Raw genomic sequence first — 288,358 nt, forward strand, 5'->3', positions numbered from 1 at the left:
TATTATGACAAAGAGTCCTTAGCTTGTTTGTATGCATAGATGGGTCCCTCTCTAAGTGTCTAATGAAGAATGGGCACTTTCACTGTTATCAAGAAAGTGTGCACGGAACGTCTCTTGAAACTCAATCTTTTCTATGAAGTCATTCCAAAAAGAACAGAAATTTTGGAAAGCAAATCTCCAGTTCACAATCACACTTTAGAGTTTGTCCTCTAAATTTCTTCATACCCTTTCCAGAACATGAACTTGCAAAAACCCCAATACATAATACACACAAACACACACACACACACACACACACACTAATATTAAAGTTTTCGAAGTTGATCCGATCTGAAGCTAAGAATTCCTTCACACTTTTGGATGCTGAAGGAGGAATTGTATCTGGTGGGAGTTATCTTTCTTACAAGGTGAAGGAGATACACTGTTTTCTACAAGTGACTCCAGTGGGTTTCCCTCTACCCACTCAACTCTCTCTTTTTTGTTTTTTTCAGGCAGAACTACCTGGTGTGTGTCTGGAAGTGGCTGTTTCTGGAATTCCACTCACAGGGGAAAATTATAGATAGTTTGAAACAGTCCTCATGGGTGGGGAGTGGAAGGGGACATTGGGAAAAGGGGACTGAAATCAGCTTTAAGAACTTTCTGTCCTTTAACCTCAAGAATAGAGAAAGCGAATGTAACATTTTATGAGAAACCTCATACTGCCTGTAGATCTTCACTTTCAACACACACACATGCACATGCACACGCACACAGGCTACTGCTATTGGAAAATGCCTCCTCTTCAGCCACCAGAGCAAGGAAGCAATCCAGACAGTCCCAACGCACCAGGGATAGATGGGGTCTCCGCAGCCCTCAGCTGCAGCGGGCTGGTCTGTGGAATCACAGCAAGAAAGGTGTTGCGAGGAAATCCCTTGCATGCTGTGTGGTGTGTTAAAAATGCAGCATCATCCTCTCTGCTCCTTTTCTTCACCGAAAAGCAGAATTCGAGGGCACGGGGAAACTGGAGGGGCGAGAAGGCTGCCTCCTGGAGCCCTGGAACGCTCTCGCTCCACGCCCCACTCCTTCTCGGGCTCTAATTGCCTCTGTTCCAATGGGCCAGCAGCACCTTCACCATCTCCTCTCCCATTCACTCCAGCTGGGAGGGAAGAGGGAACACAAAACTCTAAAAATAACTGACAGCATCTTTAAAAAAAGGAAAAAGCTTATCTGCCCCCCCCACAAACACCCCCAACGTCCTCCCGCCCTTTCTCCCTCCTCTCCCCCCGCCGAGCCCCCCTCCCTTATGGGGCACATGTCTGCTTCTTACAACACCGAGGCACATGGTTCCAGTTAGGCACCGAACCCCACCAGGACAGAGAGGAAATCCACATCTGTGGGACGCTCCGCACGGAACCACCTCCAGCGAGGGAGGCCAGGGGACTGCAGCATCGAGATGAAGGGCTAGACCAAGGGAACGCTGCTCATGCGGTGAGAGCCAGCGCGGGAGGCGGCGAGGGCGCGGGGAGGCCGGGGAGGGGGTGGGCCCCGCGGCGCCCCCGCAGCGCCAGCCGCCCGCCCCCACGCGCGCTGTCGATATTTGCCCGCCTTGCTGCAACTTGCTGCAGTGTTTGAAAGAGTAGTAGAAGCGCATGGAGGTGGGGCCGGGGAAAGACCAGGCGGAGTGGTTGTGGGGTGAGCGCGGAGTGGGTGAGGAGGCGGCGGCGGTGGGGCGGGGGGACTGGCCCCAGGGGGTGGGATAGGGGAGATCAGGGTAGCCCGGCGCTTACACATGTCACATGTGCTTTTTAAGACGGCCGGGAGCGCCTGCGAGCTGGATCTGGTGGAGGATGCTGCGGCAGGTGCTTCGCAGAGGGCTCCAGTCGTTCTGCCACAGGCTGGGCTTGTGCGTGAGCCGGCACCCGGTCTTTTTCCTCACCGTGCCCGCAGTCCTGACCATCACCTTCGGCCTCAGCGCGCTCAACCGCTTCCAGCCCGAGGGCGACCTGGAGCGCCTGGTCGCTCCCAGCCACAGCCTGGCCAAGATCGAGCGCAGCCTGGCCAGCAGCCTTTTCCCCCTGGACCAGTCCAAAAGCCAGCTCTATTCGGACTTACACACCCCTGGGAGGTATGGCAGGGTGATCCTCCTCTCCCCACCCGGGGACAATATTTTGCTCCAGGCTGAGGGGATCCTGCAGACCCATCGAGCCGTGCTGGAAATGAAGGTGAACCACAAGGGCTATAATTATACTTTTTCCCATCTGTGTGTGTTGAGAAATCAGGATAAGAAATGCGTGCTGGATGATATTATTTCAGTGCTAGAGGATCTCAGGCAGGCTGCCGTCTCCAATAAGACAACAGCCAGGGTGCAAGTGAGGTATCCCAACACTAAATTAAAGGTATGCTCCTTCTGCATGCTTCTGCCAATTAAAGAGGCAGCACTTCATTTCTTGCCCTAAACAAGCAAAGAAAATGCAGAGGTCTCATCCTTAAGACTCAGAAGCTAATGCTTCTTTCATTTCTGGGGGGAAACGATGGGCAACTGAGTGAAGAAAACAGGCAATGAATGGTATGACTAGATACTAAGAAATTCAAAGCCAAACAAAACGAGTGCCAAAAATAAAAAAATTAAAAAAAATTTAAATTAAAAAAAAAAGTTGTTTCTGAGACCCTGCAATTACATCTTTGTTCAGGGTTAATAAATCAGTGAATGGAAGGGGGAGGGGGAATCCTGAACAATTTGTGGGATTTCTTTTCATTATGGGGCTCAATGTATTTCTTATTACTGATTACACATCCACCTCGTGTCATATCCACCTATTTACATCTTCAGCCTGGCTTGATTGTTAACGTGGGGAGTTTGTATTTTGGTGCCGTGTGAGTGTGTGTCTGAAAGCATTGAGTTATGAATGTAGTAGGGATTCCAGGAATGATGTGTATGTGTGTTTGCATAACAAAAGAAGCAGGAATTTTCTATGTATAAAAATAGGAATGTGCACCTAACTGATGTACTAGTTAACTGAATCCAGCAATCTTCCTTTCCCATAAAAAATTCCAGATGAAAGCAAGATTATTACAACAGCCCAATAACAAAAGGAAAGAAAAAAAATCACAGTCAGCAAAATTTACAAAGAATGGTCATTTCAGCATGAAATACGTTGTGCTGTTTAGACTCTCAATTTAAATTTTATTATTCAAATGAGATTTCTAAACTCCTTCTACACTGTCAAGATTGAGCTGCTGCAGGCAATGAGGCATGCAGTCTCCAGGTGACTGAAGTTTCAGGGACAAATGTGACTTCCAAAAGAGTCACTGCACCATTTGTGTGCTTGACCCTGTGCATGCCCAGAAGCTGCACAGCCAAGAACTCCCAAGACAGGTGTTTCCCAAGAAGAATAAAATTTTTTTTAATGTGTGTGAGGATATGTGTGTGTATCTGTGGAGACAGTGGAATAGAAGACCCCAGTTTCAATAAATGAGTGGCCTAATATAGGAAATCACTAATATTCCTACTTATTTGATACAGTCAGCATCTGTACATAATAAAAATGACTTTTTCAGAAGTTTTGAGAGAAAAATCTCTTTTTCCTAAATTGAAGGAGGATTTAATGCACTTCGAAACTAGAGATTCCTCAGGAAACCTTATAACCTGCCTTTTTATTTTTTTTAACATGATGCCCTCGTTTAAATGAATCCAAACGCTGACAAGGGTTTCAGCTTTACAAAGCTGAGCAGTCCCTTGATGCTTGGTGAAATGAAACAGATGATTTATCAGCTTTAAATCTGGATTAGGGCTTGCCTGCTTCAAACTTATTGATGGGAGCATGATGGATATGTGTGGTTAGGCAGCATGCTTTTCATTTCTCGAATCCTTTGCCATCAACATTATTGCTTGCTAAGGAAAAGGATGTGGTGGAGAGGTAATTTTCCTAACCCATACTCTTTTAATTGAGTTTTTTCCTATACCAAACACCTGGAGTGAAGAAAGATTTGAAACTTCGTCAAATTTAAACATCAGTTTGTTTTCCTACGGAGTCAACTTTGCATTATTGGTTGGGTCCTCTAGTGCTTTTATTCAGCAGTATTCCCCAGGTGTAAAATTTTTGTTCAATCAGTCACTGAGGATATTTTGTTTATCTGGCAATATCATTATGCTATTTACAGTATAAAATCCCTGAGGTATTCAACTTACTCATTTAATAATCATTGGTTGTACACTTATGATTTATTAAATACTCTTCTAAGCATGTGAGACAGTTTGGGGCAAGAAAAGCAAAGTTCTCATTCTTATGAGGCTTAACAGTAGCAGTCTGGGTGACAGAGTGAGACCCTGTCTCAAAAAAAAAAAAAAAAATCTAGTAGATGTCAGTGTCCTCACTAGAGTAATCTGCAAGCAGGAACTGTGCAATCTTTGAGTTCACCATTGATTCAGCAGCATGCTAGGCCTATAACAGGTGCTGCATGAAAACTTTATGCAATTTGGTGGTTGATATACATCTTAGTGGTAGTCAGAGGGTAATCACAAAAGAAAGGAATAATTGATTACAAATGTTAATATCATAATAGCATAAAAAGAACAGAAGCATTACACATTAGCTAAAGTTCTTATTCTGCAATATTCTAATATCTATCAATGTTTCCTCAAATGTGTTGGCTTGACTCTGCATGGCATCACTGGGGATCTTTAAACTATGTTTGGGTAAATTGGGCTTTTGAGATCTTCTGAGAGCAATGGGCCCTCTCAAGTGTTCAGACACAATCTCACATAATATAAAATATAATATATAAAACATAATCTTAAGAGTACCATGGATACCTAGAATCTTGTCAAAGGGTCTCTAGGGGCTCCCAGGATCAGAACTCTCTGGCAGACAGCAAGATGAGATGGACTTTTGTTTTAATTACATGTTATTTGGAAATTATTTTGGTTCCTATTTTTCAGGGGCTCACAAAGTGTGCTTCTATGATGCTGATACATACTAATGTATGAAAACTCCTCGTATGCAAGATTTAAGGAACAATTTTATATGTGTATTTTTTAGCCCTCAAATTCATTTTGCTTTCTCCTGTTCTGCTGGGACACCTCTTTTCCCAACTCTGACCAATATGAAAAATTTTAGTACTGGAGAATGCTATTGGTAGGCAGAAAATCAGGAAATTGCAGAATAAATAGGGGTGGCTGCATGAGTATGAATTGGCAATTACTTGACATGAAAAAAGTAGGTCCGTGTTTAGGGACAGGCTGAAGATGTGTAAACACTGGTTGACTGACAGAAGTGGTCAGAAACCTTCGTTGTAACAACAGAAGGTCATCTTTCAAATATTATTAAGACATCAAGGAGTCCTGGACACAGAAAGGTTTAGAACTTCTGATAAACATGATTATGTTGACAAGGTGATCCAGACAAGCAGGAACACAGAAAGGTGCCTTCTATGGAATTCCAAACAGAGGCTTAGATAAAGCTGGTATGAAAAAAGCAGCCATTGACTTAGAATACCACAGAAGAAATGGAACATATACACAATTTCAAAAGCTGTGCAGAAAAGATGCCAAAATCTGAAATCCCTACATCTATATGGCATGACCTCTACAATTATTCCCTTCATTACAATCTTTCTTTTATATCCCTCACTAGGCACAAGAATCATATCATATATCCTTTCTGTACTGTTCACTTTCCCCACCCCAACCTAATCCAGTTCCATGTGGATAATATTCACAACAGTCATTGATTAATTTATTGATAAATTTGCACATTTATATTGTTATATCACAAAATTATCTTCACTTTTTTAACTTTTATGGCTTTCTTTTATTGTAAAGGTATTCTTTGTATTCTCCAGCTATCTTTAAAGTGCTTTTGACCTGAATATTTGGGGGCTATTTTTTTCACCTGTGAAAATATACATATTATACTCTTATATAAAGTAACAGAAATGGGCTGACTGAATTTTTAAGTGAAATACTTAACATGTTGTTGAAGTCCACCTCTTGATTAAAGTGAGATAGGCATTCAGAATCTTTAAGCAAGGGCAGTTCTGGACTCTAAGAAATGTTTTCATTATCATTCAAGGAGCTCGGGTGTTTACAGGTAATATTTCCCTGCTTTTTAGGTGGGCCATCATAACCTCACCTTTTCACCTGGCTAGTTCCAGGAAAGCAACAATTCTCATGTGTCCCCAGTTTTTCATTTTAGCTGCAGTAAAAGACATAGGTAAAGATTAAGCAGATGAGTGTGGTTCCTTTGATATGGGTTTGATTCCAAGTCTAGATCCCAACATCCTAGCAAACAGTGATAGAGGAATAAAGCGAATCTGATTTCCCTGAATCCTGACTTTCCCATTATATTCCATTAATAACCACACCTCTGAGCAGATGCTAAAATGAAATCAGAATGTACTTCGATGTACCACATTTGAAAAAGGAGCAAAGATAGACCTTCCTGCTTCTTAACAGAAGACAGTGTTTCTTTGGGTACATTTTGGGTGCATGCTCCAGGTTTGGAAGATATTGCCATTAATTATTTAGTTCCAGTCTCAATGGAACAGTAATTTAAGCCAACTTGAAAAGTGAGGACCAGCATTCCTTGGGGAAATTTTGAAGCAAAGGTATGCTATGGACTTCTTTCTCTAATTCTAAAACCGTGTAAGATATACATGTCAGGATCTTCTCTGATATTCTGATTTAAGCTTGCCTTTCTGATTGAGAAAAACATCACTACCTTACTGAATGTTCAGTTCGTATCCTACATGGTGCTAGGTGTTTTATACATACATGCTATTTAATTTTTACAAGTTTTTAAGTTAGGAGGATTATTTCTGTTCCCGTTTTATAAAAAAGAAAAGTGAAAACCAGGAGGTTAAGTCACTTCCTTAAAGTCCCCAAGCTAGTACTTGCTGGAGCTTTTATTTAAATCTAGGTCTGTCTAGTTAGTGAAGCTCATATTCTTAACCACACTACTATATTAGATCCCATGACATTCTGCATCTTTCTCTGTAACAACAGCCCTTTATACTAAGAAAGAAGTAGGGATTTAATTCCTATCATCTGAAATCCATGGTAAAATACCACTACTAATCTTTCACACTATTTTCCTTACTTGCTCAGAGTGACTGGCTCATAGGAAGGTGACCCAGAGTGAAGCTTCTAGTTTAGGCAAACTCTTACTAACTCCTTACTGTAGAGAGTTTAGCAAACTCTTCATTGGCACATGATTTCACCCAAGTCAGAACAAACTAAGGAGAGGCTCCAGGATCAATTAAAAGTAGATTCCTGTACCCTGGCCTAAAGTCTGAGCCAGTGACTTGTGTGTCAAACAAGCTTGAGTATTCCTGGCTTCAACTAGCAAGAAAGAAAGAAAGAAGAAAGAAAGAAGAAAGAAGAAAGAAAGAAAGAAAGAAAGAAAGAGAGAGAGAGAAAGAAAGAAAGGAAGAAAGGGAGAAGAAATAGAGAAAGAGAGAGAGAAAGGGAGGGAAGGAGGGAGGGAAAGAGAGAAAGAGAGAAAGAAAGAATTGATGGGATAGCACAATACGCTCTAATTGAGAAATATTCAGGAGACCTGGGTTCTGTGTGACCCAGGTTTCTGTACTAGTTAGAACTCTGGGTTCTAACCTCAGGTCTTTAAGGATCAATTGTGTGACATTACGCAAGTCTCATCACCAATTTAGGTGTCAGCTCTTTCTCTGTAAAATGATAGAGGCAGGCCAGGGATTGTCAGAATTCTTGTCAGCCAATCAAGTTCTATGATTCTTAGGTAACCATTCTACCACATAGTAGATAATTATCATTATAGTAGATTTGGGGGTGGGTATATTCTAGTATATTTTTCTTCTAGAGTAAAGTACATGTGCTTGATTCCATTTAAATGATGCTCCTGAAAGACTTTTGTCATCGCACCCAAGCATGATAAATTACAGTGAGAAAGATTAGATTGTCACTTAAATAAAATAGATAATGACAATGAAGGCCCCAGATAGAGACAGCCAAGAATGAAAATGAAAATATATTTGAAAAGGAGACTTTGGTGCTGAGCATTGGTAATGTGTTATAGTCACCAGAGTTGCTTTTAAAGGTCAACTGAATTATACATACTTTTCCTGGCTACCATATCGGGAAGAGTTCTTTTATCAAACTTTTTTGAGCACCCAAAGTGGGCTAAAGACTTGCTTGGCATTGGGGCCTACCTTCTGCTTCTTGGTTTCAGCAAAGATCTACTTTAAATCTGGTTTTAAAATTTTGATAAGTACTTTTTTAAACTTCTTTTTATTTTCCTAAGTCAAGGATTAAAAGAGGGTTAAAAAGAAACAAAAAGGGATAGAAAAGAGTTCTCTCCATTCTCTTTCCCATTTTCTTACCTTTGGCTGATCTGATGATGGTTTCCTTTAGTGGTCAGGACCACCAAGGACTTGGGGCGGAGGGTGGAGAGTAGAAGTCAAAGAGATGTACACATCATGTTGGAAGTGTATAAGGAATCCAAGATCATCCCCACCCCGCCAAAAAAACATACCTCTTTCCCTGTCCTTACACCACGATAATTCACTCTAACCGTTTTAATTGTCTTAATCTTTTCTACTTTAAATAATTATGTTTTATAACTGAAGCAATCTTTATGTTGCATTTTTCAAAATATATTGTGTGTGGAGAATACTTTGCATTTTAACCCATTAGCTATTACACCTTGACTTTGACCACAGTGCTTTTAATTCTGTTTTACAGTTGACCAGCTTTTCCCCAGACCTGTTTCAGATACATCCAGACATATTCTCAATATAAATATTTTTTAAAAAGAAATCTGAAAATTCCAACCTCCTGAATTTGCCTAGGACAGCTTTTGATTGGCCAGCGGATCTGTTTCTTCCCTAACTTAAACGAATCACTCAAGTCCCCTTCCCAGGGTGGAATCATGGAATGACTCATTTCTCTGGAGCGTTTCTGCCAGCGTGCTGGTGGACAAAGGTGCATTTATAACAGCCCTGGCAGGCAGAAATATTTAGGCAATGGTTCTAACTTAAAAGCATGCCAAATTGCATTGTAAGCCACAAAATTAATTTCATTTTGTTTTCTAAGACGTTGCTCCTCAAAGTGTTTTGTATAGACCAGTAGCATGAGCACCACCTGGGAGCTTCTTTCAAATTAAAACTTCCCAGGATTTACAGACCTACTGATTAGAATCTGCATTTCAACGAGCTCCCGAGGTGATTAATATGCACCTTTGGGTTAGAGAGGCTCAGATCTAAAACTCAGGGTTGACCTCAGCACTCCTAATTCATGATGTGATTTTGAAGATTCATTTGTTGTTAAGACTGAATACACCATAAGAAAATATGGTAATTGAGCCTCTCAATGTGTCATTTAGGTATGTGATGGAAACACCAAGAGATATCTGGAGAATTATCAAGAGGCTGTTCTACCTTGAAAAACCCTCATCTCTATCATCTACAGTTGAGCCTGTCACCTGGTTAAGCATTAAGCTGATTACTGTCGTTCAATATTCTCAAAAACTGTTGAAATTAAATCTAACCGTCTCTTAAGAAAAAGAATCAGCAGCATTTTTCTCAAGCCTCTTTGCAGTGATTTCACAATAGTATCAGCACTAAACCCTAGTTACTCCAATTATGTTAATATTATATGAGAACACAAGATATAGGAACCATACATGGGAGTAAAAGTATTTGGAGGAAAATGAAACACAAAATTACAGAAGAGTGTACTTTTAAAGTGGCATTGTAATCTATGCTTTTTTCAGGCAGGATTATTATGGAAGAGTCTCTCACTGAAATCAAGGCTCACTTTCTGTCATTCAAATGAATTCAGGGCCTCTGAAAGGTGCCTGATGAGCAGCATTCAAAAATGAATGGATTGTGTTTAGTTACAGCATTTGTGTTGAAACAGTCAGTTTCTCTTCTAGAGCTCCCCTCCCAACATGGAGAGGCCTCACCTGGGATCTTCTAATTTTGTTGTTTCAAAGACTGAAGGCAGGTCAGGCACGATGGCTCACACCTGCAATCCTTACACTTTGGGAGGATCATTTGAGCCCAGCAGTTCAAGACCAGTCTGGGCAACATGGCGAAACCCCGTCTCTACTAAAAAATACAGAAATTAGCCAGGTGTGGTGGTACATACCTGTGGTCACAGCTACTTGAGAGGCAGAGGTAGGAGGATGCCTTGAGCCTGGCAGGCTGAGGTTGCAGTGAGCCAAGATTACATCACCGTGCAGACTGGGTGACAGAAGGAAACCCTATCTCAAAACAAAACAAAACACAGACTGAAGACAGAGTGTAGGCTCGGGGTTCTACAAAGCCAAAAAGGTGTGTAAAGGGTTCTCATAGCTTCAGGAGGTTCTGGAAGAAGATCAGGTATTCATAACAGATGGACGTTTGATTGGATATTAAAGGTTTAGCCTCAAAATTTACTCTTCCCTTTAAATTTGAGCTCTGTTCTCTTACTCACCAGGTCTTTTAATGACATAGAGAGTGAGGATGTTCAGTTCTGATTGTCAGTGAAGGCCATACTAATGTAGGTAAGACAGACATCGTGTGGGTAAGATTCAAAAATCATTCACATACGCATTCATTTAGGTAACTGTTCTGTCTGTTAAGTCTCAGGCAATGTGTTGGCCACTAGGGATTCAGTGAGAGATAAAACAGATGTGGTCCTTGCCCTCTGGGAGCTTGAGTCTTGTTAAAGAAAACACACACACACACACACACACACACAATCACACAAATAAATTTCATAATTACAAATTATCATGCATGAAAAATACATGATGCTATGAGAATAGAATACCAAGTTTTGGGGTATAGAAACGGCTTTCTTGAGGAAGTGACTGTGAGCAGAGATCTGAAGGGTAAGAGGGAGTTAACACACAAGGGTGGGTTAATGGTAGAGACAAGAGAGAATATGATAGAGAGGATGTGGTCCCCTAGAAGCACTGAAGGAAAGACACTGTGGGTAGAGGTTAAAGAGTGATGCTGATGAGTGCTGAGGGTCATGTTATGAATTTCTTGAGGGTCAGCATAGGTAACATCATTTAGGTCAGGGTTTGTGGATCCAGATTGTCTGGGTTTACTTCTCAGGTCTACTCCTGTTAACTCTATGACTTTAGGTACAGTTCTTTTTTACCTTTTTGTAACACTTCCCTCATAATAGTCCTTACCTCACTGTATTGAGTATTTTAAATTAGTTCATAATACCTTAAGCAGTGCTTCTCATACTCTAATGATCACTTAAGAATCTTGTTAAAAATGCAGATTCTTCTTTAGTAGGTCTGGAGTGGGGTAAGAGTCTGCATTTAAAGCAAGTTCCCAAGTGACACTGATGGTGCTGGTCCATGATCCACACTCTGATTAGGAAGGTGGTAAGATGCTTAGAACAGCACCAGGTTCATTATACATTCTTAACAATTGCTAGTGGGTTAAGTTCTTGAGCATTGACCTTGTGCCCTTATTCGAAAGACATGGAATTACTTTCCTGTGAATTCAAGATTAGATTTTAAAATCATTTTTGTTTCAACCCTCAAAGCTGAATATCTCTCCTCCTTTTGGCAGTCCTCATTAATTCCTCAGTAAGTGTAATAAGATGAACATAGACCCCTCTACTTTTTGCACTGCAGAGCTGGAGCTCCCTGCAGGTCATCATTCAGAATGTGACCTCTCTTTGCTAAGGATAGTAAAGAGTAGCAAAGGAAGATCTCTTGGACCTTTGGTCTCAGTGTGCGCTGGTCTGGAAGTATTTTCAAGGTTGCATTTTTGTGATATTCTCAGTAGAGCTAGCCTTGATCACTTTCTTCTTTTTTGGTTTTTATGATGTTGTGGTTCTTCTATTTCTCCAAAGCTTCTCTACCACTTAGACTGGCTCACTTTCCTATTTCCATAGGCACATATTTTTAATAAAATAGACTTTTTTTCCCCAGAATCCATTCTCTTAATATTCTCATTTAAGCCAAGCATCTGCTATTTTCTTCTATGTCTGTAACTCTTTCAATGACATCTCTATCCTACCATTAACTCAGACTTAGTGTCTTGGTCATTTATGATTAAGTTTCCCCCACTCAGCCAAAACATCTAAATGGTAATATCTAATTAATCGTCAAATCATGATCATTCTACAGCAGCAGTTCTCAAATTGTAGTCCTTGGACCATCAGCATTGACATCACCTGGAAACTTACTAGAACTGCAAATTCTCAGAGCTAATTCAGGATCTGCTGAAACTCTAGTAGTAGCATCCAACAAGCCCTAAAGGTGACTGATTTCAGCTAAAGGGTGCTCACTATTGGCTGAGTGTAGAAATCATTAGTGGTGCTTTAAAAATACTGATTCATGGATCCCATCTACAAAGATTCAGATTTAATTAACCTGGGGACGACCCAGGCACTATGACTTTTAAAAGCACCTCTGGTGACTATAACAGATTGCCAATGCTCAGCACCAAAGTCTCCTTTTCAAATATATTTTCATTTTCATTCTTGGCTTTCTCTACCTGGGGCCTTCATTGTCACTTATCTATTTTATTTAAGTGACGATCTAATCTTTCTCACTGTAATTTATCATGCTTAAACCTGGTCTATATTACAAGATCATATGAATTTCTTGATTATTCTCTTCCCTAACCAACTCTTACAGGCGCTTCCCATTTCCTGGAGAAAAAAGTACAAGCTCCTGACCAAGGTCGTTGAGAACTTCCCTTGGCTCAGCCTCCAAGTTCCCTTGTGGTTTCAGTTCACATTATATCAAATGCTGCAACACACCAAAACAATCATACCCTGAACTTTCCTGGTTTCTTATCATCATTCATACTGTTCCTTTTGCTTGGAATTTACTGCACATTGTAAAAATCATACATATCTCTTAAAAGCTGAGGCCTTAAAGCCATTTTTTGCATGGAGCTTCTCTAAGTCATTTTCATGTACTTTAGAGGTAGGTAGTTCTCTTAGTCGCCATCTAACTTGTATTATAGATATATAGTGAATTTCAGCTAAAGTATAACTGTATGTGCCTAATGAACTAATAGGGCGTTTAGCTCTCTTAGCATAAATTAATTTGCCTGGGAGGATGTAACCAGCAATGAAGTCTTCAGGGCAAGTCCTTGGGGGAAAGTTGTAAAGGAATTTAACCAAAGCTTATTCCAGTCAGTCTGATATCTTATGTTTTTGTCCAAGCCCTAAAGACATATGGCTACAGAAAAACATTGAAGCCATTTTCATGAGTGGTCCTGAGATACATGAGTCATGAGCAACACAACTTGGGCTCAGTAAAAAAAAAGGTGGGGGGCACCAGAAGAGGGAGGGACAGACTCTTTACCCACGTGTACACAGCATCCATGTGGCTTCAGCTAAGGAAAGGATGCAGAGAGCATAACATGGCTTGGGCACCTGTTAGGGTTGCCAAATATAGCAAGTAAAAATACAGGACACATAGTTAAATTCGAATTTCAGATTTTGTTTTAAAAAATAACTTTTGGGTGTAAGTATGTAATAAATATTGCATTCTTCACTTATCTGGAATTCAGATTTAACTGGTTGTGCTATATTTAATCTGACAAATGTGGCACCATGAGAGTTTGCAGAATCACATCTGGAGACTTCATCACAGACTTCAGTGTCACATGGTCACCAGCACTTGCAGTTCTAACTCATAACAGTGATCATTAGCCAGAGGTTAAAGAGGAAGACCATGAAAGGCCTAATGCAGACTACTGAAATATATTCTAAGGACCCCCAGAAATGCATAAGTGAAGATTTGCAGGGGCCAGAGTTCCCATCATATTCAAGTGGGGATGCCAACAAATGAAATTTAAGTTACTCTTAATATGACCTGATTTGTATACGCTGGTCTTAAGAAACCCAAGTTACATTTATTGTTTTAATATATCCAAGAAGCTACACTCAATTAAGATTTCTGTGAATCCAAATGCCTCTGTTTTATATTTAACTATGAAAAGATGGAAACTATATACACATGAGAAAAATTTGATTACTGAAAATGAAAGACATGTGCATATTAGTGAAAAGTTATAGACTGAGAATATTAACAGGCTAAGACCGGAACCCCTAGACAGTATAGATTACCCTGTCTATGTAAGAAAACTTTTATTCAAAACAAAGGTGAAGCATGCTGTTAACATTTGTACTACAGCACTAATAAGTATATGTGTTATTTAGAACCTGTCTTATTTTCCTTCAAAATTATAAAGCTTTTGAAGGTAGCTTTTTATAAAGCTTTTGAGGATAGATATTGCATCTCGTTTACATTTATAGCCTTCTCCACATAATTTAAAAACAGTTTTGCATATAAGAAAGCCTTCAGTAAATGATGGATGAAATGAAGTAAATGTAAATTGTATTTGTTTAGGAAGGGAATTCTCATTTAGTGCTGATTCTGGTTGCCTGAATCTGTTTAATTCAACATTTACCATACTTTTCCACTAAGAGTGGGAAACATTGGATACCATCCTAATATTCCATATGTGGCTCTTGCATAGTACCCTTCCCTCATGGGAAAAGCCTAGCTTGTCATTTCTCCCTTCCCAGGAACTGAGTCTTTCTGTACAATTCAATGTGGGGGACAATCTCTACAGGGCGAAGACCTGGGAAGGTGAGGTAGAGCCTGCATAACAGGGCATGAGGACAGGGAGACTAGGGTGTCAGTAAGTGCCCCAGGAGACAGATATTCACCCTGCAAGCACACCTCAGGGGAATGAGAGAAGCTCAGGGTTTGAACTAGTTTAATGACCCCCTTTTAGAGATAGAGCGTACCTCTCTGAGGGAGTAGCACACAAAGCTTATATTAGCAGCGTGGCTCTTATTTTCATTTCATTCTTTCAATCATTTTCACCCTGGGGATTGTTTTTAAGGAATTGGATTCTTTCTAGGTTGTGAACCTTTAGACTTTTTTATTAGCTAATCACATCTTATCAGAGGGTCTCTTCCAAAGCAATGTTCAAATTTATAGTTTTAGAGTTAATTTCTCTCAAAAAGTGGTTTATAAACTGATGTTATCTCACTAATCTCCCTCGATTGAAAAATATTTTGGTAATTGATAACTAACTTGATAAGAGTTTCTTATTCCCCATCTTTCCTTCTGAGCTCAATAGCCTACAAATTCATTGATGGTGTTAAACTTATAAGCTTCCATTGACAATCTGACCCACTTAGACTAAATCAACAAATGTTTTTACTGGGTGGAACCTGTTTTTTGATGGATTAATAGGGGAGCCAGTTATTGATCGAGTCTGTCTTTAAACATTTTTAAATAAGGATGAAGTAGTTAATACATAGAAAACAGACAAATCTATGTTTGAATCAATTATCTCCATTTATTTGATGTATGACTTTGGATGTGACACTTAACATCTTTGACCCTTAGCTTTTCTGAGTTTTAAAAAAAATTGAATTGTTAGTATCCACCCTGCAGATTTTCCATTTTTAGCACTTGGTAGCTTTTAAAATAAATTGCAGCTAGTTTGTATTAATATAAACTCAGAATCATAACATCACTGGAAGATTAGGAAACCATGTGATAAATCACTTACCATCCCCTCACTAGTTCTATAAAAAATTTACTTCCAGCCTTTAACTCTTAAATACACAGTTGTCATCATAGGGAGCATGTCTTTTTTATCCTATTTATTTTTATTGTTTTATGATAAGCATATTCATAATCATTTTACTGATTGCACAAAAGTTCATCAGGTAGCCATGACATAATTTACTTAAGCATTTATTGCTATCTTTAGGGTACTTCTGGGGCAGTGTTTTGGGACTGAATTTTACAATCCTTAAACAGACATAAGGAAGAAAGTAAAACTCTCTGACTTGCTAATACAAGCTGTAGGGAAAAATAATTCTTATATGATTTAAAATGTTGCTTTCATAAGTTTAAACTTATGAAACTTATTCTTTCATAAGTTTAAACTTTCATATAAACTTATGAAAGAAAAATATAAATATAGGTCAACAAGTTCCAGGGAGACAGATATCCTAAGAAGAACCTTGGATAGAAATTAGGAGGACCTGAGTTATTTATAGGCCAACTCCAAAATGCTGTAAATTGCTTTGTTAAGGACCATATCCAAGATTAAGCTTCTAAGAGCACCTTGTGGCTTTCCTATTACAAAGTAATTTTTACTGCTTTTTACTTGGTGTAGTTCAATGATTCTTCAAAGAAACACTTCAGGAACTTTCCAATTATTAATGCCTGGGGCCCCTCTTAAGATCAATTGAATCAAAATATCTGGGGAAATAACCCAAGCATTGGTATTTTTCAAAATCCTTGAATGGTTCCAGTGGAGAGCCAAATTCAGAAATACAGAAGAACCTGAAACTGTAGAACGATCCCCCTCTCCTACCTAGCTCTTTTGCAGGCAGGATGAGAGGATAAGGGAACACTTTAGGACTCATGTTGCTTCCCCAGAAACTCAGCTTCAGGCCAAGTTTGGGGTCTCAAAGGAGAGAACATCTGCCCTGACACCAGCTACCACAATACCATTTTCTTGCCAGGTAAGTTGCCTCCATGAGAGCTCTGTAACTAAACAAAACAACTTTATCCTTTTCTGTACGTCCCTAATCGATAAGTGACTGGCTAGAAATATGATGTCTTAATCAATTTGCTATGCTCCTAAGATGTCCCGGATTGCTTATCATTGGGAAAACATGTCCCTAGACACTTTGAGAGGCACCCTCAGTTAACACATTAATGCAACGAAATTAATTTTAAAAAGTAAATCTGTAGACGCATGGTAAATATTTATTATGTTGATAATAGGGTCAAAAGTAATAAATTTTTAAACCTTGAAGAAGTAAAATACTAAAACTTTACATAGACTCAATTTTTATTAAATTGTTATTAGCTCTCTCATTTCCATCAAGATAAACTGAATTCCTACAAATCCTGAGATGGTCAGTGTTTGTGACTTTGCAACTAATTTATTAATGTTATCCGTTGTTAAACCATACTTTTCATAAGTTTGTAGTAAGAGATAAGTATATGTCAAATTAATGAAAGACAAGGTGAATTACTCCTTGACTCTTTAGCCATCACATTTTGAATATTAAAATCATGACATCAAAGAATTTTAATCAGGCTTAGCTTAAACAAGACTTATTTGACATTCTTCGGCCAAATTGCGTTTTCTGTCTCTTCACCTGTGAACAAAATGTTATACTCTTCTTCTAGATGTATTTACTAGTTTTAGCAAGGCTGAGACCTCTAATTCATTCATATAAGGATCCTGACTTCCCCAGATCAGTGTGGCAAGTCAACCCATATTCAAACAGTATTATCATAATGTCTAATTAAAGAAAAAGTATGTTCATTAACGTGCAATGAATATTTAAAGTAGTTTCAGCTACATAGAAGGCATAATCATCCAAGTGCCCTTCTTGGGTCAATAGAAAGCTTTTCCATTAGTAGCCCAGTGAGTTCACAAATCATTTACTCCCTCTCTTATTATTTTTAAATGGCAATTATAAATCACTTGATACATAAGGTGAAAGCATGTTTTTCCAGTCAATATGAGTGATGTAGTGTACACCAACGGCCACTGGCACTGGAAATTTTACATTACAGAAGGAGAGCCAAACATTTGGTACCCCATCATCACCTTTATATTAAATATTCTATCTTTGACAGAAAGGCAAAAGCACTTTACAAAGTTGAATCTGTATCTGCCTTATATTTTGCAATGCCATATAAAATAAAGAATTAACTCCTCTTCTAAATACTGCTCTAACACACCTCCAAAGAGTTTAACGTAAGCATCATATTTTGTGCATAGAGTTTCACAAGATGCATCCAGAAAGATTGTAGAGGGTTATCTCATCTACACACTTCAGAAAGCTCTGTTGTATTTCTTTAGTAACCTACTCACTATTTAATGTCTCTCCAGAAGAAAATTATTTCTCCTATCTATTTAAAACAAGCTATTGCTATTTGTTATTCTTCTAGTGAAGAAAGAGAACCTAGGTCATTCCTTTTATTTTCCTTTTTCTTGAACTATCCTTTACCTGTGATCCTGGAAATGGTAATTATATTTTCTTAGCCTTCTCTCTGGCTAAAAATCTCTCACACATAGCTTTCATTCTCAATATCCCACCCTTTTTGTTTTTAGCTCCTGAAACATTAAACTTTTAAGTTCAAGAAATTGATACATCTCCTAAGTGTTAAAAACATATTATGTGTTCTTTATAAAGATATCCAGGTGTCTTCTCAACTTTCTCCTCCCCATATTTGTCTTATTTCAATGAATACTTTTCTCAATAGAGATGTATTTTATGCTTACATTGTTTCAGTCACTGTGCCTGGCATGGGGTTATAGAGATAAATCACAGACTTTCTTTTCCAAAAATTTACAATCTAGTCAGAAAAGCAAACAGGTAAATAGGAAGTTAGCAGCACAGTCTGATAACTTGAATCTTAAAAGTTAGTCCAAAATGATCTAGAGCTCTAAATAATTCAGAATTGTTATTACATGAGATTCAGCCTCCTCAAGAGCTCTATAATTTTAAAAAATGGGCTTTAGTGGTTGGGGAAAATCTTTCAGAGCTGCTTATTTTAATTGATAATAAATGTTTTCTTTTTCAAAATTTATTCATTAAAATTGAGGTCAATGGAGAGCTTCTCTCTGCAAGCAGGAAACTATTTTGCTATGATCAGTTACTCTGAAGGTTATGAAGTCAGCATAAAATCCCAATAATGCTATAGACTTAAAAAATGAATACAAAGCAGGAAAATTTTATGGGTATGGACCAAGAAATATCAAGATGAAAAAACATGAGGGTTATTAATCATTCACGGACCTGGCCAGAAGATTGCTGGATAGGGAACTTTCCATGACCCCAAAAATTATCCTCCCTTTCGTCTTTTTTCCCTAGTGTGTAAGAACTGTTAAGGTAGCTGTGGGACTATTTAACAAGCAAAAATGAAGAATATATATAAGACTTATTTTATAAATCATGAAGTATCCACAGCTAAGATGCTAACGTATGGAGTAACTATAGATAAGATGTTAAGCATTTTTAATAAGGACAAAGAATAAAAGTTAATTCCTACTTTTGTTTTGGGTAATATCTGATTTAATAAACATCTCTGACTTCATGCCTACTTGAGTGATATATCAGCATTTTTATTCCCAATAAACAAATGAGTAATTTTTATACCTTTAACAAAAGGTTACATTAAATCTTTCTGGAACAGGATGGGTAAAAATAATCAACAAATGGTATCTCACAGTTTATTGATTGAAAGGTTGTTTGATGTGTGTTCCTGAGAATTGATGTTCATCTACAAATTGTAGGACTCCAAGTCTCTGTGTTAAGAAATATAAAATGAAAATGTGCATTTTTTCTCTTTTTTATAAGGATTATTTTGCACTAGCAAAGTGAAGTACAGCACTACACACTTGCCCAACCGATTTAATTATCATGATAGAAAAATCTAGATATTGTTATCTGACTGTCCTAAGACAATAGTTTTGTTTTACTTATCTCAGTAATTATTTGACTCTCTATTTTGTTAATTTTAATGCAGACACAATAAGACTTTAGGTTGGGAAGTCTCTTTCTTTGAATTTTTTGAAGACAGGGATAGGTCAAGTCTCATCTGATATGGATCTATGGGGGCAGTTCCACCATATAATGGTGATGCATGCTCAATGGACCAAGTGTTCCATGTCATTTAGAACAAGACCTGCTCCAAATAATGTGCATGAGTTTATTTGGTTGTCACCAACAGCCCACTTAGAGAGCTATATTAACCTCATTTTTACAGTGAGCAAACTGAGGCACAGATGGTTAAGTCACTTGTTAAAGTCCACTCAGACTGGATGGACCCAGTATTCCTACCACAGCACTTACATTCTTACTCCTTCCTAAAGCACTGACCAGCTATATAGGTCCCTCAGTCTTTAGTTTGGTTGCCCATAATATATCTAAAGTTGTTCTTGATAGTTTCTTGGGAAACTCAAGATTAAAAGTGGAAAAACATTTACTGTATCATCAAATTTTTTCTCACCTAGAACTGATAAAAGTATATTCCCTATAGCATTTTTCCAGAAGCAATTTAGTCAGTTTTATTAAGTTCAATTTATGTGCACCTCATTTAATTGATCGAATTTCTGCCACTTTTCTTGGAATGTTCATCTAAAGCCCTAATAAACCTGACTAATATCATGACACTTCTCTATTATAAAACTATTTCTCTTTAGTATGATATTCCATTATTTCTTTCTCTATTAACAATGTAGAATGACCTTACATAATTATTCTTTTCTTAATAAGTCATGTTGATACCCAGTTTTCATGAACGGACTAGAAATTAAAATCCACTGCTTGGCTTTGTAGAATAGAAGCCAACGTAAACAGAAACATATTTGGTGTAGTTTTACACTGATGTCTTTCTGCTACAAATTTTGACTGGGAGAAACTGGTAGCCAAAGTTTTTCTTATCTTATTTAATAATGACTACTTTGAGAGTACCCAAAATATTTGAAGATATGGTGAATAAACATTTATGGAGTCCTTACTGATAATAATGGATTGTGTGTTGCCAAAGTGGTATGAAATAGCACCTCAACCAGCAAAGAATTTATGATTTAGTTGACATGTCACATATAAACAGACAGCCTACAAGGCAGTAAATGCCTAATGAGGGATGCAGGCACTACTTGCTATGGATAGGAGTTTAGAGGAACAATGGATCACCTTTATCTTTCCCTAAGGCTTTTAGGATGACATGAGATTTGTGCTCATTCCAAAAACAAAGGTTGGAATCAGATGGAGAAATGCAAGAACACTTTGCACAAAAGAAGAAGCAGTCTTTAGAGCATGCTTGCTTGGGTAGTAAATCAACATTTTTAGCCTTGTTAAAAACATGAGAGAATTATTTTACTTTTTGAGAGCTAGGCAAGCTAGGCTAATTAAAGACATAGAAAGCCATCTTGGAACAGCCCAATGTAGGACCCTCAAGTATTTCAATATTTTAGAGAACTCCAAAAATGTGTGCGTTCTCTAGGTCAGGGTTTCTTGACCTTGGCACTATTTGGAGCCAGATGGTTCTTTGTTGTGAGATTGTCCTGTGCATTGTGGGATGTTTAACAGCATTCTTGGCCTCTACCCTCTAGATGCTAGTAGCATCCTCCTGCTCCCTCAAGTTGTGAAAAACTAAAACGAAGTCTTTACACGTTGCCAAATGTCCCCTGAGGCACAAAATTGCCTCCTGTTGAGAACCACTGCTCTCGTTCTATAAACACTGAGTGAAATCGGTCTTGCAGATTTCTCTCCTCACAAGCCATCAGGAAAACTGTCTTTGTACCTCACCAAAATCCCTCATAGTGCATGTTGTCAATCATCTTCTTCAGTGGTCTTGGAGTGTGTGCCTTGCATGTCAAAAGTACACAGGCCACTTGGCAGGAAGCCAGACTCTAGTCTCTGGAAAATTTCTAGGATGCCCAGTGAAAGCCACTAAGATATGCTCACTAAAATGTACTCTGCAGTGAGGAAAAACTCTCTAAGCTTGTTCACTTGTGAAAATTGTAGTCCTATTTAGATTAGAAACCTATTTCAATTGTAAATCCTGTTGGTCTGGGAAGCTCAGCATTTAGGAGAGAACACAGCTGGTGCTTCCTGGATGTTAAATAATTCATCTTCCTCGTTTTGGAGAGTCAGAAACAGCAAGCTGAGATGCTAAATCCTCAGTAATATTGCAAAACCTAGTCACCAGCATGAAGGAGGAGAAAGGGCTTCTAAATCACAGAGGCCATCCTCCATAGCCTTAAGGGAAGCTGAAGTAAAGAAATGCTGTTCGCTAATTTGATTTTTTCCCATTTTGGCAACATAGGGAAGATAGATTGCCCTGGGAGAGTTTTGTGAAACTCAGTTAAACAAAATCAGCCTATTCTATGTATTTTGTACATTTTCAGACCTGTGTCTCCCATGCAGGCAGTTCATTTTTCAAGTGAAGTATTTTGACCTTTCTAAAAACTATTTTCCCCAGAAATTAGAAGATAATCATGGAAACTGGGGAACCACCTGCTCAACTGCAGTTAGTAGAAAATGGATGACATTTGAGTAACTGCTTGATGATAAATATTTCTCATTAAAGTTTCTATTCTCACATTTGGCTATTTATTGCATAATCTGTTTTAGGCCAAATTGTCATAGTACCTGCTTTAAGTGCATCTAGCATTTTCATATAACTCTGGAAACCACATTAAATTCTCCGAAATGCTCGGCTTCTTCAACAGTGTTTCACAGTAGTTCATTACCACTTTTTCAGGTAACTAGTAATCTTAGAACTTCAATTTCTGTTCCATGAAAGAGATATTTTTTACTAAGCTGCTTATTTTATATCTTAATGATACAATATCATTTTCATATATTACAGAGTCCCTATGTGTATTATTACATCTGTATGCGCTGATCTTAGTCACATCAGCCTGGTATAACAAAAACACCATAGACAGAATGACTTAAACAAAGATTTATTTCTCACAGTTGTGGAGATAGAAAAATTAAGACCAAGGCATGCACTATCAGATTCAGGTTCTGGTGTGGGCCCCAATTCCTGGTGCATAGACTGCCCTTTTCTCTGTGTTTTCTCACGTTATAGAAGGGGCAAGGGAGCCCTCCAGGGCTCTTTAATAAAAACACTAATCTCATTCATGAGGACTCCACCTGGATGACCCAGTCACCTCCCAAAGGCCCGCCTGCAAATATCACATTGGGGAGTAGGATCTCAACATACTGATTTTGTAGAGAGGTTAACAGTCCATAGCAGCTCAGTTCAACCAAGTTTATGGGGCTCTAATGAGAATTTACAATGCTGAATGAGCTCAAAAACCATTATGTTCTGATATATTCTGTTTAACTGTTTGGCTCCATATGACATAAACAATCAAACACATTTTTCATTGGTCAAGCTATGTAGTTTTGCATTTGTCTTCACTGAGAGTAAATGTAGAGAAAAGTAAAAGGTAATAATAGAAGTCTACATGCAACCATTGTGGTTATCAAGGCAATGCAAGTTTCTAAGTGATAATTAGAGGGGGATTTTCTGGGGGTATTATAAATAGATAAAAATTGAATGTCCTAAGTGGAAGCTAGCCAGGAGTAGTTTGTAACAGCTGTATTCTCTTGGGGGAAAAAAAAATGCTGTAGTCATTAGAATAAGAGAAGGGAAGGGAGAGAGTTCTACCAAATAAAATCTCAGTTTTGATTCATTTATTAAACTTTTTTCTCATCTCATAAGAACAACGGGGAAAAAAACTCTGGTGATTGGACCCACGGGCCAGGCAACCCAATATTCAGGCTCTCATAGTGAATCCAAGACATTTCAAGCAATATTCAGTTTATGACAGTGGTGCCAGGGGAGGTCTTATGAGCATTTACACTATTTATTCCTTCATGATGTTTTCTTCAGAAAACATTTAGAATTTAGAAATATAACCTGAGCCACAACAGCTTCTTAATAATGTGGATTGCTTTAATATGCCCCAAAGAGGAACACTTAATTCAAACAAGCCCCAATTTTAATATGTTTCAAATATTTCTTCCTTGGAAAACTTCATTTTATGTGCATTTTATTTCATTTGAAAATTTACAAGTTGTATCATAAATTAGATGTTATACTGCATGACAAGATATGTATTATTAAACAAGTTGCAGGACCTCTTAAAAGTCAGAACAATTGAGAAAGCTGTTCCAGAGTAATATCAGTAAGTTTAGAAATATATAGAATAAAAATTGAAATTGCTGAAGAAGTTTAAGATAAGGTCCATGGAAGTAATACAGATAATACAGTTCAAACAGTTATTTATAACTAATATTAAAAGATGGAAAATAATAAGTCCATCCTATTAAATATATATTTATTCAATTTAAAATGAAATCATGATCCCGTTACTGGGTATATATCCAAAGGATTATAAATCGTTCTACTATAAGGACACATGCACACAAATGTTCATTGCAGCACTGTTTACAATAGCAAAGACCTGCAACCAACGCAAATGCCCATCGATGATAGACTGGACAGGGAAAATGTGGCACATATCCACCATGGAATACTATGCAGCCATAAAAAACAATGAGTTCGTGTCCTTTGTAGGGACATGGATGAAGCTGGAAACCATCATTCTCAGCAAACTGACACAAGAACAGAAAATGAAACGCCACATGTTCTCACTTATAGGCCGGTGTTGAACAATGAGAACACGTGGACACAGGGAGGGGAGCATCACACACTGGGGTCTGTTGAGGGGAAATAGGGGAGGGATAGCGTGCAGTGAAGAGTTGGGGAGAGATAGCATGGGGAGAAATGCCAGATATAGGTGATGGGGAGGAAGGCAGCAAATCACACTGCCATGTGTGTACCTATGCAACAATCTTACATGTCCTTCACATGTACCCCAAAACCTAAAATGCAATTAAAAAAAATAAAAAATAATTGATTTAACTCTAAAAAAATAGAAAAAAAATGAAATCATGGTGCTGAGGCTATAACTGACATTTCTAATTCTGTCAGAAGCCTATTCAAAGGAGACTGGGAGAATTCACTCAAAAAGCTTCGTAGAACAGTGCTTACCTGAAAAGCTACTTCATCTTGAATTATTTTGTTTCCATAAAGGAGCACTTCCAATAGGAATGAGTGATGTAAGAAGACTTAAATGTGGGCAAATGTCTGGGAATCAGTGTCCCAATAATATACAGTGAAAAGGTCTTAACCATGAAGGAATGACGTTTAAAAATCAGTTAAAATAAACGTATTAAGAGACAGAAAGTTTTAGGATTGTTTTCTGATTTGTTCTCCTAAGTAACCTACATTCATTTGTCCCCTGGTATTTACTCTCCAGTTTTCCATTTTCACTGGATTTCTGAATGTCTAGTTCCAACAAATTGTTAAGTAAACAAGCTGGCACAGTCACAGCTATACCAAGACATGGCAAGTGCTAAAGCTATAGCTAATATTCTTGACACAGATTTTAAACACCTTGTTAAAAATTTCTTTAGACATTCGTTCATTTAACAAACATTTCAATGAGAATCCCTTGTATACTTGAACCTATGCTGGACCCTGAGGGAATGAAGATGCATTAAATTCCATCTCTGCCCTCAAAACTGTAGAGCTCAGTGGGCAAAAAAAATTCATCTCTGGAATCAGACCAACTTGGGATTGCATCCAGGCCTTGTTACTTTATAGCTGTGTGATATTGAATAAATGATGCTATCTCCAAGCCTTTGCCTTTTTATTTTAAAATGGGAATAATGATAGGAAGTATCCTATACATCACTGGAAGGACTGAAATGAGACACGCTTTTCAGTGTCTACAACAAAATAAGAAATGAGTAAATATTAGCTCTTATGCTCTGAAGGGAAGAATAATAAATAAAAATAAATTCAACAAAACCATAGAGGTCTCTAAAATGGGAGTGCTAAGGATCTCTTGTCACCTTATGAACAAGAAAAATGAAAATGAACCATCTTTTGTGGGTAGAGGCATTGCTAGAATCATCAAAACCTGAGATTTTAGAAATATTACGACTCAAACATTTTTAAATGTGATCAAGGAATTACTCTATTTCTAATCTCTGCTGTTAGAGGAGGGAATGGAATTGAACCATAGTAAAAGATTAGGCCAAAGAAAAACTTTCTAATTCTAAAGATTGTTAGTAAAACTTTATCACTCCAAAAAAAAATGCTTTTAGAAATACAGTACGCATTTGTCTCTCCTGGATAATTTAGATGCAGGGCTGACTGAAGCCAGAGGGATAAAATCTTGAGGATCTTCCTTTCCTCCTGTGATTGATATAGGGATGATATGCAGAGTTGACAACTTATAATAAACCACTGTGGCAGAGACAGAAAGGCTGTCATAAAAGGTCCGGAGGCATAGGTGGCAGTTGTATTTCTATAAGAAATTGGGCATATACTGTAGTGTGTGGGATTGCATAATCTTTCAAAGGTTTGACATGGAAACACTAAGCTATAAATTCGGTTTGCAAATTCTGTCTAGAATTGCAGCTCTAAATCTCATGGTGAGATTCCATTGAAACCCAGTAGCATGAATGCTGTTTGACAGGACTTTGAGGACTTTATCATGTGGAATCCATGCCAAAAATATTTGGAGATTTAAACCTCAAAATGCCTATGTTATTTATTTCAGTAAAAGAGGATTCTAAGCATGATAAAAAGTGAGAACAAATAAAATTGGAGCATACCAATGCCTGTTTTGCATGCACTAGGCCAAGTGTCAGTAAACCACATAAACAAATGAACATGACTGTGTGTCATTAAGACATTATTTAAAAGAAAAACTCAAGGGCTAGGTTTGTTTGATGGGCTGTGCATTGCCAACCCCTGCTTTATATTAAAAAACACAGTGTCACACAATCATTTTTTTTCAAAATGATAAATAATATTTTTCTTCTACTGAGTAACAGATACCCTCAGCTCCAAGTTTGCATTGTAAATCTATGTTTTCTTTCTGTCTTCAAAATGTAGCATCTATAACTGCACTTAGACTGGAAGACTACGATCTACAAAGAAAAAAACAGACAAATGTATTACAGGTTTCTATTACATACTTCCATTTAATTTGGAAGTAATTTGTGGACACTAAAAGACTGGATGAAAAGAATGTAGTTCCAGATGACAGCAGAATACCCTCATGGTGTGTCAAAACTTTCTGACAGGAGGGAGTAGAAAATGTCAGATTCTTTCTCTTCTATGCAAAAAAAAAAAAAAAAAAAAAAAAAATCGTTCAGTTCATAAAACTGCCTTAGGATGCAAGTACAGAAATTAAAATATTAATGAAAATACATAAAATAGCAGCTTTTAGCACTCCCACCCCTCCAGCCCCAGGAAAGAACTCATAAAATAAGAATTTCACTGGGTCCTGTAATGAGGCTTAATTGGGAAAAACAAGGTTCCTATTCTTATTCATTTCTCCTACTCTTTCCTTCAAACCTCTACAGTTTTTACATTCTAATTTTCATATACTGCAGGCAATTTTACCTTCAATTTTGGATCAAGGGTCTAAACCTGAAAACTCTCTGCTTCTGCCTCCAAGTTAAATAGCATCTTGTCTTAAGATCTGCTAGAGTTCTGCGTAACTTTTACAGTGCATCTGATAAGGTTTATCCCCTCCAGGAGGCAGACAGCCTCACTTTTATAAATACTTGGCATCTGGAAGCACGCTTTAATGTTTGAATATTGCAATGAGCTTAGCACCTATTTTGGGTGGCATTTCTTTGAGACATTGTACATAGAACAGCAAGCACAGGCATTTGAATTTAAGGAGTGATAACATTTTATGGTTTGAGATTGTATCCATGCTTTGCTGTTACAAAAAAAATGCATTATACCAAATGACTTAAGCTAAAGAAATTTGCAGAAACGGCAAATGTACTTAAGGTAAAACTTTGAGACTAAGATGAAAAAAGTAAGAAAATAGAATCTCAACATTCTAAATTACAAACTTGATTTTGAAAGTCAAAAAACCCTGTCTCTGAGCATAAAAATAGTAATTAAATATTTTATAGGGACTGAATAATAAATCTGTAGTAATTCTATGAGGTGTATGTCTCAGATTGACATCTGCACATTACTAATATTATAATTACAGAAGAGAACAGTTTGGAGAAGAAGGTTTGAATTGTTGAAAAATCATTCTAGGAAGTCTTAGGATTGATGTGGAAATTTATTAAAATACTTTTGTGTATTTCTCCATATTAAAGGTATGTTTATACCTTCTAGCAGTGAATACTCTTAAAACATGGGTTTGTGTGTGTCTTTGAGGCTTTTTCAAATGCACTGTGTTTCTCTCATTTTTCCCAGCTCTAATATTTGTTCCCCCCATATTAGCAACATAGTCACTGATATTGTCTTTCTGTTCTGTACAGAGTGGAAATCCAACAAACTATGTTTGATACATTAGCTGGGGAATAGACCCAAGACCAAAAAGATGCATCAGAAATCCAAGCAGAACTTGATTTGGCTCTTTTGTTTGGCTACTATTCCTAGGTAAAAATCAAGCCAATGAGAGAAGTCAGGATAACTGTCTGAGGTGCTGGATTTTGTTGGCAGTGGTTTCTAATTAAACACTTTATTAATAGATGTAATATTTATTCAGTTTTCAATCTCAGATGTCTGCCTAGTGTTTTGACTAAAGTGAGACCTAGAAATTGCAGAATAGGAAGAACTGCAGGGTAGAAAAGTAACCAAAAAACTGCAATGCAGTGGCCTGGGAAAGCTGACCGAAGGATCGGTCAAGCAAACAGCATCTTGAATAACAAAACTGGGTCAGTGACTTGGTTGGAAAGGGCATTCTGGTCTGTTTTGCTGTTCAGAATGCTGAACTGATATTTCTATCACACCTTTCAGCCTCTGTGAAAGACTTATTTTATTGGGAGCAGGGGACCTTTTCACTAGACATGAACTGAAGCTTATATTTCTATTGTACTTTGCATGGAGGTGCATTGTATTATATTGTGTTGCACTGCATTTGCCTTTATATCCTCATTTTGAAGATTAAATAACTAATATTTCTGGAAGAAAGTGATTTCTCCATGGACACAAAGCTGGAAAAGAATGGGCTTAAACATAAATCTTTTGGCTGCTCATGGTGTTTGCCTGTCTGCACCCTGCCTGATAGGAAGCTATGTAGAAATCACCTGTTCGGGGGCTTGGATTCTGATTAAAAATTGCTCAACATGAATGGTGACAGGAAGCAAAGAATTAAAGAAATGTTAGGGAGTGGCACATAATCTTTCTCTTTTCTTGTAGTTAATCAATGTGAAGAGAACAAAGCATTTGTCTCTAACAGTATATCACTGGTCTCTTTTAATATCTCCCACCATTCAGCTTGTGAACTTTAAAAGAGAGGAGGCAGTCTGTTTGTTTTCTGCCTTTATGACCTTGAGCGCCAAGATTCTAATTAATTTGTCAATATGTTTCTGTGGATGTCTTAAACTATACTAGTCAGCAAAGAAATTTTGCAATGAGCAGCTCTTTCTTCCAGAAATCCAAACACTTTTAGTTTTTTTACTAGTTATATAAACATTCACAAATATTTTCAAATAGCTTTTTAAAAGATAAAGAAAAGAGAGTTAAAAAAAAGCAAATAAAGATGTGACTATGTGTTTGCTAGCAATTATGGTTAAACTTCAAATTCAGATCTATTTTCTGGATGTTAAGAGATAAAATTGAAAAAAAAATAAAAATAAAAGAAATGCATGACCCTCTCAACAGGAAGTAAGGGGGGCCACTAATTTTTCCTATTGCTGAATCTCGAAAAGTTGATATACTGGACAATAATCTCAATGACATTTTTAGCAAGCACAGAGGAAATTTACACGTAGCTGTGGTGATCAGTACCCTATGATAAAAACTGAGAGTGCAGCTTTAAACACTTTAATGATGGAAGTTCTGTGAGAGGGCTAAATGATACAGCTAGGTGCATAGACCTCCCATGCTCAAACTGGGACTGAGCAGAGATTTTAACATATTCTGCAGAATCAGTGGACCACATGTTCCTTAGGTAGTCTTTACTAAGTATTACCTTATTTAGATAAACATTTGGTTAGAGTTGGATTTCAGAGTGTTTGAAGTTGGGTTCTTTGATAGGGAACTAAAGAGCTGATGTCCTATATTACTAAGTAAGGGAAGGTGAACACGGTCAGAAACTATAAGGGGTAGTAGCAGGACTGATGTTTCTTTGTGAAATTTGAGAGCCTAATTACATTCTCACCTAGGTGGAGGCCCGCTTTCTCTCCATTCAAACTGTGGTCCGAATCAGTTTGCTCACTCAACTGAACTTGTCATTGCTGTTTCTTTAGGAAACAAAGCTCATCCCACTGTAATCCAAAAAACTAGTAATTTATACCTAATGAATATTTGGATTTTAGTTAAAATATGATACTCAAAATGGAACTGCCATAAACATCACCATGGATTTATATATATTATGTATAAATTAACGATGCAATTTTGAAGACATCTCTGAAAATGATAAAATACTTCCTACTTCAAATCCATGCTTCACCAAAATGAGATTTTTTTACCTCTTTGTAGGTGCTGCACTGAGGGAGTGTGATGGGCCGATTGGAATATTGGTCTTGGAAGTTAGAAGACTGGCTTCTAGTCTTAACTCCATCTATTATGAGATATGTTGCCTTGAATAAGCCCCTTGACTTCTCTCTGCAGAATATGAACATGAATAATATCTGTTTCACAAAATTGAGGTAATTAAAACTTAGAAAAGCACCATCTGGCATATAGTCGACACTAAACACGTAGGTTTTACTTTTTCTCTTTCTTATTACTTATACCATGCTATACAGTTCTTCATAAAATACTCCTTGTTTATAACATAGAAGCTTCCTTTTGGCCCTCAAATTTATAACCGGTCATTTTAACCCCTCATTGTGGGGGCTAGAAAATAGGATACACCAGACATTTTTCTTTCTGACTCCTCATTTCTTCCTGACTCCTCTGAGGCAAAAACTGACCTATAGTAGGGGTGTCACTGAGGGAGGGAGGAAATTGCTTCTGGACCATGGTGGCTATGCTTTCTGTGACCCCACTTGTTATAAGGAAAAAGTTAGGATGAATACTTGCCAGGGATACCTCATTGCATTTCAGAATAGAAGAAAGCAGTCACTATAAGTAAGTATGGAAGAATATCAATAAAGATGTAACAAGAATATGGAATAAGAGGGAAATCAACCTCCTTGGATTGACAGACCATCCTTATTACTCAGTGTGACATAGCCTTAGTAGAATGAGATTAACTCATGCATGTATCTAAATTAAAAATTAGAATTATAGCATCATTAAGTTTTAGGATTGGGAATGTCCTTAAAGGTTGCCCATTCTCTTGCTGTTCAAAGTGACATCCACTAATTGGCAGCATCAACACAACCTTGAGGCTGTTAGAAATGCAGAATCTCAGGCCCCATCTCAGACTTACTGAATCAGAATCTGCATTTCTACAAGGTTCCCAGGTTTTTCTTCTGTACACAGAAGTCTGAGAAGAACTGGCCAGGACTATACTCATCCTATTTTAATATAAGCTTCAATATGATATGTATATGTTATATATTCATCTGAGTCCTTGACAAAAAGTGTTCACGGAAGCAATGAAGAAGGTGGGGATGGAGACCTTCAATGTGCCTCTGAAAAACTCAAGCCTAATCTAAGTACCTAAGTCCACATATTATTACACATTTCAAACTCATCTAATTGAATACCATCACCCAAAGTATTTTTCTGTACCTTTTCCAAAGTAATATCATGAGACATTTCCACTAGCATTTTAATTGCATAATATATCATACGTACAGGAGAATATGTAAAAGATATAGGTATAGTTTAAAGGATAACGATCAAGCAAGCACCCATGTAAACACCATCAGGGTTAAAACATAAATTACTGATAGTAGCTCAGCATCTCTCTGGCATCTATCCCCAGATGCATACTTTCACCTCCTCTCCAGTGGTAATAACCAAGGAAGCATAAGTTTTGCGACAATCTGTTTCCCTTATTTTCCTTTATCATTTTTCCGTGTAAGCATTGAATCCTAAATAAGATGATTCTGTTTTTCCTATTTTTGAACATTATATAAATGGAATTCTATAGGATATGTTCCTTGCTAATCTGACTCAAACTTCTATTTGTATGATTTATCCATATTGATTTGCTTAGCCTTATTAGTTCCATCTTTTATGTTATAGTATTTCATTGAGGGGTAATTTCACAATTTTTCTATTCTAATGTTCACGGGCATTTGTGTTGTTTGCTCTTTGGGGCCATTGTAGATAATACTGCCATAAACATTTCTGTGCATGTTTCCTCATGCATGTATGCAAAAATGTGTCCAAGCTCCCCAGCTAAGAGAGTAATCCCAGAGTCATGGAGTCTCTGCATCTGCAGCATTATTTGATAATTCCAAAGGTTTCTCAAAGTGGTTCTGCCAATTTATATTCTCACCTGCAGAATAAGAGTCTTATCATTGTCCATCACAAACCTTTTCAGATGTTGTTTTGATAGAGTGCAGGTGCACTGGGTTCTCTATAATTCTTTGATAAATCAATCTGTGGCTCTATTTGAAAACAAAAGAAAATAGAAAACACAGCTCACACCATCTTTTCACTATCCCGGTCTCTTGTGTTAATTTATTACTCACCACTCCTTGAAATATCATGCCTTAAATCAACATCAATCCTTATAAATCCAGGTTAGAAATTCACTTTTTTTTTTTTTTTTTTTTTTGAGACAGTCTCATTCTGTCGTCCACGTTGGAATGCAGTGCCATGGCCTTGGCTCACTGCAACCTCCGTCTTCTGGGTTCAAATGATTCTTGTGTCTCAGCCTCCTGAGTAGCTGGGATTAAAGAGGGCACCACCACACCCAGACAATTTTTGTATTTTTTTTTTTTAGTAGAGATGGGGTTTCACCATGTTTACCATTCTGGTTTCAAACTTCTGGCCTCAGATGATCTGCCTGCCTCAACCTCCCAAAGTGCTGGGATTACAGGCATGAGTCACCACATGCAGCTTCTAGAAATTCACTTTCTTCCTTTCTTTAAAACCCAAATTATATTTCCCCATCCCCAGGCTTCTGGAACTCCTCCGTTTTCTGTTGCTGCATCATCACTGCAGGCAGCTCGGTCTCCTCACATTGTCTTAGAACAGTGGGTGGTAATTAACCCAGGTCAGGAGACATGGATAATTTAAAGGCATCATTCAACAATGTTTTCATCATCTTCTATTCCTTCCTCAGTTTCAATTCCTTTTTCCCTAAGTTATTTCTACCCCTTCATTTTCATTGAAAGAGAAGACAGAAACTAAGTACTGGTTTCAGTCTTTATTTTTTCTATTTGATCAGCCCCCAAGAGTTAGATTACTAGGCCAAAACAGTGGGCTTATTTCTTCTCTGATTTTCTTGATCTGAACAAAGAAAAACAAAACAAATCAAACATTTACAATAACAAATAAAAGAAACTTTTTTTTTGCCTTTAGCATTTGGTGGCTCATTTTAAAGTTAACCTTCCAAACACTCTTCTTATGGATTCACGATGGTCTTTTAAATTATCTTATTCTTTTTATTATTTTGACCTTTCCTTTTAAAAGTTAAGCTCATTGGAGAATACTCTGTGCCACCTCATTTTCTATAGGTTCTTCCCCTTTGCTTCCCTCAATGGAATTACTTATGTTTGCGTAGTCTGAGTGATGTTTTTGAGACTTTTAAAATCTTTGATCTTTCTTTTTCTGTTATGAGTTCCATGTAATAAATTCTGTCAACTTCTTCTTTTCAACCTTTGAAGTCTTCCTTTCTGAAACTCACAGTGCATGTCTGACTTAACCTAAGCTTGATCAAAATGAGATTTAAAAGAGAAGAAAAGACACAAATCTGTGCATACTTTCTTTATAATAAAAAGGAAACTTGGCTTCTAGAGTTTATGTGCTTCTACACTTGTTCAGTGTAGTATGTCATCTTTAAGTACAGTAGTTCCCGCCTATCCATGAGGGATGCATTCCAAGATGCCAGTGGATTCCTGAAACGTCAGACAGTACCAAATCCTGTATATGCTGTTTTTTCCTACACATACATACCTATAATAAAGTTTAATTTATATATAAGGCACAATAAGAGATTGACAATAACTAATAATAAAACACAACATTAGCACTTGTATACCTACGTAACAAACCTGCATGATCTGCACGTGTACCTCAGAACTTAAAGTATAAAAAAAAAAATTTGTAAAAGCACAATGATAACAATATACTATAATAAAAGCTTTGTTAATATGCTCTCTCTCTGTCTCAAAAACTCTTTTTCTTGTGATGATGTGATATAATACAATCCCTACATGATAAGATGAAGTGAGGTGAATGACCGTCATTGTGACTGATCCTTGGGCTACTGAGTCTGTGTAACCATCCTTTACTTGCAGTAAATGGCTTGGTGTCACTCGTTTTCAGGGGATCTCTTGCTGAGTATAACAGGTTGCCATCAATAGAATGCATTTTCTGTTCATATCTTCCACTCACAAATTTAATGACTTTTCCATCTTAAATAATGCCTTATCATGCACAGTGGCAGTAACTCATGGTGTGAGATGCCACAGCAAAATTAACCTGATTTTCTTCCTTCCTCACAATTTCAAGGATAGAAAATTGGTTCTTACATCTTAGAGATCTTAGCATATGACTTTTCTTCTTTTCTTAGTAAGTTAAGAATTTTCACCTATTCTCTTTAAGAAAGCACTTAGTGGGTTCCTTTTGGCATATCAGAATTGCCAGCATCCCTGCTGTTGTATTCTGAGGTTATAATTAAGTAAGAGTTCCTTGAACACAAGCACTGTGGTACCACAACAGAATTTCTGATAACTGTGGCAGCTGCTAGATGACTAATGGGGAGAAAGCATCTACAGCATGGTTTCTCTGGACAAAGGGAGGATTCACATCTGGGATTTGATAGTGCAGGACAGCATGAGATTTCATCACACCACTCAGGAGGTTGTGCAATTTCAAACTTATAAATTAGCTATTTCTGGAATTTTCCATTCTAATACATTCAAACCGTAGTTGATCACAGGAAACTGAAACTGAAGAATGTGAAACTGTGGATGAAGGGCACCACTGTAATTTTCTGCTTCGTCCCCTGAGGGCTTTTACCTCTCGTCCTGGCTATGCATGACCGCAGTCTGGTTTCTTAGAACCACCTCTTTCTCTTTGTAAATTGTATTTCTCTTGAAACCCTTCTCTTAAGTATCTCTCTGCTTATACACAAATACTTAATTTCTCAGAAGTGAAAAATAATCAAATTTTTTGGCATTTTTTTCTGGTGTGAAATTTGAAATAATACCACAGAGATGACATTGCAAGCACTGGAAGAAGTTCTAGGGCAGTGATTCTCAAGCTTGAAGGTGTATCTGTTAAAGAAGTGTTGTTCCATGACACTGTTAAAGAATGTAAGGCAGGCTTTATTCGGGGGATAGTCTTAGTAGGTGTAGGGAGCACTGCAATGAGGTTTTACAGTCGGGGAGAGAGATTAGACTCAACTCTGAATACAACCAATGAAAGTGGGGATTTATAGCCAAGGAGCAGGGTGGGAGTTTATGAATAGAAAATTACTAAGAGGAAACATCAGTGGCAAGGGAGATTCTGGCTAAACTGAGCTGACAGGATTCCTGCTGAAGGCAGGCCAGGGTGATCAGATATCAACTGGGGTATGGTGCAGGATGAGGAACCTGATCAGATACTGAAAGTGATCAGATACTGAGGATAAAGGATTCTGTCTAAACTAACTTAGGAGGATTCTTGCTAAAATTGGACAATGTAAACATGAACATGAAAATCCAAAAGTCGAGCCTTGGTTAAAAAAGATCTCAGGAAAGCTTGAGTAGAGTTTCTTCAAGGAGTGAATCTTTGTCAGAACAGACAGAACGTTTATTAAAACAGATATTGGTAGGCCCTATCCCTGTTTCTGATTCAGGGAATTGTAATTCAGAGAATTGGCAGTTCTACAAAGTTCTCAGGTAATGTTAAGGCTGTTGGTCCAGGGAAAACACTTTGAAAACCATTGCAATAGAGTGAAATATCAGAATCTTATGGAAGATTGATTTTTCAAATTTAGAGTGACTCAATTCATCTTTGTAATTTGTTATTATCTATAATAACAGAGGTTGAGCTGTTAGATGTATTATCATCTTCCAAGTATGTGTTTCAATGGTATATTATATGACTGGGAAAAATAGTAATATCTCAATGTATTTGTCTGTGAAATGAAGAGAGCCTTACTCATCTACTACACAAATAATAAGGGGAGAATATGATTTAAGCAAAAGAGTAAAGAAAAAGCATTTATATTTTGCATCTCATATACATTTTGGTATAGGAGAATAATAGAGCATCATGATAAAGTGGTCCAACTCTTATGAGAAATACATCCTGCCCCATTTTCAAGAGGGTGAGGTGAATGCAAAAGTGTACACCAGCAATTGATTCTAGAAAGGAACGTACTTCTCTGTCCCTGACAAGGTAGCTTATGCTCAGATACCTTTATCCAGCATTATACTTTTAGTCACTTATTTAAGACATTTTATCTCTTAATCATCTTTTAAGGAATGAGAAGATTAAGGAGTGAACAGCAAAATTTTCATTGGCTGCAAAGAGAGTTTATTCTGATAAAATATAATGCTTGTGGTAGTTAGACCTGGAGCAATGGAAGTGCTGGCAGATCTCGAAAAATCTGTAGTATGCCAAGGCTCAGGAGTAAAAGAAATAGCAGTAGAACAAAGAAAACCCTGAAAATTACTCTGGGCAAATTTAACTCTCATTTAAATATCAACAATACTATCTCCAAGATATATTTTATTGTTTTTCCATCCTCAGCCTTGTTCTATAAGATATTAACCGAATGGTCCCTGGGTAATCTGCATTTTTTTTTTTCAAGGAAATTAAGAGATTGCAGTAACAGTCAACTGCCAATCTTTACATTTAGCCCCTAATTCTAATTCCTCATGTCAAGGCACACACCCAAATGCCCATTTATCATGTGGTTGACTACTGAGCAACCACATGTAGTCACCCAGTAATAACTGTCCTTAGAGATCTCTCCTTATCCAAATGTGCCATCACTGAGACCTAAACCTGTCATTTTAGGTCATGTGTACCTATATTTCTTGTAAAATAAAAAAGAATATTATATTTGCCATACAAAACGAACTGTTCAGTTCATTTTAGTCAAAAACTTACAGTATGTTCAAACTTCCTGTTTTTCTCTAATATCTAGTGGTCCTGGATTTTCTACAAGATATAGTATCCACTAGGGCCATAATTCTTCAGGGGATCCTCATGTTTGACTTTTCAAAACCTGTTTTTTAATGGATGGTAACGTCAGGGACTTGCAGAAGGTGCTGTCCAAGGTAGCAGATTGTTGCTCTGGACTACCCTGCTCTTGAGAAGCAAACAGCATCCAATTTAATTATTCATTAATTCCTTCCTGAATTAATGTTCTTAACAGTAATTTTCCATGAAATATTGCTCCCAGCCTTATCATCTAACACATGCTCATAGCACCTAATAATAAAAATTTTAGACCCAAATAAGAGACAAGCAAACACAGCCTATGGAAATCAATGGAAAAGATGTTTGAGAGAAGGCAGAAACTATGTAAAAACCCTCAGTGTTGGTCCAACTACCCTTTTGACATGAAGAAAAAAAATACTAATCACCTAAATTTCATCCACCTGCCTGCAAATTTCATGTTTTTCTCTTCTCTATTATCATGATTGGTATTACAAGTCTCCATGCACCTGGATGCATGAGTTTTCAGTAAGTGTAATATTTCTTAATGCCTGGATTCACTGTGAAAAAGGCCAGGCATATAGTCTGAGGTGTTTCTTGCCATGTAAGCACCACAAACTCCACAGTAAGTCCATAGAAGAAAAAGGAGGAAGGCCTGTCTCACTCGATAGAGAGGTGCGGCCAAGGTGGCACTCCTGTTGCTGAACTTGGATGGAGGCAGATGATCACATGGTTGTTTTTAACTGTTAGGGATAAAAGAGCACATCAGGCTCCAAAAATTACTAGAAAGGATAAAAAAAGTACAAACTGTCATATTTTTTTCAGAGGTCCAGAGGGCTTCTCACTCTCAGCTTCTTGCAATCTCTGCAAAAATAAATGTGAAAAATCCTTTAATTATAATATTCCAGCTCCACATAGTTCAGGCTAATGGGATTTCCCATGATACTGGGAGGAGGTTGAGCAAAGTAACCATTGAGAGATGATTTACTGTAGTAGCTACAAGTTGATTTCAAATTTTTGAATTTCATGTGTAAATTATACCAATTCGTTTCTTTTTGTAATCATAACCCTGTCCTGTTCAGAAAAGACACACAATTCAGAAAAGAAACATTTTTAGCTGATAAGATGCATACAACTCTTTGTTCGGTAAGTAAATTTTGAGAGATACTTTAGTGTAGGCAATTTCAAAACAAAAGAAAACAAAATTTTACTTTTCCAGTAAAAAGGTAGAGAAATAAAAATAAGGAAATGGCATGTGATAATGACAAATGTCATTGCAGTGATTCAGAAACTAGCACAAGACATTAGAGGAAAGACATTCTTTCAGTTTAACATTCTTAAAAATTATTGTGTTAATTCTAACTTGGTATGCCACAGATAAAATATTCCCTTGCAAATAAATTGACTTAGAAAATTGTGAGGTTTCCTCAGAAATACTGTGGTTTTAATGGACTTACTAAACAACTTAAAAACATGTCCATTTTATCATAACCAGAAAATGTGTTAATTTGTCAAAATATTCTTAATGCAATATATTATTGCTTTATAAATAAGAGCTCATTTTTGTTAATTCTTTATTACTTAATTTCACTTCTGTCTCTTTAAAGTGTCGCTGTATCAAATTAAGTTAGAATATTGGAAATGTCCCTTCCTACCACATAAATACACACATACACACACACACAAAGAGAGTTATTTTTCTCCTTAAAATATACTGCTGACTCATGCAGCCTTGAATAATCAAGCTACTCTTTACAAATAATTCTTAGCATATTCAATGACCTGATCTAACATCATTCTTTTCATGACTGGTTCCATCTTTACAGACACCTGGCTATAAAACAGGAAATTTGTGAGGTCATCTCTAAGGATTTTCTTCATATTGCACACAGCAGAGAAGAATTTTTTTTTTCATCCTTTCTTTTAACTCATTTTTTAATATCTGAGATAAATTTTCTAGAATCTGTCATTGCTTTATGCTGAGCACATTATCCAAAGAAATGCCTGGTTTTGTGGAGAATAATCAAGTCAAGGACAGAGGGTACTTCATTATAATAAAATGCAAATTTATCATAAAAGGCAAATCCTTCATCTCAAAGGTTGAACAGGATGCAACTTCAACTTAATTGGTGGGAATTCAGTGTTTTAGGCACCAAAAACATGTTCCAACTGAATACTATTCCCAGGATCTAAATCATTTTCATTTCAATGAATTGGAAAATATAAGTGCATTTTAAGCCCATGTCTTACAAAAAGTATTCTGAGATACTTAAACAAATGTCAGCAAATGGGTTGTCATCCATTAGAATTTCTCCTCTGTTTAGTATATTTTTCCCATCCCTTGTTAATATATGTTAGGCAAGATGTTTTATCAATGTAGACTACACAAGGGTGTTACTATTTTGCAGTACTGTTTGCCTCCCTGAATTTTCTCGAATGTATTTTCCCTATTCCCATGGATTCTCTCCGCAGCTTCTATTCTCAAATTTTTCATTCTCTCTGGACAGATATGGCTTTAGCCACAGTCTGTAAGAGGATACCTATGCTGCTTTTATCCTTTAAATGAAAAAAATAGTCTTAACACTTGTTAAAGAAAGTAATTATTCTTTACTCAGAGGGGCACTATTGTGATAGATGCAGCAACCACTGCAGTGGAGTCTCCCAGTGGGGGAGAGAGATTGGGCCCGATTCTGAATACAGCAGGGGCAGAAGGTAATTTACAGTCAAAGAGCAGTGTGTGGGTCAGTGGGTGAAAAATTACTAACAGGCAACATAGGGATAAGGGGGCTTCTGGCTAAAGTGATCTGATAGCATTCTTGCTGAAGGCAAACTAGGATGATTAGACATTACCTGAGGAATGGTGGCAGAGAAGAAACCAGATGAGACTAGAATTAGATTAGATATCAAGGGATGGGAAATGGAGGGGTAGGAGTAAGGGTCTTGCTAAAATTGCATTTTACAAGGAAGTGCACAGATTAGCCTAGGAAAAGGTTCAGGAGCCTGACTAAAGTTTGCCTGAGCAAAGAACCTTTATCAGTTTCCCCTTCCTTTTGTTCAGGAAAAGAGACATTCTCCTTTCCTTGGAACAACATAAGTCCGTTGTTCTTGTCTGATCATCTTACCCATTAAAGACTTTTTGAGTCGCCTGTTGGGACTTCGTAATAGAGAATATTTGCTGGATGGTACAAGCAGTCAGCTATTTAATTAGGGATATTTCTATGAAAATAAAGAAAAACAAAGATTGATATTTAGAAATCCAGTTTCAGAGGTCAGTCAGTAGAGATTATTTCTAGATGTTAGATTGATATCTCTGCAATTTTTATCTTGTTAAAGAAAAACTTATTTTATTAGATGGTGGAAGATGATGGAGTGAGGATGGCGGTGACAATCTGGAAAATTTTCTGACTTGCAGTTTGAATGTGTTCAATAATGTTATTGGGTATTCTGGTAAACTTTCTGAGTGGCTCACACAGCAGCAGACATGCAAGTTGCCTGTACATGATTTGTTTTATGTATAGACAGGTTTGTATCAAGTAATCCAGCTTCAGCTTGCAGAATTTTGGAATGTTTGCTTTAAGGCTTGTAGCCAGATATTCAAGAAAAGCAGAATTCAGAATCTAGTCCTGTTTACAGGTAAATAACAAAACCTTGAAGACAGTAAACAGGACTAAAATTTAATACCCTCAATGGTGTGCTATAATTTTCTATCGAAACGTAATTTTTCTATCTACAGTCACCCTTGTTTCTATCAAATATAATTAATTACAGTAAGACTAATTTATTTGCAGAATATGTCTTGTCTTGTTAAACATGGCCTGATTATTTACATAAATCCATAGTAAGTGGTCACTGACTACGTAGGCCTTTTTTTTTTTAAGTTTGCTTGCTTGGTACTATTCATAAGGGATCTCAGATTAGGCTTTAAAATCCTCTCGAGGATAGGAAGCCAAGCCAGTCTTCACCTGTAATACCTACAGATTTGAGTGACTTTTCTTCCTGAGGTCTCCAAGATGTTCTGACTTTCCTAGGCCTGCCAGAAAGTGACATTCCTTATTCACTTGTAATGCTGGAACCCTGTAAGCCAAGTACCTTAGCTTTCCAAGGGACATTACAAGCATTCATTTCATAAAATCAACCTCAGTTTCTTAAAACTCTGTGGTCATATCTGATATTATGCATCATCTTCAAGTATGATATTCTAGTCAAAACCTTGGTAATGTAACCATTGTTTCCAGTTATGTTCAGAAAAACAGATTCTGCTTGAACTTAATGCAAGTAACTATATTACCATAAAAAATAAGAGCACTCAATAAGAATTTCTGAACTCTGGAAAGATCAGATAGGGAGAAAAAGCAATTGTTTCACTTTTTTTCTCAAAGGCATATTTTACTAAATGGCTGTAAATTATGGAAACTTAAAAGAAAAGGAAGGGATTATTTAAATCTAGAAAATTAAACGTTTAAAAACAGCAAAATTTCAAGCAGAAAATCCACAGAAATTATAATAGTCTTCATCAGTTCTTTCAGTTTCTTATGATTAATTTTTATTCTGCTTGATCTTGGCCTAGCAATTTTATCAATCCATCAGTTTTTTCATTAGTTGTGGAAATTTTTTCTCACTTCAGTGGCATGATCTCAACATCGTCAGAGATTTGATTTGTCTTTCATAGTACTGTATATGTCAGAGTTTTTTAAATAAATCTTTTTGAAGATAAAGCATTTGGCTTAGAATTGATTACAAATGCTTTCATAGAAAAATCAAAGTAAAAAAACTATCTGTAGTGACAAAAGGCTTAAAATGGTTCAAGTTAAGAATCTGTTGAGAGTTTATTGATAAGAAAATTGGTTGTTTCTGTGCAATTGTTTCACCTTTCTTCTCAAAGGCATATTTTACTAAATAGCTGTAAATTGTAGAAACTTAAATGAAAAGGAAGGGATTATTTAAATCTAGAAAATTAAACATTTAAAAACAGCAAAATGCAATGTTTAATGTGATAATTGCAATTATGACTGATAGTATTATACGAGCACATATCAAATTTGTAGGAATTTCATATAACTTCTGGAACACATATTAATAACATATACTCATAAAAATATCATATAAAGAGGATTTAGCATCACTTCTTACTTGACAGTGCTTCCCATACAATTCATTATAACAAATAAACTAAATTAGTTTTAATATTTTATTTTACAGGGTGAAAGAGTAAATCCTTTGAGATTTTCTGGAGGCCACCTGACAAATCTCAAAGTTCGTTTAAGGTTAAAAAAAGAAAAAAAAATCTCATTTAGAATTTAATTTTCGGAAAGTCTATCAAAAATGTCAAAAGCCTTAAATGTTTTATTAGTTAGATTGTCAGATTACCATGAAATAATATTTGGGTTATCTTAAATAATCAAGAACATGATAAAGGTTGGCATAAAGCACAGGAAATTATTTTGCTAAGACATGAACTCTTTGTTTTGTAGGAAGATTATTTAAAGAGTAAAGAAAGCCTTTTAGCTTCTTGTCAAGAACAGACCCAAAAAAATCCAAAAATAGTTACAGAGAGAAAAAACAAATTGTAGTTTTTACTCCAGTGCACTTTTGATGTTGTCTTTAAATTTTTTTCTTTCTTTAAATTTATAAATGAATTCATTTAAATTTTAGCTAGCTTGATCACATATAAAATTACTTTTTCACAATTTCTTTTCCACAGAATTCTACAACTTTCTTATGTCCACTCAGATTTTGTCCTGTATTTTTCCTCTTTATTGTTCTTGAACAACCAGTCATTCTACTTTAAAGGAAAATTATTCTCTTTTAACCTTAGCGAAATCAAATCTTCCATACCTCATATATTTTCTCATCAAAAAAAAAACATATCCTAGGCCAGGTGTGGTGGCTTATGCCTGTAATCTCAGCACTATCAGAGGCCGAGGTGGGCAGATCACTTGAGGCTAGGCATTCGAGACCAGCCTGACCAGCATGGCGAAACCCTGTCTCTACAAAAAATACAAAAATTAGCCAGATATAGTGGTGTGCATCTGTAATCCCAGCTACTGGGGAGGCTGAGGCATGAGAATCACTTGAACCTGCGAGGCTTGGGTTGCAGTGAGCAGAGATTGTACCGCTGTACGCCAGCCTGGGCAACAGAGTGAAACTCTATCTCAAAACAAAACAAAAAACCCTATCCTAGTTTCTTTGCCTTTTTACATATAGTTTCTTTTCTTCACCTTTATTATTTCTGGGAATTTTGATCACATATATTGAGAGAAAATTAGGAAGTAGAGAATTGTGAATTGTCTTTCTCGTACTAGGAGTCTATAGCAAACTAGTAAATGTTATTAATATTACATTCTTTTTTTTTTTTTCTTTGAGTCAGAGTCTTACTCTGTTGCCCAGGCTGGAGTGCAGTGGCATCATCTCAGCTCACTGCAACCTCCTCCTTCTGGTTTCAAGAGATTCTCCTGCTTCAGCCTCCTGAGTAGTTGGGCTACAGATGCATGCCACCATGCCTAGCTAATTTTTTTGTATTTTTAGTAGAAACAGGGTTTTACTGTGTTAGCCCAGGACAGTCTCCATCTCATGGCTTCGTGATCCACCCCCCTTGGCCTCCCAAAGTGCTGAAATTACAGGTGTGAGCCACCGTGCCTGGCCCATTGCACATTTCTTATACACAAAATCTTCCTCATAGTACAATTCCTCATGTTTGTCAACATACCAAAATATATTTATCTTATCTATGCAATATGAAAACAAGGTGCTGAAAGTTTATGAACTTTATATTCAACAACAAATGTTCCAGTAGTTTGTTAGGAATAATCTAGATTTATAATAAATATCTATTACTTAACTTAGCATAACTCTAAAGTTGCAAGTTACCAAAGAGATTTTTGAAACTATTTTCAGGTAGATATAACTTTACACAAAGCTACCCATCATCTCAAGCTGTTTTCCTATTACCTATTTTTAACCTTATTTGCCTAGTAAACTCAAACAGAATAAAAATGTATGTTTATATTATAGTAATACTGACTATTTAGAAAATGTAGTATTTTCATTAAATCAATAATATTAAGTTAATCTTATTAATCAATGTTTAACCAAAGTCACATAAACTGGATAAATATTTGGTTAGTTTTTATATTTCTGGGGGTTTGAGGAATATTTAATTTATATAAGCCCTTCTTTATCTCTTAGCCAATTTGAATATAACTTTTTAAGGGGTTATATTAATTAATTTGGTAATGTTAACTGGATATAGAAAAAAATTACATATACATAACATATATACATACACATATATAAACATACATAAACATATAAACAGAAATAAAGAAAAATTTTATCGCTTTCATTCTAAAACTTTAGCCATGACTCAGTAGAACAAAGTAATATAAAACTTACTGGTTTGTATAAAATAATTGACTCTCATCTTTTCTCCACTTTGCATTTTTATCTGAATTGTGTTTCTTACCAAAAAAAAAAAAAAAAAAGGAACAAATAGGGATTATGTACTAAATAAGAGTAAAAGCTTTTTACTAATATTCATCAAGACTTTTAATATTTTCACTTGCCCTGATAGGTAATCTTGTGGAGGCTATCAACTACCTTTTAGGCGGAGGGTACATCTAACAGCTGTCTGGTTATCTCCAAAGCCCATCTGAGTGGATGAAAGATCCAATCAATTTCCAATTAGATGTTTTTCTCTTTCGGTCTCAAGTGGTTGTTTTTCAGAGATGCTGAATCCCTTGAGAGCCTTCAGTGGAGGGTAGGGGACCTAAAGCCCGAGTGAATGTAGGGAGCTATGGAACTGAAATGGGAAGGGAAAGGTCTTACAGGAATCGGCAGAGGAATAGAGGCAGAGATGGGATTGAAGGGGGCATATAGGAGGTGTTAAGAGGAGTGGGGAGGAGAGAAGTTGATGGGAAAGGAAAGGACATAGAAGAATGACTCTCAAGAGATCTTAAGGTCCCCAAGGAGGCCACTGAAGTTCCAAATTGTCCTCTGAAAATCACGTCAGCAAGAAGGAGATGGACAAAGTTGGCAAAACATATAGTTAGTGAGGTTTGAGACGAAAGCCTTCAGTTGACTGAAAATTTCCTGTGAGTAAAGCAGTATCCAATATAGAGAACAAAGAAACCTCACAGCCAGCCAGGAAGAAAGACTTCTAGCCCAAGGAGTCAGGGAATAATTCCCACTCAGAACAAGAAACCAGGAAGACTTTCCAGCCCAGGGGGTTTCTTTCGAAGGAAGCTCACTACCAGAAAAAACTTCTAACACTCATATCTCATCAGATAGTTTTCAAGATTTTCAATGGCCATTATGCCAAATTCCTTAGGGTAATCCCCTTCCAATGTCTCTCTCAGGTCCATACTTATTGTCTGTTCTGCATGAGCAATAGCTGTGAGGTCATGCTCAAGTTGCTGTTGGAGAGAATGGTAGGAGTCATTGCCCTTTCAAACTAGGAAGATCTCTTTATTTTTCCAATTGCGTAGCCCTGTCCCTTAGTGCCATTCCATTCCTTCAGAACCTCTCTCAGTATTTTCTTGCAAACAGCTCCAGTGAGGTCCAGGCAACTGCCAGCTCCAGTTCTGAGAAAGTATTATTTTGGGGATGTGTATGTTATTATTGGTATTTTTAACAATGCAATGACATAGCAATATGCATCTGAAAAGACTTACCCTAAATACCTGCTTATGTAACAAATTACAGTGCTATTGCTTCAAATAGCCCTGATCTTTCAGTCAATGCAGACACCCACTTACCAAGTTAATTGTTCTTCCACAAAATACTTCCTTGTAAGTGAAGAATGTTATGTTGTTTTCCTTACATAATCTCTAAACAAGAGTGTCTTTTCCTCATTCATGTGGTGTGATATAATCACCTTGAATTCTCTGACAACTTGCAAAATTATAGGAAATGAATCGGTGTTGAAGGAAGAGTGACAGACAATGTTTTTAAGAACAATGAACCAAATTTTTATATTTTTGTGCCTATAGCTTTGTTTATAACAGGTGCTCTCAAAAATTAGTTTTTTTGGCCGGGCGCGGTGGCTCACGCCTGTAATCCCAGCACTTTGGGAGGCCGAGGCGGGTGGATCACGAGGTCAAAAGATCGAGACCATCCTGGTCAACATGGTGAAACCCCGTCTCTACTAAAAATACAAAAATTAGCTGGGCATGGTGGCGCGTGCCTGTAGTCCCAGCTACTCAGGAGGCTGAGGCAGGAGAATTGCCTGAACCCAGGAGGCGGAGGTTGCGGTGAGCCGAGATCGCGCCATTGCACTCCAGCCTGGGTAACAAGAGCGAAACTCCGTCTCAAAAAAAAAAAAAAAAAAAAAAAAAAAAAAATTAGTTTTTTTTGTCAAGTCTGTTAAGTTGGGAGCAATGTCTATGTGTACCTTTTTTGTATTTGCATTTCCCACTGTGTATTTTTTTCTTGTCACTTTAACATTATCAAGACATTTTAATTAAGATATCACCTATCCACAAGGAATATGAAATACATTGAGTTTATCTTAATACTGCACTAGACACAGTGTTCTTGCCATTCTTAAGCAAACATCAGTGATGCCTGTGACATGTTACAGTATATTATAAAGAATGTTTAATATCTATAGCAAGCATCAAATATTTCATCGAAACAAATATATTAAAATTAAAGTTTGCTGCAAATTATTTTGGTAAAATTATATTGTTCTAGCAATCCAGTAGTGTTCAAATAATAGGGCAGCAAAAACAAAATAAAACCATGTGAGTGTATAATCATGTCATCTGGCTTTTGCATACTACCATTTTATACATGAAATTTAAACATAGATGATAAAATAGAGAAGTTTTGAGAAGCTCCTTCATGCCTCCACCAGATGCTTTTAATTAGAGAAGAATCCTTCAATGGAGAAACCTCTGTACTGTGTAAGCAGGAGGTTTACTTCTTACTTCCAGCTCACAACCTTGCCTGCAGAGATTGCCACAAAGCTGCAGGCACTCTTTCCACTATGGAACTTGTCACATACAGAAGCCCCATCTGTTTTGTGCCTGAAACAAAAGCAGATGGCAGTGCTTACATGGAGGCCTGACTCTAAATCCAAAGGGATCATAGAATGCCTACAGTGAGGGAGGATACATTCTATGAGCTCAGTTGTCTCAGCAAACTTGACTTTGCAATGAATTGCTTTCCAGAGTAGAGAAAGCCCATGTCTAGGTGGTCATTTGAAGTATATTAGCAGAAAAATTGAATCGACTCTTTTAGGTTTCTCCTAAAGATACCAGACACAGTCTGCCTTTCAAACCTGTGTTGACCTAGGAGCAAGTTCTAGGTCATGTAGAATGGACCTCCTAGACTGGAACAGACACAGTTGGAATCTTTTGTTCATTTTAGCTAAACACACCCTACTTAGAGGGTCCTGTACACTTTCTATATTTGTAACGTAAGCTGAGGGTTCATAGAATGTTGTTTATGTCAAGAGTCATGATTTGTTTTTATTTATTTTATGTAAGTTCAGCGAATCATTCAACCATCATTTTGTAATTAGGTAATAACTGTTGATGGAGGCCTACAAGATAACACACAGGGTGCTATCTCTCTTCAAATAACATCAAACATAATTCTTGTAATAAAGCTTAGGAGCTAGACAGTCCCATTTTATAGCCGAAGAAAGAGGCTTAGAGAATCTAATTTTCCAAGGTCACAGCAGTAGTAAGTGGCGAAGTCAGCATTCAAACTCAAGTTCTCTAAACTTTAAAGCCAAAACACTATTGCAAGCTATATTACCTGTGATGCTAAGGTGGTTTTGCCATCATTGCTATGGTAACCAGGTCATATGATCCCTAGCATGGACTGTGAGTCTTTCCCTCTGAAGACCTAAGAAGAAATCTCAATCTATTTCTTAACACTTTGTAAGAATGATTCTGGGAGCATTCTCCATGGTAAAGTTTTGATCTTTTTTTAAAAAGGTGGTTATCTGTGAAGAAAAAATATTGATTGCTAAATTATGAGAAACCGGGCTGCTGAGACTATGCCCTGTTTTGGAACATTCAGAAGAAAATTAAAACCAACCTAAAAGAAGACTGCGATTTCCATTGGAAATATTGTCTCCAAACCCCATGAAATAGCGGGTAGGTGATATCAGAGTGGATACAACTAAGAGGGAAATTTATATGTGATTGCAAGAAGCAGCACAAAGTAGTGCTGGCAGTTAAACTCCCCAGGGCTGGAATGGGAGTTGTCCTGCTTAAAATCGGCCTAATTTCGGATACCAGATTCACAAGTGATGACTGCTTTCCTTATAAGGAGACTATCTTAATATTTTTCTCTATTGCATAAAAATCTAAGTAAATCAATTGTCAGAACCTTTTTGAATTATCCAGTCATATTTTCTTCTGTCCATTGTAACTTACTACCACCAAACTTATTAAGGTTACCATATTTTCCAAACAAAAATGGGAATATATAATCAAATGAAAGATTTTAATTTGTGCACATCATTAATTTAAAAAATCTCACAAAAGTATTAAACTAAAAACACATGTGAAGAAGTCTTCCATGAATTGACTCATTCAAAAATGAAAGGGCATGAAATTTCACCTTCCTTATTAAAGCTGGTCCAAACATATTCAACAGAGTTTAATGTGCTGCTGATTTATTTCTTTGCTTACAATGTACTTAGCTTGGTTGGGTCACTTGTCTCCTACATCAGGCAAGTATTTATAAGTGGAATGCAAGCTAACTTTAATATTAGCCTTAAATAAGACAACCAGAAAGGCAATGTTTTCTTTTTCAAAAAATAAAAACAAAGAATTATTTTATAAGTATATAATGATTTTTGGTTACTCTTTTGTGATAAGTTAACCAGGTGAAAATCATACACTTTGCTTTTAAGTTAATTTTTCATTCAGGTATCTTACAAATTTTTAAGAATTTTTTTTTTTTAATTTACCTTCCAAAGGCATTGAGGTGCCCCCTTCCTATTATCCAAGAGTATGGAATTTAATACAAAGACTAGCTTATGCACTTGACTAAAATACATCACATCAGCCCAGAAAATGTTAACACACTTGGAAAAGTGAGCCATTGCACCCTCATCTCCTGTTCTGAGAAAAGTAATATTTAACTTCCACATGGAGCTTAAGATAGGAGAGTACTTACTTTCTTGGCTGTATTAAAAGGCTTTCAATTATTTTAATATCTTTGAAGCTAAATATCTTAGTTGCAATAAGGAACAACTGTATGGACCTCATTAGAATGTATATCACACACTATATTTTCAAAGCATGTCTGTCCTTTTGGGGATTAAAAATAAAAGGTAATTTAGTAAAGATAAAATGGACTTAAGCAAGCATTGTATTCTTTATCTAGTATTTTACTGACATAGTTCAATAATTATCCCTCACTGTGGCTTTGAGGTAGTTTTCTTTCAAATAAAGGAAGGACAGCGATAGGAGAGGAAAGAAGAGGAAAACAGGGAGAAAAGGTCAGAGAGAGAAAGAAGGGGAGGGAGAGAGGAAGAAGGAGGAGAAAGGAGATAGAGCAAGAAAGTGAATACCAACAGATTCCTGGCTCCTAATGGCAGGGAAGAGTGCTAACATACACTTAAGCCCTGAGCTGATCTGGCCTTGAACTTGGCTAAGTGATGTTTTCTTTTCAAAGGAAAAATCAAAGGGACTTTGTTGGCTCAATATCACTTTTCTCATGTTGAACTTGACTTCTGAACTGGCCCTTATGAGGTACTATTAATCTTTGCCTTTGTATCTTTCCATCTCATACATTTGTTTGCTTTCACTTCATAACAAAGGCCAAATCATTTGACTAACCAAACAACAATTATTTTTTGAGTATTTGCTATGCATAAGGTATCATGCTAAGTGAAAGCTAGCTCCTTTTTTTTTTTTTTTTTTTTTTTTTGGATTATACAGATAGTTGTAGTTGCAGAGGTCTAGAATGTGAAGTTGAATACAACTTCTAGGAAATATGCCTTAGACAAAGCTGTAAGAAAGGAGAAAAAAATATGCCATGCCCCATCTCTAGTGCCCATAGCCATCCTCAAGGCACACCTGATGTTCATTTTTCACATTGCAGTTGAAAGAGAGCTTTGGAATAAGCAGGTTTCACAATCCTGACTACCAGTGTCCATCTCTGAGAAATCACTCTTCTTTTACCCTCCTTCACTATATATTCTGGTAATTCTCAAAGTCTCAGGAATACAATATGCTTACTTACACAAAGGTCATTTCTAGACCTTTGTGTATGCTGTTTCTTCTGCTTGGAATACCATTTCTTGCCATGTCCACCAACCAAATCTTCCAGCTTTACTTGGATAATTGTTACTTATGCTTTGGAAGTCAGCTAAGGTAACAGCTTTTTTAGACAGCCTTCTAAGTACCCACTAAGTTAGGTGATTCCTTCTCAATGCTCTCTTGACAGCTTGTGTTAATCAGTGCCACTGTACTATATTTTTTAAAAATGCCTTTCTGCTTACTTATCTTTCCTTGTCCCCACACCATAGACTCTTTGAAGATAGGCACTATAGCTGTCCACCACTCTATCCTCAGTAGCTGTCTGCCCAAGAACATGTGCTCACTGAATCTTTCTTGGGTGAATAAACCATTCTGTCCTCGTTGCCTCTTTCCACTTGTGCTGTGTGTCACATCCTTGAGAACCCCTACATATGCATGACACTGGTGCCCCATAAAGATACCTACGATGCTGAAGGTTCTTGTCTTTTCTTATTTTCCCTAATGTTCTTATTTCTGTGAGGATGTTTTGAGCTCTACTCTGAGTTTTGCCTATCTGTAGGTTGTCAATCTGATCTACTTTTCCAGTCAAAGGTGCTAATATCCCAGATGTCATAGTCCTATAGACTCTGGTTGTAAACTAGAGCCTTTTTAGAAGAGAATTTCTTAGTCCAAAAGAAAGGCAATAATGGCAGGACTTTTAATCCTTCTACTGAAGGGGGACACCATACATAGGGATTTGCTGCTTTCCTCAAATGCTCCTGTGTGAGTGGGGCCAACTTCCCTCATGTAAGTCAACATCAGAGCTAAGTGTTGTTTGATATCAGATTGCTTGCTTTTAAGAAACTCTGTGATCTCTTTGTGAAAGATTCACTCATGTAAGAATAGTAATATTGCTTTTTATGGAAACTTTTGGGATAGAATCTCTAATATAAGTTACAGAGAAACAAAGGTTATTTTTACATGGCTCACATTTAATGCAGATGTTAACTATTTCTGCACATTGTTTATAGATTTGTGCAAAGACTTTACATAAATGAAAGAGAAATTAAAACCTATGTGAACTTGTATTTGATAAACAAACAGAAGAGAGGATACTAGCAGACATCTGGAGATAAAATGAATTTTACTAACTAAGAAATAAATTAATTCATCTGGGCTACAGAGACATGATTTACATCTAGGTAAATTAGGGCAAATTCCTTATCTTTCTCCATTTGAGAATTCTCTCCAGAGAGTCCTCAAAGAAAGGGCAGAGAGGTGACTTGGTCTAGATTTATAAGAAAATAAAATGTTTCTTGTTTCTGTGGAAAGGAACACTGGTCAGTTTGTGTTTTCCCTTCCTTTCAATTTCTTTTTTTTTTTTTTTTTTCCTCTCGGGGCAGATTTCTCCAGCATACTATGTAGTGTCTAATGACTTAACTGCCAATGAATCATTAACTATAGGGCAGGTAAGAACTTTAGAGATAATGTAAGCCACGCCTTTTATTTTGGAGATGAGGGTGCTGGCATTCAGAAAAGCCAGACAGCATGTCCTCTGTCACCCGGCTGTATAGTAGCAGACCTGGAACTTGGCCCTGTGCCCTGTGGTTTTTTCCATCATATTTCAAAACATTTGCTGGGAATTGCGGAATAATCTTAGACGGATAAGTGAATAAACAGTATCATTCAAACATTTTATTTATAAAGTATATTAATAAAAATAATAGCCAACCATTTCTGAGCACTATTCTAAATACTTTATATACATATGTGTGTGTGTGTGTGTGTGTGTGTGTGTGTGTGTATCCACTCATTCAATCTTCTTAAGGCCTATATAATTCTTATTTTAACCATTAATAAAACTGACACACAGGAAGCTTAAGACCCTTGCACATCTTGTCAGTGTTGAGTTTGGACCTCTAAGCAAGACAGTGGACTCTTGGATCTGTGGACATAACCATTATATTGTATTACCTCTCATTTGAATATATATATGTTATCCAAATATATGGGCAGTTGTGTTAAGAGTGTGGAGTCACACACATGAATCAAGTGATTGGCTGTTCTACTTAGTAGCAGTATAATATTTCTCTCATTGTATCCTCTCTCTTGGTCCCAATGTCCTTATTGGTGATTTGAAGCTTCTTCAATATAGTACTTTTTCAGAGAGTGATTGGAAGAGTTTCCTAAGATAATGCAAATATAATTATTATGTCTTAGAATTTATTCTGCAACATGTGTTAAAAATTTCCAACCAAGTCCCAGTTAATTGATATGCTAAGGTTCTCTTTTAAACTTATTTTATATTCTGGATGGCTAGAGTTTTATAACAACACAGAAATCTTGTTTTTTAACCTTCCTCTTTGAAAAAAATGTAAAATACACCATGGCACTTTCCTAGCTTACTAATGTGACCAAATAAACTTAATTTATTCTTTATTTAGGGTATTTTAATGCGTTAAGTCTTCATTTTGAGAATGACTTTTGATCCTTATTTTAAAAAAATAAATATCTTGTACGAACTAGGTATTTCTCACTATTTTCTCATTTCTGCTAAATATGAAGCTCTGGTGTGGAAAATCAAGATAACTAATGTTTTCATTTAATCCTAGTTTGTGTATATACTTGATACTGGCAATAAAAACAAAGATATATAAGTTAGAAAATAAATATGAGGAAAAATATGATTAAAAAAGCAAACAACATCATTCCTTTAGAAGTGTCACCATATACCACACACAGGAAGATTTTCTTTTCAGTGATAAAAGACAACTGGCCATCTAAAACTTTCCAATATCTTTACGGTGTCTGCCTCATGGAAAATCAATAAAATCTGAACTGCAATTGTCTTGGGCAAGAGCTGTGCTGTCAAATATCTTGTAGTCACAGAAAGTCAACCTAGTATCTAGAAAGAACAAATATAATTGCTCTCCTATAATTTCAAAGCATCATCAAGTAATTTTTTTCTCTGCACTATTGTCTATGACATTAAATGTCTCCATCCTCTCTTATCGCTTTAATAGTTTTTTTATCTTCTCTCTGAGAGTTTAATTTTCTACTATGGAGCTATTGAAAGCTCTGTATTGGGTGGGAGTAATTATTAAAGCTACAGAATAGTAACCTGAAACTAAATAAGAGCTTTCAAACCCAAGAATTTTTTTTTTCTCTCTCTCCAGCATTAGTGCTGCTGGAGAGATAATGTGATGAAATGCTTTATGGCCGCGAGATAGCATCATGACCTGTAATTCCAATGATTCACCTTGAAACAATTTACCTACTAGAAGCTGCCTCAGCAGACATTTTCTTATGCTGCATCAAGAACTTGTAATACTGCAGGGACTTCCTAACTGAGCTCTTTCCTTTAGAGTCACCTTTCCTTCCTAAATCATTTTCCACAGTGCAATGAGAGTGAGAACTTCTAAAAGTAAATCATGTCATTCTCTTGCTTAAAACTCACCAATGAATTTGTATTGAAGGATAATTAAGTCCAACTCCTTAATAAGGCTTTCATAGCCTTTACTGAAGAGGCCTTGCTGCCTTCTCCAGCCTCAAATCTTATTACTCCCTTCAGGTCCCTAAGCATCTTATGCTGCCTTTTGCCTGCGGGCCATGATACATGCAAATTCTTTTTTCTGGAACTCCCTAAGTCCCCCTGTCTGTTGACTAGCTTACTGCACATGTTTGGTGTACAGTGAAAATGAAAATCAAACGTATTTGGGGAAAGGTCATACTAGAATAAGCAGATTGAAAAAGGAATGTTGTTGTTTCTTTTCTGTATCAGCCTCAAATTTCTATATATGCCTCTTTTCATTTGAGTTCCTACTGTTCTCAGGCACTTTGAGCAGTCTCATACTTGTTCTGGTCTTGGCAAAGTAGTCTCTAAAAAGTAACCTATAGTTAGTTATAAATACCTTAAGGTGAATTTACTCAGCTAATGAATATTATGGAATGTTTATTATACATCAGGCTTTTTCTAGGCACAAGGAAATTATCAGTGAGCAAAACAGGAAAGGTGTCAGCTTTCAATAAGTACACATTCTAGCAGAGGACACAGAAAAAGCAATTAAATGATAAAATAAGATCACTTCAAATAGAAATCATTTGTAGGAAGATAAAAAGGTCTATGCAATAGAATGATTTCAGGGAAGGCTGGTTTGGGTCTTGTGGGTCAGATCGTTTATTTGAAACTAAGTCCTCTGTGACCAGGAAGTAGTCCTGGCCATAAGAAGAACAGAAGGAAGCATTTCAGGCAGAGGGGACAGCTGATGCAATGGTCATGGGATGGATATTAACTTGGTTTCTTCAAAGCATAAGAAGAAAGATCAAAAAAAAAGTTGGAGCAGAGCTCATGAGAAGAGTGATAGGAGACAGGTCTGAGGACTCAGCTAGCAACAGGCCAAGCAGGACCTTTCAAACCTGGCAAGAGGCTTCTGTTGTGTTCCTAGTGCAAGTAGAAGACAGAGAAGGGTTTTAAGTGTAGGAATGATGCTGTCTCATTTAGAATTCTACGAGCAGACTCCGGCTTCCGTGTGGAGACTAGGTTGAAGAACCGCAGTGGATACGAGCTAGGAACCAAAGTCATCCACTGCTAATGTTGTCAGTTCAGTTCAGTAAAGCACTCATATGGGAGAGCATTGAAAACAGCAGGTCAGAATCTTGTCATATTTTTACTTTAGGACTTGTCTTTTTTGGGGACATAAAGGGGATTTCTACACTTAAAGGAATTTCAGAATTTTTGTAGGAGGTTTTTGGGGAAAATAAGAAGTTGAATCAGTGTACAAATATGTGTCATTGCTAGGCAGTTGCTTTAGTGGATAGGAAAACATTGGAAAAGCGGATCCACAAGTGAAATAAGTTTTAATCATAAAGAACGTTTCATGGGGACTAGGAGCCAAACTGGCTTCCCCGTTATCACCCCCTAGGATTTGAGAAAGGACTTGAGTTAGACTCAGAAGATCTGAGTTTCAACCTTGGGCTTATCACTTAACTAATAGGTTTACCTTCTCTGAACTTTTAGGCTTGCTCATCTGTTAAACAAAAGGGCTCCATTGTGTGATAAGTAAGATCTTTATCATACAAATAATCAACTGTTGACTCTATTAGTTACAATGATATTCTTTCTGACATCCAGATATCTTCAGTGAAACTTTATACATTGTATTTTTATAGAAAAATAGAGCTAAAAATTACTTAAATATTATGTAAACCTTTGTTTTTGTACTCATATTTGCTCATTTTATAGATAAGAAAACCAAATAAACTAATCATGAGCTAATGAATTAGCCATGAACTAAGGAAGTTATCCCATTATTGTGAGCTGCGTACTGCAACTCAGCTCACATGATTCCTAAGTGTTCTCTCATTATTCCTAGTGGTCATCTTATAGCTTCAAGGAAGTTCTGTCCACAAGATAATTACAATATTTCTTATATTCATCTTTATTTTTCCTACATAGAGGCATCTACGAGCTGGTTAGTTTGGGAAGCTAATAAACTTTTCTATAATCCCTTATAAAATGGTATAATTTTTACATACAAATAATGTATAAAAATGTATTTCTCAGGACTATAATTCATTGGATTTTTGGGTTAACTGAAGGTACAAAAAGTGGACCTTTCAATGGAGCTTTCATTTCCAGAACATCCAAAAACCTTATTTATCTTGTTCTGATGCATAGAGAAAAATATGAGTAAGAAATTCATTCCATTAGTAATGCTAATTTAAAAATAATAGAAAAAGATGGATAGAAGCATATCTTTTACAAACTTTTTTTGTAAAAATGGAAATCAGACAACTTCAAAAGAGGGGTTAGCAGCTAGCCAAACTCAATGAAAGTTTGTTGTTTAAAAAATGATATTAGCCTTCTTTAAAATTTTGTCTTTTGTCCAGCTACATTATCAGAACACTCTTTTATTCACTGTAATCTCCAATTGAGGCCCCAGAGATGCATAAGTCATTTTGCTGCTAAAGATCCCTGAGAAATCTTTTTGATGACAGAAATAAGTAAAGACAGACAGCTACACATTATTAAGTGAATAGATAGTGCTTTTAAAATACTTTCTCTTTCAAATAATTGGAAGTACAAGTCCACATCAAAGGTGGAAATTCAAAGGCATAGAAACAAGGGTAGACCTAAAAATTACACCAAGCTTAAAACAAAAATAAATTAGTCTAATTGGGAAGCAATTTGTATCTACTTAAAGAGTAGAAATTGTATTCCACAATTTCTCAGTTCTGGGATGATATTCCTACCTCCTTTCTCAAAGCGTGCCTACCTTTCTACTTGCAGATCATGATAACATCCCATGAGATTTAATCAAGAGAGAGCCTTGGGAACCCACAGCCATAATTTTCATTTGATTCTTAAAAGGAAAAAGTTGGAAAAATTATGAAGGTGACATGGAAGCGGGAGATACTCCGAGAAAAAAAAAAAAGAAAACTCAAATCAAATTCTTATTGGATTGTTTCTTTAGAGTTGGTCAGGTTGAGATAAATAAAATGGTTGTACTCATTTTGTATGTAGGGAGGAAATGGAGTGACTATGAATTCCTCTCTTGTTCTGAAATTGAGGCAGTAATTAATAGCCTACCAATCAAAAAAAAAAAAAAAAAAGCCCAGCACAAGACAGATTCACAGCCAAATTCTACCAGAGGTACAAAGAGGAGCTGGTCCCATTCTTTCTGAAACTATTCCAAACAATAGAAAAAGGACTCCTCCCTAACTAATTTTATGAGGCCAGCATCATCCTGATATCAACACCTGGCAAAGGCACAACAAAAAAAGAAAATTTCAGGCCAATATCTATGAGGAACATCAATGCAAAAATCCTCAGTAAGATACTGGCAAACCGAATCCAGCAGCACATCAAAAAGCTTATCCACGATGATCAAGTCAGCTTCATCCGTGGGATGCAAGGCTGGTTCAACATACACAAATCAATAAATGTAATCCATCACATAAACAGAACCAATGAAAAAAACCGCATGATTATCTCAATAGTCACAGAAAAGGCCTTTGAAAAAATTCAACACCCCTTCATCCTAAAAACTCTCAATAAACTAAGTATTCATGGAATGTATCTCTAAATAATAAGAGCTATTTATGACAAACCCACAGCTAATATCATACTGAATGAGCAAAAGCTGGAAGCATTCCCTATGAAAACTGGCAAAAGACAAGGATTCTGTCTCTCACCATTCCTATTCAACATAGTATTGGAAGTTCTGGCCAGGCAATCATGTAAGGGAAAGAAATAGACGGTATTCGAATAGGAAAAAGGAAGTCAAATTGTCTATGTTTGCAGATGACATGATTTTATATTTAGAAAACCCCATCATCTCAGCCCCAAATTTCCATAAGCTGATAAGCAACTTTAACAAAGTCTCAGGATACAAAATCAGTGTGCAAAAATCACAAGCATTCCTATACATCAATAATAGATAAACAGAGAGCCATATCATGAGTGAACTCCCATTCATAATTGCTAGAAGAGAATAAAATACCTAGGATTGCAACTTACAAGGGATGTGAACGACATCTTCAAGGAGAACTACAAACCACTGCTCAAGGAAATAAAAGAGAACAAAAGCAAATTAAAAAAAAAAAATCATTTCATGCTCATGGATAGGAAGAATCAATATCGTGAAAATGGCCATACTGCCCAAAGTAATTTATAGATTCAATGCTATCCCCATCAAGCTACCATTGACCTTCTTCACAGAATTAGAAAAAAAAAAAAACTACTTTAAGTTTCATATGGAAACAAAAAAGAGCCCGCATAGCCAAGACAATCCTAAACAAAAAGAACAAACCTGGAGCCATCACACTACCTGACTTCAAACTATACTACAAGGCTACAGTAACCAAACAGCATGGTACTGGTACCAAAACAGATATATAAACCAATGGAACAGAACAGAGGCCTCAGACTTAACACCACACATCTACAACCATCTTATCTTTGACAAACCTGACAAAAACAAGCAATGAGGAAAGGATTCCCTATTAAATAATAGTGTTGGGAAAACTGGCTAGCCATAGCAGAAAACTGAAACTGGATCCCTTCCTTACACCTTATACAAAAATTAACTCAAGATGGATTAAAGACTTAAATATAAGACCTAAAACCATAAAAATCCTAGAAGAAAAAACCTAGGCAATACCATTCAGGACATAGGAATGGGCAAAGACTTCATGACTAAAACACCAAAAGCAATGGCAACGAAAGCCAAAATTGACAGACAGGATCAAATTAAACTAAAGAGCTTCTGTACCACAAAAGAAACCACCATCAGAGTGAACAAGCAACCTACAGAATGGGAGAAAATTTTTGCAATCTGTCCATCTAACAAAAGGCTAATATCTGGAATCTACAAGAAACTTAAGCAAATATACAAGAAAAAAACAACCCCATCAACAAATGGGCAAAGTATATGAACAGACACTTCTCAAAAGAAGACATTTTTATGGACAATGAACATATGAAAAAAGGTCATCATCGCTGGTCATTAGAAAAATGCAAATCAAAACCACAATGAGATATCATCTCATGCCAATTAGAATAGAGATCATTAAAAAGTCAGGAAACAACAGATGCTGGAGAGGATGTGGAGAAATAGGAATGTTTTTACACTGTTAGTGGGAGTGTAAATTAGTTCAACCATTGTGAAAGACAGTGTGGTGATTCCTCAAGGATCTAGAACCAGAAATACCATTTAACCCAGCAATCCCATTACTGGGTATATATTCAAGGATTATGAATCATTCTACTATAAAGATAAATGCACACATATGTTTATTGTGACACTGTTCACAACAGCAAAGACTTGGAACCACCCTCAAAACCCATCAATGATAGACTGAATAAAGAAAATATGGCACATATACACCATGGAATACTATGCAGCCATAAAAACGGATGAGTTTATGTCCTTTTCAGGGACATGGATGAAGCTGGAAACCATCCTTCTCAGTAAACTAACACAGGAACAGGAAACCAAACTCCACATGTTCTCACTCATAAGTGGGAGTTGAATAATCAGAACACACGTACCCCAGGAGGTGAACATCATACACTGGGGTCTGTTGGGGGGTGGTGGGGGGCTATGGAAGGGATAGCATTCAGAGAAATACCTAATGTAGATGACAGGTTGATGAGTGCAGTAAACCACTATCACCTATGTATACTTATATAACAAACCTGCACCTTCTGCACATGTATCCTGCAACTTAAAGTATAATAAGATAAAGAAATTTCTCTCTTGGAATTCCTGGTGATCCTACTAATGGCATTTGTACTCTCCATAAATGTAAACTTTTTGTATTTGCAACATACTCTGAAGTATTAGGGTTTCTTTGGTGCATGTTAAAAATGTAAATACAAACAAGTGCCTTGGATACAAGTGTCTGTGTTAAACAAGTCCAAAACAATTATGATATGATGATATGTGCCTGCTAGAGTACATAATACCTCCCAGTTTTGTGGAAACATCAGAGTTATCACACTATTGGGTTTACTGTCTTCTGCCCTACCCACTCTAGGAAGAACTGTTTCTTCCCCTGATTTTACTCTTTTATATCTTTTTTAGATAAACATCTTGGCAGGTCCAATTGACACACAGTCTACTTTGGACATAAACGTAACTTAGTGCTTGCCTCTCACCTGGTACCCATGCATATTTTCAGGGCTATACTATATCATGCAATGTGCTACTAGCTTCTGTATTCTGAGAACCATTACCATGGAAATAAATGATAATTGTGGCAATAATAAAATTTCCAAATTAATGATAATTTGGTGACGGCTCTCCGAGATTTCTTTCTTCATGTTGGGGCATACTGGATGAGATTTACTGTTCTTAACCTGTTTTAGTAACTCTTTGGCCACATACATGTGCCTTAAAGAGGAGTGATTGCTTCTATTACCAATTTCCTTCCATCATGATTTTGCCTACTCTACCTCATGTCAAACACTGAAAATGAATTGACTTTTGGCAACTCAATCTGAAATTCTTATCAATCTCATTTGGGTGATTTGTCTACTCTAATCAATAAGATAAGGTCGCCTGTGTCTGAGGCAGGTGTTTGGAGGGAGCATTGTAATGTTTGGATATGTATTCACATTATTCTTAGGAAACATTTCAGTGCCATTAAATTAATGATAAGAAACAGCATTTTTTGTACTGCTCTTTGATGTACAATTATATTCCCAGAATATAGAGAATATATAAGAATATTCATGTTCGTGTATATTTGTATGAGTGTTGGCATAGGTATATGAATTAACTCTAGAAAGATTAGTCTATGTTTATAGAATAGATAATCATCTTAACTTTTGAAATATTATTAGTTTGTGGGGATCTTTACTTTTGGCTGAAACTGAATCATAAAACTTGATCCTTTATTAAGAAGTCGTAATGGATTGTTACAAAAGGAAATGTTGGAAATTGGGATATAAGTGAGATCAAAATATTTATCTACATTTTTCTAAGCATGTGGGCAATTCTTCTGTAGCTTTGTAATACTTTTTGCATATTATCTGTCCTTGATCATCATGCGTGGTATCCCATGTAGCTCCAAATGTTGAATATAAAATTCTAAGTTGCCTCTCCACCCACATCAGTTTCACAATTACTAGCACCTATCTCTGCCTTCCTTGTGCTCCTTCACTTAGAGTAAGAATCTATTCCGTGGAGTGTGCATCCATTTGGTAACAGAAGTCTCTTCTTTTTCTGTTTTCAAGGATGGGAGGAACAGTTTTATTGGACATCAACTGGGCGGGGTAGTGGAAGTGCCAAACAGCAAAGACCAGCGGGTCAAGTCAGCCAGAGCCATTCAAATCACCTACTACCTCCAGACCTATGGCTCTGCCACCCAAGACCTCATAGGGGAGAAGTGGGAGAATGAGTTCTGTAAGCTTATGAGAAAGCTCCAGGAGGAGCATCAAGACCTCCAGCTCTACTCTTTAGCATCCTTTAGCCTCTGGAGAGACTTTCATAAGATCAGCATCCTGGCCAGAAGCAAGGTCCTGGTGAGCCTCGTGCTGATCCTGACCACAGCCACCCTCTCCAGCTCCATGAAGGACTGCTTGCGCAGTAAGCCCTTCCTGGGCCTCCTGGGGGTGCTCACAGTGTGCATCTCCATCATCACTGCAGCAGGGATCTTCTTCATCACCGATGGAAAGTACAACTCCACCCTGCTGGGAATCCCGTTCTTCGCCATGGGTAACTATCCATCCTTGTGGTAATCGGATTCTTACCGGTTTGGGGCAAGGTAGTATATTTCTTGAATTCTCAGGTGGAAATCTGTTTTAATTTTGCATTGGTGTATCTATGTCATCATGTAAAATTTTACTTAGGGTTGTGTCTGTTTCACCTTATTGAGCCTTTTGGAAAATTATAGGATGACCAAACCATTTTCTCATTTAATTTAATGCTATCAAATGTTTTTAAGTTATACAACATTGGAATTCTGTACTCAGATTCCTGAAAAATTACAGGTCAGGGATTATGAGAGACAGAGTTGCTAAGGAGATTCAAAAAAGTACTTCGAGCAAAATTTTGTGTTTCATATTCATGGCCATTCTCAAGTTGATGGGAGTGAAGAATGAATATCATGAGATGAAAATTTCAGGAACCAATGATGTACCATGATCTAAAAGAACTTCTTAAGTAAGCTTTGTTCATTAATTTATTTTAAAGTTCCTGCACAGAATATACTCCATTCCCCTACCTCTGTGCAAACTAAAACCTTCCTGCTGCCACTTAGATACATCTCTAATTTATTTTCATTGTTGGTAAAAAGAATTAATAAATAGCCTTAGTCAAGATTATCTCATGTTATAAGTTTTCCTCCAGCTATACATAAATTGTCTAGAAAATAGTATGTAAGTGGTGTGTATGTTTGTGTGTTCTTTGAAAGAGAAGATCAAATCTGGGAATAAAGACAAGTAAGTGCTTAGCAACAAGATTCATGTGTTTTATCAGAAAAGAGATGATGTTGGTGATAGCAATTGGTACAGCAAGACAGTTCTACACATCAGGTGTGATGTAATTCCCTATGTGTAGCTATTTAGAGAATGAGCTGTAAATAGCTTCTTGGTGGTGAACTGATATGAGCAAGACAGGCTTCACATTAGACACCTTAGAGCTTGCTAGGGCATTTGCTAAAATTGCTGGTGAACTAATTAGGTAATGGAAAGATTTATCAGGAAACTATACAATTACACATTCCATACAAGTAGAGAGAAGAGCTGCTTCTACTGATGCTGGATTGTAACATAGGCTCTATGAAGCCAGAGATGTGTTTTCATTCTTTAAACACAATAATTTTTTTTCACTCTCCAGGTTAAAATCAGCTCTGAATTACAGCTGTATTAGCAAATTTAAAAAGACGTAGGCATGTGGTCAGAAAGTCTTCCAGATGATGTTGCCCTTTTTTTTTTTTCGACCTTAGCAAACATTTTTGAGAATAAAAGCATGAAGTGGGTTTATATGACAGATGCTGGGATCTAACTCCTTTATCTATAAACCCAGTGTCATTGTGGCCATCTTAAGTTAGTTTACCTTCTTAAACCTCAGTTTCTTCTCCTATAAAATGGGGATTATAATGATATTTTCAAATAACTAGGTTTGAAAAATGTAACAGTATATAATTAAAGCTCATAGCATATAGTAAATGCTAAGTAAATATTGCCAAGTTTTACTATTTAACCTTATGTTTTAAGTGCAGTGGATTCACTGATCAATAGAAAACAGCCCTTGGCTTTAGGAAATGAAGCCCTCCTGGATTTTGCATATGATCTCTAAATACATATGAATCTTGTTGGTAAATGGTATCTCTCTTTTTCCCCAAGAACTTATTCTATAAAAAAATTCTTGTCACCGGTGACAAAGATGAGTCTAGATTTGAACCACTTATACCTGTTACATTTTTTGGATTAAGACTCATCGCTTGAAATGATAAGATTTATAGGAACCATACAGCATGATTTGCAAATGAAACATAGTTCATTTAAGATTAACAAATTGGACACCTTACAACTTTCTAGGGTTTCTTTGTAAAACTGCTGATGAACTAATGAGGTAATGAAATTATTTATCAGAAAAATGTGCAATTATATATTCCATACAAATAAAGAAAAAGTTTACCTCTACTGATGCTAGATTGTAACCTAGACTCTATGAAGCCAGAGAGGTATTTCCATTCCCTAAACAAATAACTGATATGCTAAAAGCCACAGCGAGGGAAAAGTCTAGACCCTTCAACACACACTTTGCACCTCTCCCAGTGACCTTTATAATCATAAATAAACTCTGGACAGTGTTGGTTCAGACTTTAGGAAGACTGCTTAATGATTCCTCTGAAGTATTTCTGCATTTCAAGTCCTTAAAATCTTCTGAAAGGAATATTTCTGCTGTTTCTCAAAAACGTACTAATGGAAGACCTAAGAACATAAACTTTAAAATTTTTGCTTCATCAAGCGGGCATTTGTTTTGTTGTATTTTGTTTTGTTTGTAAAATGATTGCAGTAGAAAAGAGGCCAAGATTGAGAACTGGTGAAATAAATGGCACACTCTGCTGGGTTTCATCCCAGCTTTTCTACTAACTCTGTGTGTTATATTAGGCAGTCTGTGAAGCCCCTTTGCCCTAAATCCTTCATATGTAAAATAAAGGATTTGGAATCTTCAGCCTTACAATTTGAAGATTTCCCAATACAATTTGTTTCATCTTTGGAGTCAGTATTTAATCAGTCCTTTATAAAAACCTTTAAAGTATATGTTATCCTCCAATCTCTAATCTATATTCTCCTTTGTTGCCTTCTATGTTAGAGAGAGAGACTTTAGAATAGAAAAATCACAGCTTTGCATACAGAGCCTCAGACGCACAAAGCTGTGAGACACAAAAGCACATTGCTATGAAGGAGGTGAGGTGGAATGTGATGTTGAGCATAAATACGTTGTGTTTGGCACATGTATGTCTGCTGCTGGTATATATGATGATGGTTGAAACGGTTTTTGATGAATTACAGTTTATATGGTGTCAAAACTGCATAATCCCTAAGTTAGTTGGGTATAAGGGAAGGAAGCCCAACTCTTCTGGTAAATCTCTATTTCTATTTCTATCTTTCTACGATGACTTTTTGAGGTAGTGAATATTTATTTACTCCATTATGTGTCAATACTCAAACCATTCGTGCTTGTCAGTATCATCCCTGAAGCTGGGCGTGTCACTGATACTGTTTGTTCCTCACACTGAACTGGCTCAGCTGTCTTCTCTTTGAATGCATATCTCCCATCTGTACTGCACCTGCTTGTTCTTTTTGTCTGGTCATTCATCCACTTAATATTCTCAATGTCATTCAGAGGCCTATATACTGTACCTAAATACCCCACAATTTTTAAGCCAGTGACAATTTTTATGTTTTGTCCTGGTGTTCTCATAAGTAAATTTATATGCGTCAAATTGTATGGCTCAGATTTGGGTTTAGAAAAGAAGATTATTATAGATGACTGCAGTCTCTCTAGAAAAGTATTCAGAGAGAATTCCAGAATTCTAATTTTTTTTTTTTTTGGAGACAGTCTCACTCTGTCACCCAGGCTGGAGTACAGTGACGTTATCTCGTCTCACTGCAATCTCTGCTTCCCAGGTTCAAATAATTCTCCTGCATTGGCCTCCTGAGTAGCAGGGACTACCAGTGCATGCTACCATGCCTGGCTAATTTTTGTATTTTTAGTACATACGGGGTTTTGCTGTGTTGGCCAGGCAGGTCTCGAATTCCTGACTTCAGGAGATCCACCCACCTCGGGATCCCAAAGTGCTGGGATTACAAGTGTGAGCCACCATGCCCAGCCATACATTTTTAAAAATACCTGAAAGGACCTAATTTAGTGCCAGCCTAACATCTTTTCTCTCTCTAAGTACATACCGATGAGAATGACACTAATTTAATTTATAACTCATTGTCAGCCTTTTTTTCACCTCATTTGCTTTATGTGGATGTGTTTCCTCTTTCTCAAAGGAGAAATATGGGCTAATATCACACACAGACGCCAAGCTGGCTCATGCTGTACTCTGCTGACATTCTATGGATAGTTGCCAGGGACGGTAGTAGCCTCGGCTCACTATTATCTGAGTCTATGTTATGTGTAGAAGTCTCGCTTCAGTCAGCTCGACACCACAGGACACAGTGCTGACATAGGTAAGAACAAGGTTTTCAGATACAAATTTTCACTCTTTTTCCCAAACTGAGGTTCATTTTAAATTATTTATTAATTTTCAAATATTTATTGCACATCTACTAGGTTCAAGAAATTTTGGGTTCTAGAGTAAAAGACATTGAACAGAACTGATCAAGTTGTTACCCTCATGGACCTTATGTTTTAGGACGGCAGAAGGGATGAAAAGGACAATAAAATAAAGAAATATAAACTATGTTATATGGTTCGTGACATAAAGAATACAAATAAAGCAGAATAAGGGGTAAAGAGCATAAGTGGTCATATAAAAGCCTTTCTTAAGTGTAAAATTGAAGCAGAGAGTTAACCAAAGCACCTGAGATAAGTGGGTCTGGCAGAGAGAAATAAATGTGCAAAGGCTTTAATACAGGACCTTGCTTGGTGAAGCTGAAGAAGAGCAAGAAAGTGAGTGTGGCTGGATCAGAGTCTGATCTCAGTGTGAGTGTTGCAAGAAGGGGTCTAAGAGGTAGTATTGGATCAGGTCATATAGGACACTGAGAATTAATCTTCGGGTAAAATGAAAGCTGTTTGAAGCATTGTAAGACAAGGGTGTATGGTCTGATATACTTTAATGGCACTTTTGTCTATACTGTGTAAATTAGTCTGCAAGAAGAATAATTCTACAGAGACAATTTAACAGGTTATTACAAATACTGCATAGCGTAGAATGGTGCTGTGAAATAGTATGCGAGCAGGGATGGTGATAAAAAGGAATTCAATTCAGGATAAGTATTTGAAAATAGAATTGGACAGGACTCAGTGAGGGACTAGATATGGCATGTAAGATGATCTGTACAAGTACCCAAGAACTTAAAGTATATTAAAAAAAGAGTAAAAGAATTATCAAAGATGACCCCAAGCTTTGAGGATGAAAGGAGTGATAGAATGCATTTGCCATTTACTGTAGTAGGGAAGTCATGAGAGAAATTCATTGTGGGAGAAAAATCAAAGCCAAGTGGCAGATGTGGGGTGGGTAATATAACACAGTACATAAATCAGGCTCAGAGGAGGTCTGTAAATTAGAGCTGGAGATACAAATTTGAGATTCATCACAGCATAGCTAATATTGAAAACCATAGAATCCAATGAAATCAACTATAAACATAAATATGAACGAAAAAATAAAAGACATCCAAGATTTGAGCCCCGGAGTATTTCAGTGCTTAGAAATTGGGAAGATGAGGGATTCAAAAAATGATACTAAGAAGGATCAGGCAAAAAAATAGCATGAGAACCAAGAGAGAATAACAAACCGGCAGCAAAGTAAAAGAAGTATTTTATGAAGGAGCAAGGGATCAATTGTCTCAAATGTGGCTAAGAAATTGTGTCCATTGAGAATTGAGAAGTAGCCATCTGATTTAGCAATATAAAAGTCACTGGTGACTTTGAAAAGAGCTGCTTGGGGGAATGCTGAAAACGAAAGGGTAATTTCAAGAGATTGAATAGAGCTTGGAGGGAAGGAAGTGAAGATAGTTAATAAAGACAGTTCTTTTGAGGGATTTGGCATTAAAAAAGAAATTAATGCTTACATGCTGATGGGAACACACAGGTGAGAAAGAAAACTTTATAGAAAAGTAGAGACAGGAAGAAATTGCAGAAGCCATGAGACTGAGTAGGAAAGAAGGGACTATATTCAGAGCACAAGTGGAGTCATTGCATAGACAATTCACCTACTGTAAGAAAAGGAAAGACCTAATACATGGACAGATTCAGATAACTCAGTGCATATGGGAATAAGAACATGTGGAAATTCTCCTCTGTGGCTTCAACTTTGTCAGCAAATATGAAGCCCGTCATCAGCTGAGAACAAACTTGGGGAAGGAGGTGTTGGTTTGTGGAAAGTGAAAGGAATTTGAGTCACATTGGAAAACTGGAGACTGAATTACAGAAGAAAATTCAAATGGATAACTAGAAACCACTAAAGGCCCACTTGGAGTTTGTGTTCGTGAATTGTTTTAAAAAGAAATGTCTAAACAGGGTTTGTGTTTTTTTAACCCCCAGCCACATACAGCTGGGTAGAAGAATTGAGTAGGTGTTGAGGTTAATTTAATCGGAAAAGAAAGAATGAGAAGGTTTACAGTGTATACAAAGGTGTGACTATAGTGACAGATCATGAAAATTGTGCAGGTCAGGGTCAGTAGACTAAACCATATTGCAATAACAAACAATACATTAATTAAGTTAACATAATAAAGATATATTTCTTGCTCATCTCAGAGTTTGGCATGGGTCAGGAAGATCTCTTTGCCACCTCCCTTGCAACAGAGACTCAGGGATGCAGGATGCCTCCATCTTGCAGCCATGTATCCTCAAAGTTTGTGCTCAAGGACATGTAGGCAAAAGAAAAATTAGTTAGAAAACTCACACCTATTTGTAACAGCCTTATCTCAGAGTGATGCAGTTACTTCTTCTACATTCTACTGGCTACCCAACAGCAAGGAGTATAGAAAACACAGATGGGCGAATGGATTGTTTTATGAGCATCACTTGTCTCTTTCACATAAACTAAGCCAAACAGTAAAGGAAATGGCAGTATTATTCCCTATCATCACCATGTTAAGAAATTGATAAGGTGAAATATTATGGTTCTTTCTGGGTCAGACACTTGTTTTAGGTTGGAGTTTGTTCTAGTTATCTATGATGTCTAGTTATCTACGATATCTAAGATACCTAGTTAATTATGTTGGAGATGTCTAATTATCTATGACAAATACCACAAAATTTAGTGAGGTAAAACAACCACTTCATTATGTTCATGGTTCTGTGGGTCAGTCATTTTGAAAAGACACACCTCCTCTCTCCTCTACATCATGCACCTTTGTTTCCCAAAGCGTGAACCAGCGCAGCGTTTAGGATATAGTGGGCCCACTCAGACTTAATTCTTGGCTAAAGTTCTTTTCAATGATTATTTTACAGTATTAGAAATGTTTCTAATATGTTGCCACAAGACCTAGTTTACTTAGGATCATCAAACACATCCAAATCCTTCCTAAAATAACTCCATTGCTGTAAGAGAAAGGACCTTATTATGACATCCAGAATGTTTAGTTGGAGCTATTTCTTAACCATGTTAATTGTAGTCATGCTGCTTTTGGTGACAGTCACCTCCTTTGGAAAACACTGGCCAATGCTGTGAAAATGTTCCTAGGCTTATGCTTAGAGGCTTAGAGCCAGAAGACATGGAGTTCAGTCCAGCTCCTGCTGAGTACCTGCTAGATGTCTTCTCCCTGGGCTTCCTTCATCTTACTCCTTCATAAGATGAGGAAGAACTCATTGTTCTTTAACATCTCTTCCACTTTTACTCTTTAATCAGTGAATCATTTATTTGACACTTAATTCTGTGCATCATCTCAGCTAGAGGTTTTTTTGTTTTGTTTTGTTTTGCTTTGCTTTGCTTTGTTTTGAGACAAAGTCTCACTCTGTCGCCAGGCTGGAGTGCAGTGGCATGATCTCAGCTCACTGCAATCTCCACTTCCTGGGTTCAATGGATTCCCCTGCCACAGCCTCCCAAGTAGCTGGCACTACAGGTGCCTGCCACCACACCCAGCTAATTTTTTGTGTTTTAGTAGAGACAGTGTTTCAACATGTTGGCCAGGATGGTCATGATCTCCTGACCTGGTGATCTGCCCACCTCAGCTTCAAAGTGCTGGGGGTTATAGGTGTGAGCCACCGCACCCGGCCTCATCTAGAATTTTGACTCTCTGGGGGATACAACTGGGTCTCGTTGGCATCTTTGCCATTGTCTAAAGTACCCATAGTCAGCATTTTTAAACATTGACTTACTGGTGGCTTTTATGATTAGTAGAGTTCTTAGAGCAAGAAGAATCTTAATTTTTGGTTGTTTTTAGTTTAGGTGTTTTAATGTGCCTATTTTTATGTATGTAATTCTTTAGTTTTAATTTTCTTGACTATTTATTTCCTTCTCTGTTCTTTTAGAGCTTTGACATGGACCTACTGTGTCAGAGCTTTCTAATGAAGTGATACATTGTCTCACTAACTGGTTTTGCTAGATCTTTTCAAGGAGGTAGAAAAGAAAGCTATCTTGGCATAAGAAGTAAGAGGTGAATTTTATGTCAAGCATTTGAGGTAGCCTTGACTACTGTGTACTTTTTATTGTATAGCACTGTCCAACACTGCTAGTAATTTTCCTGACTCCTTAAGGTTCTACATCTTCTTTGGAATCCACCTCCGTCTCTAGCACTTTTTACTGCGAATGAGCTTCCTCAAGTGGTTACTGGGGTTTAGAAATGAGAAAGAGTACTGTTACATAACAATTTTACTGAGGGTGAGAATCATATGGACCCATTTTAGTAATCTTGTTTATCTTGACAGTAGTTGATATGCCAGTTTAGATTTTTTTAAATAGGAAAATTTGTAAATATGCCTCCTGTTGTCCAATATGTGCTGCTCTTGCTTTTTACTTCTTGAGTCAGATAGTGAATCAGGATTGAATAGTTAAGCAGGGAGGGACATGGGAGTGACATCGGTTTATCTAGCACACGGTAGAGTAATTAATAGGTCAGGTACTTCCATTTCTCCAACTTGGGCATCTAGGCCATCCTCAAATACATGTCTATCAAAAGCAACTTTAACACTCCTCATTACTTGAAGTCTACTTTACTGTCATGTCAGAATGTCCCAAGAAGAAAAATATTCCTGGTGCAGGACAGCTGCAGTTGTCAACCAGAATGGGATTTTTTTCTGCAGTACTGCATAAAGCAAGGTGAATGCTGCAAACAAAACTCTGGAAACTTGTAGGGTGAAAATGCATTAAGGGTTATGCCATTGTTTTTCTGAATAAAAATGTATTGAAAAACTGGAAATATACTTCCTAGATTAAATTATCTTTCAAGCCGGTATTATCATACCTAGTCATCTAATAAAAAAGAAAATTGGCAGAGAAAGATGAGATGCCGTCTATGCTTATTTGATGGTCCCAGAGGCCAGTCTCAGGCTTCCAAGAATCCAGGAACCCCTGTGGACTGACTCCCACCTGCCTTCCTGGAACATGCTGGCTTATGTTTGCAACAAGTGTTTGTGTATCATAGTTGTTGGCGTCTTTGTTAATGACTGAGTAATGCCTTAATCCAGACAAAGACAAAATTCTAATACTCGAGACTGGTCTTACATATATCACTGTGTACCCTCAGCAAATCAATCTGAGTACAGTCCTAAGTTTGAGTTTAATATAAAGAAGATGCTGCTGTTTGTCTTGCTGCTTCCCCACACTGACTTAGTCTGAATAGAAATAAGACTAGGTCCAGGCCAGTGATACTTCCAGTGATTGTTTCCATTTTAGGTGTAACATTCTAAATATTCTGTTTAATAATATAAATTAAGATAGCATGTTAATAAAGAATGCTTATTAATAGTATTTGAAGTGACATAATAAAAGACACAAATACATATTAGTAAATGATAAAAAACCAAGTAATGAAGGAAAATAAGATAATTTCACTGGAAAGAATTGGGGAAAAGATTAGGAAAAAAAAAAAAGAAAAGAAAAAGGAGGAGGTTAAATGATTCATTTCATCGAATGAAAACAAAGTAAGATTACACAAAAGAGATCACTGGAAGCCACCTAACAAGTAGATTTTGGGGTGAGATTGATGAACATAATGAGGACTCATTATACTACTTAGCAGTAAACTGATGGCTTCACTCTCTGTAATTCTATTTCCTTCCTCCTCTTTTACCCTGCCGTGATGAAGAGTCACGGCAACGTTATATACTTTACTGTGTTGTCACAATGAGGGGCAAATAATAAGGGGTGTATTCAGTAATTATTTCTTGAATGAGTGACTTTTGATTTTACTAGCTTATAGTAAAGATAAAGGTTATTTTTTTTTAGAAAAAATACTTTTAGAAAAAAATTTTTTTTTAGAAAAAAACCTTTTTTTAGAAAAATAACGTTTATCTTTACTATGAGCTAGTAAAATCACAAGTCATTCATTATTCATCATCTTATTATTTTTTAGTAAAATGCTATAAACCTGAATGTAAAATTATGTGTTCTTTTAAAAATTTTAAATCAATGGCTTTTAAGCAAAGCCATTGAAAGTGATTGGGTGATGAGGGGATTTGGGGGTTTCAAATATAAGAGTTTAGTTTAAAGTTGTACCTTTTTGTGTTTGTGTGGAGCTTGGAGCTTCACACACGTAAAAGTATTCAGTGGCAATTTTTTGATGAAAATGGATCCCTTATTTGCCAAGAGGTAAGTAGGGCAGCTGTTTCTATTAAGGAAGTAAAGTCATCAGAATCATTCTCAAGACTGTGTGGAGTCAGGATCAGAACCTGTATTTCTTGATTTTGCCTCCCAGGCTCCTTGGCTCTGCTAGCTGTACTCAAACTGAGTCTAGGGGGTTCTGGGGTGCAGAGGGTACTGCAGGATCTGAGAACAGTTCAGCCATCAGGAGTCTCAGTTACTCTGTAGCCCAAGCTGGAGTGCATTATTGCAATCTTGACTCACTTTAACCTCTACCTCCCAGGTTCAAGTGATTCTCCTCTCTCAGCCACTCGAGTAACTGGGATTATAAGCATGTGCCACCACACTCAGCTAATTTTTGTATTTTTATTAATAGTAAAGATGGGGTTTCACCATGTTGGCGAGGCTGGTCTCGAACTCCTGACCTCAAGTTATCCGCCTGCCTCAGCTTCCCAAAGAGCTGGGATTATAAGTGTGAGTCACCACTCCCAGCCACTCTCTCCTGCTTCTGACCATGCACTTTGCCCTAAATATTTTACATGACAAGTTTCCATAAACATTCAGTTTGAATAAAAAAACTATTATGGACTTAAAAAATATATATATATATATATATATAAGGTTGGAATAATCAGTACAACAAACCCCTGTGACATGAATTTACTTATATAACAAACCTGCATATGTACCTTTAAAATAAAAGTTAAAAATTAAACCTAAAAGTAAAAAAAAAAAAAAGTTTGGAAACTGCTATTCCTCTACCATTCCACTGTTCCTCCTTCATAATATAATGGAAGGTAGAAACTAAATGCGTTTCATACCATCGGTGGCTGTGCTTCAATCAAATATTCTATCCATGTACTTCCTGCAGTCATTTTATTGAAGTGTTCCTGGAGGTATGATTTCTACTTAATGCCTTAACTTTCTCTCCTGTAGACAAGTTAACCCAACCTAAAAGGCTGGAGGCAATGAGAGTTTATGGGTGCCAGGATAAACTATGTAGGATGCCAAGACATTCAATGACAGAATTATCTGTAATTTTATTTTATTCCTGGGAAGAACTTTTGTCTTATGGGTCAAGAAATTGTTTAATAAAGGCACAGTGGCAAAACCAAACACTCAATGAAGGAATCCCATTAAGTATGTTGACAAGAGATAAATAAGTGAGCCAGAATTTCTGTCTCTTATCCTCTCCAAAAAAGTGACTTGCATGTATCTTCTAACTAGGCTTCATTTTCTCAAGATATGTAAAAACACCAATGATTATTCAGAAGGCTTTGTGATGAGCATAAATTAAAGAAGTGATGCCTGATGAATTTCTTTGTTCCTTTCGAAGAATGCTGCCACAATGCCTTCCAGATGCCATTGTTCCCAGGAAAGTTCTGTGTGTGTAAAACGATGCTCACCTTGCTAGCCCTGACCATTCTATGTCGGCCACCTCTTATAGCTGATAACGTTTGCCAAGATGAGTCAATATCACTGACTATGTAAGTAAATGAACTAAGTAAATGGTGTTTCTGATGGGACTAGCAGACATTCTTTCTCCTTTATGTATTTGTTTATTATAAATATGTTACTTATTTATGTCAGTAGATAAACAGGTCAAATGAGACAAACTCTATTTAGATCAAATGAGTTTAATCCTCAGAAAGTGACCATCTTTTTATGATTTCTAATTGTTAGAAGTTCTTCCCTACTGCTCCCTCCTGTGAACTTCCTACAACACTTTTCTTTTTTGTTATGTTATTTAGTTCAATCTGTTTATCCCTTTGCCTGTTCTAATTCTTCTTAATCTTTCCCTGAAAAATGAAAATCCTAAAGCAGCAGCAGGTGTGTTCCTGTATTCCCCCACCCTACCCAAAGGCCATTACCAACATGCCATCTATATGTACTCAGCTCAGCACTACTGTGTTTCTGTAGCATTTCAGCCAAGGCAGAGAGGTCTCTCCAAAGAAACCCATGGGTTTAGTGTCTGTACAGCTTCTAATTCTAACCAAAACCAAACTGATATATATCCAAATATACGAGGCTGTTTCATATCTCATAATGCTTCTTTTTCCAGAAATTACCTTCCACCTCTTGTGATTTACAAGATTCAAATGTTCTTTGTTCTATGGCACTTTTTTACTGACCTCCAAATATAAGAATCACTGATTGGTTTCCTTTTTTGCTTTCTCTGTACCCTGGTTTACATGCCTATTGTCACTTCCCAAGCTATGCTGCAAAGTCTTCATTAAAAGATCAAGACTTACTATTTTTGGGTCCCAGGCAACTAGTAGAGGGCCTAGGACAATATAGGAGGTAATTTGAAATTATTTTTGGAAAGACTGAATGAAAGATGCTCCCTCATATTGATCCACTATGCGTAATTGTCTTTTATCTTGGGTGCCTTGCATGGGATTTGTGCCGGTCACTCTGTTTTCCCTCTCCATTGCCACCATAATTTCTTCCCACCATTCTCTTTTCTGATCTTTGCTCTGGACAGCTGATTCCTACGGACTGCATTGCCCAGTATCCCTTGTCCTCTGGCTTTTGTTTGGTTTTGGCCAATAAAAGTCACCACCAGTAGACAGTAGGGTAGAAGGAAAAATAGGTCAAAGTCTTTCTTACATGCTCCCTCCTTCCCTGCTCTGGCAACAACTTCAATATCTGACAGACAGCCTCTGCTCCATATCTACAGCCATCATCAAGCACTGGTAATACTATTTTGTCTCTTATACTTTAAAAGTGATAACAGCTTCCTGCTCTTGATAGTCTGAGTATTTCAACATACTTTTTGTTGTTCTGTTTTTTCATTGACTCTGCTCATATCTCTATAAGCAGTCCTTTAAGTAAGTTCTTTTCAATTCTATCATCTGAGGGATTTTTCTATCCTGCTAAGCCTCTCAATTTCTTACTAGATATGAAACAGTGCCCTCATGTCCTGCTGGATCTAAAGTCCTGGCCTAAGGTTCATCCACTTGTTTTAATTCATTGCCTAACTCTTGCCAACTAACCATTTTCAAGGGAAATGGATTCTACTGTCTACCAACCCAGCTGCTGGCCATGAATGGACTTAGGAGCAGTCTGCATTGCCCACTTGTCTTTAAATATCACCTGACACCTGGACATCTGCTGCCATATTCTGTCTGCCGCTTTTACGTCTCAAGTTCACAATGTCCCTAATACATTGTGCATTCCATCTCCTTTCAGAGGCCAGGCAACTGTCAAGGTTCATTTTACCTACTTTTATAATTCCTAGAGTCTGCTTTCTCTAAGTGGAAGTCTTGAGGGCAAAGCTTCCTGCGTAGACTTATTTTTGTATCTATCTTAGCTATTGTGATATGTCAGCTTTGAAAAAGAGCCTGAAAAAATTCTTCCAACATACATGTTTTTCCCATCATCATTAGCAACATCTGAGACTGCCATTAAAAGAGGTTATACTCTCTAAAAAGCAAGAATAGAAAAATTATCGCAGTGGTGACTTCCATATCCCCATAATAATTTTTAGGTCATGGTGGCTATTTTTTCCACGTACTTAGTTTAAGCTAAAAGTAGTTTGACATAAAATTGTTGCCTTACAGTCAGACTTTCCAAATATATATAAAAGAGGCTGCCTGTCCTTGTTTTATGCCATGGTGCCTGTGCTTTTGCAGCTGAAAATAGCATTGGCGTTCATTCCTGGCACATTACGCTGCAGGCTTCTATCTAATTTGCTGTCCACGCTCACCCTGAAGTCCTTTTCAGCATTGCTGCTTTCCAAGTATTTTCTTTTCATTCAGTATCTGTGTCTCATACAAAGCTATTCATTTTACATTTTCAAGGTTGACACACTTCTTTCTACCAATCTCTCTTCTCTCTATTCTGAGTGGTAATTGTGTGTGTGTGTGTGTGTGTGTATATTTAATTCATATTTTTCTTTTATTGCAAAAGCAATACAGCATATTTATTATAGGAAAACATTAAAAGAAAAAGAAAGTATAAGACCACCATCCAAAGAGTATTAGTAATAAAAAATATGTGCATAATTTTATTACATCTATACTTAGATAAATATATAAATATACAAAAATATCAAACAAAAGTGAGATGACTGTATATGTTATTATGCATCCTCCTTTTTTGTTTAATAATAATCAAGAGTTTCCATAAGTACAGAAACTGTATAAAACCTGCACGTGTACTATTTTTACTAATAGCTATATGTTGACATGTGTGAATACTGCTCAGAGGAAGAAATAGAACATTACCAGCATTCTAGAAGCCTCCTGAGCACGTTTTCCTAATTACAACTCCCTCCCTCGTCCTTCATAATAACCAGTGTCCTGACTTTTATGGTAATCACCTTTAACTTTTCTTCATAGTTTTTCCACATGTTGTTATGCACGTGCATATGTACATATGTGTGTGTGTGTGTGTGTATATATATAATTATATTATCTGGTGAAATAAGTATTTTATCAACATAAAGTGGTTTTCTATCTCTAGAAATAGTTTTTAGTCTATTTTCTACTATGAATATATATTCTGATATTAATATAGATTCATCAGAATATTTTGTTCATGTATGTTGTTTCTCTATTTTTTTTTTGTATTAACCTGTTTTCTCACATTTTCCATATGTGATTTGTAAATTGTGTATAGTTGAATGTGGAGATTCTTCCAGACTAATGATTTTTTTGTCTCTTAGTGGAAAAATTTAGTTCCTTCAGTTTCTTCAAAATAATTTTAGATATAATCGAATTTAAATCTATTGTCTTATTTTTGCCTTCTAGTTGTCTTGTATGTCTGTATGTTATTGTTGTTCTTTTTAATTGACCATCTTTTGGATTGAATTAATGTATTTCATCACCCATTTTTCCCTTTTGCAAGTTTGAAAGTTAAAAGTTTTGCTTTTGATTTTGTGATTATTATACAAATTACAGTATTTATATTTAAAAAATCTAAAATTAATCAAAACCTTCATTTTCCTTTCATATTTAATAAATAGCTTATATCATTTGAGCTCCATTTAGACTTCCTCCCAACTTACATGTTATTGCTGTCTAGCACTCTATTGTTAGGTTTTCTTTTTTTAACATCATTAGAACTTATTATTTCTTTTTGATACATCTCACGGTCTTTCACATTTACTAACACACATATTTAGACTATTTAACAATTGTTTTTTCTTCTTACATCTCTGATCTTCCATCTGGGATCAGTCTTCTTTCTAAAGAACATTATTTAGTTCTTTAGAAATGTTCTGCTGGTGCAAACCTCTCTTCATTTTTTGTTTCTTTGTTTTACTCAAAATGTGTTTTTGGTCCTTCCACTGAAAGCTGATTTTACTGGGTACAGAATTCCTTTATTATATTGAAAATAATGATTCTCTATCATCTTTATCCTATTGCCTTTTTCTCTGACTGATTTTAATATTCTTCTTTGTCTTTGGTTTTCCACAGTTTTGCTATGATATATCCAAATGTGGCTTCCTTTGATTGACTTATTTTATTTATTTTGCTTTGAATTTGTCTCACTGAGGATTCATTGGACCTCTTGAATTCATGGTTCATGGTTTTTACAAAATCTAAAAAACTATCAGGTTTATCTATTCAAATATTATTTTTTATATTATTCTTTCCCTTCCCTCTCATACTCCAATCAAACATATATTACAATTTCTCATGTCTCATACTTCCTTTTGTATTTTCTCCTTGTCTTTGTGCTACGTTGTGAATAATCTCTTCTAATAGAAAAGTTTGCTAATTTTCTCCTTTGTAGCATCTGAACAAAAGAGAAGAGGTAGCTAATATGAATATGTAGCTAAAAATATTCATTAAATATTAAAATATTTATTAATGGATTTTTTTATTTCTACAAGTTTTAGTTCTTCTTGGAGTTGCCTATGTCTATACCTGTTTCCCATCTGAAGATATTTTTTCAAGGTTATATTTGTTTTTATTAAGGTAAGCATATGTATTAGTCCATTTTCATGCTGCTAATAAAGACACACCTGAGTCTGGGAAGAAAAAGAGTTTTAATTGGACTTACAGTTCCACATGGCTGGGAATGACTCAGAATCATGGTGGGAGGCAAAAGACCCTTCTTACATGGTGGTGGCAGGAGAAAATAAGAAGGATAATAAAACCATCAGATCTCACGAGACTTATTCACTACCATGAGAACAGTATGGGGAAAATGGCCCCCATGATTAAAATTATCTCCCACTGGTCCCTCCCACAACAAGTGGGAATTATGGGAATACAATTCAAGATGAGATTAGGGTGGGTGCATAGAGCCAAACCATATCATTCCACCCCTGGCCCCTCTGAATCTCATGTCCTCACATTTCAAAACCAATCTTGCCTTCCCTACAGTCCCCTAAAGTCTTACCTCCTTTCTGCATTAACCCAAAAGTCCACAGTCCAAAGTCTCATCTGAGACAAGGCAAGTCTTTTCTGCCTATGAGCCTGAAAAATCAAAAGAAAGCTAGTTACTTTCTAGGTACAATGTGGGTACAAGTATTGGGTAAATACAGCCATGCCAAGGGGGAGAAACTGGCCAAAACAAAGGGGTCTGAAATCCAGCAGGGCAGTCAAATTTTAAAGCTCCAAAATTACCTCCTTTGACTCCAGGTCTTGCATCCAGGTCACACTGATGCAAGAGATGGATTCCCATGGTCTTGACAGCTCAAGTCCTATGGCTTTGTGGTGTATAGTGCCCCTCCTGGTTGCTTTCACAGGCTGGCATTGAGTGTCTGTGGCTTTTCCAGGTGCGTGGTGCAAGCTGTTGGTGGATCTACCATTCTGGGGTCTGGAGTACAGTGGCCCTCTTCTCATAGCTCCACTAGGTGGTGCCCCAGTAGGGTCTCTGTGTGGAGGCTCCAACCCCACCCCACATTTCCCTTCTATACTGCCCTAACAGAGATTCTCCATGAGGGCTTTACCCCTGCAGCAAACTTTTGCCTGGGCATCCAGGTGTTTCCATACATCTTCTGAAATCTAGGCAGAGGTTCCCAAACCTCAGTTCTTGACTTCTGTGCACCAGCAGGCTCAACACTATGTAGATGCTGCCAAGGCTTGGGGCTTCCACCTTCTGAAGCAACAGCCCAAGCTGTACCTTGGCTGTAGTGGCTGAGATGCTGGGCACCAAGTCCCTAGACTTCATACAGCACCAGGACCCTGGACCCCACCCACAAAACCACTTTTTCCTTCTAAGCCTCTGGGCCTATGATGGGAGAGGCTACCTTGAAGACCTCTGACATGCCCTGGAGACGTTTTTCCCATTGTCTTGGGGATTAACATTCCCTTTTCCTTACTTATGCAAATTTCTACAGCCAGCTTGAATTTCTCTTCAGAAAATGTTTGTTTGTTTTCTTCTATCCCATTGTCTGGCTACAAATTTTCTGAACTTTTATGCTCTGCTTCCCTTATAAAACTAAATGCCTTTAAAAACACCAAAGTCACCTCTTGAAGGCTTTGCTGCTTAGAAATTTATTCTGCCAGATAATCCTAAATCGTCTGTCTCAAGTTCAAAGTTCTACAGATCTCTAGTGGAAGGGCAAAATGCCACCACTCTTTGCTAAAACATAACAAGAGTCACCTTTGCTCCAGTTCCCAACAAGTTCCTCATCTCCATCTGAGACCACCTGTCTGAATCTTATTGTACATATCGCTATCAGGCTTTTGGGAAAAGCTATTCAACAAGTCTCTAGGAAGTTCCATACTTTCCCACATTTCCCTGTCTTCTTCTGAACCCTTCAAACTGTTCCGACCTCTCCCTGTTTCTCAGTTCTAAAGTCACTTCCATATTTTTGGGTTTCTTTTCAGCAGCGCCCCACTCTACTGGTATCAATTTACTGTATTAGTCCATTTTCATGCTGCTGATAAAGACATACCTGAGACTCGAAAGAAAAAGAGATTTAATTGGACTTACAGTTCCACATGACTGGGGAGGCCTCCGAATCATGGTGGGAGGCAAAAGGCAGTTCTTACATGGCAGTGGCAAGAGCAAACGAGGAGGATGCAAAAGCAGAAACCCCTGATAGAACATCAAATCCCATGAGACTTATTCACTACCATGATAAGAGTATTGGGGCAACTGGCCCCATGACTCAAATTGTCTCCCACTGGGTCCCTCCCACAACACGTGGGAATTATGGGAGTGTAATTCAAGATGAGATTTGGGTGGGGACACAGAGCCAAACCATCTCAGAACAGTCTTCTAAGATTTTTATAATTAGTTCATTGCCTGAGGTTTCTGTGACTCTGCTGTCATTTGCCATTGGTGTACGTTCATTTAAGTCAGTCACTCTTGTTTCTTTATGTGCCTGGTAATCTATGAGTATGTGATAGTCACTATTTTTGCAGAAATTTGTATGGATGTTGTCAGATTCCTAGAATGGTGCCATCTCTTCCGAAGTGGCTATGTGTTTGTATCAGTCTGGAACTCGGGAGCGCTACTAATTGGAAAACATTTCAAATCTAGTCACAGCTATAGGTTTCCTGTTCAATGTGTAAATGTATACGAAGACCCATCTATAACACAACTTCTTACTTTTTTTCTTTTAATATTTTTTTCCTCCTCTGCTCAGCACAGAGACAAGTTTCTATAAAATGTTATGTGACTGGGCCCAGGCACAGTGGCTCACGTCTGTAATCCCAACACCTTGGGAAGTTAAGGAGGGTGGATCCCCAGAGGTCAGGAGTTTGAGACCATCCTGGCCAACATGGTGAAACCCCATCTCTACTAAAAATATAAAAATTAGTCGGGGTGCAGTGGCACATGCCTATAGGCCCAGCAACTTGGGAAGCTGAGGCTGAAGAATCACTTGAATCCAGAAGGCAGATATTGCTGTAAGCCAAGATCACACCACTGCACTCCAGCTGAGAGACAGAGACTCTGTTTCAAAAAAAAAAAGTTATGTGACTGGAAGTAAAACATAGGGATTGGTTTTCATGTGTCATTTTTCTAAAGCTATGGCTTTTGAAATCCAAGCTTGAAGTGGAGAGTATCTCAGTAAGACTTGAGCAACCCTTGGAACTAAATTTCTGAACTCCTTCATTTCTTCAGGCCAGTAGCCTTAAGGAATGAGGGCATTCAGAAATGGCCCTTCAGTGTATCTATGTGTTTATTTTTTATCCAGCATTTAGCATTTTTTTAACTAAAAGGTTAATACAAATGACATAATCTTGTAATATTAAGAACAGAAGCAGTTGCACCATCACTTTAAATGGCTGGATATTTAGTCTTGTTTTTAAGACATCACCATTTGAGTCTTTTACAAATACGCATGTGTATGTGCTTAATTTTAATATTTACTGCCCTCTAACCCAATTTTACTCTCATGTAATTTCCTAGGTGACAGTTTGTTCATCATCTTCAATTTTAATTCAATAGATAATATTCAAATGCAAACTTTTCAAACTCACTTTTACAGTAGACCAGTCATTATGTTTCTTTTAATACCCTGGTATCTCCTCCTCAGAAGAAAGGTTTTGCTACTGTGAGAAATTTAACATGAACATAGAAGGAAAATGTTTCAAAATACAAGATGCAGCAGAATGAATTTATCCAGAGTATGACACTGCAACACCACCAGTGTTGAGTGTGATATCAAGCAGGTATTTCCCCTGCAGTGGCATACCCATGATTGGAATGTTGAGAGCATACAAATCAGTACATTACCACACTATATACTGGTAATCTTATTCTACAACTTGATGTATGTACGTTATGGGAGAAAACAGAAACAATATTCATGGTGATTTGTACAACTTACTGTTCAAAAATATTATTTGAAGTACTCTGGGCTCGAGTTTGATTAGACTTAATTGATAGAAAATGTAATACAGCTCCACTAGGCAGAATAGATGCAATGATTTGATGACAGTAAGATATAAAGAATCTCTTATAAAGCATTTGAAGACAGGTAGGAGCAGCCACATATATCTCCATATCAAAAGATTCTTAACTTAAATACCTCAGGAGGCAGACTACCAACATATTGTCCTTATAATATACAGGACAATAGAAAATGGTGGGATTTGTACACTGGAGAACATATATACTGCTTAAAAGCATTCAAATTTAATTTTTGTAAATATACCACTTATCCAAGACACATCTGCAGGCCAGATCTTGTGGTTAAGGAACTAGAGTAACTGACAATGAAGATTTAATAATAACTAAAATATATTGAACATTTATAATGTCCCAGTGATGAACACTTTCCAAGTGTTGATTAACTTAATTCTCACAATAATCCAAAATATAGGAATGATTGGCATAAATAAGGACAATGATACATAGATAATCTTAATAATTAGCTGACGGTCATATCAGATAGCCTGCAATACAGCTAGAATACAAACACAAGAGCTCCATCTAAGTTCTTATACTAAGCACATTGTCCCTCCATGTCTTCATAAATAGCTATTCATTTAGACTAAAGTTCTACAAGCAGAGGTCATACTGTCTACAGATTTTCTAAAAACTCAGACATACTTCTTATCTCATGAAAGGGATAAATTGTATATGTAAATGATATTGTATTATTATGTTATATCAATACAATTAATATATATACATATACACTCATATACAATTAGTTCTATATAGGCTGAAATTTTGCATGAGGCAGACCTGCTTTGGTCTCTATTCAAAAATAATTTAGATGTTGAAAAACCTAACAAGTCAAAAAAGCAAACCAAATTTTAAAAAGAAAAACTTACTTCAATACAATATCATATCGCCACAAGCTTTCCTCACAATGCGCATTCCATGGATATTGAAAAATAATGAAAATATTCATGCTGAAATAACCTTTCTTTTCCTTTAATGAACAGTGAAAAATAGGGCACAGCACTAAAAATTATCTGAATATGGATATACAATACAAATAGCAATTGAATCAGCATGAATTTTATTTAATTAAAACTAGTTCTTTCATCATCCACTAAATGAAGGAGTTTTTTTCTAAAACAAGAAAATTAAATAGGAATATTTACATCATAAATTGTTCTTCTTCAACATTTTTGCATATTTCCAGCTATGTTAAAAATGTTTTAAGTCTATATAAATGACTTCCATGCATGTCTTGCTATCTATGCATATGCTTTGCTACTGCAAATAATTTTATTACCATCTGAAAATATTAGATTATCCTAGCTAGTCACTTCATAAAATCATAAAATTGCATCTGTGTCCTAAAATTTGTCCTTGTACCACTTATAGGTTTTAGCATATTCCCCATTTTGTGCTGTGTGGTCATTTTTTCCAGTATTTATTTAAGGCATAGAAAATCAATTCAATCTGCATGATAATTTTTATTCAACTGTATCAGCTTAAAAGAGTAGTAAGAATGGGAACTCTACATAGAAAAGGCAGGAGACAGTAAGAAGTCAGCTTCTTAGAATAAATCCAAGGAATCACAGGAAAAGATATATTATGTTTGATGAATAAAAATCAGTTCTCATAGTAAATGAAAATGCGTTGGAATGGTCACAATTATATTTTAAATTCTCATATTTGGAATTCCCAATGCATTTCACTGCAGATAACTAAGCTAACTTTATTATAGACTGCAGAGAACTGAGCTATCTTTATTACTCATTATAAAGTCACACAGAAAAATCTTAATAAATAGAAGATATAAAAATTTGTCTTCAGGATTTACATAAAATCTTGGCTTATAAACTACCTAATTGTTTTTTGTACCTCTGGATTTCTTCTAGCTAAGTTATATTAAATACATATCTATTTTATTTATTTATAATATAAATATATTTTAGATCATAAGTACATATATTTAGATCATAAGTACAATTATGACAAATTACCTGAACATTAAATTAATGAACCCATATTTATAGTTTATAATATTAATATTTATTTTTCTTTCTGATGCATTATCTTCTGAAACTGTACCCATAGGTGTACTCAGATATTCTCCAAGTATTTATAGGTCTGCACAGAACCTTTACATGAAATAGAGCCTTTCTTATTTAAAAGATCCTTTTTAATGCAATCACCAATAAATCATTGTATTAAGATGATATGGTTTGGTTGTGCTGCCTTTCAAATCTCATCAACAATTGTAATCTGAATTTTAATTCCTACATGTAAAAGGAGGGACCTGGTGGGAGGTAATTGAATCATGGGAGTGGTTTCCCCCATGACGTTCTGGTGAAACTGAGTGAGTTCTCATGAGATCTGATGGCTTTATAAGGCTTTCCATCCACTTGCTCGCTTGTTCTCTCCTGCCATCAAGCAAGACATGCCTGCTTCCCCTTCTACCATGATTCTAAGTTTCCTGAGGTCTACCCAGCCATGAGGAACTGAGTCAATTAAACCTTTTTCCTTTACAAATTACCCAGTCTCAGATAGTATCTTTACAGCAGTGTGAGAATGGACTAATACATAAGATTTAGCTTAATGTCTAGCAAAATAGAGAATCTTTGAATTGTGTTTAGTTTAAATAATTATAAAATCAATGATAATTGACAATTTATAAATATACTTGTTTATATAGAAACATTACTAATGCAGATATATTTCTAATAAAACACTTATTGATGTTTGTTCCAAATCATTTATAGCATATTATTTCTAATACAGTATATTTAAATATGCTGTATTACAATGAAAAGGAAATATGTTATTATTTTTGTTTAAATATTACATATGTAATATTGTCATAAATTTACATAAGATTAGGTTAAATATCATTTGGTTTACTGACAAGTGTTTGATATGATTCATAGTATTTTGTAAATCCAAAAATCTGGAATTATCCTGTTTTACTGTAACACTGGAATGACAGATTAGCCTAAACTATCATAATATTTAGAGGTTTTTGATTTGAACTTCAAAAGTGTTTAAACTGTTGGCATATTTTGCTAAGTTCATCAGTAATTTACTATCTTCGTTATTCTTCCTAGTATGATAACTTTAGTTTAGGCATTTACCATCATTTTATCCTTTTACACACAAAGACTAAGTTTTGTCATATGGTTGCACTATAAAAAACTAAACTTGGAAATCTTAGTTATTTGCCCTTCAAATCTTGAAATACCAAATGTACCTTCCTAAATAGAAAAAACAATATTTTTTCAAAACTGTTTTAATGTCATGCCTTTAAAGTATTCTCAGAATGTTTGTCTGAACAGTAAGAAAAAGAAACATTTAAACCACTGAGAACTAAACTTTTGTCCTGTGAAATTAAAAAACATGGTTCGAACCACGCATAAATTCAACATTGGCATACAAGGTGCCATTAAAACTTTCTAAAATCATACTTTTTAATATGTTAAAATTCGTTTTTCTACTGCAGGAACAAAAAAAAGCAACAAAAAAACCCTCTCATCCTTTAGTACCCAAACAATTTTCTTTCCTTCATCCATTGTATTTCCAAAATAGTTTTCTTGCCTTCAGCTTGACATTTATTTGACTTTTTGATATCTATTTTTAATTTTACCCTAACTTGCAGAAATACGTAATCAATATAAGTAATCCTCCAAAAGTATCTCTATTATCTCTTTAATCTAATTAATTTCTCAAGGTATTTAGGGTTTATTTACTTTCTGCTTTATCATTTATATAATATATATGATTTTACAGCCTTTTCAAAAAATTTTAAGGTTACTTATCTTGGTATACATTGGATGCCCTCCAAGATAACTTAATCTTATTTGGAAGTCATCTTTTACTACATTCATGAGTTAATTCATCATTTTATTCAAAGTTCTTATTGAGCACCTATTATCTGCTAGGTGCTTTGCTATGTAGAGGGGATAAAGAGATAAAACAGGCTGGTGTGATAACTTCATTTGTTGAGATTAAGTTTTCATTTTACACATATGAACAAATAAGGACTGTTTAGGACATAATCAGGCACAGAAATAAAATACTACGCACCATGAAGGGCCCAGAAAAAAAGAGAGGACAGATTGTGATGGATTTGTTGGAGAAAATACAAAGGGAGATGGGCCTTCATATCAGCCTAACGGGTAAGCAATGCTTCAATTAGAGATGCTTCTCTTGATATTTTAATAGCTTGCCTCCTTTACAAAGTATTGAGAGCAAGCAGGGCAAGAGTCATAACCCCAAACTATAAATTGTGAAGAATAGCTACTATATTGAATTAAGATGAGAGAAGAGGAACAAAATCAACATATATCCATCTCCTTAGATTTATGTCAGGTTAGAGATATTTTGACAGTTAAATGTTACAACTCTGAGAAGTGTGCATACCATCTTTTTAACAGAGGGATGAGATGCAGAAGTCATGACAAGTCTTGGAAGAACCAGAGGAATGTCCCAAGAGAACCTTATCTAATACCATGAAACATTAGGAAAAGTTAAGCAAAACAGGAGTAATTTTTGCTCACAAAAGTGAGGCTGGATGCAAGCTGGAAACACAGCAGTATGAATTACCTCCTAATCTAGAAAACTACCAATTAAGAAGGGTCTCCATAAACCATACTGTCCTCCTGAATGCCAAAACCAAGAGAAGATGTACAATCCAAGTAGAGCAACAAGAAGATTTAGTGAGGGGGATTTTAAGACTGCTTGAGGGCAAGCCCACCTCACTTTGGCTACCAGCTCCTGAGAGTTCAGCAAACAGCTACTCCAGATAACATTGCTTCTATTTAGTAATGAGAGGTACTAGCACACAAAAGAAAAGATCATAAACAAAACACAGATAATAAAATTCTACCAAAAGATCAGATTTTTCTATTTTCCCCCAAAATAGAAAAATCTCAATGCATGCTCCATAAAAATATAAACACCATGACCTCTCTAGAGATTTCAAAAATGTTAAAAATGGTCACAAAGGAAACAGAAAAACTGGAGAGACAGCAAAATGAGAGGAAAAAAAGCTAGCAGAGCCCAGAAAATAAAATAGGAGGAAAAAACAAAATCTTTATTAAAGAAATGAGCTGCTTTGGAAGCAACAAAATTCAAAATAAACAAGAGCGAAAACATATTTAGAAACATGGAGGAGAGACTTGAGGAAATTGCACAAAATGAAACAAAAAGAACAAAAATAGGAAAGCAATTAGAGGAGAGATGATTAAGATGTGGAGACAAAGGCATCAACATAGTGATAAAATGTGATTCTGAAGAAAAAATAGAAATATGAAATAGGCATAAAATATTCATCATTACCCAAGTTGTTCTTCAAGCATAAAGACTAAAGATAGGTGATCTCTTGCTTTCAGTAACTAAGGGAATACAGCACACATGACCCTTTCCTGAAAAAGCAAACTCCATTACAAAACGCAATCATAAAAAGAAGAATCAAAATTAAAGCTCAATAGAGTAAACATGATAAAGCTACTTACATAAAGAACTGAAGTCTTCAATTCTGAGAAGTACAGATATAAAACAGAATGCAACTATTATAAATATTAAAATGTTAATATATATATTTAACAAATTTGGGGAGGAGAGAAAACTGTTTATCTCTTGTCTTTCACAGTAGGGAATATATAGATAGTGCTTAGTGTTGAAATATGAAGTTAAAAAAGTTCCATTCTTTTAATTTTTCATAACTTAATTATTTGTATTTATAATAATTACTTAGAAACGTTATTATAAATAAAATTTCATGCAAAGTTTAGACATTTGCTTTGAGGAACTTATTTAAAGAATGTGATAACATTCCATTAAGTTATCAAAAGAATTCAATAGCTGACACTGGTACTAGACAAATGTATGAAAAATGTGATTTGAAAACATCATTTATATAATCAAACTTCATTTCTTTAAAAATCTATGGAAGGATAGAGGGAATTTTTAAGTTTTTACATAAGATGACAGCTATAGAGAAACAAGCGATAAGAATGGGAAAAATTTAGCTTAACAACACAGAGAAGGAAGAAAGGCATATGAAGAAGCGATGAATAAAACTATCCAAGTACAACGTGGAGTAGATTTTTCCATGACTAAATAAAAATTGTAGCATATTAACATATGAATAGAAAAATGTGGTTTTTGTGGCCTAAAGTGCATGAATTTACCCTTGTTATATAAGAACTCTGGGAAATCATCTTCCTTCAGGTTTTAGTTTTCTTATACATAAAAATATAATCAGTTTGCTTCCATGCTTAAAAAAGTGTGTTTGATTTTACAGTTATCGCAGGGAAACATTTTTTACTCAATGCATGAAATAAATTGAATATAAGCAAATATTCTTGTTTGTTAAGTCATAGAGGGGTCAAGGTATATTGGTGTGTTCATATCGAAGAATGCTAAAAATATGGTTTATTTTTAAATTTATTAATAAGATTGTTGGTTTAAAAAAAATGCTATTGCTTTGCAAGTAGAGCAGATTTAGTAAGTAAAAATGCACTTTTTCTGTGTCCATTAAAAATACAGCAAAGAGAACTATATGAATAAGCAGTGGTTGATTTTATAAGCTTACAGGAAATATGAACTTGGGAGATTTTAGTTTTCTGTAATGCTTTACCTAAGGATAGGACTCGCCTCTCCAAATTTTTAATACAATTTTTTCTGATATATTGGTACCTGGGAAATCAAACATGGATTTAAAAGTATAGAGTATCTAATTGGATATTCAATACTAGTTGAATATTAATATTGGACATAATTAAATATCTAACATGATTTGTTTGCTTGGTAATAAAGAATCAACAAATTTCTGTCATTTAAGAGTTTAATTTTCTCTGCAGTTATTATAAACAATTTAAAACATAACAAAAAAGCTGAAAGAATTGTATCTACCCTCTAGATTTTACAATCAACATTGACATTGACTACACTTTTTTTCACATAGCTATTCATTTGTCCATTGTCTATCTATTGATCAATCATCTTATTTTTTATCTATTTTAACTTTCACTCCTAAACATGTCACTGTGCATGTCATTTACTAGAGTTCAATATTATTTAGTTCTTTTTTCTTTTCTGTAAAGTTTATATACAATAAATGCACAAGTCTTAATTGTGTCATTCATTGACTTTTGATAAAAACACACACCTTTGTAACCCAAACCTCATCAAGATATAAAATATTCCATCATCCCAGGATGTTCCTTTATGCCCCTTTTCAGTCAATCTGTATCCCCACAGCCATCCCTCAATGGCAACCACTGTTCAGACTACACATCACCATTGATTAGTTTTGCCTTTTCTAGAACTTCATAGGAACAGACTCACATGGTAGGCTTTGGTAGAAGGCTTCTTCACTGGGTGATAAGATTTTTAAGTAACATCCGTTAAGCTATTTTTTCTTATGTCAAATGAATTCAATATTTCAATGAAAGCATAAGAATGAATAAAATATTCATTTGGTTTATTTCTAAGTTAAATAGAATCTTGATATAACACATGAAACAGAGGATGAGTCTGTGTAATTTCTGAAATCTTTTCACCAGTGGTATATGTCCCACACTTGAAGAAACATGAAAAATTTAGTTTTGAATCCTGACTGTATTCTCCCATTATTCTGTTGGTAGATGAGTTACTTAGCTTTCATTTATCTCAGTTTGCTTAACGATCACTGGGATATTAAGATCTGTCTCATAGGGTTATAGTGCAGAGTAAAGGAGAAAACTTACGTAAAGTGCTTAATGTAATTCCTGGAACACAGGAAGGATGAAATAACTGATAGCAATTCTTATCATAATTAGAAATCCATAACGTAGTTCTTATGGTTCACTGTTCTAAGCAAATTAACACATTTAATACTCACAAAATCTATGAGGTAGACACTGTTACATGAAACTAAGATATAGAGCTTTAATTACTTTTCCAGAATATACACAAAGTGATAGAGCAAGTTTCACACTGAAACAGAGTTCTCCAAACCTCTAAGTCATAGCACCTCTTGGTAGTCCAGTAGTGCTCTGTAATAAACTGGCGTGGAGAGTAATAGTAAGGTAAGAAGTGTGAGTAGCAGCAGTAGTAGTAGTGTTGGACTAATTAGGAGAAATGGAAAGAATCAGAAGGACCCTAAATCTCAGAGTGAAGTAAGAAGGAGACTCTACAAACAAAACGGAATGAAGAGAAGGAGGAAGAAGAAAAGGAGGAGAAGAAAAATAATGAGGAATGGGGAAAGGATGAGGGAGAGGAGGAGGGAAGCAATAAGGTCAACTTTATTTATTTACTAACTTCCCTGTTTCTATTTCTATCAATAAGTTCATTATTTAAGGAAAGACTAGTGTTGGAAGTTCCCTAGGTCACAGGATAGTCTTCCTGGAGCTGTCAAGTTAAAGCAACTTTACCTTCATAGGCTTCAACATGTTAGTCAAGAGGGCATGGAAATTCTGAAATTATCCACTAAAAGAAATAGATTTTGTTGATTTATCTACCCCTTCTTTGTCTTTTAATGTAGTTTTCTGATTGTATAAATAGAATGTGCTATTTATAGAAAAACTTCAAGATGTGGAATAAAACAAAGTTGAAAAATGTCATTCTTATATTGTCAGAAGATAATACTTTAATTATTTTATAAATATATGTGTTTAAGGTGTCTATTGCAGCATAACAAATCTTCCTATGATTTACTTGCATAAAACAATAGCAATTATTTTCTAAAGTTTCTAGGGATTGGGAACCTGGGCATGGCTTTAATGAGTCCTCTGTTTCAGGATGTCTCACAAGGCTGGAATCAAATTTCAGCTGGGGCAGGATCCTTGCCAAGCTCACTCAGTGGTTGTTGACAGGATTCAGTTCCTTGAAGGCTGTTGGAGTGAGGACCTCAACTCCTCACGAGCTGTTGGCCAGAACTTACCCTCAATTCCTTGTCACAGGAAATTCTTCAAGATGCCCACTTGCTTCATCAAAACCTTCAAGAGAATTTACAAGCAAGATGGAAGTCACAGCTTTTTGTAAGCTAATCACAGGAGCGAGATTCCACCACTTCTGCTGACTCTTATTTATTAACAGTGAGTCACTAAGTCTTGCTCACACTCAGGGACAATGGATTACAAAAGAGAATAAATATTAGGAGGTGTGAAGGTCATTGAGAATCATCTTGCAAGTCTACCCACCTTATGTATAACCATTACTTAACTTTTGTATAATTGTTTTTTCCTTGGGAAAATGAAGTACACAATTAGAGAGGTGAGCATACAGTTTTACTCACCTCTTTAATTATTCCCTTATAATAAACCCTTAAAATGAAATTGCTAAGCTACAGAATACATGCTCTTTTAATAACATCATCAAATTACATTTCAACGAAGTTATGTTACTTTATCTTCTCAGCAAGGAATGACATTGTATTTCCCAAAACCTCACCAATCCTTAACAATTTCATCTTAATAATTGACAATAACTTGAAAATCAAGAAACACTGCATTTTCATTTAAATTTATATGTTCTTATTGTTGGTGCTGAACTTTTTAAATATCATTATTGATCATATAAATTTTTCTTCTGTAAATTATCTATTTCTATTCTTTCCCATTTTTAAGAGGGACATATTCTTTGAATAATTGCTTTGTAATTATATATATTTTTATTTTATTTATGTATTTATTTATTTTTGAGATGGAGTCCCATTCGTGGCCCAGGCTGGAGTACAGTGGCACAATCTCAGCTCACTGCAACCTCCACCTCCTGTGTTCAAGTAGTTCTCCTGCCTCAGCCACCTAAGTAACTGAGACTACAGGTGTGTGCCACCATGCCTGGCTAACTTTTTTATTTTTAGTAGAGATGGGGTTTCACCATGTTGACCAAGCTGATCTCGAACTCCTGACCTAGTGATCTGCCCACCTCAGGCTCCCAAAGTGCTCGGATTACAGGTGTGAGCCAATGCACCCAGTCAGTAATTATATATTTCTGTAACATAAATGCCTCTGGAAATATTGCTGCATTGAGATTTTAGCAGACTTTCAGCCAGATGGGAGAATTTATTCCCCATATGAGAACAGGATGCTGAGAAGGCTGAGGAATTCATTCTTTCTCTCTGGAAAGATAAAATTGTGCATTTGACCCCATTCTTGAAAGACAGACAGGGACGCATTGATTACCTAGCTGCTAAACCATACCTAATGAGGGCTTTTCAAGGGTTTCTGGGCTCCAGCAACAAGCTGAGTGAAGAGCATCGATGGCATAGCCGTCTCAGGAAGTGCTTTACCAAAGCAGAAAACATAAGCAATTGGAGAATTATGTGGTCTGTGAATGCCTGTAAAAGGTATCGCCAACCAGGAAAAACAAGACAGATGAAACATCTGAGAGCTGAAATGATGTTGAAAAAGGGCAAAAATGAAATCAAAGAATAGAGAAGTGGACTACTTAAGAACGCATCTCAAAAATACGACCCATCTTTTTTGACATTCATCTTGTGTACAAATGGCCCAGAATGTGTATGTAAAGTTGAGGAAGCTTGTGGCCCACTATGCACTTTCCAAGAACAAGAGTTTCTCTGCTCATCTTTGTATGCAGAGTGCTAAGTACAATGCCAAACTGATTAATAGGTGCTAAAGAAATATTACTAGTTTAAAGAATTAAAGTAATAGCACAGTCAGGAAGAGGCACAGGCGGGTGTAGTAATGACACATGGATGTGTGGGGAAAAGAAGACAGAGTAATTTTGTTGGTGAGGGAGTGGCTCTCAAGGTCAGCCTTACAACCTGGCAATACAAGACAAGATTAGTAGCTAGCCAACTTCTAGTTGAGAAATCCATGAACCAAGAAGGTTAGGGTTGATAGGTGCAGGAAACCACCATGGCACATGTTTATCTATGTAACAGACCTGCATGTTATATGCATAGATATGCACATGTATCCTGCAACTTAAAGTAAAATATAATTTTTTTAAATGAAAAATAAAGATTAGGAAAACAGATGCTAACAAACAATAAAGGGATACCTTGGTATTTGAATAAACACCTGCTTCAGCCAGAATGAGTCATAAATTTTAGAATCTATAACAGGAAGAATTTTTCAAGTGGATTAGTCATTCATTTACTTATTCAATAACTATACATTGAGCATCCAGTTTGTGATGAAACATGCTACTCACTAGGTATATGATGATAAACAAAGCACATGCTATAACTTCAAGAAGCAAACAATCACAACTAAGCTTAAAGGCCATGATGAGATAAGGAGATAATTGTAAAAGAGTTCCAGCAAGGAAGCCCAACTCAGCCTTGGAGGTGATGAAGGCTTCCCAGAGATGTGTCAACTGGCTTTTTGTTTTTTCACCATGGAATCTCCAGTACCTAGGAGGGTTCCTAGTAAATAAATAGTCATTAAATAAAAGTAAATGAACAAATGATGCCGTTATAGCTTGATTATAAATTATGGTTTAGTGTGAAACGTTTTAAACTCCAGATTGGTTTCTGGCTGATATTTTTGTATCTATTGGCCAACTTCCTTGCTTGCCAATAATTTGTGGTCAGCAAATAAAAATCAGTGTTAATATTAGCCTATGTTAAACACAATTAAGACGGAAAATCAACAAGAAATAATAATGTTATGCTTTCCAACATCAAATATTTTTCTTATATTCATACAGCATTCTCAACTAGGGGCAATTTTGCCTCCCAAGGGATATTTGGCAATGTCTGAAAACATTTTTGATTGTTGAGACAGGAGGAATTCTACAGACATCTTGTGGGTAGAGACCAAGAATGCTTTAAACATACTACAGTGCACAGGACAGCCCCCACAGCAACAAAAATGCCCAGCTCCAAATGTCAGTATTGTTAAGGTTGAGAAATCACGGATTTTCAGAAATCAGGGTTTGTGCTTACTTGGCACAGGCCATCTAAAGATGGTTTTATCTTTGAACTCTTAAAACACTTCTAGGTCTCAAAGTCCATGTTTAATTACAATGAATGTATTTGGCTTCCTAATAAAACAAAATACAGTAGGAAGCACGAGGGAGAAAATGAAGTTTGGCTCTGGAACAAAGGACATATGAAAGGTTAGCCATTTCCCTGCTGCTAAAACGAGATGAAATATTACAGCCAACTTTTCTCTTGTTTTCTTTCCAGAACGAAGCCTGGGAAAAAAATTAGCAAGTAGAAAATGGTTGTATCCGGCGTTTCTCCTGACTTATCCCTCATTATTTGTATTCATTCCTGTCTTGTTCTTTATGTCTTCTCTTCATGTGTGGTCAGCTCATCCACAAAGCGCCCCATTATGTATTTTGCTCCCTCGTCCCCTGCTGTTTCAAAACTGCTTTCTCTTGGTGTCCTGTTCTTAACCACTTGAGAGAGACTCACATCAGTGACAATTGCTGGCAATAGCTTTGATGTTACTACTTGATAACTATATTTTCATTTTTAAAAGGATGACATATGCTTAACCCAAAGCAGTTGATTAATAATCGTAGGTTTTCAAGCAGATATTTACAAGAGCATGGCTTTAACTTTGCCTTGTTCTTTAGGATTGAATTTGTATGTAAACTCTAACTCTATAAATGTAAGATACTACAACAAAGGTTGGTCTTCATCCTTGGCAACAGTACTGGCTGCAGTTAACCACTAGTAGTGGTTAAAGTACTAAAAAAATTCCATACTTACAGATGTATAGCTACTGCCCTAAACCTCCTAAATGTGCAGAATCATCGCTGTTGACCCAGCCCCACTGCAGACCTTTCTCCATCTGCCCACAATCTAGCAACTGCAGGATAAATGCCTACCCCTGTTGGTGCCTTCGAGGCCCGGCAGCTTCTGCTCTGATTCACAGGCTCCGCTAGTCCCTTGTCCTGGTAGTTGAGTTATTTGAAGAGTGCCTTGAGTATATCTCCAGCTACAATTACTGCTGCATCATTCTCATTATCATTATTGTTGGTAAAAGTGGAGCTTATCTTCCTAGACTCCATTAAGTAAAAGTAGGTGAAAGCTTCTTTTCCTTGTTATTTGGTTACTTGTTTGAATGTTTTCAAGGGAAACAGAGGACTTCAGGTATGAACCAAATTTTGGGGTTTCACAATAAATCTTCTTAAAGGTTTAAGAATTAAATAATGAAACATATGCACACGTATCTTTGCTCAGGATAATTAACTATAGTAAAATATCCATTCCGAAATATGTGACCATTCTGTTTGTGTCTCTTTTAAATGTGAAATATATACATAATGGTACAAGTTAAGCATATGTTTCTGACTCATAGGAATAAGAAATGTAATGTAGTGATGTGTACATGAAGAAAAAATAATAAATGAGGAAATGAGGAAAATGAAACAAGTAGTTTAATTCTAAGAGTACTAAAAGCATATAATAAGAGATTATATTATAGAAGCATGTAAAAGGGGGAATGACATCATTCAACCTGCAAGCCATAAAATTCATTTAAAATATTTCTTCAATTTCAAGACTCTAAAGATAATTTAATATGAGTATAATTATTATTTAAAAATCTAATCAATACAAAAAGTAAAAAGACAAGTGTAGAAAATAATTCCGAGTCTCATCACTTAGAACCATCATCATTAACATTAGGTGAATCTCATTCTAGATGTTCCCTGATTAGTACATATGCAGAGGAAAGGATAGATGAATAAATGATTTAGATATATAAGATAGATGATAGATTGATACAGAGCATAGCAAATTTTATTAAAATGATTATATGGTGTTTAATTTTTTAAAAAGCAAAGGAATTTTTGAAGCTAAAAGACTGCTAAACTTTATACAATGTTCAGAAAACTAGAGGGATATTCATTTCTAGAATTTCTATGGATAAGGGAATAACATTATGCAAAACATTTGGAGATCACACAGTTTTTAAAAATATTTGTTTCCCTTTTTCTGGCCACCCTTATTTCTTCCTTATTATAAAATATTTTGAAAAAAATTAGTGTACTTTTTACAGCACCGTTTCCCAGTTCCTGATCTTTGTTAGTTATTATATAACTTTTTCTAACATAACCATTATCCTCCCACTTGCTTAATTTAAGTTCTACCTGTAAATGGAGCCCACACCAATGTTCAGCCTTTTCAGTGAATTTATATACAATTATTCTGCTGTTTTGTGATCGACTCAACAACTGTGCATCATCTATCGACTTCCTATAATGAACTGCGAAGATTTAGCTCACTTATACCATTTCCACCATGCATGTTTCCCTCCCTACATCCTCTCATTATGGTTATATCATCATTTTTTAAATCAGTGTTCAGTGCTCACATTAATATGACTATGAAATTATTTTTCAAAACTGGGCTATTATTACATTTCTTTCCTACTCAGTTTATTTTCTCAAGTTAGTAATTGCCTTGCTTTTCTGTTAATAACCCTAATTCTTCCCAAAGTCAGTATTAGTTTTCATGTCAAGTAATCAGTTAGGTCCATTTGTTCCTCCCGGAAACATGACTCCTGGAGCCCTCTGGTCTCTCGAGCCAGTCATCTAGTCACTCTCTAAGTCTGTTGCAGTATCTTCTACCTTGGAATTTCCTGTAGATTTGATTCTGAGGATCCCCTTTGTCTATGTCCAGTAATGGTGGCCGTGTTTTCCAAATCTCGTGTCTCCTCATTTACATGGAGTGCATTCTGCATAAGGGAGCATAGGAAGTAAATTTTTAAGATCTCATGTGTCTGAAAATGTTTTTATTCCATCCTTACACCTTAAAGATGGTTTGGCTGGGCATCAGAAACTTCTTTCTAAATTTGGAAGCATTCACCCATGATCTCCCAGCTTCCACAGCTTAGCTGCTGTAGTACCACATGCCAATTTGATTCCCTAGGTTTTATAGGTAACTTTTTCCTACCTCTCTTAAACTCTAGTGTTCTGAAATTTCAGGTTCTGAACTGGTGCAAGTATTTTTTTACTCTTTTGCTGGGTACACAGTACACAGTGGGCCATTTCAATTTGGATGAACTTCACGTACAATTCTTCTAGAGTTTTTTTTTTTTTTTAATTTCAACTATCATACTTTCAATTTCCAAGGAGCTCTTGCCTGTTTCTTATTGTTCCTTTTTTTTACTCATCTGATCTGGTTTTATGAATTCAATCTCTTTTCATAACTTTCTGAAGCTATCATTTATAGTTTTTATGTTCTTTCTGTTCTTTCCAATGTCACACTTTTCTCTAAGTCCCTTTTCCCATTTGTTTGGGTTTCGGTGTTCCAACTTCAAGGCTGTCCTCAAATATATTGTGATCCCTTGGTGTCTGGTGTTTTGAAAGCATGATGGAAGCTGTGGGCTTCTTATGCTTGGGTGTAGCTGGCTGGCAGCCTGCATGGTACAGTGAAGTAGTTGACACCAGACCTTTTGGGCCAATCAGTTTTTCTAGAGCAGTGGTTCTCAAATATGAGTTTGATATTCACACCTGAGTAATTCAGAATCACTTGGATGTTTTATTAAAACAAAAATTACTAGGCCCCACACTTGGATGTTTTGAGTCAGTGCAGAGTCTGAGAATTTGCATTTGTAATAAGTTTCAGATGATCCTGGTGTTGCTGGGCCTGGGGCCACAATTAAGAATGATTTGTCTAGAGAAAACTTAATCCAATTTCCTGCCTAGTGGGAAAAACATCTGTTACCAAGAGCAAAAAACAAAGCAATCAGACTGGGGATCTCACTCTTCAGTACTGTGTTTCCTCTAAAAACCTTCAGTTTGAGGAAGATTCCCATTTCAGACCGCCACCGTACCTCATGTCCTGCAAATCACAGGTCTCTAGTAATTTCATGAGAGTAGAAACCTCATCCTACCCATGGGTTTAACTGCTTCTTAAGAAGATTTCAACTAGACTTAGTCTTCTCAGGCAAGCCTCACACCCTTACCTCCTAAGATACAGCTTGCCTCCAATTCCTGCATTTTTCTAAGATTCTGCAACTTGAATTCTTATTGGCATCCTTCTGTTCAGACACTCAGGTTTCATCTTTCCCCATGTTTAGTCAATTACTGCTCTTCCACCTGCTTTCTACTTTCTCACTTTGTTAACACTTCATCTAGTATTGTCTCTTATTTCCACTTTCTTTTTTGTGAAGTTTATGCTTTTCTGAAAGCTACCTTATCTTAATGGGGCTCCAGGAAGGAGCAGACTTAAATACATGTGCTCAATATGCTCTATATTATTAGAAATCTCCTTTCACTTCTTGTCTTTCCATTCTCTTCTTGTAGTTTCCTTTGCTACAAGAAAACTAAGCCATAAACAACAGACGTAGTCATAGGTGTGTCTCTTTTATGGGAGCAGCTTTCTCTTATCCCAGCTACATCCGTATGCTCAGATTGTGCTCTCACCTTTAGGGCTAATGTGACCTCCCTAAGGTTTTGAAAAGAGTTATGAGTCACCTTTTTCAGACCCTTTATTTACTTTGGTCTATATTTGAGAGTACTTGATTCACAGTTTATTATTTAGATTGTGGATATGCTCATATTTTATTGAGAGTAAATTTTTGTTGTAATTCTCATTTCCTGTCAATATTGGTAAATTTTGAGGAAAAAGACTGAAGTCTAAATTGTATTCTGCCATCTGTAATTGAAAATTTCATTTCTAAAAAATTTAAATGCCCTGAAGTTTTATTTATGATACCTCGAGGTAAAATGAAAAGTAAGTACTGGGAAATTCTTCAAGTCCCCTAAAATAATATTTCCTCCTAACAGTTATGCAATTTTAATTTTTTGGGGGGGTTTGTTTTTTAAAGACTTTTACACCAGCAAAATTTAACCTGAACCATGTAATGTACTACTTTGATATTTAAGTTTATTCATTATTAAGTTTAAATATAATTTTACTTTATATATACACATAAATGATAGGTAGTAAGTATAAATTTTAAAAATCTTTATAAGGATAAGCCAATAAAAATATAACAAATAATTTTTCAGATTTTCTTGTGTGATGCCTGCTAGCATTAGATATTGAAAGATATTATCTAAACCAATGAATGCAAAAATGGATTTCAACAAATAAATGCATATTTGATAGATTTGTTACTGCCCCATTTGTGTTCCATCACCATAACCAGGTAACTAGAAGAAATATACAAGAGGAAAACACAAGTATGTGAAAATAAAACGGGCTCCTAAGGTACTCCTGAAATCCTGAAGTTTAGGGAATGAACAGATGATCAATAACTCCAGTTTTACTTTTAATTTTGTCTACATTTAAGTTGAAGTCCTTTCTCTGTTTTGTATTGTTTTCCTCAAGAGCCAATGAAGTTTTATGAAGCAAGAATTTTACCAATATCAAATGGAATTCAAACCATGAGAAATAAATAGTTCTGGATTATTATAAAGTTTATGCAATATATCAGAAACTGTATTTTTGCTAATAGGGAGTTTGCAAGTTAATCAGTAAAGGAATTTAACAAAGAAATAAATCACTGCCGATTTAGAACAAGAAGTAGAGAAATCAGTGAATAATATATACCCTATTATTTGGAATGAATAGGTTATATACTTTAATATAACGTATGTCATCACATAGCATTTTCCTCTTCCTCTCCCATTTTCATTATAATGTTTTCCCTGACTGGATCTTGGAGTCTTGTTTGTATTTATTGAGGACCTTTATCTTCCTTGAGTTTTCGAAGACATATTTTCCTGTCCACCTTCCTCCCATCTCAAAATTATTTTTTAAAAAAAATGCTATTTGAAACTGTTTTCATATGATTCGAAAGGGATCGTATGAAAAGTGAATGATTCAGGGAAGCACCTAGTTCATTAGGCTAGAGGGTGGCCAACAGCTCATTTACAAATCCAGGTATATCTTGTTTTATTGTGCTTCAAGTCATTGCACCTAGCAGATGCTTAGTTTTTTACAGACTGAAGGTTTGTGACAACTGCACCCAGCAAGTATATCAGTGACATTTTTCCAACAGGTTGTGTTCATTTCATGTATCTGGGTTATATTTTGTTAACTGTCACACTATTTCAAAACTTTTTATTATTTTTATATCTGTTGTGGTGATTTGTGATCAGTGATCTTTGAAGTTACTATCGTAATTGTTTTGAGGTACCACAAACCACACCCATGTAATATGTCAAACTTAATAAATGTTGTCTGTGTTCTGACTGCCCCACTGACCAGCCTTTCCCTCATCTCCCTCCCTCTCCTTGGTTCTACAAATTCCTGACATACAGTAATATTAAAGTTAGGCCAGTTAATAACCATGCAATGACCTCTATGTGTTCAGTGAAAAGAAGAATCACGCATCTCTCACTTTAAGTGAAAGCCAGAAATGATTAAACTTAGTAAGAAAGGCACAACAAAATGAGAGGTAGGCCAAATCTAGCACTCTTGCACCAACTAGCCAAGTTGTAAACTCAAAGGAAAAGTTCCTAGAGGAGAGTAAATGTGCTGCTCCAGTGACCTCATGAATGATAAGACAGTGAAACAACCTAATTGCTGATGTAGAGAACATTTTAGTGATCAGTATAGAAGATCAAACCAGTCACAACATTCCCTTAAGCCAAAGCCTAATTCAGAGCAAGGCCCTAAATTTTCAATTTTAGGAAGGCTGAGAGAGGAAAGGCAGAAGGAAAGTTTGAAGCTAGAAAACGCTGATTCATGAGGTTTAGGGAAAGAAGATATCTCCATAGCATAAAAGTACAAGATGAAGAAACAAGTGCTGGTAGCAAGCACAATCACAAGTTCTGCAGCAAGTTATCCAGAAAATCTAGTGATATAATCAATGAAAGTGGCTACACAAAACAACAAGTTTTCAATGCAGATGAAACACCCTTATATTGGAAGAAGATACCATCTAGGACTTTCATAGCAACAGAGGAAATGTCAGTGACTGGATTTAAAGCTTCAAAGGACAGGCTGACTCGTGTTAAGGGCTGATATTGCTGGTGACTTTAAGTTGAAGCCAATGCTCATTGACGTTTCCAAAAATCCTAGAGCCTTTAAGAATTATGCTAAATCTACTCTGACCGTGCTCTATAAATGTAACAACAAAGCCTGGATAGCAGTCTATCTGTTTAGGCACAGCTTCTGAACATTTTAAGCCCACTGTTGAAAGCCACAGCTTAGAAAAAGAGTCCTTTCAAAATATAACTGTGAATCAACAATTCGTCTGGTTACCCAAGAGCTCTAATGGAGATGCACAAGATGTTTGTTGCTTTTATGCTTGCTAACACAATATCCATTCTGAACCCATGGATCAAAGAGTCATTTTGGCTTTCAAGTCTTATTATTAAGAAATACATTTTGTACAGCTTTAGCTGCTATAGTGATTCCTCTGATGAATCTGGGCAAAGTATATTGAAAACCTTCTAGAAAGGATTCACCATTCTAAACACCACTAAATCATCCATGATTCATGGGAGAAGGTGAAAATATCAACATTAACACGATTTTAGAAGAAGTTGATTCCAGCACTCATGGATTTGAAGAGCTCAAGACGTCAGTGAAGGAAGCAACTGCAGATGTGGTGGAAATAGCAAGAGAACTGTAAATAGAAGTGGAGCCTGAAGATGGGACTGAATTGCTGCAACCTTATGATAAATATTCAAGAGATGAGGAGTTTCTTCTTAGGAATGAGCAAAGAAATTGGCTTCTTGAGATGGAATCTACTCCTGGTAAGGATGCTCTAAACATTGTTAAAATGACAACAAAGGATTTATAATATTATATAAACTTAGTTGAGAAAGCAATGAAAGGGTTTAAGAGGATTGGCTCCAATTTTGAAAGAACTTCTACTGTGAGTAAAATGCTATCAAACAACATCACATGCTACAAAGAAATCTTCCATGGAAAGAGGGTCAATTTCGTTGTTGTCTTATTTTAAGAAATTGCGGCAATCACCCTAATCTTCAGCAACCACCATGCTGATCAGCCAGCACCATCAACATTGAGGCAAGGCCCTTCACCAGCAAAGAGATTATAAATCATAAGGCTCAGAAAATCATTAGCATTTTTACCAAAAAATATTTTTAACTAAGGTATATACATTTTTGGACATAATGCTATTATTGCTTAGTTAATATACTATGGCATAGTGCAAAGATATTTTTTATATGTACTGAAAAAACAAAAAATGTGTGACTCACTTTACTATGATGCTCAGTTCATTGTGGTAGTCTGTAACTGAACCTACTATATTATCAAGGTAAACCTGTATGAGCAAATGAATCTTTCACATTTCTTTGTGGAAACAGAGCCAAACATTTCTCACCACTAAATTCTAGATGCTGAAAAGTCTTGAAGCCAAGAAACAATGTTATCATTCATTCTGAAATATGTCATCTATGTCTTACTTATATATTCTTCATATTTTGTTACCCAAATGCACTTACATCAAATGGGAACATTCTTAGAACCAAGAGTTCTTGATTTTTCCTATTACGCAATATATTTTCTTTTAAATTAGTATTATTACTAAGATCTGCCTCATGATTTATAGATAATAGGCCCCTAGTAAATGTTAGTTTTCTTTTTAAAAATTTATTTTATTAGTTAAAATCATTAAACTCTTATTTAAAAAATGAAATTATTCTGTCTGTAATATTTTGACTTTTTCTAAGGTCTTTTTAAGGAGAATACTTTGGAAATGTTTTCAAGATCTTTTAAAAAATACACAGTTACTTTTAAAACTTCAAGAACAACAGAGCTACAAAGTGCAATTTCAAGTCTTCACATCTACAAGTGATATTTTTGCAACTTTGTCATGAAAACTTATCTGTCTTTAAATATAAACTAGTTAGTTTCATTTAAAAATAAAGCTAAATTTAATAGATGTTCAGGGCATTCAAATTTGCTTACTGAAGCACTAACACTAAGGAAAATTACACTGAGGAGTATTTTTTTATTTGAAAACATTTTTCCCATTAGTACCCAATTAAAAATGCACAAAGTGGTAAGAGGAAAAATGAAGAGAAAATGTGGCTCATGAGAAACCTGAATGAAGGCCAAGTATTTTCCAAATAACAACTGGCAGGAACTCTTTTATAAATATACATATGTAATGACAGTTATCAATATTGTACTGTCATACCCCAGAAAGTATATTATTGCCAAAAAACCCACTTGAGTGTGCTGTTTTTTAATCATTACAATACTCTCCAATAGAGCAATGACATACTTCATAGAAAATAAAATGTATTTCAACTAAACTTTACTACTGTAGTAGAGTATCTTCTGCTAATTATTGCAAAGTAATTGCAGCTCTCAAGCAAGCAAATACACTATTAAGCCGAATGTGAAACTTAAGGTTTTGACATAACTGTAATAGGATTAAACCACTCATTACCAAGATGAAACTACTTTATGCAAAAGTGCTGTTGCAGGTACCAACACTTAGATAACTGGTGCATAGTTCAGAAATACCTTTGAAACATTTAGAATTGTAAGTCTATCCTTTTTTCTAAAAGGAAAAAAAAAAAGTCTTCCAAGTGGTGGCATTTAATATATTAGTCTATGGTAGACATTTGTACTTATGCAATTTACCACCCCTAATAGGCAGATCCATATGAGGTTCTGGCCAATAAATATAAGCAAAAGGGATCTGTGTGTCACTTTTAGGTTGAAACCGTGGAAACTTACATGTGATTCTCCAGTCTCACTCTTGTTCTCCTGCAACAGATGTAGAATTCCAAGAGCCTTAATGCAAACTCCTTTAAAAAATATATGGTAATAACACTTAACATGAGATACATCCTCCTGACAAATGGTTATGTGCATAAAACAGTATCATTAACTATAGGCACAATATATTGTATAGAAGATCTCAAGAAATTATTCATCTTGCATAGCTGAAACCTCATACCCATTGAATAGCAACTTCTCATTTCCCGTTCCTCTCTTCCAGTCCCTGCCAATCACCATTCTACTCTCTGCTCCTGAGTTTGACTATTTTTGATAATGCTTATAGGTGGAATCATGAAGTATTTACCCTCATGAAATAGCATTACCTTCAGGCAACAATATTATCCTTTATACAACAGCAGTTTTGCGTAAAGTAGCTTCATCTTGGTAATGAGTGGTTTAATCCTATCACAGTTATGTCAAAACCGTAAGTTCCACATTCGGCTTAATAGTGTATTTGCTTGCTTGAGAGCTGCAATTACTTTGCAATAATTAGCAGAAGATACTCTACTACAGTAGTAAAGTTTAGTTGAAATACATTTTATTTTCCATGAAGTATGTCATTGCTCTGTTGGAGAGCATTGTAATGATTAAAAAACAGCACACTCAAGCGGGGGTTTTTTGGGCAATAAAATGGCTTATTTCATTTAGATAATGTTCTCCAGGTTAATCCACATCATCACACATGGCAGAATTTCCTTCTTTTTCAAGGCTGAATAGTATATCATTGTGTATATGTACCACAGTTTTTTTATCCACTCATCTGTCCAGAGACATTTACTTTGCTTCCAACTCTTGGCTTTTGTGAATAATGCTGCAGTGAACATGGGAGCCCAGATATCTCTTGGAGATACTGGTTTCATTTCCCTTGGCTATGTACCCAGAAGTGGGATTGCTGGATCATATAATAGTTCTATTTTTAACTTTTAGGAATCTCCATACTGTTTTCATAGCAGCTACACCATTTTATTTTTCCATCAACAGTGTACAAGGGTTCCAATTTCTCCATATTCTTACCAAGACTTATCTTTTGTTTTTTGATAGCAGGCATCCTAACAGAAGTAAGGTGATATCTCATGGTAGTATTGTTTAGCAGTTTAGTGATTATTCAGCTGTTGGCATATGCTTATCCTTTGTAGGAATGTTTGTTTAAGTATTATGCCTATTTTTCAGTCAGGTTATTTGTTATCTTGGTTTTTTTTTTTTTTTTTTTTTTTTTTTTTGCTGAGTTGTAGGAATCCTTATATATTTTGGATGCCCACTCTTCATTAGATATATAGTGTATTGGTCCATTTTCATATTCCTGTAAAGAACTGCCTGACACTGGGCAATTTATAAAGAAAAGAGGTTTAATTAACTCACAGTTTAGCATGACTGAGGAGGCCTCAGAAAACTTACAATCATGGCAGAGGTGAAGGGGAAGCAAGGCACCTTCTTCACAAGGTGGCAGAGAGGAGAAATGCTGAGCAAAGGGGGAAGAGCTCTTTATAATCTCATGAGATTCTCAAATCTCATGAGAACTCACTCACTATCACAAGAACAGCATGGGGTCACTGCCCCATGATTCAATTTCTTCCACCTGGTCTCTCCCTTGACACGTGAGAATTATGGGGTTTACAATTCAAGATGAGATTTGGGTGAGATTTCGAACCATAATACATGGTTTGAAAATACTTTCTCTCATTCTGTAAGTCGACTTGGGATTTTGTTGATAGTTTCATTTGCTGTGCAGAAGCTTCATAGCCTGAATGCCTAGTCATTAAGCATAGCAAAGTTCTCCTTGATCTGCAAAGGACATATAGAATGGACAAGAATAAAATCTTGACTTTGTTAAGTCACTGGAATTTTTTTGGTATGAATTATTCAAGAAATTCTTTCATTTTATTTAAAATGTCTGATTTATTGACATGAAGTTTTTCATGATATTCTCTTATCGTAAGTAAAATATCTGTAGAACTGTAACAATGTCACCTCTTTCATTCCAGAGACAGATTTTTGTCGTCTTTCTTTTTCCTAATAAATCTGGTTAGATGTGAATTAATTTTTTTCTGTCTTCTCAAAGAACCAGCTTTTGTTCTCATGATGCTTCTGCATTGTTTTCAAATGTTCTATTTAGTTTATTCTACTGCAGTTTACTGTTTCCTTTCTTCTGCTTACTGTGAGTTTATTTTCATTTTATTTTTCTAGCTTTCTAAAGTAGAAACTGAGATAGTTGATTTAAGATCTTTCTTCTTTTCTAATATAGGTGTTTAGTGCAGTAAATTTCTCCCTAAGTATTCTTTTAGTGGCACACATTTTGATAGTATGTTTAATTTTTATTCCATTTAAAATAATTTTTTAAAATATTTCTTTGACCCAGGAGTGTATTAACCAAGGAATGATTAATAAATGACTTTTATTACTATCCCTGATAGTATTCTTTACATTGAATTTTACTTTGTTAGCCAGGCACGGTGGCTCACACCTGTAATTTCAGCACTTTGGGAGGCCAAGTGGGGTGGATCACTTGAGACCAGGTGTTTGAGACCAGCCTGGCTAACATAGTAAAACCCTACCTCTACTAAAAATACAAAAATTAGCTGAGTGTAGTGGCAGGCGCCTGTAATCCCTGTTCTGTGAACTGTGTCCACTTGGGTATTCTCACACCCTCAGCTCCGTCTCAATTCAGAGAGTATACCAGGTGCTGCCCAGGGTTCCCCTCCGATTAACATGGCCTGGAAACTCTCTCAAGGCAGTGAGCTGAAAGTAATGGCAGGGTTCACGTCATTTGTTTCTCGTTCTCAGGGATCACTCTTTAGTTGCCTGATGCCCATATTTTGCAAACCATTATTTCATATGGTTTCTCCAGTTCTTGATTGTTTTAGGTGTGGTCTTGTCCTGCCTTTCTTGTAGTCTTGATCTTGTCTTGGTTGTTTTAGGTGTGGCGAAAAATGGCAAATCTGGTCCCTGTTACTCTATCTTGACCAGAAGTAGAAATCCAAGTCACTGGAATTTTAAGATTCATTTATTACTACAATATAATCTAGTCTATGCTGATTAATATACATGTATTTCAAACATTAGAAAGACTACAAACAGAGGATATTTTTGCTTGAAATAAAAACAAAACCCACAGTAATTTAAGACACTAAAACTTTACCCATATTTGTTAGAAAGAAAAGGCATCACATTTTCTATTAGTAGCTAAAGAGTGGGCTTTCTTTAAATACTGAGAATTCTACATAATGTGCTTTTGAAAAGTAATGTGGAATTGATTTTCTTCAGCTTCCAGTGGATAGACTTTACTTAGCATTGATGTGTATGTATCTTAAAAATTTAGTCTTATACTGAAGAGTAGAAACCCATTTATACTATTTCTTGGGTTGGAGGGAGTAGGGTAAGAACGTAGGATAACTAATTCAGATTAAACTTTATAAAAGCTGCACCATATGTCAATTGGTCTGAAAATCCATAACAGAAATAGAAAATACATTTTTAGCAATAGCATTTCTGAATGGTCTTACAAATAATGGAAAATTTACCTACAGTAACATATGTAGCTTAAGTAATAAGTCTCAAAGTGGGAATTGAGAATTTATATCCTGTATAATCAACTATAGTCTTTCTTGAATGAAACTATTTTTGCTTTATTTGCTTTTTTTTTTAACTCTTAACCATCATACTCTTTGAATTTTATTCCTGTTTAAAAAATATTTAATATATTAAAGGCAAATTTTTTTTTGAGATAGTCTCATTCTGTCACCCAGGGTGGAGTGCAGTGGTGCAATATTGGCCTACTGCAACCTCCACCTCCCAGGTTCAAGTGATTCTCATGCCTCAGCCTCCCCGAGTAGCTGGGATTACAGGTGCTCACCACCATACCTGCCTAATTTTTGTATTTTTAGTAGATATAGGGTTTCACCATGTTGGCCAGGTTGGTCTCGGACTCCTGACCTCAAGTGAGCTGCCTGCCTCAGCCTCCCAAAGTGCTGAAATTAACAGACATGAGCCACTGCACCTGAACAAAGGCAATTTTTTAAATGATAGAAAACATAGATATTATCACTGCTCTAAGACAATTATCTTCGAATGATTTTAGCTGCATATGTATGAATAGTTGAAACCAAAAGTATATAGAATAGTGTTTAAAAGCCATATTCTCTGGCTTCAAATACTTGTCCTGTCATTGTCTTGCTCTTTGATCCTGAGCAAGTTATCACATCTTTGTGTCTCATCCATATAAAATTACCTATCTCATGAGGAAGTTTAGAGGATCTAATGAAAAATATTTCTAAGGTACTTGAAACAGAAGCTGGCACATAATAAGCACTCACTAAATATTAGCTATTGTTACAGGTATTTGTATAGTCAGGATTCTCCAGAGATACAGAAGAGACAGAACCAAATTGTTAAGCTTTCTCTCCACTCATGTGTAATATCTCTCAACGGAAAGAAAATCTCACTTGATGAAAAGGATATTCCAGTGCTGAACGACTCATTCATTCAGAAACAATATAAATGGGTGTCGAGCATAAGAAGAACTAGAAATGCTTCCCTAAATGTCAAGAACCAATATATAATAAAACTAATATATAACTAAAAACTTCATCTACATATTAATTAAAATAAATTATAACAAAAGTTTAATTTAGGTAAAAACTATGAGAAATTGAAAGATGGCTCTGGAACCATGGGACTCAGAAAGGAATAGGACAGGCCCAGAAATCCAGATTTATCTCTTATTATGCTCCTACATGCACACACTCCCAGTGTTTATCACACATTTTTGATAGTAAACTATAATTATTCTGCTATATATAACAGCCCAGGTTATGCATCTATGTAACCACAAGTAAACATTTCACAACATAAACTTTACTCTTACCAAATAAAATCGACTTTAATATTTTGTATAATATTCTATTCTGGTCCAATAAAAAAAAGTCTGATTTTCCGATCTGATTTCATGACCCAACTGTAAGTTTCTAATTCCGTTTTGAAAGTCTTACTACACTCCAGGAAAATTGGACCACTTGCTCTTGTCCAACACCAACCAGAATGGTCAATCATCTCTGGATTTATTCAAAGTTTTCTTTTGTTGTGAATGTTCTTGCTATTTCTCTTCTTCACATACCAGCCCCACCCCCATCAACTTATACTGGTTCCCTTTTGTTAAATTTTGCTCATAATTCAAGAGAGTTTGACAGTATGCATTTTGTTCATTTTTTCCCTTTCTCTGATTCTTCTCATCTGCCCAAATAAGATCTCTCCAGCTGTATCTCTATGATGATTTATTTATTCCTATGTTATATGGTTCCTTACATTACAAATATTTTTAGACATGTTCCTACTAACACCATATACTAATTTTTCTTATTGTTCCAGTTATCTATTGCTGCATGATAAGCTACCTCAAAACTTAGTGGCTTAAAACAATGGAGTTTATTTTGCTCACAAATTTGCAATGTGGGTATGACTTAATAGAGATAACTCACCTCTACTCCACTCAGTCAACTGGGATGGCTGAAAGACTGAATGTGAGTCATTTGATGCTCACGTCTATGTTTGGCAAGTTGTTGCTGAGACTTTGGCCAGGGCTAGAGGCCAAACCACCTTCCCCTTCCATGGGGCTTGGACTTCCTCACAACATGGTGTCTGGTCCGAGAGCAAGCCAGATGGAAGCTATATTACTTTTCTATGAGCTAGTCTCAAAATAACATACCGTCACTTCTGCTGCATTCTATACGTTGAATCAACCTTGAAGGCCCACCTATAGCCAAGGGTGGGTAAATAAACCACACTTATGGATAGGGGAGTAGCAAGGTTCTGGAAGAACATATAGGAGAAATATTCCTTTGAACACTTTTTGAAAATACAGTATACTACACTAATACTACAACAGTTCTCCCAGTACTACAAAACAGTCGTAATGGCGTATAGTAAACATCAATACCAACACTAATGCTGCCACACTTAAAGCATACCTCTAATGTCAGCTACCTCAATTTAGTGTACTTAGTGTTCACATCCATCTCTATCACTAGACACAGGTTTCATAAGAACAGAATTTGTATGTTAGTCATTTTATTTCAAAACCTTATCAAGATGTTTAGCACAGAACAGGCACTTAATATATGTTCACTGTGTGAAGGAAAAGTTTTGGATCATCACATCTTTAAAGAAAGATAAATTATGTCCTTTTTACTTTTTGTTTGTGACAGTCTCACTCTGTTGCTCATGCTAGAGTACAGTAGTGCCATCTCAGCTCACTGCAACCCCTGCTTCCCAACTTTCAAGTGACTCTTGTGCCTCAACCTCCAGAGTAGCTGGGATTACAGACATGTGTCACCACGCCCAGCTAATTTTTGTATTTTTAGTAGAGATGGGGTTTCACTATGTTGGGCAGGCTGGTCTTGAATTCCTGATTTCAAGTGACCCGCCCACCTCAGCCACCGAAAGTGCTGGGAGGTATGAGCCACCGTGCCGGCATAATTATGTCCTTCTTAAGCAATTCTAATTCATTACTAAATGTCTAGTGTCTAGCTTCACTTCAGTAGTAAAGCGGAAGAGATTATGTCAAAATACGAAACTTTAGTTAAAAAATATACTGCCCCTTAAAAATGAATTAGGATGTACTCTTCATTACAGGAAATGTTAGGGGGAAAAATTGTACATTCAGAAGATATTATGAGATGTAGTGTTTGTTCCTGCAATTCATTTTGGCAGACAGCATTCAAAATTGAAGGAAGATTCCAACTTAGAACAGATAGTGTTTTATGTCATCATTTAAGCAGTCAGTGTTTTCCTGGGAAATTATTTCATCGTCTTCAGTCACATCAATACATCACCCAAATATTCTCTTTCTTAATGGAATATTTTTACATGCAAAGCACTTTGGACAAGATATACATGGCTTTGTTCTACTTCTCCATTAATGCATTTTATGTGCTTCATTCTTTGTACTTTGATTCTATTTTTTTAATGACTATGTTAATTTTAATGTAAATCAATATTACATCATCTTATGTTCATACTGGAACCTATAGGGATATCTCAGAGCATTTAACCTAATGGAATTCCCTCTGAGATTTGCAGGACCAGAGTGATATTAGTTATATTCTAAGGAGGGTACTGATGTGTACAAAATTCCTTCTTGATTTAAATCTCATCTAAACTCAGAGATAAATTTAGCACTTGCATGTAGGTAGATTTCTCAAAATGGTTTTCCCTGCAAAACAAGATGGATAACTTTTTAAAAATTCAGACTATTGTAAAATTGCTGACGAAAACTAAGAACCTCACCTTCAGATTGAAAGCAAACAAACATCATCATATAGTCACACAGTTTTTGCATACAATTGTCAAAACTGTCATAAACTCCTAGAAGAGCATACATTATTCAGAAGTTAAGAGGGGAACTCCTTTGTTCTAGAGGGTACATTCTGTCATTCACAGTGTCATCATCATCATAATTGTATGTTGTTTCTACATTAGTATTTTCAATACATGTAAATCTGTATCATCTGATTTTAAAGAATAATTTTGTGTGTATATATGTATATGTATGTGTATAAAATACACTGCATATAAATGTGATATATTTTCTACTCTACGTGTATGTGTATAGTATATATAATTTATATTTACTATATATTGTCATATGTAGTCATGAGTCATCTAATGACAGAAATGTTCTGAGAAATGCATCATTAGATAATTTTGTCACTGTGCAAACACCACAGAATGCACTTACACAAACCTAAATGGCGTAGCCTACTACACAGTTAGGCTATATGGTATAGACTATTGCTCCTAAACTCCAAATCAGTACAGCATGTTCCTGTACTGAATACTGTAGGCAATTATATTACAATAGTAAGCATTTGCATTTCTAAACACAGAAAGGTATAAAAGGTATAATAAAAATATAGTACTGTAATCTTATGGAACCACTGTTTTATACTGCAGCCTATCATTGACTGAAATGTTGTTATGCAACACGTTATTGAATATATGTGTGTGTGGTGGCCGCAGGGGCGTGTATATACTTACTCTACAGTTAACTCAGCAAACACTTACCACTGAGTATATACTTTGTGCGAGGTAGTCTCATAGAAGCTAATAATTAAAGGCATAAAAAGTGCTCTGAAGAAACTCACATCTTTTGGTGTTCATAGACCGGCAACAAAAAATTACAGAGTAATTGGAATGCTAAGCCAAGACTAGTATAGCTGAGATAGATAAGAAAATACTGCAGTAGCAAAGCTCAGGAGATAATTAATTCTTCCTTTGGGGAACTCTGTTATAAAAGCTTACATTAAAATAGACATAGACTATCAATGTTTTATCAATGAAATAAACTCAAATTACCTTACCACTACCACCATTCACTTCCATTGTCCCCTTTTCTACAATATTTATTTCTGTCCAGTTCATTCCCATTTTTCTTCTAATTCATGCACACATCCAGCCTCTCCGAGCCGTCCACTTCTATACTTTATTAACAAGATTAAAATTTTTTTGCCATAACATAATCAGGAACTAAATATTCCTTTGTCTCTCTTCTAAACAATTGCTTGGATGTGCAGCATATTTTCTACTCTAGAAATTTGTGTTAACTTTAGTCATTGATATATTATCTTGAGATGTTACATAATATCTCTATCCTGTTTTTTTTCTTTTCTATCTTGGGAAACTTTCTAAATATTATTGTAATATATTCATATGCAAATTAATCTATTTTTATTTTGTGCAGATTGTCTTTGACATTTATCTCCTTAATATTCTTCTATTCTTCTGTTATCTGGCAAGTTGATGTCTGGTCAAATATTCTTCTGAAATGCAGAAAAGGATCTTTGTATAGAGGTGGAAGGGTTATTTAGGAACCAAAAAAATATCCAGCCTTCCTTATTTGGGGCATGGCCTGTCTTCAGCTATTCAACAAATAATTTCTGAGTACAGAACTGGCCACATCATTTGCAGAGCTTACTGCCAAATAAAAATCTGGGGCCCCTTGTGTGTAAATGGCTGCAGTGATACATTTTTGTTGTGGTATGTTGATATAATAACTTGACTGAGTAACCTAGATAGTGCCTAGCACTAGTCATACATCCTCCAATTCTGTGTGATATAACTCTGTGAATGATAAACAAATGTCATAGTCATCTAGGCTGATATCAAACCCCACCCAGGATTCAGGAGCTGCTTCTCCAGTGCTCCTTTGGGCTAGGAGTGATAAAGGCTCTCTACATACTATCCCTGAAGTAATGAGTTACTACTAGAACTGTGGTTTCCCTACATCGTGCCCAGACTTAATTTCTAGAAAAACTACTTGAATTTTCAATGACAAGAAGAATTAGATTAAAACATGGATAAAGAGGATCATACCACAATATCTACCATTTAAAAAGAAAATTATCTTAACTTCCCCCGACCCCCACAAAAATCTCATCATATTCTTCTGCTCCCATGTATTGCAAAATTCTTTAAACTTTTTTTCTTTTGAACTCACTCCAATCAAGCTTTTGCTCATCTCACTCTACCGACATTAGTGACAAGGTCACCAATGAACTCAATCTTCCCAAATCCCAACAACTGACACATTGACTACTTCCTTCTTAATTTGACCTCCAGAATGCTGACTCACTTGAGTTTTTTGATACTAACCAGGCTGCTACTTCTTATTCCCTTTATATAGTTTTTCTTCATCTTCCCAACTTTTAAAAACCAATCCTTTCTTTATCTATTCACTCCTTTGGTGACCTCGTAGAGTCCCATAGCTTCAAATGCTATCTACACTCTGTCATCCCCCACATTTACAGCTCTGTGACCTACCTCCCCTTCTTCCATTCATCTAAATATAATTTCTTAATGGACATTCCATTTAGATGTCTAATAGGCATCACAAAATTAACTTCCCCAAAATCAAATTGTTTTTTAACCTCACTGAAAACCTGCTTCCCTTCTTATGTAACTCTTCCACCATTCTCTCCTTTGCTTTGGCCAAAAATTTGAGAACCCTTAAATTCTTTATCCTCATCTTTCTCATTCAATGTCTATGGAAGCCTTTTCATCTCCACCTTTAATGTATCCAAATCCAGCTACTTCCTCCCTACACTATTCCTCACTAGCAAGATTATAATTATTGCTCACCTGAGCCTCTGCAATGCCCTCCTAAGTATTGTCCTCCCACCCAGCTTCTATTCTCCATGTGGGAGTTAGAGTGCTTAAGGTATAATTTGTATCATACAACTTTTCTGCTTCAAAACCTGCAGGAGCTTGTCAACTAAAACAATCCAAGTTCCTTACTGCATTAGCTAGGACCCCTAAAAGAAAGAAACAGAACACTCAAACTGGGGTTGTACAGAAGATTTTGATAAAGGGACTGTTTACAAACTATGAGCAGAATGTGGGAGGAAACACGTCTTATAGATCATTACCCCAAGGCTAGTAAGGAGGGGAGACTGCATTACTGTCCTGAAGGATCAAAGAAAGAAGGAGCTGGAAATCTGGAAAAGAAAAAAAAAAAGAGTTGCAAGGAGAGGGCTGCCTGATAGTATCTGTGACCTTGAGTCAAGGACACAGGCAACCATAGCAACCCCTCAAGGACAGAATCAGTACAGTAAATTCCCAGTTGCCTTCTCCATCCAGCAGATTTCCTGCCAGGGAGTTTATGGATGCAATCTACACAGATCAGCATTCAGAGCAGAAGAAACAAGGTGGCAAAGATTTCAGGGGACACAGAGAGATATTGAAGACACTAAGCAAGGCCACAAAGACCCTTCCTTCTCCACCTGATCATATTGCTTAATGCTTTCCCCTTACTCTGTTCCAGCCACATAAACCTGCCGGGTATTCAGCGAACTTGATCTGACTTAGGGCCTATAAATATGCATTTCCCTCAAACCTTCCCATGATGCTTCCAACCCATCAATCCAATTTCTTCTCAGCTAGTTATAGCCTAGAGAGGCCTGTCCTAACAACCTTATCTAAACCAGCCACAGGTCAATCCATCTCATCACTTCAACATCCCTAGCCCCTGCATTATCTTCATATACTCTTCATGATATAAGACATATGCATTTATGTGTTTGTTTAGTTGTATATTCATTTATTTTTCCAACTTATTATTTGTATCCATGAACAGAATTTCATTTTCAGAAATGAAGATACTTGCCTTGCCAGTTTACTGTTGTTTCCTAGAGGCTTCAAGTGCGTGCTCAATAATGCTTTGTTGAATAAGGGAACTGCAAGTAATTCAATAAAAATGGAGAAAGGGTAAAGAGGGGACAGTGGTGAGAAATACAATTGGATAAATGTAAAGTTCCAGGGCTAAGCAAGACCTGGAGTTCAGACTGGATCCCAGGGCTAAGGGAAGCCATTGAAAGGTGTAAGCAGAGCTGTTCCACATTCAGGTATATCATGTTAAAAGATCCCATGGGCTGCAGTGTGCAGAATGGATTAGAAGGAAGTCAGATTAAAAGTAAGAGACTAGTTAGAAGAATAGTATAGAAATCTAGACAAAGGCAAAGGAAAGAAGAGAACAGAAGTGATTCCAGCTCCCTCTCTTACAATGAGGCACTCTGTTTCTCATTTTAAAGCCTATGAAATCAGATATAGTAGCAAAAATAAATAAGCTAAAAAAAGTATATGTGGTAAACAAACTCTGTGGTAGCCCTCACAATTCCCAACTTCTGATATTCATGTCCTTCTGGGACCCTTCTCCTTGAGGGTGGGTGGGGCTTGTAACTTGTTTTAAAACAACAGAATACAGCACGGATGGTGGGATGCCACTTCTGCGATTATATTATCTAAGATTGTGACCTCTGTCTTGCAAAGAGCCTCTCATCATTGCTGGTTTTGATAAACAGGGTGGTTGGAAGGCCCACAGGGCAAGGAGCTAAGGGTAGCTTCTAGGAACTGAGGGTACCCTCCAACTGGCAGCCAGCACTAAACAGAAGCCACAATACTACAACAGCAAGGAAGTGAATCCAGTGACAACCAAGTGAGCTTGGAAGTGGACCCTTCCCTGGTTCAGTCTTGAGATAAAACCACAGCTCTAGCTCTGAAGCAGAGGACCCAGTTAAGTTATGCCTGGACTCCTGACCCATAGAAATTCTTTTAAGGGAAGAAATTTCTGAGAAATCAAGCTGAAGAAATTATTGAACACTGCACTTAGAAACAAAGAAATAAAAATTATGAAAGAGAAGCTAAGGGACATACAGGACAAAGTAAGATAATTTAACAAATCTTTAGTTATACTCCCACATGGAAAGAACAAAAGCAATAGCAGAAAAATAATACTGAAAAAAAAAACTAAGAATATTCCAGAATTTATGAGCGACTTAATTTCTCAGAGTCAGAAGGTCCAAAGGAATTCAAGCAGTTTAAATAAAAAGATATCCATATCCAAATATTTATATTAAAATTATAAAAAAAGACTAAAGACAAAGAAAATCATTTAAAAGCAGCCAGAGAGGAAAGGAACACATGATGGAACAAAATTTAAAGTGGTATTTCAATAACTATTTATAGTAGAATACAATTATATTCAGTGCATTGAAGGAAAAAAAAACCTGTCAACATGGTATTCTATATCCAGAAAAAAAAAACTATTTTGAATAAGGGTAAAATAGTAACATTTTTGACCGAAAATATACTGAGTTTAGTAAAGATGAATTAATACTAAAGGAGGAGCTAATGAATGTAATTTAAGAAAAAGAAAAATGACCTCAAAAGGAAGATGTGAGATAGAAAAAGAAATGTGAAAAAAGAGAATATAAACTCTGTGGTAAATATTCAACAATCACTGATTCTATGAAAAAAAAAATCTAATAATAGAGTAAATGTATCAAGATTGAGCTAAAAGATTGAGCAAAGTTAGTATATATGTGGAAAGTTCATTATCAATATAAAATTTTCTTTAATTGTTTGGGGTAAAGGTAAAAATACTGATAAACTTCAAGCTTTCTGAGTTAAATAAGCATTTCCCATTACAAATAAAGAAATAGGGCCAAGCATGGTGGCTTACACCTGTAACCCCAGCACTTACAGAGACCAAGGCAGGAGGATCATGTGATGTCAGGAGTTTGAGACCAGCCTAGACAATATAGTGAGACCTCATCTCTACAAAATAAAAAAATTATCTGGGCATGGTGGTGCAAAGGTGGGAGGATTTCTTGAACCCAGGAGGTCAAGGTTGCAATGAGCTATGATCATGTCACTGCACTGTACCCTAGGTGACAGAGAAGGACCCTGTCTCTGAAAAAATCAAAACTAAAAAGAAATAGAATAGAAATTGTGCACATAATTTCAAACTAAGAGAGGAAATATTTGAAGAAAACTCAATACCAAACAAAGCAAAAAGGGGTAATAAAAAAGAAACATAAAAAGCAATATAAATTAAAGGCATAAAATAAGAGGGTAAAAATAATCCAAATATATTGGAAATCACAGTCAATGTAAATTCACTGAACAGCACAGTTAAAAGAGCCAGATTGCATTTTTAAATACAATTATATTCTGTGTATAAGATAGACATCCTTAGCATGATAGACAAAGGATGAATGTAAACTAATAGAAAAATACATGTCAGCCAATAATAACCAAAAGCAGGTAAAACTATATTGATATCAGGGGGAACAAAAGACATCAAGGCAAAGCCTTTACTAAGAGATGAAGAGGATCCTTATGCATTGACAAAAAGGCTCAAGCTATCAGAAAGGTATAACAATTCTGATATATTATTAATAGCATAGCTTCAAAATATATGAAGCCAAAATTGACAGAAATATGAAAATAAATTGAAAATTTACTATTATAGTGAAAGATTTGAACTTCTCTCAATAATTAATAAATCTAGCAGAAAAAAACAGTAATAATAAGGAATATTTTTACACAACGAACAAATTTAATAGGCATCATCCACTGAGACCGAGAACATGCACATATTTTTAAGTACAAATGACACGTTGGAAATTGACCACGGTCTGGACCTTATGGCAAGATCCAAAAAATTTCAAAGAATCAGTATCATATTTACCATATTCTCTAACATCAATGCTATTAAGGTTGAAAGGAATAAGAAAAATCTCATTTGTTTGTAATCTAAAGTGTACTTCTAAATAATTGCGGGTTAAAGAAAAATTTATAATTAAATTTGTAAAGTATATATTATTGAATAACAAAATAGCACTTGAGAAAACATTAACAATGAAGCTAAAGTGGTAATATTTACATAGCAACTAAATTATAAGGTCACTAGGAACATCCTGACAAAAGATTACAAGACCTTTATGAAGAAAATTATAACAATTTGAAGGAAGTAAAGGGGATCTAATTAAATTAATAATTTGTAATTTTCATAGACAGGAAAATATATCATATAAATGTCCACTTTTCCGAAACTGAGCCATATGGAGGTAGTAAAAAATCAATGAAAGTAAATCAACTTCGGCTTCATCATTGAACCTGAATTATCTCAAAAAAAATCTTTTGCACAAAAGAAAGTTGAATCTTAGAAAATAACATGCAGAATGATTACATTTATTAAAAAGCGCAAAAATAAGCAAAATTACACAATATATTGTTTAGACATTACTTAGAAATGAGGTAACATTTTAAAGAACAAAATGATTGATTTAAAGTTTAAGAGAGTTTACCTCTCGGCGGGGGAGAATTTTTAAAAGGGTATTTATAATGTATTTCTTAGGCTAGTAAGGTGTACACAGGTGTTTTGTTTTGTTTTTCACTAAAATAAACAAGTGTGGTATACATGCCAGTAATATTTGTTAAGATTATACTTCTCAAATTGGATAACTGAATTCTACCCTGTTCTGGGAGGGATGGATTTTCAGAGAGTAAACCCGGTGAATTCTTGAGGCATTCATCTTACTTAAGATGTTTACAACGTTTTAACATTATCAGTGTGAATTAGCCTTTTACCTAATGATTATAGTAAAATTTTCTGTCTCAGTTTCCATGGCAAACATATTCTTCCTTGCCTATTACCCATAGTATGTCATTGCCTTTCAGACATAATAGATTCTGTCACCTTTAGATTTGGCATTTTATTTTTATCACCTGCTTAGCATCTACTTATACTGATGATTTCCTCTGGTTGCATGACTCTACATTTATCCACACTTTCAAATGGATCCTTTCCTACAGGATTCTATATTCCCCTACACCCATTAGCATATCATACTTCATTAAAATTTTTCAATGCTTCTCTTCACCGACTGAACCACAGGCACTGTGAAATGAGGAATAAGTTTGCTTGATTCTCCATTGTGTTTCCAGCACTTGACTCAGTGTTTTGCAAAGAGTAGGTCTTCAATAAATGCTTGTTGAACAAATGAATGGACAAGAAAGATGCTCCCAAGTTTTATTGCAAACAGAGATGTAATTACAGCAGCCTAAAGAAGAACATAATGGCTATTCCCATTTGCTTCCCTCTTCTTCAATTCCTCTACCGTTAGCACTGTACCTGTTATTTAAATGGAGGTTTTCCAGGAGAGTTTTTAATGTAGATACGTCCAGCCCATTCTCAGGTTTAAATCACCTGTTAAAGTTTTAACTATATGTCTTAATGGGTGATTTAGACTACATAATTTGAATAAATAATTATTGCCATCTGCTCTGCTGTTAATATTTTGTATTTTATTCTTTAAGGGAATTTATTACAACTTATTCACCTGCTAAAATCTAATAAATGTTTCAAAAATGGGTTGGGAATGCTGCCAACCTATTTTCATTGATGTTTTCTGAAATGTATTTGAATAATTTGTTATTGTTTAGGGGTTATCTTTACTTATGAAAAATAAAATTTGGAACATTGAATTTTTAATTGTACGATTGTAGGCAGGTTCGCCTCAATCTTTAATTGATTTCCAGAAACCATTGTGCAGTGTGTTTGCTCCAGCTGCAGCACTATATTTAATTTTAGACCATGACACTTTTATTATAGAAACAGAACAATGAGATATTGGAATAGGAAGATTCTTTTGAAATCATCTACTTCTGCCCTCTCATTTAATTTATTGCTACCCAGTCTGCCATTCCCTTTCTGAGATGGTGTGTGCAAAAGCAGAATCTATTCCTGAAGATTGATCATTTCTGGAAATGGAGGTTTTTAGTCCAACATCAAAAAAATATTTTAAATAAATTTTTAGAAAATACTACTAATAAAATAACAACCTATTAGAGAACATTTTAGGATATTATGATTCTAACGTTTTGACAAAATAACATGGAAGGGCCTTCATAGCCAGATGGAACTGTCTTCAAATGCCTGATTTGCAATTATACTAGCCTAAACCAAGGGAAAGAAACTTCCCTGAAGGGCCAGATTGTGGATATTTTGAGAGTTACACAATGCCTCTCTTCCTAGGTGCTCAGCTCAATATTTGCAGCTGAAAGTAACCACAGGCAATATATAAATAAATGTGTCTGGCTATGTTCCAATAAAACTTTATTTACAAAAAACAAGCAGCAGGGGGATTTGGCTGACCACTAATAAACTAATTTTCCAGGCACATGATCTTGAGAAATTTGTTTAAACTTAAAACACTGTAATTGACTCTTACTTAATAATTAATGCATTAACTTTCCTCCCTTCACTCCCTCCCCTCAACACAGGTAAATTTTTACTCTCTGGATTTAAATATCCTCCAGATTAAGAACCACATATCTTTAGTAGCACAGTGCCAAGCCCTAGTAGGTATTAATCAAATGTCTGTTGAATTAATGAATGATAAATAAATGAGGGTATTCTTAGGAAAACATGAGAAAATCATAAATATAAAATAATTCTAAGTTTTGTGCACAATCATCAAGGCATTTTAAAAACCTAAAGCCCTTTTCTTTCTTTACTAACTTTATATAAACCATGCACAACATTGTACATGTTCAAAAACATGAATCTTAGATTTGCATTTATAAGAATTTTAAACATACAAACAATAAAAAGTTTTCTCAGTGCTTAATCTGAGATTTTTCCCCAAGTGAATGGGATTAGGAAATGATGCATTTTCTAAAGAACCATTTTAATAACTTACTGATATCTGCATTCAGCTGGATTGAAATAGACTAATTAACTAGAACATGTTTCTCATGAAACTGCGTACAGAAGGTTACACCACAAAAAAGTTCCAAACTGCTTTGCAGGCTACAGAATTGTCACAGAATATTTTCTGATATAAACACCTGGAAAAATATTTTTTAGGTTACCTAACATATTCTTGCTGTATTTCTCAACTGCTGACTGAACACTTAAAAACCAGAGGGAATAGTTTTGCACCTGAGAGAACAAACAAGACAGAGATTATTTTTTCCTCTTTCTCCCCGGGGTGGCATCTGCCAGGAACAGAAAGTGTACTTCACTTTGCAAAACTGAACAATGTCTGCAAGGAAATACATAGAATGTCAAACGTGAGGTTGCTACAGCATCAGGAGAGCTGGTATTGTGGTTGTTGTTGTTGTTGTTTGCTTTTTGAGACAGGGTCTTGCTCTGTCACTGAAAAGACCTGCTTTTAGAAACCAAATTTTCCCAAACTTGAACTTCCAGCTTTCTGTGCCTAACAGGGCGACCTTGGCAACCTTCACCAGCTGTGACAAGAACAACAGCAACAGAGAAAGATCCTGCAGCTTACACTTTCTGTCCTTGAAGCTGTTTTGTGTTATTATTTTTTAATTGTGTTTTGCTATTCTTTATCATCACTGCAGTTCCTGAGAATTTATGAAGGACAACCCTCACATACTCATAGGTTTTTATAAGCTAGGAAAATTATTTTTATTTAATGCATCAACTATAGAGTTCTGTCCTTTCAAAATAGTTATTCTGAGACCACAAGCTTATGCCAGTGATGGTGTCATTGTCTAGGATGTATTTGCAACTCCTCAGTTGGAATCCCTTTGGATTCTCTGCAATGCTATTTTGAACATCTTTGAAAGTAGCAGCACTTTATCCTTTGAGAGTGTGTTTGATTTTGTACAAACAGCCCTAAATCATTCAAAATTAAAGCACATGAACAAGGTGAATGGCCACGTTGCATAATACAGACAGAAATACTGGAGCTTGGGAGCTTCCTGCACTGGAAAAATCATATTCCAGAATGAGAATTGCTCATTTTCTAATATGACTCTACCAAAATCTACCAACGATGAGAATCGTTGCAATTTCTCATTTTGTAATATTCTTCACAACTTCAAAATGTCCACATTCTAGTAATGCTTGGCGCATTGGAATCAGTATCTAGCTTGACACTGATTTCCTTAAAAAGAGACCACTTTTAAGGAAATATCAAGTTGTACATTTTTTTATTTATTTTTTCTTTAGAAAAAAATCTTAGTAGTAACCATATCGGCCTCTATTCTATGCATTTTACAAACATTAAATCATTAAACCACATAACAACCCTATAAGGTAGGTACTACCATTAACTTCATTTTACAGATGAGCAAACTGAAATCTAGTAACTTCCTCAAAGTCAAACAGCTAATTACTATTAAGTTTGACTTAACCCCCACTCAGTTCAACTCCAGAGTGTTTTGCATCTTTCTAGATGGTATCAATTTTGCTACTTTATGGCTCTGCCTCCTAATAGACTGATCTGTATCAGGTGGATTCATGTGGATAACTTCTGTCTCCCAACTCATCTCCCCCCACCTAATTTAACTATGTCAAGTTTTATCAGGGAGAATGGTATTTCACTCCAGGTAGATTTAATATAGGAAACTGGGAGCTTCAAGGCCATTAGAAGGGTTAGGGGATAAAGGACAGAGAAAGTCTCCCCAGGCTGTCAGAAAGTTAGGAGTTGCCAACCTGCAGGCAATGCCAGCAGCTTCCATGGCTCCCTCTACACTCCAAGATTCACTTCTGCCATGGTACATGTAATGTGCTTTTTCTGGAAGAACACAAGTATGTCTTCTGCTTTTCTTCAATGTCCCAAAAGTTTCAAGAGTGTGTCTCATTAATGGACCTTAATCAAAAACCCAGCTAGCAAGGATTCTGGAAAATGTAGTGCTCATGTATACAGCCCCTGCCTTAACAAGGGAGAGTGGGTATGGAGGCAGGCTGAGTTACCAACAGTCAGGCACACTGGAAGCTAAGGAAGGTTTGTTTCAAAATAATTGATATGGTGGCTGAATTGATTTGTTTGTTTCAAAACAGTAGATATGGTAGGCAGACCAGATAATAAAAGGTCTAGAAGTGAGACTGTGTGTCAGGAAGTCAAGATTTATTAGTTATCTGCTGTGAATCAGCATTGGAATGGGTACTAAGGGAGATATTGGGTTTACCACCCCCTTTCACATTTTAATATTGATTTGACTGTTAGCTTGAGATGGCCTATTGCTCCCTCTTTAAATGAGATCTAGAATAGTATGACATTTGATATTAAGAAAGAGTGAGTAATTAGAAGGAAAAGAAAAATGGAAACATCTAAATTGGTTTTTCCCTTCCCTTATATTCTGGGTGACTTTCCTATTAATTCATATTTTTCAAAGTGATGTTGCTTACATAAACAAGCACAGTAAGTGGTGAAGGGAAATGTCTATTTTCACAACCTTTTACAGGGTTGTGGAAGTTAAGGATTTAACTATTTATGGTTTTAATTTTAGGCTCAGATCCAGTAGAATGACCTAGAAAGGCTAATGCTTTATGGTACACAGTTTAAAAAATATTCAGCTGAATGACTCTGGGGAACTCCGTTTGGAGATGAAAAATAAAATCATTGGTTAAATTGCTTCTCTCTCTCTCTCCCTCTCTCTCTCTAAATGATTTTTTAGGAAAGTCATCCACTCGGGGAGAAATATATGGGTAACATGGAGCTCCAGCTTTGGTGAGCAGCCCCTAATACCTCTTCTTAATTACACTGCATGGGGCGTAATGCAGGAAACATTATCTAGCTAATTTAAACTCAATGTACAGGCTAGTTAACAGTGGTTACATTATCCAGTGAAGTTATGATGACATTAAAGATGTAGCAGAACTATTTCTATTTATTTCTCCTGCAGTTTCATTTTTGATTTTCTTTGTGGTCATGTATAAGATCCAAGATAAAAAGATCACAAAAAAGCTTTGGTTAAACCCTTTTCTACCACCGGATAAGGGACCTTCACAGAAAACAATTATGATCATAATCATAGTTTACATCTGTACAATAATAATACTTTCATGTTAGATCAGTGTCCTTTACAACATTGCTAGTTCAAAGCAATGAATGTTTAAATCACCAAAAGTTTCCTTTGTTATAGGGAGTCATATTTTAAAATTCCAGGTAATATTTAAGAAAAGTATAGTGTTCACCATCAAACCAGAGGTAAAAGACCAGTTTCAGGGCAACATGGAGAGTTTCAGGAGAGCTCATTTAAACAAAGAATATGCTCTTTCTTTAAGAATTTTGTTCTTTGTTTAATAAATAACAGGTACAACTGCAGTGAGATTAGTGAGCCTCATGTGTCAAAACTATAATAAGTACTTTAACATTTTTAACTCATACTTCTCCCAACAACCTCAGGATTTGGGCTAAGAGAAGCCCTACTTTGCAGATGAGGAAACAGAGATACACAAACGTATCACTGGTCCAAGCTCACATTGTACTTAAAGGACAGATGCAGAAACCAGCCTGATCTCAGACGCTTGAATCACTGACAGAGCAGAAGTGTAAGAAAAATGTTTGCATTGCATTATCATCACATTATGATCTCCACAACACGTCATTGAAACTGTTTACTACTTGCCTCTGGGTCACTCCCCCTCCCCTTGTTTTTGACAATTTTAGCTCCAGGCTCAGCGTCCCTCTCTCCCGTATTACTCCTCTCCTAATTACTAGTGATTTTAATGTACCTATAGGACATGATTTTCAAGTGTAGTCTCCAACCAGAAACATCAATACCACCTAATCCTCAGACCCCTCTGCAGATCAACTAAATTGAAATTTCTGGTCATGGTATTCAGTAATATGAGTTTTAATAACGCTTCATGGGATTTTGATTCAGAGAAAGTTTAGGAAGCACTGCTATGGATAATCCACTTCCTTGGTGTCTTAGTTCTTGGATCTCCTCTTCTCCAAAGAAATTCCTCAACCCAGGCTCAGCCACTCACTCTTACAGCCATAACCTATGCCCTCTCCATTGTACCCCTGTAACTTAGTGTCATGCATTCCCTGTCTGAACACTACCCACATCTTTCAGTTCACTCCTTCTTGTACCCTGAACTCTCTTTCCACTTGGCTGTGACCTCCAGTACATTGATTCTATCAGCTTTCACTGCCCCTCACCCTCTTTGTGGCCTCTCTTTTCTTCTTATCTAGCTTAAACTTCATTGTTAATTATTATAATCACTCTCTTGGGAAGATTTTCAACACTCTAACCCTCTCTCATTTTTCTGACCTCCCCAAATAAAACTGAAATTATACTTAAATCTAGTTCTGCCTGCTCTGCACCTGCACTTGTGTAGCAGAATATGGTTGAAGAAAAACACACAAGTATACCACTGTTCTCACTATAAATTCATTACTACATACCTGGATTTTTCCTGATGCGATGCTTCCCAGTAATTACATTAGACATCCCCAGTCCATTCACTGCCCACTTGCCTAGTACTATGCTGCCGTTCTCTCCCATCACCCTTAGCTGATGGTCTGTTTTATATTTCATCGAGAAAATAGAAGCATTCAGAAGAGATTTCTGTAGGATCACAGTCTACTTTTTAGCATCTGCAGCCACAGGCTCTCCCTTTCTTTCGTGGTTTCTATCTAATCCCTTTGCTTCTTCGTTAGATTGTTGATGCTTAGATGTGTTCCATAAACCAGCAACATTGGAATCGCTTAAAAGATTGTCAGACATACAGAATCACAAGCCCCATCATTCCACCAGACAGCTCATGTCCAGTTCCCATTGACCTCCATACAGCTAAATTCAATGATTAATCCTCAGTCCTCATCTTTCTTGACCTGTTAGCAGCATCTTACAGTTGATCAGTCCCTCCTCTCTGAGATATTTTTTCTTTCTTTCTTTCTTTTCTTTCTGTTTGTTTAAGAGGGAGTCTCATTCTGTCACCCAGGGTGGAGTGCAGTGGTACAATCTCGGCTCATTGCAACCTCTGGCTCCCAGGTTCAAGTAATTCTCCTCCCTCAGCCTCCTGAGTAGCTGGGACTACAGGCGCCCACCACCATGCCCAGCTAATTTTTGTATTTTTAGTAGAGATAGGGTTTTACCACATTAGTCAGGCTAATCTCAAATTCCTGACCTCAGGTGATCCACACGCCTTGGCCTCCCAAAGTGCTGGGATTACAAGTGAGAGCCACCCCGCCCAGCTGAAATACTTTCTTTACTTGCCTATCAAGTCTCTTTCTTGGTTTTTTTCCAATGTAGTCGCTTCTTCCAAGACCTCATTGCAGGTTCCCTCTCTTCTTCCAACCCTCTTTCAATTGAAGTGCTTTAGACTCGATTCTTGGTCATCTTTTCCACATCCATTCATGTCCACAGTGGTATCATCCAGTCTCCTGGCATTAAATACCAAGTATAGGCTGACAACTCCAAATGTACGTCTCCAGCCCTAACCTCTATTCTGAACTTCAAGTGTGTCCTGTGCTCATAGACCCAATAACCATTTGATGCCAAACAGACATCTCAAACCTAGGATGTCTAAAACAAAACCTTCCTCACATACCTCCTTTACCCACATCATTTCCTGTGTAAGTTAGCAGCAAACTCCAACCAGTTATATAACCAAAAATATGGAATAATCCTTACCAGCTCTCTTTCCTTCACACAGTCCATAAGGAAATAATGTTGATTTTATCTTCAAAATGTGGCCATATCCTCACCCCTTCTCAGCATCTCCACTGTTACCTTGCTGGTCCAGGCCAACATCATTTTTCATGGGGATACTACAGTACTTTCCTAACTAGTCTCTCTACTCTACTTCTACTCTTGTCCTGTTACAGTTTATTATTGAAAAGCAGCCAGTCATTCTCTTAAAACACCAGTCATAGCATGCTTTTCCTTGACTCAGAACTTCATAGTTATTCTGATTTTACCCAGATGGAAGACCAAAGCCCTCGCAGGGGCCTGCAAGGGGTTACATGATCTGACCCCATTGCCAATCTGACGTTTCTTATGACTCCATCGCTTACTCTGCCCCTGCCATATGGGCTTTCTTGCTATTTTTTGAACACAGCAGACTCGCTATTGCCTGCAGCCTTCACACTAGCTGTTGCCTCTGCCTAGAATGCTCTCTGGCTTAATTAATTCACCTTTTCTAACCTACCTTGACACCCTCTAGGTTAAGACTGGAGTGTTTTTGGACCAATCCTCTTTATCCTACTCTACCTTTTTCTATTGTACTCATCACAGCTTAACATACTATATATTTTACTTATTTGTAATATTTATCATTTCTTATCTTTTTTTGTGTGTTAAAATGTAAACTGTAAAACTGCAGGGATCTTTGGTTAATGGATGGGTCCAGACTGTTTAGAACAATGCCTGGCACATAACAATAGACATTTAAAAAATGAACAAGCCACTGAGTAAAAGGATAAATTGTGTGTTTGTGTTTTACAGCTAGAACTTCACCGGGATATAGGAAAGAGAACATTGGATTAGAAGACAAAACACCCAGTTTGAAATTTTGGATTTGCCATTTACTATCCATGATCTTGGACAAGTCACTAAAACTTTCCCAGCTTCAGATTTTATGTCAATTAAGAGAGAGTCATGGTATCAGGGCTTTTTGAGATTATGTTTGAGGAAATATTTTTGAAAGTACAAAGTGTTTAATAAAGAAGGGACCATAAAATTTATCATCTAAACTAAAACACTTTTGAGAGTAAAAGAAAGTGTCTTCCTAATGATCCACAGGGTGTCCAATGTAAACCGGGACAAAGAGTCATCCTATATGTATCAAATCTTATTGGATATAACTTCAAGATATGTCTCTAGAATCTTATAATTCTCATCACTTCCACCAACACTGCCCTAGTCCAAGCCACCATCTTCTTTCACTGCAAGAGCCTCCTGTTTTGTCCCCTCTTGTTTCCTATAGTGTTCTCTCCACTTCACCCTAAATGATGCATAATTATATGTAAATCAAACAAAGTCACTTCTGTGTTTCCAAAGATTCTCAAGCTTTCCCTCTCAGGACAAGACCTCAATGACCTTGCATGGCCCACAAGGCCAATTGTATCTTGGACCTTCTCTCCTCTGCTTAAATGTCACCTTATCACCCTATGTGACAAAATCAAGCCTCCCTCTCTATCATACTGCCTTTGGCACTCTCTACCCTCCTTATCTGCCTCATTAGTGTTATTTTTCTCCATACTACTTGTCATCACCTAAAATGAAATGCTTTGTATGTACATATTCATTGTCTCACCTATCAGAATATATCTATGAGAGCAAGAATGCTTCCTTTTTTGTTGCTGTATATCAGCATCTTAAACGATGTCTGGCACCTAATCAGTAATCTATATATTGATTGAAAAAATGAATATATAAAAGGAATTGAAAGAATAATTAAATGTATACCAGATACAAATGAATATGTTTAAAGCAATAACAAGAAAACATTGGTACTGATGAATTCCAACCAAAATACTTTCTTGGTGTTTGAGGCTTCCCTTGATGCTGTTTGTTATCTGAGGAAAAGAATATTCAGTCAGCCTTGGTGGTGACGTAAAGGAGAGCTGGCAGAAAGCACAGGATGAGCCAGGTGGTGTTACTTCTCTTGAATTCTTGCAGACATCTGAACAATGCAAAGTGCCCCATGGCATGTTCTCATTTTAAAAGACTCCAACATATTAATTTTTTCTCTAATTGAGACTCACCATAAGAACAAACCTCTAAATACAATTCAAAGCCACAAATTAAGAGGTAGCATAGGAATGACACACTTCCCAATTGATCTTATAGTTTAATTAATTAATTTAACCTAAGAACAAAATTGTATATAGGGTATAAGGCTGTGTACAGTATGTGAGAACAAAATTAAGAAGAATGGTTCTAATTCCATAACAAGAGTCCTTAAAAAGATCCAATTTCTAAATCTGTGACTCCATCACACAAACACAACTTACTGGAAATTAAATAACATTCCACTCTAAAACAATACCAAAAAAAAGTTACATAACATCTTTTTCGATTGTATTTATTTTGCTATGTGAACATAGACTTATTTAATTTTAGACATGGGTGCAATAAAATATTTTAAAACTTAATTTAGTAATACTGTGTGCATCCAACATATAAATTGGTTTACAAAGTCCCAAAAGTTTGAAAATGTATTTAAAATCTTCTCAAAATTGATATGGGTTTTATAGTCATATACAAATGATATCTGTATTTTCACAAATATTTCTCACCAAGAGATGAAGATAACAGAATCAAAGTGGGTGAGGAAGTGAGTAAATTTATAAATTGAAGGCATTTCAGGGAGTGATTTATTGAAAAGCTGCTACTTCATTTCAGACACAAATGTTTTATTTTAAAAAAAATACAGTTTTAGGAGTTTAAGGAAGATATTTAATAAGAAAGAATTTTGAAAAGTGAACCAGTCACACTGGTCAAATTTAACTGTTTCTTATATGTTTTTGCAACTAAGTCACACATATATATATTTTTATGCTACTAGATTACATTCCTAGATTTAGATCTGTAAGATGTGTTGGAAAGCAAGCATTATACTCATTTTTTTTTCTTGGCTTAATGTCTAGAAAATTTCCATATGTAATAGTGTTGCAGGACGTTTCCTTAGTTCAGCTAAAGATGGGGTTCTTAGTTCCACGACCATGAAAATTCAGGCTTGCAGACAATTTGAATGATGAGTAAGACAGGGTTTTTATTGGGTGAAAAGGAAGAAAAAGGGAGAACAGGGACTCTCTCAAGGCCAGAGTCCCTCTCTGCTAGAGCGCTTCCTGCCTGCAGCTTGAATCCCAGGTTCCACACACAAAGAGGAGGGGCCAGGCTGCTCCCTGCTGCAAACTTCCTGAGGCTCCACCTTAGTGGGCAGGCTGGTTGGAGTTTCTCTGGGGACCCTATCCCACCTGGCTGTCTCATTAGAGTTCAGTGGAATAGTTTCATGAGGAATTTGGTGCTAGGGATATACATGTATATTATATATACAATAATGTTTTTAAACTGTGAACAGATGACCCTGCTATTCTACCAAGAATGTATAAAGATAACACCTGAAGTGTTTAAGTGTAATAATCAAATGAAACATAACAAGTTAATAATTTGATACTTTTATGAATAAGTAATTTGTTTTATAATTCATAGTAATCGAAATAAATGGCTAGCAGTTTAAAAATAATATAATCAAGTAAATGTAGTTATTGTTTAAAACAGAGAAGAAAGAAGCTGTCACTATTCTTATAATTATAGATAAAGCATTTTTCTATCATAAATGAAGATTGGCCTCAATAAATAACTGGTACTCATGATTTTCAAAAGAATGGACTTATATTAACTAATCTTATGCTAAATCTATGATTTTCAAATACTTAATTGACTTGTTTCTTACTGCCTTACCTATCAGGTCAAAACTCAGTTTTTGAGAAGTATATTTGAATCCAGTTCATCTTGCAAGATTCATTAGGAATTTGCAGCACTTAAAATGTTCTTGGTTCCTTATTGAAATTTATAGTCAGGATGGATAAATATGTATAGTCACTTTGAAATTTCTTTAGACTAAATTATTTCAGCCAAGCTCTCTCCAGTGCACAAAATGTGGGCCCTTGAAGAACTACGTGTATCTTAGTAGACTTAGAACTCTTCCTTGAAAAAACTTTGAATTCTCTCACAGAAGAATCTAGAAGAATATCTAGTAATGACTATTAATTGTTTTCATGCCTGCTCTTAAAAAATGCATCTGAAGTTATTGAAAGCACTTGTGGATCACACAGTAGGGAAGTGTCCTCCCATTCACCATTTGTTCAGTTGGGTTCCTGAATTTTCATTTCACATGTCAACCTAGCCTTCCACTGGGTTGATTATCAGAGAATATGGTTTCTTCTCTAATCAGCTATATCAAATTCCTGTAGGCGAGGAACTTGCCAGAATGCATAACCTTGAGCTCTTACTTCCTGACTCTGATCACAAGTGCAGCAGCAAGAAATATTGTTTATTGCATGTGTGGCCCACATTATGTTTAGTCTTTCTTCTAGATATTCTGTACTCTCTTCCTTTGATTAATTATACCAAAAACTTAGTGTCAGTGCACTACTCCAAGCTTCACATATACCAACTAATTTGGCCTCATAATAAAACTGTGAGGTGAATGATTTTATTACCCTCCCTTTTAGATAGAGCCAGTGAAATGAAGTAATTTGTCCCATGGCGCATAGCCAGGAAGTGGCAACGTTGGGCTCCCAGCTCAGGCCTGCTGTCTGCAGCCTGTGCTCTTGACCTTCGCACTGTGCCACACAGAGCTAGCCTTGTGCTTGCTCCAGAATATGTGGGCTGCCCTTCAAAACTGTGACTTTCTGTAGCTTTGCTTTGGCATTGAGCCACCTATTGTATTGCAGGCCGTTCTAAGAAGTAGCCTGGTAAAACTCACCATTGGACTCCCTGAAAAATATTGCTCTGAACATAGTTTACTGAATCATATCATGTACCTTTCAGGAAATTTCTCTCACATGTCAGAAACAGAAAAAGTTGTGCTCCTTATCATATGAATGCCATTAGATTCGTTCTCATACCTATCATGTTTATCCCTTTATTCCAGCCACTGGTAGAAGCTCCAAACCTAATTTTTGTTCCACCTCTAGCCCCCATCTTTGCCCTTGACAAATATTCTTTCCTTTGACTGAACTTGAGTCAGCCTCCTCTGAACTCCCTTTTTAAATGCCTTACACGGCACAGTGCTAAATCCTCCCAGTAATCCCTGAGATCACTATTATAATCCACTTTCAGATATGAGAACCAAGTGAGGATAGATTACTTATGTGCAGTCTCCTGGGTAGTAAAGGTGGAAATCACCTGGCTACAGACTTGAAGTTCTTAACTGCCACACTCTGGGGATTGTGCAATGGAGCCCAGAGAAAACAAAGAAAGAGTAATGGAAGCTAAGCAGGTGTGTTTCTAGAAAGAGAAAATTTCTGTGTACCGAATAACGTCAGAAGGTTAGGCAGAAGCAGTCTCCATGGTGCATACAACGTGAGGCCCACTCTTGAGTTTCATCTCATTATATGGATTTCTATAGTGTCCAGCGTGTCTCAGAGAAGCTCTTTAGGCTTTGGGTCACTTCACCTTTGAATCTCAATTTTCTCACCACTAAAAGGACTATAATTCTGGTTGCTGTTTATCTCCCCTACAGGAGCTTTGGGAGGATACACGATCCACTGTCTAGGAAAATTTCTTGGCCCCCTAAGAGATGAGCATTATCATTACCCCTGCTATTGTGTGCCATTATTATGCTAATAATACCCTTATCGGCCTGAGGCCAAAGAAATAATCTATATATTTATTCAAACAGCATACAGCCTAAATGAAAATGGGAACTTGCTTCTTCATATTTGTTTTTAAGCATATTCACACTTGGAGATTATGTTTTAAAAGTACATAGCATTTTAACAGCAAGTAAAGGAATAATTTCATTGCTCTTCAGTCAAACAGCAATGATTATACAATTACCTGTTTTTCTCTATCTGAAATTACCACTACAAATGTGCTCCTTTATTCAGGCATTTAATTCTTAGCTTTTCAGCTGCCATTAGAAACACTTGGCTTTTGCTGTGCATTCACAATGCTGTGTTCGTCCATCTAGAAATACTTCTTTTACCAAAAATGGGAAAACTTGTCAAAAAAAAATGCCAAGTACACATATATAACTCTGATTGGACTCTCATGATAGTTGCATGTGTCATGGTAAGACCAAAAAACCACTTAATGACCAGGAACAAGGACTAGCCTGAAACGTGATCACTTTAGACATGGCTACTGCCCCCTCCTGTTCTTGGTGAATAGGGAGTGCTAAGCAGGATGCTGCCAGGCTCCTCATGCAAGAAGCTTGTGGGTGAATTAATGAACCTTCCTGGAAGGATGCTGTCTTACATAAAGTCAGCATCAAATAAAACACAATCCTCACCAGACATGGTGGTGGCTCATGTATGTAATCCCAGTGCTTTGGGAGGCTGAGGTAGGAGAATCACTTGAATCCGGAAGGCAGAGATTGCAGTGAGCCGAGATCACACCATTGCACTCCAGCCTGGGCAACAGAGTAAGACCAAGTCTCAAAAAAAGAAAAAAAAAATATATATATATATATATAGATATATATATACACACACACACACACACATAAAAATATATATTTTATGAGTGTATATGTATAACTGCTTCATAATACCAATATGTATAATATGAAAGGAGACATATTTACTGGATGCTGCCTATGTAATGTGAAATTGCTAACTCACTTAAATTCCAAGCTAGTGCAAAACTATCACTTGGAATATGCATTTTGGTAGAATTCTGCGTACCTTCTAAGCATACATATTTCTCATGATTTTTTTTTTAAGTATTCTGGAAAGAAAATCTTCTAAAACTATTTTCTTTAATGTGTGTCATGGATCCCTGGGAAAATGTGTCTACAAATACATAGGAATATAGTGATCTTGTTGACACAGATACCTAGGGTTTTGCTACAAGAACTGATGTTGTAGAGTCTCAGAAAAATTTTATTTGGGGAAATTATATTTAAAAAATCCATGTCTGTTTTAGGGACTTTGTATCAGATCCTAAACGCCTATGTACAAAGCAAAATTTTCATCCAATTACCTTAATACATTTAAAATGGATCTTTAGAATTACTGAATGTAGCTGAATGCTAAGGCGTAAGACATTGTTATATGTCTATAAAATATCCACCTTTTTGACCCTTTCAAAGCACTTTGTGCTTACCCCAGTGTGCTGCTTCTCCTTCCTCTCCTTCTCTTTCCTTTCCTTTCCATCCACTTTAGAAAAATTATACTATTTTCTAGCAATTGATTTAAGGCTGCCTACCCAGGTTTAACCACAGGGCATGGAGGTCAATAGAACTAATCAAAACAAGCTTGAGAGTAAGACTACAGGACAAGTTTCTTACTTCAGACTCTATGCATTTTGTCATGTTAAAAGAGAATCTGAGAAGCTGTAGAACAAAGAGCAGGTATCACTGCTTCTGTCTCTGATTTACCCATCTGTGAGGGGCTAGAATGCTCCCACCAGGGTGAAATGAAAAGTGAAAGGGGCCAGAAAGAGGGCCATATTCAACAGCAAATAGTATCTGGCGGTGAGCAGGATGGTCAGGATGGCTTGTATTGTCACACGGTCATTGCACACTCAGCGAATAGCCACAAATCACCAGCGAATCAGCACCAGAGCATGTAAGAGCCCACTTCTCAGGCAATGATTCAAACCCTTTATAGCAGCCTGGAGTTCCTCTCTGGAAAATCACAATTTCACATCTTAGACATATATGGCACTGTGGTGTCACTAACTAAAATGTAGTGGTGATTTGTCAGAGTGAACAACTTTTTTACCTACTGCAAGATGAGAGGACTAAAGTTATGTTCTCTTTAAAATAGGCAGCATCCTAAAATGCCTGCAAGTTTCAGGAGGGAAGAATTGCAGCGAGTTTCTACAGAAGCAGCCCTTTGGGCTTATCCGATACCCTACTCTATTATGATTTATATTAAATATAAACGTAAAGGTTAGAAAATAGTAACTGGCCATGTGGGTGCAAGTAGGCTCTTGATATTCCATGACCTATTTAATCTTTTTAAGTAGAACTTTTTACTTCTGCTAAATCTTCTGAGCTTAAATCTTTAGTTCAAATAACATTTTCATTTTGGTATGTAAATTATCTTTTCCATGTGGATTATTTTACTTGCTTAGCCAATTTTTTTTTCATTTTGTACTGTTTCTAAGATAGATTTTACATGCCCTGTCTGGGTAACATGGCAAAACCCTGTCCCTACAGAAAAAAAATTTTTAATGAAAAAATAAGTAAATAAACCATGGATTTCTAGAAAGTGGGAAAATAATTTAATCCAATATTCTCATATTTAAAAATAGAAAATACAATGTCCAGATTGATAAAATGTCCTGGAAGAGAAGACCCAGATAATTGTATATATGGAATTAGAGAGAGAATTAGATCTCAAGACCCAAGTTTTAGTAGAGTGTTCTTTCTCCCTCTCCTTTTTAACATGGGATCCAGTTCTGATTCCATATCACATCTTATATCACTTAGATTAAAAGGTGGTTGTTTTGTCTCATTCTTCATGGTGTACCCAAATAATATTGTTTGGCAAAGAGCTCAAGCAAAAATTAGCTGCATCCCTGAGAGCAAGCTGCAACTCATGGACAAGAGGACCAGGAGGAAAGGAGTGTCCTGTTATTTCAGCACCTTGCAGAAAGGCCACAGAAAGACTACTTGATATAAGACAACATGTTTATCCCCACTACCACTCACATTCTCCCTATATACATGGCAAGCAACAAGAGACAGATCTCTCTTTTTTTTAATTGCATTTTAAGTTTTGGGGTACATGTGAAGAACATGCAAAATTGTTGCATAGGTACACACGTGGCAGTGTGATTTGCTGCCTTCCTCCCCTTCACCTATATCTGGCATTTCTCCCCATGCTATCTCTCCCCAACTCCCCACCCACCGCTGTCCCTCCCCTATTTCCCCCCAACAGACTCCTGTGTGTAGTGCTCCCCTCCCTGTGTCCATGCGTTCTCATTGTTCAACACCCACCTATGAGTGAGAACATGTGGTGTTTGATCTTGTGTTCTTATGTCAGTTCGCTGAGAATGATGGTTTTCAGGTTCATCCATGTCCCTACAAAGGACGTGAACTCATCGTTTTTGATGGCTGCATAATATTCCATGGTATATACATGCCACATTTTCCCTGTCCAGTCTATCATCGATGGGCATTTGGGTTGGTTCCAGGTCTTTGCTATTGTAAACTGTGCTGCAATGAACATTCGTGTGCATGTGTCCTTATAGTAGAATGATTTATAATCCTTTGGATATATACCCAGTAATGGGATTGCTGGGTCAAATGGAATTTCTATTTTTAGGTCCTTGAGGAATCACCACACTGTCTTCTACAATGGTTGAAATAATTTACACTCCCACCAACAGTGTAAAAGTGTTCCTATTTCTCCACATCCTCTCCAGCATCTGTTGTCTCCAGATATTTTAATGATCGCCATTCTAACTGGCATGAGATGGTATCTCAATGTAGTTTTGATCTGCATTTCTCTAATGACCAGTGATGGTGAGCATTTTTTCATATGTTTGTTGGCCTCATGTATGTCTTCTTTTGCAAAGTGTCTGTTCATATCCTTCATCCACTTTTGAGTGGGCTTGTTTGGTTTTTTTTCTTCTAAATCTGTTTTAGTTCTTTGTAAATTCTGGATATCAGCCCTTTGTTAGATGGGTAGGCTGCAAAAATTTTTTCCCATTCTGTTGGTTGCCAATTCACTCTAATGACTGTTTATTTTGCCATGCAGAAGCTGTGGAGTTTGATTAGGTCCCATTTGTCTATTTTGGCTTTTGTTGCCAATGCTTTTGGTGTTTTGGTCATGAAGTCCTTGCCTACGCCTATGACCTGAATGGTTTTGCCTAGATTTTCTTCTAGGGTTTTTATGGTGTTCGGTCTTATGTTTAAGTCTTTAATCCATCTGGAGTTAATTTTAGTGTAAGGTGTCAGGAAGGGGTCCAGTTTCTGCTTTCTGCATGTGGCTAGCCAGTTTTGCCAACACCATTTATTAAACAGGGAATCCTTTCCCCATTGCTTGTTTTTGTCAGGTTTGTCAAAGATCAGATGGTTGTAGATATGTTGTGTTTCCTCTGAAGCCTCTGTTCTGTTCCATTGGTCTGTATCTCTGTTTTGGTACCAGTACCATGCTGTTTTAATTACTGTAGCCTTGTAGTATAGCTTGAAGTCTGGTAGTGTGATGCCTCCCACTTTGCTCTCTTTGCCTAGAATTGACTTGGCTATGCAGGCTCTCTTTTGGTTCCATATGAAGTTTAAGGTGGTTTTTTCCAGTTCTGTGAAGAAGATCATTGGTAGCTTGATGGGGATAGCATTGAAACTGTAAATTACTTTGGGCAGTATGGCCATTTTCATGATACTGATTCTTCCTAACCATGAACATGGAATATTTCTGCATCTGTTTGTGTCCTCTCTTATTTCATTGAGCAGTGGTTTGTAGTTCTCCTTGAAAAGGTCCTTTACGCTCCTTGTTAGTTATATTCCTAGGTATTCTATTCTCTTTGTAGCAATTGTGAATGGCAGTTTGTTCTTGATTTGGCTCTCTTTAAGTCTGTTATTGGTGTATAGGAATGCTTGTGATTTTTGCACTTTGATCTTATATCCTGAGACTTTGCTGAAGTTGCTTATCAGTTTCAGGAGATTTTGGGCTGAGACGATGGGGTCTTCTAGATATACAATCATGTCGTCTGCAAATAGAGACAATTTGACTTCCTCCTTTCCTATTTGAATACCCTTTATTTCTTTTTCTTGCCTGATTGCTCTGGCTAGAACTTCCAGTACTATATTGAATAGGAGTGGTGAGAGAGGGCATCCTTGTCTAGTGTCAGATTTCAAAGGGAATGCTTCCAGTTTTTGCCCATTCAGTATGATATTGGCTGTTGGTTTGTCAGAAATAGCTTTTATTATTTTGAGATACATTCTGTCAATACCTAGTTTATTGAGGGTTTTTAGCATAAAGGGATCTCTCTTTTTAATAGAGCAAATTGAGGAGGGGGATAGTGGGCACATAAGCATGTCTAGTTCAGGGACCAAGTATCTGAGTTCAGGTGCTGGTTCTTTTTGGTAGTCCCGAAAAATGATGACTTTCAACACCTGGAGAACTTGGGGGAATCCCCAGTCCCATGAGAAGTTGAGTGAGTACGGCCTCTTCCCTAGGAGCAAAGGGTAGGCAGTCTAAAGAGAACTCATCAGACAGTGCTACTGGCCTCCCACTAAATGAACTTCAAATGAGTGCAAGAGTTTCAATAATCTTCTAACTGTATAGATTTCAATAAGAAAATGATAATAGCTATCAGGTTTTAGTGTCAGACATTATTGTGCTAATACTTTACATATACACTATAACCTTTATTCCTCACATCTACGCTGAAGGCAGATGTTACTTCCTTCACATTACAGATCAGAAAACTGAGCTTATTTGCCCAAAGATTATTAGTAATATAGCTGAAACTCAAATTCAGATCTATGTTCTTTCTTCTACAGGCTATTTGTTTGCATTTTCAATAGTATATTATTTTACCAATGAAATATAATAATAGAATCTCCAAATATTAGCTCTGAAACCAGTTTTTCCAAGCCTATCATGTGCATATAAATCAAATGAACACAAATTACAATACAGATTCTGAATCAATAGATCTTGGATGGGGACTAAGACTCTTTATTTCGAACACAATCCCAGGTCAAGTTGATGCTGCTTATCCAGGGACCACACTTTGAGTAGCAATGCATAAAGTATTTTATGCTTCACCTACTGTTTTTTATTCTATGGGATTTTAAGTTACAGAGAATCAGATAAACTATGTTAAGAAATAAAAAAATTAGGCCAGACACAGTGGCTCATGCCTATAATCCCAGCGCTTTGGGAGGCTGAGACAGGCGGATCGTGAGGTCAGGAGTTCGAGACCAGCATGACCAACATGGTGACACCCCATCTCTACTAGAAATACAAAAATTAGCCAGGTGTGGTGGCACACCCTTAATCCCAGTTACTCAGGAGACTGAGGCAGGAGAATCGCTTGAACCCAAGAAGCAGAAGTTACAGTGAATCGAGATTGTGCCACTGCACTCCAAGTGACAGAATGAGACTCCAGCTCAAAAGGGAAAAAAAAGAAAAGAAATAAAAAATAGTATCCTATTTCTATCAAACAAGTAGCATCTTTTTACGGAAGCAGTCATATCCCATTAGAATAATATATTGTACACCATTAAGCTCTTTGAAGAAAATATGTATGTATGGAAGTGTCAAGGGAGACATCTAGTCATTGGCCACTGTCAACGTAGAGCACTCACCTCTGCTCCTCATCTCCAGGAGAGACTTTCACTCCAACACCCTGTCAAGATTCTGCATAATTGCAATTGCAATGTTGAGGTGAGGATGTTCTTCACATGCCCTTTGATAACTCAGATGAGTTGAGCTACAGCACCTTTGAATGCAGTTGTATTTTGTGTTTATTGGGCTTGACAGAAAGAGGAAAATGAACAAGAGTCTAATTTTCGAGACTCCTGGAAGCCCCACCTGCCAACCCCAGCCTCAGCCTTTGCACAACAAATTGCTCACTAACGTGTGAAGCTCCAGTAATCAATCCAGAACCTGTTCTGTGCTTAGTTGAAGAATGATGAGATAAAGGAGGCATACGTGACTGGAAGCAAGTGGGAAACGAGCCCTGATAAATTGCCCTGAGACTGAAGCAGAATAAGCAGAATACTACATCTGACCAGAAGGGAAGAAAGGGCCATGCAAATTCATTGGGAAGCAAAGAACAACTAAAAGCAAACCAACAGAGAAAGTCACAGACCCCTGTGGAGTCCTACCTTTGTGGTTGTCATCACAGGTCATGTGTGAGATGAGATAGGCAAAAAATTAAGGAGTTGTGATGTTTCTGTGCTTCTTTTAGGATTGTAGCAAGTCATAAAGAAACCCATCAGGTCCCCTTGGTACTCTTTGCTTTGATGGCATGAGTTGGTGCCACTCTTCTCTAAAAGAAGAACTTTTATGGTTAATTAAACTAACAATACTAGGAAAATACCCTGCCAGTGAGATGTGTAACTCTCTGTATAGGTGGCTGCAGATAGTCACCATAATAAATGCCATATATTCATAAACACAAAATAGGAGTATCAACAAATATTCACTAATGTCTTCTTTGTCCCAGACATTTTTCTGAGTACTAGGGATATAGCAGTAAACCAAAAACAAGCTCTTTTCCTTCATGAAGCTTAGATGCTGGAGGAGGAGACAATCACCAGCTGTAACAAAAAGCATATACATATATACACACCATATATATATGTATATAAAAGCATATACATATATAAGATGTATATATACACATCGTATATATGTATATGCCTACATATACACAAGATGTGTATATATGTATATTCTTTTTTATATATGAAAAATGTCTGGTTGTAAGCGCTATGAAGAAAACAAATCAAGATAAGGGGAAAGAAACTGATGGAAAATGCTGTTTTACACAAGGTTGTTGGGGAGGGGGTCTTTGTGAGGAAGCAACATTTGATCAGAGGCTTGAACTAATTGAGTAAAAAGAGAAAAATCTTAGACTCGAAGGATTGTGTTTGCATTCTTAAAAACATACTATAATCTGCTCTCAGCTGGTTTTGAGCAAAGTCTCAGTGGAAATCCCTCAGAGCCCAAGGCCAAAGTGATTAAACCTGTTCTTTTGAGCTACCAGTTACAGAATGCCTGTTATGGGTGGGGCACTGTGTTAAGTGTGTCACATACCTCATGTCCTGTAATCCTCACAAGTCTACAAGGGAGATATTATGTTCCTCATTTTACAAATGAGATAACTGAGACTCACAGAGTTTACAGAACCAGCCCTTGATACCCAAAAGAAAGTGACAAGCTTGGACTGACTCTGGGGTCTTTACCCACTTGCCCTTAACCTCCACACCTACTCGCTCATTTTGAAAGCCTCTGTGCCACTGAGTTGCAAAGCCATCTTAATCTTCACTTTGATAATAACCCGAAATAGCCTGTTAGATAGACATCCTTCTCTTTCTTACTCCTGGAGAAGAAGACAACCAAGCTTTTCCGCATAGTCGTGACTCGGTTACAGTGGGAAGCATCAGGACAGTGTTGGATCTAGCATACGGCAGAGCAGGAGAGACAGCAACTCGGGAGGAAGGTGAGGCTCACAAGAACTAGCTGGTGACATTGACCAAGATAGTGGATTCCATGTAGAACTAAATCAGGGAACAAAGGATTTAGCCAGCAAGACGCAAAGCCCAGACAGGTAGAAATATTTAGGGCAGTGTCAATAAGAACTGGAAATGTCAAGGGGAGTGCTGGCCATCCGGAGTTAGTTTTTTGTTCCCATTCATATTTTGTGAGTGACATTAGCCTCAGCCATGCACTGTGGAGTGTCACTCAGAAAGCAGAGGATTTTAAAGAATCACTGCCCTTAGCTGGGACAAGAAGCACATGCCAAGAGGACTGAGTTAACATTCATCATTCACCTGAGCTGATTCCAGAGAACCCCCTTAACCTTGCAGCTAAGCATTTTTGCAACTAAGCATTTTTATGTGTTCAAACTCATTTTTATGTCCAACAAATAAAAGCTGAGAAAAACTTAACAAGGAGCTTATACCATTTATGGTGGTTTTATAGTCAATATTATCATTAACATGAAATATAAATCACCATCTTGACATCATCCATGCTCTTTGCATTTGGAACAAGAAAAGAAATCAAATGAAGGGCACAGAAAGCATACCATAAGCTTATGTCAAGTGGGGAAAACAGTAATAACATCAGTTTTATTCTTAACCATAAAGACATTGGTTGGAAATGACACAGAGGTCTAGGCAACATCAATTTGTGCAAGTTAAGTTTCTTTTTATAAGTGAGGACTCTGGAAAAACAAAATACAAAAAGTGCTTAGCTCTATAACTTGAGTAAGGCCAAGAGAGCTTTGGTTGTGTTGGTGGAAAGAGTAGTAAGACTACAAGAATTGCTAGTGAAATATAGTATATAATATACTTCCAAAGCCTGTAAGGAAAATGAGACTGCACTGCCTAAAACAAATAAGGAAGTCTTTTTGTTGAGCATTTTTATTTTATCTTTTATACTTTAAATTTGAAGAATATTTTTAAATGTTATTTGCATGATAACACATTTAACTAGTGACTGACCAAAGAGTCAGTATATTTGATGAATTTTCCAGCTATTAATAATTTGTCTGATATCAGTTTCTCTCTATATTCCTGTCCAGCACCAGTCAGTAAGACATCCGCTCAAGAGGAAACTGAGAATTCAGATGATAAGAACCAAATATGCACGAAGGGCTCCAAAAAGCAAAATAAATATCCAGATAGGCGAGTTCAGGCAGTAGAAGCTACCAAAAACAGTATCAGCAATAAAGACATATACATTCAGCAAAGGGATCCCAGTAGGACTCAGTGGTAATTGGGAACCAGACATGTAAAGAGAGTCCATTTTTAAGCAAGGAAAACCAATAACAAGAATAATGCTAGATACTGAATCCAAGTGACTGAGCTCTGAGCTAGGGAACCATTATATGTTTCCTTGTATCACAGAGTCCTGTTGCAGATGAGCTGAGCCTACTGGTGAATGACAAGTCAGCTGTGAACATGCACATATAGTTCATTGAACAAGGACACCCAGCCAAAGAAATGAAGGGGGATTGAAACCCAGCCCAGATTCCACTTGCCAAGCCATATGCTCTGAGTGGCTCTGGATCCACCTTGAAAAAGGGATACCTTAATCTGATCCCCACAGTCAGCCCTCTCGCCAAGTTTTCAACTGATAGAACTGCAGCCACTTAAAGGACCGCCTCTTTCTAATTCCTACAAAGGAGCCAGCTGGACTAGCAGGGGGGATGGTAAAGGAAACCAGACACTCATATCCACAATGGGAAGGCAGTGGTGAAGAGAGAAAGGAATGAAGACAGGATAAAAGGGAAGTGTTAGAGGGAAGAGTGACATCAAGACATTAAATGTGGAATTTAATAAAAATAAGTTTACTTCATGTTTTCTTCCAGCAACTACCTTGTATTCAAGGAGTCTCCTAAAACTAGTGCTCACTTGAAAATAAAAATTTGAGTTTAATAACTACATTAGTTAAAATTAAACTTAGCTATGAGTAAAAGAAATCTACAAAATAGTAACTTTTTTTTAAGACAGGGTCTTACTCTGTGGCTGGGCCGAAGTGCAATGGTGCAATCATAACTCACTGCAGCTTCAAACTCCTGGGCTCAAGCGATTCTCCTGCCATGGCCTCCTAGGTAACTGGGACTCAGGCATGCACCACCATGCCTGGCTAATTTCTTTTTCTTTTTATTTTTTGTAGGCAAGGTGCCTTGCTATGCTGCCCAAGTTGGTATCAAACTCCTAGTCCTCCCATCTCAGCCTCCCAAAGTGCTGAGAATTTAAGCATGAGTCATCCTATTTTGCTGCCAAAATAGCAACTTAAACAAAATAAAAATATATTCTTCTCTCAAGTAAAAGTTTGGATGTGAACAGTCGAAGGTTGGCATAGTGACTCCTCTGTCTTCTGAAACCCAGTATGATCCTTGGCAGCCAGCTATGGAAGATGCCCTTGTCTTAATGGTCCAACAAGGGGATCCAGTCATCATATTCATATTTTAAGCAGAGGGATAAAAGGAGTGTTAAAGGGCTCATGCCACTGCCTCTTAAAGAAATTTCCCAGTGATTGCTATACTATGTTTCAACTAATAGGGCTTTGTCTAGGGCTTAGTCACATGGCCACATCTAGCTGCAAAAGAGGGTGGGAAATGGTGTCTTATTTCAAGTGGCCTTAGCACAGCTGAAAACTAGGGATAGCAAGAGGGAGAAATGGATATTTGGGTAGAAGATTAATAGTCTTTAATAGAGAGACAAAAGTTGATTTTTAAAAACAAAGCCCAAGGATTAGATCATTTAATTAACAAAAAATAAATATAAGTGGATAGTAAATAGGAGGGTGAATGTGTAATGTACTATTAACCAAAAGTGTAAAGTAGAGAAATGGTCCTTTCTTCTATCAGATTAACCCTTAAAAAGAAAAAATGCTGAATAATTTATAAAGTGTGGGAGTTAATAATTATCTTGAAGCAATGGTTGAAGCAATGGGACTACAAATTTTTTTTTGGTCATAAGATCATGTTACGTATTTAGAGTAGTGACAATAGTATTTTCTTTAAATTTTAGCCGGTTGTTTTGCTCTGTTGTTGTTGTTGTTGTTGTTGTTTAATCAATGTTTTTTTGTTTAGCTGTTGCTGCAGACAATTTTAGTCCTTGTCTCAGCGACCTAAGCTGACAGTGTGGTAAATGGAATTAGACTTCAGTGATCACCTTTTCTTCCTTCTTTCTATAATCTCAGCAATAATCAGCAGAATCTATTTAGCTGTTCTCAGGAGGTTCCCAATTTCCTTATCTTTAACACTTGGGTGGCAGCCATCATTCTCTTAGGAATGGAATTTTACCTTTTGTAAACCTATATGTCTATCCATGAGCTAATTGTTTACACTGTGTGTACTTGTTTGTCCAGACTTATGCCTATCTGATATTCTTCTCTAACGTAACTGTATGGGTGGATCTTCATACGTGTTGTGGAGCAGAGCAGTAGACATTGGTAAAGGATGGGCATGCTTATGAGAAACAACCAATTCTGTGGACAGGACTATGAATGCAAATGTTGGTTGAATGCACATCCAATATTGGATGACAATTTCAATTTTTATCATGAATGCTTCTTTCTCTTCTGGAATACAGGTTCACACATCCAGCATTTCCATTTGGTGGAAATTAAATATCTCACAATGTATCCGATTCAGAATACAATGCTTAATTCCCCTCACTCTGCATACACTTGCTAATTCCCAGGTTTCCCCATCCAGACCCCCACCCCACAGTTAATGAAATCACAAGCCACACAATCGTTCAGGTAAAAATCCTAAATCATCATCATGTATACATATATAATTTCTGCCTTTCCTAGCTCCATTCTATCCTCAGTAAGTTGTATTTGACCCACTTTCAAATTGTATCCCAAATGCAATCTCTTCATGGATATCCTGTGCTACCTTCGGTCCAAGCCATTTCTTGTTCAGCTACCACACTAACTGTCTGTGTTAGTCAGCTTAGGCTGACTGCTTAAACAATCAGTACTCAAACCTCCAGCTTTACACAGTAAAAGATTCTTTCTAACAGGGAGGCTGTGCTCCACACAGTCATTCAGGGATCCGGTTCCTTCAAGCACTGACACCACCATCACCTAAGTCTTCCAAGTGTAGCACATTCACATGAGAAGCTATAGGGTTCAGGTCTGAAAGTGGTCTATCTCATTTCCACCCTCATTTTATTGGCCAGAAGTCAACCCTATCTAATTGCAAGGCAGACTCAGCAACATAGCCTTTCTCTCTGGTCAGGAGGAAAATAAAACATGTTTTGGTGAACAACCAGCAGTATTTTTGTCAGACATATATCCTGCTTCAACAATAGAATGTCTTTTGGAAAAATTAAAAATCACAGTATATTACTTCCCTGGTTAATACTTTTTAATAGTTGCCCTCTGCAATTACACCAAATGCAAATTTCTCGCCCTGATTACAAAATCCTATATGACCTCTGACCCTGACACATCTACACTTCCTTTTATTTATAATTTTCTTAACTCTCTAAGCACACTCATGGCCTGGGGCTTTGGCAAAAGTGAGCCTCTCTGCTAGAACTCTCTTCTTTCATATCTTTAGATATTTAACTCCTCCTCATCATTCTGATTTTCTAATTGTAAACTCCTCAAAGTATATCAACTCATTGGAAGTACTCTCCTTACATACCCAGTGGCTCACTCTCTTTTCAAAGTTAATCTATGTAACCATTTTAATATTGTACCAAGATAAAAACTAGAGTTCTGTTATTGTAGAAGAAGGAAAGATATACTGGGAGAAAACTAATGGCCTCTTCCATAATATTTGAAGTGATTTTTTTCCACTAAAAATTTTGTAAGTGGAAAAAAATTCTATTGAAAAGAACTGAATCTACAGTATAGAATGACCACTATAACATTTGGAACAGTTAAATATGCCTATAGCTGGCCAACTACAAATCTTGTGTAAATATTCTAACATTAACTACCAATTCTTTTCCTTTAACTACCCATAATATCTTAGCAAAAATGGCATAGGGCAATCTCTGACTTACTTCTCATTCAACCTCTTTTTTTTTTTTTACTTTAACTTCTGGGGTACATGTGCAGATCTTGCACGATTGTTACATAGGTATAGGCATGTCATGGTGGTTTGCTGCCTCCATCCCCTCTGTCACTTACATTAGGTATTTCTCCCAATATTATCCCTCCCCAATCTCCCCACCTACTGCTATCCCTCCCCTAACCCCCCAACCATTCAACTTCTTTGGTACTTGGTTGGCTTGGTTCCTGTCTCTTACTCCAACATCTCACCCTGTTGTATTTCCCCAGGTTGATCTAGAATTTTTTCTAGTTAAGAGTTAATAGACTAATTGCAAATAACTCAATTTCAGCTTGGATCTTTAAAATGCAAAAGCATTCTATCTTTACTAGATTAACATTTTCAATAGCATTTCTATTGCATTAGCTGTTCTTATTCTCCTTAGAAATACAATAATATGCACAAATCAAAAATTTGAAAAGAGGACTTTCCGGTGCAAACATGAAATTTTTTAGCTTCAAATGCCTGTGAATGTCCTCTGCAGTTACTATTGGAGGGTCATTTAAAAAATGTCTTATATTTTGTGTGGAAAAGATAACATCTGTGTTGGGTCTAAGATAGAAAACATATACTCAGAAGCTCTTTCCTCGACTGATTTTTTTCCTCTCTCTCGGCAAATTGTCTTCCTAGATCCATCCATCCCCCAACCACCAGTAGACTCCACTACTTCAGCAACTTAAGTGTGACCTTGTGCCTGGAGATGAAATTCTGCTCACCTGCAGTTTTAATTTTTCTATTTCTTATACACTTTTTCATGGTTACAACTATGTTAGTCAACATCTTGCTACTTGGATTTTTTTTTTTTCTGTGAGGGTCTTTAGCACTATCAGGATAGAAATAAATTCACAGGTATGTCTATCTTCAAGAAAGTATGATGAAATCCCCAGAAATGTTTCAAACTTCCAATAGCGCTACACAGGAGACATATATACTGTACATTTATTTGGCAATTGTAAGCTTTCAAACCTCTTTGCTCCAGCAAATGTCTCAATTTATTTGAGTTTGAGAAAATTTATAAAAGTATATGCATAGTAGAATCAAGTGTTTTCTTCAAGATGGTTGATGAACTCAAAGCGATATGGGATACTTAGAGAAGGAATGGTAAAGAAAACATTTCAAGACCAGCATGAGGTGGTTTATAGTGTCCTTGTGTTTCTGAGCATCTACCTACTTAGCAATACACATGATTTGTATATGTGGGAGTCATTGTCCATTTCACTGATGATGCATTTTCATCAATCAGACTTTTATTATTTACAACATGTAGGGTGACTGACGATGCTTTGATTTCTAAACCAGTTTAAAACATGACCTTGAGCAATTTACTTAACTTCTCTGTGGCACAGAAACTTTGAGAGGAATGACTAATTCTTTTACTCTGATTCTTTTAAAACATAGTAGTTGTTTTGCCCAAAAGTAGTGTTATTGAAAAAAAAAAGTTACAAATTAAATTTTGAAAAACATAATCATGTTTTAGATACAAAATATAATTATTTTACATACAAGAGCATAATCAAATTTTGCTTTGCCCAAAAGTAATGCTATTGGAAAAAAGATACAAATTAAATTTTGAAAAATATAATCATGTTTTAGATACAAAGTTGTCTACTATATGTTACTTTATATTATAGTTGTAGTTTAGACAATGAATCTCTATAAGACAAATAAACAACTCCATTTTATTTAAATTAAGATCTTTGTTAAATTGGAGAATTTCTTTAAAAGATTAACTGAGGAGTACCTGCCCAGGAAGATGTAAATAAAACGTTTTATTTTTCTCCAATTGTTGTCTCCAACCCAAGCTTTCACATTTTGGACAGATTCTATAACTTTAGGTGAATAACTTTGTAGTTATTACAAATCAGCCTGTTTCACAATAAATCTTCTATTTCCTGGCCAATTACCCATTATCAACTAGCCTTGTAGGAGGAAGCATGGTATATTTCTCCAGTTCTAACACCTTAGAGGGGGTGTGTGTGTATGTGTGTGTGTGTGTGTGTGTATGTGTGAACTGGGGCTGGGTAGGAAAGTTTGGTTCAGGGCTGCCTGCTTCTGCTACCTCTTCTAGGTCTAGCTTTCTCATAATTGGGAATGGAGATGAGATAAGAGGGGCATATCTTCCTAATCAACTGATTATTTGTAGGTTGTAGGGAGAGAGCCTTTTCTTGCTCTGGCTCAAAATGATCCATCCTGCTGCTGGAAGCCTCAACAGTTGTGGTAGTCCTCACCTAGATGATAGGAGTGGTTTCCTGAGGATTCCCTCAAAGAAGGTCAGCAGTGTCTCCCTTCAGCCCTACCAATGCTTGGATTTGGGGTGAGGTATAACCTCATTTGGCCAGTTTATACCTGGGCAATTTCTGTCCTGCCTCCTCCATTAACATTTCTGCTCCTTCAGTGAAACTAAAGGGACTACTAAGGTCCTTTTCCATCTACTGAGAGACCTACAGGGACCCAGAGGAGAATATCAGCACCCTCTCATCCTGAGCCACTCTACATAGTCCCTAACTCTGCTGATGTCAGGTCCCCCAACAGCCTTCAGCACTTTCTGGGATCGGCATACCAGAAACAGCCACAAGTACTTGTTCACACTCACAGCTACAGGGCATGCACACACATCACACTCTCTCAGGAAACCTCTCACCATGCACTGGATGATAACACTGAAACAGGCTTCTGATTCTACAGCTCGGAAATCTTTCAGCACTGTGTGTAAAGGATTCTCACAGTGTCACCAACCAGTCCACCCACACTCCCCCAAAATTCTTCACTTTCTTTTTTGCACTGAGGCACTCAATGGTTTCTTTCAGCCTTTGTTACTGATTTTGTGAAGTTAGAGGCGTTCTCAGATACTTTGTACTTCTTTGTCCCAGCACGGGGCAATGCTGAGGCAATGCAAAAAGTCCTAGTCAATGTTTCTAATAAAGATGGTGATTATAAACTCCAAGCACTGTAATTTGTTATCAAATTTATACAAATAAAATGGCATTATGAAGAAACTAACTTCCAGGTGTGCCTTTTATTTTTCACTCTTTTTCAGCTTCAATTTTCTTATATCCAAAAAAAAAAAAAAATCTGTCTTCTATTTTCTATGAGTCTCTTCTACCAACTCAGAGCCTCTTGGAACTTTCCACCGTTTTCTTCAGAGCTGATGTAACTATCATTAATCTGTGAAAGATGCTTAGGACTTTCAATGCTAATGGATAATTTTCCTCCATACCCAGGAATTGTCAGCATCTTGAAGTGATCTCCATGGCGAATTTTCTTATGCTTTGGCATAAACTTGAATTCTGACTATGCCTCAATAATGGTGGATATTACAATATAAACCTAATACATAAATCAACATACCTAGCAATGTAGAGAAATGCTGACAAAATAAATATCTCATTTTCTTAAATAAATAAGTGCTTAAAGATTTAACATCAGCTTTATAATCCATATTGACAAGGATTTTGGAGAGCCTGAAGCAACCTCTTAATGGCTTTACTTTTTAAAGCAGAGAAGTAGTAAAAAGCCTGTGACATTTAATTAGGTTTCTTTTCCATGGAATCACCATTGTAGACCTTTCAACATGGATGGTTAATTACTACCTCAGGCAGACATATTTTATTGCCCAAATTTGAAATGAATTCTAATAAAGATTCCGGAAGTAGTTTTGGAGAAATTTGAAAAAGTTTATAAAAGAGGAGAGAAGAAAGAACCTTATGATAAATATATCATTTCATGCTCCACTTTGACTGATTTACACAGTACTCACTCTTTTTTTTTCCCTTCTTTCTACATTGATTTACTTGACTGTATTAATCAGGGTTCTCCAGAAGAAAAGAACTAATAGGAAATGGTACAAATATAGATAGAAACACAGGTAGATAGATAGATAGATCCTATTACATATAAAAATACTTTTATGTATTTTAATTATAATAATGTTATATTAATACTAATTAGAGAGAGAAAGATTAACTATAAAGAACTTCTCGCATGAGTCTGGAGACTGAGAGGTCCCATGATATGTCTTCTGGAAGATGAATACCTAAGAGAGCCAATGCTGTAAGTTCAAGTCCAAGTATAGGAGAAAACTGATGTCCCAACTCAAAAACATTCAGTCACAGAGAGCAAACTCTCCCTTCCCTTGCCTTTCATTCTACTCTTACCTCCACTGGATTGGATAAGGCCCATCCACATTGAGAAGGAAAATTGACTTTACTCAGTGTACTAATTCAAATGGGACTCTCATCCGGAAACACTCTCACAGATATGCCCAGAATAACATTGAACCAAACACCTGCGCATCCTGCAGCCTAGTCAAGTTGACACATGAAGTTAATCTTCACAATGACAGTAGGAATATACTTAAATGGCTGCTAAAACAAACACAAAACATACTGGTAAAGAAAACAAAAAGATTCTATCATTGATACAGATATTTTGTGTACACAATACCAAACATAAGAATATTTGAATATATTTTGTATGTTAACTAAATTTTCCCATTGCCATTCATATTTTTGGTATGGCATAGCCAGATTATTGGACAAGAACAAACGTAAGAGAAAAAAAATCACTATTATGTTAACACTTGTGAATCACATATATTCAGAAACAGAGTCCAGCAGTCTAGACACAGAGTGTGCCAATATCTATTCAGAAATAACTTGCATCAGAATCGCCTAGATACTTGTTAAAAGTGCAAGTTTCTGAACTCCAACTCAACCTTCAGAAAAATGTCTAGAGAAGGGACATTAGAATCTACATTTTAACAACCTCTGCAGCATCAGCCTCCTCCAGCATCCTTCAGTTTGAGCGTCTCTGCTCATAAACTTTCTTTGAAATAACTGGAGTCTTGAAATTAGAAGTGATTAGAAAAGAATTTGGGCTCTCCGTTTTTGTGCACTGGGCCCACTACTTACAGTGAGAGTGCTTTTCAAAGGTGTTTCGGCTTCTACTTTTATCTACACCATCTGATCCAGAATATGTAATATTTTCCCCATTGTGAATCAATGACTTCATCTTATCAAGCACTAGTTTGCCTTGCAAGTGCAAAACCTTTACTCAATATTCAATCATTTTCTTTCTCTGATTTTTTACCAGAGTAGAAAAAAAGAAGTTAGGACATAAAAGAGCAAAACATTGCTTCAGTTTCTGGAAATGAGAATTGGGATTGCAACTCACCCAAATGGAAAGAAGCTAAATAGTGTGAGGTATTTGTCCTCATTAGAGAAAATAAATATGACTTTTTCTTGGTGTGTGAAGTGATATTTCATGAATCTTATTTTATAGTGCTCCCCACTGGGACACTGTCATTATAAAAAGAATATAATTTAATCCTCATAAAAACCCTATGAGATTGGTACTACTGTTGAATTCCCATTTTACAGATGAGGAAAACTGAAGCACAGAAAGCTAAGCGCACAGCACAAAGTGACACAACCAATATGAGGTACGGCCAGGACTGGATCCAGGACCCAAACAGAATGACAGAAACTCAAACTTTTAACAATCCAAACGTAAAACTGAGGATAGCTTTTAGCAGTGCTGGCCACTGAGAACTAAAGATGACTGTCTAAGATGACTTTTAAGAGAGATTCTCACTCCCATCTTGAGCAATCACGTGGAGAAGCAAGGCAAAAGATAGAGAATCTAGACTCAAAGAAAATTATAAAGATTATTCAGGGGAAGGAGAGGGAGAAACAGGAGCTGCTCAGCATCTCCACTGAAATTTAGTCACCAACATTTCCCACTTTGCACTGTGCTGCCCTTGGAACAAGCCTTGCAGATAATATTTTTTTAATGTACAATTGAATGAATTATATTATTTGACAAGATTAAGAGTTTATTTTACCTCAAATTATCTTCCTATTATTACAGTTCATCAATTATTGATCCCAATAATAATGTCACTAATCCTTATTTATTTGAATTATTAAATGTCTGAAAAAGAAAACATTCAAAGAAGGTATGAAGGAATGTAATAGTGAAACTAAGGAAATGGAAATACAGTTAGCAACAATGAAAAGCACATAGAGAGGAGAGCATTAAAGCAAGTGTAACTATTGTGGCATTTAGTGTTAGGGGACGCAATGGTCGAGGATACCAAACGTCTTTTAACGCATTGACAAAGACCGGTTTTACAGAATTCTCCTACTCAAAATGTCCAACTGAGAACTTCTGGCACAGAATTACAGGACAAGACATTGTAGGTTTTTCTAATTCCAGAAACTCACTCTCCACTGGGATGGGGTTTGGTGAGGGATGGAATGGGGGTTGGAATTGCTTCCTTTTCTAGATAAAGAAGGTATCTATTGTCTGGTGAGTGAAGGCTATGTTTTCTCCCTCGGTTTTTCAGATCTTCTGCCTTTTATCCCTTGAGCAAAACCCCACTATCATCATCACAGATGCTGCAGGGCAGTGGCTAATAACTCTAACCAAATGGTCAATTCTCTATTCTCTTCTTTATCAGCCCCAGAGCAACATTTGACACAACCGATCATGCCCTCCACTTGAAACTCTTGTATCACTTAACTTCTTGTTGCCATATTCTTCCAATTATTTTTCTTCCTCCCTGGATGCTGTTTCTCAGTCTATTTCATTGAATCCTCCTATTCTACCCACCTTATAAATATTGAATTGCTCCAAGTTTAGTCCAAGGGTCTCTTTGATATTTCTCGGCATTTATTCCCTAGATCTCTTCCAGTCTTCTGGCTATCTATACATGAATGATTCCGAGAATTCATCTCTAGCCCGGTCTTCTCCCTTGGACTCTGGACACACATGTTTAAATGCCTAGTTGACATCGGATTTAGATGTCTACTCTACTGGGCATCTCAAATTTAACATGTCCGAAATAAAATTATTGGTTCCCGCCACCCTCAGAGTCCTCTCCATGACTATTCCTCATTAAGTCTTTACCAACTCAGTCAGTGTCATCACTGCCCATGGTGTTGCCAAGGCTCAAAACCTGGATGTCATCCTTTACTCCTTTACTCCAACTTCATTGCACTGTGTCAGGCAAGGTCCTATACGAGGAACGAATCTACACTAGCTGGCCCAAAAGAAGAGTTGTGATGTAAATAAATAGTAATAAAGGAAGTGTAGAGATTAGAAACAGGAAATTGCTTAAACTTTAGTGTTTGAGGGAGAAAGTGAGACAGTAATAGTAATAAAGCAGCATAGAGATTAGAAAGAAACAGGAAATTGCTTAAACTTTAGTGCTTGAGGGGGAAGGTGAGACAGTTGTCACCAGAACCCAGCAGGGTTAAGGTTTACGGAGTCCAGTTACTCATCTGTATTGTCACTGCTCACCTCTTGGCCCAGTCAGTGCATTGTTAATGCTTGTTTATTCATCTGTAAATAAGGGGGAAAATAGTATCACTGGCTCACTTCAAGGAATCCTAGACATGAAATAATAAAGAATAAAAATGGTATAGTAATTGAGTTTGAACTATAAGCTAATAAATCATCATCAGACAATTGAGGGTAACAAAAATATTTGTCATATGACTTACAGTAATTATTTCCTTAGTTTTAAAACGCTGACATCCAAATTGAAGAAAGTACTGCATCTTAACACCAGAAAATATTAAAATCTTTAAAGTTTTTATTTAATATTGATATTTTAAGCATATAACTCTTGTCTCTAATGTACGTATACTAAGAAAATGTGCATTGTATTCTTAGGGGGTTTATGATAATATCACGTGAGCAAAGCCTTTCAATTTCCTCATTAGGTAAGCATTTGTTACTTATATACTAACCTACATGATATCATATGGAGAAAAGATTTAAGTGAACATTTCTCAGAGATTGCAGAATCTACAGTCTCTAGGTGTCCGATATGTATGCTCTTTGGTATTTAAACTATTTCAAACTACAATAATAATCTTTAATCTTAGGATTATAGTTCACTTCTAGATTTCTTTTGACCATCCTGACTAAAGTAGCCTTAAGACTATATATTAGTGTGAACAAATCATTCAAAACATAATTTGTGGTTTTAATTTTAGTAAATATATATTATTACCCAGTGTATACCAGGCAACCTGCTAAGTAATTTGATATTTAATTTATACAATATTCCTGAGACAGAGGCTTTTTCAATGAGCAAATTATTATGTCTTTTCTATTTACATCATTATTATTTCATTATTCCATATTGTAATCTCCTCAATGGATCATTAGCCACCTACAGTTTTACATTTACTCCAAAGGAAGAATTTTATTAAAATGAATATTTCATAATTATAGTTAGTAGGAAAGATATGGGTGCTGAGGAGCTGAATTTATAGTCATGGCATAATCAGATACAACCGAAAGATTTGGTGAGTTACATTTGTCATTTCCACCAGAAACCATGACATTCCTTAAGAGAATGTTGGTAGAAACCATGATGAGATCTCAATAAGATGAATTACTGAGGGGTAACAGCTTCCAGCCCAGAATAGATTGGCAGAGAGTGGCATGAAGGAAACTGACTTAACTCTCAGGCTCCTTTGGGCATTATGTTCAAAACGTCTCCCAGAATGGGGTAATATCATATTTATATCAGTTGATCCATTCACTAGAGTCCACTCATTGCAGAGGCCATGTGGAGCAGAATCAGCTCTCTCTCCTGGAGGCATTAGACAATGCACGTGACTAATGCTTGAGCTGGAATCATGACTTTGAGTTCTAGGAAGGAAAAGGGAGACAAAATCCCAATTCATGGACAAGAGCTGGAGGGTGAGGGGCAGACTGAGAATTTATTGATGGCCATTAGAGATTTCAGTGGTCACCCCAATAATAATAGTAACTGAACATTTGGAGCACCGTGTTATAAGATCATGTTATAGATCCTAGTTTTCTTTTAGCAGAGTCCCTCCTTAGACTCATCTTGGAGATTCTGGTCTGCTTTTATGGGCTATGGTTCCAATGACAATTCTGTTTTCACACCTTTGAGTGCTTTTTGGGTCTGCTTTGCTTGCAGGCTACTCAGAGGCCAATCCATAGCTTGGGCAGTATTCTATACTGTAACTCTTCTCAAACCTTTTACGGTGTTAATTCTAGTCAATTTCATGTAAGGGTTACTAAGCATCTGCCCATATAAAGGTTTAAAGAAACCGTTTCTCCAAAATTTTCCTCCTCTCCAAAATCCTCCCCTTCTATCTAATTGGAAGAGGAAGAAACACAGCTTGAGGTGCGGGTAGGGGAGTCCAGGTTTCCCCTACAGTCTGCTGACACCACCCTGGCTGCAGGGGATTCTGAAAGCTGTGTGCTACCTTGCCACATGCTACTCCCAGGTGGAACTGGAGGTCCAGGCTCCCTGCTCAACCTCTGCCAGCAGCACAGGGGAATGGGGGTAGGCATGGTTTTTTTCATGGGGTTTGGCTAGAATAGGGTGACTATTGGCAAACATATTGGTATCCTGCTGGACCAGCTATTTTCTAGTCCTTTGGTAATAGAGAGTAGACTTTTAAAGGGACTTTTTGGCTGTGCCTGTTGGCATTTCCAAGTTAGGGGCTTCCAAGTCAAGCAAGCCTAGGATGTATGGAAGGCAAAAAGAAAACACAGGGCGTTCACCCTATGTTGTTAAAATGCCCAGGTCCTTAGTTAGTCTGTCCACTCTCTTCATTCCTCCCTTCACAGTTTTCTTTTTCTTGTCTCTTGTATTATGACCAGGGTTTTAAAATTATATCTAATGGGAGATAGAGAATGAAATGAGTCTTCTCCATTTTGCTCAAAACCAGAAGTCTCACATTATTCAGTACAATCATTAACAAAACCAATTCTACACAGTGGTTGTGCTTCTGGGACCCTGGACCAATGTAAAATAATACAGAGACCATTTGGCTGCAGGATGCTAAAAAATTTTATTGGCCTGGTGAGGAGGCCAACAGTCTTCTACTGAGAAAAGTTTCCTCTGTTCCAAGGTACAGTCATTTCTAAAGTCCCTTTCCACCAATTCCACTTGGCCACTAAAGACCTGTAGCTCCATCCAAGATTTGAAAACATGTTTGTTTCAGAGGGTGTTCTATGTGGAAAGAGCAAAATGCAGACATTATGCTGATGTATATCACTTAAAATTATCCTACTTTGGAAAACAAAGATGGGAGGAAGCATGTCAGAGTTGACATTTTCTGTCTTTTCCTAAACTGACTTATGCTTAATAAAGTTTCTTCATGACTAATAATTATAACTCAACAAATTTGCTGTATTATTGTACAGTAAATCCAAAATAACTCTGTAGGTGGGGTCCCAAAAAGTGAAGATCTCACTACTGTGAAGTTAGTGAAATGCGAGTGAGCCTTCTGGGGTAACTGTCAATCCCCTTATGTCCAAAATGTGCAAAATGCAGAAATGTCACAGCAGGGATTTCACCATACCTACTACATATCTAACACTGATATTATGTCAGGACGTACACTAAGGATTTTATTCTGGGTAGAAGATTTTGCTATTTTCTTTCTATATGTGAAGAAATTGGGTTTGAGGGTACTTAAAAAATTTGCCCACATCATATAGTCTGAATATGGAGGTGCAAAAAGAGAAAATGAGAAGATCTAGCTTCCAAACACTTGGTTTTAATTAGTACTGTATCCTGCCCCACCCCTCAAAAGAACCAGAGTACATGGCTCATGGCCTAACACCAGGCTCCATCTCTTGAATGTGAATAAAGTTTGCAATATGGCTCATGCTGAGTGAGACTGATCCAACAAGTGGAAGTGATTCCAGCTTGGAGGGCAAGGAAAAGACTGAGGCTTGGCAGGCTCTCTCACTAGCAGCAGGAAAACATCCTTGAATAGTCTTCACTGTGTGCAATGACAGCTGTGAACTGGCCTCGCTGAAACTTCACCACAGCTTGTTTTTTATCTTTTGATTTAACTAATATTCATTAAACCTTTAGTGTGTGTAGGCACTCTTGGAATGGCTGGGACTCCGCAGCTCTCATAGAGATCCAACCTGGATTGAGTAAGTCTTGGCCACAAGACAGGGTACATTCGTGAGATCCTGGACTTATTTCTGTGAAGTATTTCAACTTTATTTGGAATCTTTCTTTCTTATTCTTGGCTCCTTTTCACACTGTGAGGCCAGGCACAGATTGACAGATAGGAAGAAAATTGATGGGCCCCCAAGGGCCCAACAGACAACAAGCAACAAGCAATAGAGGCCAGCCAGCTGCTTGCTCAGTGGGGGACACAGTTGTCCCGGCAGGCTGTCTGATCATGGCCTCAGGAGGGGCTGGTGGCAAGCCATAGGCTGACTGGTAGCAACAAGAAGTGTGGAAAGGAGCTGAGGTTGAGAGATGCAGTTACAGAAATTACTGTGTTTGGAAATGAATAGACAAGAGTTCAGTGACATGATCAAGAGCATTCTCCCAGGATTTCCCAAGCCTCTACTATGTGTGAGGTGTTGATGTATTGTGCACATTGGGGATACAGTAATAACTAAATTTCCTCACCAATCAAGCTAATAGAAATTTTCCTTCCTTAAGGCTCCACTAGTACTCTTCTTCCGAGTAGTCATACAGAATTTATAATTTATCCTAGTAGGCTACTTGTAATAAGTATTTGCATACTTTTCTTACTCCTCAGAGCTATAATTTATTAAAAGCACGGGCAGTTTTCATTTCTCTTTGCTACTCCCCAATATAGAACCAAGAATAATATTTAGTTCACAATAACAATATAATAAATGCTTGCTGAATTAAACTACAAACACCAACTTAGTCTAAGCCACCATCATCATCTCTCTACTAAGCCACTGCAAACCAGCTCCTGACAGGTCAGTCCCTGGACTTTAATCAGTGGCCCACTTCAATTCATATTCTCTACTGCAGCCAGAGTGCTATATAAAAGGTAAAACCTACCTTGTTTTTGCCTATACCCTTCAATGACTTTGACTTACAATAAAATTAAAACACCTTCACAATATCTACAAAGCCTGGTATTTTTCAAACAACTCATCATCTCCAACCACATTTCATGACTCTTTCGACACTGCCGTTAAAAGTCTAGCCATTCGTGTGTGTGTGTGTGTGTGTGTGTGTGTGTGTGCGCACGCGCGTAATGGCTGTATTTTCTTCCTAGTTCTTCTAATCTCTATTTCACCACCTTTGCACATCATTTCTTGTGCATGAAAGACTTCTTCTCCATCTTCTCACTACTTCATGTATTAACTCATACGGCATTTCCATTGACCTCTCCTAATGCAAATTAGTTTCCTTGTTTTCTCACTATTGAACTCTAAGCCTTTTCTTCATAGCATTTAGAGCTTTTGTAATTTATACTTACTAAAGGTTTACGTATTTGATATCTCTCTTGCACATTAAACTTTGATTGCTAAATGTTTTGAAATAATGTATCTTGATTGAACGTATGAATGATATTTATTATCTCTTATTAAAAAACTAATCGTATTTTCATACTATACCATTCACTAGAACCCAGAAATAATTCTCTCTGCCTTCTGCAAAGTTTGTATACAATTGTGATGGTTTGCTCCTGTGCTGTTTTGCATATAGGAGATAGCTTTACTACTATACTCCTCCTTCTAGAAGATTCTAAGTCAGAGATGAGCAAACTTGTTCTGTAAAGAGCCAGATACTAAATATTTTCAACTTTGCTAGGCATATGGTCTGTGCCACAACTACTCAACTCTGCTCTTGTAGGGGGAAAGCAGCCACAGGCAATATGTAAATGAATGAGTGTGTCTGTGTTCCAATAAAATATTTCCGAAACAGGCCGCAAGCTGGTTTTGGTCCACAGGCTCTAGTTTGCCAACCTCTGCTCTAAATGCCTAGAGACGCGGTTTTAGAAAACACATCTATAATGCCTGGATTATCCTAACTGGCACTGACCTTTCATCACTTGTATCCCTGTCTTCTATTGTCATGATAGCTACCAAGGTGATCTTGTCTAATGGCCTCCCATGTTACTCCATGTAAAAATCCAAAGTCCTTGCTGTGATTTACAAAGCTCTAGCTGCCCCTCACCATTATCGCTCTGAGCTCATCTCCTATCAGTCCTCCCTTCGTTCAATTCAATCCAGCCACAATGGCTTTGGGCCATTCCTTGAACATTTCAGGCAGCCTCCTGCCTCAGTGACTTTGCCCTTGAGGTTCCCTCTGTCAGGAATATGCTTCTCCTAAAGGCATTACAGCCAGCTTCTTCCCTTCTTTCAGACCATCTTCCAAAAGTGATCTTCATGGTGAGGACTTTCATGGCTGCCCTATCAAAAATCCACCACTCACACCCCAGATGCTTCTAACCCCTCTTTTCTGCTTAAGTTTCCAAATTCATCAATAAATAACACATTAAATATTGTGCTTATTTATCTTATTTAGTGTTTGTCTTTCTCAGTAGAATGTAAGTCCCATGAGGGCAGGGACTTGCTGTGTCTTGATTACTGCTGTATTCTTTTTCTTTCTTTTTTTTTTTTTTTTTTTTTTGGAGATGGAGTTTCGCTCTTGTTACCCAGGCTGGAGTGCAATGGTGTGATCTCAGCTCACCGCAACCTCCACCTCCTGGGTTCAGGCAACTCTCCTGCCTCAGCCTCCCGAGTAGCTGGGATTACAGGCATGCGCCACCATGCCCAGCTAATTTTTTGTATTTTTAGTAGAGACGGGGTTTTACCATGTTGACCAGGATGGTCTCGATCTCTTGACCTCGTGATCCACCCGCCTCGGCCTCCCAAAGTGCTGGGATTACAGGCATGAGCCACTGTGCCCGGCCTATTGCTATATTCTTAATGCCTAGAATTGTGCCTGGCACATAGTATACATTCAATAAATATATATTAAAAGAAATAATGAATGAATGCGTCAGGCATGGTGGCTCACACCTGTAATTTTAGCACCTTGGGAATCCAAGGCAGCCAGATCGCTTGAGCCCAGGAGTTTGAGACCAGCCTAGGCAACATGGCAAAACTCCATCGCTACAAAAAATACAAAAAAGGTGGGCATAGTTGTGCATGCCTAGAGTCCCAGCTACTTAGGATGCTGAGGTGGGAGGATCACTTGACCCAGGGAGGTAGAGGCTACAGTGAACTGAGATTGTGCCACTGCACTCCAGCTAGGGTGACAGGGAGATCCTGTCTCAAAAAACCAAAAAAGAAAAAGAAAAAGAAAAAAATGAATGAATGAATGAATGAACAAATCATCTTTCACTATAGACACCTCTGTGTCCTAACCAAGATACTATCACAAATAGTTTTTTCTTTTCCTTTTCTTTTAATATTCAAGAAACTAGTCAAGCTGGAAAAAAAAAAAAAAAAAGCCTGCACACATTGTACTCATCTTTGTGCTCAAATTAAGAATACTTAAGAGTTGCATTTTGACCACTTCTTTCCTTCTGAACTATCTCTCTCCATTAACAGGATAGATTTGAAGGGAAGGAAATTAAGTTGTGAAACAAAGACAAGATGTACCTTTTTTCCTCAATTAAATGCACAAGCAAAAATTGGATACTGAGAAATTTTGCTTAAATTCTCTGTGCTGACCAGACCTTCAATCCTGAGTCATCATAATGCCAAAAGCTCTCTTTTTAGAGAGCTCCAAAACAATTTATTTCATAACTTTAAGTGGAAACTATTATGTGAATCTATGTTTACTTTACATTTTGGAACAAAGCAAAGCATCACAATTTTTAACATTCAGAAGTGTACATGGGTTATTTATGAGCATACAAAATTGGCTCAAGGTAACACGTATTTTACAATGACCCTTCTATAGACAAAGAATGATTAGAATGTGAATTCATCTATATGTAATTAAAAGGAAACTAGAGAAAAAAGAATTAGTTGAATTTTTTTAATTGGCCGCTTTGTTTGAAATGGAAGTGAAAACTATTGCTAATTAATCTTCCAGTTGAACTTTTCACTAAATGTCTCCCATTTCATTATCAATTCATATCATCTTCATCTTTCTCAGTTCTAGAATTATTTCCTTCATGCAGACTTTCCCATTTATGAATTTCCCTAAGCTCTTATAGTTTTATCCCTGAATTATATGCAGTACCTTGAACATAGTGGGTAGAAACAACAGTTACCAATTTCCGTATTTTAAAGTGCCTTCAAAGTGTCTTGAATTCTTATTTAAATATTTCTTGAGTATATGCCGTTGGCCGGGCGCGATGGCTCACGCCTGTAATCCAAGCACTTTGGAGGCCAAGGTGGGCGGATCACCTGAGGTTGGGAGTTCAAGAATATATGCCGTCATCCAGTGAGACTGTAAACTCCTTAAAATAGAAAGTATCTGAACCTCTCTCTCTCTAATTCCTCAAAACTCAGAGCACACAAGTTCTGAATAAATACCTGTTTAACTTGATTTTTTTAAAGAAACATTGATGTGCACCAAACATTTAAGAATTAAAATAATACAATGTTATAGTATTTAAAATTGAGTATTTTCATAAAGTCTAGTATTGTGAGTGGGCAAGAAGATGTTGATTCATCTAGAATCAGACAGGTTATTTTGTGGTTGCTGTTGTTGTTGCTGATGATGACTCTTCAGTTCCCCAGTGTTTTTACTATAGTGAGGGTGAAATATGAGTTAGGCTAGAAATATAACATAACTCTTGTTACTGACTTGCTCATACTATTTTTAAGGCATCAGTGGGTTTTCTCCACTGAATTTACCCCAAGCTAGAAACAAATTTAGTTTGGAAGAAAGAAAGGAGAGAAGGAGGGAGGGAGGAAACCAGAGAGAAAGAGAAAAATGTTGCATTTGGAAGATTAGATGTGAAGACTTCCAGGGTACAATAAAATCATCATCGTCGTCATCATCATCATCATCATCACCACCACTATCACCAGAGCAATATGAGAGTTTATTCTAGTCTAAGAACCTAGCTCTCTGTTTTTTGGAGGTTATGCGTCCTCCAGGTATTTCTGCCCTCCCTGTGCTTAACAGCTGTGTGTCTATAACACTTACGGTCTTTTCTATCTCCCACCTGACTTGTCTCATGGGAAACTAAATTACTTTAAATCACATGGGTGCATTATAAGTACCGTTTAGTGATGAGAATAAATTGATTCAAATCATATATGTCTTTTCCTAAATACTGACTGATGAGGAAGTTTAGATGTGCTGTAATTTATAAATGAAATGAAGGAAGTTATGTGGCAAGATATGAGAGGGAGGAACAATTACCATATTTGAGATTTGAAGGAAAGAATAAGGAACAGTTTACAAATAATTCTACGAGATAAATGTTACCCTGATACTAAAACTAGACAAAAACATCACAAGGAAGGAAAACTACAGACCAATATCCCTGTGAACTTGAGAGTAAAAATTCTCAATAAAATACTAGCAAGCCAAATTTAATGAACAAGTGAGGTTTATTTTGTTAGTGCAAGTGTGGTTTAACATTTGAAAATTAATTAATGTAATATCCAATAGAATTAAGGTAAAAAACCATGTGATCATCTCAATAGACACAGCAAGGGCATTTGACAAACTTTAACATCCTTTTATGACAACAAAATAAGTCTCAACAAACTAGTAATAGAAGGGAACTTGCTTAACTTGATACAGGTATTCATAAAGACCCAAAGCTACTATCATATTTAATGGAGAAAGACTGAATTATAATCTCAGAAGATCAGGAACAAGACAAGGATGTCTGCTTTCACCATTTCTATTTACCATCGTATTAGAGATTTTAGCCAAGCCAATTAGACTAGAAAATGAAATAAAAGGCATTCATATTGAAAGTACAAAGCAAAACTATCCTCATTTGGAGATGACATTGTCTCATATGTAGAACATTCTAAGGAATTCACTAAAAACTTATTACAATAATAATCAAATTCAGCAAGTTTTCTGAATATAAGATCAATATACAAAAACTAATTTTATTCTATATGCAATTAATAATTCAAAAATGAAGTTAAGAAAACAATTTTATTAATAAAAACATTTAAAAGAATAAAATTATTAGGAATAAATTTACCAAAAGAAGTGCCTTGCTGTCTAAAAACTACATAACACTGTTGAAAAAAATTTAAGAAGATCTAAATGAATGAAAAGAGGTTCAATGTCATAGATCAGAAGACTTGTGTTGAGATGGCAGCACTCCTCAAGTTGACATACACTCAGTGCAATCCCTATCAAATTCCCAGCTGGCTTGCTTAAGAAATTGATGTGGTAATTCTAAAATTTATATGGAAAGACAAGTGACTTAGAATAACCAAAATAATCTTGATCGGTAGAAGACAACTAGAGAAACTGGCAAACTCACACTTTCATATCTCAAAACTTCCTACAAAATTAGAGTAATAATGATGCAGTTGTACTGTCACAAGGGTAGACATATAGATAATAAAGTGGAATTGAGACTCCAAAAATAAATCTTTACATTTATGGTCAATAAATCTTTACATTTATGGTCAATTAATCTTTAACAAGCTGCCTGGATAATCCAATGCAGTTGAAAATAGTCTTTTCAATCAGTGATGCTAGAACAACTAGATAGCTACATGAAGAAGAATGAAGTTGGAACTCTTTCTCACACTATAAGTAAAATTTAACTAAAAATGTATCATAGACCTATGTGTAAAAGCTAAAACTATAAAACTCTTAGAAGAAAACATAGAAGTAACCCCTCAAAACCTTGGTTAGGCAAAGCGTTCTTAGATATGACACCAAAAGCCAAAGAAACAAAAGAAAAGATGGACAAACTGGACTTTATCAAAATTTAAAACTTTTGCACTTCAATTAATACCATCAATAAAGTGAAAAAATAACTCACAGAATGGGAGAAAATATTTTCAAATTATCTATCTGATAAGAGACTTGTATCCAGAATATTTAAAGAACTATTTCAGTTTAATAATACAAAGACAACCCAATTTAAAAGTGGACATAGGATTTGAATAGATATTTATTCTAAGAAGATAAACAAGTGGCAAAAAGTAGATGAAAAAGACTCAAAATAATTAGTTATTAGAGAAATGCTAATCAAAACCCCATTGAGCACATCATATCCATTAGAATGACTAAAATCAAGAAGTCAGGCAAAAACAATAAAACCAAGAAGTCAGGCAATAAACTTCATCTGCAAACCTTATCAGGACAACACACAAAGTTATTTCAGCAAATACTTGCTCAAATAACAAGCATTGATAACGTAGGATCAGAACCCTTCATACATTGCTGATGAAAATGTAAATGATGCAGCTCTTTTGGAAAATAGTCCAACAGCTCCTAAAAACACTGAACTTAGTGTTACCATTTTGATTCAGTAATTCCACTGCTAGGTATACATTCAAGAGACATGAAAACATTAATCCAAACAAAACTGTACAAACGTTCGTAGCAACATTATTCATAATGGCAAAAGGTAGGAACAATCCAAATGTTCATCAACTGATGAATGGAAAAATAAGAAGTGGTATAGACATACAATGGAATATTACTCAGCCATAAAAAGGAAAGAAGTACTGATACATGCTCCAACATAGATGAACATTGAAAACATTTTGCTAAGTGAAAGAAGTCATGAAAGTGTACATAACTGCGTGATTCCATATATATGAAATGTTCAGAGTAGGCAAATATATGGAGACAGGAAGTAGATGAGTGGTTGCCGAGGACTGGTGGGTTAGGGGATGAAGCCAGGGAATGGAGTCACTGCTAATGATACAGAAATTCTTTTAGAGTGATGAAGTATTCTGAAATTGATTATGGCAATCACTGCACAATTCTGTAGTATACTAAACACCTTTAAATTGTACACGTTTAATGGATGAATTGCTTGGCATTATGTCACAAAAAAAGCTGTTAAAAACCCAAGGAGGGGATTCACCTTCCATTTCTTTTTTTCTACTTCATTTGCAAAACTTATTAGGACAACACACAAAGTTATTTCAGCAAATACTTGCTCTCTAGACTCATTTTCTGTCCCCAATAAAATGAATTCAAGCTCAAGAATCTTCAACAGCTGTACAACATTGCACCTATGTTATGGAGCACAACAAAGGATTACTGTTCCCACAGCCATCTCACAAATGTTGTCTCACTTGGTGTCCGTCAGGGGAAATATTTGTATTCAATTTGTCAAAAACATGTCCTAAGTATCTATGATAATCATAGTACAGTGAAAGCTCATGTGTTTGGGAAAAAGGAGGCATCAAATGCAATTTCATGGAGTTGGCAAAATAAGTAAAATGACAAGATCAAAAGAGGAACAACTAAGAAATATCTATCTATGCATTATATGGGAAAATTTCTGTGAGAATCCTAGGATTTATGGCGGATGTGGTATTTTATAGCCTTGCTATTAAGAGAAGGGTTTCTCCTAGTCCTGTATGTGCTTTAGTATTTATCCCTTGCCTCTGGTAGGAGCAAGTACTTTTCCATTTATGGATACTTCTAGTCTTCTCCCTGAAGGAAGAGTGTAAGAGGAGAGCCTTCCATGTTTTCATGAAAACCAATCACTGGCTTTTTCTCCAGGGAGAGCATGATCCCTCTCATTGGAGAAACAGAGAGAATCTGACATCCAGTGTCCCCAAAACCAGTAGGGACCTAAAAAGAAAGCACACTTGCTTCTCTTCCTCCTCTCTCTTTCCTTCCTTCCCCTTCTCTCTTTCCTTTGTTCTTATACCTCTTCATTTCCCCACTGGTGGCATGACCTCTCTCTTCTTGCAAGGGATGTGTGTCTCTCTGAAATGACTTTGCCTTTAAATAGAAGTCATCTACATCAGGTTGGGAGGTAGAAGTATCCTCCTATCTAGTTTTACCACAAGCAAACTGATCAATTTATTGCTGCTTAGCTCAGGTCTTTGTGTTTACTCTATTTACAAGAATTCTTGAAAAAATGTGAGTGATAGCATGTAAACACTAAATGGTTGCTGAATTTCCAGCATTATTCTTAAGATTGTCTTTTGCTGACCCCATGCTTTCATTCTTGTTCAATGAGGAAAGTTCCTAAACACAATATACGTTTTACAGTTTTGACTAATTACTGTGTATGGGAAATAACTGAGAAGCACAGGATCGTGTCTAATAACAGGAGTGGTGCTTCTGTTGCAGAAATTTAAAAATTAATATTACACCAGAAGTCTCTGGAGGTTACCTAAAATTTTATATATGGGATTATGATAGTTTAAAAGGCAGTTTTAAAAATATAGAATCATGTTTTGAAAGGATGAAATGATGACCAGGTGCAGTGGCTCATGCCGTAATCCCAGCACTTTGGGAGGCCAAGGCAGGCGGATCACGAGGTCAGGAGGTTGAGACCATCCTGGCTAAGACGGTGAAACCCCATCTCTACTAAAACTACAAAAAATTATCCAGGTATGGTGGCGCTTGTAGACTCAGCTACTTGGGAGGCTGAGGTGGGAGAATCACTGGAACCTGGGAGGTGGAGATTGCAGTGAGCCAAGATTGCACCACTGCACTCCAGCCTGGGCGACAGAGCAAGACTCCATCTCAAAAAACAAACAAACAAAAAAAAAAGGATGAACTGATACCAGATAGCAAAAAAACTGCAGCTTCAGTGTGGTATATTTATGGCATGTCTATTAAGTTAGAGACGTGCTCTCACTTATCATCTCACAGATAATGTGTGGCAATCCATTATCTCAATCAATCAACTCTCCTCTTTGCTGGCCTCTTTGTAGTAGAGAATACACCAAAGAAGTTAAATAAGAGTCAAGCTGTTATCCTTATAAATAAAAGCACCATGTTTCCCAAAGTCCTTGGTAAAGCTGGAATAAAGACCTTATCTGGGACCAGAAGCCAATGTAAGAGTCTCCACCTAAGAAATCCAAAATCTAGATTTTTTCCTCCCCTCACCTGAAGGGAGGATCAGGTCTTTATAGCATCTTGTCCTCAGGATTTACTTAGCAGCCAACTACATGGAGGACTGTCATTTGCCTCATAAATTCAGTTGCTGTTGGAGACAGAATGCCAGAGACCAATGTTAAGAGACCGGTGATTGGCATCCTTTTGAAAAATAGGGCCAAGACTGCTTCATGCATGGAATGAGAAAGCTGAGAGCAAGCCTTAGCACTTCTTACTTGTCTGTTATACAAATAGTGCAGAAGGAGAAATGAGATTGCACTTATTTATTGTCTTAGAGGAATAGCAGCCGAACTATTGATAAATTGCGGCAAGTGTTATCAGATGAGCAGTTCCTAGTGCTTGGAGAAGAATAGTTAAACAGTGAAAAGAAGGAGTACAAATGTACTCTTTAGCACTACCCAGATGTAAGTGGAATAGGGGTCCCCTCTTCATAGAATCATAAGAAGTAGGGAACAATCATCTCCACCTCAAAATACTATATCATCAGAAAACATGGGAGCCCAGAGGTACACATTCATTCCTCAATTTTACAAAAAAAATAATAATAATAATATGTACTGAGTGCCAAGTACTGACATAGGAAAAGGTAATACAGGAATGATGGCAAGACACAGTCATTGCCCTTAAGGAGATCAGTCTCCTTACACTGGAGTAAGAGTGTCACGATTTGGGTTTTTGTCCTGTCTACCAAAAGAACTCTACATTTGCATGTCTGATTCTTCCGAGCCTCCATTTCTCAACCATTAAATGAGAGGAGAACATAAAATGCCTGCCTCACAAGGAGTTAATGGGATTCAGATACAGCGGTGTTCCCCAGGATCCCTTTGGGTACATCTCCCCATTGAGTGGGTCTTTCCTTTGTACCTAGTCTACTTTATGAATACCTTAGGAAAGAATATGAAAACTCTTTCACCCAAAGAAATAAAAAAAAAGCTACTGTGCTTATGAAGTGGGCCTTCCCAGGAGTATTTACATTTTCATGGAAGATTAACTCCTAAAATTGAATATGGAAATAATTTTCACTTATTCATTTCCATGTAGTAACATCTTTTCTTGGCATTAAAGTGGCAGGCAACTCCACTAACAAATCAGACTAACCCTTCTCCATGGAAAACAGCAATCTGGTAGAGAAAACCTACTCTTTAAAGCATTTATTAGTTCATTCATACACTTGGTAAACTTTTCCAAAAAGTATTACTAGGATACTCTGCCTCATAAAAGAGAAATGGGCTTCTTTCCTTTGAGGACCTCCACTGCTGGTGAGAACAGAGTTTGTGCAGTACTGACTGGACCATATCTGTTGCAGAAATCATCTCAACCATCAGATTAGAAGAGAGTGTCACTACCCCCTACAGTACGGAAGATGAAAGAAGTATAACAATTCACAGCATATAAATGTTCATCTCTCTGCCATCTTCCTTAACTGTAGTTAAGAGATGATCACAGGGGTTATCATCTGCTACTCCCAAAAACCTTAGTCTGTTTTTGAGCTTAGCAAGTTTATCTACAAAACATCTTAGCACTAGATTCAAAAATATTTATTTAGTACCCGCTATCCCCATGACACTGCTAAGTAATGACAGACAAATGAAAGACACAATTTAGTTTCAAGGCACGTTCACTGCTATATGATACTCCAGATGGAATCCTATGCAGATGTTATCTGAGTAAAAGTTCAAGTACTGACACGATTGACCTAGAGTAGTAGGAACATACCATGTTACTATCTCCAGTATTTCAAGTATGGGTATGTGGGAAAACACTTGGCATACAAGGATACAATTGGGAGCAAATTTTGGAAATTTCAAGGCGACAAATTCCAACTCTAAATATGGATGAACTTTCCAGATTCTAGACAGTATCTGTGCAGCTTATGTACTTGTTGGGCATGTGGAAGGAGGATACACATGTTAGGAAAAAAGTTGAATGTGCTCTCATATAGCACCATGATTTGCATATGACAGGTGCTTAATTAATATCTGCTGATTAGTTGTTTGATCTCTTTGAAAGGCAGGGTATCTTCTTGAAGATTCCCATACCAGTAGTAAATAATCTACCTCTTGAGAAATCTCAGGGAGTATCAAAGAGATAAATTTTACAAGCTGCTAACATGCTTTTATTAAAGCTCTTTATTTAATATTTCTGGGTCCTAGGTTGTTGCCAGCTAATTATAGGTGAATATGGTCTGAAAAGAAACAATGTGCAACTATTTTGTTTTGTTTTGTTTTGTAATAGCTGGAAAAGCCCTAGAGTTTTTATATAGCTTAAGAAGCCTTAAGATCATTTGTTTAAACTTTTTGGTGGTCACGTGGCCAAACTCATCCTTCCCTTGGGTCAAGTTAGCTGTTTTATAGTCATAGCTGTCTGGGAGGGTCTTCATTTGACTGTTTCTTACTATTGTTTCTTTTTTTAGACAGAGTGTGACTCGGTCGCCCAGGCTGGAGCACAGTGGCACAATCTCAGCTCACTACAAACTCCATCTCCCGGGTTCAAGTGGTTCTCTTGCCTCAACCTCCCCCAGTAGCTGGGATTACAGGCATGAGCCACCGCACACAGTTAATTTCCTTTGTATTTTTAGTAGAGACGAGGTTTCACCATGTTGGCCAGGCTGGTCTCAAACTCCTGACCTCAAATGATCTGCCTGCCTCAGCCTCCCAAAGTGCTGGGATTACAGGCATGAGCCATTGTGCCTAGCCCTTATTATTATTTCTTGATGAATGTTTGCTAACACAAATGAGCAGGACAAAGTCCATGGACATTATCAAGATGGAAAGAAAGAATGACATTTATCACAAGAGAGCTATAAATGTTCTAGTATGTTATCATGATTGACTTCATATCTATTGATAACTTCAAGAACGAATCTTAGAACTGTATTTTGATATGCTGTGAGTATATAGCTAAGACTCCAAATGAATGTTCATCCATAAATAAAAAATATGGCTAATATTTATTGAATGTTCAGTAAGTGCCAAGGGCACTTTACTCAGATTATCTCATTTACTATTATCAGCAACAAAGTAAGATAGGAGTTTGCATTCTTTGTCCTGCATATGAGGAAGACTACGTGGGGCAGTTTGTTGTTGAAGGTTATCTAGTTAGGAAGCAATGCATGTGGGGACTGAACCTGGCATAAAAACCAGAGCTGGTACTCCAGACCCCTCTGCATGACTACTATCTTCCCTGCCCTCTATCCTCAATTCCCTGACTTCGAGAATTCAAACCAAATAATTTTTTGAAAGAACTTTTGTTTATAAATTTATGTTGTTATTAAGGCCAAGCTAAGTTGTGGACAGCTGGAAAAAGGCCTTTTCCATGTAAAAGGAAGTCTGTACTCATCAGGAATACATTCAATTGACTCCTGCTCCTGTCGCTTCTGAGAGAGCCTTCGGGCAAAGGTCTTCTGGCCCCATGGGCTGATAGAACTCATTTGGCTGCCCAGCAGCTCAATTATGTTCTCCTCCTGAGTATGACTGGGTTTGCTGTTATTTGCTGAATACATTATAAACAAGAAAGTTCTCTTTCAGCTTCTCCCTGCTAAATGAAACCCACTCTATTAGCTTATTCTGAATAAGAACATACATGTAAGAAATGCCTCACTTATTTTAGAGGACGTCTGGGAAAAAAAAGAAAAGAAATGCCTCACTTAGTTTAATCAAGTTAACTAAACCCTTTGTTAATCAGCATTTTTCCACAATTAACTTCTAAAGACAAAAAAGGACAAATTTCAAAATAATCAGAGAAGAAAAGTTTAAAACTCTGCTCTATGCCTGATCCACATTCAACTTAAATTCCTATGCTGCTACAACCATAAAATATTACTCAGTAATAGTTAATATTTATGGACGCATAGTTAATTGTGTACCAGATATTTGTACTAAGGGACTCATGTGTCTCTGTTTCCTTTAACACAGCAAATCTTTGAAGCAGATATTGTTATTCTCTTCATTTTGCAGGTTAGCAAATCGAGCCATGGAGTAGTTCATTTGCCTATCTAATACGTGGTAGTGAGGAAACTTAAACCCATATAAGCCCGATGCCTTGACCATATACTATATTGCCTCTTGATTACTAATGCATGATAAAATGATGACTCCAAAGTATATTATTCAGTATATGGAGCCAGAACTGGGACCAAAATGCCTGAATCCACGGTGCATCTTTTTAATTGCTACATATACAACCTTTTCTTTTTCTTTTTTTTTGGGGGGCGGGGGCTAGATAAAGAAGAGGAACACAAGTCTAATGCATTTTAGAAAGATCTCTAGTAAGGTTAACCAATCAATCAAAGTTAAATGAAAAAGAAAGTTCTGGTTGATTAATTTTCATTTTATTTTATTTTATTTTATTTTATTTTATTTTATTTTGAGACGGAGTTTCGCTCTTGTTACCCAGGCTGGAGTGCAATGGTGCGATCTTGGCTCATCGCAGCCTCTGCCTCCTGGGTTCAGGCAATTCTCCTGCCTCAGCCTCCCGAGTAGCTGGGATTACAGGCACGCTCCACCATGCCCAGCTAATTTTTTGTATTTTTGGTAGAGATGGGGTTTCACCATGTTGACCAGGATGGTCTCGATCTCTTGACCTCGTGATCCACCCGCCTCAGCCTCCCAAAGTGCTAGGATTACAGGCGTGAGCCACCACGCCCGGCCCCTGGTTGATTAATTTAATGACGATTCAAATGATCAGAATCATCCCACTCCTGAACTTTTGAGTTAATTGGTTTTCCATTGGCTTCAAGGCATTCTGTTCAGAAAAAAAAAAATCCAGCTATGGAATGTTTTTATTTCATCTTCATTGGTAAGAAAGGCAGAAAAATATTCAGGGATGCCCCTAAAATAAACTTGTCCTTTGAAGCATTATGCTTTTATCAAGCATCTGTGATACTTGTGAAGCAAAGTTGTCTTCAAGCAACTTTGAAGATTTTTCTTTTGAATCATATTTAGTAGAAATCAAAACTGTGCATAATTTAAGTTTGCTAAGTAAGATTCCTTTCATTTCATAAATACATCCTAATGATTGAATCAGATTATTTGACAAAGCATTCTCCAGCTCTTACTGCTATAAAATCCTAAGTCAGCATCCGTTTTACTCGTTATAGAATTAAATATCTCTAAAGCTTGCAATTAATGAACTGTTAGATTCAGGCATATGGATGTGATATGGTTTTCAAATGGGACAAAAAGAAGTTATTAAACTTCAAAGTGATGGCATTTTATCTTATTTTACTGGGCAGCATTCAGGAAATGTCCTTCAAATGAAATAATTCATTTTTTAATTAATATTTGTTCCTTAAATGTATGTAGCTCAGCAAATGCTCAGATTGTCATAATTGTTATTTCTGTAAGTTCTCGTATTTATTATTTTCTTTTTAATTCTAGGTCTTAATTTTTTAAAGTATATGCTTGTATTTAGTTTATAAACTACCAATTTCTTCCCCTTGACAGTTGTAAGATTTCCAGCCACGCTCCAAATTACTCCATTCATTGCTCTTCTTTGCCTAAAGCAATGAATTTTTAGTTCCACATGGCTCCTCCTCCCTTCTCCTATGTTAATATTCATGCTATCGTCTTCTTAGAATATCTTCTTACTTCTCATATGCCCAACTGGCTTTCTCTTTTCAGTGATAACACAACTAAAATATTACCAGGAAGTCATCTCTTTTAGTGGTGGCATGGTTTGGATATTCACATGCTTCTAGGCTTAACTCTCATCCAATGTTTCTGTTATAACTCCTGTACTCAAATGAAACTTACTTATAAATCAGCAATGATAACAAATATTTTAATGCATTTTATTTTCCAAAAATATTTGTTACAAAATACCAATGCCCTCCAGCCAGACCACCAAGAATACTACTATAATTGAACACATTTAGGTGTATTGACTAATGACAATGAGGAAAAACCCACACCATCGGGGACCATGGGGCATTTTAGGAACAAGGTATTAAAATGGACTTAAATGATTTTTGCAAATGTTAGATTATTTGGAAGAGAGTTCAGGGGGCCCAGTTGTTTACTGTTCAAGAAGAGAGGGTTGTTCCATGACTGGTTATCTTAATAATAGTTATCTTAGTAATTATCATACCTAGAAGGAGAGACTACCAGAGTAAGGGTTAGCCATGATTGGTAAAGAAACAGCAATTATTCCTACCACTTTTGACAGGAAGAGGTTTGGTTCATTTTATGTTTTGGACAACGTTTGTTTTGTTTGGGCTCAGTTCTCATTATGGAGGGGTTTTGTTTTGTCTTGGTTCATCCTGGTCACAGAATGGCCTTGTCTGATGCTGTTTTGTGAGGTTGTCTGTGGTTGAGAAGATAACACTCAACACAGTTGGGAGTTCTAGACCAACTCCTGGCAGCACCAAGGCCTACTTGACAGCACCCAGACCTCAGAGGCTGTGTTTCCTTCCTCAGTTTTTTTTTTTTTTTTTTTTTTTTTTTGGACAGAGTCTTACTCTGTCGCCCAGGCTGAAGTGCAGTGATGCAATCTCAGCTCACTGCAACCTGCACCTCCCAGGTTCAAGCAATTTTCTCACCTCCCTCTCAAGTAGCTGGGATACAGGCATGTGCCACCACGCCCAGTTAATTTTGGATTTTTTTCTTTTTTTTTTTTTGGTAGAGACAGGGTCTCACTACATTAGTTAGGCTGGTCTCAAACTCCTGACCTCAAGTGATCCGCCAGCCTCAGCCTACCAAAGTGCTAGAATTACAGGTGTGAGCCACTTGCCCGGTCCCATATATTCATTTTCTAAAACTTGAAAAGCATGGAAAGTACAGAGAAGAAAATTTAAAACTTCCTGATAGTGGCTGTTTAGCAGGGAAGCGGGGAGAGCAGGAAAGCAAGCCATCCTGTGTGTGCTGGCTCTGCAGTGGTGCCTCAGCTCTTGGCAGCACCAAGGCCCTGCAGCAAGGAAAGCTGAAATAGAGCTCCGGGAATCCCCCCCAAAAAGCCAACTCAGCTGGGGCAGTAAAGACATCAGTAACCAAGCTGCATTCAGAAGCTGGCATTCCAAGTCCAACGATTTGGAACGTTCTCCATGGCAGTCATCCTGCGGTTGCCAGCACCGTGCTTTTCCATTCAATGTAGCGCTTACTGTGTGCCAAGCACATGTACCGACTTATCTAAAATGCCTGACAACCCCATGAGATACACCTCATTGTCACCCTATTTTACAAATGAGGAAACAGAGACTTGGAGAAGCTTGAAAAAACTGCCTGAGGTCACAGATCTACAAAGTAGGAGATAGGGGATTTAAACTCAAGCAGTCTGTTCTGGGGGAATGTGCTAATAACAACATATCAAATAGTGTTACTTACCAAGTTTTGCTCACTTTGAGTATGAAAATCTCGACTGCAATAGTCAATAATTTTAGGACAGTCCCCGTCTCCCATCTCTATTGCTATTTTTCTTCTTGCTTTTTCTCTTTCTCCAAATATATATACATACAATACAAATTTAGGTGTATTGACATATATATACATATATATACAGACACACACACATATATACACATGCCCACAAACATACACTATATATGCATATCTGTGTTTATACATATGTAATATGTGTATGTGTATGTATCTTTATATATGCGCAAACACACACACATCTAAATATGTATGTATACACTGGATTTTTAAGTTTTTTATACTGTGTAGAACTACAAAATAAATTGTCAAAACTGACTGAACACAAACTCTGGATGAGACTGTATGTCTTTTATCTATACACTAAGATAGATATAAAATATATAACTACTCTGAATATTATACCAAGAGAATCTACTAAGTTTTACTTTTTCTTATTAGAGACCTAATGAAATCCTGTAACCTCCTGAGTGCTAAGGACTGAGTGTCTGTTCATGCTCATAATTATGTCCTCTTTCCCTTGCAATATTCTGCTCCTTTCCCCTTCTACTCTCTGTTCTTTACTCTGACTCATTCTATACTGGGATAGAAATATTTCAAGAGAAGTCACTTCCTGCTTAAGGACAAGATGAAGCTAGACTCTCCCTCATTGTACAACATCATCAAAGGTTTCCAGGTAAAACCATCATACACGTCCCTGCCATAGCAGCTTAGAAACTTCCTGTTGAACACCCTCTACGCTTTGTGGGCTAAATAAGAACCAAGAGGTAGAAGCACTGGCCATTGTATGAACTAAGCAACCTCTGGGGCTTGATAATCAACTATCTACTTTAGGTGATACTTAACTAGAAATAGTCAGTATACAAATAAACACTGACCGTCACCTCAAGGCTAGACATTATGAGAATTAGAAAATATCTAAACAGATCATCATTTCTCAGGCAGCAGGAGTGCCTTATGAACCCATCTCTACCCTGTAAAAGAACAACTTAGAACAAATTCTTTCATTTCATATTACATTCTCTGTTAGACATCCATAGTCCTTAATCAGCCAAATTAATGAATAATATGCTAATTTCCCAATTAGGCATAATTGCCATCTATTTCCACCTCTACCAATGTGAACTGAACAGAGGAGGAAATGAGAGAAAAATTCAGAATCATTGGGTGACACTCAGCAAGTTTCCTTCTCAGTAAAATGAGGCAAATGATATCTATTTCACAAAAGCCATTGCTGAATATAGGGCAGTTAATAATAATTATTGCAAGAACTAATGATAATAAATAGTAACTTTCCATAAATTATATAAATAAGTTATATTAAATATATAATTCTATTAAAAATGATATAAATTACATAAAATATAATAAATATAAATTAATATATTATCAATTATACTTATTATTGTTAAACTAATAAGTATCATTAAAACAACAATTATTACAAGAAGAATGTGTTCAAATATCCTTAAAATTTCTACATGTAGATCATGGCCAATTCAGCTTTACAAACATTTATTGAGCATTTACCATAAACCAACAATTAGTATACAAAAATGAAAAAGGCAAGTCCCTGACCTGGACAGTGAAGAGCTGCTGGACTGACTAAAAGATGGGCCCACCAATGGGCAATTTCAATCTAGCGTATAGTAAGGACTATGATTTGGGTTGGAATACAAAGGAGAGATGTCTGAGCTGGTGGAATGGGGGTGACTAGGGCAAACGTAAAGTGTTAGAGATCACACGTGCTGGAGTGGTGAGATTGTGTTTGAGATCATCCTAAGTAGGAATCAGCCAGCTAAAGAGAAGGAACAATGGATAAATGATCCCATATAATGCCAAAGAAGTGAACAAATACTCAAAATACTGATTCATTATCTAGACTTTTTTTTCAGCTGCTTTGATGGACTAAGTTTTCAGTTGACTGTGATTTTATTTTTTCATTCATTATGTATTTATTTAGTTGGTATTGGGATGTCACAAGCAGAGGTGATTTTCACAAACACAGTTGTTAAAAGTGTAGCTAACCAAATGCAGAAATAACTGCTAAGGGAAAGTAGTAAGCTTTCCCTGAAACAGGTCATAACAAGGAGTACTTTTTTTAAACCTCTATTTCTTATGTCTCTGATATCGGTGTCAAGCTTTCATGTCTTGATTAACATGATCAAGTGAAATCGGAAACCCACCAGTGTGTCTTCTGAAGGCAAATGTAGAGAATTCTAATTCTGCTGATTAAAATAAACCAGAAACCCACAGATCATTCTTATTAAAGCAATATAGCAAAGAAAAACTCAGTAGAGAGTATTAATTGAGTCAGTTATGACTAGTTCCAGTTTAATTTGACCCTTGTTAAAAACTATTTTCTTTGGAATTATAGGTTTTGGAGAGATTGAGTGTAGGATTAAAATAGCAACTGTAAAAAATTATATTGGATTTATAGGAGAACAACATTGTTCTGAAAACAAAGAAAAAGAAAGAAAGAAAAAATCTTGCCGGCACCATGGCTTACACCTGTAATCCCAACACCTTGAGAGTCCAAGGCAGGCGGATTACTTGAGGTTAGGAGTTTGAGACCGGCCTGACCAACATGGTATTTTGTATTTTCAATATTTCTCTACTGAAAATACAAAACTCAGCCAAGTGTGGTGGCGAGTGCCTGTAATCTCAGTTACTCAGGAGGCTAAGGCAGGAGAATTGCTTGAACCCAGGAGGCGGAGGTTCCAGGGAGCTGAGACAGCCTAAGTGGCAGAATGAGACTCCATCTCAAAAAAATAAGAAAAATTATCTTTAGACCTAAGCATGTCACCACAGAATTTTCCTACAGCAATGGTAGATGCAATTACAATATGGAAGCTTACATTAGAAGAGTAGGAGTTTTGAAAAATGTTCTTAAAGGTAGGCTGGAACTACTTCTCAGAGAAGATCCATCTTACTTTAGAAGTCATCTTTATTTGTTGGAGAGTGATTAGTAGAGGCTCAAATGGAATTATAATCAGTACTGAGTGCTCCCCACCTCACGGAAGACTGATACCAGTTTTGCTTGATAACATTGTGTTTGACTGATACCAATTTTGCTTGGTAACAATGTGTTTTTTAATTTAAAACATTTAAATATTCACTCTGGCAGACCTGTACTACCATGACCATGAAGAACCTTCATGATCTTTCTATTTCATATGGCTCAATTGCAAATAGCAGAACTTACCAAATCATTGTTAAATGGGAGTATGGTAGCAAGCTGCCATGTATGTTTTCCTTATTGCTATACAATGCTTCCAGTTGTTTTCATTTGGAAAGAGGTCTCCCCATCAGCATCCCGTCAGGCTTGTGGAGTATTCAATACACACATACACACACACACACACACACACACACACACACACACACACATCTATTATTTCTATTCATCTCTCCTTGAATTTTTCTCCCAGTTTTTCCTTTGTCCAACTCTTTTTCACCCTTAAGAGTTCTCCCTCTTTTATTTCATAAACCTGTGCCAAAGGAAATATTAGTCATCTAATAATGTCCCAGGTGAATTACTTGTTATATTATTCTAATACAGTGTGCAAATATATATTAATGTAACTCAGGGAAAGCATGACCAAAGTGTGGCCGTCAGGTTTTGGAACATTGAATTAAAAATGTAGTTTGGACAGTAGCTTAACCTGCTATACCAGCGAGCTAATCTCTACTAAGGGAACAAAATAATAATTATAAACTTTAAAGACACAACTATCTTTTTGTAGTTTACAAGTGTTTGTGTCTCTATTCATGTTATCCCAGCAGCCTAGGCTGTTATTAGCATCATCGTCTGCCTAAACCTTCTGAAGCTTTCCCTGATTCCTCGGGGAGAATCAGCTGCATTTTCATAGTGCACAGCATACAGTCCTACTTAGTAAGAACAAAATCCCTCTTTATATGTTAGCTAAATGCATGTAAAATGAGTCCAGAACTTAAATGGAGTTGTTCTTAAAACAAGCTGTGGCCTCAGGCGAGAATTAAGGATTTTGGTGGGAAATTGGGACAAATGCAAAGAACAGTCAGGAGTGGGTACTGGGAAATAATATAATGTAGTTCCGATCATCACTGAGTGGGGCAAGTCGCATTTATATTTGATCCATACATCATCATCTGAATTGATGGGTCACCAGTGTCTTTGGGGTGAACACTGGTGTATCAGTTTGAGGTGCATTATTTGAGTTGGATTAAGACTCTCTGAGTAAGGGTGGAACTGCAGGGAATAAGATACTATTAGAAAAAAGTAAAGAGAAAGTTGGGGCTTCTTTCAAGTGAGCAGATGCTCAGAAAACAGCTCCAGCCTCAGAATTAAAACCAAAGTGAAAAGTAAGAAACCAAGACAGAAAACACTGCAGACGTTGGAAAACAGGCTCTCCATGGTTGACTGGCCTGCTGGACAGAGTAGCAAGAGTAATTCCAAATCCTAATTTTCAGCTGGTTGCAACCCAGTTCTTTGAATTAGTTATATAGGTAGTTACCTATCTGAATAGAAGGCTAGATAGATACATAGATAAATACATATATACATACATACACATATACATACATAAGCTTGGAAGATAAAAAAACAAATGACTGGAATAAATGTTTGAAGTTGTTACTAGCAGTTTTCTGTGTAGTGGAATTATGGAATAATTTGTTTCACCACTATTTTTCATCTTCCCCAAATTTTCTATGGAAATGTGTCCTGATTTTAAAATCAGAAACAGATAATTAAGTATGTGTGTGTATGAGTGTGTATACTATTTCTTTTTCTTTTGACTAAACCAGTAATTTTCAACTGAGGCCAAATTTGCCCCACAGGCAGCATTTGGCAATGTCTGAAGAGATATTTGGTTGTTACAACCGTGGGCTGTGCAACTGGCATCTAGTGGGTAGCAGAATGGTGCTAAACATCCTCTAATGTTCATGACAGTCCCAGACAGCAAAGAATTATCCAGCCCAAAGTGTCAATAGTGCCAGTTTGGGAAACCAGGATTAAACAAACAAAAGTTTTGTTAAATTTTTATCTCTATATATGATTAATTTCATTGATACTATACACGGTTATTTCAGATTAATAGTTATTTTTAAATCTAAAATCCCAATAATATCTAGCATTTTAATATAGACATTCTATATGCATTAGCAAGAGCTTAAAATAAATAATTAAGCTGTTTTCACAATAGTGAAAACATTTTCTTGTTCTATGACAATTGCAGTAATACCTACAAAAAGAAAAATCACTCTGACATGTTCTCTTCTTAATTCATGCTCTTGCTTCTTTATTTTTAGAGAAGTATTGATGAGTTTGTTACAAGTGACAATATAATTTTTTAGGTATATAGCCCTATTTTTAAAGCAGTTGCTTAGAAGCTATAATCTTGGTCTCAGAATTACTTAAGTGAAAATTACCTTCTGGACTGACAATTGTTGAAAAAGATTGTGTTTCATTTTTACCTTTATGACATATACTGGCTAGCAAAAGTTCTTATATAACAAACTCTGAATAAATATATATTGGGTTGAATGAAAGTAAATAGTGTGTAGCTTTTCCGGATACAATTGATATTTATATAGGTATAAAGATGTATAATAAATTTCATAATAAGTAATAAAAAGATTCATTTTTGAAACCATCTAGAGTCAAGAATTACAGTTCATTTAATTCAATAAGAGGCTAATGGGCATCTTTTGGGCATCTATCACTTTATTAGATGTTCTGCAGAGTATAAAAGTAAGATAAAATGCATTCCCTAGCCTTGAAGAATTTATAATCTAACCAAGAGATACACCATATCTTGGAAAAAGCATTTAATTCCAGAGCAAAACAGCACATGATTGAGGGCCAAAATGAATGACTAATTAGTGCAATAAAAATTTAAGGAACTAAAATATATCTACATGACTGGGTTCATTACAAATGGATTCACAGCAAAGAGGAGAATTGAACTGACCCTTAACAGACCAATGAATAGAATTTTAATATGACCAGAATTAGAGGAAAGTATTTTAAGGACAAAAAATAACGTAAACAAAGCTAAGAAGATAAGATTAATCAGGAACATGCACATAGGGCAGTGAAAGACAATTATCTTGGTTGGAGCAGGCAATAAATTTGAACTGCTAGTAAGTGGCCACATTACTGTGACAGTCAAATGAGTGAGTATCAGTAGGAAATCCTGTAAAATATCTAAACATATGAGAGGGGTAAAACATGCTATCTCTAAATAAAGTTTGAAAATTGTGTTTTCAGTCTTGACCACATTTAAAGTGATTATCTAATCTAACATGGTTTAGTATCATCGTCCTACACCTACAGACCTTTGTACCACATAAAGCAAAAATCTGGCCTACATAGTGTGCCTAATGTTCCACAAAAAAATGACCACTATCAAAGGCAAGCCAAATTTAGCTGTAGCTCCATATAGCCTTTCCCTTGTGACTACTAAGATAGCAGGAGTCCTCATTTCTGAAGAGAGGTGCTCTCGTTAAAGAATTATTTTAATTACCTTAACCCTTATTCTAACATTATATTTTAGTCAAGGGATTAATAGAGCAAGGACTGTATTCTGTCTCTTCAAGGAGTTTTGCAGAAGATAGGAATGAACAATTAACATTGCTAAGAATCATTAGACTAAATTTAATACACATATGTTGAGCTCATGATAAAATACAAGAAGGAATAGTTCATTACCTCCAAATGAAAAAAAAATGGCTTCTACCTAAATGCAGGTTACATGACCCTTTCTACTTGTTAGGATACGCTTATCTTTCCTGATTGAAGACCCATAAGAGACAGCTTTGAAGAATAAATAGGCTTCATATTTGAGGTAAAAAGAATTCCAATGCCTAGCTCCATTTAGTAACCATTAATAATTAATAGAAACTGCCAAGAGGTTGGCCAATGTGTCTTTAAAAGTCAGACATTTGCATCATATACAATTAAGTCTGTAAATACTAAAGTCAAATTACCTATGAAGCAAGAGTCCTCAGGTCATCATAAAAGAGATTTTGGTAAATGTTAACTCACCTATGAAACGTTGTTGGTTAGGAATGGATTCAGCTGCATGTAACAGCCTTACTTACAATGGCTTAGCCAAATGGAGATTTGGTTTTTTAAAAAGAGAATTTCAAAAGGAGGCAGACAAAGACTCTTACTGGTGGCTTCATTATGCCATTTCAAACAAAGTGCCCTCTGGAATTCTAACAAGCATCCTTAGATGACTTTCAGTTATATTGCATTGTCCAGAACTATCACGTGGTTCACCACCTCTAGTTGAAAACTAGGCTAGGAAATAATATTTTTAAGTGTATATATTGTAGTCTCAAATAAGAGAGAAGAATTATATAGGTCAGCTAGCAAAAGCTACCAGCAGTCCAAATTCAGAGCAATTGCTGTAAGACCCCAGCTATCATATCTTTGTTAAAGCACTACTAAGTAAACTGAGTCTGTAACACCTAACTCCAATATCTAAGTGCCACACAAAAGTCCATTTTCCAGGTTTTCATGAACTAGGTCATTTTGACCAGTAAATGACCTTTCAGCTATGTCTTTGTCTAATGGATTTCTTGGAGAACAGCCCAAGCACAGCTTGTATCCATTCACAGAAAAGCTTCCTATGTAGTATTGCTATGCCCGCAAGGGCAAGAGTGATCTATGAAGATTTCCACTCACTAAGAAAGCTACCAATTGATATATTGTGTATGGTCATTGACAGGTCCAATTCAGGGAAGTGAAAAAAGGGGAAACTGCAGATATGGAACATTTGTTTTCCCAGCTGCTTTCTTCTTTTGCTAGTAAGAAAGTGGTAGTAACTTAAGCGCTGTGAAATTCCTCAAAATTGCAGCTCAGTAGCTACCAGAGTCTGGCACACAGTGGGTGTTCAAGTAATATGTTCTGAATAAGCATTTTGCTTACTTACTCTTATCAAAAGGTACACAAACTTTGGTTGAAAATAAGCATTCTTCATTCACTTTAATGAAGCTGTCAAAAGCATTTAGTCAGCATCCATCTCACCTGAGTCAAAGCTCTATGAGGAGCCCCAAGGAAGTGCTTGCTAAGATTTTTCACCGTGAAGGTCTTGCTCTAGGTCTTTTATGTGACCTGGAAGATTTTTTCTTTTTTGACTCACATCCAGAGTTAATTAATTAAGTCTCTGGAAATTGGTTTCTAAGCCATTTGGCCACCAAGCAGATTATCAACATTATAAAATCAATTTAGAGTTATTTTTAAGTGTTTAACATACTTTTTTAATTTCCTAAATCAGCATATAAATCAGCTTGAAATGAACGTTAGGAACTGTCAGTCAATGATTCAGTTAGCCAAGCACTTGACATGATGTTAAGGGACATTTGAAGGTGCACAAATAACAGCCCCTGCCCTCGACAACTTACTATCCATTTAGGAAGACAATATGTTTACGGGGGAAAAAAATCATGTAATAATGTAACATTATATTTACAACTTGTCACATTCATAGACTGGACAATAAATGTTTCAATTTTCCCAGAATATCAACAAATCTGGGCTTTGCTAAAGTGAAACAGGGACAGAATGTATCCAGGCCCTGATAGGAGGATCACAGTCCTTTTAACATTAGAGTATAAAATGCTGTTTAGCATAGATAAACTATAAGGAATTCACCTGAGCCATACATAGGAGGAAGTAAAAATAATTATTCTTTTCTTTTTTTAAACATTAGGTCATGGAACTAAAGGAGTGTTTGAGCTTCTGTCTGGATGGCGGAGAACCAAAGAGAACTTGCCCTTCAAAGACAGGATAGCAGACGCCTATTCTGATGTGATGGTCACCTACACCATGACCAGCTCCCTGTACTTCATCACGTTTGGCATGGGTGCCAGTCCATTCACAAACATTGAGGCTGTGAAGGTCTTCTGTCAAAACATGTGTGTCTCCATTCTGTTGAACTACTTCTACATTTTCTCCTTCTTTGGCTCCTGTCTGGTCTTTGCTGGCCAACTAGAGCAAAACCGCTACCACAGCATCTTTTGCTGTAAGATCCCTTCTGCAGAATACCTGGATCGCAAACCTGTGTGGTTCCAGACAGTGATGAGTGATGGGCATCAACAGACCTCCCATCATGAGACAAACCCCTATCAGCACCACTTCATTCAGCACTTCCTCCGTGAACATTATAATGAATGGATTACCAACATATATGTGAAGCCATTTGTCGTCATCCTCTATCTCATTTATGCTTCCTTCTCTTTCATGGGGTGCTTACAGATCAGTGATGGAGCCAACATCATCAATCTACTAGCCAGTGATTCACCAAGTATTTCCTATGCCATGGTTCAGCAGAAATATTTCAGCAACTATAGCCCTGTAATAGGATTCTATGTGTATGAGCCCCTAGAGTACTGGAACAGCAGCGTCCAGGAGGACCTAAGAAGACTCTGTAGTGGATTCACTGCAGTCTCCTGGGTGGAGCAGTACTATCAGTTCCTGAAAGTCAGCAACATCAGTGCCAATAACAAAAGTGACTTCATTAGTGTCCTGCAAAGCTCATTTTTAAAAAAGCCAGAATTCCAGCATTTTCGAAATGATATCATCTTCTCCAAGGCAGGGGATGAAAACAACATCATTGCTTCTCGCTTGTATCTGGTGGCCAGGACTAGCAGAGACAAGCAGAAGGAAGTCATAGAAGTGTTGGAAAAGCTAAGGCCCCTATCCCTCTCGAAGAGCATCCGATTCATCGTGTTCAACCCCTCCTTTGTCTTCATGGATCATTACAGCTTGTCTGTCACAGTGCCTGTTCTGATTGCAGGCTTTGGTGTTCTCCTGGTGTTAATCCTGACTTTTTTCCTAGTGATCCACCCTCTGGGAAACTTCTGGCTAATTCTTAGCGTCACCTCAATTGAGCTGGGCGTTCTGGGCTTAATGACCTTATGGAACGTCGACATGGATTGCATTTCTATCTTGTGCCTTATCTACACCTTGAATTTCGCCATTGACCACTGTGCACCACTGCTTTACACATTTGTACTAGCAACTGAGCACACCCGAACACAATGTATAAAAAGCTCCCTGCAAGAGCATGGGACAGCCATTTTGCAAAATGTTACTTCTTTTCTTATTGGGTTAGTCCCCCTTCTATTTGTGCCTTCGAACCTGACCTTCACACTGTTCAAATGCTTGCTGCTTACTGGGGGTTGCACTCTTCTGCACTGTTTTGTTATTTTACCTGTGTTCCTAACATTTTTCCCCCCTTCCAAAAAGCACCACAAGAAAAAGAAACGTGCCAAGCGAAAGGAAAGAGAAGAAATTGAATGCATAGAAATTCAAGAGAACCCTGATCATGTCACCACAGTCTGAGGGGTATAGACCAATGGATTATTTTTCTTTTCCAGTATTGCACAACGATGCAGGGCAAGTAAAGCTCAGACCTCAGCTGCTTGGGCTGGCCAGGGGTAACAAGGCAAGTCAGACCAAGAATGCATTATTCATGACATGTCAAGGTGTCTGCTTCTTGGGGGGAAGAGGGAATAAAAAAGAAGGGAAAAGTTCTTTGCAATCTTGTTCTCTGCTAAAAACAAGTTTCTGGATGTAATCTGAGAGTTCTTCCAAGGAATGGATGAATCAATGGAGTGTTAAGATAGCAGGCCAAAAGAATCAACTGCTTTTAAAAATAAAATGCTTAGGAGCAATGGAGAAGCAAGGAAAGGTGTCCTTCAAATAGGAGGAAAGACACAGGAAATGTCAAAATTGCCAAGGCACTTTTCATGTTTGTTTTTTGAACAGGTTGGTCAAAGGAAACCTATGCACTTGGGAAGTACATATTTAATACTGTCTAAACCAAAGGACTTCCCAATCCACTTTATGTGTACATATATATGTATATATCCCATATATACATATACTTAGATTTGTCTTTAGTGTACATTGACGTTTATGTGGAGGGAGGTGTCCATTTGCAGATAGGATGGTCTTTCCCTAGAAAGTCAAATCAACCTTAGCCAAATATATAGACTCATTAATAGCCATTCTAAATCAACCCAAGTGTCTCAGCAGCGTCATTCAACTGTGGGATGAGCAAAATAAACCGATGTGAATTCATTAGATTATGCATATCATGTCATCATCAGTCATCTAGACTTTTGCTTTGGATGACTTAGCAAAAAAAACAAAAAAGGCGTTTGAATTAATTACTACATGGACAAGATTTACAGTTTCATATTAGAAATAAACAGTTGACATGGATTATCATTGGCTTTTACTGTATTTGGAAGGCAGATATGGCTGCTTTCAGTGAGTTCACCCAACTGCAAATGAGCACTTTACACAGATTATCCATACGTGTGTCTAAGGGTGCACAAGTATGTGTATGTGAGTTGGGGTATTCCATAGTTATACCGTTCTTATTTCATATAGGGAAAATAACTGCCATGGAATATGGATAATTAACATAGGAGAAAGGAGACATAACTAGGGAAACTCGTAGAGTGAAATAGAGTAAAATGGGCCATACCCACTCATCACACACCATCTACTGGTTCTTAGTGTAAGGAAACTATTCTAATCCTATAAACTCTAGTATATTCCTTGCATTAGTATTTGGAACATAATCCAGGCCATGATCACCATAGTAGTGGTCACTATACCTACTGCAGTATCATTTTGTAGCTTCTTAACAATAGCGTTGCTCTTGCTACCTGGAAAGTGCTCCTCAGCTGGCCCCCTCCTAGGGTAATCACAGCCCTCCACAGGTTACATATTAACTGTAACTGCTGCGGAATTCTTTCTCAAACAAAAGTACTGAGGTAAATGTTTTCCTTAAGTTAAAGTTTAAAACTACTCCCACGCAGATGGACTCATCCCATTGGGTGCTTACTTGGACTAAGGCTGTGCTTCCTGTCACAGAAAATTACTAGAAAATGCCTTTTCCCATGCCAAGCAGTAACATAATTTATTTCCAGGTAGGACAGAATAAATGTCCAGTGATTATAAAATCTGCTAGTAAGCTCTTTTACCTAGAAGAAAGCTACTGTTTCCCATCAACTTTGTTTCTATATTTTAATCAAATTAATAATATCTAAAATAATGAAACTCCTTGACTCAATTATGCTCAGAAAAAAAGATACAAACCATTTCATTCTTGTTATCGTCTCTGGAAATGAAGTTGGTAAACTAATGAAGTTATGAAACAAGTGTACTTAGACATATAGCTTTCCAGAATATAAAAGGGAAAGGGAATAGTCCCTAAAAGGAAAACATTTAAGCAGCATTTTATTTATCAAATGGAGTTTGCTTTGTTTTGCCTTGAGGTAATTGGGTTTCAACAGGAAATGATCCATGTCTTCTCCATTGTGTCAATTTGAGTGCAGTATCTATAGATTTCATAACCAGCGGGTTATTGTTTTTATGTTATTTGCAAAATCATGTCACAAATACCCCTACCCTTTGGCCTCATGAACTGCTGTTCTAGAATGAACTGGTATTTGGTATGAGTAGCCTCCAGCCCATGATCTCATATCTGAAGTAGAAGTTTCTGAGGTTTTTGGTTTTGGTTTTGATTTTTGTTTGGATGACGGTTTTGTGGTGGGGGTGCTGGGAAGAGGAGAATTCCTCTTACAGATTGCCCATCATTTGTAAAGATTTTTATTTTTTGGCATCTCTTGCAAAACGGGGAATAATTGCTTAGAAAGTTCATTATCTATCACTCCTTTTCTTCCCATTGTGTGCCACGCTCCACTCATTCACCTATTTTTTAAAAGACTGGCTACTGGGGTTAGTTTTTTGTTGGTTCCTAGAGACCATTCCGCATGCAAAGAAGATTGACAGGCTGATTTACAGAGAAAGAATCAAACACGCCGGTTGTCAAATGCATGTGGAGGAAATGGCATATCCTGCAAAACGACCAGGCAGTGCTAATGTTACGTTTCCATCCAGATAGTCTCTATTTGGATAGGAAAAAAACGGTTCTTTTTTTTTTTAGTTTATGTCTTCAAGAATCAAAGTGTCTAAGATAAATATGAATTTTTCATTGTTTGAGTGACTAGAGGGCATTTTGGAAGGAACATTATCTTTTCCAGGACACAGTAGTTCTCTTTAGTGAACTGTAGCAATAATTTACTGAAACGGAATCCTTTGTTCTGGAAGAGTTAATATACCACCTAAAATGCCTTAACTCAGTCCTAGGAAGTAATTTAATACTAAGAAGAATCTAGCAGAGCATCATCTGACCTCCGCGCCTCACTGTGAAACAGATATTTTCAAGAATTCCATTTCCTGAATGCTAAGATACATCCTAAGATAAGAGATCATGATTTACAGGTCACCCCCAATCTCAACCTTTTTTGGTAGCTTGTGTGCACCTCTCTCTAGTTTTTCAAGTTTACACTCATTGTTTTGTTCATTTGTAAAGTACTAATGCCGTTCAAATTAGGAACTTATCTATTGTCAGCAGATGACCAGTCAACTCCTAGAAGAGGAGAAATGTGTGGGAAATATGTCAGTTTTGTGTAATATTTTATTTAATTGAAATATGTATGCCCTTAAAGTAAGAAGTTTGAAAAAAAACACTCCTTTTCTGTGTTTAAACTGGAATGTGGATTTATTTCCTTCCATCGGAATTTAAATTTGAATTAGAACATACCATGTGAGCTCCACTCTCTTTGATGTTATAAATTTCAAAAAGGTGTTCACCTAAATTACAGAAAGAGGTCAGTTAAAAGTTAGATTCTTAACTCCTTATGGTTAAAGGTAATCATGTGTTAGACCAGGCTTAATTCTTTTTAATGAAAGTCATGTTTAGATATTTTCCCATGAATTCTTGCAGTGACTATGAACCTCTTTGAAGGTTGTGCATAAGTATTCTATGAAAGAACTATTCTCCTCTGTCGTTGTATCATGTTAGTGGCTCTTTCCTATTTGATTCCCATTTATTTCCACAGAATTTAGATTTTTTACCTTGTGAGGTGAGAGGAATAATGATGACAAGTGAAGTTTTATAATGCTATTATAGTTATTCTTGAATGTTGAATTCAAGATAGTGAAAGTTTTGTCCATTTTGTAATTATCTATTGCACTTTCCCATAATAAGCTAATCCTTCTTGGCTTGTGGTTAGAGCTAGGGATTAACTATTGCCATGCAGAATTACATGTATTTTTATAAGTTGACTGTAAATATCATAATTACAGTCACATATTTTTATGACCAAATAGTTATGAATGCACGGCACTATGCATGCATGGTTATTAATAGTATGTAGATTATTAAAGACACTATTTTCAGAGTTATTGCAACTTTTATTAAAATTCTTGCATCATCTATTCATAAATGCCTCATGGCTTTTGGTCCCAAGGGCCTAAAGTCCACAGAAAGTTCCATCCCAAGGTAAGCAATTTAAGAGTTGCCTTCCCTGGGTATCAGTAGAAGCCATCTCTTCTAGAATGGCCTTTGGAAAATCCCAGAAGCCAAATCTGGCTTCCAGGTAAAGGGCCTAGCATATTCTGTATTGGTTAGTAAATAAATATACTTTTTTTGTCTTGTCTTTGCTAATCTTAAGGTGAAGCAGGGAATATAATGCCTTGAGAATGGCATTTAGATACTGTCTCTTAGAGACTGGAGAATTCAACGATTTGCTCAGCATCCTACCAGAGGAATCTTTCTGTTCAGTCTGGTTTGCTGGTGTCTGCAACTGGTATTAGCAATCTTTGCAAAAAATGAATCTGAAAACTGTTACTTATTTTTAAAAAGCCTCAGAAGCACTTTTCTTCCCTTTAAAAACAAACCAACAAAAAGGTTCATCTTTTTCTGGATTACCAAAATTTTGTAACAACTTTATAACATTGACGCAAAATTTATGGCTGAATTGGTATGCCCTTGATATCTCCCCATCTTCAATCTCAATATAAAATTGAACATCATCGCTGTGGTGCAGACCTTTACACTAATATTTTTAAGCAATGATCTGCAGATATATTGGGAAAAACATATAGGGAAAAACCAAATTTTGTACTACTTTGCCTGCAAAATAACTGCAATGATATTGACCCAAATGAAAGCAACAAAATTGTAAGTGGAAGCAACAAAGCCTCATTGCATGAGGTCCAACAGGGTAGGGACTGTGTATGGGTATAGTAGCAGTAAATTACCTTGACTTCTCAACTAAAGGACCAAGGTTCATGCACATCAAATTTTACTTAGGAGCACAAGAGGTGGTGTTCTGTGTCTGAAGTGTTGTGGAGTTTGATCAGGCAACATTTGAAATAAGACTGGAAGATTATTGAGAGATGAGCCCACATCTCAGAAATCAAGATGTCTGTAAGTTGGTGTGATAGAACCAGTGGAATAATACCACATATTCTGTGATTTAGAATACAGCAGAGAGAATCGTGTGGTGTCACAAAACTATAGATTGTCAACTGCTAGCAAACTTGATCATAGGCAAATACATCATGCTTGAAGACTGTGTTCTCGTTTGTCAAATTCATAATCTAATCTTTGCTGTGGGAGGTGCTCCTGAATTTCCAAGCACAAAGGAAGAGCCATGGACTCTTTCGTTAGTAAATGTGAAAAGCTAGGGAGACTCTGAAAAGCAGCTTAAATCAAGCACCCAGATAGGTATCATTCATTCCCAGAGTGGCTCTCATCATTGACTAGATTTTGTGAGTCTTTAACTCATAATGAACACTTTTTCTGATCAGTTTTTCTCCATACTTAATGAGGACCTCTCTGTTGCTGATAAAGAAGCCACTTATTTTTCTTATGAAATGGAAAACAATTCAAAGGAGTAATATACAGGGTTAAGCATATATTTATGATATAGCTTGCTAGTCTACAAATCACATTTTATGTCTTCTGCATCTCTAACGATGTCAAAATTAAATGGGTTTATACTTAAAACTGAAAACCTTAAACTTAAACGGAAACCTCTACAAGGTAGATATTTTTACTATAATGAAGTGTTTATAAAGAAAACCATCACTGATTTTGCACTGTCTTAAATTATAGAAAGTCAGCTCCTACTATTTTTCCCTGCTTGAAAATTTCCCTTAAGAAAAGTCTCACAGGTCATGATAATTACAAAGTCTTAAAAATCATAAGAAAACTTAAGGAACAGAGTAGGAATCAACCACTGATTATGTGTGATTCCTGCTGTGTATGATGTGATTGTACTTATCTGAGCTGAGGTTTTTAGAAGTCATTTGTAACTGGGCTCTGGTTTCCCAACAGCTAATGACATGGTCTGATAGAGGAGCATTACGGTTTTCTTTCCCTCTGTTGAGACAGTTCGTAGAGTAAGCACATTACCCACAGGGCTCTGTCAAACCATTGGGGGAGAGGGGAATCTAATGCTTTGCAAGATTGCATTGAAGAATTTCCTAGGAATAACTATGAGAGACTCTCATGGATGAAAGATTAGTGGAGTTTAATAAAAATGTATAACTTCTCAGTGCTATATAAATTTAACTTATATTCTCAGTAGAGGCAGTCTACAATATGTTATGGGGAGCATTTAAACTATCTAATGTAATATGGTTACTGGAATCTCTCCCTGGACACTGAAATACCTTCTATCATTTTATCTGAGGAATTCACTGGTTGTTGATAGCACACCGACAGAGCTGGAAAAAAAAAAACAACAGGCCCTCATATTCTTGCATCTCCTGGTACAGTCTGCAACATCTATTTCAAGTAGAATAAGGAAATTAGGGCATCTTTTTTCGCAAACAAAAAATTGTGCTATGAACTGATAAATTAGACCTTAAACTGGCCAATGCAAATATTCCAATGTTTTAGTAGAGTTTAAGCAACAACTTTATTATACTTTCCTGTTAATTATGCATATTTTCCAGTAATAGACTGTTTTGCTCTTAACTAGGAAATCTGTCACAGATTGAAAAGGGCAGAGATCTCTCCAAGCTACCTCATAAGGGTATTTAAAGACAAAATGGCATGCAATCTTTGATTAAATGGCAGTATATTAAAGCCACAAAGCAGTATTATTTATCACATTTCCTTGATGTTCATTCACTTTATCAAATTAGACAAGGCAAAATGTAAAATGAGCACTCCTCTATGCAGTCCCACATTCTGTTTAACATAATATTCATTAATATGAAATCTCTCAGGGCAGTTGTCTGTTGTGTCTCTACAGATATCTCAGAGCACAAAAATTGACTCAGAAAGAGAGTAATCTGACTTTAAGTAGAGGCAGTGGCCTACCTAGTAAGATGCACAAATAATCTATGAATAACTTCGGAAAAAATTCCAAGTGCATTTCACTTATCACTTGTCTTGGAGGAAAAAATCTGTTTGTGTGTGTATTTGTTTATTTATTTGTTTAATTTTTCTAGGCAAATAGAAAGAGACAAAATTACCATTATTTGGCATTTTACTTAAGTTTTCTTTTCCTCTGGAAGGCATTGCTATTATTTTCTGCTAAATTCAGGTTTTTAAAACACAGGTCACTTACGGAAACATTAGTATCAATGAAAAGAAAACCCCTAGGGAGAAACAGGCTTCCATGTATAGGCAAATTGTAGGAATTAAAGTAAAAGTTAAGCTTTTTTTTTTTCCCTAAAACAAAAACCCACTTGTTCTTAATCCTAGCTAGACAAAATTGCTAATTTCTACAGCAAAGAAAGATGACTAAATGTATGAAATTATGAAACTCTGATGTATTAACACTACAAACCTCATGGCAAACCACCAATTCCAGGTGTCTTTACCCATAAGAATATTCTTTCTAAAATGCTCTATTACATATAGATTCATCCCATTCATGAAAACGGCTTCATTTATCATGCCCAAAATATTACAAACAAAGCCATTATAGCTTTCTGCTCTATAGTTCTGTACCTTGGGCTCCACAACTAAAGCTACCTATACTGAGGAAAGCTTAAAAACGAATTTTGGACAAAAATGTCAAATCAAAAAAAAAATGACCTAAGTTGTATTTCCATCCAAAAAATCTGTGAAATAGAAGACTGCTGTGTGGCCATTTTAGATCTCACCAAGAAGAAGATATTCTAAAAGTACCCATTTTGGATCTTACTAAGAACCAAAACCAAAAGTCCTTCCAAAGTTTCCAATTCCACTTGAATTTGGTCCATTATCAAAACTTACCTCTATGTTGATAAGTGAAAAAATAGTTTGCAAACCAGGTTTTTCTTAACTATAATAGAAACAAATAAAGAACCAGTTATTTCCCATAAATTTGAATGTGTAAACATAAATTTAATAATTAAATGAATCTCATACCTAGGTCAAGGGAAATTATGTTCCAAATATTTATTTGTTCTGTTTACCATTATTTTCATAATTTGGACAGATTGAGATACGATAATTTTAGTTAAATTGCTCAGAATTGCTCTGCATAAGAAATTTATTATCTAGAGCTTAAAGGTAAAAATCTTAAGAAAAATAGCAATTAAATCTTAGCTACTTGGAAAAAAATGTCATCAAAGTTTTATTTACTACAGTGCCATTAGGCAAAGTTAAACACAGCATTTCTGGCTATCTTGACTTTTTAGTTTAACAAAAGAAATCTAGTTCCATTAGTTACAATAAGAAATAATTTATATATTAAAATAGTGATAAATTATACGTGTGTATATTCTATAGTTCTTAGGATCATATACGAGGTCTTTTAAAATCACAACCTCAAATGTTGTAAAAGCTAGGTGATTCTTAAATTCACCAGAATTTCCTTCATTTTTTTATTGATAGTATTAAATGTCACATGGAATATCATAATATGCAACTTATTCCTCTTACTTCAGTGAGATCTTCAAGCGTGCTACCTTTTCTGGAAAGATTTTTCTAGGCTATGAATTAAACTTCCTAAACAAAACATCTTATAACATCACAATGTAAAATAACATAATCTGTGCTTTTTTAGTCTTTTATTGAATCACACGTTCTAAAATATATAATGTAAATTTTTATCCTTTAAACCTTCAAGAATACATACATTAAAAGTAATTTTGTGATAATATATATCAATTATCTCTACATGGTTAAGATAAAGCATTCTGAAGCAAATACAAAATGTCTTAGCATTTCTCAGAGATATTTTTATGAATCCCTACGTTCACGAGTATCTCTTAAACACATAAATTACTAAAGTATTACTAAAAGATTTAGATAGCACTTTAAGACCCCTTAATAATTACATTACCTTCAAATCTAAAGCAGTTTATAATCAGGTCAAATAAATTCTACCTAAAATTTCTCACTGCATTACATTGCATGATTGTAGTAACATTAGCTATAAAAATATTTGAACCAACATTTTTCTCACCATATGAGAGCTGCAGAATATGGAGACAATGAGTAAGCCAGCCGTTATTCAGTAGTACCCAGAGATTACTCACAAAGCACACCCATTTGGCTGCACGCTCTACAGCTTCAAGCCTGGGCATAATTGTTCATGGGCTGTCAGCACCACTTCTAAGTCACTAAAGTCAATAATGTTAAATATTTCAGTATCTAAGTCAACTGTATTTTGATGAATAATGTTGTGGCATTATAAATAATGCATAGATAACCAACATCCAAAATATTTAAATTCACTAGATGCCAAAAATATACTTAAACAATTTAATATTCCACAACTCACTTCAAAAGCTTTGTCATTGCAAAGCTTTCCTCATTATTGACATATACTGAGGAGAGAAAAGAAGTCTTAGTAATATTTCATTTTATATAGTTTTCCATATGCTTTCTTAACAACAAGGATGCCTTTATGTCTTTCATGGAAATGTTTGGACTTATTCAATAGCCATTTTCCTGTCTAATTTTAGTATTGTAATCATTAATTTTATTCTGCTTTTTCCCTTCGTTTAAATATGTTCAACTTTTATCATTTCTAAAATAACTTTTCCTTAGCATAATTAAAACATGTTTTCTCTTTTACATAATAATAAGCATGGCTAGAAAGGAATGAAATACAAATTTAGCAAAATACTATTCATTGTCACTTATATGTGCTTCAAGTTGAAATTCTCCACTGATTTTATTTTTAAAATGGCAACTGGCATGGAAAACTATGCACTCTATGTCTGCTTTGCAGATATTCAATAAATCACTATTCAATGAAGAAAAATAGAACTTCTCCAGCTTCTGACTTGTTTGCTTATGACCTAATGAAAAGGAAGTTATTTAATAATCTCCGACTTTGAGAGCCCATATTCAGAAGCTTTTGTTGTTGTTTTGTTTTATTTTCTAGAATTTTTCTACGTAGCCAGTTACACAGGAATAAGGCCCCATACAAAGGAAGAATTTCAGGTTTATTGATAATAACTGTCTTTTCCACTAAGTTAAAACGCTAGAGCCTAGAGCTATACACATCTTGATAGTAAAACAATGAGGAATGTGATCTAACATAAAGATAAACATTAAGGACAAGGGTGATTTTTTTAAAAAAAGGTAAGTGAGAAAAATTTTTAAAACAAATATAAAACAATTAAAGAAGGGACTAAACAACTCAACTAAAACATTTTTTATTTGGTTTTCATTTGTTTGTTTAGTTTGGCTTTTAAAAAAAAATAAACACATTGGAAAGTTTCAGAAAAATCCTACCATATCTAAGTCTCCAAAAGTGTGTTACTCTTTAAAAAGATAAAACTAGAAATTCAATCCCATTGTAGGATCAAGATTTGCTATGGATGGGTTTCTGAAGTACCCCTAGATTGCTTGGGATTGTATCTACTTACTCACCACATATTTAGGAGAACCTACATTAGTCTCTGTGCTAGGCTTAGAAGAAAATACCACTAAACCATTCATAGTTCCTGACTTTGAGGTATGTATGATCTGTTGAGGAAATCTGCAGCTTGAGTATTCAAGAAAATTAAGAAAGGAATTATGAATGATCCACATCGAAGCCTATAAGATTCTAAAAGGTAGAGCAGAAGATGGGCACAACAGTCTGGGAGAAAAAGTGAAATATACAAGGGCAGGAAAGCAGGTTGTCCAGGATGTAGGCAATAGCAGATGAGATGATAGGAACCCAGAGGAGACTGGCTACAAATGGGAATAAAAAGGAAGAGCCTATTGTGTGTGGTATTATAAAGAATTGCCAGGATATGGAGAGTTCTTTGGAGCTGAGAGAGGGATTTTTTTTTTTTTTTTGAGACGGAGTTTCGCTCTTATTACCCAGGCTGGAGTGCAATGGCGCGATCTCGGCTCACCGCAACCTCTGCCTCCTGGGTTCAGGCAATTCTCCTGCCTCAGTCTCCTGAGTAGCTGGGATTACAGGCACGCGTCACTATGCCCAGCTAATTTTTTGTATTTTTAGTAGAGACAGGGTTTCACTATGTTGACCAGGATGGTCTCGATCTCTTGACCTCGTGATCCACCCACCTCGGCCTCCCAAAGTGCTGGGATTACAGGCTTGAGCCACCGCGCCCGGCCTGAGAGAGGGATCTTAAAGAAAAAGTTCTTTTTATGATATATCCTTGGGATTAAATGCAGTGAATCGTTTATAAAATATAAATACACAGTCCCCATTTTTCTATTTTATCTGTTAAAATCGAGGATCCCAAAACTCAGCAATATCACATAAATTTATGATCTCTCTTGCTTAGAAATGTAGTGGTTGCAGGAGCCAGTTTATCGCATGAGTTTGATTCTCCTGATGATGGAACACCATCCATGTTTTGGCACAAAAGCCGACAGCCATCTGGTCATCTCATACACACCCGGTGTCCCTCAAAGTGCAAGAGTAAGAGACTGTCATGGATTGCTTGAAACCCAAACTCTCCAGAACAAACAGCTCAAACTAATATACTGCAATTAATTATCTCCGTTAATATTATTTTTATTAATAATTCAAATAATACCTGCATAATAGCATAGGTATTATTGTCTCTGCTTTATAGATTGTTTCAAGAAAGAAAACACTGTAAACAAGTACTATGTCCCTAAGGTACAATACATCATCTTTTCATCATAAATCAGTATGAAAGGTGCATGTACAGAGAAGTCCAAATGCAAATTATAAGTGATGAAAAATAACTGCATAGATTTTCTCCCCGTCTATCCTTTTCTAAATGCAAATTTTAAGACAATGCATTTGTTAAATTGCTTACAACTATTTTTTTTTAATTCACTTCCTTATGATTCACTTGTGCTTTCTTTGAAGATCACATAAGGTACATATGCACATAGTTTTTAAGCATAAACCTAACTGATATATACATTACCTTGTCCTTTTTTATAAAGTTTTAATTATAATAAGTGGGTCTCCCCAAAATCAGCAACCAGATTACAAGGATATTTGGAGGAATATATTTTAATCTTTAAACCTGAAATAAGCACTTCCTAATTATGCTATTTAGAGTTGTAGATAAGGTTGGAATTGGCCTGGGGAGGCCCCATTTTGTGACTGGTTCATGAGGAGGACATCTCTTCACAAAGTAGAATGGAGATAAATCCACCAACCAGGTGGCCATAGGAGACCATGGTCAAAAAACATACTCTAAGAGACATTTTGGATAATCCCAGGAGTAACAAAGCTAGTGGTTCCCAAAATTTGCTGTACCTTAGAATGACATAGAGAGATGTTTAAAGTCTCAATGCCCAGACTTCATGCCCGACTACTTAAATCAGTATATCCTGTAGTGAAACCCAGCCTCAGTATTTTGGGGAACTCCCCTAGTGATTTCAATATGTAGCTAAATTTGAAAAACAGTGGCTTAGACAACAGAGTCAACACATTTAATCCAATAAATACTGATAGAGTCTTAATTTATTAAGTGAAGTTTTTAACAAGTCACAAGACAGAAGCATCTATAATTAAAATATAAGCCAGAACTTGTACAGAGTCCAAAAGGGGGTATCCAGAGGGTAGAGAGATGATTTCTAGTAGAGCCAAACCTAGTAGGAGGGCATTGCATTAAAATAACACTTAAGATGAGGTAAGATTATTGGCCTGAGCACCCCATGTGACATGACGAGCCTGGGCAAAGCCCACAAAGAAACAAAAGCACAGAATATGTTCCTGGTTCAACTAACTCAATTTAGCTTGAGTGTACATTTCCAGTACAGGAGTTGAATTTGTACAACCAGAAATTTTGATATAAGAACCTGCAAACATCATGCTGAAGAATTTATATTTGATTTATATATATTTATATTTTAATGGACTCAAATTACTTTTATCATTATTATTATCATTAGATTCAGGATCTAGATAGAAGTATTAATCTGCAATGTTCTAAGTATAGGTTAGACTGGAGATGAGAGACCTGGACCAAATAATTAAGTTAGGAGGTTCTTGTGGTCATCACCAGTGAAGGTAATATTGGCCTGAAATAGAGTTGTGGCATTGAATATAAAAAGGAAGAAATAAATACAATTCACAAAACATGTCTGTAACATGGCCTGAACACCTAAGAACTCTGAGTGTCTACAACACAAGAATATGGTACCCTATAATTGAATATTCACATTAGTGAATTTAATATGGTATGACAGTAACCAGTTCTGAATCTTTGCGTGATCTACTTACTATAATACTCTAATTTATAGTTTAATCATCACATTCCTGTGTTTTTGACATGCAACATCATCCATTTTTATAGCATTTATAGGGCTTTACCACAAATTTTTGGGAAATCACTTTATCTTTACAGAATGGTTGATTCTCTGGAAATCTAACTTGGGAAAAAAATTGGTTTAATTGATTCACCATATTGCATCATTAAAATGCAGTAAATAGAAGATGAGTCAAAGAGGAAGAAACAAATATCTTAGGAACATAAATAGGTACATCCAATCTTTTGTACTTTTCTCCATGTAAGATTGCTGGATACTCAGGTATATATAACTCTTACTTATAGGCATGTATTACAGCTAGAGATGCTACAATAGTATCTAGATTAATCTACATACATAAACATCAATTCAATTAGAAAATAATTATTCAGATTTATTTGCATTTCAGGGAATTTAGCAATTCAGGTGATTTATGCTTAGAAACAAAATCACTGTTCCTCCCACAATTAGAGAACTGGTCCTCAGTCATCTTCTACAAAAGTTTCGTATAAGGCACATACTTTTCTTCTACCATAAAGATGTAGTATTACAATGTTTACATCAGCACTGGGCAATGATGGATATATATGTCAAATGCAATTTTCACAACATATCCTTACATATAGTTGCATATTCATTGGATGGACTGTCTCTAATTCAATACTTTTCCTACAGAATAGTTGTCCTGTCAAATATTTCACACGTACATGTTTTTTAACATTAGCATTAAAATCACCAGTGAAAATAATCCATATGAACTCTTTGTATTCTTCTACAGTCACAGAATAAAATATTTGAGGATGAGGAAGCAGATAACAACTTGAGAAAATGTAAAAAGAGTTGGAACTTGGAGCCACAGTGCCAGGCAATGGGGTCACACAGCAGCTTGATCATCCACACAATGGCCTTTGGGTCATGGCTTTCACCAGGTAGCTTACTCAAAAAAGAAAAATTAATTATCTATTAACTCCTTTATTCACCAAATCTTTCACTCAAGAAGAATTTTAAACACCTGCTATGTGCCAGGCACATAGAGAATAAATGCAAAGAGAAATCAAAGGCAGTCACTACCCATCAAGAATTTAAGAAAAGCAAACTAGTAGGTGAGAGATATATATATACGTGTATATATATACACGTATATATATATATATATATATATATATATATATAACATTAGAGACACAAAAAAACCTTCCAAAAATCATATATATATATATATATCTCACCTACTAGATTATTTTATGTGTGTGTGTGTGTGTATATATATATATATCTCAAAATAATGGGTGCCATTTATAGTGCAGTGATCCTCACACTTGAGCATGTATCAAACTCACCTACAGGGCTTGTCAAAGCACAGCCTGCGTGACCCCACCTCCAGAGTTTCTGATTCAGTAGATCTGGAGTGAGGCCTGAAAATTTACATTTCTAACAAGTTTTCAGGTGATGCTAATGCTACTAGTCTGAGGAAACACACTTACACTTTGAAAATCTCTGAAATTCAAGTTTGTGAATAGCAGCAGGCGTTCTGAGAGTAGCTGGATTAAATCTGTCCAGGGAAGAAGGTGAGGACAAAGGTCAACTTCTCACCACTAGGCCTGAAAGGCTGCATAGTCAATGTGCAAAGACATTCCAGGTTGAAGAAAAGAAACTACTTGAATTAAGACCATACCTGACAAGTTTACCTGTTGGTAGGAATCATATGGAAGACTTTTTAAACTCTTGAAGGGATGACCTTAGTAATCTATATTTGTAATAAGTTGCTCTGGACAGTCTTTTCATGAAGAAAAGTTAGGACACATGGAACTGAAGCATGGAGTATAAAAGAATATATCATTTTCAGAGAAGTCCTGGTATAGAGTAGTTTAACCAGTACCACTGTATACTAGAACTAGTAGTCTATACTAGAACTAGATTCATATAGGACATGAGTTAAGTTTGAATTTGTGATAATCAGTGAATGAAATTTTTAGTACAAGTATGTTTCATGCAATATTTGGAATCTACCATACTAAAAATATTTGTTTCTCTGAAATTCAAATTTAACTGGGCATCTTGCATTTTTACTTGCTAAATCTCACAACCCTAAGAATGTAGAATATATGTCAGGTGAAGAAAAGAACCAGAAATAATGAGGCTGAAACAATATTATATTATTAGGCCAAATAATAGTAAAGTACTGTTTTTCATGTGGGATATGCACATGTAGCACATAGCTAATGAAGCTCAGATATCTGAGCCTATTGATTACATATATCTTTTGAAGGCCCTAGGACAGTCCTTAACAGTATGTTCACATCTTATGTTTATACAAAATTTTTAAACGTATAATATTTTTGTATTCTTTTCCTTTAAAAGGGACTCCAAAAATGTATTCACTTCAGGTTCAAGAAAATTTTGATCTGCCCCTGCATGTGGGATCATCATACATATCAAATACAACACAAAAATGGTATTGATAAATACCAACTCTTAAGTAAAAAGCTAAGTACAATGAATGCCCAGAGAAATTGAAGACCTTTTTGTTCATATATCATCAAAAACTGCTACTTGAAGTTCAAATAGCTTCAACACTGGCAAAACGAAGCCTATTCTTTGAATTACCCTCAGTGTGTGAAATTAACATCCCAGGAGCATAGAGAGAATATTTCATTTCCCAGATATAATTGACCATGGGACATTATATACATAGGGCATCTTAAAGAACTAGTGTTCCAAGGAGAAACATTGATAATGTTATGTTAGAGAAGCCTGTCTGTGTTACTGAAGGGCAGATAAGTATTACAGTTTCAAAGGAAACAGTATTAATGGGCCTGTGTGGAAATCAGTTCTTATATTCTAAATAATATTGCTGATTTCTAGCTAGTCGAATAATTTATAACCTAATAGAAGACTAGAATACTTAAGGAAAAATGACTCATCAGCATGGATTTCATTTAAAATAATACAGAACTAATTTTTCCCTTCGGTCCCAGTAGAAATTCAGGTAAAGAGAATAAGTAAATGGAAACCAAGTTAAACTAGACCAAAAATAGTAAAATATGAAGAAAAAATTGCCAAATGACCAGGAAGCCAAATGAATAAACAGATTGATATTTTATTTTTCATTATATTGAAAAATTATATAGATTCTAGAATAATTGAAAAATTCTGGTCTTAAATAAAAGACTTGAAGAATGTTATTTCTTGGAGAACTTTAATGAAGGGAAAAGGGGGAAATCAGCCTACAGAAAAAGTTTAGTATGTTTTGAAAATGGCTGTAAGCAGATCTTTGGTCCCAACACCACAGCTATTAAACTATGATATACACCAGACCCAAGATGTTTTTTTAAATGCCATAATGTAACAAAAGTAATGATTGGCAAAACCAATAATTCATTAAAAAATCCACCAGACCTCCAAAAGGCCAACTTGGTCATACCTATACAATAAAGAAGTGTTGAAACTCCAATCAGAGTTACACACAATATGCATGTCAAATATCTCTTACCGAATGTTCCGATAGATTTTCTTTATATATTAAATTCAAATACTTAGAGTTCTTGATTATGTTCAATGATAGGGAGTCACAGCTAAAAGTCAACAAAGAGAATAATTGATTGGAAGAACTTTTTCAACAACAGGAAATATGGGGAGTTACCTAGGAAATAGGAAAATAAAATGACATGATGAACTAGCCATATCATTCATTCACTAATCCATCCAACAAACACGGATTAAGAACCTATAATGTGCCAAGTGACATACAAAGCCATGTGAGAGGGACAAAGAAATTCAAATTGTTCAGCGGAATATCTTAACGTCTCATAAAAAGAAGAAAGTAACTGTTTGCTTTCACTGAAACATATGTTATGAGGCGTTGGCAAAACTAGAGTTATTGTTTGCCTGCTATTAACCTAATTAAACTGCTATTGATCTAAAAATTGTTCAAAATTATTAGTTAACATTTGGCTTTCATAATCAATAAAAGTTGCTATACTAATTTTTTTGTTTGTTGGACACAAGTGTCAGTGAGTAGCAGATGTGTTTTGGACAAAATGGTAACGTAGGAAGGCAAGGATGCCTAATGATTGGTTAGCATATTAACAACACAGAAGATGCAGCCTTGAGGGTGTAAATCTTTTTGTTTGAAGTTAAGACACTTAAACAAAGTAGTGAATGTAAGTGTAAACAGGTTCCCAAACTCAGAATTTTACCCAAGGAAATAAATACTAGTAAGTAGAACAGTCAGGCACGAATTGAGACACAAATAAAAGAAAAAATAGTTTTATGAAAGAACATCAGCAAAGAGTGTTCAAGAGTCATTTTCTACTCTGTTTCTACCTCTTCTATTTAGCATGGCAATGACTAAGACATATTTAGAAGAATGGCCTAAAGAAAAATGTCATAACTAACTAGTTTGGGTAAAAAGAAGAATTCATCTACAGATGGAGAAAAACAATCTTATTCCTTCTTCACACCAAGTTCCAACATGTTTGAAATTTAGCACTAGAGGGATTGGGAGAGCTTGATAATTAGATTGAGCTTGAAACGTTCCACTAAACGAATGATTTGAGAGGCATCAAGGGGTACCTTCTTTTCTTCTTCATTTAACCTCAGCATGGAACACATCAACTTGGTCTCTTAGTTGGACTATACTACTTTATACCTTAGATAGAGAACTGATTTTAAAAAGTACATAAAATTATTTCAAGTCTAAAAATCATGAAGAATTTCTCTCAGGTCAAATAATAATTTTTATGAAAGTATTGTATTGTATTTTCAGTTCATTTGCAACCAAATTACCTTGCTTAAGTAGATAAATCCCAAGCAACCAGTGAAATAAACTAGTAGACTAGTGGGTTTTTAACCCTCTAGCTATGTCTCTCAAATGTTTATAATCTCTGCTCCACCAAAAGCCCTGACCCTGCTAGGTAACAATACTCTGGGAAATTGGAGATATGAGTTTAGAGAAAAAATTCATAAATGAGGTAGAGATTGTGGATAATGGGCAGTATTGTTAACATAAAGAAAGAAAGAAGGCTGATGGGTGGGGATGACATTTTCTGCAGGACTGGAAGAAGAGGTCTACAGATGTATAGGTATAGTCTCTAAGTTGGGATAGGCAATGACATAGATTACTAGACAAAATCAGATCATGTGTCTTATCCACTAAGTTCCAGCTTAATGTTTTCATTTTCATGGCTATATTCTCAAAATTCCCTGAATTTCTTTTTAAAGTTGTCTATTTCTTTGTTTTTTCTTAATTGACAGTTTTATATATCTCTTTCATTTTCTTACTTGATTACCTTGAGTTTAATATTGTGTGCTATATGGGATGAAGAAAAAGTATGATGTGTTTTCTACCTTTAAATTGCTTGCAATCTATTTAAAGATGCTAACAGAGGAAACAGTCACTCACAACAAAGCACAAGAAATGATGGCATGATTCATACTTTAAAGTTAAGAGAATCTGGGTATGAGGAACTATTGGCATTAAAGAGGAACACTTCAAGAAGGAAATGCAGCTTCGAATAGGCGTTGAAGAAGGCATTCTATCTGCTTAAGCAAAAGATTCATCTCTTCACAGACATTAACTTGGGTGGGATATTCATGAAACAGGGGAAGACCTACCCAGTCCATCCCCCTGCCTCCCACTCTAACCAATTCTCCAACCACTGCCCCCCTTTGCTTTCTCTGCATCGACAATGCATCCCCTTGATGTTTTGTCATTGCTATTCCCACCACTCTGCATGCTCTTCTTCCCCCAGTTAGTCACAGGTCTTCCTCCTTAACTTCTTTTTGGTTTGTTCTTAAATATTAAATAAGTATTCATTAGAGAGGACTTTCTTGATCATCTTATGAAAATATAGTAAATATCCTCCCTTCTTTCCTCTTTGTCATGGGATTTGTATATTGTCTGTCTGTCTGCCCCCAGTAAATTAAAAGGTCTAAAGGGGCAGAGATTTTGTTTCTGCTCTATAAACTGCTACGAGCCCACTACACTAGAAGAGTGCCAGGCACATGTTAGGCATTCAATAAATATTTGGCAAAGGAAGAAAGGAAAGGAGGGAGGGAGGAAAGAAATTATTTCAATTAGACCAATTTCAGGTGGACTTGAAAGCTTCAAGTGTTTCAAATGCAAATATATTAGATATATCTTATTATCTAGTAAGTCATTTTAAGGTAGACTTACTGATAAATTTGAAAGTTGTTTGCCTGTGAATTCTTTGCTAGGCAATATTAACATTTAACCCTGCACTCCCTTAAACATTTATCAGTAGCTTAAACTTTAACAACACTCATGGTTTTCTTTGGCAGAGCAGGGACTGTGCTCATATCCTAGTTTGTCAATGGAAAGAAAAAGAAATACAGCTGAACAAGTGAAAGATTATCATGGCAACCACATACTTAAACAGGAGCAACTGCTATGCTGCTGCTTCTCAGGCTTAAAGAAGTAAAAGATACTGCCTCAGGCCATTTTCAGCTGGAATTTTAGGAATATGCACACAAGCACACAAAGCTACCCTGACATAAGCATGAGTAAAATATATTATCTGATGCTCAGGAACATTTCCTTCTTCCTCAAAATGAATAATTTATTGCTTTTCTACCTGCTGTTTCCAAGCTCACACTAATGATTCATTGATTGGTCTCAAAAACAGATGCTTGTAATTAAATCATAGATTCTGTAAGATCATTAACTGGTTCTCTAATGGCTAAAAGAATTAAGGAGAAATGGGGTAGTTTAAATTCATAGATTCAAGAAGGATTATAGGAAGCATTTTCTGTACAAATGTGACATTGGCTGTATTGTTTTCCTTTCTAATAGAAATTTCTCACCTTCTAAATTTTCATTTGTATGGAACTTGTTTTAGTTTTCTTAACATCAGCAGGTTTATTATTTATTCCACCCACAGAAAGTCTGACTCAGATGGCTAGTCAAGTGTAGCCTTGTTACTTGTGTTAATATTTCTTATTGCTCATTGTTTTATGTCTTAGTTTATCCTTATTAGAATCTCTCAAAAAATGAATAATTTATATTGGTGAAGTAGCATTCCATTATTTGTGGTTAAAAAAATGCTTTATTAATTATACCGCATAGGTTTCAGCATGTGCAAAGTCTTCTAAAAGTACTGTAGATGATAGTTGCTTGGGAGATGTGGTAACTCTTATTTCCATTAATGTTTACATTTCTGCCTCATTCTCAGCTGAAATTGTTACTTATATTTTTATCCACCTGAATCTTGAAGTTAAGGTAAGCTGAATATGTCTTATTTTCTTTCATACACATTACTTTGTTCTACAGAAGAAATTTATAGAGTAAGGTGAATGTGATAAACTCAAATCAGATTTTCTTCTTATGTCTGCCTCTGAATCCAAAACTGGGGGTGCCTGCTACAAAACCAAGTATATTTCTGAAAACCTTCCCTCTCCTATAATTGCTGTGGTATTCATTCAGAGCTCTCACTTGCTGTATAATTTCTAACCAAACACATTCCAGGGAATGTATAACAAGGAAGTACATGGACAACACTCAAATTCAAATGTCCATAGATGGTCAAATTTTACCACTCTTTAGCTTACAAGCTAAATCAACTGAAACGTTTCAGAATATTTGTGTTAGGGATTTGGGTTTGAGATGTGAAAAAAATGACATCCTTAAACATGTTATCCTTAGTCTTCAAGGTGCATATGAGTATCTTGATATAGAATTATTTAGTTACAGTTTGCTCAAAAATCATTATCATGAAATTAACTTTGGGATGTACATGTTAAAGTACCAGCTTGTAAAAAAGAATGTTTAATGGCAACCATTAGTATGTTTAATACCTGTGTGCTCAATGTAGTGTCATCTTTACTAGATGACTTACTTCACAGTGTTTTCATTACTGTTCCCAAATGAAAATAAGTAGCCTATTAACTAGTTTACAACTATTAGTTTTGGATACTATTGCAGAGACACGGGAGCACTTTTGACTCAAACACTATGGCTTACCATAGTTTTGTGGTGGTATGAAATTGAGTCAGCACTGCAATGCAATATTGAAAAAATTGGAATGCAATAAAGACATGTAGATATCACATGTGACTACTTCATCTACAACCCAGACTCCTCATTTATTGTTTGAACACAAGGGTTAGTTTTTTATCTTGCCAAAAGGGCATGGTCAAGAAGTCAATGTGATGCCATCTTGCTACAGGGCAGAAGTTTTAAGAAGTAAGATATTTTTTAATGATGTACTATTACAGGATAGAAGTTATCCCCCATATGAAACTACATATTCGCAGAAACTTTGTATTGTCAATGTGCGTCTGTTCTTACTCATCTGGAGAGGAAAAATAAGATTTCCAGTTTTCTGCTGATCCAACACCATTTCCTGTAGGCAGCACAATACACCAGCACACAGCACCACTCTGGGACAAAACTGTTGAAAGGAAAGAAACAGTGATCATTCTGAAAACATGTAAAGCAACACTGATCATAAGTAATTTCTGTTGGGTGGGGTAATACTATATAATATGATTTTTTCTGTCTAAGTTTTCTCTAAAAGATCATTTGGGCTGGGTCCAGAAGTTCCCTAAGCAACCTTGATCATCAATGTTGTCATGCTTCAGCTTTTGGCAGTTTTGATTCATTACCGATTATCATTATTTAAATATGAATATTGTCCCTTCCTATCATGAAAAGCTGTTACAAACATATACGGATTTATATAAAGGTTGATGACTATATGCTTTTTGTATTAGAAAATCATGTGAAAACAAAATTAATCTGATGAATGCTGTTAATTATTTTAACTTTTTTATTAGGTATAAAATGTTCATAAAATTATTCTCTCTATGACTTACCAAGATTTATTAGCTTGTGTAATTTTTATAATCAGAGGAGTCTGGTTTTCTAATTAAAGTTTTGTCAAAAAAAATGAATCATGTGGCTCTTTCCTTCCTTGGAAGTATACTGTAAAAATGCCAAAAACGCAATCCAGGTCTTCTCTCCTCCTCTATGTGGTATGCGAATGAAATTGTATGCAGCCAACACACTGGATCTGGGGCTACTTTAAATTCCCACTACCAGCCTGAGGTAGGGTGGTGCAGTGGTGGGAAAAAAAAAAAACCTTTATGCATATCCGAGTACCGTTAGAACAAGTCAAAACCAGGAAGTTAAGGTAATTAAAAGCTGATTATACTGGGGTTCTAATCATGCTTTCTTAAAACTCACTTTTCCTGTCTACTCTCAGTCTGAGAGAAAGTGCTAACATGATGTCCTAAGCATTATCAGTTTTCCTCCAGGAAAAGCTGTCAAGTCTCCGTGCCTCATAAGCCTTAATTATTCCATTTCAAATGCCAAATGAAAAACATTACTATTACCGTAAATATAATCACTGAATCTCAAAACCCTGATATCCTAAGAAATAATAACAAGAACAATCAGGAGAAAAGACATCATTAAATCACATATGATGGCACTGCCATTGCCAAATTTCCTACAAAATGACAACCAGAAAGGAAAATATTATCAGAGAGAGTGATTATTTGAAACTTTTCTTCTCCAAAGAGCAAAAAAAACTATTTCCAAAAATATCAACTTCAGGACCATGTTTCATCATCTTTTCACGCCTTTGATCTTGAAAGCTTACCAGTTCCCTAAAGAGTTCCCTGGCAAGATGCAAAGGTTTCTAGACAAGGTAATATGGTAAGTCAATAGTTGTGAACATTAACAGCTTAGTTATCATTTGTTCATTAACACCTTAACAGGCATTGGCAAAAATAGGAGTTGTCCTTTTTTTCCTCTGAGGGATAATTTATTATAGCTCTAATTGGGAAAAAAAATGAAAAAGAAAGAAGAAGAAAGCTTAGAATGAGAAAAATTTTACCTCCTGCTTAATTTACCAAAATCCAGAATTCCTTTAAAAAAAAAAGAGTCAATCAAACATACATAATTTTGACACGAAAGTCACGTCTCAAAATACCCAAAGTTGCATGGTAATGCCACAACAAGCTATTAGATAGATATTTTACTATAAATAACACTATTCAAGCTATTATTTACTATTATCCACCATATCTAAGCATGGAACTATCCATATGGGCTTACGACCTCAGTTTATAACCTCTGGGTCTTTGCATCATGCCTTATACATTAAACAGTCCACACATCACCAACAATCTAAGTATGAATCTAGGCTAAGCTAGGCTTTCTGTATCCTAATTATTCAGGATAGATGAAATGTTTGCCATAGAAAGGAGGTAGCTGTACCTTCCTTCTGTATTGTACAGCAATTCCTTCTGTATTGTAGAGCCATCAGCCTGCAGCTGAAGTTCTATGTCCAGTTCTGGGCGAGCTGCTTCCAGAGTGTCACTGATGAGCTGGAGCATCAGTTCAAACAGGATGACCACTATAATGAGGTGTCTGGAGATTGTATCATCTGAGTAATTGTTAAAAGGGCAGAGAATATTCTTTTCTTGCATTTTTTTTTGTCTAAGGCAAGATTCCTCAGGGGAACAAGTGAGCTCTCTTCAAGTATTTGAGGAACTGCTTTGTGAAAAATGAGTGAGATTTATTGTGATTAGACTAAAAAGTAGACAGATATCAAATCCATGTAGGGAGAAACTTTGTTATTGTACATGATTGCTGTACAATACAAAAGGGAATAAAAGTGGCCTATTAGGCAAAAAAAAAAAAAAAAAAAAAAAAAAAAAAGAAAAACCTTGATAATTGCCATTTGGTGAACTGGCAGTTACAGTTTGTTGAAATATGAATCTAATAGTAAAGTAAAAATCAGTAAATATCTATGTCATCTCAAAAGGATGTGATGAGGACCACACATTATTAAAAATTCAAGTCAGAGTGGGAAATAAATGAATATATAAGCAATATGCCCATATAGTCAGACTTTCAGAAAGCATTTTAGATAATATTATCAAAATCTTACTTGCAAATTGCTCAGGCTATGCATGTTCCCATGGTTGAAAGGCTGACAGCATCAACAAATGAATAGAAATGAATCTTGCTGAAGGGAGGTGTCATCCGCAGCCCCTGGAGTCAAACGTTGTTTTACATCTTCATTATTGATTCAGGACAACTGATAAATGAAATCTGCAACTGACAATAAAGCAAGCAGTGTCTCTAAACCTCGCAAGAGAGGAAAATAAAAAAATACAAGCATAAAGATGTTAAACATGCAAGCGTTAGAGAACTTAAGTGAATTTGGCTCAGAAACACACTGGGAAATTTACCAGAAACTCGGATTTGGAGGTGCAGTTAGGAGAAACACACGCACGAAAATAGTTAGGCTAACAGAGCTGAACAAAGATATGAGAAAGCAAGCTGAGAGTCCATTTGTAATATTTATAAGAAACAAATAGGCCAATGCTATTTGGGGTGACTTGCAGTATAAAACAGAGAGACGAAAATAGCTTTTAGATACCACTGAAATGGAGAGGGTTGACCATTTTTAATCCCAAAAGGGTTTGAGATAAATTGGGAGGATCAATAGTGAGAGAAAAGACTGGAAGCAGTTAGGTTAACACGCATACAAAAATAGGCTGTGGCTTAGGAAAAAGAGAGCAGTGACACACAGTGGCGACGCAAGTCAGGAGGAAAATAATGAATCTCAACCAGTGAACCCAAGATAGGCAGCGCTTGTTCACTTTGTTGAGCTTTCATGGTGATAGGTGCTTGAAAAAGCAACTGACAGCATTTCTCAAGGCAGAGAACAAGTGCCATTATCCCACTACTATGAAAACTACAGGAGCTAGAAGGGGATGCTACTTGGTATAAACCAGTGTTTCTGAATTTTCAGCTGCAGAGCCTTTTTCCAAAGGCTGATGCAGAAATCAAACGTTTACAGTAGATGAGAACAACAGCTCTGAGCCCAGGAGCCTATCCCTCAGGCTCCCTGGATACTTTTGAAAACCAGCGGTAAGTGAAAGGGCAGAGAATGTCTTTTGTTATCTCCTTTGTTTCAAGCACCTCTAAGGGGCTGAAGACAACAGCTAGGCTTGTCTACAAAATAAATGAATTCAATTAATGACATCTCAGGCTCCTTTCTTCTTTCCCTGGTACCTGTGGGTATGGCCTCTGCCAATTTAGCAAATGAAACCCAGAACCTAAAGTACAATTAAAAAAAAAAAAAAAGAAAAGAAAGTCATCATATCCTGTTACTAACTGAACTATGCCAGAAAATGAAATCTTCTTCCTAGGTCAGCTTCTGCTTGCTCTTCAGTATGTATTGCCCAGACGTCTATCCAAAGCTGCAAACATCTAGCTTCTGCTTGTACACATCTTATGGTGGGAGGTTTACTCCCCTGTGAGGCAACACATTCTGTGTTTAGACAATTGCTAGAAAGTTCCTCCCTACATTGATCTGATATCTTCATCTACTTTTTAGTCTAATCAGAATAAATCTCACTCATTTTTCACAAAGCAGTTCCTCAAATACTTGAAGAGAGTTCACTTGTTCCCCTGAGGACTCTTACCTTATAGAAAAAAAAAAAAAATACAAGAAAAGAAAATTTCCTTCCCTTTCAACAGTTGCTCAGATAACACGATCTCCAGACACCACATTACACTGGTCATCCTGTTTGAACATGCTCCAGCTCATCAGTGACACTCTGGAAGCAGCTTGCCCTGAACTGGATAGAGACTTTCATCTGCAGGCTGATTGCTGTAACAGTACATTTATTTACCTCCTTCTTGCAGACTAAGGTCATATTAGCTGTCTCTGCAGCCGCATCACACTGTTGGCACAAGCAGGATACCGTCATCACACAAGTAGAGGATTATTACTTCTCAGCTGCTCTTCTGCTATCTTCTTACTGATTAGACATTGAGAACTCAATCTTTTGTGATGTACTAATATGAAACAGGAAAGGGAAAGCCCTAGGTGGCCATAATATAGTTAGTGCCTAAGTTTTTAAGAAACCAACACCAGCCACAGAAGAGCAGTTATTTCTTGCCAGCTTCCCTGACTCAGACCCTATGTAACATCCTCCAAAAATTTAATACAAAAGCAATTTCAGTGTCCACCGTTCTATCAGGAATGACTCATTTATTTACTCAGGCAGCCAGTGTTTATTGGTATCCCCATCCATCCTTTCATATTTGGGGAGATAATTCCTAATTTGGACAACACTTTATAATTTCTAGGCTGTGGAAGAGAATGAGCGCTAGACAAATCCTGCCTTCAATTTTTATTTACAAAATTTTGTTTACAAAATTGCAGTGAATTCAACAGTTCTCTTTAAAGCAGTACCATCTGCTCCCCTTCCTTCACAGAAACAATTATTACTCAACATACCTGCTGCGTGTAAAACAAAAAAGGTGTGTTCTAAAGTGTTTGATCCTAGATAATGGAAGTAATTTTCCATCTCACCTGTGAAAAGCTTCTCCTTGTCCATAATGCCATTGGCTTTCTGGAAGACAGGTTGATCTTCTGAGACTCCCAAACCTCTGTGCATCTCCCAACTGTGAAATTTTTAAGCCATGGAAAATTTGGCAAGTTGCCCAACTTCTCCAAGCTTCTCTTCCTTGCAGATAAAAATATGTTTTATTACAACCAAGTGGCCAAAACTTATTATATGTTTACTTCTTTCTTTTCTTCTTCTACCTGGAATTTTCTGAGTTCAACCAGCTGGCATACACATGTCCTCATTACAGTCTTCATAGCTGAAAGTCACTAGCTATTACGGAATTTCAGGTGTTTCCATCACAGCCCCTCTGCAGCCTCTCCTGACCACCTGGGCTGTAGAACGTGGAGAAACACATTAGCTACCAGAAGGCCAGCCTCCAGAACTACTCATTCATTCCCAAGTCTGATGTTGCCATATTGAAATGTTTGCTCGGTCTTTCATTCAGTCATCCACATATATCAACTATTATTTGAGCAATTAGTCCATGATAGGCTTCAGGATAAGCACAGGAGATATGAACACTCTGCCAAGCAGCGTATGTTTTAGCAGGTGAAGGACAAAGTGGTTTTGAAAGTGCTGAATGAAATAATATATTATTCGTTTAGCTCAGAAGGAGATTTAAACATAGAGATAAAAAACTTTTATGCTCAAACTTCCATAGCACATAACTGTGATGCCCTAAGCACTACATTTCTTCCCCCAAGTCCCTGTTAGTGTTGGACATCTGGAGTTTTCTTTCGCAGCCATTTCCCACGGTGGTTTGTATCTAAAAGTTTTATCTTCTTTTTTTTTTTTCAGTGTTGGAGTCTCACTTTGTCACCCACGCTGGAGTGCAGTGGCGCGATCTCTGCTCACTGCAACCTCCACTTCCCTGGTTCAAGCAATTCCCCTTCCTCACCCTCCCTAGTAGCTGGTAGTACAGGCACATGCCACAGCCTGGCTATCTTTTTGTTTTTGTTTGTTTGTTTGTTTTAGTGAAGACAGGGTTTCACCATGTTGGCCAGACTGGTCTCAAACTCCTGACCTCAGGCAATCCACCTACCTAGGCCTCCCAAAATGCTGGGGTTACAGGCGTGAGCCACGGCACCTGTCAAGTTTTGGCTTCTTTAGGGCTCTTTCAATCTTTTGCTCCTCCTTCCTAGAGAGCTATAATTTATCCCTGTGCCATGTCCTCCAAATTCACCTGCAAAATAACCTTCTGGCTACCAGGGCCCACCCATGTCAGAAGGCAATTGGAGGTTATATACAAAGTCCATACAAAGTATGGAAGAGCACAAAGGAAAGGATATTCACTTCTATGTGAGTGGAAGGAGAGTGTGAGAACAAGAAAGATGTCATAGAAAACATTTGTAAATTAGATCAAAAACTGTGAGGAGAGAGACCTATTTGTCTTATTTGCTATTGTTCTCCTTGGAGCCTAACAGGGTCAATCAAGTGCTCAGGTACTAAAGAAGATTGAGACATAAAATATGTCCACATTTTCAGGCAAAGAGAAAAAAGAAAGACTCTTACCCAGAAGACACAGAGTTCCTGGCTCTTCTCATAGAAAAGGTCAGGGAAATTTGCTGCATTCAGAGTTGAGTTAGAATAAACTTTGTGTAGTTCCTCACACTAATCCCACATAGCTTGACCCCCTGCTACCTTGGCCCTTGGTGGAGAGGACTATCTCAAGAGTTAAAGTTTTGTTTGGTGAGCTTAGATTCAAAAGTTAAGACATTTTGTTGTCTTAGGGTTGCTTCCCTCAGGCTATAATGGAATCCAGTGGGCCGTCACCTGTCACTCAAAGTAAAGCAAATTATTACCTGGATTTCAGCCGCCCTTGTATGCATCTTTTGTACTCACTGACACCAAGTTTGAAGTAGAGCTCAGCACATCTTTTCATTTCTCAGAAGAAAAAAAAAATTTGCTCACATCCAAAACATTAGTAAGTGTAGGATTACAGGGAGATTTAGGAATGGAGATGAAAAGATTTTATGCTCAAATCTTCTCTTTTTAAATTTTTTTATTTCCATAGGTTTTTGGAGAACAGGTGGCATTTGGTTACATAAGTCCTTTAGTGGTGATTTGTGAAGTTTTTGTGCACCCATCACACAAGCAGTATACACTGAACCCAATTTATAGTCTTTTACGTTCACACTTTCATAGCACATAACTGTGATGCCCTCAGTAGTGTTTCTCCTCCCAAGTCCCTGCTAGTGCTGGACACACGGAGTGTTCTCAGCCATTTCCCATGGTGGTTCCCATCTAAAAGTTGTGTCTTCCTAAGGGCCCTTTCAATCTTTTGCTCCTCCTTCCTAGAGAGCTATAATTTATCCCTGTGCCATGTCCTCCAAATTCACCTGTTCTTGCTCAAGCCCAAATCTAAAAAAGAATCTTCTGGCTACCAGGCTGACCCACCTTAAAAGGCAACTGAAGGTTATACGTAATATTTACAAGAAACGTATATTTACTTCATCACATGCTACAAAATAGCATGGAAAGTTTGTTCGACAAAACTTTCTTCTTTCAGTATTTCTCATTTCTTCATTTCCAATTTTCGTTATTTTACATTATGGAGATTGGAATTTGAAACATCTGGTTTTATTTCAAATCTTATATCTGCTTCTCACCTATTTGAATGTGACCTTGGAAAAGGTATTTAATCTCTTTTTTCCACCCCCGAGACGGAGTCTTACTCTGTCCCTGAGGCTGGAGTGCAGTAGCGTGATCTCAGTTCACTGCAACCTCTGCCTCCCAGTTTCAAGCAAGTCTCCTGCCTCAATCTCCCGAGTAGCAGGAACTACAGGTGTGTGCCATTATGCCCAGCTAATTTTTGTATTTTTACTAGAGACCGAGTTTCACTATGTTGGCCAGGCTGGTCTTGGACTCCTGACCTCATAATCCACCTGCCTCGGCCTCCCAAAGTGCTGGAATTACAGGCATGAGCCACAATGCCCAGGCGTATTTAACCTCTTAATGCCTTGATTTCCTGATCCCTTAAAGTGTAAATGTATTGATTCTATGAATGTTGCTGAGAGATTAATATCTACTATTTGTACATTTATTCATTCATGAAATATTTATTCTATATATTCAGATTAGTGCTCATTAGTTTGTATTAATTAATGTAAAACTCTTAATATAGAGTTTATCACATGTGTTGAGCTATTACCATTATTACTACTATTATTTTTCTCATTTTTGAGAAAAGATCTATTAAAATTTCTACTACTTGGAAAATATATTCCTCCTAATCTTTAAACTTGTATTCATCCAGCAATTTACCTTCTGTTTTCCCCCCGTTTATTCCTGCCTCAACTTTGAGGAAACCAGGTATGTTTAGCTTTTTGACTACTTGAATCTATTACTCATCTCATGTTTTCAAAGAATTAGAAGATAATGACCTTTAACATCATCATTGTGTTAGTTATAGAGCAATCTTTCCTCAGTACCTTACAAGCATAAGCCAAACTCCTGTTATCACAGAGTTGGGGATATGTGAGAGTTGAGGTATCTTGATCAAGGTCCAAATTGGCTGATTTTATTATCCATCAATAAAATGAAGAAAAAAATGTTTTATCAGTAGTTACAATGAGTAATGATTTAAATAACTCTTAAAATTTCAGTTTGCATTTTTCCTTCTTTCAACTTAATCTTTTCATTATACTCATCAAGTCAACCCAGATGATGTTGGCTAAAATAGAATTAGCCTTTCCTACAGATCCAAGCCCAGATAGCAAATCCCAGAAATAAATAAAGTATTGTAGTTTTAAACCACTAAGTTTTGGGGTGGTTGTTATGCAGCAATAGATAATTAATGTAAAACTCTTTATAATATAGAGTTTATATATGATAAACTCTATACTAACACTACTATACTATATATCTAAAATCATGAAAGGCAGTACTATAATATAATATCTAAAATCATGAAAGGCAGAGTATCAGGATTGGAAAACACTCTGAAGGCTAGCAACAGAAATCTTTTTATCTTTTGTAAATGACCTTAGTAGACTCAAAGAAGTAAAATTGGTCCAAGAGAGAGAATTTACACAACTAGAACATATGCAATTTGCCCTTCATTTCCATTATTTAGGGCTTTTTTCTGGGCTGTCTTTATTTTTTATGTCCTTTTTTTCTGGAATAATTTTTACTTATTTGAAATCCTTTTCTTGACTTATTTCAATGTATGTTAAACATTTATAAAGGGATAATATACTTGATATATTTATTTTAGCATTTTTTTGAACCCTCAGTGATCCATAGTTACAATTTGTTCTCCATCACCTGTATCAAAGCCAAAAGTTGTAAAAGCAAGTTTTTTACATAGTTCCAGGGCATTACTTTTTTATCCTTAAGGGAGAGCCGTGAAGCTGAATATTCCCAAGAAGGAATTTATGACAAAGAGGAAATACTCCATAAGAGAATGAAAATCAGAGAAAACCTTCTCTTTCTGGGCCAATTAAAGTGCAGAGAGAGGCAAAGGTAGACATGTATGGGAAACGTGTCCCAGCTTCCCTCCTTTGTGCCAAAATCCCAGTTACAGAAAGCCATTTTATATATGTTGAGGAAAAAACTGAAAGCAAATGAGTTATTCCTTTGTTCTACCTTGAAACCTTGGGAAAAGTATTCTGGGATAATAGGCTCAATGTCAATGTGGAGCACTTTAGCACAATGAAGCAGCTAGGGAAAATGACCAGAAATAAATGCCTGTCTCTCCAGAACCTTCATAGGGAGTGCAGGGACAAAGAACCTGCTGGGCCTTAGGAATGGAACCAAGGGACACTGGAAGAGCGAGTAGTTTGATGGGACCTGGAAATCGGGCCCAAATGATACAGAGAATTCACTACTCATAGGAATAGGTAGGACCACAGCCTTCAGCAATCTGTGTCAGACGGGACAACTTGCACCTCAACAGTCACCAATTCAAAGACCAAACCATACCATCCATCCCATAGCAAAGACCCTAGAGGATCCAGAGAACACTGAATGACTCTGAAATCTCCTCCACTCTCCCCTTCATGTATTTAGAACCCTTATTGCCAGAAAAGAGAAAGGGAATCATCTGAAAGACTGAGTATTTAACCAAAAAAAAAAAAAGCCTGATTATCCCAAAGACTATTTAAACCAACACTGATACGGAGTTACATTTACTGATCATTTGACTGAAATAGGCTGTATCAACCAGAAAAGACTGATACATCAAGCCCATGTGTTCTACTTTAGAGTGAGGCACAAACTCATGAAGAAGACTGGCAAAAATAAAAGACTACACTTCAGATTAGCATAGTGATTTATCTCTTATTCCTCATGAAAACTAAAAACAAAAAAGCAAGCCATTTAAGATATAAAGATGGCATATACTCAGAACAGCAAGTAGGACCAGACACACAGCAACAGCAGATAAGAGATGTTAACAAAGTGTTGGAAACTTGAAAGCAGATGGACATTTAGTGACTGATCTAGAAGACAAAATAAGGCTGAAAACTAAGACTACAAGGAAGCAACTACTGAGAAGCACACCAGTTTTCACCACAGAATACCAGAAAGTTTCAGATTGAATAAGAGGTTATTTGGAAGCTGGTGATATGGGTGGATATAAATTCAAGAGTTAAATTACACACCCACACCCAGTCATCCTCCAGTAGACCAGCATGGGCCCAGTGGAAGCTGAAACAGATGAGAGGCCTACGTTCGCAAGACTCCACATAGGGTTTAGATGCTTTTCGTCTTGCGGGAAAGGCCATTGGAGGTGGAAACAACTAGAAAAGTGAGAATAGATGAAAAGGTGAAAAAGAGAGGACTATGGGGAAGTCAGGCAGACTGAAAAGAACACAGAAGAGAAGAGGGTGGAGATTCATGCAAGACAGCCTCCAAGGACCTACTTTACAAGGCCCTATATACTTGTGTGGGGGAAAAATAAGGTGTAAGAGAGATATACTAGGCACAATCCCTTTGCAGTGTTTCAAGGCACTGGTTGAGCATCCCTAGTCCAAAAATTCAGAATCTGAAATGCTTCAGAATCCTAGACTTTTTGAGCACCAACATGATGCTCAAAGGAAAAGCTCATTGGAACATTTTGGATTTGAGATCTAATTAGGACACTCAACTGGTAACGCCCATATTCCAACAGAAGTGTGAAAGAGAAATGTGAAAGAGAAACTTAGAAAGAAGCCAGAAGTCCTCTTTGTGAAGATAACAATTGACCTGACCCCTAAGGAAGCCAGTCACACAAAATATCCATGAAGAGAATAGCGTGGCAGGAAGAGAGAATAGCAAGGACAAAGGCTGTGGCATGGGAAAATCACAAGGAAGGCCAGCATCACTAGATCCAGTGAGCGAAAGAAAAATGGTGTGAGAAATGGAGAACAAGGTACCTGAAGAACTTGAATATTATTCTAAATACAGTGAAAGTCCGTTTAGAGTTTTATGTTCGTGGTTGACATACTCGTTTTTCAAAATATATCAAATTATTTTTTAAAATATCAATTGAATAAAGAAGGAGTTGCCAGTAAGGGAAAGTGAAAAGAAATGGCCAGTGAGATGCATGGAAAACTTGGAGAGTCAGGTGTCAAAAGATGAAGCCAATAGAAGAAAGAGAAAAAAGTGACTGTCTGGGTATAATGCAAATTAAAATCTTGAATGGAATGAGGAGAGAAACATATGCATTAAATTTTGAAAGATGGGAGTCATTGGCAAATATGAAAATAGCATCTTGAGTGGAGTGGGAGAAGGCAGCCAGACTGCGGGGGCTTGCAGTGAGCTTGAAGAATGACTGGGAAGTGAGGAAGTGGAGACGATGAGGGGAGACAACCCTTTCAAAATGTTTTGCCTTGGCAAAGAGCCAAGAGATGAGGTAGTAGCTCAAGGCGGTGTAGAATGCTGGAGTGAAAGAAAAAGAATATCAAGTTGTATGCTAGTGGGAACTTCCGATTGAGAGGGAGAGAGTGACGATGCTCCAGAAGAGATGTAGGCATTAAAAATACACAAAAAATAAAAATAAGAAAAAGAATGGAAAAGGGTGTGCAACTGCAGCTGCACATTGTTGAGAAGAGAATGGACTCGGGATATTTCATACATTGTAAAGATGGGGGCATGATGAGAACATGAATATATGTGCATATATAAATATGTAAATGTGAATCTGGCTCAAAATATAAGGAAATTTTTTTCTATTTCTTTACATTTCCCAATGAAGAATGTATAAAAGGATATGGGAGAGTGGAAAGTTTGAAGATAGAAAAGAAAGTATTAAGTAGACTTTAAGGACGTGTTCATGTCCTTTGCAGGGACATGGATGAAACTGGAAACCATCATTCTCAGCAAACTGACACAAGAACAGAAAACTAAACCCTCATGTTCCCTAGAACTTAAAGTATAATATCTGCACATGTACCCTAGAGCTTAAAGTATAATAAATACATTTTTTAAAAAGTGGGAAGTGAATGAGGCAGGTACCAGTCTTATAACATTGTTGTACAGCAAATATAACTTTCTCTAACCTTTTATAATGGAGCTTAATCTGCAAAACTTTACTTCACTAGGTGACAGAAGCTTAATGTTAGCCAACTTGGGAGCTTACTCTTTTCTTAAAGATTACATTTGATTTCTAGTATTGGTTAGGGGTTTAAATCATGCCTGGGCATGAGGGTTGTGACCTAACGGTTATAAAAACCACTCTGGCATCCACCAAAATGTCTTTGTTCTTATTCTGTCTTGAATCTTGAACTCACAGAGATCACCTTAAAGTTGCCTCTGGTCTCCAGCTACAAAGCTCTTTCAAGGCCAGTTTACCCTTAACTAACTTTGTTCCACCAAGAAACATGAGATTATTCCACTGCCAGAAGAGAGGATTTTAGAAGTATTAATGTCAAGTATTGGAAAAGGGACAGACAATAGGTCATGATGTGTGGATATTAAAGAATGAACAGTTTCAGGCTGTTAACTGGTTCACTTATATGGAGCTTACACTTATCATAAGTGATGACAGAACTAGAGATAGAGAGGAAGACAAAAAGTCAGGAGTCAAAGTCTCAAGGGAAAGAGTGGCAGGACAGGAGGCCAGCAGTCAGCATCAAGCCTAAGAAAAAATGATAGAAGAGTTGAAAGCACCAAGTATCAAAGGACCTGTGTTTTTGTTTTTTGGTTTTTGCTTATTTATTTGTTCCAAGATAGGAAAGAAGAGACATGGTTTGAAAGCAGTATTTGAGAGCCAGGGATACACCTACACCATTTTCTGGCCTTGATGTTTATGAAATGTGAGAGAAAAACAGGATCTTAATTTGAGAGAGCTGTGAGAGAAGCCGCATCATCAAATGAAAGCCAGGTTAAAGAACAGGCAAGAATGTAGAGGGATCATTCAGAAAACCATTTGAAGATATGGAGATATCAACAAATTACACTGGAGAGAGGAGGCCAGAGGTTGGATGAGTCTAGACGTTGCACAGAGTAGGGGAAGATGAACATCCAGTGTTCTGTGGTTTGAAATGTTCATATCCCTCCAAAATGCACATGTTGAAACCTAGCCTTCAAGATGGTAGAATTAAGAGGTGGGGCCTTTGAAAGACTATTAGGTCGTGAGACCTCCTACTCAAAAGGGATTAATGATCTTATAAAAGAGGCATTGTCCCCTTGCACCATGTGAGGACACAGTAAGAAGATGCCATCTATGAGGAAGAGGGTCCTCACCACTCGCTGAATCTGCCAGTGCCTTCATCTTGGACTTCCCAGCCTCCAGAACTGTGAGCAATAAATTTCTGTTGCTTATAAGCTACAAAGTCTAAGATATTCTGTGACAGTAGCCCAAATGGACTAAGACACAGTAGATGAAAGATGACAGGAAGGCAGAGATATATGACAATCCCAGATTTCTTCAACTCCCTGAGTTTGAATTACTCCTATATAAATTACTCTGCTATGGAAATTACTTCTGTACATATATACATTTGATTACACATAGAGTAATAAAATGTATACATGTGTGTACAGTAGATGTAAAAATTAAATGAAAGTACTGGGAAATATTTATATGCTCAAGCCTGTAAAGAGGGGCATAGAATCAAATATGGACACTGCAATCACAAAATCAGAACAATCTAAGAAACAATGTTAAGATAGAATAAATGTTAAATCTCAGATGTCCAAGGATGTGGACTTTCAGGGGGAAGAGTGGACAGGAAGAGCTTTGATATATACTGCCCGAAGGCTCCTGAAAGGCGGGAACTTACCTGGGTCTAGGAGCCTCGGTTGAATTAGTACAGAGAGAGAAGAGAGAATATTCCAGGCATACCAATCTCTAATTTGTTTAATTCCCTTGTCGCTCCCTTTTGAGGAATAATGCTAAGCCTTCAGGCTTTCTTACATGTCATTCTTTCCCCTGAGTATCTTAGAATGATGCTTGCTTTTATCATCACCACATTTTCTCACGATCTACTCTCCAGATCTAATTAGTTCAGCACTTCAAAGCCAACAAGGTTTCTCTCTGTGCTCTTTCAATATTCTAACATCTACAAGAAAAGTTATCTTTCACATACCAGCTTTTCATCATACCCCTCTTTTTATTATTTTCTCTTTGGGTATGCATTTTCTATTAGTGCATTTATAGAGTTTGATGCTGTATTTATTATAAAAAGCAGGTGTTACCAAATTACAAAACAACCACGGGCTATACAGGCAAAAAAAATCTTTGAATATTCTTTTCAGAACTTGAGAGTCTTTTCATTTTTCTCATTTTATAGCACAGGATTAAATATAACTGCCTCCTGTTTAGAGCTCACTATGTGCCAACCACTGGCTTAAATACTTTCTATATCTTATCTCACTTAATCTTCTCATAAGCCCCAATGAGGAAAATACTACCTGTACCACTATGTCCCTGATAAGAAATTGAGGTTAGGTTCAGAGACGTTAACTAACTTGCCCAAGATCACAAACCCAGGAAATGGTGGAGCTGAGGCTTGAATTAAGAGCTTAACCATGAGCATTTAGAGTCACTACTTGTTGTGAAATATGAGCACCTCTTTGACATCTATGAGTTAAGTGAATCTAGGCACAGCCTCTTCAATCTATAGACAACCAGCATAAATTTCCCAGATCTTCAAGGCTCTGTATGGCAGGCCACAAAAGACAACTAGAATGATTGAAGGATTCATTGAGGAAAGTTCATGGAGAAGCCACTTGTCTTTTGAATACAAGCTGCAAGATGTCATTCAAACAATTGCCATGAAGATAAAAAGCACTGGCCTCTCCTCTCTCATAATTTTTCTAACTCTGAAGCCAGTTGGAAGGAAACACCTAAAATTAAAATTACAAACAAAAATCTAGGAGAAACATTTGTGCTCTGCATCTGAAATCATGCTTTCTTTTTTTTTTTTTTTTCTAATGCTCTCATTTCTTTTATTGGTTAAATTATTTTTTCTTTTCTCAAAATTACACAAATGTGTGAAGAATATATATAAAACATAGAAGAACATGAAGTTATACATACCTTTCAAGTTTTAAAAGAATAAAATCATGGAGCAAACATACTTTATTGGCTTTATAAATAAATATATGATAATTAGCTGAGCCCACAAATAGATTTTCATGTAAATGTGAATATTTAACTTCTGGCTCTATGTTAATATTTGTATTCTTTTTTTTTAATTGCATTTTAGGCTTTTGGGTACATGTGAAGAACATGCTAGATTGTTGCATATGTGCATACGTGGCAGTGGCAGTGTGATTTGCTGCCTTCCTCTCCTTCACCTATATCTGGCATTTCTCCCCATGCTATCTCTCCCCAACTCTCCACCCCCCGCTGTCCCTCCCCTATTTCCCCCCAACAGACCCTAGTGTATAGTGCTCCCCTCCCTGTGTCCATGTGTTCTCATTGTTCAACACCTGTCTATGAGTGAGAACATGCTTTCAAAGGCATTGCTGTTCTAGCATTAGGCTCATTCTTATTAGTAGAATTTTTTAAAAATCTAGTTATAACAAGCCCCAAAACTTTTGGATCTCCTGTCTGGCAGGCAATTTTGCTTTCTTGAGCATTTTGATAGGTCAACTTTGCTCTCCTGCCAAAAAGCCTCTGCTGAGAACACCCCGTTATTAGTACAAATCTAAGGAGCTATCACCCTGTCCTATTTTCAATTGAACTTGACCTTGGAGAAATATTAAAAATGACTTGTTTAGAAAGGAAAAGAAGAGAATTACTTCATTCTCCTGCCTCTGTCAGCACTTCCTAATCAGAGGAATTTCACACCAAGAGGAACCTGTGACATAATGAATTACTAAAGTGTGAAATCTACCAAAGGAGGTGTGCTGCTGCTCCACCGTGATGGGCTGAAAATGTACTACTGCAAATAGATTTTTATAAGACATCCCTTGTCACTTTGCCAAGTGAGATGAAGTAATTTCCCCATCACTGAATCTTTAGATTTGGACTTAGGAGGAAAGCAAGAAAATGCTTGATTCTATTTTTAAGAAAAATTTGTTATTATAATTTGATCTTTTTGTTATTATAGTAGAAAATTTATTATAGTAGATCAATTTGATCTTAAAATTTTGTAAATGATATTACTTACACTTTACAATAAAAGAAAAAGAAGGTAGCAATTTTACTAGCCAGAGATCATTTTAAATTTAACCAGAACTCATATTTTTTATTTGGGGTTCTTCAAAGTCTGTTCAAGTGCCCTCTGAGAAGAGCTGGATGTTTCTAATCATCTTTTGGGATCCTCCACATTTCACACGTATCAGCCCCACTTCGAACCCATTTTCTTTTGCTTTGTCACCAAGGGCAATGTCTCATAGTCACTGACTCTACTCTTTTCTTTATTTAGCTCATCTAGTCAGTCCTCTGCTCCCCTCAATTATTTTAAAGGTGTCTCATTCTGTCTTAGTTCACTTGTGCTGCTACAACAGAATGCCACAGACTGGGTAATTTATATAGAACAGAGATTTATTTTTTCACTGTTCTAGAGGTTGAGAAGTCCAAGATCAAGGCACCAGCAGGTTCAGTTGCCTGGTGAGGGCACTCTGCTTTCAAGATGGCACCTCATTCTTGCCTCCTCCAGTGGGGAGGAACACTGTGTCCTCACACAGGGAAGGCAGAAGGGTAAGCTAGCCAAATGCTGTGAGAAGTCTCTTTCATAAAGGCCTTAATCCCATTTATGAGGAAGGAGCCCTCATGGTCTAATCACCTCTTAAAGGCCTCACCCTCATCATATTGGCCACTAAGTTTCAACACCTAAATTTTGAAAGGGACAGTCAAACAATAACACGCACCTACGCTTTGACTCCCATTTCCAGTACTATCACCCTTCTGGAGCTGGTCTTTGCAATGACCTTTATATGAGGCAAATCTGACCCTTCCAGCCTGCAGTTGGCTCCCATTACCATCAGAATAAAGTGCCAGTGCCTCAAAATCACTTATAAAGCCCATGGTCTGGCTAAAAGTCCCATCCTCAGCTTGATCTCCTAACTTCTGCTTCTCTCAAATTCTGTTCCCATCTTCAACAGTTATGAACTGCTTTTAGTTATTTTTCTTTGCTGAGTGGCCGATCACTATGTTCTCTCTCATTGCTGCATCCACCCCTTTACCCCACCTCTCCATCCCTTGCCTGGTTTCCCTACTTGCTCTCATCTCATAGGCCTGGGTTTGAGGCTGCTCCTGTAGCTTCTGTACTTTCCCATAGTATGACATTTCCGTGTTATCCTATTGCAGACTTGCTTATTTCTCCAAACAGACAAAGAAATGAGTTTTTGTGGTGTTTGTTTTTTCATTACATTTATTCCTAAAGCCTGGCTCAGTTCCAGATTCATAGCACACAATATGTCAAATAAATAAATAGATTACAATTCATTATCTAACATTTACCTAAAATGTTATTACCAGCCAGTTTTCTCTCCACATTGCTTGGTATTTGTTTTAAGCAAAATAAAGGTCCTAATATCTCCATGTCTTAACCTCTAGAACCTATGAATAACTAACATTGCAGATGGAATTAACGTTGATAAACACCTGACCTTAAAATAAGACTATTTTGGATTATTCAGGTGGGCCCAATACAATCACAAGAGAACTGAATGGGAAAGAGGGAGATAAGAGGGTCAGAGCGAGAGATTTGATATCATAAGAGAGACTCTACCAGCCATTGTCTTTGAAGATGGAAGATCCAAGAACTGGGATCAGCCTCTGAAGCTGGAAAGTCAAGAAAACGATTGTGCCCCTAGAGCATCTAAAAAGAAATGCACCCCTGCTGGCACCTTGATAGTAGCCAAGTGGCTATTGACCATTTCAGACTATTGACCTCCAGAACTGTAAGTTTTAAAAAAATTGTATTGTTTTAAGCTACCGTGAAAGTTATCAGGATTAAAATGGAGTCACTAATATTAAGAAAATGGTGACAGGCCAGGCGCAGTGGCTCATGCCTGTAATCCTAGTACTTTGGGAGACCAAGGCAGACATATTGCCTGAGCTCAGGAGTTTGGGACAAGCCTGGGCAACATGGCGAAACCCCGTCTCTACTAAAAATACAGAAAAATTAGCTGGGTGTGGTGGTGCATGCCTGTTGTTCTAGCTACTCAGGAGGCTGGGGTGGGAGAATCACCTGAGCCTGGGAGGCAGAAGTTGCAGTGAGCAGGGATCACACCACTGCACTCCAGCCTGCGTAGCAGAGTGAGACTCTGTCTTAAAAGAAAAAAGAAAAGAAAATGGTGACAAATAGAGCTGAGGAAGGCCATGAAGAGAGGAGTCTCATGCCTGTATATCTGACTTTTTTTAAAAAAGTCACTACAAAAACTAATAACCTTGCACAAAGCACTTCAACAAAAAAATACTTCTGCAAAGATACCTGCACAGTAACTCCCTGTCCAGCCTTGGACTGGCATTACCTTTGTTGTTGATCTTTATAGCCAAGGATAATTGCTTCAAAACAATTATGTAATCCTTCTCATTTTTAAGTTTAAAAACTTTTAGGCTGGGCGCAGTGGCTCATGCCTGTAATCCCAGCACTTTGAGAGACCGAGGTGGCACATCACTTGAGGTAAGGAGTTTGAGACCAGACTGGCCAACATGGTGAAACCCCATCTTTACTAAAAAATACAAAAATTAGCCAGGCATGGTGACACATGCCTGTAATCCCAGCAACTCAGGAGGCTGAGGCAGGAGAATAGCTTGAGCCCAGGAGGCAGAGGTTACAGTGAGCCAGGATCACGCTACTGCACTCTGGGCGACAGAGCAAGATTCCGTCTCAATAAATAAACAAACAAATAATATAAACAAAGTAAAAACTTTCATCTTCCTTTACATCCCTGGATATGCACATAGTTTACTACGACATGAGTATTCCCATTGCAATGCTGTATCCCCAAACAAATATATTTTCTTTTAGAGATCCTCTCTCTGTTATTTAGGTTGACACTACTAAGTTTGTGGCAATTTGCTGCAGCACCAATGGGAACCTAACACAGTCTTCCATTAAATTTTCATCTTGGCTTAAGTTTTCTTTATGTAGAAACGCTTAGCAACTTCTCCAATCTGGGGTAATGTTGCTTAATGGAAGAGTGTGTGTGGTGTGTGTGTGTGTGTTGAAGTGGGGCTTAGAAGGTGAATAGACATCAGATGCACCTCAAAAGTTCTTCCAAAATCTACCATCTTAAATAAGGTAGTGATAGAACAGTGTATCAGGAAAGATTTGGAGGATATTTTTCAAAATACTCCAGTCTCCCTCTACACACAAACATACACAACAGAGGACCACTGTTCTAGAATCTGTGACTGTTGACCTTCTAGTCCTTGAACTGATACAGTATCCTCCATTCAGAGAAGAAAGTGTCTTATAGTTCTCATAAGGATACTCAGCCCAAAGCCAGAGTGAGAAAGAAAGGAGTCCTATTTCCAGGTTTGGGGGTGGGGGTAAAGAGCATGGTGAACTAAAATGGCACAAACTACTTTGGAAAATAGTATGAATGCAAGAGATGATGTGCTCTTTCTATTTTAATAAACTACATTCCACCAACAAGAGATTTAAAAAGACTTCAAGGCTGATGGAAATTCAAACATTCCTAGAAATGGCAACTGCTTACTCACTTAAAACCAGCTGTCAGGACTGAACTGGTTGGGGCCCTCAGAGACCAGAGTTCAAAACACTCATTTTGTAAATGAGGACATTAACATTGAGAGGACGACTTGTCCTAGTCACACATGTTTGTGGCAATGACAATTCCAACTCCAGTTTCAGTGCCATCTGTCTCTACCCAACTTTCTCGATAATCGCAGGCCTGGGGCAACACATGCAAGACTCACCTTCAAATGATGCGATTTTGATCCCTAAAATAAACCCTAAACTTCCAAACCTACACCATCAGAAAGCCGACTGAGAACCCTCTGCAGCTTTCAGGAAGTGCACACTCTTCAGTGACTACTTCAGATTTAATAGTAGACAATAAAGAGATAAGATGCCACTGGAAGCCGAAGAAGCTAAATGATCAGGGATTCTTTCCAGTGGAAGAACCAGCACAACCAGACGGAGCTGATTAAGGAATTTACTTCACTGCTTGGGTTGGGAAGCTTCAAAACACCTGCTGAGTTGGATTTACTAGATGCCATAGTTCTCTGTGATTCAGTATGTCCCTTTCTGCACTTTTCTGATTGGAAGTCTTTATGGTAATTACCCAGTTCCTACCCTCACCATTATCTACTGTGTGGAGTAGGGGATGAGGGGTAATAGACCATAGGGTGACTCACCCAAACCTGATAGAGATGCCTCACATCACCATGAATTTCTGGGCCCTCCTAATGCGTTAACCAGATGGGACATTGTGGTTGTCTTTCTTGATGGGAATGGAGCAGGTGACGAAGTATGTTCCATCAGTGAGAAGGGTGCACATAGGTGTTTGGCTGGAAGAGATATAAGCCATGGCAGAGACTGCTATATGTCTCTCAATCTCTCCTTCTCTCTCATAATAATTAAATTTCATGTTGTAGCCATGGGGCAACATGCCCCTCAACAGAATAAAGACCACCTTTCTTAATCTTTGTCATAATTAGATGTGGCCATGTGACTAAGTTTTAGCTATAGAATTGTGAAATACAATAATATATAAGACAATGAGACTTCCAAGTTGTGTCCTTAGAATGGACATGTTTTTTCTTCTTTCCACCCTCCTGCTCTCTGGATTGTGGAAATAATGGGAGGAGCTGAAAAAAACACCTTGGTCATTGAGATGGATGCTACACTTTGAGAATGGCAGAGCAACAGGTGAAAAGAGCCTGGATCCCTGAGGAGTGAATACATTCATCATAACAGCACTAGACCACTTAGCAGAGAAATAAATTTCTGAGTTATTCCAATCACTATTATTTGCAGTTTCTATTTCAGATATTGTGGGGAGATTGTGAAACAAGTTGATGATTGTACCTACAGGCCTGTGATGCTGGTTTATAATTTAGAATTAAACAAAATAACAAAAGCTATAATATGATTAAGTTCCAAAATGTCATCTAAGCTGACTTCAAAAACTCTTTATTTATAATCATGGCCTCTTCTAGCAGTGTTATAACAAATAGAAACACAGTCATTAGTTAGATATGTAGATCCAGAAACTGAAAAAAAATTTAAAAAGCCAAACACCTGAATAACGATGGATCTACAATCAGAATTTTTAGAATTTAATGCTACTGATCACAGCCTCATTTCTTCTAATAGCAGCATCATTCTGAGATGGTCAAGAAGACAGTTTTTTTCATCTTTATTGTGATATTCATAGTTGTTCACTACAATGACTAATACCAAATTCACTCGTTACATGCAATAATATTAATTTAAATGTTATCTTTAATTTCTTATGGCATCACTTCTAAAAATTTGTCCTGCAAAGAGTCACATGTGAAAAATTCCAAAAACATTATAAACAACTTAGATGTCCATCAATAATAGTAAACTAGTTGATAAGGTCTGGCTCTGCATCCCCACCCAAATCTCATTTTGAATTGATCTTGAATTGTCATCTGAATTGTAATCCCCATGTGTTGTAGATGGGACCAGGTGGAGATAATTGAGTCATGGGGGTCGTTACCCGCATGCTGCTGTTCTCATGATACTCAGTGAGTTTTCACAAGATCTGATGGTTTTATAAGAGGCTCTTCTCCCTTCACTCTGCACTACTTCTCTCTCTTGTCGCCTTGTGAAGAAGGATCTATACGCTTCCTTTTCTGCCATGACTAAGTTTCCTGAGATCTCCCCAGCCATGAAGAACTGTGACTCAGTTAAACCTCTTAGTACTTTATAAAGAAATACCCAATTTCAAGAATTTCTTTATCTGCGTGAAAATGGACTGATACATTGGTTGAATAAATTATAATATATCCTTTTAATTAACAACTATACAATGGATAAAAAGAATGAGGATATTGTATATATGGATATAGGCTAATCACCAGGCTAAAATGTTAACTGCAAAAAAAGCAAGAATTGTTTTAGAAATTTAGTCTGTCTCTCAAAGGGTATACATATTATATAAATGAATAAAATATACAGTTATACAAATCAATTCAGTAATATTGCTTGCCTTTGTGCTGGAGTGGAGGAGGGACAGAAGTGGTTGGGAAAGTTTTCACTCTAGATCCTGATGTACCTTTGAGAAATCTCAACCATGCGGATCTATTACTTATTCAAAAAGTAAATCACATTTAAACCACAAGGATATTGTGTAGCCTGCATTGGAGGGAATTTAATGTACTCCACAGTGATTGTCCCATTTGGTTTGAAATGCCAAGGGAGTACAAAGTAATTTTGTCCCTCTTTTGCAGATCATGAAGATCAGGCATAGAAGGGTAGAGCACTTGGTTTTGAATCAAGACAAAGACTGAACCCAAATACATATGGGTCTCAGTGTTTGTTTGGTGAAACAATGTGGCTCAGTGAGTAAGATCCAGGCTCTGACAGCAAATGGCTGAATAGAAACCCAGCTCTGTCAATTATAAAACAAGTTCTTGATTAAATCTTTTTTTCCACTGTAAAATGAGTGATAACAATAGTATCTACTTCATACACGTAGGATCAGTAAAGACAGGATTACATAAGTATTGTTGCATTTCCAGCATGTACTAAGACCTCAATAAATAATGGATATTATTTATCCTCCTCACTGTATTTTAACAAGGACTTTAAAAGTCTTGAACTAGTATTAACAGTTGATATTTCCACTGGCGCCAACAAATAAAATGAATGAAACAAGAACAACCACTGTGTCATGTGTTCAACAAAACCATCTCATTTTCTACTTAGGCACACAGGAAGACTCATTTTTCCATACCTTGTTATAGTTGGGCTGGGACATTGGCAGCTCTGGCCAATGGAGAGTGGGTGGAAGTGGCAGATAAAACATTCTGGCATGACTTACAAAATCTCACCACTTGAATCTCCATTGTCACTTCCCCCTTTTGAAGCAATCCTTGGAGATTGCATGCAGAAGATGAAGATGTCACAAAATGGAAGGAATCTGACCCTGTAGGACTGTGTGCACAGAGTCTTTCTGCCCATAGGCATTGGATTGTGACACAAGCAAGCTATATATATGTGTGTGTACACACACACACACACACACACACACATATTTTAGTAGAGATGAGGTCTTGCTATGTTGCCCAGGCTTATCTCGAATACCTAGGCTCAAGCGATCCTCTGGCCTTGGCCCTCCAAAGTGCTGGGAAGCACCTCTAGCAATAAACTTTGAAGCAACTCAGATTAGAGGTTGACTTGGGGATTTTTGTTTGATTGGTTGGTGGTGTTGGTAGAACATAGAAAAGCCTTTGTTTCACATAGCTTTGTGAAATAGCGCTACTTGTCAGTAGCAATACGTTAAAAGATTTTCAAATGTTTTCACCTAATGAAAGTGAAGAGAGACTCATAGTCTCATGAGTAACTCTCTCCCATGTTTTTTGTTTTGTTTTCAAATGGTCATAATATGGGATTGAGATGTTTGCTGTGGTGCTGAGTTTATTGGATAGTGTGTCCCTCTAAATTTCTGGGGCGTTTGTTGCAATACGCATGGACTGCCTTAAATATTTACAGCCAGTGGGGAAAACCAGCTCTTCTAACTAGAAAATGTTGCCTGCTAAGATGAAGGCATAAAGGTTACAATAGAAAATTTATTGGTTATTCCAGTTTCTAGAGAGTGGACTTCGGATATTTCCTTTTGCTTAGGCAAGGAAATAAGCTACATGCTTCACAGAGATACTCAGTTTCTTGGATAGCTCCCAGTGTTGCCAAATGTTTAGAAATATTCCCAACCGCTGAGCATTTTTACCTAAACCTTGTGCTTTTAGAAAAGTCCACACAAATCACAGTTATGGGCAAATGGAGAATTATTGAATTGTGTAATCTGGCTGGTCTCTTTAACGCAAGGTACCCTTATTTTAGTTCTGTCAAAACCTCTCATTTATTACCCACTGTGTTGCTGAATCTTTAAATTTAAAATAAACAATACCAACAGAACTCAATGCAGTATATTGTCTTTATTGAAAAAAAATGCACTCGAATAACACAGCTGTGACTTGAAAAGAGAAATTATTTAAATGTGTGGATAAAGAGAAACTGACAGATAAAAAGAACTAATCCATTTTTTCCTAGTGCAGTAGTCAAATGTGTCCTTCAGTTTAACACACAACTGGGCTAGAGATAATGAGTCAGAAACTGAAACATTTTCTGAGTGTTCTCATAGAGAGTACTTACAAATGCTGTATACAGGTTGACTTGACAGATTATGCTTCTAGAAGTTTCCCAGACAATATTCAAAATTCTAACCATGTACAGGAGGAAAGGACATTATTACAACAATAAATACATCAAGAATTTCAGTTGCTACACAATGAATGAAAAGCTTAAGCGACTCTTTGCCTTCCCATTGCTTAGAATGTCCTTTCCATCTTGGGTCACTATTTTACAAAAGTGTATGAAGATTGAAGAGGGAGTAGCTGATGCATGTTACATACTCGTGATTAAACTTGGATAACACTTCAGTGGGCATTGACCATGTATTTTCTCAAGTTTAAGGAAAAACAAAAATAATATGCTAAATTCTTTTCTGCATTTCAAAAAATATACTGGAGTTTGCCATTCATTTCCGAAGCCCTGGTAAACAGGTAAGAGGTTTCTTGGCCTCAGAATACAGGTTCACATTTCTTACCACAGTGACCATCATTACTATGACTGTCTGCATCCAGATTATGGGTACTAGCAAATTTGTTCCTGCCCTCTTTAAAAGAACAACGTTTTTGAGGTGCAACATATCCACTGATTTTTAGCATCTATTTAACAGCTTTTTATACCTATTCATAGAGAACAAAACAATGTAGATACTCTATAATCTCTGAACCATACTTTCTGAGGCCAGATTCATCTGTCTATCTATTTACACTATTTATTTATGGATACTGGGGTGGAGATGGGGGTGGTGGTTTGATAGTTTACCAAGCGGCAAGTTGAATGCTTGCTTCAGGGAACTTCAGTTAGATCTTAGAGATGGAAGCCCAATGGGAAGGAAAGAGTTCCAAGAGCAGTAGCCAAATCCTGTTAAACTTGTAACTAGAATCGCCCAGTGTAATGTGCCCCATTAGGAAATGTATACAAGCAGTTTACTTCTGACCTTTCTGTAAATAAAACTGATTATCACAAGATTAAGAAATACCTAATTTTCCCATTTGAGGGAACTTCAAAAGTAATGCAATAACTCACCACATGTGTTTTAAATTTCCTCGGTATTGTATCTAGGCATACACATGTGTACATAAAAATAAACATACATACATATATATGCTATATAAATAGAAGAATGAATGAAAGATGAAAGAAAGAGAGAGAAAGAAAGAAAGAGAAAGAAAGAAAGAAGAAAAGAGAAGAAAGGAAAAGAAAAGAGACAGAAAAGAATTTTTCCCCAAATTCTTCCATGGAGTGACCAAATATATAATGTAGCTATAATAATATTTCTTTTATAATTTGGATAGCATACTACCTGTCAAAACTCCCAAAAATATTTTTTTTTAAAAGTAACCCTGGGCATAGTGGGATTATACCCCAGTGGACTTAGACTGCAGTTTCAACTCTGCATGTGAAAAGTACCCTTCATTTCAGCCCTTCCCTGTGTTATATTCATTAGGCAGAGGCAGCAGCATGTCTGGAAGTGAGACAGCTATTCCTTTCTAGGCTTATTTTGTCCAAATGTGCACCTGTCCCAGAGGTTCCTCCATCATTGTTCCACAGAATACAAACCAGACAGATTGCAAATACATTAAGTCCCTGATTCATTTGGCTACTTATTTTCCTTATTCATCTGTCCCTGAGTCCTTGATTTCTCTTTCTGTGCCCTGGAAGTTAGGGCCCTATCTCTTTAGCTTGATTTCCTAACCTTTGCACCATATAACCACATGCTCACCAAGATGTATATTAAACACATTTTGATGATTAGAGCTTTCCTAAGGATACGTGAGTCACTGTTTGACATGTCACCATGTACCTCTCTCAGTGAAGTTTTGTTAACAAAATGAGGGATGAAGGTTGAGGGAAGAAGTCCAATGGGCTAGCATCTAGTCTTCTGCACAGGACTAATTTTACAGAAATAAACGGTTCTAGGTATGTTTCTCTTGGTGCTCTTTTCCATCTCACTCTAGCCCCAAAGCTTCAGCCTAGATTTTTCTATATTAAGATTTAACCCAAAGAGGATAGTTTTGGTTTTCTCTGATTCTGCTGAAAAATCTCAAGCACTTTGAGATTCTCTGGTTTTGTCTAAGAGTTTGCCTGTTGAAATTTTTTTTTCATATGTGTGAATAAGGAGTTATGTGGAAAGCTTCATATCATGCTGTGAACACTACAATTATATTGGAAGGAAGTTCATTGATTGTGTTTGCCTTTATATGCCTTTGTGCATTATTGTTCCAATTGTTTCAATGAGATTGTATCACTATTTTAATTTGCAAACTTCAAATAAAAACTTTTTAAAAGTCTTCTCAGTATTTTTGTAGTATCTCTAGTCTCTTTAGGGTGAAGTAGAACCTGCCTACATTTTCTCTTTCTGACATTATAACATAAGAGGTGAACTTAATTATGTGGGGTAAAATTTCCCCCAAATAAATCAACTTGCTACTCAAAATATTTGCAGTCTACATGAGGCTTGCTCTGAAAAATAACTGAAACTGTTACTTTTGGGGATTTAGCCATGGAGACTGTCAAATTTACCCTGAATAGTATGATGACAGTTACTGACAACGGAACTGCCAGAGCCCATTCTAAAGCCAGAAAGACTTCCCACCCCTTCCTTTCCACCCTGACAACTCGCCTTTCACTGATTTAGTCACTCCACCTCTCCAACAAATTATATGCTGCATTTTCTCACTGCTAACTTCAAGTGGCCCTGAGACTTGCAGTCAGGCATCTTTTTTAATTTGGAAATAATATCTACCACATCTTCTTATTAAGAAAGTAATTACTGACTTTTACTAGATCTCCACAAATCCCTTGGAGAGTTACCCACAAATAAGCAAATTCCAGACACTTCTTCCTACCTGTGCTATACTCTAAAGCCTCCTTTTTTCTTAATAGTGTTATTTGTGTGGCATAACAACCATCCTTGGGGTATTTTGCAAAACATCCAATTAACCTCCAGTAGACAAAGCAGGTGGAAAAATCCTGAACCATGAAGTCTTCTGCAGCTCTATTACTTACTTTCTGTGCTACCTGGGATGTCGCTGGAGGGTGGGGGAAGTACTTTGAGTCTCAACAGCTTCAGGAATGAAGCATGGATAGGCTGACTGACCTTCCTATGGCACATGAGTGCTTTGGCCATTAACCAGTTTCAAATTTTGGTGTTAGCAGGAGTTCCCTGGGAGCACAGAATGAGCATTTTTCATTCTGGATGACTGCAACCTAATTAAACCAACCAGAAAAAAAAAAGAAGATTTAACTCTTATGTCATAATGACCACTGATTGCCAATACACATACTTGGAACAAGGAACCAGGTGGCCAGATAAAGAAAAAAAATTCACCTTTTCTTCTTCCTAATGTCACAGATCCCAAAGTCAATACTTGTACATCTCATAGGTTGATACTTAGGGTGTGACTGGCTCTTGTGTTTTGCCTTGGCTCATTGCTCTAGGACTGGCTGACCTTTCTCTCATCCAGAAGACTGTTTCAGAAGAGCAGGTCTCGTGCCGGCACACCTAGGAATATCAACCCCTGCAGCGGCTCTGATGTCATTTGCTGCTGCCTTTCTGCTCTGGCTTTATTGCTCCAATTTTTTTAACCATTATTATGAATAGTCACTTGCTTAGAACTTTGCAGATTCATATATTACTTGATCACCAGAAAACATTTTTTTTTATTTATTTTAATAGAGATGGGGTTTCACCATGTTGGCCAGCCTGGTCTTGAACTCCTGACCTCAGGTGTTCCACCCACCTCGGCCTCCCAAAGTGCTGGGATTACAGGCGTGAGCCACCACGCTCAGCCGATCACCAGAAAGTATTTTAAGAATTTATTATCTTCCATTTTCAAATAAGCAAACCAAGCTCAAAGAGATCAAATTGTTTTCCCGGGGCCATGTTATCAAAAGCATAAAAAAGCAGTTCCTTAACCCTGGTGGTCTATTCCAGGGCCAGCTCTCTTTTTGCTCCATCATGGTGCTTCCACATATTTAATAATAAGTTTTAAATTTACACCTTCCTTAATTATGAGACTAGATATAATAAACAGTGGGATCATGGTGCTTTACTCTGTCTCTTCTCTTTTAATCTGTCTGGAGACATTTATTTTTAATCACCTACAATGAATGACTGCTTATTATATAATTTTACGGTCCGGATATATACAGGTCTAAAACCTACTGAATTGCCCTTGGTAATTACAGCATGTGGAAAAAACCTATCACATTTTCTTACCTTGACCTACTTTAATGAAGTGATAACACTCATTACTTGCAGCCGTACATCCAAATGTTCCCTATCTACATGCAAGTTTGTCTCAGCCAGAATAAATGTCCAATTAATCAGAGGTGTTTAGTTTGCCTTGCTAATGTTCTAATAATGCTGGTGCTTAATTCTCTGTAGCTATTACACAACTATCCTGCATCTCATAATACTTTTGAGAATAATTGCATATATATTTTAATTTTGCATATTTTTTTAACTCAGGGAATAACATACCAAACATATTATCTAGAAAATAATACATTGACCTTGACAAGGACCGTGAGCTAGATGGTAAATAGCCACCCTTCCACCTCACCATTTGGTTCTCTTCTCAGCTGTACCACAGATACCTGCACTAAGGAATCCCTGAGTGGCTCCACAGAGCCCTTCTCATCACGGCTGGGCCATGAACCAGAGCTTCCAAAACAGCCTGGGGGTGAGTGCATATCACAGTGAGCACTGGCAGGATTTCCGTGGTGTAAAGAAGCAATGAATCATGATGGTAGTTCACAGTTTGTCCTAAGAAAAGTAAATCTTTAGATTTTCCTTTCCTACCTGAAAATATGCAAAACACGACATAAATGCTAAGAGAAGCACTAGACGTTGCCGCCGAAGAACCCTGAAAACAGTATTAACACTAATAGACTCTCCACTATCTAGTAAATCTGGATGAAGGCAGTCTCCCTTACCTCCCAATCCTTTGGTTCCCCAATTTACACCAATCAGAACAAGTCAGGAGTTGGGGGCAAATCCTATTTGTCAATGCAATATTCATGGTGAAGCCAAAATAAAAAATGCCCTGGACATAAATATCTGCATTCTAATTCCAGCTCTGTAATGAACTTCAGACTTCTGGCAAGATGTATATCTTTTCTGTGCCTTATTTCTTGAATAAAAATAAAATGCCCTAATTTTTTTTGAAAGGCATTGGGAAGTTTAAGACAATAGAAGTGAAAATAATCTACAAGGTACAAAATAATTTTTTCTATGGAAACAGAAAATATTACTAAACAAAGTTCTTAGCCTGATGACTCTGATCAAGTATGTTCTGTTGTACCTTTGTTTCCCTTGTTAGCGTAAGAAAATAGGAGTACGTTGTTGATTAATATTTTCTACTTCCATAGAAAAAAATTGTTTTGTACCTTTTAGATGATAGAAGGCACAAAAGTTGTTTCGTACCTTTTAGCTTATTCTCACCTCTATTGTTGTGGATAAACTTTCTGGTGCCTTTTGAATCAAAAGTGGAATACATTAAGGCCACCAGAGGATGTTCATGCCATCAGGTATTGTTAATACCGCTTCTCCAACTGTACAGCATGAGGGTTGGGAACTCAGGTTCAAGGGTCATACGGACCTGGGAGGAAATCTTGCCCCTGCTGTAATCTTTGCCAAGTCATTTTCTATCTGAGCTTCAGTTTCTTCATCTGAAAATAGGGTAATATATTCATCTGTCAATCTCACCTCATATGGTTGTTATAAGGGTTAAATGAAGGAATGCCCATAAAAACATTTAACAGCAGACCTAACGCATAGTGAGTGCCCAGTAAATGTGGTAAACACTGTCTCTTAACATTGCTTCCTCACAACGTAAATAGAATCTCCCGGAAATAAAGAATTCCAGACTCAATTAAGTTTGGGAGATACTGGTTTAAATGAGTTCTTAGGTGAAGAACCATTAATATATTCACATATGGGATAACTCTTCAAAAGAGAGAGATGATATCTAACATTTGCCTGAAACATTTGGAGATTAGAACACTTGATTTTTGCGGTAGCTTTGCTGGACTAGGTTTCTGGGGATCATGTTTTGGGAAATCTTGTTCTCACAAACCAGATGTTCATAATATTGTCAAGAAATTTCAGGATGTCATTTGTCTCAAAATAATGGGGCAAGATGGGGAGGGAAAGAAGTGGATGAGTGTCAACAGGAACCACAATAGGCTATGGGTTGATTATAGTTGAAGCTGGATGATGGATACATAGGAGTTCATCATAGGATTCTTTCTCTTTTGTACGTGTTCAAAAAATTCCATTATCATTTTTTAAAAGATATTAAGCAAACCAGAAATATATATATGTATACACACACACATATATACTTTTTATATACCTTCATACATGCTGTACCTTAATACCTACACCAAACTCTAAGAGAAATGGCTAATCTCCCGAGGTCTACAGACCCACTCAAGCAAAATAAGTCATCTGATTTTTTCACTAACTTGGCAATGAAGCTCTTCTCACACTTTGGAACCTAATGAGGTCAGCTGTGGTGACAGCAGTCAAAGGAGAACACAGCCAGGTCATCCAGAGGCAAGTATCATCTCTACTCATAATCTCAACCTTCTTCCCTTCTTCCCCATAAAGTCTTTTATAGAAAATAATAATAATAATTGAATAGAAATTGTATTTTAACTTAATTTTTTTCTCTCATATTCCTGTCAGATGTGCTACTACAGTCAAAATCAACCAAAGGTTTTGACAGGAGGGAAAACAGAATCAGTCCCTGAATCACAGAGACTTGAATCACCAAACCTTCAATGGGTGTGGTATAACAGTAGTTTTGACTTGAAGACTTGTGTTCATCTGTCATTTTAACTGAAGCTGTCTTTTGGGAGTGCCAAGGTTTCTAGCTGCCAGGGAATCCTAAGGGACTTGCAATTGGCCTAGAACCCATTTCACTTGCCAAAATATCTAATTTATTATATTAAGAAAATTCTCTCTCCTGATAACAACAAAATCATCAAGCAACTATCACTTTTTGGCTTTTTAGACAAAAATGCTCCCTTACTTCTCTCTTGTTCTAAATGTTATTATTTTAAACATACCTCATTGCTTTTTATTATGCTCAATTAAAGGTACTTGCATATTTGCATCATGTCTTTCATGGTTTAAACTCACTTTGGCACATTAACAAAATCCTATTATTATTCATTTAACCTTTAGAAAGTTCACACATATCTAACCTACCTGTCACCAAGATTTGTGTTTATGCATTAGGCATTTCCCACTGGACCATTTCACAGACTCCTGGCTGGCTCTTCTCATTCATTCAGTGTGTTTATAATTCACTCAAAATTTACAAGGTGCTTAAATTTTGTTTTGTTTTTTTTTCCTCTAAAGTTCTCATTTTTGCTCTCCCCCTGGCCTGGCATAGTGACTTTTTTTTTTTTTTGAGACGGAGTCTCACTCTGTCACCAAACTGGAGTGCAGTGGTTTGATCTCACCCAGGCTGGAGTGCAGTGGCATAATCTCAGCTCACTGTAACCTCCACCTCCCAGGTTCCAGCAAGTCTCCTGCCTCAGCCTCCTAAGTAGCTGGGACTACAGGTGTGGGCCACCACACCCGGCTAATATGTGTATTTTTTAGTAGAGACAGGGTTTCACCATGTTGGCCAGGATGGTCTTGATCTCCTGACCTCATGATCCCTCCACCTCAGCCTCCCAAAGTGCTGGGATTACAGGTGTGAGCCACCCTGCCCAGCCATGACTTTCTTCTTTATGTAAGAGTTACCTTTAAAATTAAGGTAGCGTCTTGTTACTTTGTTTCTGTTGTATAGTTTCCAACAAAGAAAAAGAAAGAAGGGGGAAAAAGCTATTCTATTGAATTTGGGGGATAATTTCAATCTCATTTTTACAAAGAAAAAATAGACTCAGGCTGTCCTAGCTTAAGCTCTTATTTTCCAAAGACTTTTAAAAGGAAGCATCCCAAAGAGCTTTAAGCAGGAAAAAAAAAAGGAAATAATTCAATTTCAAGAACTGGACTGTTTCTGCCTACATGGAACTCACGTCTGGGAACCTGCAGCTGGGCTGGGGCGATAACCTACACATTAACTGTAGTAAGAATATTTTGAGCATAGAAAGACCACACTATCCTCACTGAAACTGGAGCTGGCCTGGAAAAACTTGAGAGGTGCTCAGAGGTTGTGGTAAAGGCATCAGGGACAACCCCTACTGATGATGCTTCCTATCAGTAAAAGACTCCCCCTTACCCTGCTTTGCCAGTCATCAAAATAGATTTTCACCAGTCCATAGTCACCTCTGCCCAGTACATCATCTGCAACAGAACAAATCAAATTACACATGTGGAGCATAGGTGCCCTATTTAGAGACACAGCCTGATCTCCTTGGATCAAGCTTTCCAGACGAGCTTTCACAAGCCCCAGTTCAGTAGAAAGTGAGGTCCTTACTCACTAGCCTGAGGTGCGCACTGCAGGATGTTGCAAGCATGGGTTTCTGGCACTCTCTAGTTGTAACTCTGCCACTATACTAGAGTGACATAATTCAGCTAAGACACGTGGATACTCCTAGGGTGCATCATTGTTTTGATATTCCTTGTGAATTATTTTTTCCTGACAGGGTAAGTGGAGTGGAGGCGAGAAGTCAGAAAAGTAACATTTGTAAGCTAATTTCTCTGCATGTGCCAGACGCTGTGTAAGCACTTCACATGCACTCTTCACAACAAGAACATTTGTTATTCCCACTGTAGAGAAGAAAAAATTGAGTTTTAGGGTGAGGCATACATCAGTAAGTGGAGAGATTCCAAAACTAAATTCAGAGCCTAAACATACCACACACACGCCAAAAGAACCGGAATTGTGATGGACATTGTCACTGAGGACGGCTTCTCCCAGAACCTGCAGAGACCTCTTTCCGGGTGCATCCCACCCTGTTTCCTTCCTGGATGATCTAATGGCTGCAATTCCAGTTGAGGCTCCTTTCTTACCTATAGAATCTCCAAAGTCTCCCAATACTAATCCTTGTCTTCTACTCCTAAGCATTGCCTAGAATGAAATGCAACCTGCAAAGACTACCTGTAAAGCCTTGCAGGATCTTCTCCCTACTCATCTGTACTGCCTAATTTTCACCTATATACCCTTCTTTTCTATTCTTGAAGATTTTTTTTTTAACTAGAGGAGAGCGTGAACACAGTTCCCGTACTACCACAGATTGTGCAGTAGAATTTTCCAGATTTGAAGGAATCTCAGGGGTCAGTACATCTGACCTGCAATGGATAAGGCTTGCCCTGGGAAAATAATCTCAGTAATCGTGGCATCTCTCCTGCCAGGTAGGTATATTCTCCTACACACCCTTCAATGCATCCAATATAAACTATTGTCTGTCTTCCAGGTATGCTTCTGCTGGGCTTCCAGTCATGTCCCTCCACCTCCTTCTATGCCTGAAAACCCAATCTGTCCTTTAAGCTTTTGCTCAAATAGTACTTCCTCCTTGAAGCCAAACTCTCTCTCCAACCCCTGACTCTGCCTTTTCTGTTTAAGAGTAAGTTCCTTGAGCATTAAATTCGTGTCTTATTCAACATCAATATGCAGTCACATACTGGGCCAAGGCCCTGTAATTAACCAGAGTCAGAACTCAGTTCTGATGACCCTTAGCTATGTTTTTTCCAACAAGCACGTGGTCTGGGGCTTTGCTGGGATCACAGCAGGGTTTTATGCTATTTCCTTGTGCTATTCAGAGCAGCGAAGGCAAACTGTATCCTCAAATGTGTGTCCTTCGAATACGTAAGAAGAAAGTCTTATTCCATTTTGGATTATCTAAAACCGATTAGCTTGTAGAGTTGTGAAGACTGAAAATGTCATTTGGAGGCTTTGAATAACACAAGTGTGGGAGGATAAAAACAATCAACCAAATAACATTTTCTTCACAGTAAAAAAAAAAAAACAAAAAAAAAAAAACTGTAATGATGTTCATTCATGAACAAATTTTTATTAGTCCTCATGGCCAGTCTGCCTACAGAACAGATTCCGTAATGGAACTACACTGCCCTTCTTGCCAGGCTCCGCAGCACTCTCATTTGGAAAGACAATTTCAGTTATACCCTGTTACATACCAGCCTCTTCGTCTCAAGAAATACACATTCCAACCATCTACTCTGGACGTGCCTTTGCGTTTCTGTGGAACTAAACTGGGAACCCATTTCCAAAGTGGCTGGTATGTTTCATTTCAGAGTAAAAACTGGGGAAGTTATTGAGCAACAATCTGAATTAATCTAAAAGAAACGATAGGAAGAGCGCAGTTTTGGGTGTGAGGAAAATATTCTCTATCTCATGTCAATAACCTGAGTCTTTTTTTTTTTCAATAAGAAAAGGCATTTCCTTTCTTCTTGCTAGCCACCATTTGCATTAAATTAATAACAACCTCTTGTCCATGTTTATTTCCAAAGCACTTCTAAAATCTAATAACCCTCTCTCTGCAGCCCAGGTACCAGCATTCAGACCCTTAACAGACCTTATATGGATGTGTTTTCCCCCTATTTCTTCTTAAAACTATCCTTCAATGATTCTCAAACTGTGGAGTGTAAAGGAGTCATCTAGGATAAGAATCACCTGAACTTTTTTTTTTTTTTTTTTTTGAGACAGTCTCACTCTGTCACCCAGGCTGGAGTGCAGTGGTATGATCTCAGCTCACTGCAACCTCCACCTCCTAGGTTCAAGCGATTCTCCCATCTCAGCCTCCCAAGTAGCTGGGACTACAGGCGTGTACCACCACACCCAGCTAATTATTTTTTTATTTTTAGTAGAGACAAGATTTCACCATATTGGCCAGGCTGGTCTTGAAACCCTGACCTTATGATCCACTTGCCTCAGCCTCCCAAAGTGCTGGAATTACAGGCATGAGCCACCATGCCCAGCCTCATCAGCATTTTTTTAATGCAGATTTGTAGCCACTATTCCACAGAGAGTCTGATGTATGAGGTGTGAGTGGGGCCCAGCGATTTACATTTTAACCAAGCATCTCATGCAACTCTAATATAGGTACTTCAAATGCCACATTTTGATGAGAACAAGGACTATATTGGCCTGAAACTATAGGATTTAAAATAAAAATCTTAAAACAATTTATATGTACTAAAATTTCTCACATCTTTTCCCATAGTCAACTGGAAACAGTGAAAATTATTGACCATGATGACATAAATGTTCAAAGACCTTCATGAATTGACTCCTTTCTTTCTCCTATGCAACTTCTCAGAGCCTCCAGAATAATACTGTGCCAAGACATACAGTGTGTTCTTCCTCACAAAGCTCTCTCTGGTTTTGAAGATCCTCCTAGAATTTTTTTCTGGCCAACTTCCATCAGAGATCTCCCCTTCTAGCAATGTCCCTGGGTCCCATCACCTCCCACACCCACGTGTCTGAGGAGAGCTCTCCCTATGCAGCTTCTATCATAGCATTCCCCACAATGTAGTGAGACCATCTACAGTTGACCCTTGAACAACACATTTGAATTGCACAGGTCCACTTGTATATGTGGATTTTTTAAAAAACAAAAGTTACACCAAGCGTGCCTGCCTCGCCTGCCTCCCCTTCCACTTCCTCTACCACTTCTGCCTCTGCCACGCCTGATACAGCAAGACCAACTCCTCTACCTCCTCAGCCTCCTCAACGTGAAGACAATAAGGATAAAAGCGTTATGATGATCCACTTCCACTTAATGGACAGTAAACATATTTTCTCTTTCCTGTGATTTTCTTAGTATTTTCTCTAGCTTACTTTATTGTAAGAATACAGTATATAATACATATAACATGCAAAATATGTGTTAATCGACTGTTTTTGCTCTTGATAAGGCTTCCAGTCAACAGTAGGCCATTAATAGTTAAGTTTTGGGAGAGTCTGAGGTTATAGGCAGGTTTTCAACTGCATGGCTAATCACTGCCCCTACCCCCACATTGTTCAACCGTGACCTATTTTCATATAAAGAGCATGCCTTATTCTTTGCCTAGCCTCCTATATTGGAAACACTCAATAAATAATGTCTATTGGAGTTGATCCTCAGATGCTATCACACCCCCATACAACTGGTTCTCTTATCCCATAAACCAACTTAGGATTTGATGCACCTGATCTAGAACCTCCTGACTCCCTTAAAAGGAGTAGAAATCAGTTCTTAATTGCTCATCCCAAGTGTAAATCAAGCAAGGAAATAGAATTACTGTAAGAGACCTAGAGTGGGATTTTAAATCAAGCAAAATGAAAGAAGAAATCTAAATACAGAATAAATTGGTCAACAATATAGCAAAGTACTAAGAGTCACAGGCTGAAGAGGCAAACTGAGAAAGCTGGAATCCTAGCTCTTCCATTGACAGGCTGTGTGATTTTGAGCAGGCTGCATAAATTCTCTGTGCCTCAATTTCCTAATAGGGGACAAAGAATAACCCCTAGGGCTTTCAAAACAGGTAAAAAAGTAGAGCAGACTTTAGCAAAGTTTTTCCATAAAGGGCCAGAAAGTTCCTATTTTAGGTCTCGCAAAACCGAGTCTCTCTACTCAAAAGGAAAAACAGCTATAGACAATATGTAAACAGAAGGACATGGTTGTGTTCCACTAAAACTTTATTTACAAAAACAGGCAGTGGGCCAGATTTGAGCAGAGGGCTGTAGTATGCTGACTCTTACTTAAAACCAATGCTCAGCCTATGTTAAACTTAATAATATTGTAGCTTTTATCATTTTGCTTGGAGGAATTTGCTTCCCAGCAAATAATTCAAGTTTCAACCTTTTATATAACCTTTAATCATGTTATCACTATAATGAGAACACATTTTGCCTATTTGTTTATCATTGTTTGCTATTTGCCTATTTGTTTATTATTGGAATCAACACAAAATGAGCTGACATCTAAGACTCATCATCTCAAAAGATTTCCTCAGATTCTTCATTTATGTTTGTCATCAGAAATAAAACCAGCAGGGTGCTTTCTGCAACAATATCACTTCCCCTATAATTTCAACCATTCTGAAGCACAGAATTTAATCTGAAAAACCTGTAAGACACTATGGTGGGAAATATGCCAATAACAGCAGCAGCCTGACTAATTTGAATGGTTTTGTTCATTTGAAAATCATTTATATTGAATGAAGAACTGTTAATTAATAATTGTATTAAATTAAATTCAAACAACACTGAATGAAATCAAGGCACTAAACTACTGAATGTGGAATAAATTACTCCCTTTCTCCTCTCCAGTATCACATTTCTACTTATACTGTAGTGTGTGTGTATATGTATGTTCCTAACTTCCAGAATTACTTACAGATTTCTGACCAGCAAGTCATGGCATCGCTACCCAAGAAATTTACAGTGTCCTGGGGTGAGTTCAACAGCCACATATTCTTGTTGTGATTCTTAATGTGCTGTTAAACTACAAGTACAATTACTTAACCACTTCTGATATCTGCTCCAGGAGCTGAAAATAAATGTTTTTAAAAACAAATTTAAAGAAGCCGCACCTGCCTCCTTTTTGTACCAACTTTTGCAAGCCTATTTTTTTTTTTTTGGCAGGGTTTGTCTAGAAGTTGTTGCTCTCCTCTGCCCACACAGTCCTCAGCTTTATTAAATCTTCTAAATGCCTGTCTTCATTTGCAGGGCTTGGAACAGCAGCAGCTGCTGCAACCCAGAATGAGACAGGAAATTCTCTTGCTTATTAATGGCCTCAGACACTCACATTGCCCTCACTCTCCCTCTCCCTTCCACCATATTTGCTCAGTCTCAATATACTCTAGTTGCTCTAACTCTTGTCATGAACACCCTTGAACCAGTCACTTCTTGCAATGAAGTCTACATAATCTCCTGGCTCCCAGCTGACCTGACTGCTGATTTTCCATGCCTGCCCTGGTACCTCATCTGACTGTACAGAAAATAGCTCAAAAGAGGTGGGTAGGGTCATCTCTAACCTTGGAACACCTTTCCATGCTTTGGAGAGGTATCATCTTTGTGGAGTGTGTGGTTTCATTGCCATCCTAAGCTAAGAGCCTCATCTGTGCCCCACACACAGGCTTAACTGCAGATTGAGATTAACCTATGGATGAATGCCCTGCCAAATCCCCACTGGCAGTGAGTTTCTGCAAAACACTAGCTTGTGAGTGTTTGTACAATGTTCAGGCCCAGTCCTACATGTAGAGAAGAGTACCTGATTCTCCACTCTCTGGAAACGTCATGAGTAACTTGCTGCTTCAGTGCTATTCTTCTTCACTTTCAATCATTTAAGTCATTTTTTGGTCTCACACATGGCTTTCCTTCTACATGGATGGAATGTCAAAATGTGCAGTTTCAGGTCTATTCTGAGCAGTCTGAATATATCCCACATGCTTGCTGACAAATTTAGCTATTTTTTTTACATGGATTAGGTGCTTTTTTCCCCTCTAATTATATTTTGCTCATTTTATTCATTTGGGTGTGTATATATGTGGGTCAGGCAGCTATTGGAAATGAATGCCACTCTCAAAATAGAAAATATTTAGATAAGTGTAACTCTTGGTATTAAGGAAAATATCCTTCTTTCTGAATAAATTAGCTCTAGGTAGCCAATCCTAACATAGCTGTATGTGAAGAAATGCTGACTCACCCAACAGCTTCATTTTTCCCTTCCCTGGTTTCTTGAAGAGGTAAATGGGCCTTTGTCCCTAGTGTTCCACTGAAGGCTGTCATCTCAGAATTCTCCCCCCAAGATAGCTGATGCCATCATCTCCCTTTGTCCTGAGGGTTAAACATACCTTAGAGAGTGTCCTGCTCACAGAGCCCCAGTATCCAGGGACACTTTCAAGACTCCAAGTCCCGCTCACTGATTAGAGTACTATTTCTCAGGACACTTCTGACTGTGACCACATCCAATGGGAAAAGATTTTAAAACATATTAGTCTTAACAGAATTATTGACTTAATCAAACTCAACGAGCATGAAAGTCACCTTGTTAAATTACAGATTCTGATTCAGTAATAGGTCAGGCATGGGGCTGAAGTTGTTTTGTTTGTTTGTTTTTTTAATCAGCTCTCAGGAGACACCCAGCCTCTGGGTCTGCAGACTACATTTTGGGTAACAAGGATTTAAACCACCCTATATACAACAACATCATACACAGAAATTAATGGTTTAAACTCCAAGATAAGCCTTCAAAATGGAATCTTCTCCATTTTAAATACTTTCCAGCCAGTAACTAGAGGTCTTGATAACAGAATTTCTGTAACTGGCATGAACCTCAACTAGAATTTCTGTTTCTGCCTGTATTCCTGAAAAGATCTGTAGTCTACTAGAAGGCTGATTATCTCGACCCTTTCATAGGCAAGGTGCTCTGACCCCCTTCTCCATCTCCAGGATGTCTCCAGGATGACTCCCACTGGAATGGAGTAAATCTCTCTTCTCCTTGGTCTCATACACTATGTGCCACCTCCAGTCATGGCTTAAAAGGGCAAATATTTTTCATAGCATTAGTTCCTAACACTAGAAGTTTCCTTGGCAGAGCTACCAGTGGCTATTTCCACAGAATCTTAGTGTGTTTCTCACTTTACGAAAAGCTTGAACATCTCCCTGATCTACGGTGACCAGACATATTGAGAAATGTCCTCTTACCTCCTCAAGAACAGGATTCACTCCTATCACTACAAAACCCACTTGGAATAATCACCGATTTCCTCTAATAGTGATGATAACAATAGTTTCCTTTTATTTTATACTTTCAATAGACCAGAACTTTCCTAAGGATCTTACAGACTACACATGAATCACAACAAATCCTAAGAGGTGAGACTGTCCCTATTCCACAATGAGGACAACCAAGGACACTGAGAGATCAAGTAATTTGCCTACACAGCTGGTAAATGACGGCACCTGAGTTTGAGATCAAGTCTGCTAATTCTGAAACTGTACTCTGAACCTCTATTCTGTGTCTCCAATGCTCTAGGTATTGTTTGGAAGAAAAAGTTGTAATCCACACTGCCCCAAATCACCTGGCCAGCTCCATTTTGCTGTATCCTGAGGAAGAAAACCACTCAAGAAATTTTCGTTTGCTCAAACCAAACATTCAAAAATCCAAAGATAACAGGAGAACATTGGCCCTGGCAATGATTGAATTCTGCTCTAGAAGACCTTGCAAAAGCCCGGTATTCCTCTCCTCATCTGGGTAACAGAGGCATATATGCAAATCAATCCCCAGGACCTGTCCTGATATTTCGCAGTTTCTCTCATCAAAGTAAACCCATAGGTCTTCATCTAAAAACTATTATACTTAAAGGTATTTACAATATACAGAAAGGTCAAAACTTTCCAAAACCCTCAAATCCTTAAGGAACTAAAAACACATTGTCTTCTTCTTTTGTAACTTGCGAACATTCAGGACAGTGTATACTGCAAGTGCTTAAAAGTGCCTGAATGCAAAGCTGAATGAGTGAATGTAGTATTTACCTATGTACATTTCACCAATGTTAAACCAAAATACAACAAAGCCAACAAAGCACATGTATACTTGATAGAACTTTTTGTCACACGTGTTTTAAGTAATATTTGTCTGCCTAATCCAGACTTCATGGTGCATGTGAGGGTATACTTCTCAGGCTAACGAAAACAGGTTCAAAGTAATTGAGAAAAGCAGTTTAAATGAAAATGTTTTGATTCAAATTTCTTAAAGCATTTTTAGAATATATGCCATGTTGTCCCGTAATCTGATGGACAAATATGTTGAAGATTCAATCATTTAAAAATCATCGAGGGTCACAGTGGTGACCAGGGATTTTGCAATATGGCCTCCACTAATAGCATGAGGCTTTGAGCAAAATCTGTACTGACTGAGGGCATGCCCTTGAATGTGTTTTCTTAGCAAATTCCCTGTGGGTCTTGTATTTCTTGCCTTTTGGCCTATTTTAACAGAATGGTCAACCCTTTGACCTTCTGGACAATGAGGCCTGGCTCCCTCTCTACAAAATCAGTTACTGAATCAAAGATTGATGCTATCTCTGCTAACCTCTTTGCTTTAATGACATATATCTTCATTCTATATATAATGTTCTCTGATGTTTTGGCAGCCTTTAAGACATTGCATTATGCTGGCATCATTGATCCCTGCAACAGCTTGTTCATCAGCTAGTTCTGACTCTTCCTCTCTCCCTCTCCTTTCCTTTGTCTTTTCTCCCTCATTTGCATTAACTTAATGGAGAACCATTTCCGTTTGTGGATTTGTGGCTCATGTTGCTAAAGGTCATCAGAGGCAGTGGTGGAATTAAATGAGACAGATTTTTGTAGTTACCATTTCAGTTCTAAATAAGCATAATGCTTTATTCTTGAGACAATTGCATTTCTAAAAGTCAAAAACTTGGATTTTACTGTGAAATATACTCATTGCTTCATTTTACTTGGGAAAAATTAAAATATATTTAGATTTTATTATGATTCTTGAAATCCAACTTTTCAAGTTAGTAGGGCATTTCTACTCTCAATCTCCATTTTACAAATTTACTCATTTATTTGTTAACAAGATAGGTCATGTTTAAATGAAAGTCTAGCGATCTAGGATTTTACATTCTTGATTCAATACTCTAGCTTATGTTTCCATATCTCCCCCAAGCCATTACTTGTTTGATTTCAACCATTAACTTTCCAAATGTTCTTTATGTATCAGGCACTGGGCCAGTTATGAGAACCCAAAGGAGAACAGGCATAGCTACAAGCTCAAAGATTTTGCAGTCTTTCTCCTAACCCCCAAGACATAAAATGTAATATATCCTTTTAAGCTAAAATTAAATTTGTAGAAGCGTTTGAGGACTGTACAGAGTTTTCTCAAATCGTTGGAAGCCACTAGAAAAGCAAAACCCACTCAGGAAATTGTCCACTGACAGTCTGGTGTACATGAGCCAACCTTCAATGACTCCTTGCTTTTTCTTCCTCCATTCTGTCCCAAAGACCACATCTCTATCAACTCTGGTGCCTCCCAGCTCAGAGTGTTACCCAAAACAAGGCACAACCAAAGCACGGAGGACTTCAATCATATTTTTCAAATTGATAGCAGAAATTAACTCTAGGATCTTCTCCAAAGCTCCTACAATTTAAACTCTTTTTTTTTCCTTTTCATTATGCTAATTTTTCTTACACATGCATTTATAAAGCCACGTTAAAGACCACATTCTAGTTAAACGGTTCAATGAATCTACCTTTAAACAGTTAAACTCTCTACCTTCAGGGACATTTGTACAATGTTAATGTTAAATTCCACCTTCTAGACAAATCTACACTAACTTGAGTGTTCTTTTCTCCTTTTCTAACCTCTACTGCCATCCATCATCCACGTCCACAATCATCCCCCTACACAAAAGAAGAAGAAGGAAAAAAACCTCCTTCACTTTACTTTCCTCAGGTCATTTAAGACCAGCAATTTCTCTTTTAGCATTCTTATGCTACCTGCTTCACTCTGCAACTCTATAGTCCCCACATCGTTGAGTATGACTTTATATTATTTTTAACTACCTATTTTGAATATCTTTACCTATGTTTCAAATGCTCCATGTTCGACATATTCTAAATATAATTCACTCTCTCCCCCATCCCACTCTCTCTCCTGTATTTTTCCCCTCTGTAGACACCATTATCTAAGTTATTTCCTAAGCAGATGGCCTCAAGTTATTCTCAACTCTTATTCCTCCATGCAATCAATTACCACTTTTTTGTCACTTTTTAAAATATTTTAAACCTACATTTTCATCTTCATTTTTATTGCCATTTCTTAATTCAGGTCCTCGTATGTTGTAATTTTTTTTTTATAAAGCCTCTCAGCTGGTCTGCCAATCTCTAATCTTGATTCCTCCCACTCTCGTGCAGTCAATCCACCCTCCACACTGCCACCAGACTGGTCTTTCTTCCCCAGCCAAAAATCATGAATGGTCTCCCTATCACCATCATGGTAAAATCCATATAACAGCATAAACAACAAAGCCCTTGGGGTCTGATTTGACTCCTGCCAGACTACCATTCCCAGCTCCACTTCTGACCACCACTCACCTTAATAATAATAAAAGCAGTTGTTAGTACACAGGGGTGCTTCTCTGTAACAGAAAAGTGACTTATGTGGATACTATATATTATAGTGCTAAGTGACTCATGTGGGTATTATCTCATAAGTCTCACAATGACCCTGTGATACTATTGTTATTATCCTCATGTTTCAAACTTGCCAAAGGGCACAGAGGAGGGGTGCAAACCCAGGCAGTCTGACTGTGCTTTACAGCTGTGTCTACCTCTGTCTGAAGTGCCACATGCTTTTACACCCCTACAATTTGCACGTCGGCTAAAAAGTTCCTTGCCTTTCTATTCTAATCACAATTCTGCCTCTTCTTTTCTCCAGACTTTGGTGTGCAGTCATAAGCCCCAGAGTTGTTGCTTTTTGTTGTTGTTGTACTCATATAGCACGTCTTCCAACATCTATTTGGCATTTATCTGAAACCAATGACACATATCAACTCACTCCTCATCCCACACTCCCGACTCTCAAGAAAAGACAAAGGGACTGAAGGTGTCATGTACTGAGGTTGAGCCCTGGAGGACGGTATGATTCTTTACAAACCTTCAAATGGAAGGAGTGGAGAGATTATCAGTGGCATGAAAGAGGCCACCCTCTTCCCCTTTTCATTGTTCTTGCTGGCCATTACCAGAAAGGCAGAATCACAATTGATGAGCAAGGCTTAAGTTCATAGCAGAAGGCGAGGTAGATGGAATGGAGAAGCATAGAGAACACTTGTCTAGTCACTGAATTAAAAGAATTGCACTGTAGATGGCCCTGCTTATCAGATCAGGAGCAAAGATAATAGACAATGAGTAGAAAACCTATTTGGACACAGTATCTACATGCCTTCTCCTTTCAGTAGCTTTTAAAGGGCAGGGAACTGTCTTTGAAATCACTCCATCTCATTCATACCTATGTCTCTTTATTTATCTGCCTCCAAAGGTGTTTTTTTAAAAAAAGGAATGAACCAAAGAAATAACAAGCTAATAAAGAACAAAGAGAAGAAACAACACTTACAAATAGCTGTCTTCGCTAAATTCGCTTCTTAAGCAATTACAACTCATAATGGCCTGTTACATCCACTATTTTAGCAAGTAGAACTTAATGAGAAAACCCATGTGGGTAAAATTATCATCAGTGGAAATTACTGTTATCTTCAAATTTGGAGACACAAGAGAGTTTTCCATTTATGGATTTAAGGCAAAACTGATTTCCCCAGAGAACTTTTTTGTGGAACCACTGCCATCAGAATGTGACCCTCCCCCAGCATGAAAAATGGCTGTGAGAATCAAAGCATCTACCAGTCAAAGAGCCATGGCCCAACATACATGATCGTCCACCTAAATGAACCCCAGAAACTGCCTCCCTAACCAGACATTAAGAAATAATAATGACAATGATGGAATAAAATTAAATAACCCCCTAATAAACAAAACGTCTCAACATTTTTCTCACTATCTCACACTCAATACTGTTTGGCATGACAATAGGTTTTAAAGTACAAGAAAACAAAGTTCCAGGGACGCTCATCCTGATAATAATCATTAAATTAGTATCCTGCAATCTAGTTTCCATTTAGCCATTGGAATTTCCCAGCAACCCCTGGCTTGAGGAAAAGTGTACAAAATATAAAAATATAATATAAAGACGAAAGTGTGGCCACAATCAAATGTTTACAGCAATGAAGAGGCAAATAAGTGAATACGTGTGTCCATAGTGATACTGTATCCATCTTCATACCTCTTCATGAATCTCCAGCACAGCAGAAGACTTCCTGACTGTGGTTACAGTGTGCAGTCTAGATAAAGGAGAAGAAAATGCAATTAAATATATGCATATATAAAAATACATAAATAGTATGTATTTACATATATAACTATGTAATACTATGTATTTATATATGTATTACATAATATATACACACACATAAATGCATATGTACATATACATGCATATGTATATGCCAGACTTGACTACCATGAGGATTATGTGCATAAAGCTTGAATTAGAGATAGATAGAAAATAATAATTACATTTGGAATATTCCAAGTCAAGGAATTATTTGGGCAGAGTTTTCCAAAAATAAGCCACTTGTTTACAGCACATTTCCTGTGCCATAATGAGTTTCCTGTCTTCTAGAACAAAACTAATTGCACACCTACCTGCACTCGACTAGGCTTGTGATTCACCTACTGAAGGAATGTTCTTCATGAAGGCAGCATTACAAGCCAAGGTGGTCAGGGGAGGTATCAATGCCAGAGTTTGGGGCTTTGTTCTCCCTCGTTATCTTTACACAATACCAGGAATGTAAATGCCTCCATCCTTCACTGCACACCCCTAATCAAATGTTTGAATCCCCAGTGTCTTTTAAGCCTTTCTTCTCCATCTGAGATAGGCCTAGCATCTGCAGCATTTTTCCTCTGTCACTGACCACAGGTGGCCTCATTGGTCTCTGTGTAGGCAGAGGCCTAGGACTCCATGAGCTGCACTGCCAACATCTTCCTTCCTCAGCCTCTGGTTCATTAGCTTTCAACAATGTGCAAGAAAATCATCTGGGAGAGGTAAACAATCAAACAACGGAAGCTCAGGGCCGATCCAGACAAAGCCAAATCTCTGCAGGTGAGGCCCAGGCAGCAGTCATTTTTCAAAGTTCCCCAGGTGTCTCCATGACACAGCCAGGGTGGAGAAGTGCTGTTGATAACGTATGGGAGACTACATCTGGATACCCAGGTGTAGGGAAGAATAATATCCCAGAGAGAGCTCTTGGCCACATCTGTTTCCTTTGGCTCACCAACTTCTACCAGAATCTCAGGGGATTCAATTCAGGAGGAAAAAACAACTTTAACTTTCAATGAACTGTTAAGATGACCCAAAATTTGTTTCCACAATCCCATATTCAATACATTAGCTTTATTATTTGATTTCAAAATATTTCCCAAGAGGGTGACCCCTTATAAGCAAAAACATTTCAGGACTCAGAAAAGAAAAGAACAAGGATATTGATTAATCCAGTTTAATTCACTTGTGCTGGTTTGTGCAATAATTCTGACCTAGCTTCACATCACTTAACCATGCTCTACAGACCTGCACATTACTCACTTGCGTAGCTTCTTAATAACAACAAAGAGAAATGAGGTTTCATTTTGTCTTCTTTGTAAAGATAAAAAGAAACCTCTGGTGGTACCGTCCTTCCTTCTGCTCTTCTCTGAAGCAGCCCCTTCCGAAATATGTGACTCAACATCTCTTCAGCATTCCTTCTGCAAAGAGACTTCAACCTCTAGCACCTAGGTGCTCCTCACTGCTTCAGCTCTACTGCCTACTTTTTCCCCGAGAGCTGACCCTCTAGAGAGTAGAAACAGCCCCTGTCCTCCTCCAGCAGAGCAATTGCTATATTACATATAAACAGCTAATAGGAACCAGTGAATCGAGCTGTCTCTTGCCTGACTGATTTTCCCAAAGGTCTGTGGCCCTAAGTCATTTTCTCCCACATAAATTTCCTTCTTCCCGTTGTTGAGTATCGAATATTTATGGGCTCCTCATAGTTGGGAGTGAATGTACAGAACACAGAGGCAGTCAGAGGCAAAATTATGAGGTATGTGAAATTTGCTTGCAGTCATTCCTGTCAAATCCCCGTCTCCTTCAGATGAAGAAGTGCCCCATTACTTTCTCTCACAACTGCTCTATTAAAATTATTCTCTCTATCTGCATTTGTAACAAAATATCAACAGCTGATGAGGACGTAGTGTTATTACTTCAGAAAGAGATGTGTTTTAGCATTTGGATTTAACTGTTCAATTCAACAGCAAAGGTGTTAACCATTAAAAATGTGAAAGCACTACTAACAATCGTTCCTTAGATCTTTTCACACATCAATTTCGCTTAATTCTTACAACTTCAGGAGATGGGTATTATTATTCGTTCATTCCAGTTCTAGGCTCTACGAAGGTAATTTGCTCAAAGATACAGAGCTATTGTAAATAGCTGAACCTTAAATACTGTTCTTCTATCTTCAAATTATGTGTCTTTTCCCCTGTACCACAGCAACAATGATAATGCTACCTTTTATTTGTGCCTTTTTGTCATCTTTCCATTTGATCCACGGGGAGAAACCTAAAAGTCCAAAATATTTGTCACTTGCTCAGGCACGTTGAAAGAACAAGACAAAATCCACATCTTCTCATAGCTAGTTCTACCTTCTTTCCACTGTCCCTTACTTACTCAAGGAAAAAAGTATTGAAAAATATAGAAATCAAGTAAATAAGAATAAAAAGTACTGAGACCTGGGGCTGTCTTGACACCCCTCACCTTAGACCGTGAATTCAGGAATTCAGGTGCTTGTTCCACTTTTTACTGCTAATACTGACTCTGAGTAAACACAGAAGACCACCAATCACCCCCAAGTCTTTACTCACCCTGAGTCTTTTGGTCCTTTAGGAAAAATAATGCTAGATTCCCAAACTCTCTTCATCGTGTAGCAGAAACAGTATCAACCAAAAAGCATGCATTTTGAAACCCAGTAGACCTAAATTTGAATTCCTCCGCTGTTACTTTCTAGCTGTTTAAACATGGGCAGCTTACTTAACTTTAACCTTATTTGAACCTCGATTTCTTCTTCTGACAAAGAAAAAGAATAACCCGGGGCTCTTGTGAGAATAAAATAAAAGAAACCTGGCACAGAGCAGAAATATCATCTCCCTTCTCCCCTTTCTTCCTCTGCCTGCCCAACTTTTATTCCCTTAGCTAGTGGTAGTGATATGTCGAACAAGAGAATCGTTCTGTTGTGAGGTCAAGGCCATGTAAAACAGTACTCTTGGAATAAATGGATTTGCTCCCAGATATGGAAAGTACAAGCCATGGATAAATAGTGGTTGTTGCTCAAATTGACACATCTCTGTATCTTAGTTGCTCCAGGATCAAAAACAGAATCACTTCTCACTATCCATGTCATACAAACTCTAATAGCTGATTACTTGATTTCAGGAATTTTTATAAGCAAAATAAAGTCCTTTCTACAATACTCCTAGGCGATGAGCTTTATCCCTAAGAAAACAGCATATCTGAGTAGCTTGAACTCCACAGGATTTTGAAACAAAGAGAATGTAATTCATTTAAAGCTTCTGAAATTTTACCTGAAGTCTTCCAGAGACTTCTTCTTGGTTGCTTTCAATCCACCAGTTTGGCAACAGGCAAATTTGTAATCAATAACTTGGTAGATGATGGGATTGTACATCGCTGCAGACTTTGCAAGCAGGGTTGGCACCACAGAGAGCTGTATGGGAATGGAGTCTGGCCTTCCAAAAGCTGACCACACAGACACCACTGCATAAGGAATCCAGGCAATCAGGAATCCAGCACAAATCAACATCGCTACCTGATGAGGGAAAGCAACAAAGAATCAAGATGACTGGTAAAGGACATGAATCTGAAACGTTGGATATGGAGAAGGATCAGGTCACTTCTTCGCACCCAAGACAGTCTGTCATTGCTTTCATATACTGTGTCCATAGGAATCATTTCATATGGACTTCTGAGAAGTTCAGCCAAAAGAATTGATTATAGTTTTTTATCCCATTTACCACATCCTATGCAGTTTCCACTCTAGAATCTGAATGTACCCAAAGACCCAAAATACAACCCTCAAATAGCTGTCAGATTATGCCTCCATGGGTCAGGAAATCATAATATTTCTGGACTTCTCAACCTACAGTCATTTAAAAATTTATATATTGGAAAACTAAAAAACTTAAAAAATTATATATTGGAAAATATATTCACCTTGATGAAATTTTAAATCATCCATATTCGCCTCAGGAAACAGAAACTCTGCCCTGGTTTGAAATTCTAATTTGCATTTTCAGAAATTTCTACTAAATGTGATTCCTTTTGAGTCAAATTTTTCTCAGGTTTGAGGCTCACATAGTGGAAATTCACTAGGTAGATAATGTAAAATAAGTCATTGAGATTCAGCCAAAGTGGCACAGTTGTATGGAACAAGACTTTTCCAGAAAACACTCACTCTCACAAAATCATAGTCACCTTTGGGGTCTCTTTATTTTCAGACCAAAGAATAATTAGCGATAGAATTTAAAAGACCCTTATGGGTCTCTTGCCATCTGCAATTCACTCCCTTTAATACTGTAGTCCTAATTAGTGCTGTGTAACTACCTGCCTGACCCCTATACATCATCTCACTTCAATTCAACGAACTCTTTTTAGCAAGTGCTTTGTGTAAGACACTATGCCTACCGCTGTGGGGAATACCAGTAAAGCCTAGAGCCTGAGTTGTATCCCTCTAGAATACAAATAACTACAATATAAGGCTGAATATGATTTAAGTGGCAGCTCAGTGGAGGACATATGTACATCCTATTGGGCAAATTAAGGAATTTTTTTTTTTTTTGAGACAGTGTTTCGCTCTTGTTGCCCAGGCTGGAGTGCAATGGCGTGATCTCAGCTCATTGCAACCTCCACCTCCCGGGTTCAAGCGATTCTCCTGCCTCAGCCTCTCAAGTAGCTGGTATTACATGGTGCATGCACCATGCCTGGCTAATTTCTGTATTTTTGTAGAGACAGTGTTTCATCATGTTGGCCAGGTTGGTCTTGAACTCCTGACCTTAGGTGATCCACCCACCTCAGCCTCCCAAAGTGCTGGGATTACAGGCATTAGCACCCATGCCCGGCCTGTTGAGGACAGTTTCAAAGAGGACATGCACCTTAGCAAGTAGAAATAAAGGAGCAGTTGTGAAACAAAGTAAAGGCATAGACAGGAATGTGAGAGTCTGTCTATGAACCAGCGAGCAATTCATTGTGGTGTGGTCTGAGAAGGCAACAAAGGGAGATGAAGCAGGAAAGAAAGTAGCATCCATGTATTCAGGGTTTAGCATGATATTATTGAGCTTGCACTCAATTCTATATTCTTTGAGACACTAGTAGGTTTTGGGGCAGAAAATACGACGAGAGCCTTGCTTAGGAGGATTAACCTGTAGCATAAAATAAGGCAGAAAGAAATAGAAGGTAGAAAGATCATTGTTTACTCATTCAGTCTACAAGTATTACTGAGCATCTTCCACATGTTTTCTGTGAAGGATAAAGCAATAAGCAAAGAGACACATTCCTGCCTACATCAAATTTCTACTCTTAGCAGGTTTGGTTAGGCAAGAGTTTAAAGAAGAAATAAGAAATTAGAGTATTGAGACCGACAAATGAAACCAAAACTTTGGTTTTTATTTTAAACTTGAGCTATTTCAGTTCCTAATTGAGAAAGCATACACTAACATCAAAGTATCCTTACACACTGTTATCTACCAGGATGTTTCTTCTGTAAAATAAATTTGAAAACTGTATAATCTGTGTAGTAGACATCTATTTTTGTGGAGGGGCTGTTTGTTTGCCTTTATTTCCATCTTTCCAGAGTATCTCTTCTAACTTAGCATCACCAGAACCCCTCAGTCTGCTAGGCTGCTTTATGAAGTTGGCATCGTGGGTACCACAGGACCCAAATCCGACCAATCAGAAGACTACACATTCCTGGCTACAGTAATAGGAATAGAGAGCAGTACATGACTTAAAAGATCTTGATTAGACCCACCTTGAGGATTTTATGAAGGAGTTCCAGGAAAACTGGACTTCCCTATAATCTCTGAGTAAGGATGGAGCTATGCCAGGTTTCACTTCCTTTCACTCCCATCCCCCACTTTAAGAAGTAAAATAACAATTCCCAACATCAGGGTCATGACAAGTTGTAGAGAATCAATGCTGAGGAGTGAGACACACCATGCTTTATTAGTAATAATTAAAGCAACACCATTTGTGAATGCCTTTTTTGTTTTCGATGGTTGATTGGATGTGTTTTTCCTATAACAAGGTCACATGTCTGCACATATATTTTAGTACACTTTAGTGGTAGACAGGCAAGGTCCACAGCCTTCGGTCTACTTGACCTGTGGAACAGCCTGTCTATGGGATGTATTTGCCCTGGGAACCCACCTATGTGTGGTGGATAAGAATGAAACATAGAAATTTTGCCCTAAATTTCAGGTTCTAAAATTCCACCCTGAATTTCAGAACTCATCTTTGAACATTAACGGCAGCACACACACCAAAAAAAAAAAAAAAAAAAAAAAAAAAAAAAAAAAAAAAAACCACTTAATAATATTAGTTTTGTTCCATTTTACAAATAGATAATCTGAATCACCAGGAAATGAATCAAGTGAGCCCAGATCTCCCACATGACCTGCAACGTTGCTTTAGGTCCTGAGCCAAAACTCTCACCTGTACTTAACAGTCAAACTGTCAAGTCCTAATAAACACATGCAGCTCTCCCACTGGACTTGCTTTTTTATCTTTCTAAGAAACTTACCCAGGAGAATTTTTATTTGGTTAAGTCTGTGTGACTTTTGCTTGTAAACGGAATGGATGCCTCAAGGCTCACTGTGAGGGCCTTCTTTGTCTAAATCCCCAAATAAACACTAACTGTAGAAATAAAGCTTGCTTTAGCAGATGTCTGGGGACTTAACATAGCTCCATCTTTGCTTCTTTGGTGAGTCATATGATGAGTTCACAGTATCCCAAAAGCTGTTTTCTGTGTTGCTGCCAAAGTCATTGACAAAAAATAGATTAGCACTTAGTCCATAATATTTTCTATATTTTACGTATTTTCTACTTTTAGAGGAGTGTGTAATTGGGGAACAGGAAAGATTTAAAACATTTGCATTATGTTATCCTTCTTAAAAGGACATGGAAGAATTAAATATACTGCAGTTTTACAAACACATAGCAAATGAATCACTGCGATTTTTCTGGGATTAGAATAAATCTAAATACTTTAAATTGAAAGACTTAGAAATTGAGTTTAAAGCAGAAAGAGGGATAAAAGGCTAGATGTAAAAAGTACTACACAATGTTATTTATGTTTCTGAAGTGGATACAAAGTTAATATAAGGCACATTCACTTTTTATAAGCTTTTCATCTAAAAATACACTCCCAAAAATACGAAACATTTAAATATGAAACTATTTTAAGATATAAGCCACAAAAGTTTCCAAAACTTTCATTTTACACTCCATTTTTGTCAGCACTACTTTCTACTCAGCTTGGAATATGTTTAATCTTTTCATCGGTTTGTTTTTTACTTTCTTTAATTCGAAGTGTGTCTTCATTTTTATTTTCTAAAATCTCTATTCCAGATTTCCTTAAGCCAGTTCTAACACAGGCTCCTCTACCCATCAGCTTTTTCTAAGTTGTTTATTTCTTTTAATTACTTCACTTTTATCACTGCCTTTTTGGGTCACTGGAAAAGCAGTAAGACTTCAAATCCTAAATTAGACAATTTTTGTGGGCGGAAATTCAGAGAGTACATGTTTAGCTTCTACAAAAGAATCACACATCTGCAACCCAGTTCATTTTAAGTACATCGTGCTGCAGAGGACCAAGGGACATAGCCATTTTCCAGCTCCAGTTCAAGCTGGCATTGTGTCACAAAAGCAGTGTTGTCCGTAATTGCTCAATTCCAATGAATTAACCAATTAAAGCAATAATAGAATAATGTGGTTGAAAGAAAATTCTCCACGGTTATGCCTCTGTGTCTAATACATCTGAAGCATTCCAGCAGATACGGTTTCTGAGAAGGAGTTTCCCTCCTTTCAATGTGCTGAGTGTGGAAGAGTGGGAAAAGTCATTGGCATGGAGATACTCTGAGTAACTCTGTGATGCCAGTCATGGTTCATCTCCACTGACCAGTGTGAGTGGGGCAGAATCCCTCATTTTCTAGGAACACCTATTTCAGAAGGGGTACCCAGCTCCTTCCTCCAGGCTCCTTTGCCCAGATATGAATAAGACTTCAGCTAACACTTGAAGCTGCATAATACCTTGAATAATAAAATAGATGGGAAGAAAATATAGAATTGATGTGAAAATAAGGTTGAAAAAGCCTGAGAGATGAAATAAGTTCCCCGTCAATAACAAGGTTGAATCACATTATAGAACCAATTAGACTGGGGATGGCAAAGATATTTCAGTGGCTATGGTGAGATAATGTTATCAGGAGAGATCACCTTTATGCATTAGAGAACAGGAAGAATGAGCACCCTACCTGCTTCAGGAGAGAGTGCAATTGACGGGAGCATGTGCGTGACAAGATTTTGTTTTTCTGTTTTGGGTCTAGCTAGCAAGTATATGGATTTGAGTCCAACCAGTAAGAAAATAATATTAAATGACAGTAATTCCAGTTATGAGACTACTACCTTCCACATGTAGAGCCAGCCACCTGTCATTGAGTGATTCTACCTGTGGCAAGCAGAAAGGTAGGGAACTTGACAACTGTGATCTACCTTCTTTGTTTCCCTCACATACACACACAAATAAGAATGGTGACACTTACTTAGCTTTCACATTACCTTTTAAGAAATTAAGTAATTTGACAGCTTTCAATGTGTCTAGTTTGAATTTCTTCCTTCATTCTATTTTATCCACAGAAAGATAATTAAGGCCAACTATCCTACACCTTCCTCCATAGACTTGTAAAGAAAACATTTCTGACATCTTTAGTGTACCTTCCATTTGTTAACCCTGGTTGTGATCTAAGCAGTAAACATGAATTCATACCTCAAAAAAAAAAAGAAAAGAAAAACAAGAATTTCACATTTCCCAATTGCAATTTTCTCAAATCTTAAAATACCACTACTCTATAAACAAGCAAAAGCTGCAACTGAAAAGAGAGGCGGCAAATTAGGTCATGTCACTCTATGCATCTGTGTTTTGGGATTTGGGTCCAAAACTGAACACAATATTCCCTGACTAGGCAGTGGCTGGCTTAAAGAACAGAAAATAACTTATAAGTTTCTGGTTCAGCAAAACAGGGGAGACTTCACCGTTGGTTATAGATGACCCAAAGCCCTTGAAGTGAGGATATGAGGCTTGGAGTGGAACAAATATTCAGGTGGGATGGCCATGTGTTTTTAGTAACAATAGCTATTGCCAAAGACCTTTAAACAATTGAACCAATCTAATCATTTTCACAGATGCTCAGAGTTTGGAAGGTAACTGCGATCAATTCATTCTCCTCCACTTTCTTTCGCAGACAAGAAAACTAAGGCCCAGCAAGCTTAAATGGTTTGTCCTAGGTGAATTCATCAAGATGCTGAGTTGCAAGCAACAGAAATTGACTATGGCTGAGTGAGATAGAAAATACATTTATTTAAAGGATATTGGTTAATACAAAGTATCACTGGAAAGTTATCTTTACATTGAGATCAAGCAGAGAGAAATGCTACCCAAAACTGTGACTGAGAACTGGTTCTGATGCAGAAACCACTGCTGCTGTAGCCATGGCCCCAGGAGAGAATTCCCTGCCCCTTGACGTCCTGTCAGTAGTTCCTGGGACAGGTTGAGGGCTGGTGCCCAAGTCCATATCTGTAGGGGAATTCTGGGAAATGAGTGGTCTTTTCAGCATCTTTTAAATTAAGAGGCACAATGCTCCTCCTTCCACTCTCAGCAGGGCACAAAATGTTGGAAATTCCTCAGATACACAAGACTTTTGGCCTCTGGCAGGCAAAATAAAAACACACATTGACTATGTAACACCTCTCAAGGAGCTAATGGTAAAATTGGGATCGACCTTTAGTTTAAAACTTTTTTCTTTATTAAATTGCCCTGAACTAATCCTTCCTTCCTTCCACAAATATATATTAAGCACTTACCATGTATGAGGCATTGTATTAGGTCCCAGGGACACAAAGAGAACAAAAAAACATGGTTGTTCCCCACTCGGGGCTCATCAAGTAGCGGTAAAAAAGAAAAAAAAGGAAATGAACAAATAATCCCCAAAATAAGTATGAAATTGTAAATTAATTAAAAATTGTGACACATTCCAAGAAGAAAATGTAAAGGCTGCAGTGAAACATTGTGATAGGAGGATCTGAATTCAGTTTTTGGAAATGCTTCTCTGGGAAGTGACATTTAAGCTAAGAACAGAAGGATGTAATTAATGAATTGGGTTTTTGTTTTTTTTAAAGCAATACACTTTAACTTTCCCCATGAACTGCCCTGAAAGTCCACATAGGGGGGTCTTCTGAATCTGATCCTTCAGTGATAAATAACATCTGATGAGCTATAAAAGGGAGGAGTCATTTAAGAGAAATGGAGCTTTATGTTTAAGAGTTTTAGAAAGGTTTCACAGTCAGTGTAAAAGAGCAAAGTGAAGCAAAATGCCCTATCAGGCATAAAAGGAACAGAGGCACTCAAGCCAGGGTTCAAGGGAACTCTTAACATTCATCAAGGTAATTAATTTAACTTAGTTTATTCAATTAGGTATTTATTCAAGCGATCTTGATTAAACAGCTAGCAGGTGCCAGGCTGTAGGGTCCAGTGCAAACAGTACCCACAGCACTTGCCTTTACCTCATTTAATGTCTTACAAAAGGGAGCCATAAATATGTGATTCAGTAAAATATAACCAATGTCACTAAAGATAATGTGCCCAGTGCTCTGATGGCTCATACATAGCAGGGGGACTTTAACCAGGGAGAATCTGGAGGGGTTTCTGGTATACATAAGGAACACTAAGAGAAATCCAGGTGCCCAGGGGATCTGGATAACTGTAGACCTGGAACATTGTAAATGATTGATGTGTGTTAAATGAATTACTATGAACTACCAACATGTATGGCATAATAATATTGGGAAAAATGAATGTATGCTTCTGGGATTGTCTTCCTGTCATTGTACTGAAACTGACTTTGCAAAAATCATACCAGTAAGAAATATTGTAACAGTGAGCTGAGCTGTTGTAACACCCCCATCTTGACTTTCCCTTAATTATTCCTGGAATTTGGGGCCAGACTGACTTTGAGAGACATTTAGGATAAAGTTCAAATGATAGCAGGCCTTTCCCCAAACCCAAGCACTTTTGAAAAACTAATGGGAGGCTCTCAAACAGGCAGAGGAGAGGAGACTGAGTTCTGCTAAGGTGCAGACATAACTGATTGTCAGCCATTATTCTGAAGGTTATAAGATATGCAACTTCCTCAATTACTCCTTCAAATAATGTCACTATCGTAGAACTTAAGATTGGCCTTTCGAGGTATCTTTTCAGGTTTTTTTGAATGTCTGACACTCATAGCTCCACCTGGACCCCATGACTCCTATGGCCCCACCTGGGCAGACTCAGCTCAAGAGGACAGCTTCGACCTTTTATGATTTCATCCCCAATCCAACCAGTCGCAGCAAGCACCCAATGCATAGCAATCTCCACCCCTTCACTCAAACTGCCTTTGAGATACCCCTCACCTACAGGTTTTGGATGAGATTGATTTGGGTACTAACTACATTTCCCATCTGGCGCGGCCTGCCTCGTGTCTATTAAACTCTTTATTGCAATGCCATGGTCTTTGTGCAGAAGGCAGGAAGAACCCCTCGGGCAGTGACTCTAACATTCCCCTTGTTTAATCAGCAGCAAGAGTGTTCACTGCATTGTGTGAATGTTTTTACAAGAAAAAATACCCAAAGAAGTAAAACATTCATTTCTCAGTTTCTGAGTTTTAAAACCAGGAGAGGAAATAATATGAAACTCACAGGAGAGGAAATAATTGAGAAAAAGGGTTTTGAGTGTGGGGAAAAAAATGACTGAGCATCCACAATCAGAGGCTTAAAGGACTCAGGGCATTAAGATTATTACATGAAAAATTTAGAGAATGTACATGGAAATACAAGCCAGTTTTCCTGTTCTCGAATAGGTATGGGATCTACCCTCCAAAGGCAAGCAGGGACATAAGAGGACTTGGTAACCTACCTTGAGAAAGTATCCTGAACCTACCCTACTGAGCTGAGCACCAAAGGCCAGGGATGGGGGTGGGAAAACACTAGAACTCTCAAGAGATGTGAAAGCAGAAAACATGTGCCTCACTTCCCAGGGTCCCAATCAAGACCCAAGATACACCTGATGGGTTGCAGCAGAAGGGTGGGGAAGTAGCATACAGTGCTGATGAGCCTAAAGAGGCCTTATAGTTGGAACAACGAAGATGCAAACGTAGATGACAACTAAAGCTAAGACCACAAGAAACCCTGAATATCTCAGCAATGCCAGGGTCAACGAATGACAACACCCAGACCAAGAATCCCCTACCCATTAGCGCCGACATCATGAAAACTTTCCTGAAACTTTTAGGTAATCCTAGGAAGAAGAGAGAAAGTACTGATATCACTGAATTTGTCTTGATTGTTCAATAAGAAATTAGTTTTACAAGGTCAAACACAGGCATAGAAATGAGATCATGCTGAGCCATAGAAATATAAGGACAGTCTCATATATATAGTACACCTCTATTTGTAGCCTGTAAAATTTCAGGCTTACAAAAGTCTAGCAAAACCATCTGTTTTTTTAATTAATTAGAAGACGGCTACAAAGTAGAGAAAGGTTGCAGACAGAGTGCCAACGTCTAGCTTGATGAGATCAGACCTGCAGAATACTGGCCCCAGTAATAACCCAACTAGAAATAATTAGAATACACAGAAAACTAAGTGATTTTGATCTGAGAATCCCAGAAGATAACCTTTAAGTAATCAGCTTTTAGACCACGCTGTTCTGAAGATGAGAAGCGCCAAGTGAGCAAGCAAACTGACAATCCTGAGTAGTAGCTAAATAAGCAAAAAGATTTCTAAGGCTACGGAAGGGCCCAGTATAAGGTGGTTTCTACTTACTTTTACTCAGTAGGAAAAATCAAGGTCAAAATTGAGTAGTAATTAAAAATAGTTTAAATGTAGTACTGAAGAGGTCACAATACTTATGTTTATTTCTCAATATGGGTTGAATTTTGGCTTACATTTTCTGCATAAATATTAATAATTAGAAACACTTTGTATTTAGGTTATTTTAGCATAGGTTTATACAAATAAATGAAATATAGACATATTAATATAATATTACATATTATATGATATAATGCTTTAAGTATATAAATTAAAAGAATATACATATATACATATAAAAATTATACATATGTATTCCTACATTTCATTTAACATTTCTTTGGCTAACCTGGTCTAGGATGAGCCTAACTATTTGATCTACCCAGTCCAAGTCAAGCAGAATAATAACAACAAATTAAATTAAATGGCATATGCACTGAGTGATACCTCATATGCATAATGAGTTCCAAAAGCATTGACTCATACATATAATGAGTTCTAGAAGCACTTACTGGTCTAAACATTGACTAGATTCACTTTTTAATATGGGTTGAATTTTGGCTTAAATTTTCTGCACAAATATTAAAAATTAGAAATGTTTTGTATTTAGGTTATTTTAATACATATTCTTAATATATTACGTATTATATGATGCAATATTCAGTATATAAATTAAAAGAATATACATAACAAAATTACATATATGTATTCCTACACTTCATTAAACATTTCTTTGGTTAACCTGGTCAAGGGCAAGCCTATTTGATCTACCCAGTCCAAGCCAAGCAGAATAATAACAAATCAAATTAAATGGTATATGCTGAGCTGTATCTCATATGTATAATGAGTTCCAGAAGCATTGACTAAACAAGCTTCTCACTCCTCAAGAACACACAAAGGACAAAATGCTAGAATTCAAGGAGGTCAAGTTGAGCAGTTCAACTGACAGAAGAGAAGACGATTGGTAACAAACTAGGAGAAACTGAAGAAGGGCCTCCTGGCAATCAGGATCCAGATTCATTGAGTAAGAGCAACAAAGTATCAGGGCCAATGACATATGGGGATGGCAAACAGAGAGGTGAGGGGGATGGCAAGAAGATAGCACATTCTGAGACATTGCAGCAACTGTATACTATGTCAAACTACAGGGCAACAAAGTAAACTTCAGCGTCACATACCAGTGTGATGGATGTCTACACATCGTTTCCTGGGCGTACTTCCACAAACTATTGAAAAGCAAAATTTTCATAACTGGTACATTTGCCCAGTTTCTAAAATAGTGCCTGGTAAGTAGTAGGATTTGGATTACATATAATTCAACTTTAACTAGCATTGATTTATTTAAATTTCTTTTTTGAAAGTTGCAGATAAGAGCGAAAGGGAGAGCTAGAAAAGAAGAACCTAACTCATAATGCTTCATTTCATGAAAATATTTTCCTACTTTATAGCCAATTATAAGACAGAAGATCATGCTCCCTAAGGCTGCATTTTTGTCCAAGAACTATTCTATTATTAAGCTATCAGTATAGATTTAGAGTGATGAAAACATCCCTCAAAGCTTCCTCTAGTCAGCATGTAGAGTTTGGACGTAACAGTCAACTGGAGCCATCAGGAATCTAGCTCACGGCATGTGATATGATTTTGCTGTCCTCTTAACCCAAATCTCATCTTGAATTGTAGCTCCCATAATTCCCATGTGTCATGGGAGGGACCCAGTGAGAGGTAACTGAGTCATGGGAGTAAGACTTTCCCATGCTGCTCTCATGACCCTGATTAAGTCTCACGAGATCTGATGGTTCTATAAAAGGGAGTTCCCCTGCACATACTCTCTTGCCTGCCAGCATGTAAGACGTGACTTTGCTCTTCATTCACCTTCTGCCATGATTGTTATGCCTCCCCAGCCATGTGGAACTGTGAATTAATCAAACCTCTTTCCTTTACAAATTACCCCATCTTGGGTACATCTTTATTAACAGTGTGAGAGCAGACTAATACAATATGCAACCAAAAGATCTTTGCACAACTCCAAAAATTCTGCAATTTGGAGAAAGGAATATTACCAGAACCCAGGCTCTGACTTCAGAAGCCATCTCTTATCTGGAGAGAACTGTGTTGCTATGGGTCCCTGAGACCAGTGGTCTCCAAAGTGAACTGTGAGAACATTTGAGAACATGTTAATTGAGAAAAATTAACATGATTGATTGGGATACAGGAAGAAATAATTATAACTTCAATCTACCTTTATTTTTATCTTTAAAATAGAAGACAAAAATTAGGGGGTGCTAATATTTAATACGAAGTTCGATGGTATTACCTGTATGTCATTTATTTCGAGGGCATGTGTTGGAAAATATTTTTTCAATATGGGGGAAAAAAGCATGAAAGTGTGAAGACCTCTGCTTTAGACTTTACCAGTAATTCCTAACAGGTATAAGAAAAAAGGAGAAACCACGGTTGCTTTAACACCTTTCTATGCACCAAATGACAGAATAATATGTTTTATCTCCTTGAATTCCCACCATAACCCAATGAGACAGATATTACTATTCCTGTTACACAGATGACGAAATAGGGATTCAGCAAAGCTAAATATCTAGCTCTAGGTCACAAACTAGTGATGGGATTAAACTCTAGTCTTGTTCTTTTCCTTACTCCACAATATCTGAAGAACTGCCACCTCTGAAACTACCATTTACCATGGTACTCAAGTCTGCAGAAACTGCTCGTGTTATTAACACAAGCTTCCCTTGGGACAGCACACATGGTAAACTCCTACTCTATAAATAATTTGAGTGGTAGAATGTCCCTTATCATGCCCCAAAGTCCATGCAACACAGTAAGTACTGCCAGGCATTATATGCTTCATAAAAGTTACTCTTATTACTGAAATAATGCATATGAATCAATAGTACCCTATTCAATAGAGAAGATAAGTCCCCAATGGATGGGTTATACAAATTTGGTAGATATTAAAAATGTGTGTATTTGAGTGTGTGTGTGTGTGTGTGTGTGTGTGTAAAAGAGAGAGAGAAAAGAGAAGTGGAGGAACAGAGACAGAAACAGAGGAGGGAGATACCACGAAGAAAGGCTTAGACAATCATCCACAGAGTTCAGGAGTATGTAAGGAGATTCTAAGTTCTCTCAGTCTCCAGCATTCCCTATCCTTTTTACCCTATGAAGTTTTAAGTGGTCAGAAAACAGAAAAGAAAAGAGTAATGCAGTTACCTTTGTCAGTTTCATTTCCAGCACATGGCTGCTATGGATCCGACTGTCGAAATGAGCTACTTCTTTGGAAGAGGACTTAACCTTGGCAATGATCTTTACGTAGGAGAACACAATCACAGCCGTTGGGAGCAAGAGGCAGAAGAAGAGGATGTTCAGGATGAAAACCTGGCCCCCTACCGAGGCCTGGGCCAGCCACCAGTCCAGAGTGCATGAGGTTCCGAATGGCTCAGGTGCGTAGTCCCCCAGACCTACCAAGGGCATGGTGGTCCAGAAGGAAGCATAGGCCCAGATAGCTGCCAGGCAGATGTAGGCGTGCTTTCTTTTCAGCCAAACCCCTGGAGGCGGAAGAAAAGCATTACCCGCATGTAATCTGCCCTACACCCAGATACCTCCCCTCGATATGTCAAATTCCACCTCCAAAGATTTATTCCATTGATTTCTGGGAGACCTGGGCAGATAACTGAAGCCTGAGGGAGAGTGGAGTCAACGGAAGAAAGTTCCAGAGCTTGGGCCTTTCTCCAGGAGAACACAATTGGAAGCTTTTCTCTAGGCATCTGGGAGCTTTGGGAGGGAGAAGGGACAAAAGCTGGGAAAAGGGACAGGAAAGAGATGAGAGGATGCTGAAGACAGTGGAGGCCCTTGAGAAAACATCTCGGAAAGGGTGTGTTAGTGGATCATCCAGGGAGAATCCTTCTGGGAGGTGAGGAATCACAAAACATAGCTTGTGTCTTTAAAATGCCCTTCCTCCTAACAGCTTTTGTGTCGCTAGTCTTGTCTGGCTTCCTAAGAACTCGTGGAAGGGGCTTGGTGGCTTGTGGTCGTGACACTATGGTGTGAGGTTAAAGTGATTGACTGTGCTTGGTAATTTGTGGAGCAGGTTTGGAGTCTTCAAACGTCATTCACACAACAATCGCACTCACACAGCCGCAGCGGGAGAGGCAGAGAATCTAGGTAGGTTGCATCATGTTCTGCAAAAGTAATTCTGTGAAGATATTTTCAGGAAGATAAAAAATGAGCTCCGTTTTTTCAGCACTAGTTTCTGTTAACCAAAAGAGAATTCCAAGCGGAGGAAATAGTGCAGTCATCTAAGAAAAGCTGTAAAGCACTAGTGATCATTTTCAGAGTTCAACACAACCACCAAAGACAGGTCGGCCTGATTTAGTGCAGCAGCCTCCACGGGAAATTACCTTCACACCTCACTCATCACCTTGAACGAAGAGGGCTCGTGAAGTGACTCCTTACTGCCTTAGTTTTGTGTTTAGCAGCGAAGAAATATCAAAATACATTCGACAAAAGCTAGATGATTACTTCAACATAGACTCGAAGTCTGTCTCTGCTTAGTGCAATGCGAGGTTTGAGAAGTCAGTAAGGCCTAATTCTTCTATATCTAGTCTTTGGCCTTGTACATGTAACTTCTCTAGATATCTGGTGTCCTTAGCAGTAAAATGGAGGAAATAAGACTATATTGCATATGGGTTAAATAAAATAATGTAAGGGGCCTGCTTTGCAAACTAGAAAGTGCTACATTAACATGAATGTTTTACTCCTGTGTAAGTGTATCTCATTTAGCACTAACAAGAAATATAACGGATTGTTTCTATATTCTATTGTCTCCATTTTATCAAATACGTGGCATTTTTTATCATGAAATGCAAATTTCATGCCCAACCAGATAGGGGTAGCAATCATGTAGCCACACTATAAATCAGCTCTTGCTTCTCCATTAAAACCGATAAAACATTGGCACAGGTAATCACATATATTCATGGGAATGTGCATAGGCATACGTATAAGCATTTATGGTTAGGGTTACTTGTGAGGTGTTTTATACTTACATTCCAGTATGGTGAAAGGCTGTCAAGTACAGGAGGGAGTAGATTAGTAGATTGGTTCTGTGTTGCTCCAGAAGTCAGAACTAGGACCAATGGGTGGAGGTTACTGGGAGGCAGTTTTGTCTTAATATAAGGAATAACATTGTAACAATGAGAGCAGACCAATCAGAGAATGGGCTGCCTTGTGCAGTAGTAAGCTCCCCGTCACTGGTCACTGGAATTACTCAAGAAGAGGCCAAGTGGTCATCTCTCAGGGATGCCTTAAAACAGTGTACCACGTTACATGGGAGAAAAGTCTACATGTCCCCAAGCGACCTTCTAATTCGAACATTCTGGGACGCTGTGTGGAGGGTTTAATAGTGCATCAGATTAAATGATGAAACCACACTACTGAGGTTCAACCTTAGAAGAAGCTGGAAAATATACACAGTTCCCACATATGGAGTTACGACCTGCAATGATCCTGGCAGTGGGCGTCATCATCTCTTTAACTGACAAAGCCTAAACTCAAGAAAATATTTAAAAACAGAGGAATCAGGGTTTAGTATTTCTCAAATACTCTTAGGAAGTTTAACTTTTTTGCCTTCTTATCTATAAAATCTATAGTTAAATTTTAAATCTCTTTGGTATGAACAAAAATAAGTCTATAGAAAGAATTAGATGTTGACGTCATACAGAATATGTATAGTTGTATATTTTATATCTTATTGGAAATTTTGATTCAAGCTATTTCTATTTGAAGTTTTAAATGTTTAAAAAAGGAGATGTAAACTTAAAAAAAAAAAAAAAAAAGGAGTGCTGGATGATGAAGAGGGTGGTTCACAAGTCCCTGTCTTCCACCCACCCAAGCATGGATTCTTTGGAGTTTGGGAACTATACACTGTAACAATACAAAGGGAGATTCCACCACATTGACAGTGTCAGGTCAACTTGATTTTTCCCACCTCAGTCTCCAGGCCCTGCTCTGACATCACAGTCTGTCATCCGTCACAACCACTCTAATCGACAGATTGGCAATCAAAGCAGTTTTATCCAGAGGAAGTCAGTACTATTCCTTAGTTGTGGCTGGTTCTCAATATTAAACTTAAAGGCCCAAATGCAATTCTTTCAGGTTTAATAAATTCCGAGAGTGCCAAGAAACAAAAGTACTAGAAATTATTTTTAACCTGTAGAGTAGTCTAATCATTAAAAATATATATATAATGAGGCCTTGGAAACTTATTTTCTGCTGATTCACCAATTGTTGTCATCACTCATCTTTCTACCAACCAATACCACAAAAAAAAACAATGTTGAGTGATATTTCTACATGTGTGTCCTTTCATGCAGAAACAGCTACATGACTCTAACTTGGAGGTGAACTTTTTGGAATTCCTTATCTCTGAAATCACAGGGAGCGTGCGTCCTAAGGGAGAATCTTATACAACTTTTCTCATAATTACACTTACTAGGTGGGGAATGAGCTAAACATCTTGGACTTAACACCATTTCGATGCACTTTATTTCTTTTGTTTGCATGGAAAAACATGATGGAAGCTTACACGCTATACAAGAAAAAGATACTTTCTAAAAAGCATTGTAGCCAAACGCCAGACATTACTATAAAATATGTATTGAAAGAAATCTACTTTGACATAGGTACAAATCCTTAAACATGTCAGAACAAGATAGGCTATAAGTAGAAATATTCTTGATCTCTGAGGTTATTAATAGTCTTTATTACCTGCATAAAACATGTACGGTTCTAACACTCGATCCACCTAGCTTTAACTGTCAGGGAATGAGAAACCTGCCAACTTACCATAAGATAAATAGCAGATTTTCAAGTATCGATCCAGGCTGACAGCAGTCATGGTGATAAGGCTTCCACAGCCAAAGAAAAATCCAGCCCATCCATACCAGCGGCAGCCGATCCAGCCAAACACCCAGCGGTGACAGAAGCAAGAGATGATGGTGAATGGCTTGCCTACAACTAAAGCACCACGTGAGTTGTCAGCAGACGTTCCCTACGGTTACTATTTCCCCACCTACCTCAACTCACCTGAACCTCCTCCCCTAAGCACAGGGGCACATGTGAACACAAACGCGCACACACACACACACACACACCCTTGATTACACAGATTTTCTAAATTCATAAAGTCCAGTAGTTATCTGTGAATAAACTCAGTTCGAAGCTACCCAGAGAGGACTTGCCATCTCAATAGCCAAAGACAGTGAAAGGATATCAAAGGAAAACTTTTAAGTAATTATTACTTTTTAAAAAACTGTCTCAAAGAGACCTGGCTTCAGAAATTACAGGCGTAATATTAGTAGCCAGTGACAACGATCTGGTCACTGTTAATGTTTTGTTGCAGTCCAAATGAAGATTTGAAAGCCAAGAGAGAGAAGCCATATATCAAAGTTCTGAGTATTCTCTTCAAGCACAACGTTTCTATTCTAGAGAAGTTCTTTCTCACGCTAGTCTGTTAAGATTTTTCTTTTTACCAGAAATAGATATTAAGTTTTATTAAATGCTTTTTCTGCATCTACTGAGGTGCTCATAACTTTTTTTCTCATTGAATCTGTTAATGTTGGTTATTGATAGATTTGCTTTTCAAACATACTTACATTCCTGGGACCAATGCAACTTTTCTTAATAATCAAACTTCCAGAAAATCATCTCAATAAATAGAGGAAAGAAGACATGGAGAAAGAGAAAATGAGGAAAAAGAGGAGAAAGACAAAAAGAATTTGCAAAATGGTAATTTCCATCCACCACATCATCTTCCTCCAAGTGGGGCATTTTAGAACCAGAGTGTATAAAGTATGAGATTCCTTATAATGAAAAAGGGATTTGAGGGTTTTTTTCTCTCTCTCTCTTTTGGCAGCTGTATCCTTCTAGGAGGAATTTGTTGTTGCTGTTGTTTTTTTTTTTTTTTTTTTTTTTGAGACGGAGTTTCGCTCGTTACCCAGGCTGGAGTGCAATGGCACGATCTCGGCTCACCGCAACCTCCGCCTCCTGGGTTCAGGCAATTCTCCTGCCTCAGCCTCCTGAGTAGCTGGGATTACAGGCACGCGCCACCATGCCCAGCTAATATTTTGTATTTTTAGTAGAGACGGGGTTTCGCCGTGTTGACCAGGATGGTCTCGATCTCTTGACCTCGTGATCCACCCGCCTCAGCCTCCCAAAATGCTGGGATTACAGGCTTGAGCCACTGCGCCCGGCCAGAATTTGGTTTCTAACACCCCAAGGTAATCTTGCATTTTAGGAGTTAAGTGTCTGTGAAAGGGTTTGGGAGGGGAAAGAGAGAGGTTATCAGAGAAAGCCTTAATTGGAGAATCAGTGGGAACTAACCGCTGTGAATTTAGAAAAGGAGGAGCTTTAACAGCACTCTGGAGAAAACAGATTATAAAGGGTACTGGAGAAAGAAGATGCGAGTTCCAAACACATTTTAAAGAATGATATGGACAACTTTTTCAGAAATGCGAATTTGTCCTTTTATTTATTTAAAATATAGAACATATTTAGTCTTTTACTATTTCTTTGTTATTATCAATGAATAAAAAGTGCTTTAAAAACTCCAGAAAGTTGAGTGTTCACAGGGAAGCAATAGGATGGGGGGAGGTGAAGGAGGGAGGATATTATTAGATTTGGAGAGGACCCTAATTATTATACAGGGGATTCATAGAGCTCCTCTGAGAGAGAGAGAGAGAGAGAGAGAGAGAGAGAGAGAGAGAGAGAGAGAGAGAGAGAGAGAAAGAGAGAGAGAGAGAGAGTGAGAGTCCCCTGAAGGGGAAGTAGGTAGGTTATTTAGGGAAAGAAATATCAAGCAACCAGGGCTCCATCCTCCACTTTCTGTCAATCAGGAAAAACCTTTTTTCACCTCTTTTATATATTCAGCTTCTAAGTCATGCTCTTTTTCAAAGAAAAAAGTCACTGTTTCAAAAAAAAATTGTTTAGGAATTTTATCTAAAAATCCCTTTTGTTAAGGTTAGAACCAGATTTTCACATTTCCTTCTGTTTCAGTCGTTTCTTTTTTTCTTGTTCTGTTGAGTTCTATCTTGTTCAAATACGGTATAGCTATTTCAGTAAATGTGAGGTCCAAGCTGTTTACAACCAGATCCAGATTTCTGGGATTTAAAATATTCCTTGGGCCTCCATTAGTTGTTGTTGTTGTTGTTGTTGTTGTTGTTTTAACTTTCTGGAAAGCATTCCGCTACTTTTACATCATACCCTGAAGTCCTCCCTATTCAGTTACTGTATTCAGTCCCTCAAATAAAAGAATGTGCTGAGGAAGCTCTTCAAACCTCTAACTGATCTACATCATAAAAGAAGCTTCCCTAACCTCGGTGCTTTAGGAAAGCTAAGTAACTGACATTCACAGCCTGCAGGTGTTAGCTCCCTGTCCTCCCAGGTGTGTTCCTGTATGGTATACAAAAATATTCAGGAGTTCCTGTTAATTCAGTCAATCAACACATATTTACTGAGTGTCTTCTGCAAGCTACACACTCATCTCCTCTAGCTGACGGTTAGGGCCACCTTTCAGCTCGCTAGACTGGACGCCCTCATACGAGAGCCTCCTCATTCTAGTGAGGCCACGAGGAAATGCGGTGTAAAATAACTGTTCGGGTTTTTCTTTTTTTACTTTCTAGAAAGCATTCTTCTACTTTGGGTTTTTGGGGGGTTGGGTTTTTTTCCATTCAGCAACAAATTTTTCAGTCCCTTCTATGTAAGAAACCCAGAGCAAGGTGCTAGAGGACAAAGTGAAGACTGACAAGTTTATTTTCTAACAGGGAAAGCAGACAAAAAAAAAAAGCACCCAAATTTTTAATATAAGATGTGGTATGACAGGATGATAGGCAGTGATTAGCACTGTGAAGGAAAATAAAGCGGAGAAAGCAGGTAGACAGAAATTGTTACTTTACATAAACATATTAGGGGAAGACTTTTCTGAGATGTGGCATTTAGGTAGACACCTAAATCGATGGGAAAGAAGTCAAACAAACTTCTGGAGGGAAAGAATTAGAGGCAGAGGAAACAGCAAACTAAAAGGCTTTGGGTGGGTGTCAGCCAGGTTGGTGCTAAAGGCAGCAAACGACAAGTGAAAGTGACAGAATGGAGTGAAATTATGTCTGTTGTGCCTGGGATCCTGATTAGGAAAAGCGATTTCAGCCTTTCTCCTTCAGTAGCACTTTGGATTAACCTTTGGGGTATCATCTAGAATGCCCCTCTCTCTCTTCCACTTAGTAGAATGTTTCTGGAACCCGGCTACACATTAGAATAGCCGGAGGGGGTGTTTTGCTTTGCTCTGAAAGATCAGTATCCAGGGTTCCATCCCTTCCCCGAAACCTCCCAATATTATTATTTATCTGGAGTGAGTTCAGGCATTATTCATGTTTTTAAAACTCCCAAGGTTATCCTAATATGTACACGTGACTGGGAGCCTTTGATATTTAGTCAACAAGTATTAGTTGATAGATGCCATACATCTGGCCTTCAGGAGGTGCTTATAATGGAATATAGCTGAGCAAAAAAAATAATAATAATAAAGCAGACAAAGTTTTAAGGTTTATTGGAAGGGAAAATGTATTATAGATGCTCAGAAGTCTAAAACCTGTTCTGGGTTAGAGAAAGCTGTTATATGAAAGAAAGTGGTTTCTAGTGAATTACTCTGAAAACATAAGCAGAGTAATGAGGCAGTTTGTGCCATTCTCTAGCAGACTTGCTTGGTTGAAAGCATTTTCCAATGTATCAGGCCAATTAAGGACATTTTTATTCAAGCCTAGTCTAATCCAGCCATGAGCCTGATGTTATTCACCGGCGAAGGATGTAGCTGGAATGACATGTTTCTTTCAGCCATGGTAATCTCCGCACCAGGTAGAGCACCTTAGGGGCCCGTGGGGCGAGCTGGCCGAGAAAGCTACCGTTCCTGTTGCGACACCGCCATCGCGTGGCAACAAGTAAAAATGGCAGCCATTTTGCAGACTCGCAAATGCCCCTGGGGTTCGTCCTGATTATTTTCACAGAAAAGGACCAGGCATATCACGCTTTTCCTAAGGTGTATGTGCATTCACCATAAGAGTCCATAATGTTTATGCAGGTCCATACTAAGTAAAGCCTTCCTGATACCAAGACCATCGAAACTGTAAGTACACATCTGCTGTGGGCTAAATAGTGATTCGATATGCAGATGATTATTACTGAGCCCTGTTTTTAGAGATTCGGCAGAAAAATCCACTTATGAAGAGAGAAACAAATATCAGAAAACTCTTTTTTTTAATTGGGCTCTCGCTGTTTCACCCAGGCTGGAGTGCAGTGGTACTATCATAGCTCACTGCAGCCTTGAACTCCTGGACTCAAGTGCCCAGCTACTTTTTGTTTGTTTGGTTGGTTTCATTTTACTCAATACCCAGACTTCAAGAATAAGTTTGTTTTGTAGAGATGAAGTCTCACTACATTGCCCAGGCTGATCCTGAACTCGTGGCCTCAAACTTTCTAACCATCTCAGCCTCCTAAAGCTTTGGGATTACAGGTGCAAGCCACTATGCCCAGCCTGAAAACGATTTTTAAAGGAGGCTTTTGATGGGAAACTACTAACAAGTTTCTGATGGTAAGAGGAGCTGCTGTGTATGTTCAAACAAATTACCCAACTCTTAATGACCTAAACCATAAGCTAAATAGCAGATGTTGGGATTCAAAGACAGATTCGAGTTTATCTAAGCAACTTTGCAGTTGTATAGAAGAAAGTGAACAATGATCTACTTAAAATGATTCATGTTTTTAAAAGTGAATCATAGTGAAAGAGAAATTTTATTCTAACCCCTCCTTTGTGTTGTTAGAGAAGCGAAAAAGAAGCCAGTGGTTCTCAATTTTGGCCACACATTAGCTTACCTGTAGATTCTCATTTTAAATATCCTGATGCCCAGGTAACATTCTCAACCACTTGAATCAGAACTTCCTCAGATGATACTTTGTGAGTTGTGTTTGAGGACCACTGAGCCAGAAGCTTCCTACGCTTGTGATTTATCACTACGTCATGATTACATACATCATCAGCAGGGCACCTCTTTCCTCTTCCTATATTCACCTCTCAACTGTTTTTGACTGTCACTTACCCTTCAAGACTCCTCTGTTGATGTTTATTTTAATCAGACTTCATAACGGTTGGAGGGGTGTAAAGAAGCTTAAAATAGTGACCTGGAACTTGCCTCATAGTTTCTGATTTCTGAATCGTTTAGCCCACTACACTTCGAGACATCTAAGGTGTCGTGTATTATTTCAAATTGTGTCTTCAGAATCTAACATGCCTGACACACAGAAAAGACTCAATAAATATTAAATGAATGATCTTGTCAGCCAGACAGCACCCCATTGACTTGCCACAAAACTCTAAAAGATGATTTGTGAAGCAAAGAGCAGAAGGAGCTATGAAGGGAAGCGACGTCGGGGGTGACATCTGAGCCAGTGAGTACTTCAGAATGGGAGGCACTTTAAACTCACAAAGAAAAAATAGCATGGTTGTGTTACCTGAAATCCCCAGATCACAGACTGCTAAATTGATAGTCATTATTTCAGCAGGCCTCAGCTTCTTCTTTCGTCTAGAAGACATATAAAGGACATATCCATTTCCAAATGTGGACAGAATCCCTACAAGGAAAAATAAAAATTCCCATTGTTAAAACTAGGACTTAGAGCACACTCAGATATGAAACACTTCTCAACTTCAAAAATGGACACCATAGATTTAGAGGGTAGTGAAAGGACTCTAAATAAAAAAAATCTAAATTAAGAAGAAGAAATAAAAAGCATGAGTTGTGAGTGACAGGCCAATGGGGCAGAGTCAGGGATTATAAGACTGAACTTACCCAGGAAAAGGCATCGCTAACTTCCCAGTGAGGCTCAGGAAAGTGTGGGAATCCCAATCGTCAGTTCTTGTACTGGCCCCAGGGTGGAGTACTTTCCTCAGCCATTTTTATAGATTATTGGCTTTATAGAACTCCCTCCCTCTGAGAAGTAGGGTTAAACCCTTAGCTCTTGACAAATTCTGAAGATAAAGCCAACCAAAGAAGTTGCCTTCAGTATCACTGTGAACTCCTAAGAGAGCACCAGTGTTCAGGAGAGGCAGAGGCCAGGTACCACCGGCGTAACTCCCTTCAAGAAAATGGACATCTCCCAGGGACGTCCCAGGACATTCGCCTCTTCGGGAGACGTGGACACTGAGTGTCTGGCAGATAGGACAGCCTTCAGCTGCTACTGGACTAAATATCAAGGGTAAGTAGGTGACAATCGAGAACCTGGCACTGTCCCTCCCACCAAGGGGAGAGAAAGTGACCCTCAACCCACGAACCTACCAATAATGCCATAAGTGTGTTCCCATTTTTTAATATCCTTTTATTAATGACTAATTGGCTTTGGCATTACAATGAAACTGTTTGAAAGTTCTTACAAACCCAGTTTAAATCCAAAAAGACCCAATCCCTACTGACTTTATTTAAGAAAAGAATACACCTACTTCCATAGCTTAACATGTAGAGTAGATTTCTTCAGGAATTCTTGCTTCATAGTGTAGCTGTGTATAAATGAGAATCTGGTACAGCTGCCTTTAGTAGTAAGGAATAAGGAGAGTATTAACAGGAGAAACCCAGAGTTTTCTATTTTAATTTCTACTTCTCCACCACAACTCATTTGGGGGCAAAGAAAAATGTGTGATTCAGCTGATGGTATGAAACCACCAGGAACTAACTGCATTGTGCTCAGGAAATTCTGACTCCCTGGAGTCAGTGCTGCTTAATGGTCCATTAAAACCTCTTTAGCTTTCTTAAAGCGGAAGAGAAAAATAACAGAGATCATGGAGGTCTAGAGCAAACCAACTAAAATGAAACTTAGGTCTCATTCGAGGAAACCAGCTAGGACAGCTCATTGGGAAAGTAATATGTGAAAACATGGCTTGAAAATAATGCCACCTACTTTGTATCCACAAAGATTAAAAACAAGTATGCATATGCATTTGATACACAAGGCTCATTTCACCTTCACCTGTCTACATCTCTTTTGAGAATATTTGTTTCCTTACTTTTCCTTCCTTAAATTTTCTTTACCAACCCTGCTTCATAAGGTTTCACCCAGTGGCCAAAGCATTATCAAAAAAATAATCATCTCTCTATATGTTGCATGTAAATTATTCCCACAAGCAATATAAATAAGCTATAGATGAATGTCAGGAGAAAACAAATTTATTCTTAATGTTAGTGAAAAGACAACCAGATTAAGAAGATAAAGACCAAAGTGGGGAGACTTTTAGATTATCAAATCTTATATCATTTATGGATACAAAAATATCATATATATTGACTGTTAATAAATGTAGTATTTACAATAATGGTGAATGTACAGAAGGTGGAAAATGGGTTTGTAATTTATTTCTCCTGTATTTCAAACTCAGATTTATGTTGTTATCTTTCAATTGTCTGTTAAGACTTCTAGTATTTAGCAAAGCCCACCAAGAATGTTAATTCCACTCTGGCTCCTTAAAAGCAATCTGGGCACACACATCTTGGCCAGGCACAATGGCTCACACCTGTAATCCCAGCATTTTGGGAGGCCGAGATGGGCAGATCACTTGAGACCAGGAGATCGAGACCAGCCTGGCCAACATGGCAAAACCCCATCTCTACTAAAAAACACAAAACTTAGCCACGCATGGGTGGTGTTCACCTGTAGCCCCAATTACACAGGAGGCTGAGGCATGAGAATCATTTGAACCTGGGAGGTGGAGGTTGCAGTGGGCTGAGATCGCACCACTACACTCCAACCTGGGTGACATGGTGAGACTCTATCTTAAAAAATAAATAAATAAATAAATCTTGGCACATCTACACTAGCAGATTCTAGGAGATTGAAAACCACACACACAGCAAAGCCCAAGAAGTGGGTCAAAGGTGAGTCCAAATCCCTCCAGTCGACCCCTCTGCTCACCCTGCGTGACTGTTCTCTAACATACCATTGGCTCCTCCTTCCAGCGCCCTGATCCTCCTGAAGCTCCCCCTTGTCTGGGGACTCTTTTTAAATCTATTTTTCTGGCTTCATCTCAGCAAAGCCACTGGAATATGATTGTAGATTTTCCTTCCAACGCCATGTGCATCAGGTGGGAAATCCTCCTGATTTCTCCACCCTAGTTGCCTCTTTCTGCAATCCTTCATGCTTAAGATTGGGAATGGACTGATAACGCCTCTCTATTTTGTGAAGTCTGGAGAGATCTGTCAGATTATTGATGTTACTTTTTAATTCATTCCTTGAAAGTGATGAAGCTATGCTAAATTCGACTGATAAGCTGCTGATTTTTCTGCCTTTCTGGTAATCAAAAGTACTTAAGTTTAATAAAAATGAAATGTGGATTTTACAGAGATAAGATAGTCTCTGTACCAGCAGAATGTTTGCCCATTTTATTCGCTGCTCTATTCCCAGCAACTTAAAACAGTGGCAAAGTGTGGGTGCGCAATATATATTTATGTTGAAAAGAAATGAGGACTCATTTATAAGAAACGATTTAAACTAGTAAACACTAACAACACTAAAGACAAGGACCCAGGGAATCACCGTACAGCAGAATTTGGTTGAATCACATGAATTCCTTTTGCCTCAAGCACTGACCATAGAGGGATATCAAGTATTTTCTAATGAGTTTTGCTAATTTCAGGAGGTTAAATGAAATTCTTAGCCAGTAATAAATAGATGAGAGAGGGAGAGAAAGAGAGAAAGGGAGGAAGGGAGGGAAGAAGGGTGAAAGAGAAAGATAGAAACAAAGAGAAAAGAGAGGGAGAGAGTAAGTTTGACCCAACATTTGACAAAATTAAAGGCAAACAAACCTAAAGACATAACCCACCTTCGCACTGGTCACCCAAATTTAAAACAACAATTTTAAATTTAAGAAAAGTGTGGTGGTTAAATCCTAATTGTCTGGATTAGTGCTGTCCAATAGAAATGTAATGTAAGCCAGAAACGTGAGCCACATATGGATTCTAAAATTTTCTGGTAGCCATTAAACAAAGCAAAAATTTAGCGGAAAATTAATTTTAATAATATACTTTATTTAGCTTAACATACCCAAAATGGTGTATGTTCAGCATGTATTTAATTTTTAAAAATTATTAATGAGATATTTTGTACCACTTTTTCTTGTACTGAGCCTTCAGTATCCGGTGAGTATTTACACTACAGTCCCTTTCAATTTGGAAAAGCCACATGTGGCTACTGAATGAATGAGATCATGCAGTCTAGAAGTAGGTTCACCCCTTAGTCAATTATGCACAAAACTCTTTTGACCCTGGACTTTCTTCCATTTATCACCAATACATTTTTCAACTCTCACCAAAATGACTTAGCTATGCTGTCATGATACAACTTTACTTTTAGGTGAAGTAAACTCACTATTTCTACCATTACTATAGCACTATAGCACAACTGAGTGTGCTCAGCTGTGAGAACAGGAGACTGAACCAGATTATTTCTAAGGCCCATTCTCAATCTAAAATCTTATGACTATATCAAAAACATTTTTAGAAAAGAAAAGCACTCTGTTTAAATAAAATATTATTATCATTAATTTCAGTATTCAGAAAGTAAATCTACTCCCAAAGTGACCAAAATGAAATACAATCTCAAGATAAATAATTTTGCTCTAAGAGTTCTTCAGATTATCAATGGAATTTTATTCCTAATAATAATAAAGAGTCATTTCTAGGAAACATTTATTGAATGCTATAATGCCACTCCGTCTTCTGCTTTCCCCCACTTCACCTCTACTAAACTATCCACTTAAGTATTGAAATCCTTTTACAAAATTAACACATCAGCCCATGAATTTTCCAAATGCAGCCTTTGTACAGAAGAATTAAGGAACCTTACCAATTATTGTCAGGTAAAAGCCAGCCACTAAATCCGCTTCCCAAGAAAGTTTGGAAGCAAAGGGATCCCCATCTCGAAGGTAGTGTGGCAGGCGCTCGTCCTGGGGCAGCAAAGTGTGGTTTAACGCCATTCTGTGCCGGAACCACGAGGGGTCTGAAAGGCAAACCAGGAGATATCTCAACAGACTTGAATAAGCCAGCTTAAACCATTTCATAATTCCGGCTCCTGTTTTTAAACAAAAAGCAAGTTTCCAGGGTCATGCATGATTCTCTAATAACTGGTAAAATTTTTAACTTTTTTTCAATGATCCAGTTATGTCATTGCTCAATTATTCAGTTTGCAGATTATCCAACCCTTCATTTTCTCCTCTGTTTTCTCATGCTACCCTCTTTGAGCCACTTCTTAGCTCCCTTGGGTGGATAAAAGGTTGAAGGCCAAACTGTCCAGTTTACTGTTTCTTAGAAATTTTTGTATAGGTCTGAGCAGGAAATATATAAGCAGTGTACACAAACACACACACACATATATATAGTCATGTGTGTGTGTGTGTGTGTATATATATATATAAAATTTGTCAGAGTATAACATTTTTTAATTATCCATATTGCCCAGAATAGCATTTCCATTGCACATTCAATGAGGTTTAGAGTTTTATAAGGAAAGAAATAGAGCATTCAGTACAAAGGAACATGGACACTGCATTTATTGAAGCTAAGAGCTAGGTGACTGTCAAAGTGATCTTGAAATTTGGAGCCATTTAAAAAGTATTCAAGCTGGGTTGTAACTCACAGGCAAATCCACAGGAAGGTTTGTTTCTCAAGTTTCCTAAAAGAGAAAGCAATTTCATTATTTCTAACTACTGCCCTAAATCTATACTTTCAATTTGCTCATTTATGCTTCAGGATGAAATCTTGAGCAATGAGGAACTTCCCAAATATACAGGTCTTAGTACTGTTTCTTTCGACTTGGGGTTTTAAAAGGCTTACACAGTCTTTGATGGGCTCTCTGCAAAAATAAAAGTCACACAATATCCCTCATCCTGAAACTTGGAGTCGTGTGTTGTTCTTCAGATAAAGTGTACTGCTGATGTCATAACTTCTTTTGGAAGGGTCACTCCTTTGGCATGATTGTTACTATTTGTTTTAAAAGGGGAAGAAATGCTAATGTGGCTGTCTGTCTCTTTTGAACTTGTGTATTTCAAATCTAACCAATAGATGTCACTGTTCAGCTCTCTAGGCAACAATGGGGCATTCTATCAGACAACAAATGGAACACAGAGTTGTGGACCTCACAGGTGGTGGCAGGGTGATCAGGAAATATCTAACCATGTAATTCACCTTTGCAAAAGACATGGATTTAACCCTTTTCTAACTGCCAATTTACAGCTTACAGAGGAAGGTTAGTGACCCTCTCAGTGGCGAGAAACTGAGAGGATTACTAATAGGCTGAAACTACTGTCTCCTTCTACACAGTTTGAGGAGAGTCATATGCTAATGTTCATTCCAAACCCTTCCCCCTGAGATTGTTAGAAAGCTGTAGGAGAAATCTTTGGCTGCCAGTTGCACCACATCCCAAGACCTACCCCAAGTCAAAGTTTATCTTTACATTTCAAACTCCTGATTCCCCTTTGACTACCCCTTCTTCTGGTAAACTCTCTCCTCCCCAAAGATTCCCTAGGCCCAACTTGCCATCCAATCCTGTTCTCCACCCTAGATTCAGAATCATAAGATGAGATTTGGATTCTAGCTTTGACACCCACCCTCTGATCTTGAGCAAATTATTTAAACTCTCTGAACCACAACCATTTCATCTGTAAAATGGGCAGTCTCTTTCTTACCCATCACTCATGCTTGTTGTAGGAGCAATAGGATATTGGATTCGAAAGCATATTATAAATGGGGGGGTCCTATTTATTTATTATGTGCTGAGATGCTTACTTTTCCCAAACTTGCCCATCCATCAAGATATAGCTGTAGTATAACAGATTTGCTCAGGGTCCTATGCTGAATCAATGTATGCTTGTGAGTATTCACTGAACATCTACTATAAACCCAGCTTTATGAGGTAGGATAATAGAGGTTTACCATGTTATTAGACTTCAGGAGGATATCTATCATCATTATCATAACAAAATCCTGCTTTATTTTGTTTTAGACAATTTTTTTGAGACAGAGTCTCACTCTGTTGCCCAGACTGAAGTGCAGTGGTGTGATCATTTCTCACTACATCCTCGACCTCCTGGGCCCAGGTGAGCCTCTCGACTTAGCCTCCTGACTAGTTGGAACCACAGGCGCATGCCACAACACCTGGCTAATTTATTATTATTATTTGTAGACATGGTATCTCCCAGGATGATCTCAAATTCCTGTCCTGGGCTCAAGGGCTCCTCCCACTTTGGCCTCCCAAAGTTCTGGGATTACAACTGTGAGCCACCGTACCTGGCCTAGACAATAATTTGTAAAGCAAGGAAATAATTCTCTTTTCTGAAGAATTAACTAGATTGTGTGTAAAATATCAAGACTTGTCCTTCCTATATCTAGAAATACCCACCTTTGCACAGCCTAAGACTCAATATGCTAATAATGAAAATTATAACATAAAACTTCACTTGAGCCCTTAAGGGGCTTTAATAAGCAACGAAAACTATAGAGAATGGTTTCAGTGAGAAAATGACATGAGCTAAGATTTGGAGGCAGAAATGAACATAAAGTGTAAAAGGGATGGAAGAAGAGTCGTTCCATGGGAACAGAGTTCATGAGGGCGAGAAATGGTAGCCATCTTGGCTTAGCAAATGGGATCTTGTTCTGTAGAGCCTTGCCTGCCTGGCAGAAGAGTTGCTTTTGACATATCATATGTGGATTTATTTTTTTTCTGACAGTGATCAAAATTAGTGCTATTGTTTAAGTTTGGAAATATAATATTTGAGAGTGTTTCTAGTTCTTTTCAAAGACATAACTTAGACACAACTCTTCCTGAGGAACAGTGAGAGAAAGAGGCAGAGAATCCTAAATATATTGGTTATTTGGGAATTCTTTTTTTTCCCCACTCTTCTTTATACATTACAAACTCATTTTTCAACTCCACATTTTACACATATTTTCCCCTCTATGTAATTTGTGTTTCCTTTCTTCTCAGTCTATCCAAATTCCACTTGACCTTCAATCTTTTATCCAAAGTCTACATCCTTCAGAATATAAAACCGGCTGCTTCAATTGCTACTAAAATACTCCTAGGAGAAATTACTCCTGCCTGATTTACTTAATTCCTCCTCTGGTTTACCTACACATGCATAAAATAACTTTCAGTTCATAAAGAAGTTAGAGGTACCAGTGGATAGGTATGGGATTATTATTTTGTCAAGGTGCCATTTCATCATTGATACACAATTATACTTTTTGCTAAAAACAAGCTATAGCAATGTAGCCATCAAAAATATTTTTGCAGAACACTAACTATATTACTTAAATACAGCACATAGTCATGACTGTATTTGCTCAGAGATATGTTTTAGAGAATTTATTTTTCAGTATTGAATGTGCCTGAATTACTTCATTGTGTAAACAAAATAGTCACTTTTTGATTCCTTCCCTTTTTTATCTCCTGTATTTGAAGATTGCCTACTTCTCATAATGGATAGACACCATCCTATCTACCTTCCCAGGTAATCAGGACCCTCAACACCACATCCCCCAGGTCCCTGGGATGGCATCCTGTGATCAAACCAATGATTCTCAACCAGCTGCAACTCTGAATCTCTTATGTACTTATTTTTTAGTTTTTATATATTGTTATTGTTGTATTTTGTGTTGTAGTTACTCTTTAGATACTGTGGTCTGGGTACAACTTCCAGAGTCTATGATATTATTTCCAAGAGAATCAAATAATATCCAGTTTGTTGAATTTTGTAACCATGGAAGCTTTCCTTTCTTGCACAATATTCATGACACTAATGCTTGGGAAACAGCATATAGGGGTTGGAGGAAAGTATCCTGCTTAAAAGTGGAGGAGAAACTAAATGACTTGTCAAAATTTCTGCTGAATTTATGATTCTGTGAAAGATATAAATGGATCCTCTTGGAGTAAGTTGCATGTGATTATTCATGTTAGCATAATCCTTTAAGCCATAAAATATACTCCACTGCTCTCACATCTGCTAATCAATGGTCTTTTGGGCCATGAATAAAGCTTCCTAAGAGTGTTCTCATAACAGCTTATTACAGAAAAAGCTGAAAACATCTCCACTCTTCATTACCCATAAAAGTTTTAAATATTTTTTGAGTTACTAGATTTAGCCTTTTAAAATCCTCTATTGTTCCACAATACAAAATCAAAGAATATCTTGAGATGTAGTCAGAAGTCCTCATGTCCAAACTGAATGAACTTACAAAATAGGTGTAAGCAGATATGGAAAAGAGAATGGCACGGGTTCACCTCCTAACAGGAAATAAACAAAAGAGTCCAACTCTGTTCAACTCTATCTAGTCTTAAAATTATCTTCAAAAAATATTTAGCAGTAAATTTCCCCTTGACTTGCTAAATTTTCTCTGGTTTAATGCAGGAAAGACCAAAAAGCATGGGTGGTGAGGAAAGCAACTTATGCAAAGTATCTTAAAGTGTCCTGCCCAAAATGGTCTTCCCCACTGGCCTGCTCTGGCTTCTGAAACTTTTGCCATTTTTTGCCTAAAGTATTATCACCACGAAATTCCTTTCTAGAGATATATTAGCTGAAAACATGAGATTTGAATCTACCAGAATCCATGAAAACTTTAACATGAAGTAGTTTCTGAAATTGGTTACTTGAAACCTAGTAGAAGCCAGCAGACCTGAAAACAGGTGTGAGATGGTGCAGAGGAGAAAATTGGAAACAAACATCGAAGGCCAGGAAATGTCCAGGAGGTTAACAAAGAAGCACCCACGAACTTGAGAAAAGATGTTCAAGAAAGATGAGCAGATAATATCCAATATCTAGGGGTAAAATTTGCTCAGCTTTAAGCCTAATAAAATGTAAGCAAGAAAACATAATTTATTACAAATTCAGAAGTCCTTTAGCTGGTTTGCATATGTCTTTATCAAGTGGGTGATTGCCCATTTCCACTACTGTCTAAAAGGATTACCCATAATAAGCCTACAAGAAAAAGGGTTTGTGGTCAGATTCATTGTTATACCAACTCCAGAAATTTGTGCCACCCCCTAGGCTGGTGTCTCATGTAAGGGACCAACAATTCAGGACTAAGCTTCTTTCACTCAACCCCGGTGAGTCAGCTGGCGTGGGCCATGATTGTGTGCAGGGACAACCACACTGAAGACCAGCAAATGGAGTTTTCCTCTGACTCCTTCTTCATTCTAGCCTCTCTCCTGTCTCCATCGACCTTAAGCTTTGACCTCCCCATTTGAGCATCACGGTGGTTTCAAGCATCTCCCCTTTCCTTTCCTACCAAACTCTTCTCTAAAAAACTGAAATTGATAAATCTTATTGATATGGCAAGATATTCATAATACATTTCATGGAAAAACACTGATTATCAGAGTTATGAAGCATTTTTAAGTGAAAGAAAAGTATAGAGAAATATACCTAGTAATATATATGTCAAAGGGTTAAAAAATACTTTTTGTATGTATAGTGTTAGCATAATTATGATGTGTAATGGTGTTAGGAGTAATTCTTTCTTTACTTTTTATTTGGAGAGTGTGGGTACTTGGTAATACAGGCACTTTTTTAATTGTTTAAAAGTGGCATATTACTTTTTGCAATATTGTCTATATTTTTAATAAAGACTTTGTTACAAATTATAACATTAGTGAAATTGCTATACCCATCCATTTATTCATTCATATATTTATTTATCACAGATCACATGCAGGCCCCTACTCAGTCCATAAATTACTTCCCTTGGAAGTTTTCCATTAATGAGATGCTTTACAGAAGCTGAAATTGAAGGTTTTTCTGCAAAAGACCTGCTCACAGCCCTGAAATCTCCCCACACAGGTAGCAGCTCACATCTGTGCTCTAAGCATGTGCTAGCACTGCCTTGGATGTGTGTCAGCCAGAGGTCACACCTTAAGGATTTTCTTTTCAGTAATTGTGTCTCTTCTCGCTCAGGGAGTGTTCTATAAATTCAATAAATTTAAGCCGTGCTCTTCATAATTATTTTTTTTCCTGTGCCAGCATCTATAGGTGTTTAACATGGAATAAGCCATAATGATACCAATACTGATATGTCATAGGTTAATTCTGTATTCCAGTGAAAAGACTTGGATTATTTTTACATCTATTATATAAGGATATAGTGTTTTTCCTTTATACATGAAAAGAAAACCTGAAAGCATCTTGATGTGCAAAGTAGCAATCAAGAAATAATAGTTTGGGGTCTCAAATACCCCAATCCAGGTCTCCAGAGGGATAACCTTTATCTATTAGCTACTGCTAATGAGATCCTTGCCTTCTCTATGGAGGAAATGTTCACAGCTACAAAGAAACTAGTGATTAGCTGAGGTTTGCTGTCAAACAGAAATGCACATACACTTTTTTAGCTTTTTCTGCCATGGTTCAATACGATGCTAGAGAAGAAACTAAAAGAGTAGTATTTTTTGCAACACACTTAACTAAAAATATGGCAGAAAACATGGGAAGGAAGGGTGGGAGAAAGGAAGGGAAAAAGGAAGGAAAGAATTTTTTTTCCACAGAACCAAGCCAGCGAAAGAGCAATCAATTCAATTCAATATCTTGTAAGCCATGTAAAAACAGGGGCAGAGTTGTCTGTTGAGGATAATAACCTCCATGCCAATTTATTTCTAACCAGTTCAACTTGAAACAAATTGACAAATCTAAGGGAATAGGAGAATTATAAGAAATAGGCCTGCTCTAATATTTTCTTATATTGATAATATTTATTTTTTAAAGTGTCAGCTGTCATATAACGACTACTATTTTATCTAGCTTCCGAATTGTAAGTTTCAAATTAGTTTATCCCCACACTCTCTCCAACCCAAGTCTCTCAAGCAAAAGGGATGAGGCGTAAATTTCATATAACAATTACTATTGTAATTTCTGGCCCTCAATACTTTTCTTTCTCAGAACAAGAGGCACTTCCTACTCAAGTACTAGACAAGGTTGCCCACCTCCTGGCATGGTGTCTATTCTTCTATATCTCTCCCAGGGCACCTTGCCTACAACTAAGAGCCCTTCTTGGCAAAGCATCAAGTAACCCAGCCTTCTGCAGATAATGAAAGGGGCCACCTGATCTAAACATTGGCCTAAGAACAGGCGGGAAACCATAAACCCCTGAGATGAAATCGGAACCAGAGAACAGACCTGCAAGTCCTTCTCAAGTTGGAAGCATCCTTGGACATTGCACTCATTGTGGACACTTTATCTCCTCCTCAGCCCTCAAGATTATAAAAAGAAACTTGGACAATAATAATAATAATAATAATTTTGAAAACAAGGGCAATAAATCTCCTAATTTACATCTCAAATTCAAATACTCCAGCTGAGCTTCTATATCCAAAGAGATCATGATAGCTATGATTTATAATTATCAAGTTGTCCTTAGTAATAATAATGGTCAAGATGAAACACATGCAGAATTTTCGGCAATAGGATTTGTGTATTCCTTCTGAAAAGAAAATATTCCAAACAAATTTACAAAAAAACTGAGAGGAACAAATTGGCTAAACATCTGGGCAAAGAAACTCAGATTACTTCAGAAAAGATCAGAAACTGCAATTTTACAGATTCTCACTATTTTCCTGCTGGGTGCATTCCTTATTTTATTCCTGATGTGAAATTCTGCTTCTGAGAAGGCTTTTATATGTCTTAGTTGACAGATGTGGGCCTAAATCCAACAGGAGGAAAAAAATCCAATTGACTTCATTAATTACACCATGGTTTTCAGAATAAAGTCTCAGACAGAACAGCTTTAACTTGCTCCTCGTTCTCACAACAGCAAAGAAAAAGAGAGGGAAATATTCCCTGAAAATGAATTAAGAATCATTGTTTCTTTGCCCCGTGAATCATGCGTAGGCTATCCTCATAATTCCTTGTAATTAAGCATTCAATTCAAAGTCCTACTTCCCAGACAGGAACTCTTAGAAATTCTTGTTTCTTAGTTGG

The 288,358-nt window shown here is 37.0% G+C and overlaps 2 protein-coding genes and 1 non-coding gene across 4 annotated transcripts; 1 reads left to right on the plus strand and 2 right to left on the minus strand.

Annotated features, from left to right (window-relative positions):
• Positions 1-1,775: 1,775 nt before the first annotated feature.
• Positions 1,776-183,821, plus strand: PTCHD4 (patched domain containing 4). 2 transcript variants are annotated; one of them, XM_012441639.2, is made up of 3 exons: positions 1,776-2,375; positions 60,732-61,212; positions 181,709-183,821. In XM_012441639.2, exons 1-3 carry the CDS (start codon positions 1,776-1,778, stop codon positions 183,340-183,342), a joined length of 2,715 nt encoding a protein of 904 aa, XP_012297062.1. In that variant the 3' UTR covers positions 183,343-183,821. The 2 variants fall into 2 exon arrangements, with proteins under 2 accessions (XP_012297062.1, XP_012297063.1); XM_012441640.2 differs by having other exon boundaries at positions 1,776-2,201.
• Positions 183,822-238,749: 54,928 nt separating this feature from the next.
• LOC135268618 (U1 spliceosomal RNA) lies at positions 238,750-238,914 on the minus strand. The gene has a single exon (XR_010336917.1). It is a non-coding gene; the product is annotated as a U1 spliceosomal RNA (small nuclear RNA).
• An 11,439-nt stretch (positions 238,915-250,353) lies between these two features.
• Positions 250,354-280,375, minus strand: OPN5 (opsin 5). The gene is made up of 6 exons (XM_012441528.2): positions 280,246-280,375; positions 275,869-275,988; positions 270,160-270,330; positions 266,527-266,861; positions 253,749-253,990; positions 250,354-250,417 (listed from the first exon to the last, which is right to left on the minus strand). Exons 1-6 carry the CDS (start codon positions 280,373-280,375, stop codon positions 250,354-250,356), a joined length of 1,062 nt encoding a protein of 353 aa, XP_012296951.2.
• Between the last annotated feature and the right edge of the window lie 7,983 nt (positions 280,376-288,358).

This window comes from Aotus nancymaae, unplaced genomic scaffold (assembly GCF_030222135.1).
Source record: "Aotus nancymaae isolate 86718 unplaced genomic scaffold, 86718_ANA_hifiasm-v0.15.2.pri h1tg000040l, whole genome shotgun sequence".
Classification (NCBI taxonomy): domain Eukaryota; kingdom Metazoa; phylum Chordata; class Mammalia; order Primates; family Aotidae; genus Aotus; species Aotus nancymaae.

What these genes read in the sequence shown, in the direction of transcription:
- PTCHD4 (XM_012441639.2), top strand. Translation starts at nt 1,776, where the DNA reads ATGTGCTTTTTAAGACGGCCGGGAGCGCCTGCGAGCTGGATCTGGTGG. An exon ending in ATCCCAACACTAAATTAAAG is followed by an intron (nt 2,376 to 60,731) that starts GTATGCTCCTTC and finishes TCTGTTTTCAAG; the next exon opens with GATGGGAGGAACAGTTTTAT. An exon ending in AATCCCGTTCTTCGCCATGG is followed by an intron (nt 61,213 to 181,708) that starts GTAACTATCCAT and finishes TTTAAACATTAG; the next exon opens with GTCATGGAACTAAAGGAGTG.
- OPN5 (XM_012441528.2), bottom strand. Translation starts at nt 280,375, where the DNA reads ATGGCGTTAAACCACACTTTGCTGCCCCAGGACGAGCGCCTGCCACAC. An exon ending in CTGTGATCTGGGGATTTCAG is followed by an intron (nt 270,331 to 275,868) that starts GTAACACAACCA and finishes GTGGTGCTTTAG; the next exon opens with TTGTAGGCAAGCCATTCACC. An exon ending in AAGTCTCTGGAAGACTTCAG is followed by an intron (nt 250,418 to 253,748) that starts GTAAAATTTCAG and finishes TCCTTTATCTAG; the next exon opens with ACTGCACACTGTAACCACAG.